This window comes from Aedes aegypti, chromosome 3 (genome assembly GCF_002204515.2).
Source record: "Aedes aegypti strain LVP_AGWG chromosome 3, AaegL5.0 Primary Assembly, whole genome shotgun sequence".
Classification (NCBI taxonomy): Eukaryota; Metazoa; Arthropoda; class Insecta; order Diptera; family Culicidae; genus Aedes; species Aedes aegypti.
This window is the reverse complement of record NC_035109.1, coordinates 375,793,593-376,081,950: the sequence shown is the minus strand read 5'-3', so window position 1 is coordinate 376,081,950 and position 288,358 is coordinate 375,793,593. Positions and strand designations below refer to the sequence as shown.

The following is a 288,358-nucleotide window of genomic DNA, read 5'->3' as shown; positions in this document are numbered from 1 at the left end:
TACCCCGGGGAATCTATATCTATAAGTTTTTCTTATCCTGATGAGTCTTCTGGATGAGCTTCTCAGTTGTGGTGGTTCTCACTATACTTGGAATTCCAAGAATCACCCCTTTTTGGATGCTGTGTAAGTCCTTCTTCAATTCCAACTCGTCTAGGGTCCTTAGGAGAGATTTTGGGACAATTCCGGTCGCTGAGAGGACTACCTGAACAACACGGACGTCCTCTAGGTGTCACATCTGCTTCAACTCCTCCGCCAAGCCGCGGTACTTCGCTGTCTTGTTGGAGAACGTTGGTTGAACATTGTGGTCGGATAGTAGCCGCGGGAACAAGACAATCTACAAGTCATCCATACAGCACTTTTTTGTATGAGTTGCCATTTTTAGATTAATATTTTATTAATTAAGAAAAAACATTGGGATACAGTTAGACGCTTTCCAAAAACTAAGTATACAAAGTGACTTACATAGTCAAGGTCTACACATCCAAAAAGTTTCATCAAAATCTGAGAGGGGGCCGCAAATATCTGTTAGAGTTGGCATGAAAAGTGTCTTTAGTTTTATTATGGATTTTACATGAGTTCAACTAGAGATCACTGTAGAAAATATATCAAATGCTTGATTCTCAAATTGAGATTTCTAGCGGGTTTTATTCGGTGAATAATTTGCAGAATCTTTGAAAACTTTCTGACGATTTTTTCGAAAATGTTTCTAATGGAATCTTTAGAATAATAGTTTGGAAAATTTCATAATTTCTTGTATGTTTGAAGCGAGAACAGAACCTCGAAAAATGTATGGAAGATTTTCAAGAAAAGACCCAGAACAAGTATCTGGATGAATTTATGAATGAATGTATTCTTTGAGAGCTTGATGAAATTCCTATCCTATTTCATCAGATCCTACCTTCTCTGGCTGAATGTCTAGAGAAATCTTTGAAGTTATTCAGCGAAAAAACGTTTGAAAAACTTGAAGAACTCCTTGCCGTTTCGTTGGGCTTAGAGAATTCTTAAAAATCGTTATACAATCAGGCTGTCACATACCGTAATCCTACTCTTCTTGTGATGCAAACCGTTAACTGGAACCATAGCCCACCGGGAAATTGAACACTGTAATGTGAACAGGATAGATATCAAGGTCGTTCGCTCCTCGCTTACGGAAATCCTGAAAAAGTACCTTGAAGAATACCGAATGGTTTTGTTAAGGAATTTCCCAATTTCTTACGCGATTTCTACCAGAAATAAGCCTATCTTATCTTCATGAGTTATGGACCCATACAGTCGTATCGATAAACGACGGTGAATTCTACTCGGACGGTAATCGCGTGCGCGGAGAAAGCGTCCAGACAGCAGAATTGACGGCTGTAAATGCGGAAAATGCAGAGGGAAATAGAACATTTTTCTACAGTAGTTTTGGGTAACCCTCAGCAACGAGTGTTTTGCTATTTTCGAGGCATTTTGCCAACAGCAGCGATTCACTGGCTTCGCTGACTGTAATTTGCTACACTTGCCTACTGTAGTGTGAATCTCAGAATTTTTCTTAACTCTGGCGTAGACTATGCCGGCGAAAAGGCAGCGAAAGCAGCTAACATTCCGGCTCATGGCTATGCGGGTGACGAGTGCCTACACCAAACACGAATATACCCTGTGCCTAGAGAAGTTAAACAGATTTCCAACCCGAACAGTTCCTCAACTAACTGGATCCGACTTCGCTACCGTCAACACGGTTATGCCTATGCATTTGCAGAATTTGTCTCATTTTATTTTGGAGAACGATCAAAGCAAGCGAATAAAAACGTTTTATAAAGTAGACACTTTGTTTATACTATATCTTTTTTATTTGTTGATAAAATCGTAATTGGTTTTCTGTGCATCGTTTAACTACTATTCTACAATGCTTTAAAAAAATAAGATCTTAGAAAATGCTTTTGGTTTAAGAGCTAAATAGTTTTTCCAAAAACTCCTAAGAAAATCTCTTTGTCAAAGTTTAACATTATTTTTCGCCATACAAAAATCCTATTTTTTATGAACAAATTGTATGTTTGTATCCTTTACTATTCTACTCTACTGTTTGTATACTTTACTATACTACTACTGATGACAAAATAAACAAATTCCGAACATCCTAAAGCAACAGTGTCCCCAAGTTTGGAGATTGTTTAGATGGATTTTATCATGTACTGTTATCCCCCTATCAAATCACAGCTGTAGCAGAATATGATAAAAAGACTCTCATGATATGTCTCGCATCATGGTTGTTACAGAGAGCGAGAGAGGGGTGACGACTGTTTAATTCGTTAACTGTTTGCTCTTAAACGCTAACAGTCGGCGCCAGCAACAAACGGTACAGACAACAACCTTTTGAATAGTCAGTTTCTCTCACTGGCCACCGAGCGACGACACAAATGTTTGTATTACACTCACTGGTCACGCTGCGCTGGATTCTCAAATTTCAATTTCAACACGAGCGCATGGGAAAATGGTAGTCGAGAACTGTCAAAACGTATAGAAAGTAATGAAAAACGTAAATTACTTGCAATCAGAAAACAACATCAAAAAAGTAGTGATCAGAAATCAAGCGTAATGTAAATAGATAACTTTTTGTGTGTAGTTCATCTTCCGCGGTGCTTTCTTTGCCTCAGGATTTCGTTTTTACTACCACTGAAAAAGAGCCATCTTTTGCCTTTTCATTTTTGAATATCGCTCTATTGAGAGTTTCAATTTTGTCAGAGTTTAATCCCTGATTTTTCCGAACAATGTTGTTATCTAACTGTATATATGAACTATTTATGGATGTTCTAGAAGACCTTCAAGTTTCTTCACAATGTTCAATAGTCAAGATATTGCATGAATGTACTATTTATTTTCGTTATACAAAATTTTGAATTTGAACTCTTCCGTCCGAATCCATCCCGATGTGGTCCGAAACAAAGCTTTCAAAGTTCACTTCCCCCCATTTCTTTTCAATCAGCCGTCCACCAAAAGAAGATGTTAACGTGCCGAACTATCCCGTAAGCTATGGCCAGTTAATTTATCCTCTGACCTGTAACGATTTCGAGCATCCGAGGCAGCCTGATCCAGGTCATTTGGGTGTCAGCTGGCTTCCGCACAATCCATAAACATTAGAAAAGGACCTCACCGCCGTGCTTTGACCTGCCGTCGGCCTTCAAACTCCAGCTGGGAGCTGAATGGGCCAGTTAATGTGCATCGGAGTGTAGATATTTCTATGTGAGTCTATGCGCTTTCGGAGTGGACTGCCAACAAACCAGCCAACCGGCGAGAACATTGTCATTACCAGGGTGAGTCCACAGTATCGTCAACGGCATCACTATTCTTCGTTGAGGGAGAGTGCAGTGCGTTAAGCCTAAGCGTAACATGGGACACGGTAAATCAACGCTCCTCGTTTGGAAACGCCATGAATAGTTTGTTGGGGCTCCGTTTAAGCTTTATGTGAGTTCGGGCTTCGAGCGCTTCTGAGGAGCACGGTGCTCCGCTAGACTGTTGTTATAAGATAAAGTTGTCTATCAACACTGAGTACAGGGCTCGAATCTTGAGGTCGTTGTGCAACTATTATGGGCCAATTGAAAAAATCTTAGAAGGAATCTCGAAAAATCTTGTTTTGAAATTTCATCTATGATGTTTCAAAAGAATCAGTATAAGAATTACTCAAGCCCTAAAAATGGAGTGTGGCTGACGTATGATAGCCTTTGAGCTACTGAACAACTTTGCCGAAGACGCAATCTATCTAAGTGGTCAGGCTCCTGAGATATCTGCAAAACGAAAATAAAAGTTTCATGGCCACTATTGCCATCTAGCGGTCAAATTCCGAATTAAAAGAGGTACCATCAGATACCGCTCCATCTCCAGAACAAGTTTACTGAGTCTTGAAATTATCTGGATTTTGAAATATCTTCTTCTTATTCTTGGCATTACGTCACCATTGGGACAGAGCCTGCTTCTCAGCTAGTGTTCAATGAGCACATCCACATTTATTAGGAATCTAGACCTGTACTCAGTTTTGATCAACTTTTTTTTATAAGAATGGTCTAACAAGACACCGTGGGGTAGCTATGGACGGGCATTATACGTCACCAGACAATTCATTTGCCGTTGGGTGGAGTTAGGATTGGACGGGATTATTTTGAGAGGGGTAAAACGACAATGTTCTAACCCATAGAGACTACGATGGCTTTGTTGGCATAGAGATGGGCTAAACACAAGAAATTCCATAAACATTTGGCCGTACAGTTCGACCGGGGCACTGACTCTGAACCCGAACCCGTTTGTTGTTTTACGAGTGGTTGTGCGTTGGATTGGGTGGCTTCAAGGATTGGGGATTGGGAAGTTTTGAGAAAATGTAGATAACAAAATCATAAACATTTCCGGAGGAAGCTGGCCTCGACTTCAGGAGTCAAACCGGAACAATAACCAACGATGACGACGATACTCATTTGAGACTGCTTGCACACTATTTAATAGCACTAGTGGCTATCGTAGAGCAGTGGTTCTCAAACTGCACAAATGCAATAATTTAGATTGGAGTTTTCAACAATTTTTATTCTTCTCCTAATGAGTGTATGATTGACAATCATACTAATACTGTTCCTACCAACGTTGAGATAAATTTTGTCAATACGGACTATCTGTCATAATACAGAAGAAGATAGTGTTGCATAACACATAACACCTAAACATAAGAAAAGAGTTCAATGTAAATGAAAATAATAATAAATCTTAATAACAATGCCTGGATTGAGAAGCACTGCTTCATTCCTAAAGACTTAGTCAGTCTCTTCATCCAAGTAAAGACACAGTTCGAAAATGATATGATAATGAAATTTTGCTCTTTTGCTCTCGCTCGCACAGCTTAGGCTCCACAGATGGGATAAATCTTGGCAAAGCTTAAAAATTATTGGCTCCGGGAGGAGTTCGTTCGGAACGGTTATGACCAAGGCCCGGTGAATTTGACCCCCTTCCTATAGGACAGCACAGCACACAGAGATAAACATTGAAGTGATTGGACTGTGGGAAATAAAATGAAATTTTCTATAGTTTACCCTCGGGATGGGCCTCAGGAGCGAGAGAGCATCGGTCGATAAAGTTTGTCGTTGCCGGCTCAAGCAGCAAACTAAGTGGAAAATGATCGGGACCGACTGTTGTATCATCTGCCCAGGATGGAGGAACGGGTTCCGTTGGGAGCAGGAGATATCTATGCCCGATCCGAAATGGATGAGTTTTCTTGGGTAAATGAAAGGGATCTAGTCTGCGAATGGGTTGACATTTTTCTACCATTTCTCTGGACTGCGAAATAACTGATATGCAAACGATTCAGTCAACTGACGTACATGTTACTCTTGAGATTTGATTTTTCCTGCTTTAGTGGCTGATGGAAGAACATTATTCTTGTTGCGGTTAAGGCGGTCGTTTCCTTTGAGATCAAAAAAGGTTGAGCTGGAAAAGCTGGCGAGAGTAGATTAAACCTTCTATCACAGACAAACTGTTGTAACACTTTCTTAAAAAAAATTGTCACCTTCTTCAGATAATCATCATCTAGTTGCAACAAATATAATTGTGTGTAGAAAGCCCTGCCAAAATCGCTAGCGTGAAACGTCAAACACGAAGCAAATAACATTCCAAAATCATAAGAAGTGCTCAAAATACTGTAGGGGCTCCAAATTGTTTTGGAATTCAAATCCTTCAATTTACTGGATTAACCATGATCTGAAATATTTTCTTTTTGTTCCATAAGGTTTGCATAGAACATGAGACTAAGTATATGAACTTTCATCCCAAATACCGTATACAGCAATACAGTATTTGTAAATAAGAGAAAACACAGAGTAAAGATAAACAGCGATCTTTTGCTTGAATGAATGACACAAAATAGTGTCTTGATTATTAATGATTCTAGCTATTACATTTAGTTTAACTATTTAAATTTCAAATTTTTGAATAGACGGCGTTGGTGGTCCAATGGCTACCGCTTCTGCTTCATAAGGAGAATGTCATGGGTTCAATCTCAGGCCCGTCTCTTTCCTTATAGTTTGTAGTTGTATCTTTCACTTGGTTCTATCTTCCACTCTTAATACGTCACAGTTGCTAGAACCCGAGGTGGACAAAAAAACGTTTCCCTTCGTTTCCACTCTTCCATCATTATAGTACGCCATTCCTTACGGCTGATACATAGGCAGTTTGCTAACCAAACAGCAAGCCTCTCTACCATACATTTACCACCTCTATACCTTCCTGCATAAACTGTCGTAGATGCAGGGGTACAGTCACCCCACAGTTATGGATAGCACACAGATATGGATCAGAGTTGGATTAAAATGGGAATATCTCATCATATACAGGTGCAATTTTGCCGAACACATTTTACCTACGTTAATCATAAATCTGTTAGGGGGGTCTGTAGCCTTGAGGTTACGCTTTCGCTTCATAAGCGGAAGGTCATGGGTTCGATTCCCAGCCCCTCCACAAAAAACCCGTCCAGCCACCAGAAAACGCCTCACGGAGGACCGTGCTTTGGGGAGCACATCCATCCTCCGTCAGTATCAGATGGTGACTGAGACAAACTGACCCTCTTCGCAGGCAGCTAGCCTCACTCTAACAGCAGAGCTCTCTCCTACCTGCTCGGTGTGAGAGTAAAAGAGTAGGAGAGAGTGAAAGCAGATGTAAATATAGATAAGTTGAAAATAGATCTGTATCGGTAAAGAAGCTACAAATCAATTGATTCCGGCACAGTAGTGGCCACGAGCACAGAGTGCCTATAAAAAAAATAAATAAATCTGTATAGCATCGCAATTAATCATAATATGCTGAAATATTTTTTTTTTTTCGTCCGTAGGAAATAAAATGTCAACCATATTCCCAGAAGCGTTGATTCATAACTGTGGGGTGTTGAAATCCATACCACAGTTATGAATCAATGATAAGACGATTCCAAAAGAAACGCCATAACGTATGCTATCACTAACACACCATTCGTTTACTCTGCAGTTAAATTGCTTTTATAGTGTTCTGATCCATAATATGAGTCGATTTGATCCATAATAGGGATCTGCCTCTTCCACTGATCCACATCTGTGGGGTGGACATCGTTTGGAATTTCTATTGAAATCGACACTTCTTGGTAAATAACCGCGAATTTTAAGCTGTATTCACAAAAACAACTAGGGGAACTTACGTATTCTCGGCAGCCTAAGCAGTTGAACTTTTAGGAAGGCAATTATACACAATAACAAAGCACAACAATTAACAGGAGACACCTGAACTACACTTGAGCACACTCAATTTATTAATTATTATGCACAAAACACTATTTTGTTCTCTTGTTCTCTAAATCGTCTATTTTTCCTCACCACGTCACGAGGCACTTGTTCTTTGATCGGCAATGCAATTACTATTGTCGGCAACAAAATTGTTCTCTTCGGCAATCCAAATATGTACAAAAACTAGGTTATGTATTGGTAAATTTTCGTATTTGTTGACAATGCCTGAAATTGAACGTCACTCATTATGTTCTAGGGCAAACGCTCCCTTAGGGGTCGTGCATAAATTACGTCACGCTCCAAGGGGGGGGAGGGGTCAAGCCAAGCGTGACAAGCCTTACAAAATTTTCGGATGACTCATACAAAAAGTGTGCCAGAGGGGTGGGGGTGGGGTGTGGTGGTCAAAAAAGTTGAAATTTAGCGTGACATAATTTGTGTACCATCCCTTAGTGGAGGTAGCTCCAATAGTGGAGGTAGTGTGTTTTGGCATGTTTCGCGCTAATAAATGATTATGTGATATTTTTGTATTATGTACGATGCGAAAATGGTACAAGTACTCGAATAATATTCATGAAATTTAACCGTAAAACTATTTAAAACAATTATTTTGCTTAATTTTTTTGCTCCTTTGCACCTATAGTGGTGCATCAGTACCCATGGTGGAGGGTCCCATAAGAAATCAATGGTTTGCGCCACTAAAGGAACCATCCTTAAAATATACCTCCACTAAAGGAACAGTGTTCCTATTATTGGTACAAGGCTTTTTGCAGGGAAATTTCAAATGAATCGTGATTTTTATACATTTGAATGATAGAAGGATTTGAGATCTATCGAATGATACGTTAAAATCATATATTTCATGATCTTAACACCGTGTTTTAGCAGTTTTCCCTTAGGTGCACCACTAATGGTACACTTGCCCTACTCGTTGAAAGGGCCAATGCAGAAAAATACAGACTACACTGAGAACAGCATTGCAGTTATAAATAGAATAGCTGAGAGTCATATTGAATACACAACGCCACTAAATTTGTGCAGACTAAGGCGCCGTCTACAAACTACGTAACGCTCTAGGGGGAGGGGGAGTAGGCTCAAACGGTGCGGCTCAAACACAAAATTTACTTTTTCATACAAGGACCGTTGCGGAAGGGGGAATGGTCGAACAAGATTCTCTTGATTTGTTCTTATTGCGTAACAATTCTACATGCAGCGATCTGGACTATAGAAATTCATACATTTTGCCTTAAGAAAGATGGAACGATTGCAATACGAAAGCATTACTTATCGTTTTAGCATCACCCCACATCAAGGCGTCGATAGACGGAATCTATAACAAAAGGTCGAAAGACAAAAGGTCGAAAGAACAGAAGGTCGCAATACAAAAGGTCGAATGGACAAAACGTCGAAAGGACAAAAGGTCGAAGAACAAAAAAGGGGAGACAAAAGCTCGATTTTTTTTTTTTTTCAAAGAAGGAAAAAATTCCCACCAAGCAAATCATTTTCGACCTTTTGTCCTTTCAACATTTTGTCCTTCGACCTTTATGTCCATAAACCCGATAGACGACGGGAGTGCGTACGAACCTATCGATCACAAGGTTCTTGGTTCGATTCCAGGTAACAGGCTTCAAATTTATCCCTCTCATTTACCATTATCACGTCTATCATTTGATACTATCAAATGATACTATCACTATGGGTAGTGATAGGGATACCATCACTTCTTGAAAAATGATGAATAGAAGATAGACTATACTATCTCTATCAATTGATAGACGGATGGAGATACTATCAGCATTTTTTATCACTGTTGGATCAAGCATATCTTTATCATCTATCTTTGGGGAAAAATACACTATTTGCAATAGCTATAGAAGCTCCCTATCTATCCTATCATTGATACAAATACTGAAACCAAAATCTTGCGCATAATGGGAAAAAGCCAATAAAAATAAATCAAGGTATGTTCTCATGGATATTTTCGTAACGGGCACGACGAGAGAATGACGGCAATCGATTCCCACGCCATTTTGAAATCTAAGATGGCGGGCTCTGGTTTGGTAAATTCATTGAAAACCCATGCAATATGGATATTTTCTGTACGGGCACGATGAGGGGCTAACGAAAGTTGATGTCCGACTAGAGTTTTCAATCCCGGGAATATTTTCCGGGAAATGAGATTTCCCGGGATTCCCGTTTCCCGGGAAATGATTTCCTGTTTCCCGGGATTCCCGTATTTCCCGGGATTTCTGTATTTCCCGGGTAGTTCTATTAAAAAAGGATTGACCATCCATTTTTAAACCAAAACTATCGTATAATTTACTTCTCATATCATTCTAACCAATGACCTTACTAGATCACTGTATAACTATATCGATATTGATTTGTTGTTTTTTTTTTGTAATCCAATAATTGTTGATAAACTAAATAGCTCTTTGACGATATGTTTTTTTTTTTTCCTAAATAGATTATATGCTATAATCAGGATACAGGATTTTTCGATGGATCATCCATGCATTGAGTATGCTCATAAAGTTTTCATCGATTTAACCACACTTTCCATCGTTAGACTCTAGTTGGTTTTTATTCTAGTTCTTGAAAGGTTTGATTTAATGTTGGTACAGGTCGGACTCGATTATCCGTTGTATCGATTTTTTTCACTCCGGATAATCGAATCTTCCTAATAATCGAATCATTGAAAGAAAAATTAAAACTGCATTAAGAGAACTTCAATATTATCTTTTTTCGTTGTTTTATTTATATAATGCAGTGGCGTATCCAGAAGTTATTTCTAGGAACATTAGGGATCTTGGGAAGAACTTATTTTGACCGGCATACAAAAAACTTCTTTTTCAAACCCCCTCTTTTAACCTACATTCAAAGCTGCAAAATCATTCATATTGTATATTGCAATACCAAATTATCTAAAATTTATGCATGAAATCTCAAAAACAAGAATATCAAAGGACAAACTCCGGATAATCGAGTGTAAAAATCCGGATAATCGAATCCCGGATAATCGAGTCCGTCCTGTACATATTATTTGAACTTCATACGATTTGTCAAGCATCTCCACATGGACTCAATCTCATAATTTGTGTTGTTCTGAAGCCTATCGAAATCAATAATTTTATTTTTTTTGAAAACCATAAATGAATTACTTACAAAAAAGAGAATGTAGGTGCCATACAAGTTTACTGGTATAAAAAACATATAACAAAAACACGAATAAATCAAAAAAATCATCAAATTTGCTCTATTTTCACGTTTTTGAAAATTTCCCGGGATCCCGGGATTTCCCGGAAAATGACAAATTTATTTCCCGTTTCCCGGGAAATTTGAAAACTCTATGTCCGACGCCATTTTTAAATCTATGATGGCGGCCTCTGGTTAAGGAAAATCATTGAAAACCTGTGCAATATGGGTATTTTCGGAACGGGTGCGACGAGAAGATGACGGAAATCGATGTCCGACGCCATTTTGAAATCCAAGATGGCAGCCTCTGGTTTAGTAAAATCATTGAAACCCATTCAATATGAGTATTTTTGCAATGAGAAAACATATATATTTTTTTTTGGCCTTACACATCAAGTCAAATTGCGAAATTTGTTCAAAAATAAATGAAGACTTACGCATTTTTGGCCAAATCTCACCCCCAACGACGGTACTTGCACATTTGTTTTCAAACTTCCACGATTTTTTTCTGGTTTATGAATATTGTTCGATCCATTCGGATCAAAATCCAAACTTTGCCAGTAAAATTGATTTGCGTTCCTATTATTCTCAGTGTATGAGAAAATCAGAATAGGCCCTTTGCAAATCAATTCACTTATGACTTGACACAAAAACATCATCCTCTGATTGCCTGTAGAACAACAGGAGTGTTGCCAAAATAGTTAAAATACGTATACTTTATATGTTTCTCAGTATATTGAAGATTATGCTCAACAATCTACTAATGAGAAAGTATTAAAAGGCTCAACTGTTACCAATGCATGCTCTGTTGGCTAATTCCAATAAATTAATTAGTTGTGTTCAATTTTTTCGGTGAATTTAAATCGTGAATAATAAATACACCGCAATTGAATAATGGTTTTCTGGCAACCTAGTCCAGTAATAAAAATTGATTGCCTAGGAAATTAAAGTGCTTTAAGGCAGCGTCCATTTATTACGTAACGCTAAAATGTGAAATTTTTTGACCCCCTCCCCCCGTCCGTAACGCTTTTTATATGAAAATTTTTATTTTTTTTGTATGAGCCGTAACGCTTAAGCCAACTCCCCCTCCCCCTAGAGCGTTACGTAATTTGTGGACGCCGCCTAATTTCAATTTGTGATTTAAAGCATAAAAATTGAGAATTTTCGAGTGCTTTATATACAAATCAAAAGTTCAATAGTGCATAAGTGATCGGTGCGTAGCTTGTGTGAAAAAATTGACATTAGAGCTGAGAATTGGACCTTTTAAAGTAGTGAGTTTGTTCTTGTGTTGTTTTATTCGGCAGCTCACGAATGACGATGATTTCGTAAGCATTTATTTGATTTAATGATAAAACCTATGTTATATAATATTTTTGTGAAAGATGTGATTTACATGGAAGGTTATAGTTCAAGGAATATGTTGAGTACATTAAAGTTAACTTTTGTTCCATAGATAAATTTAAACAAGGATGATAAGTTAGTGCTGAATTAAAATACCCTCAGGGTGCCGAAGCCATCATTTACCCTATATTCTGCAGTGTCAGGAAGGTTATTTCAATTTGTACAGCGTCACCATGTTTTTTAATCATATATTGTTCTGAAAAATGACCCTTAGTTGATCCATAACTGTGGGGTGACTGTATATCCGGTCTACTGTGGGAGCCAGTTTAATGCATCATCAATTCCTCCCCCTACCCATCATTGATCTACATTCTGACGTGGAAGGCGCCATTGTTGCCTAAAAAATAGAAGGTCACCAGCACTTATACACAGAGGGTGTCTGTTAGTCCCAAGCAGTCATTTGGTTGGTTCCTTGTGTAAGTGCAGCTGATCTGGCAATAGTGGAGTAGCAACCACGGGTGACCAATCAAGCTCAAGCTCAAGGATTTAATTCTCATAGCGGAATGACAGGTAATACTACAATAATTGGTAACTTACCCTAGTTATATAAATTTTGAGAACTGCTCATGAATAACAGCTGAAGGTACAATTTTTCCAAAGAAAGTTTGCATGTATCTTTCGTCCTTGATTTTTTACTGCCAAACATAGAAGCTGAGTCATTATGTTTCATTTGTCCTGAAAGGGTTAGGGAGTTTTCGGATAGATAAAGTGTGAGTATCACGTCTGTTTGTCTATGCTTTGACCTTTCTTTCTAAAAAGATTGGTATCGTTTTTGAAGGTTTATTGTCGTTATTTATTGATAGCCATAGTTTTGATTGTGAATTATATATTTCAATGCGAAATTATACTTATCGTACAAATTACAATAACTTTTTTGTAGGCGCAAAGTGCAGATGAAGCATTTGGGTCTTACAATAGGTGGATTGATCTAATCGATCCTGTCAATCTTTCTAATGGAAGATTCCCAAGAACATGTATCGTTTATCGCATTTTTTCATCAATGAGTGATGGAAAGCTAGTGACAGATGGATTGAACACATTGTGGAATGAGAAGTCTTATTTATCTCATCATCAAAAATCCTTACAGAATCCGGATAATAGCTTCGTGATTTGCTCAATCTTAAAGCTCGTTCCGTCACATGAGTACATTATTTTCTCATCTTGGATGGCTTTGACCCCCGTCGCGCCGTCCGGATGACTGACAGGTTACATTTCCCGGAAAACGCTTTTTGCTCCGACTGGCAGGTCCGTAAATTCCACCCCACATTTGGTGACGTATGGAATACCAATAAAACAAATAAATTTATGAATCAGCATTTAAATTCCGCTCACGTTCGACACACACGATGAGCAGGCAGAAAAAAAGTGCACGCCTCCGCCCAAACCTACGTCCGCTCCTCTTCTGGGATAAGACAAAAAAATCGCTTTGTGAGCGACGAATCTCCCAGCAGCCGGTTCCATCAATATCTGCGGGATGTCGTCCAGTTCCAGGGAAAAAAATGTGGGAAAATATAATCAGGTCGTAAAAAACCTAAAAAGTGATGGTAAACTAATTTATAAAAAAAATAATAATAATTTAAAGCAAGCAAAAATTGGGTGTTGATCAGCAATTAAAAAATCAAAATAGAGTTAAGAAATATGTTTTTCGCTGGAAAATCGCAAGAACAGCAATAAAAAATCGAAGATCAACAAGGATTGAATATTTTCCACGAAAAACCTGACAAAATAGCATTAAAAGCCTTTTTGTTTTTTTAACTACTACATTTTTCAATGACATTTTCTAATTTTTTAAGTGTTAAGTTTTTTTTTTCAAAGTTTTTGGGTTATTTAGAGCTGTTTACTTTTTTCTTGTATTTGTCTTGAGGTAATTTTTTATTTTTTAATGCCAATTTCCATGTTACCATTATTGTTTTGGCTACTTTTTGATAAAACACAGAGTTCCTTAAATGCTTGTTAATTCGGCTGCCAAAAAATTGGGCAGATAACTCCAGGCTTTCGGTTTCGGTTTTCCGCCGCCGTTGTTGGACTGGAAACATGGGAAACAATTTATCACTCTTTGTGTGCTAGTTTTCGCATTCTATTCTCATTTTATTGCCCATCACACATTGGTATCTGTCGCATCATCCGCTTTTCCTCCCATTTGTGATGTGGGGAGGGAGGAAAATGGCGGAGCCAGTCGATGCCAGGCGATCACTGAGACCGACAGACGAACGCTCTGTAACAAAGTGGGAAGAGGCGTGACAATGATATCTTGAAGAATTCCATTGTTTCGATGGTTGGGCGTCATGCATGGGAATGTGATGGCCAACATTCATGGGTAATCATGGTTGAATAAATCATTTGTGTAATATTAATATCAGTTGTCTATCTGTTAGTGGGACTCAAAGAGGCGAGACATTTGATTAATCTGATGAAGGCTCATTGGATATTAATACAAAAGCATAACGTCAAATTTTTAAACATATCAGTTCGGATTTGAAATTGAACACATGAATTTTAAATTTATATGAATGTAAGATATAATAAGGGGCCCAGATAGCCGTAGCGGTAAACGCGCAGCTATTCAGCAAGACCAAGCTGAGGGTCGTGGGTTCGAATCCCACCGGTCGAGAATCTTTTCGGGTTGGGAGTTTTCTCGACTTCCCAGGGCATAGAGCAGTGGTCCTCAGCCTAACCGATTACACGGGCCATCTCAACTCTTTCAAAATCAGTCGCGGGCCGCAAGATTTATAATGATTAATTTTAACAGCTGACTTTAAATCACTATTTCTATGAGAAAGGATAATACATTTCTGGGAACTTTATGTTCAAAGCAAAGGGGTTTGGAAGCAAAGATATAAGTGACAGAAAAAAATGCCATGTTTTTGTTAGCTAATACAAAAGAATTCATGACGAAAAAAATAACATTGAAAAACTTTTTTAAAGCTAGAAACAGAGCTTTATTAATATACTCAATTCAAATACGATCAATATGTCTCTTACCGTATTGGACAATGCAATTGCAACTTTTTCGAATAATAATACAAAATGGTCTACTCTAGAGGTTTTTATCTATTTTTTATGGATCGATTCATATCAAATTTAACCATATCTTGAATCTTAACATATATTTGTAACTTTTATTTTCTTTTACGAATTAAAAGAAATAATAAAATTCAAAATTTACACAAACCAAAAAATTGACCAAATAGATTGATAGTATCTTCAGCAATGTTGTACATTTAGATGAGTTTAACAATTATGCTGAAGATACTTGTGTAGGTCTCTTATATTTTGAGATAAATCGTTTGAAAATTTTTCGCGAAAATCACTTCAATCGAATCCATAAAATTTTTCATTTTTTTGTATTCAATTTTTAAATACTTAAAAATATATGTTGACACTTAAGTAACGTCCAACATGCTGTGTGAATTTTATTCATATCGGGCTATAAATAACTGAGATTTATCCCACAAAAGTAGACCATTTTGTATGGAAGATCGAAAAAGTTGCAGATGTATTGTCCAATACTATACATTTCTTTACGTTCGGGCTCCTCAACAATTCAGAAAGCAATCCATAGTAAAAAATTTCGAATAACATAATTTTCAAAGTTTTACAGAAAAAGGAAACATTTTTGAAGTCAAAATTTTAAAAATTCAGCATTCTGCGGGCACCTCTGCAAGACCAAGATCCTGGTTCAATTTTGTAAACTTAAATATGTTCAGAAGAGAGATTTTTAGAGACTTAAAGACTTTTTGCAGGCCCATAGCTGTGCCTTCAAGATTCTAAAAGGAAAATAAGGTTTTTCAGAAACTTTGAACCTTTGAATGAGTCAAAGTCAATTTCATATTGCTCCTTATACCATGAAGATGCAAGAACGCAGAAACATTTTACATGATTTCAATGACTGACTTTCCAAGAACAAAGTTGCAAGAGCAAAGGATTTACACCAGCATGAATAAAAATTATAACATGCGGGCCGCATCACATTAACATTCAAAATCCATTCGCGGGCCGCACAAAACCTTCTCGAGGGCCGCATGCGGCCCGCGGGCCGCAGTTTGGTGACCACTGGCATAGAGTATCTTCGTACCTTCCACACGATATACGCTTGCTAAAATGGTCATTGGCACAGTAAACTCTCAGTTAATAACTGTAGAAGTGCTCATAAGAACACTAAGCTGAGAAGCAGGCTCTGTCCCAGTGGGGACGTAATGCCAGAAAGAAGAAGAATGAATGTAAGATCATTTCTGTTTAAGCAACAAATGAAAGAATAGGTTCGATTTCTAGAGCCAATTTTTGAGAGGTGTCCCCCAGGTTTTAAATTAAACCATTCATACCACTACCACTTCACATTCCAACATTCACTAATAAAATGACATAAAATTTTGAAAATATGATCAAACGTGCAAAAAAAAACTACAAAGAATGTGGCAAGGTTATTGAATTGCTTTATGGTTTAATTAAAACAAACAACCTTGAACCTGCACTGTGTTTGTATCGTAGTTGTTCAAATTCATTATATCGTTCTCTATCGCTTGCCAGCTCAATATAATCAGCCGAAACTTTTATTTCCTTCAAACCGTTTTCCTGTGCCCATATGTTCCACATTGAAAACCCAACTTCGGCACCTTCTTTTCCGCACTGTTGTTCACGGTATCGTTGATGAGTCCAACTTCAGCCTATAAAACGTGACCGCTGACCGCAGGTCAGACATCAATCGTTAGCAGTCTCTCAACCGTTAATCAAGCCAACGAACGCAGGAAGCAACCATGAAGGTAATTAGATTTTCGAGCTCGATTTTATCGAAATAAATCATCCTCTTTTACTCCGGACCAGGTTTTCATCGTTCTATCGGTGGCAATTGCCCTCGTCATCGGGGCACCAGCTGACGATTCCAACAACGCGGAAAATGGCAAAAAAGACAAACGTGGACTCGTGGAAATCGGGCACAACTTTGGCTACGAAGAACCGCTTCTGGTTGATCCTCTTCATACGACACATGTAGCCAAGCACGTGACGGTTACCAAGAATGTGCCCGTTCCGTACCCAGTAGAGGTGGAGAAACACGTCCCAGTTGCAGTGAAGGTTCCCTATCCTGTCCACTATGAGAAGCACGTTCCGGTGGTTGTGGAGAAGAAGGTCCCAGTCTACGTCGAGAAGAAGGTCCATGTCCCAGTTGATCGGCCAGTTCCATACCCCGTCAAGGTTAAGGTCCCTGTGGTCCACAAGGAGTACGTCGAAGTGGCCAAGCCCTATCCAGTGCATGTCGAGAAGCCCTATCCGGTGTACGTGAAGGAACCGGTATACTACGAACAGGCTCCGGTTTACGTGAAGGACCACTACTACCAGCACAAGAAGCCGTACTACGGTTGAATGAGCGCGTGACGAAATCTGTCCGGTGATTGTGGATTTTCTCTGTTCTCTCGCAATGGTTTTGACCTTATGATCAATGCTTTTTAATAAATTGCAATGCTATGTAAATACTTATACTTATACATTTGAGAATATGTTTTTAAACTTTATTTTGAACTTCAAAACTGGTTTGTAAATGGGTAAAGATGATATTCTACTATATACAGTAAACTCTCCATAACTCGATATTAAAGGGACCATCGAGTTAGGAAGGTATCGAGTAATAGATCACAAAACCAGTGTAAGGCCGTTTCAACGGACATTCGAGGTAGTCATGAAAACCAACTTTTACTATGGTTATCCAACTCGATATCGAGTTACGGAGTAACAAGAGAGACTTGACTGTGCACATTCGTTCATTGCAATACTTCATAATTGCAACATGGTGCAGTGAAAATGCAACTATTTTCAACTTTCTGTTCAACACAACTGTAGAATGTAAAATATACCAAGGTTATTATAAAACGAAGCCGATATTTGAATTTTCAAGTGCACTGCAATAAGTTGCTCTTCCTCTCCAAACCATCTTATACAAGAATTGGCAGCATAGAAATGTGATATTAGATATTAAGCTTTCTTCCCTATCTCATTTTCCCTAAAGTTACTTCGGAGGTTTTTTTTTTGCATTTTTCCTTCTTTGATAAATTGTTGTTTGTCTCTCATTATCATTAAATGTTAGTTCTTGTCCAATTGAATTGCTGTAAGGAATCCCATATCACAATATTAGAAATCTAGAAACACAAACTGTATCTGATAAATTCTCAAAAATAAAATAAATAAATAAATAAATAAAGTGCACTGCAAGTGCAAGACTGGAGAATCTGATAACAGTTCGCGTTGAAAATCAATCAAATTGCTTGCTTGCTGGAGGTGACCAATGGGATACATTTTCAACGCAAAGCGCTGTTTGGTTCTCAGGCCTTGTGCTCTTGAAAATTTTAGGTGTGGCTTTGTTTTTGCTTGTTTTTTGGAAGAAAATCTGATTTCTTTCTGCATTTTGTTCTACAATTTTTATTTTATATTTTTAAAAGAATGTACATCGAAATGTATGTTTGAAAAACCATTTTTAGGAATTCTCGAAGTTTTTTATTCATGGGGCAGGACACTAGATCCAGTATTAAAATATTAATACTTATTAATGATATTAATATTGATATTGAGAATATTATCAAGTATGCATGGAGTTTTGCTGTTTGCCTATTGCCGGAGTTGCCAAGGCAAATTGATTATTTATATGAAAAAAAACAAGTTGTGTTTATTGTCAGCTCGTCTTAGATCCATATGGTCATGATATCATGATGAGTGAATAAATCAGAATTACCTTTTAGCCAAAATAAAAGAAAAGGTGTTCCTGAAGCATAATATATGTCGGAGTAATATCTGACACGTCCCTGCAGACCAGGATATTCCCCATACTACCACTAATAAACTCAGTGATTAGAACATCCTCACCTTCATTCTCTATATTGAGCAAAATATATGAGAAATGCAACATAGGCCACACTGTTTGTCTGGCTAGAAAGAGGCTGGCTTACTCGGTGAAGCTTCATTGTCATCAATTCCCCCACATCTTCCAACGATTTCTGGGCCATTCCGCAACTTGATTCCGATGCAATTTGTCTCCTGCATACCGTCAGATCCGCAAGACATACAATCCACGATGCCCTGCCGCTTGTTAATAAGCCCCCTACATTGATTTAAATCCAAGATACTTCTGACAGGTGTCTTTAGGAAAATCGTGGCTATCTCGATGATATCATAAAAATAATATATATTAATCCGTATTAATGGATATTAATACCAATATTAATAAGTGTCTTACCCCATGTTTTCATTGATATTTATTATTGATTTATTTATACTTTCATTTTTAACTCATTAAATATTATGAAAGCTACTTTTAATTATGCTTGCGATTTGGGACAAAACAATAGCTTCGTTGAGATCGCAAGAATACTATCTCTACAAATCTGTGCGATAGGTATTTGCGAAAACCGGAATAAGTGCAACCTATATTTTCTCTGAAATTGTAATCCACTTAAAACAATTTTGAAAATTAGCTCAAACGTGCCTAAAAGTCAAGGAATGTGCCATGATTATTGAAGCAATTCAATGGTTTTATTAAAACAAACGACCTTGAACCTGCATTGTGTTTGAATCTTAACGATTTATTTTTAATGGTATAGTTTTTCATACGACCGAAATCATTTTTAGGTTACTTTCATAATAAGTAAGCAAACACATGAAAAAATAACCAAATTAATGTTTGACTTCATTGCAATGGAAACTGAGCTAGAGAATGGTAATGAAAATATTAAGTTACATTTTATGCATCAAAACACAGAATTTTTAAAGAAAAAAGTCACGAAAGTGTTAATGTTGAAATAAACGAGGTTTATTTCAAACAAAATTTAATGAGTTACGAAAAGCATTTGGGATGTTCTAAAAATATGCGTTTACCATTTCAGGGGAAGTTCTGATTTTGATTACAAATATGGCACCAATTTGTAGAAATGCTTTTCACTAAGACAGCCCTGCCCAACCTTTTTGGCTCTTTTTTGGCATAAATGGTTGCCGCGTTCGCAATAATAGTCCGATCTGAGAAATTTGTACCTTAAATGAAAGCTTGGTGTTATATCCGATTGATCCATGCATAATTATTCGACTTTATATAAAACTTTTCGCTCTAGATGCAGTTTAGTCGAAAAACTGGTGCGGCCCGCGGGCCGGACTGATTTTTGCCTTTGCATGTATCGCGAGCCAAGAGTTTAATATAAGTTTGTTTTTTTATACATAGATTAATTTTTTGAGATTTACATAGCAAGCTTCTATTTGAGGTATAAATTTCTAAGATCGGGCTATTTTTGCGGACGCGGCAATCATTTATGACAAAAATGAGCCAAAAAGGTTGGGCAGGCCTGCACTAAGAGATTCAAGATCGAATTCAAGTTCTACTATAACTAGGCTATGAAGATTAAAAGAATATAATCGTATAACAGGTCGTTTGTAAGCGTATAAAAATTTCTAAGATATCATCAATTTCAAAATTTAAATGTAAAGCCTCAATCGTCCTTGATAGGTACTAGCGAAAATAATTAGAGCCACACTAATACTTTTGAATTTTAAATTCGTTTTGCAAAACTTAATTGAAACTAAGAAAATTTGTTATTTCGTTTAGTAAGCTCCTTAACAGGGATTGAATCCTGAGAAAATTGAGAGAATCACTCACGTATCGCTCTCTGTAACTATCATAACATGCTGCACATTATACGAGACTGTTTATCGTACACTGCAACAACTTTGATCAGATTGGGGGGATAGTAGTGCATGATAAAACCCCTCTAAACATGCTCCAAACCTGGGGGGCACTATTGCTATTGGAAGTTCGTGGATTGTTCATCATGCCAGTAAAGAAAAACACCTATCCCCAACGGTAAACAAACGAGAAAAATTGATTTTATCATCGCTCTCTCTTTGGGGCTCTCACTCGCTGCTTCCATTTATCAGACTTGTTACACCTTACGATACAATGACGATCGTGGACCGCAACAGATGGAATGTTTTTCTTTGCTTGCTTCGATCGTGCTTCATACTCAAATGAGAGCGAATTCTGCAATGCCTGCTCCTTAATATCAATCATAACAGCTGATGGCTGAAGCTCTAAAACTATCAATATCACTTGCAAGCCATAAATATCACTTTGATAAAGGGACCATCGAGTTAGGGAGGTATCGAGTTACAGAACACAAAACCAGTGCAACTGCGATCTAAGGGACCATCGAGTTAGCCATGAAATCCAACTTTTACTACGGTTCTCTAACTCGATATCGATATACGGAATATCGAGAGACAACTGTATTAAGGGAGAGATAACTGTATTCCGAAAATTGACAGCTACTTGATGACGTCATATATATCCACCTCGAAACAATTTTCGAAAAAAAAAATGATCTAGTGTTCCGGATGGTATATGGTACGATAGGAGTGACGTCACATGTTTACAATCAAACATGATGTTTACATCAGTAAAGAGCCTGCCTTGTTATTTTTTATGCCGTGACCTACACGTTTATGGAAACGATAGCAACGGGGGTGACCCATTTCGCATAAAGACGTGTCGCATAAGGACGTTTCGCATACGGGCGTTTGGCATAAAGTAGTTTTATACAAGAACAGGTAGCATTTCAAAGAAGGCATATAATTCTGATTATGCCAAATGTCCATTATGCCAAACGTCCATATGCGAAACGTCCTTATGCGACACGTCTTTATGCGAAATGGGTCACCCTCGATAGCAACCACTACTAGAGGGGAAAATCCAAGGGCCCTCTAAGCTTGTCAACCACATATATATGAACCGTGGCCAATATGATTTTGACATTTTTGGGAAATCTGACTGTTTTGGGTTGTTCACGTTAACTTATAACTACTCATTAACGTGGGTTTGAGCTGGATAAGGCGCATAATGACGGAATTAATTTGAGTGTGCTATTGCTAAAAAAATACACGATTCCTAGAAATACGCAAGTAAATGAGTAGACAATTATGGAATCCATTAAATAAAAGCAGAAACTATCTTCAACGTGTTTTTGTTGTAAGCTACGAAGAAATCGTCTTTTGATGGCCTCCTGGGAAAATCACATCAACAAATTCGCCAGCTTGCCGACTTGCCAGCTGTCATTTTACACCCTCCACTGCTTACCACTCCCTGCTTCCACTGACTGCTTAGATTGTTATACCCCCCTTCAAAATATCTTGCTCTAGATCATAATCACTGCAGAATAAATGATCTCGTTGTAGTTATCTATGCCGTTAATGTTTTTCAGGGACCAACACATAGTTTCAATCTGTCTGCAGCACTGTCAAAAATATCGTACTAATAAATTGCCATTTTATTTGCCTAATTTAAGGCAAAACTTAATCCATCAGTGATATCCATAATCTATCGTTATAATGCACTGGTGATGGAGAAGACAACATAATGTTGATGTGATATAAATTGATCCGAATTGTATCGCAGTCGGCCTGTACAAATCAGCAAATTTTAAGCGTTATGGGTCCCACACGCACTATCATAGTTACCCGCATTATTAAAGATACTCCATTTGCTTTTTCAATTTTTTTTTTTCAGCTTGCCATAAACTTGACAACTTTCAACCGATTTTGATCATTCTACCACTTAAAAATATAAATAGAGAAACATTTTATATTATCTCGGGTTAAACAAAAGCATTTAAAAACACGTCGTATGTTTAAATCGAGGGTGGCACATTTTATCCCGGCAGCGCATTTCACGCCTCGATCCCCTATCCAAAACATTAAAATAAATATAATGAACAGTTTTATTGAAGTGTAATAAACATTAACGAATTATTTCAACAAATGCTCATACGAAGAGTTAAAGGTTTTCATTTTGAAATCGTTTTTTTTTTTTTGGCTTGGCTCAAGCGCCATATGACTTAACTTTGATCAGGTCGGTACAAAACAGTACTGCGGTACTTCTAAGGATGCTGAATGTTTCGTTTGCATCACAGGCACTCCAGTTTTCTTGTTTAAAGATGTTCAATGCTGATTTAAAGCTATTTTATTTTATCATAAAAATGTGCACAGTTTTTAAGCTGTAGGTGTTAGCAACACACTGTTGGAAAAGTCAGTCACTAAACAATACGCAGATGCTAAGCTTATAAGCAAACTGTGAGTGTATGAACTATTGTGTGAGCTTAAGTGGAAAATACTGAATTGCGTTACGCTATATTCGAGTCATCCCTAAGTCTCTGAAATTTCGTCAGCGGGAAGCTGACAGAACATAGAATCATCTGAATGTTTTCATTGGTGTGATTTGATAGAAAAATACTGTGAATTTGGTGTTTTAATTTTGATTGCCGATAATAGTCGAATGCAGTGTTGCATTTGAACGCGTTCAGTTTGCGTTCCAGTTCAAACTTTTAAACGAGGGATCAAGTAGGCTTGAACAATGAGCAGTTCAAAAATTTGAACCCGTTCGAGCTGAAAATTGAACGCGAAATGAAAACTGTCGTCATGGCAGATGCACGGAATATTGCAATGAGGAAGTTTTGCAATTATGTTAGGAAACATTTATGGCTACATATATTTGTAATGGTATGAATTCAATATGTTCTGATGTAGTTTTTTTTCTGGATTTCAACTTCATTGTGCATTTTGAAGTGCATGTGCAGGTGCAGAATAATGCACAAGAGTTCAATGCTTACTAGGTTCTCGTGCAAAATTAGAACGCGTTTAGTTCACTTTAGGCTCGCGTTCAGCTTAAAATGCATCATTGGTCAAATGGTTCCGAAGCCGAAAATTACCCTAATCTTCAATCATAAAACCCTATTAAACCCTTTATTGTCGGAAAATGTGCTTATTTCAAGAGAAATGTCCTACATTTAGGCTATTATGCAGGTTTTCTAGGTTCAAATTTTCAATAGGGTCCTAAACTGCCCATAACTGCAAAACAGTCACATTCGACATTTTTGACAAAATGGAGTTAATACCATGTAGAGTCATCAAATGACAAATACTTTCGATCAACTTACTGAAATCTGTGAGATTTTTCTAGAAAATTTGAAAAAAATACCAAGTTGTTTTGTCACATTGGCAATTGTAACCGCATAACAGTCACATTGAGATTATACATGAGCCTCAAGATGCAGTAGCAACGAAATTTCCATCAGAATTTTTTTCTGGCTATTCATCCAATATGCGATATGAGATGTACAAAATTTCAGCCTCAAATAAGCACTTTTAAATTCCTAGTGATTTTTTGAAATTTTGGTTTCCCCCCATACTGCAATAAAATAAAAACTTGTTATCCATTTTACTCAATGCCTACTTTTGTCGAATGTTACAAATATGCAGTTATGGGCAGTAAAGCCCTGTCCCAATTTTAGTGCCAAACGCTTGAGTTTAGGCCAAAAATACATGTTTACTCAATTTTCTAATGTTTTCCGTTGGTTTAAGCCCAAAAAACATTTTTTTTTAATTTTGTCACATCCTTTGGCTTAAACTCAAATTTTGGGTGTATTTTGTTTTCCGTGTCCCTTACAAAATGTCAGATAGGAACAACCAGAGTCGTAGCGTGGTCTTATGGCGCCCTTGGCGAACCCCAATTTGAGCGCCCCTTATACGTTTACGAGCAACATTTCAGAAAAATTTCAAGAGTTCTTTTTGAAATCCCACCGGAATAGGGTCCTAAAATGATTAATGAAATTTTGTTTTTATTTAATAACACGAAAAAGCATTTACTGCAACTGCTTTAGCAATTTTTCCCGCTCAAATAACGGCTATATCATATTTAAACAATAATTTCAAAATTGGGTTCATAAATGAACCTTGACACTTTTGATCATGTTTGACGTTCGCTTAGTCGACAAAAACACCACAGGGGTTTTAGTTTTAACACTGGGGTTGTTCCTATCTGACATTTTTGAAGGGACACGAAAAACAAAATACACCCAAAAATTTAGTTTAAGCCAAGTGGTGTGACAAAATCTCAAAATAAACATAAAAAATGGTTTTTGGGCTTAAATAACTGAAAAATATTAAAAAATTGAGTAAACATGTGTTTTTAGCCTAAACTTAAGCGTTTGGCACTGAAATTGGGACAGGGCTTTAGGACCCTATTCTCACAGGTTTACAGCAAAGACCAGAGGCGTCCCGTGAGGAATTTGATTACCTGTGCACTGACTCGCACAAACCGTTTATTTTGAATTATGAATACGAATTTTTCAATTGATTTTTTAAAATGTAATTTCTTATCATTAACACCTTAAAATGTGATAGTAGGCATGTGATAATTTCCGTCAGTAGTCAGAAATTTGGAAAATTCTTTTTAAAAACCCCAAAAAATAAGTTTCGGGCAGCCTGCAACTCAAAATTTCCAGTTATGCGTGAAATCGTTACTCTTCATCTTGGACAATGTGGCAACAAAATCGCCCAGACATTCTGGGAAACTATCTGCGAGGAGCACTGCCTAAACGAGCGCGGCCAGTTTATAGGGAAACACTTTCTGCCACTTCAACGGATCAACGTGTACTTTGAGGAAGCTCCCTGCTGCAATTTAGTACCAAGGGCAATCTTCGCCGATCTGGAGCCGGGTGCGATGGTCGGTTTGAAATGCAGCCGCTTCGGGCAGCTCTTTTCCCCGGAAAGTATGGTCAACGGGATGCTAGGAGCTGGGAACAATTGGGCCCGAGGCTACCACACGGAAGGCGCCGAAATGTTGGACAGGATCATGAATGTGGCCTGAAAAATGGTGGAAGGTTGTGATTGTTCCCAGGGGTTCCAAATGGTGCATTCGATTGGCGGTGGAACCGGATCCGGATTGGGAACATTGATGATGGAGAATCTGAAGGATGAATATGGATGAGTATAATTTTTAATTTCTTTATTTCTATAATTGTACGGTAAGATACTTTAATAACACTATATATGATATATTACTATATATTGGGTATTGGGGAGGGGTAGCCTAAGGGAGTTAATTGAACTGTTGACTGGATGAAAGTGCGTGGGGTCGCCAGCCTTTTATCATGAGAAAACAGCCTTAGTGTTGTCTTCCAAAGGTCTTCAAAGATATTAACTAGCCCTGCTACAACAAACCATCAGGTAGATCATACCATCCCGGTATGATTCTGCAGCCATAGGTAATCCTTGCGCTGATGGTGGCTAAATAATCATCATCATCATCATTAACACCTTAAAATGTAATTTCCAATACTGTATGCAATCTTGAAGTGTCTGGACGCTATTATATTTGTTGCTTATTGGGCGTATTTTTTGTTTGTTTTCTTCGTTTCAATCACTAGTTGTAAGTTTTAAGAATTTTGGATGATTCCAATACACAATGTTTAGGGAAAACGAAAATTCTCAACATTTCGCTGATACCAAGGCGATGAAAGAAAAATTTTGCGTATTAATCGCGGTCCCATAGTTTGATAATATTTGACATAAAAATGTATATTTACAGTAAAAATGACCTTTATATGCATAAATTTCAATCATTTTTCGTATTTTGCGAACTGAGATAATAAGTTTAGTATCATATTATCAAATTTAAAGCAAGAAGAAAGACGTTTAACTTGAAACTAAACGATTAGCACATTTTTTATATGAAACTCGGCTTACAAATAAATAAACCATTCTTATGAGCAAAAATCTGAACTTTTCTGAGATTATCATATGAACCTTTAGAATTCAACTATTTACGCGTATATTTCGATGAAGGATAAATTCCGTGGATTTCGTGGCTTTCGCGAAATTCCGAATCTCCATTATTCCTAACGTTGTTATTCTATATAATAATTCTTATTATTTACAGCTTGTCAATTGTATCACGATATCTTAGCTTTTTGACGATGTCCAGAGCTGGTACATCTCTTTGTATACTTTTGTGGATACATCAAAGCTTTCAAGTGAAATGATGACTGACTCTTGAACGCTGCAACCCACTTTACGCCCACCGCAATTTATCAGTTGTCGGTCTGTTGAGCAAGAAAAACTATATTCACACATAGTTTGTAAATCAATTCAAAGCCACATGAATTTTGTGTATTTAATAAGATAAAACATAATCAATTTGGCCAATATGTTTATAACATCTAGTATTGATTCCAATCAATATTGCGCCTACTATCGCGCGACACCTGGAAGCTCCATGCAACATACATACACACAAAGCATGTATGGCGTTGACGCTTTCTCTTCCAACAGCAGACGTCGTGCGCGCGCTTTCTCAATTCTCGCAAACCAATGCGAGCGTCATGGGCAATTTCTCTCTCGGGTGCACAAATTGGAGTGAACCAGATTTTACCTATACAACGCCACTGTTGCTCTAGAAATGTCAATACAAATGCACATTCCTGCTGTGTCCATACACGCTATTTTCGTGCACAAGAAAGAGTGCACGGCTGAAATGAACATTCTCTGCAATACGATGGAGACGCATGGCAGTTTGTCTTGTTTGCTTCGCTGTTTTCGCTTGCTGGTTGAGCAAGATCATGGGGGGGGGGAGAATCAAACGGTTTGTTCACTGAGGGCGATGGACCACTTGAAGGCGAAGAAATCAAACAACATTTTCAAGCAACTACACATTATGAATGTTGGAGGTATTGAGAATTATAATATATATATTTGATTTGTTAGTTTGAAATCTTTGACTGTGCAGTGCACCAAGTGCACCTTAGGACGAGACGCCACTGGCAAAGACGAAATAAAGAGTCTGCTAGAAGACATACAGAACATTTCAAATCTCTTTTAAAGAAAAATTGTTTGATAATTCGGAAAATTTCAAGAGTAATAAACTGAAGATGTTCTGAATAAATTGCTACTAAAATTACTATTCACATGACCAGAGATGAATTCGAAAAAAAACTACTAAATTTCTGCCGAAACCTCTAATGAAATTTCAGTTGAGGTGACACATCTCGGAATCTAAACATAGCAGGCACAATGGCCGGTTTGTGCCCCTACTCACGATTTCAAAGGCACTAATCTGCCGAAATAATGAGCGTACAAAGTCCATTTTCTTATTTTAAGCTTTCTGCTAGTGCACAAAGCTAAAATAGAAATGGCAGTGTAATTTGATGCTTCTTTCACGAGATTTGTGTCTTCAAAGTTTTGGTACATTATTGAGTTTTGATTCCAAGATGTTTCACCTTAAATGCATACTATTAATCTTTCAATCGTCGCGCGTGTGGTAAAACACCACGCTGCTGTTGTGTACCGGCAGTGACTTTTTTACACCAGAGTTGCACGAAAGACAACAGTGCGACTACTGGTGTTAAAGAGATTATTAAAGACATTGTTATATTTTGTTGTGATATTTTTAGTTCTGAAGATTTATGCAGTTACTTTCTATAATGGCAACTTCAGAATATGTGGAATGATTCTTTGATCAATTTCTTCAATAATCGAGAATTTGCTGATTTTTCGCATTTATTTCTATAATAATTTTAAAAATATTTGTGAAAGTAGTAGGTATAACGAATCTGTGTAAACTATTAGAGAAGCTTTTGTTTTAGTTCAGGAAACACTCAAATACATCTAAAGTGGGCTCCTAAGGAAATGTTGTCATGATACCCTCTAGAAATTTTACTAAAAATGGCAGGATCAAGGATGGAAATCTAGTGATCATGACAAAATGAATGATGCATCGTGGTTGTTCTTTATCCTGCGCTCAAAGCAACAACGATTAACCTTTTGTCGTCAAGTTATCACAACAAACTACGCTCCCCGAATGTGTGTTGCATGTGTGCTAATGATTAATTGTTCGCGAATCATAGTTCCATTATTCTGAAGATTTTTCCACTTTTGCTTATTGATTTAACTCCGGACATGCTGTTTGTGATTCCGAAATCGTTCGAACATTGTTTGAGCGATAAATAATAGCGCGAATTCGGCATGATTAAAGTTGATCGCGACTTGTAACAACATCCGATAAACTCTTTGTCTCACGACAAACAGTGCATCGGATGCTTCATATATCCGTTCTATGTGCGCGTAGTAAGCGGTTAAAATCATGCTGCTGCAAGAACGACGGCCCTCTTAGATCATTTAAATACTGTGTTGTTTGTCACTAGATACGATATTTTTTCCATCCTTGGGCAGGATAGAATGAAATTGTGAATTTTGTCACAAGATAATAAATACATTCCTGAAATGTAAAATGTTCTTTACGGATTTATAAGATTTTTTTTATGGACTAACAATAATATTTTTTTTGATTCAAAAGGATAGCAGTCGGTCCAGAATATTACTTAAAAGAAACAAAACAAAATATTCTATTGGTACAAATAATACCCTATCACACAGCTTTTTACTCATGGTCTAATTTAAATGTATTACAAGTAATCCTATTCGAGATTCTGTGAGAACTACACTAAGAATTAAATCAAAATTTCCGATAAGATTCTATGGTATTTTTTATGATATGAATAATTTGAAAAGTCTGTCCAAGATTTTTTATAGAGATGATGTGTAAAAATCCTAATTTTAAACTACCAGTTACCAGAGTCTACACATTCGTTTTGTTCGTTTTATAGACACTATTTTTTTTTAATTCTTAATTTACGAATCACTCAACATCTTCTGGAATGCTTCCCAGGAAATTATTCCAGTTTATGATATTTATGACTACAATTCTTTTTCAAGAAACTGTGACCTCAAAGGCACTTTTACAAAATAAAATATGCATCCCAGAAATTGTACCAAGTATATCACGCATTTTGGCGCCCCCCTGAAGGCTGGCGCCCTTGGCGGTTGCCTACCTGGCCAACCGCACGCTACGGCACTGGGAACAACCCCCGTGGTCGAACTAAAACCCCTGTGGTGTTTTTGTCGACTAAGCGAACGTCAAACATGATCAAAAGTGTCAAGGTTCATTTATGGACCAAATTTTTAAATTAAATTTAAAACATGATATAGCCATTATTTGAGCGGGAAAAATTGCTAAAGTAGTTACAGTAACATGCTTTTTCGTGTTATTAAATAAAAACAGGATTTAAAATTTTAGGACCCAATTAAATGGTCAAATACACGAGATGTAAGAATTTTGACATCATTTTCTTAATCAGGAGACACAAATTTAGTAGACAAAGGAACATGATCTATTTCGCCAAATTTCTGATTAGCATTGAAAGTAATCTTTGATTTGTTTACTTTGAATTACATGCTCATGATCTGTGAATATCTGGCAGATTTAATAAGGATTTTCGACAAATTGAAATCTAAAAATCGAAATTTCGAGTTGTCTAGTTGTAGCATCGAGGCGATAAACTGTTTTTGTCAAAATTAAGTTGGCAATATCTGGGACGGGCCAAGTGTAGTGGTTAGAACTCACGCCGAGGACCTGGGATCGAATCCCATCCCCGAGATAGTCACTTATGATGAAAAGATTATAGTGACGACTTCCTTCGGAAGGGAAGTATAGCCGTTGGTCCCGAGATGAACTAGCCCAGGGGTAAAAGGATTTGTTCATCAACCACAGCGCAAGAGTATCGTAATTTCTGTTTTATACTAAGGTTCTTATATCCTGTGGGCATAGCAAACCGAATCCATGGCTATATTGAAAAGTTCTTTCTAGTTCGGGTTACTTTGCAAAATATTTATTATTTCTATAACCTCATGGAGATATGGAATGACAACTTGCGATAGATGCAATTCCTACTTTCGAATTTGTATTGAAAACTGATTATGATCGCTTAGGGTACCTGTTCTAGAAAGGCCATTCGGATGTCAGACACACTGTTGAGCCCAAAATAATCAAAGATAATCTGCTGATGTAATTTATAAAATCTTTTGCTACTCGATAACCATATTCGATCAATTAGCATTAAGCATTTCGCACAAATTCGTAGGTGATACAGTCCTAGACCATTGTATGAGGGTTGCCACCTTCCCGTCCGTTACCAAAGTGAGAAGTTTGGGACTAACCTCTAACTCTTAGACGAGAGCTGTCCTGGCCACGTCCTTGCGAAAGCTGGGGAATGGGAAAAGATGATTGATTGAACACCTACTTAAGAAAGATGCAGAGAACTCTACGACCTCTCATAGGTGTTACGGAATGTTGTGGAATGTTGTTGGAAAGGGTAGTGCCAGGTCCGTCACACTCGGCTTCAGATTGGGTACCACTTCTAGTACTGCATTCGGTCCCTCGGTAGTACAAAAGGTACCCAAGTTTGACAGATCGCAGTACACTTTTCACGGCATTCTAGATTTTGCCATGTGCCATAAAATTTTGGGTGACTGCAAGGGACATGGGGGTCTTTAATTTGTCTTTGGTAGTGCCATAGGATACGTTCGGTAAACGTTCTGGCCGACAAAGGTTTAATTATTCCGCATTGTTATCATGCGCTGCTGATCAGAACAAACTCACCAAATTCCTTTTCCAAAACTACTCTGCAATCCGTCGCTCCACTAGCATTGAACACTGACAAACTTTCTGACTTCTGCCATCACAAAATACTCGTTCTTCGCTTTTCACTTTTTCGAAAGATTCGAATTGTTCCACTAGCTATAACTTTGATTCCTTCGTCAAAATGACCCTTTTTCACGGGGAACTACCTGGTGTCATAATCAGCTTCTGTGTTGACTACTTTACTGAATCATTTGTGCAAAATACGTAACACGATACAGCATGTTTCGGAGTACTTCTTAAAACTTTGTTTTTGGAATTTTTGGCTATAAAAACACTTTTCACTTCCACACAGCATTTCATTGCATGAAGCCCTTGAAATCACACTAATCACAAGCAAACAAAAAATCCGGGTGACGTAGTGCCGGCCAAACTACTGCAAATCACGTGAAAATCTAGCCCGTAGAACAACACAAAATTAATATTTGCAAAACTAAAACAAGTCGCGTAGCCTTGGGTGTAGCGCCATCAGCCGATTCTATTTTTCGCCACGGAACCGAAGCAAACGTGACAGAAAATGCAAAACTCAACCACTCGCGCGCACGGCTTGCTGCGATCCCGATAACCATATTCGATCAATTATCGACTACACAGTACCAAAAAATAATGTGATTTACGTCTTTTGGGATGCACATAAAAGAAGCGAGCCGAATGACGTAAATTTGTGTCCAATTTCAAATACGTTAGTGTCTGATTCGGGAAATGTCGATCACAGTTCCATAGTTTTCGTGTCCTTTAACATGTAAAATTACATTTTTTGTTCAATACATCTTCAAAGACACGTTTTTGTGTCGTTCCATCACTTACATCATGTGTCATTCAGTCATAACCAGAATTACGTCCAGAGTAATTTTCATTATTTTTAAGAGTGTAATTAACACTAGGGACCATAATCATGTGGGGCCCAGATAGCCGTAGCGGTAAACGCGCAGCTATTCAGCATGACCAAGCTGAGGGTCGTGGGTTCGAATCCCACCGGTCGAGGATCTTTTCGGGTTGGAAATTTTCTCGACTTCCCAGGGCATAAAGTATCATCGTACCTGCCACACGATATACGCATGCAAAAATGATCATTGGCATAGTAAGCTCTCAGTTAATAACTGTGGAAGTGCTCATAAGAACACTAAGCTGAGAAGCAGGCTTTGTCCTAGTAGGGACGTAACGCCAGAAAGAAGAAGAAGAAGAAGACCATAATCAGGTTATACTTACTGGGGCTATAGATTCCGAATAGAATGCCATTATTAGACCATGACATTTTGTTTGTTAATTGCCAGGCATTTTTTGTGCTTTCGCGTCCGCATTCAATTTGTCAAAACATGAGATAGCATATGAATATAGAACCAATATAGTGCTTATTAAATGCCAGGATTAAATCAGGAATTAAAAGCATTAGTGATGCAGTAATAGGGTTACTATACAATGGAAATGCTTTTATAAGGCGTTTCTGCATTTGTAGAGCCAAAATAATGTCTATTTGCTTTTGGATTATCTCACAATGAAGTTGCATATGGATAGCGAATAACGAATGGATTAGACTCTCAGGATTAGACATGTTGCAATGTTCACTGTATTTAAAACAAATCCGTTTGAAAAAAAAATTCAGGATTCCAAAACAAACCATTTCAATTCTTGAAACGAGAAGTGAAAAATGTTTTAAATCTTCCATTAAATCAAAATTCCTGCGCTCGCTTCCAATCTTTCATCGGCACCCACGCAATGCAAACACTTTTTGAAAAATCCCCATTCCGATTTGTTCATCAACCACAGCGCAAGAGTATCGTAATTTCTGTTTTATATGCGTTTAAATTCCAAATTGATTAGAACACAGTCTCGCTCGTATCCCCGGTGAAAGTGCCATTTATCCCGAAACGTCGTCGGTCGGATTTTGTGAGCCTTGGTGTTGATGTTCCCCGTACCCGTACCAGAGTATGAACACAGCGACGATTCTCCAGAAGTGTAAAATCTCCATATCGATGCTTCTGCCGCGCTGCGGTTGGGAGTGCAATTCACTCGGCAGGACATCGACGTCGTAGACTAGCCCGATGATGACGGTTGATGGTGACTGATGCCCCGATTTGCTCTAACGCTTCCAGTTTTGTCCGATATTGGACGTTCAATTTGATATTGATTCGAAAGAGCGCCGCACCGTATCCAATCAGGTTTAATCGATATCTACTTGCCGATGCGTTTGCCATCCATGGGGCACCAATGGGAAATCGGCGTCCACGTGTCGTCCAGCACAGCATGCTTTCACTTATAGATATGCATTTATTCATGCAAGGCAGCAAGAAGAGCATATATACAGTAGATATAGTGGTTGACGGTTATGAGCATTTTCGTTCCAACACGGGCCCTGGGAATTGACACGTCTCGACGACCACCGAATCGAATTCATTGCAGAAGTTTATGTTGTGTTAGCAATTCTGTAGTTGAGGTTTTAGCAGGTTATAGCGACATCTATTGCTACACTTGCAGAATAGACAGATTGGATGTAGGTTTAATTGTGAAATTGTTGCTTAGTTTCTGTAAGGCAATGTACGGATATTTTTTTTGATTATTTCAATGAAATGTTCTGCGAATATATGATCAAGAACTTTATTAGTCTATGCTTTCACTCCATTCAATATTGAGATTTGGAAACGGTATGGTTACTTTTTGTTTTGAGATGTGAAAATTGTTGCCATGACCCCGCAGTGTCAAACCTATTAAATTCAATAAAACAACGTGACGATTTGCTCTCCAGATGCGCGGGTCTGATGCAGCCCACAGACGCTCAGACGGTTTGACCATGATTAAGGTTGGTGCTCATATTGGTGTTATGTTCCACCATCTGTCAGTCGTCCCAAATAACGAGCTGGATTAGCTAGTTAGAAGCAGTCGTATTTGTGCAGCATGCATTTCCATTGATAGTTTGACTTTGTGTAGTCCACCGAATATAAAGCGTTCTGCTTTATCGACCATGCGCAGTCAACAGGAATTCAAATATTACATAAGTAGGCTGCGACCAAAATCGAAAAAAAGCTCAAAAATAACTAAAACTACCAATTGAACTTTAACACTTCACTTTTTGTAAAAAATAAAATTCTAAAATCACTGGTAAGGCGAGCAAATACCTTTAAAGTTGCAGACGAAATAGGCCGATCTGTCAAGATAAGTAACATATCAGAGTTAAAGGTTTATACTAGTGATTTTAGTATTTTATTTTTTGCAAAAAGTGAAGTGTTAAAGTTCAATTAGTAGTTTTACACATACTCTAATAAACCCTTCCCTAAATTTAATAAAAAAAGTGTAGTTAAAAATAACGCTTTTTTAAATTGCTCATTTTAGGGTATCATAGAATATCTAACTTTGAGAAGGACTAACACTATTACCAAATTTTATACTATATATTATAATGTCCATTGCATTCAATGTTATTGATAAGTAGTATTAAACTTGAAAACAGGACGATATTTCGGCATTGTTGCTAATGCGAACAAAGAGTACAAGAAATTCACCGAGAAAATATGAAACACTGAGTGAAAATATAATTGTCACTTTGTATGAGAGGTCCACCAGGTGTCAAAACAACATTTGCCAGGCCAGCTAGTTTCTAAATATATTTTCAGTAGAATGTCATCATTGTGTCTGTTTTGCAGTCGAAAAGAGCTCGGACAGGACGAAGACCCTCAGTCTATTCGTGTCAGGAACTTAACACTTTAATTTTGAATGCTTCCTTCCCCCAATCGGTTCCATTTTCAGGACAGACCAAAGACTGCAGACCACACACCAAAACCTCAAATCGAAGAGTTCAATTTTCGTACGTTTGTTTGCGGCACGCCTCAGAGAGTAGCCTCATTAAAATTCAATCTATAGCGCTGCTGATTGCCACCAGTTTGAATCGAAATTCGACATTTCCGACACCGCCCACCAGTCAGGAAGCCAGATGCAAATCTTATTGAACGATTTCCCATCTATGGCGCATCTGTTCCGCAAAGTGGACTGAATTATATCACAACTAAATTATCTGAAAATGTCATTTTCACGATTTCTACTTGACTTTCGTCGTGAAGATTTACACGGCGGACAATTGGAGCGATTGTCGATTCCAGTCACATTCAATCTTCACCCCGTTGGTAGCAATGTGATGGATTTTACTAAGGTGGCGCAGATCATTGATGCGTGCCACTAGTTCTCTCTTTCATTCTCCCGCTGTTCTTATGCAGCGCAAATAGTGACGTCACTATTTGCGCTGCATAAGAACAGCGGGAGAATGAAAGAGAGGGCTTGTTCATATATTTTATAACGCTTAAGGCTAAGTAGTCCGTCATTCGTTTTGGCATCAATGATGACTTTTCAGCTTGCATTTCTAAGTGATAAAACTCAGTCTTGATAGTTTATATTGACTTGAAAAAGTATCATTGTACGCGCCAACATGCATAAAGTATGCTGATACTTTTTCAGCTGTGTCAGTGCAAAACCAACTGATTTTCTTTGATTAGAAATCGTGAGATGAATAAGCAACAATCATCAACGACGCGTACAAATTTCAATGACGGCCTACTTCGCCTTAAATTGGCATTTTTATACACCCACCCACCCCCTCGTGACACTTTTTGTATTAATAGTCCATTACTTTTGTATGAGCCGTAACAACGTTCGGACACCCACCCACCCCCTAAAGCGTTATGAAATTTGTGAATGGGCCCAGAGAACTAGTGACACGCATCAATGATCTGCGCCACCTTAGTAAAATCCATCACATTGCGTTGGTAGGATATTGAGCTTCTCGAGAATTTTTAGCATTTCGATCACTCCCTCTGTACTTCATGTGTTACGCGCCACGGTCTGGTACTAGTTGGGCACTTTGCGAATCTTTTCTCAAAACCGCAGACCACCAAATAAGGGTTCATTCAAATATTACGTAACGCAAAATTTGTCAATTTTAGACCCCCTCCCACCCCCACGTAACAGCTTTTGTATGGAAAATTTTAATTTTTGTATGGACCGTAACACTATATAAGACCCCCTCCCTCCCCCTGTTGCGTTACGTAATATTTGAACGGTCCGTAAGTTGCGCGCCGATCGGTTATGCACCGAGTTGTGGGTCATGAAAACGATTCAAATCGCTTACAAATTGAAAGCAAAAAGGTGCGAACAATTTTATTCCATACGTTTTTTCTTCTATTAAAAAAAATATGCTCACTCTCCAGTTTAGGACTCGAGCCCTAAAAGTGATTCACTTAGGGGAAGTGGTGGTAAAATGAACAGGGGTGGTAAAATGAACACCGTGCCTTGCACCGAGAAAAAACAAATTTCGATGATATTTTATCAATCACGGACGATTTAGAGCATAAATCTGCGTGTTCGAGTTGATACGAAGGTCAATTGAAGTGAAAATATCAACATAAACTAAGATTTTAGAAAACCACGTTTGAAAATTAGAACTGACCTAACTTTTAGCTCGGAAGACTTGAGGTTTTTCAGTGAGGTGAGTATCGTTATGTGATGATGTCAAATCTGATACCTTTACATTTTTTTTGAATGGGTTACAATCATTAATGGATGTATTTTCGGTGGGACAATGGAATTTTTTAGAAATATTTGTTTTGCTCACGTTTTTTGCGTGGTGTTCATTTTACCACCAACCGCTGTTCATTTTACCCACATAGTGCAGGTAAAATGAACATAAGCATTGCTTTTTGATAGCGATGAAAATAAGTGAAAATTTAGCTATTTAAGTCTAAATCCATGTCGCTGCTATACATTACATCCCTATTTTTGATGTTGTGCGATAGAACTATACAAACTCCTCGTTTTTCTATCAGAAACATGACGATTTCCTTAAGGTGTTCATTTTACCACCCCTTCCCCTACTCGGCGAGATATTTTGACATTTCTCGCGTAACTTTTCAAAACGTCCTAAGTAACAAATGTAAACAAATCGAGATTATCATTGCAAATCATTTGCGTTGCACCACTTAGCAGCACACTAGAACACTCGTTCTGATATATTAACAACAAATTAATCTATTCAAAGCTTAACAAAATGACCAATGTTCAAAACTGCATCGCTTTTAATCAATTGTTACATTGGACCTTTGATCAGAGAACCAACCACATGTCCTATGTAACATTTATTAATAAACACGATTCTAATGTTACATTGGACATTCCTGAATAAAGCTTTGGAATGGAGTTTAAAAGGTAGAATGATTTGTAGAAGCGTGTCTGAGACACTACTTAGATTATGGCATTCTAATAACTGCTTCTCAATCATTTCAGTCGATATTTTCAGAGTCGCACTGCCTCGCAAAATTGGAAACGCGCAAGTGACAAAAAGAGAATGAGTTACTCAAAACTGTATTTTGGTCTTTTTGCCAAACCATGTTTTACCGTTTTGCTGGATTGGATCAGCTGCAACATCTCTTTTCATATTATTAGCGCATTGCGTGCATACAGGGGAATGATATTGAGTACAAGATTGAGCATCATGATGTCATTGTATCAATCTGATTCAGATGCATGGTCGATCAAGCATATAAATATGCTTCCCTGCAGCAACACGAGCAACGTACATGCGCGACTTGCTCACACATATTTGCAGAGCGATCAATCACCGAAGAGAGGAGAAGCTGTATGTATTTGTTAGACGTGGGCTCCTTTCTCGAGTTCCTACAACAAGATGGACGGCGTCGTCATCGTCATCATTCCCCACCGCAATTTCTTGTTTCAACCGACGGCTGGTGACGATTGCAACACAGCCGTCATCACCACCACGTCATGCAGTGGGAAACTCTCACATGATCATGTGGGCGAAACCGTCATAAAAACGGGGGGGGGGGAATTGAGGGAGAATCAGTGAGAGAGCAAAATGTCCTACATAGAAGAGTGCATGGTGACGTCACGAAAAATTCTCCTTCTCTGTCCCTCTTTAATCACGCTCAATTGACTGTCCTGCTCTTTGACACTCACTGCCGGAATTGTTTAGATTTTTTTTATATGCTTTTTTATTCACTGCTGGAATTGTGGACATTTTTTTTATATGGAGTTTCAAGGTTAGGTCAGGCGTGCAACGATCTATACAGCTCAACGTTTCCCCTTCTTCTGTTGTTACATAGGACACATAGACGGATGGGAAGAAGTGACGTCGTGGGATTGAATGAATCAAAACAAAGCACAGCTGGTGTCTCCGATTAGCACACCGCAACAAAATGTCGATTATCAGCGAATTGAATGCATATAGGGAAATGATATTCAGCATCATGATCTTATTGTATCAATCCGATTCAGATCCATGGTCGATGAAGCATATACATATGCTTCACGGCAGCAACACGAGCAACGTGCATGCGCGACTTGCGCACATATATTTGCAGAGCAATCATTCACCGAAGAGCGGAGAAGCTGTATGTATTTGTTTGGCATTGGTTTCCTACAACACAATCGACGGCGCCGTCATCGTCATCGTGAGAGACTTTAACCCGAAGGTCATTCGTCTCTTCTTCAAATGAATAAAAACAAAGCACAGCTGGTGCCTGCGATTATCACACCGCAACAAAATGAGCAGTTTAACTTGAATGTTGAAGCAGTTCAACGCACGTGGATAAAAAATGAAATAAAACATGATTGTTGTGTGCTCAAATGAAAATATCCGATGTTACTGTAACTGAAACAAAATGACAGAAATGAATGTCCAATGTAACAATTGTTGAAACAGAACGACCTATGTGATTTATCCTATGTACATATTTTTGGTCAAAACGTCCTATCTGATGTTTTTATAGATTTCAGTGTAATTTCCAAATAAATTGACAAAATTTCATTTCATACGTTGAACTCTATTACACTGCTTCGCTCTACAAGCAACACAGTGGAGAAAAATTGTTTCATTTTGATACAGTTTCAAAATATGTTTTCACAACCTTCAAGCTCGATTTACTCGAAATGTGTGAATTGTTAGATAGGCCGTTTTGAAAAGTTACGCGAGATTTCTTTATTTACTTTTTGGCTGGCGCACAACTCGGCGCATGGGCCACCGGCGCGCAACTTCCCGCATAAAAAAATACAATTTCACTCACATTCTAAACAGTAAATTTCTCATTACGGTTAAGGCTAGTATATCTTGAACAGTTACTTTTATGTTGAACAGTAGGAATCATCGAGCTTCATACAATAATTAACGGTTTGAACAATTTACCCCAAATAATTACAATGTTTCATGTTGTTCCGATGTAGTTGAATGATATTGCGATAAAAATTCGATGGATACGGTTGCAAAATAAAATCACCATACGACAAACGGGTTGAAATAACACACATACACTAATCTATTTAACTAAATGAAACTGTTTTCCAACAGTTTGGCAAACGTTGGCACAAAATAGTGTTGGTATTCACAAAGCAAGTTCGCTTCTGTCTGTCGAAAATCACAAGTGAGGCAAAATATTGTTTAAATGTTTCGAAAATCTAGTCAATTATTGTGTCTGCAAGATTTTTTTTTATTTAATCGTCAGTTTGCCATTAAAATTTTTCGGTTTCTTGCTAATAAATGATGTGTTGCTTCTGCTTTGGATCTCGTCGCAAAAGGTAGGCACAACGATACATGATTTTGGTTGGTTGGTTTGACTTTATTAACGAGATTTTTAGCCCTAGTTCATCTCGGGACCAACGGCTTTACTTCCCTTCCGAAGGAAGTCGTCACTATAACTTTTTACGTCATAAGTGACTATGTCGGGGATGGGATTCGATCCCAGGTCCTCGGCGTGAGAGGCGAGTGTTCTAACCACTACACCAGGTCCGTCCCCATACATGATTTTGTTTTCCTTCAAACTTATCGTCTTAATGCCGCTTTCTTTGCAGAAAATATTCTGCACTAAAACTCCAGAATACATTGGACTCGATTCAACCAAACATAGTGCCGCTTCCGCAGAATGCTGAAAATGATTACAGCCGAGTGTACCTAGTCAGCAAAATCCGCGCAGATATTTCGGCTTTACTCGATCCAGCCATCAGTGTTTCAGTCGTATTTGAGTGAAATCCGGGGGGAGCTGATTAGAACTGTATGGATAACAGCGTTCGAAATGACGACAGTTTCAGTTTCTCCACCCATCTGGAAAAATAATTCAACATAGTTTGAGAAAAAACTTTGAAGTTCGATAATGTAAATATCTTGAGTTATTGTGTAATACAAATGAGTGACGAAAAAAATGTTTATATATTTATTTATTTTTCGAATAATACACTACGTTTTTAGTGGGTTTTGAATAAGACGACGAAACAAGTAACACGTGTAGTACAAAAAATAGTTAAAATTACATGCAATTTTTCTACTCAATTAAGACTAGCATACACGTTTTTACTTGTTACATTGTATCTTATTTTATTTAAATATCAATTATACTCCTATGGCACAGACAAACAGACGTAACACTTAGAACAAATCCCGATCAAAATCATAGTCACGATGACATGTACACCCAATGCAATGCTAAAATCGGTGTGTTTGGCCGATGGACCAACAGATGGCGGTAGTGTGTAAACGTCAAACGCGAACAAAAACGATGCGAGCGCTGCGGGTGGTGGATTGGCCACCTGCCATATATTTGAATCGGCCGTTAAAAAGGTGGTCGATGGACATCGGTGAGAGTGTGACGTCTGTTTGTCTGTGCTTATGGTATAAACAGGTCCGTCACACTCGGGCTCAGATTGGGTACCACTTCTAGTACTGCATTTGGTCCCTCGATAGTGCAAAAGGTACCCAAGTGTGACAGATCGCAGTACACTTTGAACAGCATTCTAGATTACCTTATGAGCCATAAAATTTTGAGCAACTGCAAGGGACATGGGGGTCTTTAATTTGTCTTTGGTATAAACATAACAAGACAGAATACTAAATGGTCAAAACACTATAACACACCATAAATCAATTATTACATATACGTTATTTGTTTGCATTGCAACTATATAGTTAAACTGTTTTAGAACTGTTTGCGTTACAATAAATTGATTAAAAATGGATGGTTTATGCACCATTTGATGAACGGTAAACAGAAAAATTTGGGACTTATGAAATCATCGACATATAGGGAGAGTTATCGAGATGTAGAACATCGAGATGTGGAGAGTCGACTGTAGAATGAAAAGATTTCAGTTTTTTAAACTAAAGAATAGGGGAACTTACGTATTGTCGGCAGCCTAAGCAGCTGAACTTTTAAGAAGGCAATTTTACGCAACAATGGAGCACAACAATTAGCAGGAGACACCTGAACTACACTTGAGCACTCTTCGTTTATTGATTGTTATACTTAAAACACTATTTTGTTCTCTTAATCTTCTATTTTTCCTCACCAAAGTCACGAGGCACTTGTTCTTTTATCGGCAATGCAATTACTATTATCGGCAACAAAAATGTTCACTTCGGCAATCCAAAACTGCGCAAAAACTAGTTTATGTATTGGTAACATTTCGTATTTGTTGACAATTCCTGAAATTAAACGTCACTCATTATGTTCTACACGTTGAAAGGGCCAATGCAGAAAAATACAGACTACACTGAGAAAATAATTGCAGTTAGAAATAAAATAGCGGAGATTCAAATTGAATACACAACGCCACTAAATTTATGCGGACTAAGGCGCCGTCCACATATTACGTAACGCTCTAGGGGGAGGGGGAGTAGGCTCAAACGTTGCGGCTCAAACACATTTTTTTTTCATGCAAAGACCGTTGCGGAGGGGGAATGGTCGAAAATTGTACATTTTAAGGTGAAGATGAATCGAAGCCAAACTTCAAATTTTCAAGAGCACGGATCTGGAGAACCAAACATCCGTTTAAGCTGAAAACTTAATCGATTGGTCACCACCAGCGAGTGACCAATCGATTAAGTTTTCAGCTTAAACGGATGTTCGCTTCTCCAGATCCGTGCTCTTGAAAATTTGAAGTTTGGCTTCGATTCATCTTCACCTTAACGTTATGTCATAAATGGACACTGCCTATTTTCATTTATTTTATCGAATAAATTTTGTATTCAATCTCACTATGGCAGCATTTCGGCTTTAAAAATGGCCATGTCATGGTAATAAACTTGCAGCAGGTGCGAATCCAACCTAGAAGTTGCAGCGTGACGTCATGGTTAATTGATTCATAATTTTGTGCTCTGCAAGAAAAATCCACGGAACGCGATTATCGGATTACTTGAATTTCAGAGTTGCGTTTGAATGAGTTACATGCATGCTCCTATTTGCTACTTGCACATACGCTACGGTCTATTTAGGGTGCGGCTTATTTTTCAAAAGTTCTCAAAACCAAAAATTCGTGTACTCTTCTGAATTCGAATCATATTAGTAGAGAAACCTCGAAGTTTGAGCCAAAAATATTAAAATTTAGAGGTGCAAGCGTCTTGGAGGTGAATTTTCAAGTTATAAAAAATGGCCTTCAGTGAAGTCACCATAACTTCGGTAATTTCAGTACCATTACCTTAAAAATTATTTTTTTTTGAAAACTTTGTAGAACATCAAATTTGTGTAAAATCAAAACTAGTTTCAATAAAAAGTAGTTTACTCCAATTTTTTTTATTTTACTGAAAAAATATCTTTGTTTGACCATAATTTCATGAATACTCAACCGATTCCAAATCTTTTTGCATGGTTTTTGTAGTAGTGACAAACGCTTGAGAACTCGCTCAGAGAAAACAAGAGATAGCATGAAGAGAGAAAAGGGAATTTAGAGGAAGTTCAGCTATGTAAGGAATAGGTGAAATATACATGATTAGAAGTTTTGTGACTACCATCGAAACAAGACGTGTTTTTACTACAATCTAATATAGAACAGAAATCTTTAAACCTCTCACTTTACAAGTCATTACAGTGACGTACGAGGATAGATTTTTTTTTTTTTGAAAAAGTGATAGTTTTTCATTACTTAATTTTTTTCGATTGTGAATTTTGTGAAAATTTTTAGTGGATCGAGGCAATTTCCACAAGTTTTATCCAAGGAGCTCGGCGTAAGTAAATTTTCCCTCCTTGTGAAAAGAATTTTTTCCACCATATTTTTATGCTTGGTTGGCCATTGTTCTGTGTTTTATTGAAATCAATCTTTTGTGCCAGAACAATAACCTCGCTTTGTTCTATTGTTGGTGATGAAAAGCTGAAAAGTGACAATTTTCTTAAATTATATTTGGTGTAGACAAAAGCCATTATAAAAACGCCATTTTGTCAAAACGTGGTAAAATTTTGTCGACGATAAATTTTTCTACACACACTTTTTCGCATTACATATTTACAGCATATTTTTTACGAGAATCACAAACACCAGCAGAAATTTTCTCAGTGTGCGAATCAGCGTACCAGAATATCCCAGTGACTGGGTACGCAAAAGGGAAAATCGACGAAAATTTTGACAGTTCCGAAGAAGTAGTGTGCGTGAGTTGAGCGGATTGCGAAGGACTGAATTCACCACTACCGACAACTCGAGCGACGGAGTTTGGTTTACGTCTGAAGTGGAAAGTCAACAGAGAAAAGTGCATCCAAAGTGCATCAGAGGTCAACGGACTAGTGGCCTGCTGTGAAAACCCGCTAGCCGGCGAAGAATTGGTTGTTTTTTGAGGACTGCCGTTTGGAAAGTGCGTTGATTTTCTGCAGTGGAAGCCATTCATCTGGTTGGATTTGCCATCAAGGACATAGTGTACGTGCTGCTGGGATTCGCCATCGTTGCTACTGTTGCTGTTGTGGACTGTGGATGCAGAAGTGCATCTGAAGGATCGTTCGTTTGGTGCTACAGTGGATTTTGCATGCAGAAGTGCATCTAGAGGAGATTTTGGTGCGGATTTGGTTGCTGCTACAGTTTTTGAGCGGATTTTGCTTGCGGAACGCAACGTTTTATCGAGAGTGCTTTTTGTCATCATAAATCAGGTACGTGGTTGTTTTTTTGTTTACTTTTTTGATCTTTTTTGTGCAAGAGCAAGATAATTTTTTGATTTTATTTTATTTTGACTATTGATTGAGTTCGATTTTAATTTGTTTTTTTTTTTTTGTGTAAAATTCTTGTGCATTTCTTTGGAAAGGATGACCTTGACATCAATTGCGGATCCTTACGTGCCGTATTCAATGCCATTCAGCCAATATCAAGAGCAGCTGGAATGGATTTTTAAATACAATGAATTGCCAGAGGATCGTTACAAAACGTCTTTCCTTGCAGTTTGTGGAAAAGAAGTTTTCACAGAACTAAAAAGGCTTTTTCCTGGAAGAGATTTCAATGAACTAACATACAAGCAAATGACAGATGAATTAAAGAAACGTTATGACAAGAATGATTCTGCAGTAGTTCATAGCTACAAATTTTGGACGAAAAGACAAGGCAGGAATGAATCTTTGGAAGATTTTGTGATAACAGTAAAAAATTTAGCAGAAAGGTGTGATTTTGGAGAATTTAAGGAAAGGGCTATACGCGATATGCTCGTGATAGGAGTGAATGATACTCAGTTGCAGAAGAGACTTTGCGATGAAGAAGATTTATCTGCTGCAAAGGCAGAACGGTTGATTCTCAACTCTGAGATTTCAGCTAGTAGAACGAAGCAACTTAATCATGATGACGACAGGCGAGTAAGCGTAGTAGCAAGATTGGGTCAGCGATCGGATGTTTCCAGGTCTAGAAATAGATTTAGAAACAGAAGTCGTAGTTTTGACAGAAATCGATCATTTTCAGCCAGAAGTAGAAGTAACAGTAGATATCCAAGCAAAAGAGGTGGAGTTTCAGGTAAACCACTTTACCTTTGTTCCTTTTGCAAGAAAACTGGACACACTAGAAAATTTTGCTACCGTTTACATGGGAAAAGCCCTCGCAAAAACCAAGCTAGCGTTAAATTTGTAGATTCTCCAAAGCCATCTTCTAGCTCTAAAGATGCAACACTTTTCAAGAGGTTGAAGAAAGATTTGGATTCAGATTCAGATTATTCTGATGGAATGCCTTGCCTCATGATTTCTTCCGTCAATAAGATCAGCGATCCCTGCTATGTGGAGGTGTTGATTAATAGGAAACGTTTGACCATGGAAATCGATTGCGGTTCAGCGGAGAGTGTGATTTCAGAAGAGTTGTACCTGCGAAACTTTGCGAATTGCGAGATGCAATATTGCAATAAAAAACTAGTTGTGATTGACGGTAACAAACTCAAAGTTGTTGGAAAAATTTTAGTGGAGGTACAGCTCGCCGGAAATCGGAAACAACTCAGCATGGTTGTTTTACGCTGCAACAATGATTTTATCCCGCTGGTAGGCCGCTCATGGTTGGATGAATTCTATACCGGATGGAGAAACACTTTTACGAATCCTATTTTGACTGTTGGAAACATTGACGTAGCAGACGAGCAGAAAGTTGTTGAAGAAGTAAAAAGTAAGTTTCCGACAATTTTTACCAAAGATTTTTCTAGTCCAATAGTTGGTTATAAGGGAGATTTAATCTTGAAGGAAGACATACCCATTTTTAAGAAGGCCTACGAAGTTCCATTACGTTTGAGACAGCAAGTTGTTGATTATTTAGCAGATTTAGAACAGCAAGGAGTAATAACGCCAGTTGAAGCCAGCGAATGGGCTTCGCCGGTAATTGCTATTGTGAAGAAGGATCAAAGTATTCGGTTGGTGATAGACTGTAAAGTCTCCATCAATAAAGTTTTGCTTCCAAATACGTATCCTTTGCCTGTAGCGCAGGATCTGTTTGCTACACTTTCGGGTTCAACAATTTTTTGTTCTTTGGACCTAGAGGGTGCTTATACTCAGCTGCTTTTAACGGATCGTTCGAAGAGGTTTATGGTTATAAACACCATAAAGGGTCTCTATACCTACAATAGACTCCCTCAAGGAGCCTCATCAAGTGCAGCTATATTTCAAAAGGTCATGGATCAAGTCCTTTGTGGTTTGGAGAATGTTTCAGTTTATTTGGACGATGTACTGATTGCGGGTAAGGACTTCAGCGATTGCAAGAAGAAACTTTTGTTGGTTTTGGAGAGACTTGCCAAGGCCAATATAAAAGTAAATTGGAAAAAATGCAAATTTTTTGTTTCGCAGTTGCCTTACTTGGGACATGTTTTAACAGACAAGGGTTTACTTCCCTGTCCCGATAAAGTGAAAACTATCCGTGAAGCGAAAGCTCCACGAAATGTTTCTGAATTGAAGGCATTTTTGGGACTTGTAACTTACTATTCTAAGTTCATTCCTAATTTGTCCACTCGCATCAGTTGCCTTTACAATCTTTTAAAGAAAAACGTGACATATTGTTGGACAGACAAATGCGAAAAAGCATTCAACGATTGTAAAGGATTTCTTTTAAACCCAAACCTTTTAGAGTATTTTGACCCGTATAAGCCCATTGTCGTAGTAACAGATGCTTGCAGCTATGGTTTAGGAGGTGTAATCGCTCATTTGGTTGAAGACGAAGAAAAGCCAATATGTTTCACCTCATTTTTTTTGAACAGCGCACAGAAAAACTACCCCATTTTGCATCTTGAGGCTTTAGCAGTTGTTAGCACAGTGAAGAAATTTCATAAATTTCTTTACGGGATGCATTTTACCATTTACACCGATCACAAGCCTTTAATCGGTATTTTTGGCAAAGAGGGTGAGGATTCCATTTCAGTGACGCGTTTACAGAGATACGTTATGGAGCTTTCTATTTACGATTTTGATATTGTGTATCGACCTTCTTCAAGGATGGGTAATGCCGATTTTTGTAGTCGTTTTCCTTTATCCGACGAAGTTCCAAAAGAGTTAGCAAGGGAGTACATCAAAAACCTTAACTTTTCCGACGAATTTCCAATAAACTATAAAGAAGTTGCCAGAGAAACCTTGAACGACGAATTTTTACAGTCAATTTTGAAATACCTGAAGCAAGGTTGGCCTCAGAGATTGGAAAGGCGCTTCGTGGATGTGTACTCTCATTACCAGGAACTTGAGGAAGTTGAAGGATGCGTTTTGTTCCAGGATCGCGTGGTTATTCCTGAGAGAATGAAGAACAAAATTCTTAAAATGCTTCATATGAATCACTCAGGTATTAGCAAAATAAAGCAACTAGCACGGAGGACAGTTTACTGGTTTGGACTGAATAAGGACGTGGAGGACTATGTAAAAACCTGCGTGATATGCCATCAGATGACAGCGATAAACAAAAAAGCTCCGTATTCCCAGTGGATCCCAACGACAAAACCCTTCAGCAGAATCCATGCGGATTTTTTCCACTTTGATAGGAAAGTTTTCTTTGTTGTCGTGGACAGCTTTACCAAGTGGATCGAGCTAGAGTACATGCGATATGGAACGGATTGCAACAAGGTTTTGAAGGTTCTTTTGGGAATTTTCGCCAGGTATGTTTTGCCGGACGTTGTGGTCACAGATGGAGGACCACCCTTCAACTCCGACAAATTTGTAAAGTTTTTGGAAAATCAGGGGATTTTGGTGATGAAAAGTCCACCGTATCACCCGGAGAGTAATGGACAAGCAGAGAGAACTGTTAGGCTGGTCAAGGACGTCTTGAAAAAGTTTTTCCTTGATCCAGATATGAGAAGATTGGATATTGATGAACAAATAGCATATTTTTTGTCTAATTATCGTAACATTTGTTTAGACAAAGGCCAGTTTCCTTCTGAAAGATTACTCTCTTATAAACCAAAAACTATGTTGGACTTAATTAATCCTAAGAATAATTTTAAACACCACTTGACTAACTCGCATGATGATCCTGATTTTGTCGATGAAAAAGGTGATAAGAAACCTGATGCATTTACTAAACTCAAGAATGGAGATCTGATTTTTTTATAAAAATTTTAACACTACAGACATCAGAAGATGGTTGCCAGCCACTTTTTTAAGACAAATTTCTGATGCTACTTTCCAGATTTCTCTTGGGGGAAGGATAGTGTTGGCGCATAAGCGTCAGCTTAAGCTATCGTCGGACACTCAGCGCAAGGGAACTTTAGTTTTCCCATTTGAGAGTGTGAATACCCCAGTAAAAGATACAGCACTCCTTTTACCGCCAAATCCGGAAGCAGCACCAGTTTCGTCATCTCTAACCAATCAAGAAGCACCAATTTTGTCATCGGTACCATTATCAGAATCTCTTTTGTCATCGTCTCCGGTAAGGAACAATTTTCGTACTACTGGTAAGAGAAGAAGAGAAGATGAAGAACATGATTCCGAAGATAGTTCTAGTCCAGAATTCGAATTTTATGGCTACCCAGCCGATTCATTCATTTTTGCAAACGATGAGCCTGATTTTGAAAATCAGGAGTCAGATCCACTTCCAGTGGTTTCAAATAGGAGATCAAAACGAAGAAGAAATAAGAAGCGTAGAAAAACCGATTTTGTCTACTATTAATAGAATCGAATAAGCAAGAAATCTATAAATAAATTGTAAATATAATTTAGTGTATACATTTAAGCATAATGTGCGTTCGAAGGTTTTTAAATTGAATTAGTTGGATTTTAAATAAATTTAGAATAAATGAATTATTCTCGAACTAAAGGATGGAGGAGTTGTAGTAGTGACAAACGCTTGAGAACTCGCTCAGAGAAAACAAGAGATAGCATGAAGAGAGAAAAGGGAATTTAGAGGAAGTTCAGCTATGTAAGGAATAGGTGAAATATACATGATTAGAAGTTTTGTGACTACCATCGAAACAAGACGTGTTTTTACTACAATCTAATATAGAACAGAAATCTTTAAACCTCTCACTTTACAAGTCATTACAGTTTTGAAGCTTATTTAATTGTGTTCAAACTTTGCATACACCGCATTTTACTGTTTTGACCAAGTTATTCAACATTTTAATTTTTATCAGTTAAACAATATTCTTAAAGCTGAAACTGGTTTTCCTTATTAGTTAAACCTTTGAAAAGGACTTGGCAACATTTTTTAAATAATTTTGAAACAATGATATATTTGCACATATTAAAAAAATACACTATTCAACTTGTTATTCAAACAAAATGCTTTAGAAACATAAGTTTTATATGAAACATGTAATATTCGGCAAAAAAACTTAAATAATCCAAAGAAATTCGATTTTTTCTTTAAAAAATCATGTTTTTGGGTAGTTTTTGTTACAAAACTAAGCAAGGTCTTTCGATTACAGGTTGCCGCGAAAACTATTTTTGTTTTCAAATTTCGGTTCCATGACGTAAATTTATGAATTTCAATCCAATTTCTTGTGGCGAATTTTCACATGGGGTTCCTATGTTTATCGATAGTTCGTTTTCCTGAGTGTAGTTTGTTTGGCCCAATGTCACCTTCTCGAAGGGGTGAGTTTGGGCCAATTTTCAAATGATTCCTTTTTAAAGGAAAATAATCGGATTTCAATTATTTGTTCAGCATTTGCAACGTATTCTCATATTTAACCGAACATATCAAGTCAAATTGCGAAAGTTATTTAAAAATAAATGAGAACTTACGCATTTTTGGCCAAATCTCACCCCCAACGATGGTACTTGCATAGTTGTTTTCATTTTTTAATGTCAAGAATTTCACCGTGAATTGAACTATTCACTGACAAGCTGAATGACTCGATATGGTTTTGGTATGTAAAGGTTGTTGCTCTTGAACGCTCTTTCACCAAGTTATTACCGAGAGAATGAATGGTATAACAGTCCAACCTCTTTTTACGACCGTTTTTTACCGACGGTTCGTTTTACGACCACTTTTTAACGACCGAAATTCAGATTAACGACCGTTTTTATAAATGACCAATATCTTACAAAGTATTCAAAATAGAGGATCATGATGTTCAGCAAAATTGTTCAGTAGTTCAAGGGCTAGCACCACCATCACTGAATTGCGGAATTCTACCACTAGGTGATGCTAGTGAGCATGAAACATTTGTTTTGCGGTTATCTTAGGATCCTGGCCACTTAGAAATATGGCGCCTTCTGCAAAGTTGTTCAGTAGCTCAAGGACTATCATTCTAAAAGCTATGAGATTCAAAATTTTGCCACCAAGCGGCACAAGTGAGCATGAAACTTTTGTTTTGCGGATACATCAGGATCCTGACTACCTAGAAAGATGGCGTCTTCGATAAACTTGCTGAGAAGCTCAACTTTGCCCAAGACGCCATGTCTATGTAGTCAGGATCCCGCAAAACAAAAGTTTCATGCTCACTAGCGCCGCCAGGAGGCAAAATTTTAAATCGCATAGCTTTTATAATGATAGCGCTTCAGCTTCTGAATAACTTTGCCGAAGGCGCCATCTTTCTAAGTGGCCAGGATCCTGAGACATCCGCAAAACAAAAAATATCGTGCTTACTAGCGCTGCCTGGTGGGAAAAACCTTATATCTTTTGACAAAAATAATGATAGCCCTTGGCAAAATTTTAAATCGCATAGCTTTTATAATGATAGCGCTTGAGCTTCTGAAAAACTTCGCCGAAGGCGTTATTTTTCTAAGTGGTCAGGATCCTGAGATATCCGCAAAACAAAAATTCTACGCTCACTAGCGCCGCCTGGTGGCCAAATCTCGAATCTCTTGGCCAGAATAATGATAGTCTTTGAGCTACTGAATAACTTTGCCGAAGACGCCATCTTTCTAAGTGGTCAGGATCCTGAGATATCCGCAAAACAAAAAGTCTACGCTCACTAGCGCCGCCTGGTGGCCAAATCTCGAACCTTTTGGCCAGAATAATGATAGTCTTTGAGCTACTGAATAACTTTGCCGAAGACGCCATCTTTCTAAGTGGTCAGGATCCTGAGATATCCGCAAAACAAAAATTCTACGCTCACTAGCGCCGCCTGGTGGCCAAATCTCGAACCTCTTGGCCAGAATAATGATAGTCCTTGAGCTCTTGAATAACTTTGCCGAAGACGCCATCTTTCTAAGTGGTCAGGATCCTGAGATATCCGCAAAACAAAAGTTCTACGCTCACTAGCGCCGCCTGGTGGCAAAATTTTGAATCTCATAGGTTCAATAATGATAGAGCTTGAGCTAATGAACAACTTTGCCAAAGACGCCATCTTTCTAAGTGGTCAGGATCCTGAGATATCCGCAAAACAAAAGTTGCATGCACACTTGTACTACCGGTGACGCAATTTCACTTAAGCAGTGTTGCCAGCTACGACAAAATTTTGAACCCTTCATGAAAAACTGGATTACAGTTGAAGAGTATTGCTATGTTGCTAAGCATTCTATTTTTCTGTTCCGCTCAAGTTTTATGGTTTTGATCTTTTCTTTATTCTTCTTGAACAGTGCTGCCAGCCACATGAACATTTGTGATTCGGCCGACTGTATAGCACGCAACACTTCCTTCAACTTTGGTGAACATTCGGTATCGTTATCTTTAAAATTTTTTGGTATTTGCTAATCGCACCCCCATAAAGTTGGCTCTTGTGATAACAATCGAGCAGTGTTGCCATCTATTACCAAAATATGAAAATTTGAACGGCCATTTTGGAAAGTTCTCAACCCATACTTCAACTTTGCCGAATATCCCGAATCAGTATTTCCGCATATAGACGTTGCATTTTTCAAAAACATAATTATTACCCAGATTTTTTTACGACCCCCCGATAATGGTCGTAAAAAGAGGTTGGGGTGTATTAAAAAAAATCCGATTGCGATGTCCCAGGATTTAATTTTTTTTTTTTTGTTTTTGAATATCACTCTCCGAATATGGTTAGATCAGCTAATTCGGATCAAAATCCAAACCATGCCAGTAATTTTTAAGGTTCATATTCTTCTCAGTGTATGAGAAAATCAGAATAGACCCTTTTCAAATCTACTCACTTTTGATTTGACACAATCACATCATCTACTGATTGCCTGTAGAACAACAGGAGTGTTGCCAAAATAGTTAACCTATTAAAAGACGTATATTTTATATGTTTCTCAGTATTTTGAGGTTTATGCGCTACAATCTTCAAATAAGGAAGACATTGAAAGACTCAATTATTACCCATGCGGGCTTTGTTGCATAATTCCAATAAATTAATTAGTTGTGTTCGATCTTTTCTGTGAACTTAAATCGTGAATAATAATTACACCGCAATTGAATATGGTTTTCTGGCAACCTGGTGCAGTAATAAAAAGTGATTGCCGAGGAAAACAAAGTTCATTAATTTTTACTTGTGATTTGAAGCATAAAAATTAAGTATTTTCGAGTGCTTTATAGACCAATCAAAAGTTTAATTGTGCATAAGTGATCGGTATGTAGATTTTGTGAAAAAATTGGCATTGGAGCGGAGAATCGGACCTTTCGAAGTGGTGAGTTTTTCCTAAGCTGTTCTTGTGTTGTTCTGTTCGGCAGCTCACGAATGACGATGATTTCGAAAGCATTTATTTCATTTAATAATAAAACCCATGTAATATAATATTTTCGTCAAGAATGTGATTTATATGGAAGATTATAGTTCAAGGAACATGTTGAGTACATTGAAGGTAACCCTTGTTCCGTAGATAAATTCTAACAAGGACGATAAGTTAGTGTTGCCGAAAATACCCTCAGGGTGCCGAAGCCATCATTTACCCTATGTAATTAATATTTTTAAACTACGAATGTTTTTCGGGAACATCATTGGGAATAAACCTACAGTACTTCTATCAGGTCCGCCACACTCGGGCTCAGATTGGGTACCACTTCTAGTACTGCATTTGGTCCCTCGGTAGTACTAAAGGTACCCAAGTTTGACAGATCGCAGTACACTTTTCACGGCATTCTAGATTACCTTATGAGCCATAAAATTTTGGGCAATTGCAAGGGACATGGAGGTCTTTAATTTGTCTTTGCTTCTATCTAATTAATGTGTATAAAATGGACGAAATCTATCCAAAATATTCTAGTCACAATGTTTTTTTCTGTTTGAATTAGTGTGAACAAATGTATACATAATAATTCTCATGATATGTTGGTAAAATAAAGGTTTTTCTTAGTTTAAAACTATCAAAATTTGTATCACAACCCTAATAACAAGAATGAGAGTAATATGTATGTAATATCATTCTTTCTAAACATAACTACATTACATTTGATTTAAGAATAGATTTTTTTAATTCGGAAAAAATGCTAAAGTAGTTGCAGTAACATGTTATTAAATGAAAACAAGATTAAATCTTGTTGTAAATTTTCATTAAACATTTTAGGACCCTATTTTCGTTTTGGGAGCGAATAGTAAACAATGAAGAATAAGAATAAGAAGAAATAAAACCATAATATCAGCTTTCTAACAATATCATCATAATATCCAGTGTGAACGGGTTTCGTGATATGTACAGTTGTATCACGTTGCTTGTATCATGATACAACTCCGTAGCCTGAACAAGGCATAACCTACGCTGTAATCGAATGGTCGCTGTAAGGGCCCATTCACAAATTTCATAACGCTTTAGGGGGTGGGTGGGTGTCCGAACGTTGTTACGGCTCATACAAAAGTAATGGACTATTAATACAAAAAGTGTCACGAGGGGCTGGGTGGGTGTCCAAAATTGCCAATTTAAGCGTTATGAAATATATGAACAAGCCCTAATCGAATGGAAAGAATTTAAGCCATTTATTTCTTAGACACTAGCGAATTCTATAATAATAATATGCTATTGTTACAATTAAACCTATTGTATTCTATAATATTTTTATCAGGGTTTCTCCATATAAAAATAAAATTATTATGTTCGACTGATCAACTGTGCACATGAGCGAAGAGGTTAATCCATTCTGATAATACACGGGAAAAAATTCTGTGGTAAATATTACTATTGTAGCTGACTACGCCCATTCTTGAAACTACCATGGAATTTCAGACCAATTTACTATGTTTACGGTACATCCCACCACATTACTGGTACATTTGGCAGAAAGAATTTACAACAATCTGATTTCGACAACAAACATGGTAAAATCAAGCGCATTTCTGGTCTGCTGAAAATTGCTGGTGCGAGCGCTTAAGTAAACCCTCTAAAATGGTAGTTTATACCGCACAATTTTTTTGCGTGTAGCAACGGAACGTCTATTAATAAAAAAAAGACCACCCTAACCTTTTGACTCGATTCATCGCCTCCATTCGTTTTTCATTGGACCATTCTTTTGATCGTTTATTCGAGTAAAGTTTTTAGCGTGTTCATATTTGAGAGGATGTCCAACTTATCTTGAAAAATCGATTATTGTGGTTGGCATACTGAAACTTTTATTTTTAAACCACAAGTGTTTGAAAGTTTTGAAAAAATCTTTCATGTGAAAAATAGAGAAATAATTCATATTTCATCCAATAGTGCAGTGATTACTTTCAACAAATTATTAATTAGTTTGTATTGAAATTGACTCATCATTGCGTGAAGCCAGAAAATAAAATTTCATTTGGAACACCCCTATCAATCGTTCGTTTGGTTTGTTTTCATTTCTTGCATTTTTCACTTTTTGACACTTTTCGTCAATGTCTCGAGCGTTGTTTTGCTAAAATTTACGTGAAGAGAAAAAAGTTGGAAAATTTTGCCGCAAATGAAGTGAAAGTAAGCGGAATCGCTTCTCCGCGCCCGAAAACAAACGATGAACTTGTAAGTAGCGTTGTGGGTGTTCTTTTTTGCTGGAGGGAAACTGAATGTTTTTTTTTTCGTCTTGTTGCAGCTTCATCCCAAACGACCAGATTAAGCGGGATGGAGTCTACCTTCAACAGCATCTTCCGCCACAGTTGCTTCCACAGGTACTTCAGCAAGTTCATCCCCAGCTGCATCCGTCTCAGCAGCACCATCAGATGTTACACCACCACCTCCAGCAGCAGCAGCAGCAGCATTCCGGAGGTACCCACATTGGCAGGGAGAATGACCAACCCTTGAATGTGGAGGTGATACCAATCGCCAATTTGAAGCAGGAATTCGATCCATACGAACAGGTGACTCCACCGGTGTCGCAAAACGTAGTTGTCCAGACGATTCCTCACCAGGTCAACATACCGCAGCTGTTGGCGCAGGTAAGTGCTTCAAGTTTATTGTAATAAGCTAAAGTGACCAGACGTCCCGGATTGGGTCTTCCTTAGCCGAGTGGTTAAAGTCCGCGGCTGCAAAGCCATGCTAAGGTGTCTGGGTTCATCTTCCTGCGCATGAAGTATCATCGTACCTGCCACACGATATACGATTGCGAAATTTGGCAAAGAAAGCTCTCAGTTAATAACTGTTGATGTGCTTAGCTAAGCTGAGAAGCAGGCTTTGTTCCAGTGAGGACGTAATGCTCTTTTAAAATGATGCCAAGTGCGTCATGCATCTTGGCGTCCGCTGAAGTCGGACGCCCTTGGCAGAGGCCCACCTGTCTAACCGCACGTTCAGGCACTACATTGATAACTACTCTTGCAGGAATCAACCTCGCAACCCACGGACATCGCAACGCAAACGACCTCCACAACGACCGGCAAAAAGAAAAAGAAACCCAAGGCAGCCAAAACGATTGTCCTGCCACCACTGCCGGAAGGCTTCATCGTTAAGATTAAGGAAGAGTACACCGAGAACTACGTCCGAACCGTTACGAAAATTCCGGAAGATCAATTCATTCGCACAATCAAACCAGCGGGCAAAAAGGAACGGAAGTACCACGACTACAACCAGATCAGCGAGTACCGGTGCGAACTGTGCGGGAAGTATTTCAAAGACAAGTACAAGCTCAACTACCACGTGAGGATTCACAGCCCGGAACTGTCGCACAGGTAGGTATTACCGTTAACCATTACGGTTGATAAGCTTTGGGTCCTAAGAGTTCGAAGGTCCTCTTTCAGGTGCGACATCTGCGGCAAGGTCTTTGCCCACCAGTCCACGCTCAGTAACCACAAACGGATTCACTCAGGTAGGTTTTGCCAGTAGAAATTCGAGGACATGTATATGAAAGATCGGTTTTAATTCTTTTTAGGTGAACGAGCTTTCAAATGTGGCACCTGTGGGAAAGCATTCGTGCAGAGTTCGGCCCTATCGAACCACACCAAGATCCACACCGGCGAGCGGCCGCACGAGTGTCTGATCTGCGGCATCAGCTTCATCCAGAAGATCAACCTGATCTACCACATTAGGATCCACAACAACGAGCGCCCGTATCGGTGCAACGTGTGCAACAAGTCATTCATTCAGCAGAGCCATATCAAGAACCACATGAAGGTTCATAAGAAAGACAATCCGATGGATTGTAGCATTTGTGGTAAGTGACGAGCTGGTCGACTAGTACAGGGCAGATATTAGGTTTCTTTTTTGACTTGAACTCTGAAAAGTCTTTATTCTTAATGTGATGGTTTCATAGGAGCATGGCCGCATTTATGGGGGCCCCCCATGGTCCCCACAAATTTTACTTCACTATTACAATTATTAGTAGCGAAACTTTCTAAAGATAACTTGAAACAAATAAGCGATTCCAATCAGATCAAGCTATGTGAGAAATTCAAAAACCCTCTGTGTGCGTTTGAAACGCGAATGTCAAATGCGGGAACACAAAACGCGGTTAGATTTTTTGCAAGGAAGGCGAAGTCAAATATTGATTTTCTTTGATAGGTTGGCGGTGATATGCATCCATAGATCAATCAACTAAAAGGGGTCATCCATAAATGACTTAGCATTTTAGGGAAGAGGGGAGTATTTGTGACTATGTTTAACGAGGGGTCTTTACCCAGTGAACCGTGAGTTGCTTAATATCAATCAAATCAGCTGATGGCTGATGGTCTAAAACTATCAATATCACTTGCGAGCTATCAATATCACTTCGATTTGACAACCAACAGCAGTGATGCGACATCGCACTCTAGATCAAAATCACTGCAGAATGAGTGATCACGTGGTAATTATCCATGCTATTAATGTTTTTCAGTGACCAACACATAGTTTCAATCTATCTGCAACACTGTCGAAAATATCGTACTGAATAATTGCCATTTTATCTGCTTAATTTAAAGCTAAACTTTACCCATCAGTGATATCCATAGTCTATCGCCATCAATGCACTGGTGATGGAGTAGACAGCATGATGTTGATGTGATATGGAATGATCCGATTTGTATCGCAGTCGGCCTGTACAAATCAGCAAATTGTAAGCATTGATAGTGACATCGAGCAACTCTGAGTGAACGTAGCATATTGAATCATATGGATGAAAACAGTAGTACCGTGGACGTACCATATTTGACGCGGTTAAGAAAATTCTAAATTCAAACACTTGTCAAATTGTCTAAATCTGTCCGATTTTGTTGAAATTTGAACCTATGCTAGCTCAACTATTATAGAATTAGGGAAAAATCAGTAAAAAAATATTAAACTTTTTTTCTTCATGTTTGATTGACTTTTTGTGGATTACATTAGGTTCCTTAATTGACGCATCAATTCTTCAATGTGCCTAATTTGACGCACTATGTTCCTTATTTGACGCACTTAAAAAATATTGCCAAACTTTAAAATATACAAGAGTTTCAGTATTCAATAGTTCAATTAATTGAAAAAAGCGTTTTAGAGTGAACAGAAAAGTTAGAATCTTTGGAAAAAGTTTTGAATGACGTCATCCGGTAGTACTTTTGCTATGCGTTTAGTTAGTGTAGAAAATAAAACCGGCGATTGAGTTCAATCCATAGTTAAGCATTATTGTTTAGTTTAATGTATTTTCGTCGTGATATCAAACAAGGGAAAGGTTTGAAAACTACGTTGCGGGGAAGGTAGTTGCTAAAATAAGGACAAATTAGTCAAAAACTAGAACGAAAACAACCGGTTCCAAAAATGGCCGTTTAAGAATCTTCGTTACTTATAACACGTGAACTACGCCTACTTGTCAAATGTTCTATGTCACCCTTATGGACCGGGGGACAAATATGCGTAGAAGTTCTACGGTAGAACCAACGGCAGTATGGGCCTCGAAATAGATCGAGAACCATATATGCGGTCATACATTAAGTACGTCATGTTATTAGGGGGAAGGAGGTGTTCTGCAAGATGTGACGAATCACACAAGTTTTTTGAAGGCTCTATATAAAAAGTGAGACGTAGGGCGGATGGGCGGGGTTTTTGTAGAAAATAGTATGTTTTTGTGACACGTATCTCATGGACACCCCCTATTGTATAAATTATACGAAACAAACCATTGAACCTACACCTCACCTCCTGACGCATTTATTGAAGCTACCTTGAAACATTAGAAGACGTCCATGAACCGCGATAAAGTGTACAATTTTCAACCATCAACCCCTCTCAACCTTGGCCACATTTATTTTATGAAAAGTGCGAATATTTTGTATAAATCGTTGCGTTTACCTGAACCTCCTCCTCTTCCTAAAACGTGACGTAATCTATGGATGACCCTTTACATGTGATTACATAAAGCATTGGGTTGTTCTGCGGACGGATTTTTTGTATGCCAGCACCATAAATATTTCTTTTCCTATTTTCGATTCAATAAAACATGCTGAACAAAATAGCAAATAATTAGGAACATTGTGTTCCTAACTTGACGCACAAGATTTTCATACAAAAATATGTCTTAAACCTTAAAAATAGAAAATTTTCGACGTCAATTTATGAATAAAAGAATATTACTGACTGTTGTTGATGATATTGCTGTAAAACAGCACAATATTTTCATGAAAATTGATTAACAATATTTAGCACATTCACTAAGGAATGAAAAAATTGACGCACTTGTCGGATGCATTTTCAAATAATTTTTATTTTTTGCCCATTATTAATCAAAACTAAACTTTTTTTTGGTTGAAATCTTTCAATAACATGTAAATGAAGATTTAGGAATAATTTTTTGAATGCTATTTTGAACTAGAATTAATTTATAATAAAATTAATAAGAAAATGCGTCAAGTTTGGACCCGCGTCAAATATGGTACGTTCACGGTATACAACTTTATTTTTCTCCCATACTGAGCTGGGCCAGTCTAGAGCGAACGGGTTCTGGTCGAGGGAGTTTTACCTGGATGCTCCGTAGTTTTTCTCTTCCATTACTGTCTACCCACTGAACTCAAATTATCTGATTTGGCTTCGTAAACTTTCTTCAAACATCTATCTTGTTCCACTTTTGGCTTGATAATGATCCAGAGCAATGGTTGATGTCCTTTTCAGAACCCTCGACCTAAAATTTCCCGCAGTATCATAAATTCGCCCCATCATGGCTTCTTCTATACCACCCCCAATGGCCGCCCATTCTGCTCATCCAGTGATGCCTGGTGGTGAGTAGCGGAACTTTTACGGTGTAGCTACATGCTGTCCAGTGGGCGATGGGTGGTGATGCTCACGAATATTCAGACACTTTCTTGGTATTTTATTCGAACAGACAGATACACCACTGGTTACAAAGATCATTACATGAGTTCATCAGAAACTGCTGCGGAATTTACATTTTTTAAAGTTTACTTAATGATCTCCTTCTCCAATACCAACAGCATTTTTTTCAGAAACATCTTATCATTTCTGACAAAACATGTTTGATTATTCCCTGGATAAATTCATTGGAGAAGTCCTTGGAAAATTTCCATAGACATTTCGTAAAAAAGCTCCTGAAACTATCCTTGAAAAAATTCGCGGTTGAAATTTTAAAGAAATAAATATATACTGATTCAGTTTAGTAAACAACATTTTTTGGAAAAATTCAAAGAACTCCCTTGAGAAATTACTGGTTCGGTGTCTTTCTTTCAGCCATGAGGCATCTTCCTATTTTTAAGACACTCAGTCGCTAGCATTCCTGTTTATATGATTATGCTAATCTTCTGATAAGGCGGCATCCACAAATTACGTAACGCTCTAAGGGGAGGGGGGAGTAGGCTCAAGCGTTGTGGCTGATACAAAAATTTGGAATTTTTCATACAAAAAGTGTTACGGAGGTGGTCAAAAATTTTAAATTTTAGCGTTACGTAATCAATGGACGCTGCCTAATAAATGTACTTAGGACTATGAACGTTTATCTTTTTTCCTTATACACTGAAAATCTTTCTTAACACGTTTTGGGCAATGATTAATTTTTATTCGCAAATCTATGAATTTTGGTTTTTGACTTTTAAAATTTTTATTTTTGAACATCCCTATCCTTATTCATTTTTTCTTGAAGTCACTTTTAGTTACGGATTTTTGGCAATAATAAAAAATTAAGTTTTTGCAGTACTTTTAAAAATATTAAATTTTTATTTTTTTTTTTCTGGGATATTTTTTAATTTCCGTGTGCCTCATAGTTACGTACTATTTGGTGCTGGGTGTAGTTCTTGTTTTTCCAGCTGTATTGAAAAGCATGAGCCATAGTCTTTGGCATACAATCGGATCTATCTTTAGCAGAAAAGAACCGAAATGTCTATCGACGACCGATGATTGCTAGCAGATATAGTGGAGAGCTTGTCTTGAAACGTTCATCGCTTCAAGCTAGTTGAAAAACTGAATACACTGATTGCCTGTCGATCAGAGCCGAACTAGGCATAGATCGTATACATACATCTGAATCTACATGTCTCCGATGTATTACATCGTTCCAGGTGGGAGTTATCTGATATGTGAATATGGTACCATAACAGAATTTTCCATCTGAACGAAGTGATAAATCATAATATTCCGCAAACTGTATCACACATCTACAGAATGTATTGCGTGAAGTTAAGACACAGCAGAGTATTGGGTACATAGGACCAAGTCCCTGCCGGGTGGCGCGAAACTGATGAGCGATAGACAATAGAATCAACAACACTGCCATAAGGGATAGTAAGCATGTGACTATTGTCGAAACTATGATTAGGAGGCAAATCAACATCCCAAGATCAAATTTTTGTTACAACCCAATGTAGGTATTATTAAATTAGGCTGTAGAAAATGATAAATATCTGATCACTTAGGAACCTTGCAACAGGTAATAAATGCTCGTAGTCTGTTTTCTTCGAATACACATGTATAAATTGTTAAAATTGACGAATCATACGCGGAATTTATTAAACGGATCATGAAATTAGGACTGAAATCATAATGATGATAGATTATCAACTTTCCTTTCGTTTTGCTATTTGTTACTGTTAGAATCACCAAACTGATTGGTTTCCCACTACTTACACCAATACAACAGCACGAAAACTGAAGTATTATAATCGCGCGTTGGAACTTTCAATATCCATATATTACATCAATAGTGAATTCTTGTATGTAGCCAGTATAAATAACAGAATCATCAACTTCTTGAACATTCTTTAACTGAAAACAGGATGCTTGTTTTATCAAACTTGCTCAATCTGCACCCAAAATCTCGGATCCAAATAGTTTTCTAAATAAAAATTGTGTCTAAATAAAACGTGTAGGCCAACAAAACATAATTGAGTAGGAGTTTACAAGTTACTTAGCACATGAAAAGCAGTTTAAATTAATCTATTACTAGATCAACACTAATGCTCACATTTTTATATTCTCATTTCATCATGGTCCTCATTGCTCGAGCGGAGACGAACACCCTGGAGATGGAAAAAATCGACAGCGCTACGATAAGGAAACGTAACAGATGAGAAACTATCGATACATTTATCAATTATAAAACCCCGTTTTAATGTTAACACTTTGTTTCTGTTTTTTCTGATTTTTTCGTTTCAGCAATCAAATAACCGAACCAACTCTACTATCTTTTCATTTCTTCTTCGTTATACATATAGTCCTTCTGGCACTGAACCGAGTGGTGCGCCTTCCGCTTTCTTACTGGTGCTGTTTTTCCTGTACATTTGGCATAGTGTCGGAGGTGGTGTACTGTATTTGCTATACAACGCGCTACTTTCGATATTGTGCTTGGCGTGTGGGGAAGCAGTACTAGTGGTGAAGCGGAGGGCGCCATTCGGTTTAGTGCCAGAGGGACTATATCTATTTAATGTATCTGAAGCTTGTGGGACCGCTTTAATTCCGGCGCCTGCTTGTGGAAGATCCCGGTGTGCTAAACGGTATAGGACATGTTAACGGGGGAGGCTTGGTAGGTCCTCACCCAGCCCGTGTCTAGATGGGCGGATAATTGTCTGCCAGGGTGTGGATTGAGCAATTACAATTACAATTACAATTACAATTTTTTAATTTCCGTGTAATTAACGGAAAACAGGTTTGAAATTATTCTAATACCACCAAGGTCTTCTTCTGTGATAGGTTGGTCGTTGCAAAGTATGAAAGGTACGATTTTTCATATTACACGTTAAATGAACTCCACGCATTTGTAGGTTATATAAAAATACAATATCGGTCAAACAATTTTCAAAAATACAAAAAAAGTTTCAGAAGTCATAAAAAACTTTTCTTATATGAGTATTATGAGTCAAGGTTTAAGCCAAAAATAAAATGATTTCAATTTACGAGCTACGGAAAAACACAGAAAATTCCAAAGTGTACCCCGTCTAAAGGCGGGGTTGGGTATTAGAGGGTTAAATCGAAAAACTCTTGAGTATTTAAAATTATTTTTTTGCGATCCTAGAACTATATCCAAGAGGATCCACAAAACTCATACTGCCACAGGTTCTACAAGAGAAGCTTTAGAATTATTTCAATGGTTATTCCCCCAGAAATAATTTCAAGGGCTCTCTCTAGAAACTCCTCCAGCAAGTTTCCCGGTGGTTTAGCACAAGAATTCTTCCAACGATTTCTTGAGGAATGCTCAGTGAAATTCTTTCGGATTTTCATCCAGTAAACGCTTCAGCAGTCGAGGCATTTTCCAGCAGTTCATCCAGGAATACTACTGCAACAAAGTCTTCCAAATATTTTTTTATGATTTCCACCAATGCTATAATATCTATTAGGCCTCTAATTATTCAGATACATAGTTTTTCAGAGATTGTGCCCTAGGATTTTCAGGAATTCCTCCAGAATAGTATACACAATGTCGTTTGGTGATTCCTCTCCTTTCTTGAAGATTCTTTGAAAGATTTTATGAAGAGATCTCTGCACAAAGCTTATGAGGAACCTATAGAATAATTCCCGGGGCTAATATTATAAATGTTCTGAACCATAATTCTGGAGGACATCCTTGAAGCATTCAAAGGAAATACTAGAGATCTCTATTCCTGGGAGATGAGGACGTCCCTGAGAAGCTTCATTAAAAAAATCTTTTGAGTAATTTTTGAAGACATTATAAGAAATATTACTGATAGTTTTTATAATAGAAAATTGAACAAAAATCTTGAAAGAATTCCTATATTAATCCGCTAGGTGAATTCCAAACTAATGTTGTCAGTAATACCTGGAGGAAATCTAAGAAAACCTTTATCACTTTTGATGGCACTACGTCCTTCAGGACATGACCTGCGCCACAATATTACGCCAACAAACTCGGTCCATTGATGCTAGCCTCCAGTTTCTCAATAGCCCCACATTTCCAAGATCCTGCTCCATTTGGTCAAACCACATACTCCGCCAAAGATCGTTCCAAGCCCACGTCATTCAAAAACTCCTAGCGTTTGCAAGGTCCTCTTCGAGCATTGTCTCATGCCCGTAGAGGACTACCGGTCTTATCAGCGTCTTGTACATGGTACATCTAATACGGAAGTGGAGTTTACCAAACCGCAAGGTCTTGTGGAGTCCGTAGTAAGCACGACTTCCGGCAATGATACGTCATCGAACTGCTCTGATGCAGTTGTTATCCGAGGTAGACCAATTCGTCCACCACCTCGAACTCATCTCCGTAAGAAAACCGCCTTAGCTAATTTATGATTGAATTCTTGGAGAAATCCTAGACTAATTCCCGGCGTATGTAAAAGAAACTCTTCTTTCTCCCTCTGAAAAAAGTCTGCTTAAATTCTCTGGGGAATCTTAGTAAATTTCTTATAAAAATACTTTGTTTTTTTTCAAGTTCTTATATTTCAGATACTTAATCGCGAGCAGCCACTTCGAGTACTATATTAATTAATTCCTTTTACTATTCACATATCCACATTCACAGGGAAAAACTACACGGATCTCAACGAGCTGACCGATCACTATTCGTCCCACACGGTCGAGTTGCCATTTCGCTGCCAAACCTGTGGCAAGTGTTTCGCCCAGGCGAATCATCTTAAAATTCACAAAAAGAACTTCTGCAATAAGACGACCCAAACCTAGGAGTAGACTGCGGAACGCACGATTCGTTCGTCAATCGAATTCTTACCGAACATTTGATTTGATTCATTGTTGAATGCATTAATTTCTTTTCGATTTGATCCCCAATCAGACGAGAAACGATACCGTGCTCTCGTTATGTCTTCGTTGTTGTTGATCTCCCTGTGGGGACTAGAATGATTTATTAGATTGTAAGCTTTCCTTTTTTTAGTTCCATTCAGCAGCAGCAATCAGAATAAAAGATTCTCGTAGGAGCTCTAGTTCTTAGATTTTCCATTAAAAATGTATATTTTGTGATAGTTAAGCCTAAAATGTTTTAACACTGCTACTTCAATTGTCGTGTATTATTCGGTACAATACTACTGAAGAAAATGCATTATGTACCGAACGGTCGATTAAAAATTGGAAATCGAAACTGTAGGATAAACAAACTGCTTTGAAAATTAATAGCCAAGAAGATAGACGCATCAATCCGCTTCTGTAGCATCGTTTCAATCCGAAAGCCGTAGAATATCGGGATAAGTAATCATGCATGCGTTATCGCTTGCTTTGCAAAATTACCCGAGCATTATCACCTATCAGACTCTTAGACTACTACTGGCGTTTTTTCCCTTCAGGGGATTCCCTAGAACATGTTCGTACACTCAAATCAATGATAGAAAAAATCGCACCAATTTATGGTTTTGGGTTACCTCTCAGTTCCAAACTAGCTCTTTTGCATAGCCTTTTAGAAAGAAATGTGTAACCCGTTTAGCGCTCTCCATCTGAGTGCACTAGCGTGCATCCCGTTGTTGTGCTTAATCTTTGGCTTCGACGAAATCGCTAGTCAGTTTTCGAGCGATCACCGGGCGGAGTGGACAGCCGTTCGATGCATTCAACGATGAGACTGATCTTCACCCTGGTTGCTTTAGTGCTGATAACGTCACACGATCGACTTATTTCGTGCAACGATTCTTCGGAAGAGGACGACATTTTTAAAGATTATAAGGTAAGTGAAACGAAGTGGAAAATTTATTAACGACTTTCAATTATATGACTCATTAGATTTGAGATCAGTAGTCACTACAGTGAACCGAGGGCAAATTGGTCATTATTTTAAAACTTTTTGTTATTGAAGGGAAATTAAGAAAATTTCCATTACGAAAAGATCCTGGACCGACCGAGTTGAAAATTCGTCCAGTGGTGCGAAATTGATCACACGCAGGTCCTCTTTGAGCTTCGGACGTTTCATGCCCGCAGAGGACTAACGGCCTTATGAGCGTTTTCTATTCTTGGTGCGTGGTGAATCCTTTTTGACCGCAGCTTCTTGTGGAGGCCATAGTAGGCCCGACTACCACTGATGAGGCGCCCTCGTATTTCACAGCTAACGTTATTATCAGCCGTCAATAAAGGATCCAAGGTGGACGAACTCGTCGACCACCTCGAACGTATCCCCGTCTATTGTAATACTGCTACCTAGACGAGCTCTGTCCCGCTCGGCCCCATCAACTAGCAAGTACTTTGTCTTGGTCGCATTTATCATCAGTTCAATTTTTGCTGCCTCGTGTTTCAGGCAGGTTTACATCTCTGCCACCTTTTCAAATGTTCGGCCAACAATGCCCATATCATCCGCGAAGCAAACAAATTGACTGGATCTCGTAAAAATCGTACTCCGGCTCTTCGCATAACACCTTCTTGCGCAATATTGTACAACAAGGACGAAATTCCATCACCTTGTTGTAGTTCCCGGCGGGATGCAAATGAACTGGAATGTTCGCCTGATCTGGTCCGTCGTCAAATGACCGTCAACGAAGCCGGCTTGATAACTTCCCACGAACTCGTTATCAGCACCTTTATTGTTGAGCTCCCTCAAAGTGGGGGCTGGCTGGTTTCCATCGTCCGCAGTACTGACGAAGGCATTTCCTCAGTTGCGACATCCGGTTGCTTAAGCCGCTCTAGGTCATACCGGGACGAGCGTCGGTACCGTACGTTGTTAACGACGGAGAGTTTTGGGCGCAGTTGAACCATCACCAGATAGTGATCAGAGTTGATGTTAGCGCCACGATAGATCCTGACGCCGATAATGTCGGAGAAGTGCCATCCATCAATCAGAACGTGGTCAATTTGTGATACTTGGACTTATTGTACGGGGGGTGGGACATTTCGCATACGGACGTTTGGCATAATCAGAATGTTTTGCGTTCTTCAAAATTCTACCTGTTCTTGTATGAAACAGCTTTTTTGCGAAACGAAGCGAAATGGGTCACATCCATTCTACGAGTGACAATTCTCGACTCGACATTTGGTTTACACGGCGTTACTGTATACACTCAGACAAATTAATATAAGAAGTTGATAATATCAACCTTATGAAACAGCATTCATGTAAATTAAAACGATATGAGTGAATGTCACAAGCTAGAATCCACAATAATGCAGATCAAGTAGGCTTCTATAAATATTTAGCAGCATAAAATTTCCAAGCGTTGATGACCGTGTATTTTAGTCACGAGCTCAGTGATCTCAATGTTCTCAGAGGGATTCCTGTCAGTGGCGCGGGAAGTAGGTAGGACAGGTAGGACATAAACTACGCATAAAAACACCTGGGTAGAACAGTTAAAGCACAGACAAACAGACGTCACACTCTCTTCATTGTCCATCGACCGCCTTTTTAACGGTCGTTTCAAATATATGGTAGGTGGCCAATCCGCCACCCGCGGCGCTCGCATCGTTTTTGTTCGCGTTTGACGTTTACACACTACCGCCATCTGTTGGCCCGTCAGCCAAATATACTAATTTTAGCATTGGGCGTACATGTTCTCGTGACTATGATTTTGATCGAGATTTGTTCTAAGTGTTACGTCTGTTTGTCTGTGGTTAAAGGATTGTCCTACCCACGATTCTTAAAAAGCAAAAAAGCTGAAAAATTAAATCACACTATTTTTCTTCTGTTCAATATACATACAAACGTGATCAACGTCGTATTTATTCCGTACTTATCCTTGGACACTAGCTATAAGAATTGTAACAAGAAATTACTTTAAACGTTAGGGAAACAAATGAAGCAGTCCTCTATCCTCTATCTTCTGAATGAATCAATGGATGGTTTCTTAAAAATATCTACGATCAACCCTGTATATGTCCTGGGACAAATTGCCATGAGCATACCTGGAAGCAATTCTTAAGCAGTTTCAGAACGTGCGATCACTCTTGAAATAATTTATTCAAAGTAATGCTGAATCTCTTGACAATTTTCGAGGGAATTCTTATAGAACTCCCAGAGCACACTCTGATTCAGAATTGCCGTAGAAGGTGCTGGAAGTAGTTTTTGATTAGTTCCTGAAAAATGATTTGATCGTGTTCCCAGGAATGTTTTGTGGCATCATTCATAAAAATATTAAGAGCGGATTATGACGGTTTTTTGAAATTTTTTTTTGCAGATTTGTTGAAGAAATTCTAGTGATATATTTGTTGGAGTTTCTGCTCAATGATACATTTTTCAAAATTCGTCAATTACTTCTGAAAATTTTGGGATTAGTTGGGTCACTTCGGTGCAAAGAAAAACTACACAAATTTACACATTTTTTCTGTTTAGCAATTTGTTATCTAGGAAATTAGAAAAGCCTCACTAGTTGTAAAGACAAGCAGTTTGGTCATTTTTTGTTGAGTTAAAAAGGATAAAAATCTCAAGGATATTTATGTATTTTAATATGAATGATAACACAAGTTGATCCAATGAATGATCCTAGAGACAGGGCTGGAAGCAGGTTTCTTTTAAGAGACTTGGTTCCTATTTTAATGCAAGTCTCTAGTCTCTATTTTCAATGTAAGGTCCTCAAAGTCTCTATTTTAACCAAAATTTTCTCTAAAGTCTCTACTTTCCGTATTCTGCATTGAATCCAGATACAATATTGCGCAGGCTCCGTTTCTCTGAGACAACAGACAACGAGTTCAACAGGCTTTTCAAGAATTTCGTATCAGCTTTTCCGAAGAAAAGCTTCAGGAATTATCATGTAGTTTCCTCAGGTATTACATCGATTTTTTCCCAAAACCATCCTAGAATTTCCACCAGATATTGTTTATCAATAATCCTTCAACCAAATTCTTCAGTTGTTACTCTAGAAGACCTTCCAAAGATTTCTACAAAATTTCTCCCGAGGAAATCTTTTTTTTTTCTAAGAATTTCATCCAAGTATTACTCTTGCAGTTTTTTCAAACATTTTTTAAAAAGTTTCACGAAAAATTCCCATGCAATATTCAAAAGTTAATTTATGTTTTCACACCAGTAAAAAATACTACAATTTTTTTTTAATAATCCCTCCAATCATTCCTACGTACACTTCTATGGAGATTCTATCCAAAAATTTCAATAAATTTCTTAAGAAAATCCTGCGAAACACTATCCCGAGATTCAATTGATGTTTTTTTTTTCGATTATATTAGCGAATTATCTAGGAAATCTTCTAAAACTTGTTTAAGAGTTCAAGAGTTATTATTTCATAGTCCTTGTTTATTGAAGGTGACTTTAAACGTCACCCAAGTTTTATCAGAGGTTACTTTTAGATTTTCTTTAGAAACACCTCACGGATTTATTTTTCAGAAAAAATATCTTTGGCATTTCCCTGGAGAAATTCCTGAGAAAAAAAACTTTCAAGACTTGCTAGCGAAAATCTCAAAGAATTACTGGAGGAATTTCTGTAGAAAACTTGGAAGAAATCTCTGGAGCAATTTCTGAAGGTTTGTGGTTCTTCTAGGGTAAATCCAAATTGATTTCTTGTGGTATCCTGAACAAAATTCTTGGAGAAATTCCTTGGGAAAGTTTGTCGAATTTCTTTAGGGGAACCTGGTCCAATTCGGACCCTGTTCTAATTCGGACCATCAAGCATTTCTCAATACTGGCGCTACTGTAAAGATCGTGGGTACCGTTTTTCTGCTCACCGTTTGGCTTAGATCTAACACAATAAATTTGACGCCTTTCAGTTATTACGTTTGATTTTTATATTAGTTTATTGTTTTGAAGTGCTCAGGTGTACTGTCGGTTGGCGTTATTTCCAAGCTTCTATAAGCGACAATAATTATCCAATCTCTCTGTGTTATTTTATAATCGAATCACCCTAGCCTAAGCTTTCATCTGACCATATGGTTTTGATATGTCTATGCACCGTTTGTGCTCAAAGAGTTTGAAAATCTCAAAATGTGTGTTGGTCCAATCCGGACCTTTTGATATGGTTCAATACGGACCTCTTGTTTTTCAAGAGCTCCACCCCGTGAAAATCTTCCCGACTCAATCGAAAATCACAGAAATTGTAATATTGATTAATAGTGCCTTTGTTTATGTTGCGGTCAAGAAAATGGCTTCGCAAAAAATCTAAGAAATGAGGTAGATTAGCAAAAACTAAAGGAATCAATAAATCAGCAACTTGAAAAGCATCTTCATCAATACCACAGCCAAGCTTTATCCAAAATAGTTTGGCAATACGCTATAAAAAACGTTTACGAGTAGTATATAAGAACAATACAGTCAACTATCCCTTATTCGATTTACTGTGTTTTTGTTCACAAGCTCGAAGGAAAACGCAGTCTTTTCAATATAGTGTACTTCAATCCATAAATATAAGTAGGTACTTCTCAAACTTGAATTTCCGAGACTTCCGTGCCTATTCTGCGCGGCGTGTGAGGTGACACTAGTCGAATGAGGTGACAATTGTCGACTCGCTCCCATTTGATTATCATTAGTCGTCTCACGTCACTCGCGGTGAGAGCGACTCGTCTCGACTCACACGCCGCGCAGAATAAGGACGTTCGAGTCTGTTTGTTGTCTGTTTCAATTTCCCATACAAGTTCACCTTTTCAACCCGATATTTCATAGCAAAGTTTCAATGTGTGGAAAATTTTACAATATTCAACTTCAAAATTACTTTTTCGAATGTATTTTGTCAAAATAAATAAAAAAAAGCTCTAAAATTTCAAAATATGTGTACTTCATTTTGATAGCTCCCATACACGATAGTCTATTCAAAATCGAGTCAGGAATAGTTAACCGTACCCAATTTTGAACAAGTTTCCGACATATTTTTTAATGAAATTCATATTTCACTTGAGCTTGTTCTGACTCGAATTAGTTTGAAATTTCTCATACATTGAGTTCATTTTTTATGCTTGCGCTTGCAGAAAAAGTTCAATAAGCTTTGATACTAAACAAATCTGAGTAATATTTTGTTACTAACATTTCAAATAACGATGAAATATAGGGTGGTCCGAATTAGAACATGGGGGGTCCGAATTGGAACAGGGTTGGTCCAATTCGGACCTTTTGGAGAAGTTGGTTCAAACATGTCTAGCCATGTCCTGGTAGGAGCTATCACAAAACTCTCTGAGAGAAAAATGTGCGCGCTGAATTGCGCTTTCTCGAAAACATAAAACTTTTCATGCCATTCATCGTGCTGAAAAGATATGGCCAAAAAACTGTTACTAGGTCCGAATTGGACCATGTTCCCCTAGAAATTTTATTTATCTGAATAAATATCTGATGAAATTCCTATCGAAATGTCTGCTTTGATGCTATGAAGAATCAAACTCTTACAGGGTATCTTAGTAGACTACTACCTGGAAAAACTAGAATTTTCAGGGAATTTTATTCAACCTCGAAAAAACCTGGAATTCTCAGGGAATTTTGGCCAAACTCAGGGAAATAATTTTGAAACAGTAATTCATGGTTGAATATGTCCACGATTAACTATTTCGAAACTATTTTTGCACACTTCAATTTATATGAAAAATTTCGGCTGCCCCGCTTAAAATTCTACTTGTACGTTCATTAATAAACTTGGAAGTTTTCCGTGAAATGCTTTCAAATAATTCACCATGTATTTATCATAAAGTACTAAAATCATCTATTATTCGTGGTTCCGAAAAAAATGTCTGTTTGTTGCAGGTTATGAATCTGCATGATTGAAATTCTCAAAGGTAGCAGTAATATTACACAGTTTTGCGTATCTCAAAGATCAAATCATGTGCCTAGTAAATTTGGGGCTGATGAATTTGAAGCTGATTTCGAAAATGTTCCCGCACATTACAATTTTGAGTCACGGGTCCTCAAAGTTGTATAAAATGCTGTTTTTTTAATGTTGAAAGTTAAACATGCTTGGTATATAGTGATCTAACCCACCAATAATCACCAGAATAGGATTATGTAGGATTCAATTTAGTTTGAATGCACGACTAAATGTTGAATAAATCGTTAATTATGCCGCCATCGTCACACAAAATTACTTGTTCCCATTTTAAGGCTAGATATCACTTTTCTAATACATCAACAAATAACTTTGGAGCTTTGAAAGTATTATCAAATTTGTTGAAATGTGAACCAGACTAGCTTTAAAGAGTCCGCTATCAGAATGTTTTTTAAGCATTCCTGTTTTTCGTAGAAATTCTAATGAAATACAAAAAAAAGCATTTTATGTCCTTTGCAGAGTTGGTAGAAAGTCTCTTTCAAGCAGTGATTCCCAAAGTGGGCGAACTATTTCATCTGTTCTTGTGTGTACCTCTAAACGCGCTTGATTTTTGATTATGATAGACAAATTTGACGATTTTAATTGAGATCTGAATGGTTTTTGACTAATATAACATTTAATGTAAAGAAGAAAATATGTAAGAACTTCTAGCGATATTTTAAATTTATTTCCAAGTTTAATGTAATGTTTGGTAGCTTTATGGCGATCTTTGGAATAGGGCAGATTAAGTTTTTATTGCTTCTCACGCATTTGTTTTACTACTCATTTTGATATTTTGTTTTAAAAAATAGGCCTTGGTGTCATAAAAGTGCATGGTTTAAAGTCTGAAAAATAAAATTTGCGCTGAACGTTATATTTCGGTAAATGGAAAGTTGAAGAATAGTCTGAGTTTACTTATATTTTTTATAAATTGTATTATTTCTATATTTGCGATATTTTTTGCAAATTTGTACAAATCTTTTCGAAATTTATGAATTTTAAATCAGAACAGACTTTAGATTAGACTGTTTCCAGAACTGCCAAAAATGTATTAAAAAATTCTTAAATGTATTTTTACAACTTAATAAACTTTTAAAAGAAGACAAAAAAGCAAAGTGAACTACAATTGTTTCGTTGATCGAACAGAAGCCAAAATAATAGATTTCTTGATATGAAAACAATTGATGCATAATATAGATATTGCACAACTCTTTTATGGATATACAAGTAGAAGACATTCTCTTTGGGGTATTTTAAATGAAGTATTATGATTGACTACTACACCCTTTAAATTTGAGCAATTTTCGATGCACTTATGATGAGATTTTGATCAATACTCCAACGTAAGTTTACTACTTAATACAAATGATTAAATTTCGTATCAGGGGGGCGATTCCAAAAAAATATTGGTCTAAAGGGGGCGAAAGTCAAAAAAGTTTGGGAAACACTGCTTTCAAGATACTTGGTGTCTATTTCAATGCAAGTTTTTTAAAAAGTTTCTATTTTTGAAAGAAGATATCTAAAGTCTCTGTTTTGAACAAAATGGTCTCTAAAGTTCATTATATTCCTTGCAGTTAATCCTGATACAAAATTATACACAGTAACATTCAGAGACTATAATGCGACTATTCAACAGGCTCATCTAGATTTTTTTCTCAGGTCCCTCGAGGAAAAGCTTCAAGAAATATCCCAGTAATTCCAAGAGATTTGATCTGAAATACTTTCAAAGACGTTCTCTAGAATTTTTTATAGCGTTCTCTACACCAATTATCCCAGAAATTTATCCAGCGATTTTCGAAGGATGCTTAGAGGAATTTCACCGGATTGTGCTCCCGTAATTTCTTCATTAATTTCTTTGATTTTTGTCGTAAACTATCCCAAACTATGCACTAATTCTTCAATCGATACCTCCAGTTGTTGCTCTAAAGAATTTTCCAAAGATTCATATACAGAAATTTCTTCAAGAAAACCCACAAAGATTTATTCCACAGTTTTGAAGAAATTCGCTTAGAAATTTTACCAAGGAACTCCACAAGAATGCCTGCGCTTTTTCATGTGAACTCCTTAAGAGTTCATCCATGGTTACTTCCGGGAATTGCACCAACAGTTTCTCGAGGGGTTATTCGAGGAGATCTATTAGGAAGGAAGGATTTCCCAATAAACTCGATCGTCGATTCATCATAATGCTCCTATAGATTTTTTTCTAGGAGTTTCTTCAGCATTTCATCCAAACGTTATCCAATGAATTTCACGAATAAAATACCCTTGGAATCTTCTAAAGTTTTTTTAAGGTTCCACACCACTTAACACCACTGCAAAGTTTCTAATCTTCTAAAACTTCCTCAAGTGTCCAGGAGTTCTTTCAGGGATCCTTGTTTATCAAGAGTTATGTACTTTAAATCTTACACAAGCTTCATCAGAGATTACTTGAGGTTTTCTTCTAAAATATTACACGTCCAGATTTTATCAAAGATTTATTTAATAATTTCTGAAAAATTAAAATTAAATTTTTCTTCTGATATTCTTTTAAAAATGGCTGAATAAAATATTCGAAGACTTACTTGGGCTTGGGAAATATCTCAAAGAATTACTGGAGTAATTCCTTAAGAAATCTTAGAAGGAATATCTAGGGTACATTCAGAAAGTATCCATAGAGAAATTTCAAGTTGAAATGTTAAAATTATCCTGAAAAACAATGTTGTAGGGTTTTCTAAGAAAAACCCAGTGGTGCTTTCTGGAGAAGATACAGCTTTTTTAGATGTTCTAAACGGGTATTTTTGAGAGTGCCCAAAAGCAAGCGATGGAAGAATCATTGCATGAAAGTCTCAGTGCGCATCGTACCTTCGTGCTGTGCGTACACGAATTCTCTCTGCTCTTGGAAGTTTTCTTAAAAACTACCTAAAGCAATAAAACAGTACTTTTCAGTGCTACAAAAACAGTACTTTTCAGTGCTAAAATTAAAAACGGTACTTTTCAGTGCTACTAAAACAGTACTTTTCAGTACTATTTTTTCTACTATTGATCCCTTTACGATCCTTGTTTGGACCCGTGCCTTCGATTTTTCGTTGGACCCGTTGGCGAAAGCTAGCGGTGGTAATCCTACTTGGACACCGTCTTGGGAAAAAACCTTTCGAAGGTCACGTCTTCTTTCGTTTATTAATTAAACATGGTATCAACAACAAACAAAAGGAAGGGTGAATCTCTGAATTCACTACTTCCTTCCAAAAAAGTGGGTTTTAAAACTGTCACTACACGTGGCAAGAATGGAAGAAAGGACGCTTCCCCGGAATGCGAAGTTTCTTCCAAGGGTGAAATGAATAATTGTATCGAAATGAGCAATCAGTTCGATGCTCTAGACAAATTTTCCGAACACCAAATCGAAGCAGCCTCTAGCCCAGGCTCTTTGATTCAAGTGAGGAAGCAAAGAGTGCCGCCTATCGTGGTCAGTTGTTCCGAATTTGGGGGATTTAGGCAGGAGATCTTGAACTCCATTAGGGGAATCAAGGTTTCCTTCCAAATCGCAAAGAAAGGAGACTGTCGCGTTTTGCCGGAAACTCTTAAAGATCGTGAGCTTCTTCTCAAACATCTTGAAGAGAAGAAGCACAAATTTTTTACTTATGACGACAAAACTGAACGTTTGTTCAAAGTCGTCTTGAAAGGTCTCTCAAGTGACTATAAGTCACCTGAAGAGATCAAAAATGAAATAAATGATTTACTTGGATTTTCCCCAGTCCAAGTAATCATTATGAAAAAGAGAACCCAATCTGGCATTGTTCGGAAAGGGCTTTCTCAAGAATTTTATTTAGTTCACTTTAACAAAAAAGAACTAAATAATATTAAAGCTTTAGAAAAAGCAAAACTTTTGTTTGATGTCCGTGTGACATGGGAACATTTCCAGAAACCTGGAGGAAATTACCAGAACCCCACTCAGTGCCGTCGGTGCCAAAAGTGGGGTCATGGTACAAAAAATTGTCGCATGGATGCTAAATGCATGATTTGCGGAGGTTCTTCTCACGCTAAGGACGCCTGTCCAGTGAAGGAAGATACCACCAAATTCATATGTTGTAATTGCGGGGCTAACCATAAGTCCAATTTTTGGAATTGTCCTTCACGCAAAAAGGTCATTGAGGCTCGTGCCAGGCAGATGAAAGATAATATCCGTTACGATAACGGTCGTTTCCGCAATTTGCCTGGAAGAGTATCGAACAATGCTCATTTTTCAGTTAACGATCGCTTGATCATGAATCATACCCATCAGGAAGATCATAATCATGCTCATTCACAAACTAATTTTAATCCGTCGGGTAGCCGTTCGAATCTTTCTATTTCGAATGTATCTACCCACGGTAAATCCTTTGCCGATATCGTAGCAGGAAATTCGAACTCCTCCCCTGTTCGATCCATGGGTACCCATTCTACTTGTTTCAAATCAAATGGAAAAAACCCTACCGCCACAGGTAACTCCGCTTCTTCGTCTACCGGAAATTCCAATGGGAAATCACATGACATGTCTGCCTCTGATTTTAATTTTCTAACTGAACAATTGAATCTAATGATTGATGCAATGTTCAAAGCCACCACTATGACTGAAGCAGTCCAAGTAGGTGTAAAATTTACAAATCAAATTGTTATTGGATTACGTTTTTCTAATGGATCCAAATAATAATTTAAATATTTTAAATTGGAATGCTCGTTCTCTGAATGGTAAAGAGGACGAACTGTTTAATTTTCTTACGGTTAATAACGTGCATATAGCAGTTATTACCGAAACGTATTTAAAACCTGGATCTAAACTCAAAAGAGATCCTAACTTTTTTGTTTATCGTAATGATCGACTTGATGGGGCATGTGGGGGAGTTGCAATCATCATTCATAGGCGTATAAAACATCAACTGTTTTCATCATTTGAAACTAAAGTTTTTGAAACTTTAGGTGTTTCTGTTGAAACACAGTTTGGTAAATATACTTTCATAGCTGCCTATTTGCCTTTTCAATGCTCTGGGCATCAAGTTAATTTTCTCCAAACTGACTTGCGTAAATTGACTCGCAATAAGTCAAAATTTTTTGTCATTGGTGACTTTAATGCCAAACATCGGTCATGGAATAATTCTCAAAGTAATTCCAACGGCAGAATTTTATTTGATGAGTGCTCTTCAGGATATTTCTCAATTCAATACCCTGATAGCCCCACATGTTTTTCCTCTTCTAGAAATCCATCTACGATTGATTTGGTCTTAACCGACTCTAGTCATCTTTGTAGCCAACTGATTACTCATGCTGATTTTGATTCTGATCATGTCCCTGTTACATTTCAAATATCCCAAGAAGCGATTCTCAATCCTATCAGCTCCACTTTCAATTATTTACGAGCCGACTGGAATATATATAAAACGTATGTTGACTCCAATCTTGATGTTAACATTTCTTTAGAAAATAAACTTGATATTGACAATGCTCTTGAAACTTTAACAAATTCCATTGTTGAAGCCCGGAGCATTGCAATTCCAAAATGTGAAGTAAAATTTGAATCCGTGATTATAGACGATGATCTTAAACTCTTGATCCGTCTTAAAAACGTGAGGAGAAGGCAATTTCAACGCACTCGCGATCCTGCTATGAAAATTATATGGCAGGATTTGCAGAAAGAAATCAAGAAACGTTTTGCTCAATTAAGAAACAAAAATTTTGAAAATAAAATTTCTCAATTGGACCCTGGCTCTAAGCCCTTTTGGAAATTATCGAAAATCTTAAAAAAAAACCTCAAAAGCCAATACCGGCATTGAAAGAGGAAAACAAATTATTACTAACTAATTGCGAAAAAGCTCAAAAACTTGCTATGCAGTTTGAAAGTGCGCACAATTTTAATTTAGGACTTACTAGTCCAATTGAAAATGAAGTTACTCAGGAGTTCGAAAATATTCTCAATCAAGAGAACGTTTTCGAAAATGCCTGGGAGACTGATTTGGAAGAAGTGAGAACTATTATTAAAAAATTCAAAAACATGAAAGCTCCTGGCGATGATGGAATTTTCTACATCCTCATCAAGAAACTTCCAGAAAGTAGCTTATCATTTTTAGTTGATATATTTAACAAATGTTTTCAATTAGCATATTTTCCTGACAAATGGAAAAATGCTAAGGTTGTTCCAATTTTAAAACCAGACAAAAATCCTGCAGAAGCTTCTAGCTATCGGCCAATCAGTTTGCTTTCCTCCATCAGTAAACTTTTTGAAAAGGTTATTTTGAACAGAATGATGGCCCACATCAACGAAAATTCAATTTTTGCCAATGAACAGTTCGGATTCCGCCATGGACATTCGACCACTCATCAACTTTTACGTGTAACAAATTTGATCCGTTCCAACAAATCTGAAGGCTATTCTACTGGTCTTGCTCTTCTAGACATAGAAAAAGCATTCGACAGTGTTTGGCATGAAGGTTTGATTGTAAAATTAAAAAACTTTAATTTTCCAACATACATTGTTAGAATAATTCAAAGTTATCTGTCAAATCGTACACTTCAGGTTAATTATCAGAACTCCAGATCTGAAAGACTTCCTGTAAGAGCTGGTGTTCCTCAAGGCAGCATTTTGGGACCAATATTATACAATATTTTCACATCTGACTTACCTGAGCTACCTCAGGGATGTCAAAAATCTTTATTTGCGGATGACACAGGCCTCTCCGCCAAAGGACGAAGCCTGCGTGTCATCTGCAGTCGATTGCAAAAAAGTTTGGATATTTTTTCTTCATACTTGCAAAAATGGAAGATTTCTCCTAATGCTTCCAAAACTCAACTAATAATATTCCCACATAAACCAAAAGCTCTTTATTTGAAACCTTCAAGTAGACATGTTGTCACGATGAGAGGGGTTCCAATAAATTGGTCAGATGAAGTTAAGTATCTAGGGCTCATGCTAGATAAGAATTTAACTTTCAAAAATCACATTGAGGGCATTCAAGCCAAATGTAATAAATATGTAAAATGTCTCTATCCCCTTATTAATAGAAAATCAAAACTTTGTCTTAAGAACAAGCTGTTGGTATTCAAACAAATTTTCAGGCCAGCCATGTTGTATGCTGTACCAATATGGACTAGCTGTTGTAATACCAGGAAGAAAGCTCTGCAGAGAATTCAAAATAAAATTTTGAAAATGATTCTGAGGCTTCCTCCCTGGTATAGTACCAATGAGTTACATAGAATATCCAATGTTGAAACATTGGAACAAATGTCAAATAAAATAATTAATAATTTCAGGCAAAAATCGTTACAATCTTCTATTGCCACGATTAATGCGTTATATGTTTAGGTTAAGTTAGGTTAAGTATATTAAAAACATTTTTTTTTCTCTTATAAGCAGGTGAAATCAACTCACCTGTAAAAAAAAACTGAACTGCTACGGCAAATGAAATGTAATATGTTGTTAACAAAATGTTAATTAAATCTTAAATTTGTTTTGCCAAATTAGGATGATAGTGTTGTCAAATAACACAGAACACCTAGATATAAGAAATGAATGTAATGTTTGGAATGATACTAATAAAGAAATTTAAAAAAAAAAAAAAAAAAAAAAAAAAAAAAAAAAAAAAAAAAAAAAAAAAAAAAAAAAAAAAAAAAAATTGCATGAAAGTCTGGAGGATTTAAGACTTTGTTGGAGAATCTTTGGAGGCATTTCCAATGAAATCTCTGAAGTGTTTTCTGTGATTCTCCTTCGAAAAATGCATATTGTATTCTTGAGGTTTCTAAAATGAAATTGTAGGGGAAAATCTTGGGAAATAATCACTAAAGAACTAAAAAAACTTTTTTTTTGTTCAAGTGTTTTCAAGCTATTTAAAACCTGCTGCTAGAAATAAATTCAAATTCATTCAAAATTAATAATTCTATAATCATTAGTATTAAAGAGTTTTTCTTGAGCCTGGAATTATTTCTCAAGACCTGGAAAAACCTGGAAATATCAGGGAATTTCATTTCAGTAAATGAGTAGAGACCCATGCTGTCTTATCTCTTGGCTCTAATTAGGTTTCGTTTTGTTTTCTTGGTTCATGTTTGGTCTCTATTCGGCCTTTTTTTTTTGGTTCCTTTTAGGTCTCTTTTTTCAGGCAGGAGGTCCCTAATTTCCTATTGGTAAAGCACTCAATCGCTACTAACCCTGTAAAGACAAAAATATTTCTTAGTCTTGTGGTAACGTCCCAGGTAACGACTGGTGTGAAAATGAGGGAGCCAGAAGCAAAGGGGTGTCAGTGAACAGTCTTCTAAGAATTATGTATGATTTTCTGTTGGATGGAAAAATCACCTGAAAATGTCGTTAGAACGCTTGGGAAACCGAAGAGAAAAGAAAAGAATAGAATCCTTACCACAAAACCGATGTATATTGTAACTTTCAATTTCTACACGCAAACAAATTTTGTTGCATAATCTACCGAATCCATGGTAGAATTAATAACTGCACCAAAGATTTTCAACCGACTACAAAAATCAGTTAAGTTTACTATAATCTGGTGAAAATCACTGAGCAGTGCAGTAAATTTGACTATGTCCATAGTAGTATCCACTACAAAGCATTGTATTTCAATCCGTGACACCCACCGTACAACACAGTGTGGTGAAAAGTATGATGCTAAACTTCTCAAATCAAGAATGTTTCTAGTCAAAAATACTACAACTCTGGTTAAATGAACAGAAGAAATTTTCTTGTGTAGTGATGTTGACTATGTTTTAGTAGAGTTAACAGATTAATGTAGTCGGTTGAAAATCGTTGGTGCAGTTCTTAATTTAACCATGGATTCAGTAGTTTCTACAATAAAATTAATTTCAGTGTAGTCTAGGATTCCATACACTCAGGAAAATGGACTATCGATAAACATAGGAACCCCTTATGAGAATTCGCCACAAGGAATCGGGTTGGAATTCATTAATTTGCCTTATGAAACCGAAATTTGAAAACAAAAATAGTTTTCGCGGCAACCTGGAATCGAACCAAGGACCATGCGATCGATAGGCTCGTGCGTAACCTTGCGCCTATCGACGCCTTGGTGTGGAGTGATGCTAAAACGATACATAAAGCGTTCGTATTGCGATAATCGTTTCATCTTTCATAAGACAAAATGTATGAATTTCAATAGTCCAGAGTAGGGTTAAAATTTGTCTTGTGCACAAACGTGGACGCGCTTCTGATTCCTGTAGAAGCCTTAGCCAAAATACCCTTTAAAGTTCATCAAAAAAAAAATATGTTGTGGAAAGTGGTATTCGGGGTTATGTCATTTGGATTTGTGTCATCGAATCCAGTCGACTCAATTTTGAAAATAAAATTCCCTGATTTTCCCTGACCTTCCAGTCGTTTTCCAGAAAAATTCCAGGCCGCTCAATTGGTTAATTTGATCTGAAATTAGTACGATTTGTACAAAAAGTTACATATCCGATAATTTGCATGATGTAAACTTTATATTATAGGTCGTATGAATGAACTGAACAAAAGCTTTTACTTTACTGAAATATGTTTGTCAGATAATATTTTTAGCGTTTAATCTACCACAAATATAATTTCACAAATTTCAGGCATAAACGACAATTCTGAACCCCTTCCTGATTATACCTGATTACAACTTTTCTATATAAAAAGCAACACTATTACGATCATCCACGATGCTTTTTAAGTGTAAGCAATTTATCCTAAAATTGGGTTGTTTAGTCAAGAAAAAATCACTGTTCGTTCCAGCTTGATCGAAAGAGCTCATCTTGCTAAGTATAACGCGATTTTATTGCACTTCAATATCCCAATGTTGATATTATAAATGATTAAAAAAGATTTCAATCCGTCGAATCAATGACATTTCAATTTACACAATGACAGTTCGTCCCGAAGTAAAATTTGCCGAGGGGTGATTCAAAAGTGATTTCCATACTAATTTCAAATGTGTTTTAAAAATAGTTCCAGGAAACGGAAAATTGTGAAACTTTGGATTCTAGTTTAATTTTTAACGTAGATTCAGAATATGTAAGAAAATTGATACCCCTAAACAAGCCAATTGAGCTATTACTTTTTCTAGCCATTGCCGAAGAACTTTTTGGAGAATGGCTTTAAGAAATTCCACATAGATTTCTCAGAAATTCCTCTTAAAATTCCTAAACATATTTTTTACAGATATTCCTTCAATATTTCTCCATGACAATTTCGCCTAGAAGCTCCTTATCTTCAGGGCTTTCTAAATATTGTTAGAGTATTTCTTTCAATCTTGAATTTCTCCAAGAATAGAATTATGATTTTTTTAGGATTATTTCAAGAATACGTCTAAAGATATTTTTCAGGAATCACATAGAGTTTTTACCAAAATGTTTTCATTTTTTTTATTGGAATACTTTCAATAATGGAACACGATGGTTAGTTACAGGTAATTTATTTTAGTTAATATTTTAGGATTCCGATAAGAAGTTTAAGTTTTCTCAAGGAGTTAATCTAAATATTCTTAAGGTGACGATAAATCGAAGCCAAACCTCAAAATTTCAAGAGCACGGATCTGGAGAACCAAACATCCGTTTTAGCTGAAAACTTAATCGATTGGTCACTTGCTGGTGGTGACCCATCGATTAAGTTTTCAGCCCAAACGGGTGCTCGGTTCTCCAGATTTGTGCTCTTGAAAATTTGAGGTTTGGCTTCGATTCATCTTCACCTTAAGATGAAGATGCAACGAAGCCACACCTGATAGCTTGATCACCACCAGCCAGTAACCATTTTTTTCAAATCAGTTATTTATGCAACAAGTTGCAAAATGATGTTTTTTTCAGCACGATTTGTACATTTATCCAACGAGGCTCGCCGAGTCACAAATTTTCTCGATCACATAATATAGACCCATATTCCCTATTGGAGGACAGAACAGGTGCGTGCAGTAGCGGGTTCTGCTGCCACCTCTACACGGGAAAAAATTCTGTGGTAAAAATAACTATTTTAGCTGACTACGCCCATTCTTAAAACTACCATGGAAATTCAGACCAATATACTATGTTTACGGTACACCCCACCGCAATACTGGTACATTTGACAGAAATAATTTACAACAATCTGATTTCAACTACAGACATGGTAAAATCAAGCGCATTTCTGGTCTGCTGAAAATTGCTGGTGCGAGCGCTTAAGTTAACCCCCTAGAATGGTAGTTTTTACCGCACAATTTTTTTGCGTATACGAATGCTGGACTATCCGTTCCCAAACAAGTATTGTCAGATCGGTCTGAAAATGCAGTTCGCCTAAAATGGATCTTTCTCGGTATCCATGCAACATACCCTGTTTCGGAAGTAGGGCGTATAAGAGCGCATCCGGATGCGAATCGAATGCACCACTTCCGAAGTTTGGTATCTCGCATAGATTCTGAGAAAAATCTAACTTCGGAGAGAAACTTATTCTTACTTTTTATTGCGCCGACAATATCACCAGTCTTGTATCTGGATCGCACATCACATATAAAATTAGAAGCTATGGCAGAACAGACTGTGATGTTTGGCTGACGCATCCCAAACAGTACTGAAAAGTGCTACTTTTCAGCACCGAAAACAGTGCTGAAAAGTACCACTTTTTAGCATTTTTTTTTTTTTTTGTAGGACAAGTAGGCCATTATGTAGTATCTATTATGTAGCCATTATTATCAATAAAAAGATGATTGATTTGCAACAGAATCGCAAAAAAATATTGTTTGATTCATCAGATTTATGCTTTTCAAATTTTAAGATTATAGGCTTTTATTCATCATCACTTAAATACGAGAATCCTTATTGTTTTTTCTCTATACTTAGTTTCACCAGTTCTACTTGGATATTTTGAGCAAACTCGTTAGGATTGACATAATTTGATGGATTGGGCTCCATTTTTTTCAAGATTTTGAGCAAAATGCGCCAAACTAGGCAATGATTTGATCTAGGAAACATAACAAAAGAAGTTGTTCGGAGAGTACTGTTGATGCTTTTTAATTCAGAAAACTTGAATTCTGAGGATAATTACAAGCCGTAAAGTACAGTTTACTCTATTATGCATGAGAGCATTTCCTCAATGGTTAACTGCTATTGGGATAGATTGTTTACCCTTTTTATTGCATATATCGTATTGCTGACTTAGCCTGAATAATAACTTTCCAGACAATCAACTCGTTTGATGTTGCAGTATTGATATTTTTTTCCCTGACCTCACGTGAAACTCCCTGACTTTCCAGGTCAAAAATTGAATTCCCTAACATTCCCTGACTTTCCAGATTTTTCCAGGTAGTCGACACCCTGCAGTAATAGACCCTTTACTAATTCCAGGTATGTCCCGGCGGATACTGTCTTGCTCCTCATATGTGTAGAAACGGATCGGTCAACGTCCATGGTAGCGATATCATTGAAGTACGGTATGACGACATTCGAATAGTCTTATCAAATACGTATCGCAATACTCATTTTTAATTGTGTTTTTTTTTTCGGAACAGATTTGACGACGAAGACGAACCCATTTATGTAGAGTATGTAGTCTTTGATTTGCCCGTAACTATCCCACAACCGAACTAACGTGACCTATCGAATCGTTTCCAGTCTAGACGACCAAAGCGACCCGTGCGAAGAATTCCTAATGAAATGCTGCGCTGTAAACGAAGGAGTCCGTTCTTCGCCAAACGTGCCGATTAAACCACCAGTACAGGAAGATTCGGATGAGGCCTTCGAACTGCCGCCTCCAACCTGTGGCATAAACCGTCCCAACGGGTACGTCTATCGAGTTACCAAGAGTGATATTGCCCAGTTTGCCGAATTCCCCTGGATGGCAGTACTGTTGGAGCGCCGGACGCTTCTCGACAAAGATACCTTACTGTACTTTTGTGGTGGATCTCTGATTCACCCACAGGTGATTCTGACGGCCGCCCATTGTGTGAAGAATTTGATCAACGCTATGGACACACTGTTGGTGCGATTAGGCGAATGGGACACGGTAACGGTTAATGAACCACTTAAGCACGAGGTATGTTTAGGTACCTAGAGCTGCTTTGAATGACTGATGACAACACGTTTTCCTTTTTAGGAACTAGGAATTCGGAAAATCATTATTCACGAAAATTACGTGGACCGAATTCACCACAACGATATAGCTCTGCTAATACTGGAGAAAAGGGCTAACCTGAACGTGCACATCAATCCAGTCTGTCTGCCCAAAACGGACGACAACTTCGATGGCCAGCGCTGCATGGTTTCCGGGTGGGGCAGGGAGAACTTCAAACCGGATGGAAAGTATTCGGAAGTGTTGAAGAAGGTTGAACTGCCGGTTATTCCGCGGAAGCGGTGCAAACAAATGTTCAGAGCGACCAGCTTGGGACCGCTGTTTCAGTTGCACAAAAGCTTCCTATGTGCCGGTGCCGAGGCTGGCGTGGACACGTGCAAAGGAGACGGCGGGTCGCCGTTGGTCTGTAAGCGTGACGGAGTATTCGTCCAGACCGGAATCGTTGCCTGGGGTATTGGCTGTGGTGGGGCTGACGTTCCTGGCGCGTACGTAAAAGTGTCGCAGTTTGTCGAATGGATCGCGGAGAAGATACAGCAAGAAGGGGTATAGTTCTGGGCATTCTAGTGAATTATGAAAGATGATTAGAAATAAACCTAGTGCGTCTAGTAAGCTTTTTGTTGAGGATTTTTCTTTTTGCATGACGGTTACAATTTTAAAAGCTATAGTAGCTATAGAAAAGCTATAGAAGAGATCCATGTCCTGCAAGCCTCAGAGACACGTTTACTCGAAAATGGTGACAACAGAAGTAACGTACCGTCTCATAAAGACAATCAGTCTATTATAAGTTGTTCAAGAACTTCGTGACTGTAGCAGACCTAAACTCTGATTTTGATCTTGATAGCTACAGTGTAGCGTCACGCCATTGCCGGGCGTATTGTAGAGCTCCATCTTTGTCGGTCTTGGGCGAAACTTCTCCGGTTGCCCCGAACGTTTAGGGTCGTCAGGTCCTCTTCCACTGCGTACTGTCAGCGTATTCGTGGTCTTCCCCGAAGCCGCCGACCTCTACCTGGTTTCCTGCCGAATATTATTTTCGAAATTCTTTCTTCCGACATTCGCACTAAGTGACCAGCAAACTGAAGTCTGCCGTATTTCCCAAGAAACATTTACCTATTTTATAATAATTTATTAAGCAATTTTTCACAACCACATACTGAATAGTTGCTTTTTTATATTACTTTGCAGCTGCTACGCACACATTGTTCAAGCAAATCTGGCGAAATTATTAGGCTACTTATCATTTAGTGATTGTAATCATATATTGTAATGACGTTTGTTCAGGTTTCATTTGGCCTAATAAGGACTGTTGATTTAACAACGCTAATTTAACAAACAACATTATTGCAGTTAAATTCAGCATAATGTTTAACAACATTTTCATTATTTCCATTTGAAGCCTTTGTTCAGGCGTTGTTCACACAAATTTGGAGAAGTTATAAAGCGTGTCGTTGTATATTGACTTTATTCTACAACTTCAAAATCGCTTTATAAGCATTCATCTCAGCTTCTATTCAACTGCCACAAAATTAATTGAAAACAAATAAATGACCAAAAATCGCTTAACACTGCACTTCAAATGCAGACTCTATCTCTACCTGCAACCAGGTACTTCGTTTTGGTAGAATTAATGGTCAGGCCTATCCTCGCTGTCTCCTTCTTCAGAGACACGAAGGCCTCTTCCAATAACCTGCGATCGATTCCAATCAGGTCTTTATCGTCCGCAAAGCCAAGGAGCATATGTGCAACCTTGTGATAACAGTGCCATTTAATGGCAATGGATAGGGTCCTAAAGCACTGTCCCAATTTTAGTGCCAAACGCTTAAGTTTAGGCTAAAAACACATGTCTACTCAATTTTTTAATGTTTCTGCTGGCTGCTTGGGCACGTCAGGAGTTAATCATCAATATTAACCTCCTTTTCCCGAGTAGCCTAGATAGCCGCGTAGTGTCGGTAGCGGTTGTTTCAACTGGCTAAGAATTAACACTACGGACTGCCTGTTCCGGTGGTAAAAGTCCACCTCACAGGTGACCCCTAATTTATGGTGTGATGCGTACCGTGCCTAAGAATGAATGGTTAGGGGGGTCTAAATAAAACCTAACCGCAAACGGAGCCTGTGGGGTACCAGGGCGCCCTCCACAGTATTGAGTCCTTCCTGTGCTACCCGGAGCAATGGTGCAGGTGACCTTGTGTTGCTCCGAGATAATCGGCTGCCCTTCTTCAGTCTCTATCTTGAGGCTTAATAAGGGTGGGATTATGAATATGTTGACATTTAATTTAAATTATCACCTATATGGATTCGCATTATGCGTTTTACACAGTGTATTCTGTGCTCTTTCGCCTTTGGCGACTTTAAATAGATACCGATCTGGTTTTTTCGTTGCTGGTCTTTTTCGTGCTGAGATTGCAAAAAGCTTAATCCTGCCTAGTTTGGGTAGTGGCTACGGTTAGGTTAGCTCAGATCAATCTTCAGCATAAAAGAACAGCAACGATCAATCTTTGCAGACTCATGCAAAATGGTGCAGCCCAAGTGGCGCTAGTTCAAGAACCCTACTTTCGTAGAGGGAACTTCTATCTAGGTAACCTTGTGGACCCAGTTTTTGCTACTTTTAGCAAGCTTGAAATGGCAAACTCGCGCTCCATGCCCCGCGCATGCGTGCTCGTTAATAAAGCAATCGTTGCTACACTCATTTCTGAGTTAACTACCAGAGATGTATGTGCTGTCACAATCGATGTTTCTGTTGGTGACCTCAACAGGAAATACGTCTATTGTTCGGTATATTTACCACATGATGAACCATCCCCAACGGATGACTTCAAACGAGTTGTCGTACACTGCGTAACAAAAGGCCTTCCGCTGATTGTGGGCAGTGATGCCAATGCTCATCACATCATCTGGGGCAGCTCGGATATCAATTTGAGAGGCTCCAGTCTGATGGAATACTTAAGTAGTACAGACCTTGGATTACTTAACATAGGCAATCGCCGAACCTTCATGGTTTCTAATAGAGAAGAAGTGTTAGACATAACGCTCTGCTCGAATAGAATCAGTCACGAGTTGACGAATTGGCATGTATCAGATGAGGAATCATTATCTGATCATCGCTACATCTTCTTTGAACATTCAAATGTAACTGCGCAGACTTTGCGTTTTAGGAATCCCCGGTCAACAAACTGGGAACTCTATATTGAATTGGTTGCGACCAAATTTCATGGATATTCTCCGTCCATTGAAAATCCAAGTGATCTGGATGATGCCGTTGATACTACAACATCCTACATTATGGAAGCTTTTGAAGAAGCATGTCCTCTGCGGTCTGTAAAGACTACAAGAGGGACCCCATGGTGGAATTCCGATCTGACTAGACTCAGGAAACAATGTAGAAGGAGTTGGAACAGACGCCGTTCAGCTGGATCAGAGTCGTTCAAGTCAGCTCGCAAGGCTTACAAGAAGGCTCTTCGTTCTGCTGAACGATCCGGCTGGAAAAACCTTTGTACAAATGTTTCCAGTTTGAGTGAAGTCAGTCGGTTGAACAAAATTCTTGCAAAATCTAAGGATTTCCAAGTGAACGAAATTCGCTTACCTAATGGTGACTTTACTTCTTCCGATGAAGAAGTTTTAGAATGTTTATTCAATACACACTTCCCCGGATGTGTGGACATAGCATCTACGGATGAACCAAATGTCTTTTCATGTAGTTACGAGTCTCTGGCCTCGGCTCGCAGTATTGTAACTACTGAATCGATTCAATGGGCACTTAATAGTTTTGCTCCTTTCAATTCTCCAGGAGCGGATGGGATTTATCCTGTTCTGCTCCAAAAGGGATTTGAGTTTATCAAACATGTTTTGAAAAAGCTACTTGTAAGCAGTTTTGCTACCGGGTACATTCCCAAATCCTGGCGTGATATTACTGTAAAGTTTATCCCAAAAGGAGGACGTGCGTCGTATGAGGAAGCGAAGAGTTTTAGACCAATCAGTCTGACCTCTTTTCTTCTGAAATGTCTGGAACGGATTATCGATCATCACATCCGTGATGTTTATTTGGCAAACATGCCTCTTCATGTGAATCAACATGCTTACCAATCTGGAAAGTCCACTGTGACTCTTTTACACAAAGTTGTATACGATATCGAGAAAGCATTCGCTCAGAAGCAATCGTGCTTGGGTGTTTTCTTGGATATTGAGGGTGCCTTTGATAACGTGTCTTTCGATGCCATATTGGAAGCCGCACGAAACCATGGGCTACCTACAATGATTACCAATTGGATTCATCAAATGCTCAAAAACCGACATCTCTTCTCGACATTGCGTCAAGCAGCGATTCGAAAATTGAGTGTTTGCGGATGCCCCCAAGGGGGAGTCTTGTCACCACTTTTGTGGAATCTCGTAGCAGATACGCTATTGAGGCAACTCAATAATAGCGGTTTTCCAACTTATGGATTTGCCGACGACTATCTAGCTCTGATAGTTGGTATGTGCATAAGCACCCTATTCGACCTGATGCAAAGTGCTCTTCAGGTAGTCGAGAGTTGGTGTCGCCAATATGGCCTTTCGGTTAACCCGAATAAAACATCTATTGTTCTTTTTACGGAAAGACGAAACCGCGATGGAATTCGACCTTTACGTCTTTTTGGCACTGAGATTAATGTGACTGATCAAGTAAAGTATGTCGGAGTCATTCTAGATTCCAAACTTTCATGGACACCTCACATTGATTTCAGAGTCAAAAAAGCTTGCATGGCCTTCGGTCAATGCCGGCGAACCTTTGGTAAAACTTGGGGCCTCAAACCCAAATATATCAAATGGATTTACACAACAGTTGTTCGACCAATATTGGCATATGGATGTCTTGTGTGGTGGCAAAAGGGCGAAGTGAGAACAATCCAATCAAAATTGGGCCATCTCCAAAGGATGTGCTTGATGGCGATGTCTGGTGCGTTCTCTACAACTCCCACAGCAGCGCTCGAGGCCCTTTTCGACGTTGCGCCACTACACATATATCTTAAACAAGAAGCACTTTCTTGCTCTTACCGTTTATGGGTACTGGATCTACTGGAGAAAAATCCAGTGAATCGTAGATCTACACACACTTCGTTGTTTCCACTTTTGGTGAATTGGGACAAAATTGTCCTTGCTCCAAGTGATCTCACAATTGCTTGTAACTTTCCTTACAGGACATTTACCACACAATTCCCTTCACGGGAAGAGTGGACGTCTGGCTATTTGGAAAGAAGTATATCAAACAATATAGTATGTTACACTGATGGCTCCCTTCTTGAAGGTAGAGCTGGTGCAGGAGTATATTCTCGTGAGCTGAGGCTGAATCAGTTTTACTCACTTGGTAGAAATTGCACCGTTTTTCAGGCGGAAATATTTGCTCTTATGTGTGGAGTGCAATCAGCACTTCAACGGCGCGTAATGGGTAAAGTCATATACTTCTGTTCAGATAGTCAGACTGCTATAAAAGCTCTCGCTTCGGCCAACTCAAGGTCGAAGCTTGTTATCGCATGTCGAACTCAAATTGAGGAACTGAATTCAGTCAACTCTGTAAACCTTGTATGGGTACCTGGCCATTCTTCCATCGCTGGAAATGAATTGGCTGATGAGCTAGCTCGCGATGGAGCATCGCATGACTTCATTGGCCCTGAGCCGGCTATTCCAATTTCGAAGTGCTGGGTGAAGCTTCAGATAAACTCTTGGGCGGCAGCTCAGCACAAGCAATATTGGAATAGTTTGGAGTCGTGTCGTCAAACAAAATTGTATATTACTGAGCCATCTCCAAAGGTGGCGAAGTATTTAACAAATCTGTCAAAGCAGAATTGCAGTCTCTTGGTCAGAGCGTTGACAGGCCACTGCCGACTCAACTATCACATGGCAAATATTCAGCGTGCTGACTCATTTGTGTGTGATAGTTGTGACTCCGATTATGGAACTTCGTATCACCTGATATGTAACTGTCCAGTTTTTGCGCAAATGCGATTCCAATTACTTGGTAAACACTTATTAAGTGAAACTGAATACAGAAGCCTGAATCTTCAGGACATCCTGTTATTCTTAACCCGCTGTGGTAATGAGCTATAGGCTCTCTTTACGCTCATGCGTTTTGCAGTGCCCTTTTTAGGGCGCTGTTCGAACCCATTGTGGTATGGAGCTACATGCTCTCATTTCGCTTATGCGATCTTCCCTCTTCAAGGGACCCCACTCCTATTTCCTCCCATCTTTCCCTTCCCTTTCCTCTCCCATCGGGTAGATGATGAAATAGGCTCAAATATGGCGATGGCACAAATCTCCCAACTGGTGGGGAACGTGCCTTTGGAGCCGGCCTTCTGATACCTGATACCTACCAATCAGGTCTTTATCGTCCGCAAAGCCAAGGAGCATATGTGCAACCTTGTGATAACAGTGCCATTTAATGGCAATGGATAGGGTCCTAAAGCACTGTCCCAATTTTAGTGCCAAACGCTTAAGTTTAGGCTAAAAACACATGTCTACTCAATTTTTCAATGTTTTCCGTTGGTTTAAGTCCAAAAAACATTTTTTCATGTTTCTTTAGATAATGTCACACCCCTTGGCTTAAACTCTTAAAGCTTAAAGTTTTGGGTATATTTTGTTTTCCGTGTCCCTTCCGAAATGCAAGATAGGAACAACCCCATTGTTAAAACTAAAAGCCCTGTGGTGTTTTTGTCGACTAAGCAAACGTCAAACATGATCAAAAGTGTCAAGATTCATTTATGGACCCAATTTTAAAATTAAAGTTTAAACATAATATAGCCGTTATTTGAGCGGGAAAAATTGCTAAAGTAGTTGAAGTAACATGCTCTTCCGTGTAATTAAATAAAAACAAGATTCCATCAAAAATTTTAGGACCAAATTCTTGTTTTTATTTAATAATACGAAAAAGCATGTTCTTGCAACTACTTTAGCCAATTTTCTAGGTCAAATAACGGTCATAACATTTTTAATTTGTCATAACATCAATTTTAAAAATGGTTCCAAATATGAACCTTGGCACTTGTGATCATGTTTGACATTTCCTGTTTCGACAAAAATGCCACAGGGCTTATAGTTTTAACACTGGGGTTGTTCCTATCTGACATTTCGGAAGGGACACGGAAAACAAAATATACCCAATATATATGTTTTCGAGCGTACTGTTCTGCGGACAATACTCGGTGGGAAAATCGAAAATGGTATGTGACGCAGACGCATGAATCACGAATTATCTCAAGTGTATAAAGATGCGAATATTATGAGGCTTGTGAAATACGGCAAACCTCAGTGGGCAGGTCATTTAGTACGAATGCCGGAAAAAATAATTGCGAAAATAATATTCAGCAGTCAACCAGATAGAAGTAGATGGCTTCGTGGAAGACCACAACTACGCTGGCTGTACACAGTGCACAGTGGTCCAGGAATCAGTTTTACGCGGAAAGATGCATTTTGAGCTTTAGAATGAAACATTAGACAAAAATGGTCTTCTACAAAGTTGTTTGTATTAGTTAAGCCCGTTGTTTGGTGTTATTGAAAATTAGGGTGGACCACATTTTCATAGAAATTGTGTAACTAACTTTCTTATTTGTAGAAATTATATTATACATGCTTCAGCAAAGTTATAGACCATTAAATTTCAAGCAACTTTGCCAAAAAAAGTTTTTTTGTATCTCTTAAATTGACCGATTTAGAGCTTTTTTCCTGCAGTGACATAGGGTGGTCCGAACAAAACTGGTTTTCTGGCTCTAGAGCTTTCAATTCAAATTTCTCATCAAAGTAGTCTATGAAACACTTTTAGAGCTTTAAAAAATGCGTAATTTGGTGAGTGAAGAAACTCGCTATCTCCTTTCGTTTAGGAGTTATTGTTGTTTTTCTCTCAAAAACATGCCTACTTTGATTGTGAATATCTCTGATTGGGGCAAATATAAAAATATCTTTTGACGGCATTCAAAAGACAAAATAAAATTGTATATTATATCAAAATATTACAGATGTGTTATTTTTGTAACTCTAATAAAATGCCTTGAAAAACAAAGGTTTTTAAGCAGAAAAACTTTAATAACTTTTGAACTAAAATAGATATCATCAATATTTTTGCATGAAAATTTGCGTTTTGTTAAGTTCTAAAAGTCGTTCATAGACCGCTTTGACGAGAAATCTGAAATAAGAAAGATAGGGCTCTAAAACTATTTTGAAGATTTTCATGGTATGTATTTCTTTATTATTTTACATTTTGAGCATGAAAATGAAATTTTAGACAAAAATGATCTTCTACAAAATTGTTTCTAAAAATGTAAGCTTTCATACTGTGTCATTTCAAACTAAGGTGGTCCACAATATCACACATATCATATAATCAACTTTTATATTTGCAAAAATACTGGTATATGCTCTTAAGCAAAGCGGTAGAACTTGAAATTTTGATCAACTTTGCCAAAAAAAGTTTTTCTGTAGCTCAAAATTTGACCAATCTAGAGCATTTTTTCCTAATCATCGCAGGGTGGTCCAACAAAAATAAGTTTTTTAACTCTAGTATTTTTAATATTATTTTCTCGTCAAAGTCGTCTATGAACGACTTTTAGAACTTAACAAAACGCAAATTTTCATGCAAAAAGATTGTTAATATCTATTTTAGTTCAAAAGTTATTAAAGTTTTTGTGATAAAAAATGTTTGACTTTCAAGACGTTTTATTAGAGTTACAAAAATAACACATCTGTAATTTTTTGATATAATATACAATTTTATTTTGTCTTTTGAACGCCGTCAAAAGATATTTTTTATGTTTGCCCCAATCAGAGAAATTCACAATCAAAGTAGGCATGTTTTTGGAAGAAAAACAACAATAACTCCTAAACGGAAGGAGATAGCGAGTATCTTCACTCACCAAATTACGCATTTTTTAAAGCTCTAAAAGTGTTTCATAGACTACTTTGATGAGAAACTTGAATTGAAAACTCTAGAGCCAGAAAACCAGTTTTTTTCGGACCACCCTATGTCACCGCAGGAAAAAAGCTCTAAATCGGTCAATTTAAGAGATACAAAAAAACTTTTTTGGCAAAGTTGCTTGAAATTAAATGGTCTACAACTTTGCTGAAGCATGTATAATATAATTTCTACAAATGAGAAAATTAGGTTAATCATTTCTATGAAAATGTGGTCCACCCTAATTTTCAATAAAACCAAACAAAGGGCTCAACTAATACAAACAACTTTGTAGAAGACCGTTTTTGTCTAATGTTTCATTCTAAAGCTCAGAATGCATCTTTCCGCGTAAAACTGATTCCTGGACCATAGTGCAGTGGAAGAGGGTGACTCTGAACGTTCGAGGCAACTGGAGAAGTATCGCCCAAGACCGGCGAAGATGGAGCTCTACAATACGCCCGGCAATGGCATGACGCTACGCTGTAGCCATCAAGGTACAAGGTAGGTACTCGCACAGGTATACGAATCCAAAACTAAAAACTTTGGCAATGAAAACTCTCACACAGTTACTGTGGAAGTGGTCGCAGAACACTACACAATGGTAATAAATCTTTTAACTGATAACTATAAGTAAATGAAAACCGAATTAATACTATGCCATTTAAATTAACTAGAGTTTGTAACCTTTGACAAATGCGCATGTTTCGACCTCAACTGTAAGGCCGCCTTCAGTGTCGTGTACTAAATTCGATTTCTAATCTAGTGCACAACACTTACAGTTAGGGTCGAAATACGCGAATCTGGCAAAGGATACAAACTCTAGTGGAATAATACTAAATTCAGTTTTCATTTATTTACCCTACACTATGTTAAGTAGCAGGCTGCGCCACGGTGGGGACGCAATGCAAGGAAGAAGAAGTCAAGTTAGCTAAAATTACCGGTGCTCCAAAGAGCCAAAATGTAAAATCCAGGTAATCAAGTCAAACAGCCAAAACAAGAGATCAAATCAATCAAGATTGAAAGACGCTTGGCCGACCATATTAGTTGAAAAAAATAGTGAATCTCAAACAAAACTAAGAAAATAAACATAAATTTAATAACAAACAGTCAACTTAGCTGACATTAAATAATCTTCATTTTCTGTTTTTGTAGGTGAATTACATAATTTAATTTATAAGGAGTCAAGTCAAGTCAAGTTAGCCATTTGTCAACGATTTATATTAGATTTATTTTATATCTAGCAATTTTAGAAGAGAGCTTAGAAAGTTTACGTTGAACATAATTTGAATGTGACGTCTGTTTGTATGTGAAGGTACAAGTGTAAGCTGTAGTAAAGGTTTTAAAAACAAAGCTCTTCTCCTTTTTCAGGCGTTACGTTCCAACTGAGAGAGAGCTTGCTTTTTCAGTTCAATGTTATTAAGAACCCTTCTACAGTGATTAACTGAGAAATTTCTTTGCCTTCAAGACCAACAATTGAAAAGGCCTCAAGTCCAAAATGTAAACAAATCGGGTTTCTGCTGATTTAAGTGTATAAGAGCCTATTCTTACTGTAACATACAATAGTCATGCAAAAATATGCATGATTTTTCTAAAAGGCCCCATCTCATTTCCCGATAATTAGAATATTAATCGTAAATGCGGCCTTTTCCCAAAAAGGCCTCATTTCTATATTTACTTGAAACCGAGTTGAGGCCTATTAAACAAACATCAAAATTGCAACTAAAATTACGAAAAAATGTTTCAAATTTACTTAGCAGATACAAGTTATACTTCAGCCGCTCCGCTCCCTGTATTATTTTACACAGCGATAGTTTCAACAGCGAACATAATCAAATTTTCTGTCGGGTTCCTGTGAAGTGATGTATTTTGTATCATACTACCTAATAATATCTGTGTCAGCATGTCTGTACTTCACGACTTATTAATAACAACACGATTTCGTTACAATTGCATGAAACATAACGTTCAAGGGTTGCAAAATGGTGAGTCGACAACCAGGAAGGAGCGTCCAACATAGCTCTGGTCCTCACAAGCCCCTACCTCACGCTTCCACGGGTCTAACGATGACAAAGACCGCCAGCTAAGGGTTGCGTACTTAGCTGGTAGTGCAACCTGGGCACTGTTGTCCTTCTGACATCAGCTAGAGTGAGGAGGTGCCAGGTGGGTGCTTGGGATTTTTACCCTTTCCAAGCGAAACTCATACAGGTAAAATCATTCTTTATTATTATTTACGCACCTATTACCATTTGAAACTAAATACGTGCCAGGGTCGAAAATTTAATTTTCGATTCGGGAAGTGTAAAAACATTTCATATATCCATTTGATATCTGGGTGTTTTTATGCGGGGCTTACTGTAAATGAAAATGACCTCAGAATGTGTGTGTATTTACTGCCATTCTTGAAATGGGTCGTTGGAATTTCAGTAGAGCTATCACCTTCCATCTTCCGGGCTAAAATTGTCTGCAGATATAAAGATATCAAAGGGTATCAATAAATACATGCATACAATTTTCTTCCATAAAAGCACTGCCGGTCAGTGGGAGGTGGATTGTACACACACACACACACACACACAATTGCATGAAACATAACGTTCAATTGAAATATTACTTCAATTGAACAAATATTTCCATATAATTGCTCGACGACACTCTCGCTTAGCACATCCATTATGTTTATCGATGACGATGATTGAATAAATCACATATTTAATCGACCGCACGAATCTCCTCTTGCTGCAGAGATCCCATGTACCTTGCTTTACCACGTACCTAAACTCTTCTACACTTCAATTATCGTATTTTATCATCAATTTTGAATGATTTTCAAAAGGCCACATCTGAAGATGATGAAAAAACAAGCCACAACTAGAAGGCCTCAACACATTTTAGAGTAAACGAAGGCGTTAACTCACAGGCCTCATCAGCGTCGGCCGGCGTCTATGGGCACAAATGAAAAGGGCTGCACAGCTTTTGGTGAAATAAAAGCCTCATTTCCTTTGACTCGTTTTTTTAGCAGGATTTTTTGCTAAAATGATAGTAATGAATATTCATAGCTATAAATCAGTTTATCCATCGACTTTCTGGACGATAAAATAACATAAAAAGCTTAAATTCATAATATAAATTTGATTTATTGTTTGACAAAACGAGATTGCATTTTTCTCATTGTTTACTTTTTGGAGATGAGGCCTTTTGAATTGTTAGTCTTGTATTGACAATTTTTGCATCCGTATATCGTTTGTCAGGTACGCCTCTATGCCCTGCTGTGTTTAAAAAAATCTAATCCGAGCTCGGCAGGTGGGATTCGGCACCCCCAACATGAGCTTGTAGAATAGCTAACGCTCACCACCACGGCTATTTGGGCCCCTTTTAAAAACAAAGTTGCGATTATGGGAAATCCCCCAAGAAGCACCACTAACGTTTCGGTCAAATATAATCTCATCTCAGTTCGCAAGTGATCGTTGGACGGGAAGGCGATCGGAAGAATAAGCACTTCAATCGCTGAGAGACAAAAAAAAAATGGGAGCGACAGTCACTATAACTCTGGGAGTTGCACTGATAACGCAATGCTTTTTGTCCATTACGTGCCAAGATTTGTCATCAGAGGAAGATAATCTGGCGAATCGTTTGAAGCAATATAAGGTAGGTCAGATTTTAAATAAGTTTAGTGGCGAAGAGTGAGTAGCAGTCGGATTGGAAACAATAACACTTGATTTGCTTTCGTCTCATGGTTCAAAATCATCTGCTCACGTACAGCAAATTCGGAAATGCTGACCACGATTGCTTCCTCATTTTACTCAAAAAGGCCAGAGCTAGAGGTTGCTTGAATTTGTTGCTCGGAATGTTTGCTCATTTAGATTAAATTTTCATCATTATCATGAACGCCTTTACTTTCATTTCTAGTACGCTTTGTTAGACCATATTAATTTATATCCTGTTAACTATATTTCTCCAGGCATGCTCCACAGGTTATTGTATCCCTAAAAATCAGTGCGTAGATGGCATCATTAACACAGATGGCGAGAACCTTCTTGAGATTAGGTGATTGATTCCAAAATCATGCCAGACGTTGAATAACGCCAATTTCCATATTTGCAGAATCAATGATTATGATGACATGATACCAATTGAGTATGTATAACTTCCTCATGGAGACCTATCAACCCTGATACTTAGTCGGAATTTCTTTCAGCATTGAACAACAGGAAGATACGTGCGAATTTTTAACCACCTGTTGCGCCATGAAGAGCGGCCTCCGAAGCGGTCCAACGGAACCAGACTCGTTCACGACCGATCAACCTCCACCTCTTCCGACCAGATGTGGAACGAATCACCCCTATGGGTACGTCTACCGGGTCAACAACAGTGCTGTGGCGCAGTTTGGCGAATTTCCTTGGATGGTTGCGCTTTTGCGCCGTTCCACGCTTTTGGAAGAAGAAAAGCTCCAATACTTCTGCGGTGGTTCCCTGATACACCCGAAAGTAGTCCTAACGGCTGCTCACTGCGTGCAACAGTTCGCCAATGTTCTGGACACGCTTACAGTACGATTAGGTGAATGGGATACGGTTACCGAGCGTGAACCGATTATACACCAAGTACGTTTCCCGGGAGGACTTCAAGTCGAGTCGTGAATGATAGATTTGTATTGTTTCAGCAATATGGAGTTCAGAAGATGATTGTCCACGAACACTACGTGGATAAGAAGTTTCACAACGATCTGGCATTACTGATCATGGAGGAATCCGCCGAGTTGAACGTGAACGTCAATACAATCTGTCTGCCCTTGGAGACCGACAGATTCGATGATCAGCGCTGTTTGGTGTCCGGTTGGGGCAGGGACAATTTCGACCCTGAAGGGAAATTTGCCGAGGTGTTGAAAAGAGTGGAACTACCCGTTCTACCCAGGAGACGTTGTGAGTCCATGTTGCGGGCTACCAAGTTGGGACAGATTTTCCAGCTGCATAGTAGCTTCATTTGCGCCGGAGGTGAACTGGGCGTTGACGCCTGCAAGGGCGACGGAGGTTCTCCGTTGGCGTGCAAATCGGGCGATCAATACATTCAGGCGGGAATCGTTGCGTGGGGAATTGGATGCGGAAAGAAGGATGTACCTGCCGGGTATGTGAAGGTTTCGAACTTTGTCGACTGGATTGGGGAGAAACTGCAGAAAGAGGGAATTCAGATTAGCGATTGAGATGTTGATGTTTTGGACACATAGATTTGTATAGGTAGGAAATACATATGTTATGAATAATTAATTATAATATCATTGATTTGAAAAAACATAAACCTTAATATCCCAAAAAAGGTGTCTTCAAAACTTTGATACAGTACAGGCTAAGGGTAGAACGTGTCATAAACAGTAAAAAGCAATTTATTAATATGCTTAGATTTGAAAGAAATATAGGAGGTAATAACACAATTGATATCGTAAGCCCTACATGATTGAAATCACATTTCCATTTCGTCAAGTTAAATCATTTCCAATATATAATGTATAATTTGGTCAACTTACTTTGCCACTATGCTTCCATCGACGCCCTTCTTGAGCAGCGACTCCTTAAAACCTTTCTTCCCGCTCAGATACATGAGCGGCTCGTTCGGATGGTTCTTCTTCATGTGTGCCACGTACATATTCCGGTGGACGAAGGCCGCATCGCAAACGCTGCACCGATAGGGTGTCTCGCCACTGTGCGTTCGCATGTGAATGTTCCACACCGACTTGCAGTAGAAACCCTTGCCGCACAAAGCACACTTGAAGTCGCGCGTCTGGTTGTGGATCTTCAGATGGTAAGCCAAGGTGGACCTGCGAGAATCAGAATTAAACCAAATTGGTACACAACTAGGGTAGTTTTGCTTATCATGATTCGTGGTTTAAACAACCGATGTATAGTTTTGAAGCACATTAAATCCGGAGACACAAATGTCAAGTTGGACAATTTGGATGGACAATTTTGAAAAGAATAGAGTCGTTCTGGTGAGCTTCATCCCACGACTCCCCAGTATGCTTGACAGGGAACGTTAACTGAAATGGGTCAGAAAGGACCAAGAAATCAAGTGAATCTAGGAGATGAGAGTTTCCTTAAAGATTTATTAGATAACTCATCTGTACATTTCACTTGTTTTACATTGAGGCATTACAAGAAGTTTTACTGGATGAATTTGATAATAAATTTTCGAGCTAATACACGACACTGAAGACGGCCTTACAGTTGAGGCCAAAATACGCGTATCTGTCAAAGGATACAAACTCTAGTGGAATTAAATGGTATAAGGTACCGCGGGGCAAGTGGGTAAATGGGGTAAGTGAAAACAATTGATATATTTCACTGAATATGTGAAATAACGTTTTGAACTCATGCGTAAACCTTTGAGGCCATTGAGAACATTACGATAGGTAAGATATTTCTGAGATTTTTCAGCCATTATTGCATAATAGAGCGAAAAATAGTTAACCTGTTAACTGTTACTCCAAGTTGGCAGCGTACAATCTTATTTTAATATTTTCAGTGGAAAAAAGTTGCGGAAAATAATTTCCTGTACCACTTCTTAGTTGTCCTCTGTGACAATTTCAAACTGCAATAAAAAAAGTTTTAGAATTAATTCGACGTAGACCTAAAAATAACTAAACTTAAACACCGTCAATTTTCTTATCAGGTGGGGCAAGTGAAAAGTTTATCATTAGAGATTGAATTTGTGTTTTCTCTTCAAGTCGCCATAAGTAAACATGGTTCGCAATTATCATAGAAAAACATAACGTGCTGATAATTCAAGAAACACTATACTCAAGCGTTAAAAGCTATTAGAAATCATGGAACTCCTCTAAAAGATGTTGCCAAACATTACAATATTAATATGTCTACTTCGGGCAGCCAATTAAAAGGAAGACGTTGACTGAAAAGTTGCAATATTAGAGAACACACGTGGAATGTCTATGTAAAGCTAGTTCAAAACATAAAAATGGGATATAGGTCTATCCACATAAAAAAGATTCTAAATACGTCATTGAAGGATTCCGTTTGATTTCTCCCGAAGAGTTATCCGACGTCATATCCGACTTTCTCAAAAACAAATAACGAGCGGTAGAAATTCTACAGAGCAGAAATGCAATTGCTGTCCCATAATGTAATAACTAATATTGGAAACGTTGCAGTTATAATGTTGTCGAATCATTTCAACTTACATAACTGAACAGAAGAAAATTCAAGTGAAAAGAATAACATTTTCTTTGTTTACATATTACTTAAGTTATTGTTCATTCGGAAGCCTTAACAAATGTTAAAGCTTATAGAAATCGTGGATATAACTGTTTATTTTTGAATTTATTATTCAAAACGGTAAACTTTTCACTTGCCCCACTTTTGGGGCAAGTGAAAAGTAAGAAGACATTTTTCAAAAACTTTTTCTGTATTTTTTTCTTTAATTTTTCATAAAAATCAATTTCAGCATGCTGCTTATATTTGGTGGGAGTCAAGCTAAAAAATATACACGACCTCATTTGTTTCAATTTAAAGTCTCTAGAATTTGAAGAATCTCAACTATGCGAATTCCATTACCCACTTGCCCCACGGTACCTTAGTACTAAATTCGGTTTTTTCATCTTATTTTTGGATGAATTTGTTCATGGTTTTGTCCAAGTATTTCATCAGAAACTAATTCAGGTGTTCTTCCTAAGTTTCTAAGGAACTCCTCTAAAAATGTTGTTCAAGATACAATGAAGAATTTAACCTGAAGTTTTTTTTTTGTGGATAACTCCAGAGGGGCCTTTTTTAGCCAAGACTGGTTAGAGTCCGCGGCTACAAAGCAAAGCCATTCTGAAAGTGTCTGGGTTCGATTCTCGGTCGGTCCAGGAACTTTTCGTGATGAAAATTTCCATGACTTCCCTGAGTATACAGCATCATCGTACCTGCTACACGATATACGAATGCGAAAATGGCAACATTGGCAAAGAAAGCTCTCAGTTAATAACTGTGGAAGTGCTCATAAGAACACAAGCTGAGAAGCAGGATTTGTCCTAGTGAGAACGTAATGCCAAGAAGAAGAAGAACTCCAGAGATTGAACCAAAGGTTTGTTTCGGAAAGTTCTCAAGGAATTTTCATGTCCTCAGGAATTATTCCATCGATTTCCCTAGGATTCAGTTTTTGGACAATACGTTCGAGACATCTTCAATAATGCAACCAGTAATTTCTTCATAGATGTCTCCAGGAACCTCTTAAGATTTATACAAAATTATATTTTATGATTTCATTAAGATTTCAACCAGGAATTTCTTTAAAGAAATTTGCCAAAGAAGTCTTAAAAAAATGTATCCATGAATTCAATCAGGGATGCCTCCAGGAAATTTTACAGAAATCGTCAAAAAAATCCCTGAAAAATCCGTGAAGTATTTCATTTTGGTGAACTACTTTCACCGTACGAGGCAGGATAACCATTCTTTCGGGGCAAAATGAACAAGGAGTATCGGTTTAAAACACATTTGTTTGAATCACGAGACAATTTTGCAATACATTATGAGATTGGAATAAAAGTTAACAATTTATTTTATTTTATTGAAAGCTCTGGTCCACTGATCATTTATGGAAACAGGAGTAGCATAAATAATGTTTAGGCCTTGGATAGAGGAGTCACATATCAGGGATAGCCATTTTGCCATAAATTGAGCGAATAGTTCAATGATTGATGTGTTTCTGAAAGTAACAGAAAAAAGGAGCGGAGGAGTTGGGGATCACTGCTGACGAATTTCTAGCCTATGTCAAAACATCTAAAAACATGAAGGCCCCAGGTTACTACATTGCATCCTGAACTTGGAGCTCAAGCAATTGAGTCTTCTATCTTAAAATATTTTTCCACCGCGAGACAAAATGCAAAAATAGTTTTAAGTAAGAGAGGTATCATCCTAATCCATGCATCACCGACCAAAGGTGACTTCCAGAAATTTTTCCTTCCTCACTAATAAACACCCTTTCCGTGGTGATTGTGGAAATGAAGAGGTATTCTCGGTCTCTAGAAGCAACAATCATTACACCTCCATCCCAACTTGACCGACGCCGTTATTGATCAATAATATGAGATATGCTAAAATTTCACTTCGAGGGTAGGCGGAAACTCCCATCCCTTATTAATTTGTAAGGTACCGCGGGGCAAGTGGGTAAATGGGGTAAGTGAAAACAATTGGTATATTTTACTGGATATGAGAATTAACGTTTTAAACTCGTGCATAAACCTTTGAGGCTATTCAGAACATTAGGATAGGTAAGAGATTCCTGAGATTTTTCAGCCATTGTTGATTAATACAGCGAAAGATTGTTGACCTGTCAACTATCACTCCGTAACAAGTTGGCGGTGTGCAATCTTATTTTAATAGTTTCAGTGGAACAATGTTGCGGAAAATAATTTTCTGTACCACTTCTAAGTTGTCCCTTCTGACAGTTTCAAAATGCAATAAAAAAAAGTTTTAGGATTAACTCGACGAAGATCTAAAAGTAATTAAATTAAAACAATGTCAATTTTCTAATCACGTGGGGCAAGTGAAAAGTTTCTTATTAGAGATTGAATTTGTGTTTTCTCTTTAGGTATATATAAGTAAACAAGATTTGCAATTATCATAGAAAACGTGCTGGTAATTCAAGAAACACTGTACTCAAAGCGTTAAAAGTTTTTAGAAATCGTGGAACTTCTTTAAAAGAGGTTGCCAAACACTACGATATTAATGTCTACTTCGGACAGCCAATTAAAAGGAATACGTTGATTGAAAAGTTCCAATGTAAGAGAACGATACCGTTGGATTTCTCCCGAAGAGTTATACGACGTCGTATGCGACTTTCTTAAAACAAGTAACGAGCGGTGGAAATTCTACAAAGCAGAAATGCAATTACTGTTCCATGATGTTAGAACTAACATTGGAAATGTTGTAGTTATAATGTTGTCGAATCATTTCAACAAACATAACCGAACAGAAGAAAATTCAAGTAACAAGAATAAAATTTTCTTTGTTTGCATGTTACTTATGTTATTGTTCATTGGGACGCCTTCACAAATGTTAAAGATAATAAAAATCGTAAATATAACTGTTAGTTTTTGATTTTTTTTTTGTTCGAAACTATAAACTTTTCACTTGCCCCAATTGTGGGCAAGTGAAAAGTAAGAAGACGTTTTTCGAAAACTTTTTCTGTATTTTTTTGTTTAATTTCACATAAAAATCAATTTCAGCACACTGGTTATATTTGGTGGGAGTCAAGTTAAAAAATATACACGACCTCATTTATTTCAATTCAAAGTCTCTAGAATATGAAGAATCTCAACTATACGATTTCCATTACCCACTTGCCCCACGGTACCTTACACGAAGTGTAATTCTAACCAGATCCGATAAATCACGCAGTAGCGACCATTGACATGTACAGTCATTTTATACTATGCTAAATATTTTTATGAATGACGTCACAAAATACCAGTGGAAATTTGATCAAATCATTTTTCAGGAAATGCGTCGGGGTCTACCACAAAAGGCCGAATCACAAATGGCCAAATCACAAAAAGCCGAATAACTTAGCTTACACACCCAAAAAAATATATAATTGGTGCTATTGTATTTTGTACAACATAAGTGTAGAAACCTCGCGAAAACTGGAAGGTTATACAGTGTCAGTTCGATTTTGGCAACATGCCAAAAAAAATCATGTTGCCTAAATTGAATCGTTCCAAAATTTAACGGTTGTTTTTATTTATCTTGTATCACCTCAATAATGAAATAGGGTATAACAAGTGTTTGAGTGATCATAAGAATACTAAGTTTACTCAGAATACTTTTCATCGTACAATGCCCATTCGATTCTGACTCGGCTTGACTTTGGCAACACGGAAATCCATATATGTACACGAAAAAATGAATCATGATCAATCAAAAATCTTGTCAATCTCAATGTTTTAGTTGACACTCAGCATTCGTGCGCGATAGTTGTGTAAAATATTCGTCTGCTGAGAGAAACGTTTTCACCATTACTAGCGGACTTGGTCCGGCCGGTTTTTTTTCTAATCCCGGAAACATCAAAGCTAGACAAGACACGATGCCAGATTATCGGTGATCATCGATTTCAGTGTGGTTCCAACTAGACCAGCTATATCTGAAATTCACAAGTTCGTCTTCGAGTCCCTCAAAATAACAATGGCCTCCATCAAAAGCATCCAACTGAGCACAACGAAGTCGTATGTGTATCTCGAAATGGAGTCATCGGCTCTGGCAGAGACACTAGTCGCCGAGAACAACCGAATATTTTCCATCAAAATCGATGGTGGCGAGTACGCAGATGGTGCAGTGGAAGTCAAAGTTTGCGATCTTCCACCTCACATGCCGAACTCCATCATCGCTAAACATGTAGCTGCTTACAGTGAAGTCATGTCCATCAACGACGATGTGTGGCGCGAATATTTTCCAGGCCTGCCAAATGGAAATCGCACCGTTCGAATGCGAATACAGAAAGCAATACCATCAAACTGCTCATCGAAACAGAGACGGCGTATATCCGCTACAAGAACCAGGTACCCACCTGCAGGTATTGTTCTCGCAACCTTCACGTTGGCACGAAATGCTCGGACGTAAGGAAGGCTCTCTCCAAGAGCGTCAATGAGAGATTGTCTCTGGCCAGTATTGTTCAGGGAGTGAATCCAATATTGTCCGAATCCACACAAACAGCAAACACTACATCACCTGAAAACACATCATCTGTGTCCGGACTCCGGAGGCAATAATTCTCAACCTAGGTCTTCGATGGATCTTCCGTTGACTACAGATGCAATGATCGTTGAAACTGAAATCGCAAATCTTGTAAATGCTGATCCACAATCGTTGAAAGCAGTTCTACAGTCCTTCGACATCTCAGACAGCGAGATGGAAAACAGCAATCGACTGCGCGGTGCCACAAATTCAACTGAGAGAAGTACTGCCAGTACTGTTGGTAGTATGGACACTCACGAGACTATGGGTGACCAACAGGAAAATTGGCGAGAAATAAGATCGAAACGAGTGGGTTCTCCGAGATTAGCAGAAACATCGAAAATTGAAGCCAAACGACAATCTCGTTCCAGACACCGATACAAGTAAAGCTTAACGTTTTCATAGGTAAGAGCATGTATATGTTCAGCCGAAGCACTCACAGATTCTACCAATCTAAGATATTATTTCTCCATTCTTCCGTATACTACCGAGTACTGATGCCATCCCGTTTTTCCTGCTGTAAACCGCGTCAATCAACCTTTCCATTCATCCGTTTCTTCTATGGATTTAAGGAGTTATAAGATAGCAACCATCAATATAAATGTTATAACTAATGCTACGAAGACCTGAGCTTGACGTGATATTTCTTCAGGAAGTTGCCAATGCGAGTCTACAACTATACGGTTTTCAGCTTTTCTTCAATATCGATGAGAGGAAAAGAGGTACAGTAATAGCAGTCAAAAGAGGGTTTCGATGCCACGATGTTCAACGAAGCCTAGATGCACGAGTAATTTCAGTTAGAATTAACCAAGTAACGTTCGTCAACATATACGCTCCCTCTGGTACAAACCAACGTAGAAACCGTGAGTCGTTCTTCAACAGTACCGTTGCGCACTATATTTACAATTCGACGGACGCAGTTGTGGTTGGAGGCGATCTCAATTCCGTGATTAATAGAAAGGATGCTATAGGATCCAACTCGCACAGCCCAATGTTCCAACGACTGATACAAGCCGGTAATCTGATCGATAGTTGGGAGATACTGAATGGATCAAACGTAGAGTATTCACTCGTAAGGCATGATTCATCATCAAGAATAGATAGAATATACGTAGGTAAGGATATGAGCACTTGGCTACGTACTAGTCAGTTTGTACCCCTTTCTTTTACTGACCACAAAGCTTTTGTTATACGCATGGTATTACCTGATCTGGGAGCAAACACAGGTCGTGGAATTTGGCGTTTTAAACCACAGATTCTCGATGATCCAGCGGTTATGCAAGAATTTTCCATGAAATGGTCGTATTAGACGAGAGCAAGAAGTGATTATCCGACATGGATGAATTGGTGGGTCTCTTACGCCAAACCCAAACTCGTCTCCTTCTTCAAATGGAAAACTTCGCTCTTCAACAAGGATTTTCGTGACACCATGGAGCTCTACTATACCCTTTTGAAATCTGCATATGATGACCTTTTTAGCCATCCCGAGCAGTTACAAACTGTAAACAAAATCAAGGCTCAAATGCTGCTCCATCAACGAAAATTCTCGGCGAATCAACACTACCAAAATGAATGTTTCATTGGTGGCGAAAGCACAACGGTATATCATGTTGGTCAATCGAAAAAGCGAAAATCTGAAACGTGGTTGAAAGAACTGGAAGACAACGGCCGGATTATAGTTGCACATGCGGATATTAAGGAACACGTGACCAAATATTTCGAAGAGTTGTACACGGACGCTGAACTAAACGGTAACCAACACCTAGATTTTCACCCAATACGGAAAATACCGGACAACAACATTTGGAACAGTAAGCTGACGGACAGAGCAACTGTCGAAGAAGTACGGGAAGCCATAAAAAATAGCGCATCGAAGAAGTCACCTGGCATCGACGGACTACCCAAAGAGTTTTATTCGAAAACCTGGCACATCATCTCCTCAGAAATCACGGCAGTGATAAATGATGCGATAAGTGGAACGATACCAAAGCAATTCATGGACGGTGTAATAGTTCTCGTTAGAAAAAAACAAAGCCGACCAACCGTGAATGGATTTCGACCAATTTCGCTGTTGAACGTCGATTATAAAATTGTAGCTAGAAATCTCAAGCAACGAATGGTAAATATCCTTCCTCTCGTGCTATCCAGCAATCAAAAATGCTTAAACGGCAAGAAAAACATCTTCGGTGCAACGGCTAGAATAATCGACAAACTCTGTGAACTAGAAGAAACCCGTGGTAGTTCATTATTAGTTTCTTTCGATATGGACCACGCCTTTGACAGAGTGGATCAAAAATTTTTGAAGCGAACCATGACAGAGATACAATTTAATCCAAATTTCACACAGCTTGTTGGCAACATTATGGCCAATAGTTTTTCTAAGATACTTATCAACGGTTCCTTATCCCGTGAAATACAGATTCGGCGTTCAGTTAGACAAGATGACCCTCTGTCAATGTTTTTATTTGTGATCTACCTCCACCCGCTTCTGGACAAAATCACCCATTTATTTCCCAACGCAATCATGAATGCATACGCCGACGATGTATCAATGTTTGTGCAAAATGAGGAGATTTGATTCGCGACTACGAAACAAAAAGAGATTTACAAAGCACTCGCACCAACGGTAAACCTCGTAAGGAACTGTCATCGTGTGCGTGAAAAAAAAAAGCAAAAAATATATCTCGCCTTGTTTTTCTCACAGAAAACCGAAGAAAACATCAGCAGCTTCGTAATCGCGAATTGCTATCATGGATATTTTATCTGACTTTGCAAATGAAGCTGGAGCGATTTTGAACACTGCGAAAACCGTTGCACTTATGATAGGCAATGTCAACCTTACAACTGACAGTGAATGGCTGACGATTGAAAACGAGATTAAGATCTTAGGAATACAGTTTTCGAGCAACTTTACTAGGACAGTTGAGCTAAATTGGAGCTCCGTGCTACTCAAGTTTCAACGAGCACTGTGGATGAACAACGTGCGAAATTTGAATCTGATTCAAAAAGTCATACTGCTAAACACATACATTTGCTCCAAAATGTGGTACATGGCTTCAGTTCTTCCACTGCCAAATAAATTTGCTGGGAAATTCATATCAAGAATCGGATCTTTTTTATGGTATGGTCAAAATTCAACAAGAATTCCTTTCGAAACATTAACGCTTCCGAAAAATAGAGGGCTAAATCTGCACTCACCGGCGATTAAATCCAAAGCATTGCTTGTCAATCGCATGATAAGTCTGGCAGAACACCTTCCTTTCTTCAATCGGTTCTATGCATTGAACGCTAATCCTCCTTTCGTGAATGGTGTTCCTAGAAAGTTTGTGCATATAAGGATCACCATACAGGAATCCGCATTCTTGCCTGAAGCAATAATGGAGTCGCTTTCCTCAGCATCGTTACATGAGTGCTTTGTGCAGAGACTGAAAGATGCGAAAATGATCAGAAATCATCCTCAACGAGATTGGAAATCTATTCTGCAAAATTTGCATTCTAAAATCATCAACTCTGATCAACGTTCGATATGGTATCGGATAATGCATGGAAAAAATATCACCAATAGTTTGCTCTTCGACCAACAACAGCGACAGGACCCATACTGTGAACAGTGCAACCAGGAAATAGATGATATTGAGCACAGGATCTTCAAATGTACATCTATAAGGGAAATATGGCACTATCAACGACAGCTACTCATTAGAGAAAGTAGAAGATTTCGACTAAATGATTGGATTTACCCATCACTAAAGCAGTTTTCGAGGCATCAAAAACATACCTAGTTGTATTAAAATAATAGCTACTTTTCTTTCTTTTGTAATTCAAACGCCTAAAGAGGAACACAGTATTGCAAACTTTAAATTTTATAAAATGTATAACTAATTTAGATTTTTTTGACAATAAAACAATGATATCGTAAAAAAAAATGTTTCTGTGGGCCTTCTTAAGGCCATATTCAACATAGGTAAATTTAATTCATGGTCATTATTGAGGTGATAAAAGATAAATAAAAACAACCGTTAAATTTTGGAACGATTCAATTTAGGCAACATGAATTTTTTTGGCATGTTGCCAAAATCGAACAGGCACTGTATAACCTTTCAGTTTTCGCGAGGTTTCTACACTTATGTTGTACAAAATACAATAGCTTCAATTATATTTTTTTGGGTGTGTAAGCTTAGAATAGACCTGAGACGAGACTCGCGAAGACGGTCTTCTTTTTCTGTGATTGCTGAGTTTTTTTCTTATTCCACTTTGTGTTTATACCAATTATGCACAAGCCGTTCAAATCCTCACATGAACCTCTCAGCAGAAAATGATTGAGTTTGCATCACATCGAATCATAAATAGCTGTTTGAGTGAAATTTTATGCCAGCAAATGTAACAGACATTAGAAATAATTAATCTTCTGCTTAGATTTATCAGCAACTTTGGAAAAAAAACTGCTCCGCTGACTGAGGTTTTCAATAATAATTTACTTTGAACACAATACTTTTCACTTTTTCAGCCATAAAAACGGTGGGCTGCATTTGACGTTTCGTGAGAGGGGAATCTGGGCTGCATATGACGTTGATATTTTTCCTCTTCGCGAGTCTCTCTCAGGAATAGACCAGCTGTCACACCCAAAAAAACGCTAACCATATTTTAGCTGGAGAAACTATTATTCAGCTACTTGTGCATCTTGTCCCGCCTTACCCTACTATAAAAATGCTCATAATATTGTAGAAAAATGTGCAGAATGTTTGTGGCTTTCACTAAAATTTGTTTTAAAATTTCGGCCTTTTGTGATTCGGCCTTGCGTATATTTTTTGCAATTTATTAACCGAAATCGTTACCGAATTCAATGCAATTGATCTAAATTGAGCGAATGTGCAGTGCATTAACAGAATTTTGAAACTTCGAAGTCGGCACCCAGTACTTCGAAGGTTAAAAAAGTGACCAAGTGTCTAAACAGACTCCTGCTACCAGCCTGGTTATCACCCCCGGATCTATACTCACTTGTTGTTGAACCTGAGCGGACACATCGTGCAAGCGAACTTCCTCTCGCCGTGAACACTCTTCGTGTGCGACTGCAGCGACGGCCGACTGGCAAAAACTTTCCCACAAACTGCACACGTGCATTCCTCACCCTGGACATGATTCCGTCGATGGTGCGTCTTGAGATTATACTTGCAGTTAAACTTGTCCCCACACAGATCACACACATACGGTTCCAACCCGAGGTGCCGATTCCGGTGCCCATCCATCCGGCGACAATCGATGCTCCGTCCACAAAGCTCACACACGACGGATTGCTTTTTCGGTAGTGTCTTGGATATCACGTATTCCCGGTACTCCTGCGGAGGAAGGTCCACAGCTTCCTTGAACTTCCGGCTCCACGGACGTGGTTTAATGACCCTCTCTCCGTTCTCGTCTAGGACGGGAGCTTTGGAGGATTTTTTGTATGGATATTTCTTTTTCTTCTTTAGTGGAGGAAGGCTGCGGAAGTATTCGTCCTCGGAATTGGCCTCATCGGCGGACGAGCCATTCTCCTTTGCCACCTGGAGATTTTCAGCGATCACCTGGAACTCTCCGTTCAGGATAGATTCTGGCACCGGCGGGTTTTGTTCCGGGGGATCCACTTCCTGCTCCTTGGCACCCGCTTGAAACGATCGACATTTGCGCTTGAATAGGTAAAATTTCTCCACTGTGTTGAAGCACGGATCGCAGACATCTTTCGACAAGTGGCGGTCATTGACATCGATCTAGAGATGGAAGACCCACAATAAAAACGTTCACAAATCGGTTCTAATTTAGCTGATCAAGACTTACCCACATGCAGATGATGTCCAGAACCTTTTCGCGAAAAGGCCGGTCATCCAGACGCTTATTTTTGGGGGAATCTCGGGAGCACAATCTGCAGCTTCCCATCACGAGCTACAGGTAACTCTAATGATGACCACGATGAGATGAGGGGACTTTCACTTTGGTTGGGGTTTTCACTTTTCTTTTAACCTTTCCCATGCGTCTGCAGACGCACTTTCGTTTGGTTTTGATTTTTTGCGCTACTCTGATAAACTGCAACGAATATCCGTAGCAAAACACAATGAAAAAAAAATCAAACAATGACGTCATTGTTTCAGTTTCCGGAATGTTCCTCTGCGACAAGGTGGCCAAGTCCTAGCGCCAAAGGAGTCCTTTCTGAAGGGTTTGTTTATACGATTAGTCTCCGCTTGCAACTCAAACTCTGAAAGCCGCGCGCGGTTCAATCTCCGTCTGAATTACGGGCAAAATGTCCCGCCGATTGGCTAAATTGAATCCGTACGAGCTGCACAAGCACCTGATCAACGAGTACATCCTTACGAAACCTGGTGCCACCAAGCTGCTGCAACGGGACACGTCCCGGGACAAAACCGATCGTGATGTGCTGAGAGAACATCATCGCTTCCTGTGGGAGGACGGCGACACAGTGGACTCGTGGGAGAAACAGCTGGCCAAAAAATACTACGACAAACTATTCCGAGAGTATTGCATTGCGGATCTCAGCCGATACCGGGATAACAAGGTAACCGTAAGATTTCGTTTAAGGCTCAAAAATTCATCATTCAATCATCAAAACATAAAAACTGATTTTTCGTTGAAATTAAAAGAAATCTTTACGAAAATCTATCATCGCATCACAGATAGCAAGTGCAATGCAATGATAGATTTTCATAAACACTGCTTGGATTTTGTGCAAAAAAATTTTAAAATTTGTAAAACGATGATGGTTATTTTCCTCTTAGATTTAAATCCCAAGTAAAAATAGAGCAAATGTCGAAAACGGAAAGGCAGTTTGGGAGCGAAGAAGTGTCTAAAATATAAGATTTAAGGAGTTTACATATCTGAAAAAGGAGACCAAAAAAAAAAAAGGTAGGCCAAATAGAAACCAAAAAAAGAAAATCAGACCAAATATGAATTTGGGACCACTCCAACAGTAATTTAAATTAAGAAAAAGTTAACCTTTATCCCTGGCCACGATCACAGGGTTTGACGGTGCCAAAGTAGAAGGTGCACCATAATAATATCCGTCTGTGAAACATATCACCTTCCCAATACTTTGGCACACCTCTAACGGTTCATGATTTATCATGAAACGGCTGCATTCAGGCGGAGGATCTGTTAATATGTTTCGGCATATTATCAGGTCCTCTTCGAACGGAGGGACCGCCAGGGCTCATTAGTTACTTATAAACCAGTGCTGGTTGTTGATGGTTCAGTTCGTTTACCACGAGCTGTAGCATCCTTTGTACTAATCAGTAATGGTTGTTAAGTTTCGAAGCTAACGTGTGATCAATCGTTTTATAATGCAACATAAGAATGGGTGTTTGGTGGAACTGCGCGTAATACTTGTTGTTATTAAATTTAGTGATTGTGTTGGTGCTAATAGTGTGTTTATAATAAAATCTATGGTGATGAAAATTCGAAAATGAAATTCTAAGTGATTCTGATAGTTTTGTTAGAAATATAATAATAATGATGTATAATTATGTGAACTCTACTAATTTAATAAATTCCATAATACATTTTTCAATCATTTCTCTGAATATAAACATTATTGCCTAGTTCTTCAAACATGCATGATAAAAGTGTTAATAATGACAGCGAGTGCAGAAGAATGGATCGAAGTGATTTTGTTTTACTGTAACTTTGTTGATAGTGCTAAATTGTAGTTTGAACAGTAATGACTCTACAGCAACAAATATAATGAAACATTTAAATTGAATATCTTTTAATTACTTAGTAATGCTAACAGATGGTAAATGCTAATAAATTTATATGAAAATGGTGTGATGTGAAAAGTGATATAATGGAAAGTATATCTGAATTGTATTACGAAAGTTGATGAGTGATAATCGGTGATAAACGTGATAGTGTCGAAAATAAAAGTGACGACAGTGAGTGATGAAATGAAATGAGAAATTAGGACCTTTTAATAAAACTATTTCGTTCTTCACTTTAACCACTCTAGTAGCATTTCAGGCCTTATCATAGTTTGATAGTAGTCTAAAGTACTAGACTGCAAAACTACTACGGTAAGGGCTGATTGCTGCTAGGGTACACAGTGACCATTTGAGCAACATTGCTTAGGAACGTCTGTGTGATGATCGCAATAGAGGCTTATAAAAGCAAATGCTGGGAAGGAGCTTAGGGCAGATTAAGAGTGCCAGTACTACCCCTATCGCTACCGACAAAAAAAAAAAAAAGTTAACCTTTATGCATCAAGGGTCAAAAAAGGCCAATGACTTCGAAACGCTCTTAAAATTGGTTTCAAATCGATTGGTTTTATTTTTTAAGCTTTCGTGACATCTTTCCTTCCATACATCACTCGCAAATTGCCTTGATTCCACAGGGATAAATCATGATGCCGGTTGGCAATTCTTGCCTTTCTGCCTCTAAAATAGCTTTAGGGTCACGATTCCCCAGCCTCCGATGCCATTCGTAAATACAGTTCAGATTGTGACCCTTCGCTGCTGCTGCAACAGGATATCGTTCTAATGTTAGCCCGCACAATCCGTTCTTCAGCCACTACTTGACGTCCACTTGACACGATACAGCCAGTCTTGTTAAAACTTACATCAGCGCCTTTTCCAATCAAGCAGCAGACGGACACCAGGTTTGCTTCCAATTCCTGGATATATAGTACCTACCTGACTGAGGGTTACTTCACCTGACTGAGGGTTACTTCCTTCACCACGCCATTGATGACGCGACATCGCAAATTGCACATACCTTCTCCCGCAACCTGATATTTCCGGCCTTTAGCTACTTTCACTTCACTTGGAGTATCTACCTTCCGTTCCCATCTCCAACGAGATATTCCAGTCTACGCAAATATGTCCACTTTCCACTCTCGAACCTAATTTGTAATGACAAACGCAAACGTCTTGTGCTGATCGCTGCGGTCTTTATTCTTCACGAGTTTCGTTGCATTTTGCCTTCTTGTGGTCAACTTTTTTGCAGTTGTGCCACACACTCGTACACGTTCTCTTACTCTCGGCATCTGGTCTGCTACCTTCAAAGCTTGATCGGGTTGACCTTCACACCCACGCTTCAAAACTTCATCGATCTCTTTTTGCTTGAGCAGCTCCAGCGTAATTTCGTCTTCATTGCGATAGTCCAATGGGGTTGTAAGGGTACTGAAAGACTTGGGTAAACTCCGTAGCACAAACATCACCTTCAACTCACGGCCGAGATTCGTTTCAGCTTTGGAAAGTTTATCGAACATACGCTCCAAATCATAAAAATGCTGCTCGATATCTTCGCCGTCTACGTACCGCATCTTGCACCACTAGTAGTGTTCGGACCACGGTTCGAAACTAAATTTCCACAGCAGTATTTCGATTGTTCAACAGCTTGAAACTAAATATATTTCATTAACGAACTTAAATTTGACAGTAGGTATTCATGGAACTTACATTAAATGATTTCTCGATTCACTTCGACTTGATTTTGTTGCTGCAGGAGCCCTTATCCAATTCTCGCTATAATCTAGGAAATATCTCTTGAATATAATTTCTATGATCTTCATCTAATTTTACTTACATTAATTCCTTAAATTTCACTTTTTCTCAGCTAATTTACTGTTTTTACTTCCTGAAATCACTACCTCAGATATTATTTTTATCATTGTTTACATTTTTGCTTTCTTCACACTTGTTTTCCGGCTGACGTTCGTCGAGATTGGTAGCTCGTTACCATTTGGACTACCACTATATATGTATTTGCTTAGAGTGGTGCGAACAAGTAGAATAGTCCAGAAAGTGTAATTCGTTCATAATGAATTTCTAATAAAATTTCTCCAAAAAATCCACTAGTTTCCATTAAGAACTAGAGGTTTCTCCAGGAATTCCGCTACAGAGCCAGTAATTCCGCCCGGGATTCCTTGGAAAATTCCTCTAGTGGCAACTCCAGAATATGCTCGATATTCTTCAAGCAATCCTAGTGATATTTCAAGCCTTTTCTTTTAAATTTTCATCCAGAGATTTTTCCTTGAATACCTTCAGAATTTCTTACAGAGGTTTTTCCAGATATTCTGTCAGAAATTCTTCGTGTTACTTCTCCTATGATGCTATAGAATTTGCTCTCTGTATTTCTCTAGGAAATCCTGTTGGGAGTTCTACGAAAATTCCTCAGAAATTTCATGCAAAGATTCTTGGAAATCCTCCTGTGACTCGTCCAAAACATTGTTTATAATACTCCTATGGATTGCTCATTAGCTTCATCGTGAAATTTAGAGATGGTTGCTAGTATTTTTCCTGATAATTTTCCAGGTGTTCCGCCAGATTCCCCAAGAATTCTTCTAGCAATTCGTCCAGAAAATCTCCAGAGATTCTTCTAGAATGTTCTCCAGGGATTCTCCCAGGACACTAGGAAACATTCAAGGAAATCTCTCAACAAATCTATGGAGGAATTATTGTAATAATGCTGAGAAGCATTTCTGAAGGAATCCCTTGAAAAAATCTTAGAAGAATCACTGGAGAATTCTGGATACAATGTCTGCAGAACTTCCTGTATGAATTCTTGAAGCAAATACTGGAGGTGCACATGGTGGAATCTCTGCAAGAATTCATTGAGGTTTTCTAGTAGAATTTATGGAAAAGCATTAGAAGAATTCTGCACGAGAAATATATGACGGAATCACTAGGTAATTTTCTGAATTGATCCCTAGAGTAATTCCTGGCATGAAAAAAATGCTGAAAGTATGCCTTAGACAATAAGAACAGAATCATGAAGCTAACCTTTACAGTTTTTTGGAGTAATCCGGATGAGATCATAACTTTTCATTCAGGATATCTTAAAGTATTCAATCAGTATCAGTCCCTACAAATATGGTTATGCAAATCACAAATTTAATTCTGATTTTTTCAAGGAATTGCACAATCCTTCATGAATGTAGCCACACATGATTTCATGGGATTTAATTCAACTGTTTTTTTTTTGACTTCTTAAGGTTTTTGACCAAGAAATTTTTTAGAGATACCTCCTGGAATCATCACAGAGTTCCACACTTGGGATTCTTTCAAAGATTGTTTAATTGATTTTCCACGAATTCTTATAGAAAATTACGGGTTGAACCTTTTAAATAATCTTGAGAAATAACCAGCTTCGTTGTCTGTGCTGGACCCCGTAGTGCAAATTTTTACCTCTACTTTTGCCAATATTTAGACGGAATAGGCTATGTTGCCCGCTTTAACACTATTTTGGATGAATATTGTGCAGAAGTAGTTTTATTAAATTGTTTTTGCTTCAGATTCCCTCCCGTAGTCATGTTTGTATAGTCATCCTTTAGTTCTGAGCAATCGGATTACGCATGGAGAAGCGACATGAAAATATATGTTATTAATTAATGCATTTCTTGGAAATAACATACAGAGCTATGTTGTAGTAGTCTATGTTGGTAAATTGTAGCACAGATGTCATCTCCAAGCATCTTTTGACAATGATAGACAGAAAGTGTTAATTATACAGAATGCGGTCGTATATCAAACGATAGCGATAGGGAGATCCTTTTTTCCCGAATGGAATGAAGGTTATTGAAGTGAAAAACATGAAATGTACTTCCATCTATACGCGAACAAGAACTATCTGAAGTGCCAAGTCATTGTACGTCATGTATTCTCTAGTATTTTAGTCGTTTATGCTACTAGTCTGAAACGTGATGTGTAATACTATATGAATAAATTTCAAAATATGAATCAAGTGTTTAGTTTTAAATAGTCTTTATCTTCCGAAGGTCGTACTGGAATGCTAATCAATACAATACTTTTCTAGGAGAGATGACTGTCTATGTTGCCATCTTGTAGTACCGAATCCAAGTTGTAGATAATTAATATGAGGAGAAGTATCAAATCTAAATGTACTGTAAATGTGGTTGGTGTGGTCATCGATGTGCTTTATGTTCGTCTAATTGTTATTGTTCTGAGGTCTTCTCAAAATGAGAATTCAATTGAATAATGTCTCAAGTTAGTTTACAGTTTGGATAGACAAAGTTATTGGTACGGTATTATTGGTACGGTATTATGAATGGTCCTATAACACTTCCCCGAATACCATTACCCCGAAAACCATCTCCCCGAAAACCAGTACCCCGAATGACACATTACCCCGAAAACCATTACCCCGAAAACCATTACCCCGAATGGTAAATTACCCCGAAAACCAGTTCCCCTAATACGACACTTCCCCGAAAATCAGTGATGCACTTCAAGAAATTCTTCAAGGAAGCTCGCGAATTTGAGCCTGAAAGTTTTCGGCTTAGTAACTACTACTATTCCTATTAGTGATTTTTTATTCTTTCAACAGCCGTTGATGTTCTTTCGAGGTTGTATAATGGCAGTGTAAAAATTTTAATCAATGTTTTTCTCTTCATTGAGTTATAGGCTGTTCTTTCGAGTTGTACCGTTTGAGTTGAAGTTTGAGCGATAGCGGTAAAAAAATCGACTGACAAAATTATCTTGGGCGAAATTCAAAGTTGACAGTGACTTCAAAAAATAAATGAATGGCCCCTGCATTACTTGTCTGTATTACATCTTGTCAGTATTACAATTTCCAACAAGAGATTTGTCCTTCTTTTAGTTATCGGCTATTCTTTCGGAAGTTGCACTAGCAAAGTGATTGTTGGCATCATAATTATTGACGCTTTCAACAGTGATTTTTTCTTCTTTTATCATTGGCTGTTCTTTAGCGATGTACTTTTGAAATACTGGTCAGTTTAATATCAGTTAACATTTTCATCTGACATTTTTCAAACCATAGTCTAATGACATTTTAGAATATGTTGAACTCGCATTGCCTCCAGCAATATAAAAATATAATTATGCATTACCAAATAATATAACGCTTTTGAAAGAGGGCGGAAGGGTCTCTAATATTAGCATGTCAGCATTATCATCAGTTCGAAAAATGATTTATTGCTGTGAACACAATCATTCTCACAAAATCAAGTACACGCCTGTGCGTAAAATTTGGGTTCTCACTTGGCTCATGAAGAATAGCTGTTGATTAAAAGAATAATAAATCTTTGATAACATGAAGAACATGAATTCAAATGAAAATCAAAATTCTATGAAATAGGTATTTGGGATTCATTTGTCGGATCTTCAATTTTTCGTGCCAAGAAAATTCGGGGTTATGGTCCATTCGGGGAAATGGTATTCGGGGTAATGGACTATTCGGGGTAATGGTTTTCGGGGTATTGGTTTTCGGGGTACTTGACCATTCGGGGTATTGACTTTCGGGGTGATGGTTTTCGGGGTAATGGTATTCGGGGAAATGTTATAGGATCATTATGAATATATAGGGGGGCTGAAATGATATACAATATGTGTTCGCTAAGAATTAAAAATGTTACTTACCCCTTTCTTAGTATACCCACCAACGCATATGGATCGTTTTTACCTCAGTTTGATGGTAATTCGATCCGTGTCCGTGCTGATCTATGTGCTTCGGCTCCTAACACGACGTTTGATACATACGACAGACCACTTGCTCCCTCGTGATGGTGTTGTTGTTAGTTGTTATACATGAAAAGAAAGAAAGAAAGAAATTATTATTAGGAATAAACAGGATTTAGTGAGTTTTCATTGAATTACATTTGACTAAATCGCTGATTATAGTCAACGACATCGGAAACTTTATGTGTTGACTGTTGATCTAGTTCTTCCTCAGTCCCGTTGGTCAGTATTGCTAAAGGTCCTTTTTAACATGTTTATTAGTACTTGGACAAGTTGAATATTTTAAGTTTACTACTTTTGTCATGTTGGTCAATAATGATTTTGATCAGTTTGTTTTATACATCTATTCATATTCAAATCTGGTCTCGTCTGTTTTCATTTAGAATCGTCGTAAATACATTTCTATGTGTTAAAAACTATTCTAGAAATAATAAAGAAATAGAAAGTCATTTCTATTGTCCGGATCCACTTTTCGGTGACAAAATAAAGCTTCATCGCGCCTAAGCCCTATCTATTTATTATAATTTTGCGAGAATGAAGTTGTTGTAGTTTTATGATACCAACATAATAAATGTGGTTTTTTATTATGATTCTAATGAGCAGTGTTGTGAAAAACTCAATTTCTCACAACTCACGCTTGAGATTTTTCATGCGTGAGTTGTCAATCAATCAAATCAGCAGTCAAAAAATCATGGATGAGTTGGCTCACCTTTTAAACTCATTGTCTCGTATTTCCACAGTTTACTCACACACGGCAATAATTTCTTGTTAGTCTAGTAAAATTATGTTAATCCTTTCTAACGTTAACAACAACATTCGGGTTTCACGAGTTTATGCCGGGTTTTGCGGCTGAATCATTTTTTACGGTTTGAGTTGATTGAGTTGATTTTGCGTCACAATCTCAAGCGTGAGATTTGCGAAGCAGATCTCTAATGAGTTTGCTCTCACGGGAGAGCGTATTGATTGAGATTTTGAGTGTGAGTCTATCAACACTGCTAATGAGAGAAGCATAACAAATTAACGTTTGTGTCACATTCTACTCGATGGATCCTCAGTCATTCTCCTCATTAGTCAATATTATAACCATTTAAACAAAATCTAACCTATCTGCATCAAAGCGTGGCTACGGCTCCTGTTACCCCGATGCCTGGTAACAGGATCACCGTTGGATCACATCCGTAAGATTGATGCATCTATGCCAGATGATTGATGACGCGACATTAAACAAATATTTCCTGATGTGATACCACTACGACTGGACATGTCTTTGGTTCCCATATAAGTGCTAATGGGGTAAGCCCACCCATCGCGGCAAGATTACACGTCCTAGGGGAGGGAACTCGAGAAATCTTTGGTTGATTCTACCGCAGTATAAAACAGATTATGGAGGATTTTCAGGAAAACCTGAACGAATTGCAACATCATGGGGAATTTCCATATGCAACCCTAAAGATCTCCTAAAGAAATTATTACACAAGAATTAACTAAAAAAATAATATAATTCGAGGGAATTTTGGAAGCTCATCTGTGGAAATAGAATGAAGAATCATGAAAAAAAAAATCTGCGTGGAAGTTACTGAAGGAATTCTTGTGCGATTTGTGGATGAATTCTTGATTGAATCAAATGGAACAGTCGATACAGAGACAAGTAAAGACATAGTAGTCAGGTTCAGAATGGGTACCACTTCTAGTACTGCACTTGATCCCTTGGTACGGCAAAAGCTACCCAGGTTTGACAGATCACAATGCACTTTTCACGGCATTCTAGATTTTGATGTTTTCCTCATGTGCCATAAAATTTTCGACAACTGCAAGGGACATGGAGGTCTTTATTTCGTCTTTGGTTAGACTGCTGAAGCATTTTGTGTAGGAAAATCTGGAACAATTCAATTCAACATTCCTTGGGAAATCGCTGCAAGAATTTCCGTCCGAACTAATGGGAGATTTTATGGAGCAATACCTAGCGGTGTCACTGGCTCTATTGTTAGGAAAATTTGTGGATTTGTGGAACTGAATGGTTGAAGCAGTGGAAAAAATCTTGAAGCTCTTTTTCGAGGAATCTGCGAATAAATTTCTGCATGTGGAACAGTCAAGTATACATTTTTAAATCAGCATATTTTACAAAAATAGATTTGAGAAACCTTCCATTGAAAGATGAGACTTTTTAGGGACTTGGTCCAAAATGACACTTGTACTAACCCTGATGTTCTCTCCTTAAAAAACTACAGGTGGCGATGCGATGGCGAATCGAAAAAGAAGTGGTTGTCGGCAAAGGGCAGTTCATTTGCGGTGGTCGATCCTGTGAGGAACGCGAATCCCTACGCAGTTGGGAAGTTAACTTTGCCTATCTGGAACAAGGCGCCAAAAAGAATGCTCTGGTTAAGTTGCGTGAGTAGTCGTCATCTTATATGATTGTTTGCAGCATTATAAACTTTCTAACGGTTTGTCTTGGTCGCAAGGATTATGTCCCTCGTGTTCCGATAAGTTGAATTACCATTCCAAGAAGCGAGAAATCAAGCGCCTGAAGAAGCGCGAGCGGAAGGAAAAGGTTTCTCGGAAGGATAAAATTGTGGAGCAAGATATCGAGGTGCCAAGTCTAAATGATCAGTCTAGAACGGAAAGAACAACACACCAGTGACAGAGTAGCTGAAGATACAGACAACTTTGCCGAAACACCAGCAACGCGCGATAGGGAACATCCTAGCACTTCAGCAACTACAACGGATGGTTGTTGGACTAAAGGTCATTGAATGGCAGCGATTGATACAACTTTCTTCTAAATCAAACTCTTTCCATTCACAGGTCCAGAAATAGAGGAAAAAACCCGAGAGGAAGAATTTGATGAATATTTGGAAGATTTGCTTTTGTAAAATGTAAGTACCTATTTAATTACATTAAAAATTGAAGTTGACGTTGCAAAATTTCTTCAGATGACTTCCCGATAACCCATCAAGGCTTGTCATCAATTCATTGAAATATCTGAATACATTCCAATTCATTTACTCTGTTGTTCCTCGACCAAATGTGATCTTTCATGCAGCAGCAGATTCCTTCGTTTAGGGAAAATTTTATCACATTTGTCGCAACTGAATATCTCCTTTCCACTGTGCAACCGCTTGTGGTCCAACAGTGAATAGATCCGCCCGAAATCCTTGCCGCACTCGTCACATGGAAACCGCTCCGTTTGTTCCTCGTGAACCTTCTGGTGCGTTTTCAAATCTTTCACAGTCGCAAACCGTTTCCGACAGACCTCGCACTCGAATCGTTTGCCATGCTGGTGCCTTTGTCGGTGCGAATTCAAGCTGGAACGTGTTTTTAGGAACTTTCCGCACTGTTCGCACTTGTGCCGCTCTTGATTGTGGCTCTCCTTGTGGCGCTGAAACTTTCGCATTTCGTTGAAACTTTTCGGGCAATGGCTGCAATCGAACGTCTTAGCGGATTTTATGGATTGTTTGTCGAGTTCATTTATGAGGGTTGCAGGACATCCATCGGCGATTTGTTTCTTGGAAGAAATAATAGAATTATAGAAAAGTATTGTTGGTACTTGAGCTCGATGACATATTTTTTTGCAATTAAAACTTCTTCTAACAGCCCTACCTAACTTTACTTGAGCGAAACAGCATATAAAGAGTGGCCACAGACAAAAAAAGACATAACAGAGCAATTATCAATTAAAAAAAAAGTCACGCGAACTTTTACGCTAATTATCAAAAACACTTAACTCGAGCAAAAGCCGTTAGCCTACCACCATATATTAGCATTGAGCGTTCTTTTCACTGTACGGTAAAAAATAGAGTATTACCTCAGATGTTCAGATCCTGTTTGTCTGTTGTGGAGTTTGTTAACTGTATTGCTTGACAACTTGGCAAGGGTTACTGCGATTATGATAAATCACCACATCTCTTTTTCTTTCAACGGGTATTGGTGTATATCCACGTTTTTTGATCGATTCAGAATAGCATTAGATTGTATAGACGCTTTAGAAACTTCTGTTGAGCAGAACTGAAACGAACCCAATTCGCAAAGTTCCCTCCATGTTTGTGGCCAAACCAATAGTTTGAATACCTTTAGTTTGTATTCTTTCAAGGAAAATATCAATGTTAACATCTTTATTTTGAAGTTTTCTATATAACTGCGAAACGTTAGTACTGCCACTATGTCAGTAGAACAATGATCACCAAACTGTCGTCCGCAGAGTGTTCTGAGACCATTGGAGTGGTCCACATAACAAGTTACACTGAGGACCACTGCAGTAGACCTTACATTTTCACTACCACCGCACTCGTTGATCTGCTAACTCGGCTGCTTCCTACAAAGATGACCATCTCCAGCAGTCCTGACAGATCGAATCTGTCACTTTAGCTGTTCCTTTCTAAGGACAACATATTTTGCATCCATTGGTCCATCTTGACCAAACCTTCGCGTTAGCAGCTCCCTTCTAAGGCGAGCGAACATATTTTCAACTTCCGCCGGACCCAACAGATCGAATCTGCCGCTTCGGCAACTCGTTTTGAAACAAGTTTTTATACTTCCGCCGGACCCAACGGATCGTATCCGTTGCTACGGCAGCTCCCTTCTAAGGCGAGCATTTATTTTTCCACCGGACCCGACGGTTTGAAACTGTCGCTGCGATTGCTCCCTTCTATGGCGAGCATTTGAATTTCCTCATGTTCACATTATAAACGAACTTTTCTACTTGAACAGCCTGACCCGACGGATCGAATCCGCCGCTAAGGCAACTTCCCTTCTAAGGCGAAGTTTTCATTAATTGCGTATCTACATATTGTTCTTCCGTTACACTTAACGCAAAGGTAGTCTCCAGGACATAATCGACATCCAATAAATAATGTTCCTTTTCTTGTCCTTGAAGTTGCCGGTTCTTGTCTTCTTCTTTTTTCGAGTTTTCCTAGTTCGTGGGCTTCAATTCTCAAAAAAAACGATTCAGATTACTGCCAGAACGCTTCACATATTCATATTCTTCGCAAAATATTGTGCTCTGCAAGATAAATCCACGTAATGAGATTATCTGAAAATGTAGATATACCGTCGCAGTGATAATGAAAATCACCTAATGTTTCAGATTGGGCAAATTTGAAACATTTGTGTTGTAAGCAAGCCTGAATAAAGCACAAAGTGACTTAATCACTGTGCAACATAATTGACAAATCTATAACACATCATTTTAAATAATTCTCACGAAATAGCTTAGCAACATGCAGTTACTTTGCACTCTTCAAGTGCCAACCAATATATCATTGCACCCTGCTGAGTGCGATGCACCCAATAGAACCCGGCAAGCAAAAGATCAGATTACAGACCTCCTTGCTTGCTGTGAGAACCTAATTTCTCGTTACACATGTTGCCTATATCATCGGTATTGGTTCGATCGGAGCTACCACCTTCTCTCTCTCCTTTATTCCTTATGTGTAGACTTTGTAGAGTATGAAAGTATTTAGTAAGTAAGTTAAAACAGAAATGAAGAACATGCATTCAGTTTTCAACATCGAACACGTCTAGGTCTTTTCTGAGCGATGATGACATTCGACATCACAGTGTCCTTGAAGGACAAAAAAAAATCCAAGCCTACTTGAATTTTGACGTTGCGTTTGAATTGCGCGCATATCTTCTGCGCGTTACCGCCGCCGCTGGATGTGGATTTAATATAAGCGCCGCAATATTTTGATTTTTGATGGCCGCCGTAGACGAGTTTGGGTTCTCTCGTCGCCAATGTGGAGTTTGTTAACTGTATTGCTTGACAACACGGTAGACACACAAGGTAGGCTATTCCCACGTGTAAACAACGATTTTCCATCAAAACATGTGTCGTCATTCCTATCGTCAAGCCTGCACTCAGGCAAATGGACTATCGATAAACATAGAAACCCCTTATGAAAATTCGCCACAAGAAATCGGGTTGAAATTCATAAATTTGCCTTATGAAACCAGAATTAGAAACCAAAAAACGTTTAACGCGGCAACCTGGAACCGAACCAAGAACCTTGCGATCGATAGGCCCGAACGTACACCACGCGCCAATCGACACCTTGATGTGAAGTGATGCTAAAACGATACATAAAGCGTTCGTATTGCAATAATCGATCCACCTTTCATAAGGCAAAATGTATGAAAATCGATAGTCCAGTTCGCTGCGTGTGATGCCTTGAGGATAATAAAGGAGAGCAGGCCTTGCTTTCTTTCGCACTCGTTCGAGATTGCGATATAAATGACGTCACTGCCAAATGTCATTTTTCGGAGTATAATACCTTGCTTCTTTTTACCGTGGCTTGACAACTTGGCAGATAATAATCTTCTACATAGCAAGGGTTACTGCGATTATGATAAATCACCACATCTGTGATTGCGCATTTCATCGATAAATATAGTTTTGTCCAACATTATTTTTTCAGCCATTGTGCAATGTGCGATCTTTTTACTCGGGTAAGCACTTACTTCGGATTTGGAAGTCTGTTCCTGCGGTTCCTGACTCTCGCATGTTTCAATTTCTTCGTTTACTCCAATGTTATCAATGGAAATTTCACTAATTTCCTCTTCCAGCACTTCACCGGACATTATTTCATAAAATTAGATAATTTACAACCGAGAGCAATCTTTTAAACTGATGAAAATGCAGCAAAGCATTTTATCTATTTTATCACTACAAAATGTTGATGGAAACTGAACTATTGATGTTTCTAAAGGGCGCTCCATGCTAAACAATCATCAATCGACGCCGTCGCCTCTGCGGGCCAGCTGGTCGCGACGTCATGTCATCATTGATGATGTTTCTCACATTGAAGATAATTCACACACGTAAAATTTTCTACTCATAATATTGCATATTGGTAAGAGCAATAGCACCCTCTCTGTTTGTATTATTTCTAAGACTTCAATAATACGTTGTTTTATTGGAAAACACATAAAATTTACGAAGCAATCGAAAGAGAACTTTCTTAAATCCAATAGACATTAATTATTTTCAAGTGGAATGAAAACCTTTCAAATAAGATGAAAATTTGAGTGAATACTTTTCTCGGTGCATAATCAAATCGAGTGAGATGTTTCTGATTCTGACAGAAAAATCGTAAAACAAGTGAGAAGCCATTATCAATCCAAGCGGAGCGATTACCCTGCGAAAAAATGTGTTAATTTCGCATGAAAATGCGATAGTTACCGAATTTCAAGGGATTTCAAAGAATACCAAATGGATAACGATGGCGATGTGATTGTGATCAAGGAGGAAGAGGGCGATGGAGAACGCAACCAGGAGGACGAACCGGTCGACGTCGACAATGAGGTGAGTAATTTTCCGAAAAGATTGCTCCTCCGCCTCGGGGCGTTTATATTTCCATCCCTTTGCTTCGTTCTGACAGCAGAATGAAATAGAACAAAAATATGAGCAGGAATTTTGGCCACTATCGATGTGGGTTCGGTTTTGGTCCCTTAAAAGTTGCTATCGGACAAAAAAAAGCTGCTTGTCAGAAGTGGGATTCGAACCCACGCCTTCAGAGAAGACTACGACCTGAACGTAGCGCCTTAGACCGCTCGGCCATCCTGACTTGTTGAGCGGGCTCGAGATCGGAACGGATTTTCATCCATTCATATTTACTTGCAGGGCTGGTAGTAGATATCTTTTTAGAGACTTGGTCACTTTTAATGCAATGGCTTGTTTCTAAATTAAAAAATCTAAAAATGGTATTCAAAGTCACTATTTTTCATTTCCTTCCGCTTTATTGCAGTAATGTCTTAAATTTCCAATAATTTCTGGAAAATTTCCTCCAGTTCCCTGGAGACATAGCTGAAAAATTCTTAAAGAACCGAAGGAAGAAAAATTTTTTGGAGGAAATTATGAAGGGATCGTGGGAAGAATTTCCGGAGTATGTTGGCCACCACCTAACTAACCATATCCTTCCTCTTGTTCCATTCGTAGCCGTCGCCACCTCCGATGCTGCCGCTGCACGGTCTGCAGTCTATGTTCGATACCATCGACTACCTGATCGTCCAGGATGGCTACCAATGTGCGGCCTGCCCGGAGAATCGTCGTCGATCGTTTCCGGATATGCCGGCCCTGCGACGGCACATGGTCCGCCATGTTAAGGAAGGCGAGAGTCGGTGTCCCGGTGTGAAGAAGGACTTCTTGTGCAACCACTGCAATCGTACCTTCGAGCGAATTGACCTGCTGAGGAAACATCTGCTGGAAGCGTTGAGGGTGGAGTACGGTCCCGGCAAGTCCGAAAGCGATGACGACGAGGACGACGGGGATGGCGAAGGGACGGGCGAGTCCATCATATACATCGTCAAGAAAGGGCGGCTGACTTGTTCGGCTTGCGATGCGGAATTTGGACCGGTGACCCGGTGGAATAGGGAGAAGTTCAAGCTGCACGTTGGAGAGGTTCACTGGACGCCACCACCTCTCAAGTGCGACGAATGTGGTAAACGGTTCAACAATGCGGACAAACTGGAGAGACATATTCTCCGGCATGCGGAATCACTGGAAGTGGGATGGATGGGTAAGTTAATAAGGATTGAGCGAGATTGGTAGCAGCTCTCTAGACACTATTTCAATTCAAGCCTTAAAGGAAAAGGCTCTAAAGGAAGGTCTTTAAAGCCTCTTTTTCAACCACATTGGTCTCTGACGGCTTCAAAGAAACCTCCAGAGACTTACGCGATTATTCCACAGATTCCTCAGAGAAAAGCTTCATGATATTAGTGATTTTTCCAGCTTTTTTTTATTACTTTCAGGGACTTTCCCAGAAATTCTCCAGATATTCATCTAGAGATGCTTAAATTAATTTCTCTAGAGTTACTATAGCAGATTTTTCAAAGATTCCTACAAGAGTTCTTTTAAGAAAATTTCTCAAAATTTCCTCTCAGAGTTTTAAGATGTGAGTTAATTCTGAATTAATACATTTATCAAGTGGAAGTCAGTAGTCCTGGCAGTCCTGTGATCAACTTTGCATAAGACAATTTTCTCCTAAACCTCTTCGTCTTCAAGATTTTTGCACTACACTACACTACTGTCCTTTTTATAGGACGCTGGACGTTCAGGAAAAATCTGCAAAAAAATTCTCCAGATGTTCCCACACTTGTTTTCCTTAAAGATTTCTTCCATGATCTCTTTCAAAACCTCTCCCAGGAATTGCTACAGAAAGTTCTACAAACTTTTCCAGAAATTCCTCAATAAATTCAACTAGGGATTTGTCATTAACCCTTTCCTTCTCACAATTTGACTGCAAAACGGCTTTTCTGAAAAGTGTCTGGCCTTGATAATATCAATAGTGATAAAAAACAAAATAATACCTAATACTTAATAAGTACAATTTAGCTTCAATGTAGTAATAAATAAAATAAAATCAATTTTCTATACATGACAAGGTTTTGAAGACAATCAATGAGTGAAAGAATTACCTATTAGAAAAGCCACATCAGCTAAGGCTATACATATACAAATGTTGGTCATAGGGTCATGGCGAGCATTCGGTATGTATGTCTATGACTGATTCTTATCTAATAGGGGCACTAGAAGACCACGCGGACAATTTCGAAACAAATTATTTTTATACATCGGTCTTAAGATCCGAAAGGCTCAGCTGTGCTGCAAAATCATTTTATAAGCTATTCATTACTACACACTGAGCAAAAATTACCGACTTCGGTGATTCGTTTACCGAAATCTCAACAGCTGGACTGTCGGTAATCGTTTCGGTAAACGAAAAATTTACCGACTGATCTGTAAGCTAGGACAGGAGCAGCAACTGTCAAATTTACCGACTGATCGGTAACGTTTACCGAAAAAAAAAGTGTGGTTTGTTATTTATTTTGTAGGATAATTGTATTTTTATTATAGAAATGAAAAATCTCTGACGGCTTCCTGTTTACAAGAAAAAAGTAAGAAATCATGTTTTCTATTTCATTTTAATGTATTTTTTATGAAAAATCACTTGTTCGGGACAATCTTTCTCTCGTTGATGCTCACGGTTATCACGGTTATTACAAAATCTTGATCTCGTGGCCAATAATCATCCATCTGCTCGTTCTTCAGCTGGTAACAAGGATACGTTTTGCAGTTGCATTTAGAATGATACTATTGGAGATTCAAGCCGCAGGGAAAAGACTTTTCCGGGAGAAAATAACTTGACACGTGTTCTAGTTAATGGTCGAACTACTAATGAAAATTTATTACAGGTTCATATTCTACAAGGGTGGTTGCTATGGAATGTACATAGCAACGGAATGATGTTGAATATATCAATGATTGCTTCGATTGCTTCAACACTCCTCCTCAACATCATGTGGTAGAATCCCTATGGCTTCTCGCAGTTGCTGTAGCTTCACCGCTCCCAAAGGCTTGGTAAGAAGATCCGCTTCCATCTGCTCCGTAGGACAGTACCGAATTGATACGATACCAGCCGACGCCAAATCCTTCACAAAGCAGTACTTGGTGTCGATGTGTTTTGATTTCCGAGAGATCCTATCCGCTGCTACGAGTGCAATGCAGCTCTGGTTGTCTTCATTGACCACTATGGGCAACGCCAGTTGCTCGCCCAAGTCGTCTACCAGTCGACGTACCCACTGCAGCTCTTGCAAGCATTCCGCTAGAGCGATGTACTCCGCTTCAGTGCTGGACAGGGACACGCACGTTTGCTTCCTGCTACCCCAGCCAACGAGTCCGCCACCGAACTTGAAAATATAGCCAGTGTTGGACTTCCTGTTGTCTACTTCGCCAGCCCAGTCTGCATCCACGAAGCACTCCACTTGAAGGTTATCACCACCACCCAGATGGAGCTCGTAATTTTCGGTGCCTTTGAGGTAACGTAGCACCCGCTTTGCCTCGTTCCAATCCGCCGTGGTTGGTTTCGTAACCCGACGCCCGAGTATCGAAGTCGAGATTGCAATGTCCGGGCGCGTATTGACAGCGATGTACAACAAAGCACCGATCAAACTTTGGTACTGTTGTCCATCTGCCAATGAGTCGCTATCCTCCTCCTTTTGTTGAACAAATCCGCTGGCCATCGGAACCCGGGACGCTTTGCAGTTCACCATGTTGAACCGCGATAGAAGCTTCCTCACGTACGACTTCTGATTAAGGAAGAATCGGTCAGCATCGCGTCGAACGTGGATTCCCAGAAAGAACGTCAAGTCACCTAACTCGACAATCTTGAAGCTCTTGCTCAAAACCGTGACCAGCTTCTGGTATTCTTGTTCCGTTCTGCACACGACAACGATATCGTCCACATAGATCAATATGTACGAGTACATGCCATTCACGATCCGCAAATAGAGGCACGGATCAGCCGAAGATTGATGGAATCCCATGCTCTTCAACGCCGCATCGATCCGCTGGTTCCATACCCGTGCAGCCTGCTTGAGTCCGTAGAGGCTTCGTTTCAAGAGACACACGGTATTCGGATCACCATTCGAGTACCCAGGAGGCTGCTTCATGTGGATCTCCTCCTGCAGCACGCCATACAGATACGCGGTCTTGATATCAATGTGCTTGACGAGCATTTGCCGTTTGCTTGCTATTGTCAGCACAGTACGGAATGTGATTTGCTTCACCACCGGAGCAAACACCTGATCGTAATCAGTTCCGTATTTTTGGGAAAAACCCTGTGCGACCAACCTGGCCTTGTATCGTACAGTTTTCCCCGATTCGTCCGGTTTACACTTGAATACCCACTTGCAGCCAACAACGTTGCCTCGTTGGGGTGCCTTTGTAAGGGTCCACGTCTCGTTGTCTCGTAGAGATGCCATCTCCTCGTCCATGGCTGCTTTCCACTTTTCGCTGTCCTGGCTCTCAATCGCTTCTCGATATGTACTTGGCTCAGTACACGTGTTCACAGCCAGGCCAATTGTATCGGTATACCGCCCTGGGGGTACACCGAAATTTTCCCTCTGCGAGCGCCGCAGATGATCACGAATAACTGGAACGGCAACGCGCTCCTCCTGTACTGGTACTGCCTCGTTGGGGTCATCGTTGTCTTCATCGAATCCGAAAAATTCTTCTTCATCTTGAGAATCATCGCCTCTTCCTGCATTCTGGCCACAATCGTACAGTCGAACTGCAACCTGTTCGTCTTCGGTCGGGCACTCACCTGGTAGACTACGGACGGTTCCATCCTTCACGTTCTTGTCCTCATCGTCGAGCTCCAAGAAACGCACGTCACGGCTGATGACTATTTGGCCAGTAGAGGTATTCAGCAAACGATAAGCCTTGCTATCCGACGCGTATCCGACGAAGGTCATTTTTGTCGCCTTCTCTTCAAACTTCTTCCTCTTTTGTGGCGGAGTCCACACGTAGGCACTGCAACCGAACACCTTCAGATGTTGCAAATCCGGTTTTGTACCGAACCAGATCTCGTGCGGAGTCGATCCGATCGCTGATGACGGCAACCGGTTCTGAAGATAAGCAGCGGTGTTCACTGCTTCCGCCCAGAAACGACGAGGTAAGCCAGCATCCAACAGCATACACAGACCCATTTCATTTAACGTTCTGTTTCTCCTTTCAGCCACGCCGTTCTGCTGTGGAGCGTAACCAGCGGTGAATTCTGCCTTGATTCCTTCCTCTGCGTAAAACTTACGCAACGCATTGCTGGTGTACTCGCCACCCCGGTCTGAACGGATGACCTTCGGCTTCCTTCCGAATTGAGTTTCGGTGAACCTGACATACTCACGTATCTTTTCGATGACCTCAGACTTCTCCTTCAAAAAATAGACGACTGTATAGCGGCTGTGGTCGTCAATCATCGTCATATAATATCGGCACCCGCCCGGCGATGTCGTCATAGGACCGCATACATCACTGTGAACGATATCTAGCACCGCCTTCGACTTCTTCTCGGCTGCTTGTGGAAACGGCGGACGTGCCATCTTCCCTTCGACGCAACTCTCACAAGTCATCCGGATACCACATGGCTTGATTTTCATTCCAGAAGCCAAACCACGCCGCTCAACTTCGCCAATCGCATCTGGATCTCGGTGGCCTAGTCGTCGATGCCACGTGTGCAAACAATCCGTGTTGTGCTGCTTATCACTCACCAACAACGATTTTTCGACCACATTCAGACGGTACAGGCCGCTTACGCGATCAGCCGTCGCAATCACTGACCCATCGTACACCAACCGACATTGATCCGCATCGAATTCCGCGCGCACACCTTTCTCTGCCAGCTTTGGCACCGAAATCAAATTGCCTTCGAGTCCCGGGGCAAAAATCACACCGGTCAACGTAATCGACACTTTTTCGTTGCGACCATTTACGCATTCGATTTCACAGTCCCCGACACCTGCCGTACGCAGTACTTTACCACCGGCGGTCGAAATCTCCGGACGCACACTCTCATCGAGACGCACAAACGAATTGCGGTTTTTCGCCAAATGTGACGTCGCGCCCGAATCGATCACCCACGCACTCGCATCATGCTTACCGGACCGCACCATAAACGTGAACGACTTTGCGTCGTTTTCGCGCACTGTTTTGGCCTTAGCCTTTTCTCTCTTCGGATCCGCATTTCCGCCACACTCTGCCAGGTACGCCTTACAATTTCGCTTCCGGTGCCCTGGCTTGCCGCAGTGATAGCAGACGACACTTTTCTGCGACGCACTCGCTCCGCCGGTTCGCAGCACTTGCTCGTCGGAACCGGATCGTTTCCGAAGCTTCTCCGCTTCATCCAGCAGCTTTACCTTCACGAGGTCCAAGGTGAGCTCATCTTCGTTTCGCGCTTCCAGTGCCGTCGTCAGGGGATTGAACGACTCCGGAAGTCCCCGCAGTATCAGCGCCACCTTGAGGCACTCTTGCATCTCAAAACCGGAATTTTCGAGACGCGCATACTGCTTCTCAATTACCGCCAGGTAGGCCTCCATATTGTCACCTACCTTGAAATTCTGGTTCGTGATTTGACGGAGTAGGGTCACCCGTTGCCCCAACGTGGTCCTCTCGTGATGAGCTTTCAGAGCCGCCCACGTGTCCTTCGCCGTCGTCTTGTCACGAATCAACGCGTATTGGCTCTCATCCACCATCAAGTGAATCGTGGCCAACGTCCTCTCATCGCTATCGTTCCATGCGTCCGTTATCGGTTCCGGAGGAGTACCTGGTTCCACGTGCTTCCACAGCTGCTCCCTCCGCAGTAACGCTTTCACGGAGAACGACCATGCTTGGTAGTTCGAATTGTTCAATTTCACAATTTTCGCCCACTCCATCGCTTCGAGAAAAAACAGCAAACTCTTCACGCTTCAATTTTCCGATCACGAGCTTCCGGCTGGGCCAATAACCTATTGGAGATTCAAGCCGCAGGGAAAAGACTTTTCCGGGAGAAAATAACTTGACACGTGTTCTAGTTAATGGTCGAACTACTAATGAAAATTTATTACAGGTTCATATTCTACAAGGGTGGTTGCTATGGAATGTACATAGCAACGGAATGATGTTGAATATATCAATGATTGCTTCGATTGCTTCAACAGATACCATTTGCGTAGCAGGTAGGAACCAAGCACTTGAATTTTTTGCCCTATACGTAATGATGTGCAGAGACAGCTTCTGTCGAGTGCATGTGGTCATCACCCAACCATCTGAAAAAAAAACATGTTTTACTTGGTGAATATAAGGCACCGAATAATTTATATCCTAAAAATCTTACCGTATAGCGTGGCTGCTTATATTTCGCATATATTCTCTTCACGATATTGATAAAACTGCCTCTAACACCTGGTTTTACAACACAGAAACATCGAAAAAACACAAGAGCTGAACGAAAACATAATATGGCGGAGTTGACGTTTCTCGCTATCCAGGTTACCGATTTCGGTAACATGGCTGATTTACAGGGTAATCAGTAAAAACTTTCACAGTATTCGGTAAATTCGTGAGAATTCGCTGACCGTTCGTCTTTTCATTTACGGATGTCGGTAATCAGGCTATAAAATACCGAATTATCAGTAAATTTCCACATTACCGATTTATTCCGGTAATTTATTTTACCGAACTCCGAGTGTCTGTTTAAGTGTGTACTGTTTAATTGTTTATAATTCTAACAAAACTACATAATTAACTCATTACTAATCACTTTTCCTATATTCTCTCTTTCTCTCCTTCTTATCTGTTGCATGATTATGAGCATCACTAATATAATGCATGAGCATGCACAATTAGAATAATGTCAGGATTGAAAGCAGTACATGGATACCTGGATAGAATAGCTTCGAAAAGAGTGGTCAAAATAGAATATTTCTGGTCCGGGAAGTATAATCATCAAGGGTATGTAAAATTTCTCCTTCATTAACTCATAGATCACACAAACAAATGAACTAATAATATCAAATATTTTTATATAAATAAGCATCGTCAATCAGTGCAAAAACAGATAAAGTTTGTAAAGTTATCATCATCAATTGAATTGCGCTCTTTATAGTAATGTTCAATCAGTATCAAAATCTCCTAAAGCGTCGCATCGTGCCATCAGCAGCCCTTAGCATCAATCTCATATTGTTATTATTTTGTTGTTTTTAAAATTTCTAGAAAGCGATCAGCTTATTCTTACTTACTTGTACAATGGCCGGTCTATTTGGAATTTCATTAAGTCTAATCAAACTTCAAAACTCAAATTAAATTGCTTTCAGCACATTTACATTTTGCAGCATTAATTGCATTACTGTGTCAAGTCTTCCCCATTCCCTATACCCTACCCCAACCCTTCTTATCCTTTCCGATGGTGTTCAAGTGGTCCGCATAGACTATTACGGCCATTACCTATCCCTTCCCCCGGCTTTGGACTGACTTGCGCTCTCATTGCCCCACCAAACGCTGCAAAATGAAAAAATGAAAACGGCTTTTCCAGAAAAGTGTCACTTATTTCAATGATCAGTTGGACAAATTAGCGTATGAGTTCTTTCCAATCATTATTGAGCTAATCGTAGAAATTCAATTCAAGCTATAGTGTTCGTTAAAAATCGGTAGATCACCTGTGGTATCATGGCCTTAGCTTAGCTTAGACTGATTACACATATCAATGGTTGCTATTCCGTGACTTGTATCAGGTATCAGAAGGCGGGCTCAAAAATTACGTTCCCCGCCAGTTGGGAGATTTGTGCCATCGCCATATTTGAGCCTATTTCATCATCTACCCGATGGGAGAGGAAAGGGAAGGGAAAGATGGGAGGAAATAGGAGTGGGATCCCTTGAAGAGGGAAGATCGCAAGCGAAATGAGAGCATGTAGCTCCATACCACAATGGGTTCGAACAGCGCCCTAAAAAGGGCACTGCAAAACGCATGAGCGTAAAGAGAGCCTATAGCTCATTACCACAGCGGGTTAAGAATAACAGAATGTCCTGAAGATTCAGGCTTCTGAATTCAGTTTCACTTAATAAGTGTTTACCAAGTAATTGAAATCGCATTTGCGCAAAAAATGGACAGTTACATATCAGGTGATACGTAGTTTCATAATCGGAGTCACAACCATCACACACAAATGAGTCAGCACGCTGAGTATTTGCCATGTGATAGTTGAGTCGGCAGTGGCCTGTCAACGCTCTGACCAAGAGACGTCAGTTCTGCTTTGACAGATTTACTTTACCTACACTGAACCAAGGAATCATATCAATATTATCTGAAAACACTTATAGTTTTTTTCCATGTAGTTTTTCACATAACGCTCATCGGTTTATCACATAAACTACTTTGACTTGATTATGATTAGATTCATGTGACAAATTACATAAATTTCAAGTGAAAATTTTATTTGAATCATTGGATTTTGTCAATGACTCTTATGTGAAATTCAGATTCAATTAATTGAAATGGGGAATATTTCTGGTTTTGAGTGAAATTGGTAAAACATATTACTTAAATTTAACTATATTTATTCAGCATGTTTTGTGTTCCAAAATAAAATATGATTAGGCGAATTTAAATTAGGGTTTATGAACAAAGTTTGAAAGGGTTCTATCCTTAAATTTGGGTATCGCTTCCTATGCCATTCTGGGTGCTCCGGATTGTCCACCTTCCGTTTTTCCATTTCTTCCATCGTCATGCATTTACCATTTCTACCATCTGTAATTGGATCGAGGATATTTCCTGATCATTTGCTTGTTTTACGGTGTCAGAGCGTTGTAAATTTCATTTTCTGTTGCTTTGCTGTAAGTTGAAATACAGACCAAGGAATTCATATTTCATGGTTTTATTTATGAATATTCAACTTACCCTTTAGGTTCACATATTCGTAAAATATCCCATGGTGCACAAATTCAATTAATTTTGACTCCATTTATCAGGTCAGCCGAACTCGCCATCATGAAAACACTTCCAGTAAAACGATTAAATTTGCACATGTGCCAATCCCATAGTAGTTATCGGATAACATACATAACTTTCGTTCACATATAATATATTGTGTTGACTAATGAATATTATGAGGTATAATAATGAGTTGTATGTACTTTCCACATGAATATCATTGGATGCACATAATATGAATGGGATGTCAAGTATCGCCAAAATAAGTGACGTTTTTAATATTTTTTATGATATTTCTTGGTTCAGTGTACTTAAATACTTCGCCACCCTTGGAAATGGCTCAGTAATGTACAATTTTATTTGACGACACAACTCCAAACTATTCCAATATTGCTTGTGCTGAGTCGCAGCTCAAGAATTGATCTGAAGATTCTCCCAGCACTTCGAAATTGGAATAGCCGGCTCAGGGCCAATGAAGTCATGCGATGCTCCATCGCGAGCTAGCTCATCAGCCTACTCATTTCCAGCGATGGAAGAATGGCCAGGTACCCATACAAGGTTTACAGAGTTGACTGAATTCAGTTCCTCAATTTGAGTTCGACATACGATAACAAGCTTCGACCTTGAGTTGGCCGAAGCGAGAGCTTTTATAGCAGCCTGACTATCTGAACAGAAGTATATGACTTTACCCATTACGCGCTGTTGAAGTGCTGATTGCACTCCACACATAAGAGCACATATTTCCGCCTGAAAAACGGTGCAGTTTCTACCAAGTGAGTAAAACTGATTCAGCCTTAGCTCACGAGAATATACTCCTGTACCAGCTCTACCTTCAAGAAGGGAGCCATCAGTGTAACATACTATATTGTTTGATATACTTCTTTCCAAATAGCCAGACGTCCACTCTTCCCATGAAGGGAATTGTGTGGTAAATGTCCTGTAAGGAAAGTGACAAGTAATTGTGAGATCACTTGGAGCAAGGACAATTTTGTCCCAATTCACCAAAAGTGGAAGCAACGAAGTGTGTGTAGATCTACGATTCACTGGATTTTTCTCCAGTAGATCCGGTACCCATAAACGGTAAGAGCAAGAAAGTGCTTCTTGTTTAAGATGTATGTGTAGTGGCGCAACGTCGAAAAGGGTCTCGAGCGCTGCTGTGGGAGTTGTAGAGAACGCACCAGACATCGCCATCAAGCATATCCTTTAGAGATGGCCCAATTTTGATTGGATTGTTCTCTTTTCGCCCTTTTGCCACCACACGAGACATCCATATGCCAATATTGGTCGAACAACTGTTGTGTAAATCCATTTGATATACTTGGGTTTGAGGCCCCAAGTTTTACCAAAGGTTCGCCGGCATTGACCGAAGGCCATGCAAGCTTTTTTGACTGTGAATACTCTGACTCCGACATACTTCACCTGATCAGTTACATTAATCACAGTGCCAAAAAGACGTAAAGGTCGAATTCCATCGCGGTTTCGTCTTTCCGTAAAAAGTACAATAGATGTTTTATATTGGCGACACCAACATTCGACTACCTGAAGAGCACTTTGCATCAGGTCGAATAGGGTGCTTATGCACATACCAACTATCAGAGCTAGATAGTCGTCGGCAAATCCATAGGTTGGAAAACCGCTATTATTGAGTTGCCTCAATAGCGTATCTGTTACGAGATTCCACAAAAGTGGTGACAAGACTCCCCCTTGGGGGCATCCGCAAACACTCAATTTTCGAATCGCTGTTTGACGCAATGACGAGCAGAGATGTCGGTTTTTGAGCATTTGATGAATCCAATTGGTGCTCCAATGCTTTCTCGATATCGTATACAAGTTTGTGTAAAAGAGTCAGTGTCGACCAGATTGGTAAATATGTTGATTCACATGAAGACGCATGTTTGCCAAATAAACATCACGGATGTGATGATCGATAATGCGTTCCAGACATTTCAGAAGAAAAGAGGTCAGACTGATTGGTCTAAAACTCTTCGCTTCTTCATACGACGCACGTCTTCCTTTCGGGATAAACTTTATAGTAATATCACGCCAGGATCTGGGAATGTATCCGGTAGCAAAACTGCTTACAAGTAGCTTTTTCAAAACATGTTTGATAAACTCAAATCCCTTTTGGAGCAGAACAGGATAAATCCCATCCGCTCCTGGAGATTTGAAAGGAGCAAAACTAGTAAGTGCCCATTGAATCGATTCAGTAGTTACGATACTGCGAGCCGAGGCCAGAGACTCGTAATTATATGAAAAGACATTTGGTTCATCCGTAGATGCTATGTCCACACATCCAGGGAAGTGTGTATTGAATAAACATTCTAAAACTTCTTCATCGGAAGAAGTAAAGTCACCATTAGGTAAGCAGGTAGGGGGCCCAGATAGCCGTAGCGGTAAACGCGCAGCTATTCAGCAAGACCAAGCTGAGGGTCGTGGGTTCGAATCCCACCGGTCGAGGATCTTTTCGGGTTGGAAATTTTCTCGACTTCCCAGGGCATAGAGTATCTTCGTACCTGCCACACGATATACGCATGCAAAAATGGTCATTGGCACAGTAAGCTCTCAGTTAATAACTGTGGAAGTGCTCATAAGAACACTAAGCTGAGAAGCAGGCTCTGTCCCAGTGGGGACGTAATGCCAGAAAGAAGAAGAAGAAGAAGGTAAGCAAATTTCATTCACTTGGAAATCCTTAGATTTTGCAAGGATTTTGTTCAGCCGACTGACTTCACTCAAACTGGAAACATTTGTACAAAGGTTTTTCCAGACGTGTCGTTCAGCAGAACGAAGAGCCTTCTTGTAAGCCTTGCGAGCCGACTTGAACGATTCTGATCTAGCTGAACGGCGTCTGTCCCAACTCCTTCTACATTGTTTCCTAAGACTAGTCAGATCGGAATTCCACCATGGGGTCCCTCTTGTAGTCTTTACAGACCGCAGAGGACATGCTTCTTCAAAAGCTTCCATAATGTAGGATGTTGTAGTATGAACGGCATCATCCAGGTCACTTGGATTTTCAATGGACGGAGAATATCCATGAAATTTGGTCGCAACCAATTCAATATAGAGTTCCCAGTTTGTCGACCGGGGATTCCTAAAACGCAAAGTCCGCGCAGTTATATTTGAATATTCAAAGAAGATGTAGCGATGATCAGATAATGATTCCTCATCTGATACATGCCAATTCGTCAACTCGTGACTGATTCTATTCGAGCAGAGCGTTATGTATAACACTTCTTCTCTATTAGAAACCATGAAGGTTGGGCGATTGCCTATGTTAAGTTCTTTTTCTTTTTTTTCTTTATTAGTATCATTCCAAACATTACATTCATTTCTTATATCTAGGTGTTCTGTGTTATTTGACAACACTATCATCCTAATTTGGTAAAACAAATTTAAGATTTAATTAACATTTTGTTAACAACATATTACATTTCATTTGCCGTAGCAGTTCAGTTTTTAAACAGGTGAGTTGATTTCACCTGCTTATAAGAGAAAAAAAAACGTTTTTAATATACTTAACCTAACTTAACCTAAACATATAACGCATTAATCGTGGCAATAGAAGATTGTAACGATTTTTGCCTGAAATTATTAATGATTGTATTTGACATTTGTTCCAATGTTTCAACATTGGATATTCTATGTAACTCATTGGTACTATACCAGGGAGGAAGCCTCAGAATCATTTTCAAAATTTTATTTTGAATTCTCTGCAGAGTTTTCTTCCTGGTATTACAACAGCTAGTCCATATTGGTACAGCATACAACATGGCTGGCCTGAAAATTTGTTTGAATATCAAAAGCTTGTTCTTAAGACAAAGTTTTGATTTTCTATTAATAAGGGGATAGAGACATTTTACATATTTGTTACATTTGGCTTGAATGCCCTCAATGTGATTTTTGAAAGTTAAATTCTTATCTAGCATGAGCCCTAGATACTTAACTTCATCTGACCAATTTATTGGAACCCCTCTCATCGTGACAACATGTCTACTTGAAGGTTTCAAATAAAGAGCTTTTGGTTTATGTGGGAATATTATTAGTTGAGTTTTGGAAGCATTAGGAGAAATCTTCCATTTTTGCAAGTATGAAGAAAAAATATCCAAACTTTTTTGCAATCGACTACAGATGACACGCAGGCTTCGTCCTTTGGCGGAGAGGCCTGTGTCATCCGCAAACAAAGATTTTTGACATCCCTGAGGTAACTCAGGTAAGTCAGATGTGAAAATATTGTATAATATTGGTCCCAAAATGCTGCCTTGGGGAACACCAGCTCTTACAGGAAGTCTTTCAGATCTGGAGTTCTGATAATTAACCTGAAGTGTACGATTTGACAGATAACTTTGAATTATTCTAACAATGTATGTTGGAAAATTAAAGTTTTTCAATTTTACAATCAAACCTTCATGCCAAACACTGTCGAATGCTTTTTCTATGTCTAGAAGAGCAAGACCAGTAGAATAGCCTTCAGATTTGTTGGAACGGATCAAATTTGTTACACGTAAAAGTTGATGAGTGGTCGAATGTCCATGGCGGAATCCGAACTGTTCATTGGCAAAAATTGAATTTTCGTTGATGTGGGCCATCATTCTGTTCAAAATAACCTTTTCAAAAAGTTTACTGATGGAGGAAAGCAAACTGATTGGACGATAGCTAGAAGCTTCTGCAGGATTTTTGTCTGGTTTTAAAATTGGAACAACCTTAGCATTTTTCCATTTGTCAGGAAAATATGCTAATTGAAAACATTTGTTAAATATATCAACTAAAAATGATAAGCTACTTTGGATGTAGAAAATTCCATCATCGCCAGGAGCTTTCATGTTTTTGATTTTTTTAATAATAGTTCTCACTTCTTCCAAATCAGTCTCCCAGGCATTTTCGAAAACGTTCTCTTGATTGAGAATATTTTCGAACTCCTGAGTAACTTGATTTTCAATTGGACTAGTAAGTCCTAAATTAAAATTGTGTGCACTTTCAAACTGCATAGCAAGTTTTTGAGCTTTTTCGCAATTAGTTAGTAATAATTTGTTTTCCTCTTTCAATGCCGGTATTGGCTTCTGAGGTTTTTTCAAGATTTTAGATAATTTCCAAAAGGGCTTAGAGCCAGGGTCCAATTGAGAAATTTTATTTTCAAAATTTTTGTTTCTTAATTGAGCAAAACGTTTCTTGATTTCTTTCTGCAAATCCTGCCATATAATTTTCATAGCAGGATCGCGAGTGCGTTGAAATTGCCTTCTCCTCACATTTTTAAGACGGATCAAGAGTTTAAGATCATCGTCTATAATCACGGATTCAAATTTTACTTCACATTTTGGAATTGCAATGCTCCGGGCTTCAATAATGGAATTTGTTAAAGTTTCAAGAGCATTGTCAATATCAAGTTTAGTTTCTAAAGAAATGTTAACATCAAGATTGTAGTCAACATACGTTTTATATATATTCCAGTCGGCTCGTAAATAATTGAAAGTGGAGCTGATAGGATTGAGAATCGCTTCTTGGGATATTTGAAATGTAACAGGGACATGATCAGAATCAAAATCAGCATGAGTAATCAGTTGGCTACAAAGATGACTAGAGTCGGTTAAGACCAAATCAATCGTAGATGGATTTCTACAAGAGGAAAAACATGTAGGGCTATCAGGGTATTGAATTGAGAAATATCCTGAAGAGCACTCATCAAATAAAATTCTGCCGTTGGAATTACTTTGAGAATTATTCCATGACCGATGTTTGGCATTAAAGTCACCAATGACAAAAAATTTTGACTTATTGCGAGTCAATTTACGCAAGTCAGTTTGTAGCAAATTAACTTGCTGCCCAGAGCATTGAAAAGGCAAATAGGCAGCTATGAAAGTATATTTACCAAACTGTGTTTCAACAGAAACACCTAAAGTTTCAAAAACTTTAGTTTCAAATGATGAAAACAGTTGATGTTTTATACGCCTATGAATGATGATTGCAACTCCCCCACATGCCCCATCAAGTCGATCATTACGATAAACAAAAAAGTTAGGATCTCTTTTGAGTTTAGATCCAGGTTTTAAATACGTTTCGGTAATAACTGCTATATGCACGTTATTAACCGTAAGAAAATTAAACAGCTCGTCCTATTTACCATTCAGAGAACGAGCATTCCAATTTAAAATATTTAAATTATTATTTGGATCCATTAGAAAAACGTAATCCAATAACAATTTGATTTGTAAATTTTACACCTACTTGGACTGCTTCAGTCATAGTGGTGGCTTTGAACATTGCATCAATCATTAGATTCAATTGTTCAGTTAGAAAATTAAAATCAGAGGCAGACATGTCATGTGATTTCCCATTGGAATTTCCGGTAGACGAAGAAGCGGAGTTACCTGTGGCGGTAGGGTTTTTTCCATTTGATTTGAAACAAGTAGAATGGGTACCCATGGATCGAACAGGGGAGGAATTCGAATTTCCTGCTACGATATCGGCAAAGGATTTACCGTGGGTAGATACATTCGAAATAGAAAGATTCGAACGGCTACCCGACGGATTAAAATTAGTTTGTGAATGAGCATGATCATGATCTTCCTGATGGGTATGATTCATGATCAAGCGATCGTTAACTGAAAAATGAGCATTGTTCGATACTCTACCAGGCAAATTTCGGAAACGACCGTTATCGTAACGGATATTATCTTTCATCTGCCTGGCACGAGCCTCAATGACCTTTTTGCGTGAAGGACAATTCCAAAAATTGGACTTATGGTTAGCCCCGCAATTACAACATATGAATTTGGTGGTATCTTCCTTCACTGGACAGACGTCTTTGGCGTGAGAAGAACCTCCGCAAATCATGCATTTAGCATCCATGCGACAATTTTTTGTACCATGACCCCACTTTTGGCACCGACGGCACTGAGTGGGGTTCTGGTAATTTCCTCCAGGTTTCTGGAAATGTTCCCATGTCACACGGACATCAAACAAAAGTTTTGCTTTTTCTAAAGCTTTAATATTATTTAGTTCTTTTTTGTTAAAGTGAACTAAATAAAATTCTTGAGAAAGCCCTTTCCGAACAATGCCAGATTGGGTTCTCTTTTTCATAATGATTACTTGGACTGGGGAAAATCCAAGTAAATCATTTATTCCATTTTTGATCTCTTCAGTTGATTTATAGTCACTTGAGAGACCTTTCAAGACAACTTTGAACAAACGTTCAGTTTTGTCGTCATAAGTAAAAAATTTGTGCTTCTTCTCTTCAAGATGTTTGAGAAGAAGCTCACGATCTTTAAGAGTTTCCGGCAAAACGCGACAGTCTCCTTTCTTTGCGATTTGGAAGGAAACCTTGATTCCCCTAATGGAGTTCAAGATCTCCTGCCTAAATCCCCCAAATTCGGAACAACTGACCACGATAGGCGGCACTCTTTGCTTCCTCACTTGAATCAAAGAGCCTGGGCTAGAGGCTGCTTCGATTTGGTGTTCGGAAAATTTGTCTAGAGCATCGAACTGATTGCTCATTTCGATACAATTATTCATTTCACCCTTGGAAGAAAGTTCGCATTCCGGGGAAGCGTCCTTTCTTCCATTCTTGCCACGTGTAGTGACAGTTTTAAAACCCACTTTTTTGGAAGGAAGTAGTGAATTCAGAGATTCACCCTTCCTTTTGTTTGTTGTTGATACCATGTTTAATTAATAAACGAAAGAAGACGTGACCTTCGAAAGGTTTTTTCCCAAGACGGTGTCCAAGAAGGATTACCACCGCTAGCTTTCGCCAACGGGTCCAACGAAAAATCGAAGGCACGGGTCCAAACAAGGATCGTAAAGGGATCAATAGTAGAAATAATAGTACTGAAAAGTACTGTTTTAGTAGCACTGAAAAGTACCGTTTTTAATTTTAGCACTGAAAAGTACTGTTTTTGTAGCACTGAAAAGTACTGTTTTATTGCTTTAGGTAGTTTTTAAGAAAACTTCCAAGAGCAGAGAGAATTCGTGTACGCACAGCACGAAGGTACGATGCTCACTGGCCTATGTTAAGTAATCCAAGGTCTGTACTACTTAAGTATTCCATCAGATTGGAGCCTCTCAAATTGATATCTGAGCTGCCCCAGATGATGTGATGAGCATTGGCATCACTGCCCACCTTCAGCGGAAGGCCTTTTTTTACGCAGTGTACGACAACTCGTTTGAAGTCATCCGTTGGGGATGGTTCATCATGTGGTAAATATACCGAACAATAGACGTATTTCCTGTTGAGGTCACCAACAGAAACATCGATTCTGACAGCACATACATCTCTGGTAGTTAACTCAGAAATGAGTGTAGCAACGATTGCTTCATTAACGAGCACGCATGCGCGGGGCATGGAGCGCGAGTTTGCCATTTCAAGTTTGCTGAAAGTAGCAAAAACTGGGTCCACAAGGTTACCCAGATAGAAGTTCCTTCTACGAAAGTACTTACTTACTTACTTATTTGGCTTTACATCAATTATCTTGATAAAGCCTCGCCAACAATATTTCGCCAATTTCCTCGGTTCATGGCCGCTTCTCTCCATCCTCGACTGTGACCCACGCTCTCCAGGTCCTGGTGTACCTGATCAATCCACCTAGCTCGCTGCGCCCCACGCCTTCTTGTTCCGACCGGATTCGTGGCGAACACCATCTTTACAGGGTTGTTGTCCGGCATTCTTGCAACATGCCCTGCCCAGCGTATCCTTCCAGCTTTAGCTACCTTCACGATACTGGGTTCGCCGTAGAGTTGAGCGAGCTCGTGGTTCATCCTTCGCCGCCACACGCCGTTCTCCTGTACGCCGCCGAAGATCGTCCTTAGCACTCGGCGTTCGAAAACCCCAAGAGCTTGCAAGTCCTCCTCGAGCATAGTCCACGCCTCATGCCCATAGAGGACTACCGGTCTTATGAGCGTTTTGTACATCGTGCATTTGGTGCGGGGGTGAATCTTTCTTGACCGCAGTTTCTTCTGGAGCCCATAGTAGGCACGACTTCCGCTGATGATGCGCCTTCGTATTTCCCGACTAACATTGTTGTCAGCCGTCAACAAGGATCCGAGGTAGACGAACTCGTCCACCACCTCGAAGGTATCCCCGTCTATCGTAACACTGCTTCCTAGGCGGGTCCTGTCGCGCTCAGTTCCGCCAACCAGCATGTACTTTGTTTTCGACGCATTCACCATTAGCCCGACTCTTGTTGCTTCGCGTTTCAGGCGGGTGAACAAATCTGCCACCGTTTCAAATTTTCTCCCAATAATATCCATGTCGTCCGCGAAGCAAACAAATTGTCCGGATCTCGTGAAAATCGTGCCTCGACTGTTAAGTCCGGCTCTCCGCATGGCACCTTCAAGCGCAATATTGAACAACAGTTCGCCCGAGATCTTCACGCAGTTTTGCACACCGTCCATCGTTGCTCTGATCAATCTTGTGAGCTTCCCGGGAAAGCTGTTCTCGTCCATGATTTTCCATAGCTCTATGCGGTCGATACTATCGTATGCCGCCTTGAAATCGATGAACAAATGGTGCGTAGGGACCTGGTACTCACGGCATTTCTGGAGGATTTGCCGCACGGAAAAGATCTGGTCCGTTGTCGAGCGGCCGTCGATGAAACCTGCTTGATAACTTCCCACGAACTCGTTTGCTATAGGTGATAGACGACGGAAGAGAATCTGGGATAGCACTTTATAGGCGGCGTTTAGGATGGTGATTGCACGATAATTTTCACACTCCAGTTTGTCGCCCTTTTTGTAGATAGGGCATATAACGCCTTGCTTCCACTCCTCCGGTAGCTGTTCCGTTTCCCAGATTCTGACTATCAGCCGATGCAGACAAGCGGCCAACCTGTCCGGGCCCATCTTGATGAGTTCGGCTCCGATACCATCCTTGCCAGCGGCTTTGTTGTTCTTGAGCTGTTGAATGGCATCCTTAACTTCCCCCATCGTGGGAGCTGGTTGATTTCCGCTATCCGCTGTGCTGACGTAGCCATCGCCTTCGCTGTCCTGACCTTCTGTGCCTGTGTTCTCTGCGCCATTCAGGTGTTCATCGTAGTGCTGCTTCCACCTTTCGATCACCTCGCGTCCGTCCGTCAAGATGCTCCCATCCTTATCCCGGCACATCTCAGCTCGCGGCACGAAGCCTTTGCGGGATGTGTTGAGCTTCTGATAGAACTTCCGCGTTTCTTGAGAACGGTACAGCAACTCCATCTCTTGGCATTCCACCTCTTCCAGGCGGCGCTTTTTGTCCCGGAATAGGCGGGTTTGCTGTTTCCGCTTCAGTCTGTATCGTTCCACGTTTTGCCGCGTACCATGCTGCAGCATTGCAGCCCGCGCTGCATTCTTCTCCTCTAAAACCTCTTGGCACTCCTCGTCGAACCAATCGTTTCTTGAGCTCCGTTCCATATATCCGACAACGCTTTCGGCAGCGTCGTTAATGGCTGCTTTAACTGTCCTCCAGCAGTCCTCAAGAGGGGCCCTATCGAGCTCGCCCTCATCCGGCAACGCTGCCTCAAGATGCTGCGCGTACGCATTGGCGACATCCGGTTGTTTCAGCCGCTCGAGATTGTACCGGGGCGGGCGTCGGTACCGTACATTGTTGATGACGGATAGTTTTGGGCGCAGTTTCACCATCACCAGGTAGTGGTCGGAGTCAATGTTGGCGCCACGATAGGTTCTGACGTCGGTTATGTCGGAGAAGTGCCGTCCATCGATCAAAACGTGGTCGATTTGCGATTCTGTCTGCTGAGGTGATCTCCAGGTGTACCGATACAGGAGGCTGTGCTGGAAATAGGTGCTACGAATGGCCATGTTCTTGGAGGCGGCAAAATCTATCAGTCGTAGTCCGTTCTCGTTCGTCAGCCGATGGGCGCTGAACTTTCCAATCGTCGGTCTGAACTCCTCCTCCTGGCCAACCTGAGCATTCAAATCTCCTATGATGATCTTGACGTCGTGGCTTGGGCAGCGGTCGTACTCGCGTTCGAGCTGCGCGTAAAATGCGTCCTTGTCATCATCAGTGCTTCCGGAGTGTGGGCTATGCACGATGATTATGCTGAAGTTAAAGAATCGGCCTTTGATTCTTAACTTGCACATTCGTTCATTGATCGGCCACCACCCGATCACGCGCCTTTGCATATCACCCATCACTATAAAAGCTGTTCCCAGCTCGCGTGTGTTGCCGCAGCTCTGGTAGATGGTATGATTACCTCTAAACGTTCGCACCAATGCTCCTGTCCAGCACACCTCCTGCAGCGCTACGATGTCGAATCCGCGGGTCTTCAGTACATCGGAGAGTATGCGAGTACTTCCAATGAAGTTGAGAGATTTGCAGTTCCACGTACCGAGTTTCCAATCGCTAGTCCATTTTCGTCGCTGTGGTCTTTGCCGATTGTTCCGGTCCGTATTCTCTCGTTGACGTTCCTGTGCTGATGTGTTTTTACGGCTGGCTCGCAGGGCCTGACACCAACCCCCTAGATTTCCGGAGGACCATTCCCCCTAAATGTTCGGAGGGCCATAGTGCGCAGTTTAGCTTAGAGTCCTTCTCTGGCACTCGGACGATGATCAGCCGCCCCTGACATGGGGAGCAGACGCTGTTGTGAGCCGCTCCTAACGTGGAGTACAGACGCTCCAGGTTTGCAAAAGCAAACCCCCCCTTCCCTGTCAGCATACGACCAAAGTTCCCACCGGGGGTTGGTTACCCGATCTTCCCCAAGGTTACTCGTACCCCGGCCAGTACCACGAGGAGGTAGGGATAGGAGTTGCTGGGCAAGAGGCTAAGGACCGCACAAAGGGGTCTATTTTATTCCTGCAGGTACGCGAGGTACCAATGGTACGCCATGCCCAGCCATTTACCGCGCCAAAGTAGAGTTCTTGAACTAGCGCCACTTGGGCTGCACCATTTTGCATGAGTCTGCAAAGATTGATCGTTGCTGTTCTTTTATGCTGAAGATTGATCTGAGCTAACCTAACCGTAGCCACTACCCAAAATAGGCAGGATTAAGCTTTTTGCAATCTCAGCACGAAAAAGACCAGCAACGAAAAAACCAGATTTTAAGTCGCCAAGGTCGAAAGCACACAGAATCCTTCCTTCCTTCTGGCGTAACGTCCCCACTGGGACAGAGCCTGCTTCTCAGCTTAGTGTTCTTATGAGCACTTCCACAGTTATTAACTGAGAGCTTACTATGCCAATGACCATTTTTGCATGCGTATATCGTGTGGCAGGTACGAAGATACTCTATGCCCTGGGAAGTCGAGAAAATTTCCAAACCGAAAAGATCCTCGACCGGTGGGATTCGAACCCACGACCCTCAGCTTGGTCTTGCTGAATAGCTGCGCGTTTACCGCTCCGGCTATCTGGGCACAGAATACACTGTGTAAAACGCATAATGCGAATCCATATAGGTGATAATTTAAATTAAATGTCAACATATTCATAATCCCACCCTTATTAAGCCTCAGGATAGAAACTGAAGAAGGGCAGCCGATTATCTCGGAGAAGCACAAGGTCACCTGCACCATTGCTCCGGGTAGCACAGGAAGGACTCAATACTGTGGAGGGCGCCCTGGTACCCCACAGGCTCCGTTAGCGGTTAGGTTTTATTTAGACCCCCCTAACCATTCATTCCTAGGCACGGTACGCATCACACCATAAATTAGGGGTCACCTGTGAGGTGGACTTTTACCACCGGAACAGGCAGTCCGTAGTGTTAATTCTTAGCCAGTTGAAACAACCGCTACCGACACTACGCGGCTATCTAGGCTGCTCGAGAAAAGAAGGTTAATATTGATGATTTACTCCTGACGTGCCCAAGCAGCCGAAAATCACCGATGAAAATGTTATTAGTGATAATGCCAACAATTTTCAGCGCAACTCGTAGGAAAAACAACACCGCTAAATGGCATATCGCGAAATGGTACTAATCGCAAAACGGTAAACCGCAAAATGGTTTACCGCGGAATTGCGGACAACCCAAAAAACACCTTTGAGAAATACAGCTCTGAAGTTTTTCAGAGTTTTCCCACCTAAAAACGCATGGGTGTTATTTATTTTAAAAAGTTTGAAAGTTTAATAATTAATAATAAGTTTTCAGTATATTTTACTCAAGGTCGAAAAAAATGTCACTCTCATCCCTTTGCAATTTGGAACCGTTAATTATTTTTGTAACGGTTTTGTTCCTTTTGATTTTAAATCATAAGGAGGTCATTCCAACCGTAATCTTTTCAGTACGATACTTTTTTCTTTATTTTTGCAAACTGTTTTATTTCAGATTTAGTTAGATGTAGATTAACATCAGACTATAAACTGTATACATTATATCAGACTACATAAATCCAATTAAAATTTTGTTTAGGTTTTGCGCATATAAGATAAGAGCATTGAAAACGGCACAATTGCTTTCCTTGAGATATATTCTGACTTCCGACAGTTCAAACAACTGAGTGGGGATTTTACTAGGAGTTATGACACCTCAGGACTCCAACAAGCCCTATATCTATCAGGGATCGGTCGATTTGACGTTTGGCTTGGGTCGTTTTATATTGAGCGGACCCAATCCCTACCAGAAAGCAAGCCTGTTGGCGGCAGCCATTAGCGCTCGTAAAAAGCTAGATTATTTGCCTTATACGAGCACTCCATGGATAATTTGGAACGTCTAGTGCTTATCAAAAATGTTTCATGAAAAAAGCATGCGCTGACACTTTAGGAGTTAGTGTATTGCTGTGTGCGTTTGAAATGCAAATATCAAATGCGGGAACACCAAATGCGGTAAGATTTTTCCCAAGAAATGCGATGTCAAATATAGATTTTTCTTGCTAGGGCGGCGGTGATTTATTTAATCGTTGCTGTCCTTTGGTTGTTTTGTGTTACCGCATTTGGAGGATGTTTAGTGTAGATTTGCATCCCAAATGCAAACAGCAATATTTGCAAGTGTAGTGTATTTGTAGTCAAATCATGATTTGTTTTACAGCATTGGATTCGGTAGTGCCCAATTGCATACATTTAGCACAGACAAACAGACGTCACACTCTCATCGATGTCCATCGACCACCTAACCTTCGATTGCTAACAGACATTTAAGAAGATCGGCGCGTAATACTTGCAAAGGCTGTTCGATGTATTTATTAGAGATGGTCGGGTCTCGGGTTTTCAAACCCGAAACCCGACCCGAACCCGAACCTAAAAGCTTTCCTATGTATCAGAAACGATGATTTCACCATATTTTTAAATTTGGGTTTCATTCGAGTTTCCCTTACAAATTTTTTTCGGGTTTCGGGTTTACACAGCGAAAAATTTTCGGGTTCGGGTCGGGTCCGGGTTTGGCTTTCAATTATTGTCTCGGGTTCGGGACGGGTCCGGGTTTGAAGAAATAAAATAAATCGGGTACGGGTCGGGTTCGGGTTTGAAAAATGTGAAACCCAACCATCTCTATTATCCCAATTATCCTTGCAATCCCTCAAGATTTCCAAGAGTTCTTTCAGAGATCCTCGCTGCAGTTCATTAGGACTTTTTATAAAAGTTTTATCAGAAATTACCTTCAGATTTCTTTTAGTATATTGTAAATTGTTTTCCGGAATTTAGCCTATGATTTCAAAGAAATATTCTTCACGATTCTCTGGATACATCCTTGGATAAATTCATCTAAAACTTCCTTGCAATGGCCACTCGTAATCTTACATTTTACCTGTTCTACGTACCTTAATATAGCTGATTCGGCATGTTTAGATTATAAGGCAAGCAGTGCATTATTGAAATAGTCCTATCCAACAAAACTCTACCCTTTAGGTACATATTTATTGCTGAAATGCAAAATTTATGTTCGTGGAGTAGGTAGATTTGAGATTAAAAAATCGCCACTGCTTCTTTGTGAAAATTCTCGAATAATTTCGAGAGGACTGACAAAAAACATGAAAGAAATCTCTGAAGTAATTTCAACCAGGAATCTCAAAGAAATACTGACAATTTTAAAGGAAGTCCAGAGAAATAGTGGAGACAACACTAGAGAAAATATTTGATTTTCTTGAAGCACTTTCACCGAAAACCTAGTACAAAATCATTGAATGAATTTCTGAAGTATTTAGCCTCTTTCGTGAGAAATTTGTGAATGAATCTTTGGAGGATTTCCTGATGAAATCTCTGGAAAAAATTCTGGGGCTGCCCTGAGAAAAATTCCAGGTTCAGTTCTTTATTCATTTATTTTACTCACCCCTTCATACAATTAAGACCATGTCTTCTATGTTTCAATTTGCGTAAGGCAACAATACATGCTTCCATACAACTTGAACGAAATTCTTTAGGAAGTCTGAATGAACTAAATGACTGAATGAACTTGTGAAACAAATCGTTAGGAAAAATTGGCAAATACCTGAATTAGTTTCTGTAGCATTTCCTGGAAAAATGCCGAAAAACTACATATCTGGAGTAACATTTGTCGTTATTCCCAGAAAAAGATTTCTTGAAATATCTTTAGAGTAATGACTGGCCGAATCCTCTTTGAAATCAGACGCTACAAGCCCTGCATTTTATCATTTTTCTGGCTATTTCAGGTTCACAACCGTCGACTTCAGCTTTGGCTAGTGTCAAAATGGAAGAGCATGATCCAATTGACTCGACAGCCCTTTCGGATGAACTGCAAGATCCGATGGACGTTTTGCAAGTGCAGGAGATGACCGAGATAGAGGTCAAGGTCGAACTACAGGACGGCGAACCGAACGACTATGTCGTAGAAACCCGTAGCAGCAGTGAAAATTCATCTTCCGAATCGGAAAGCTCCGACTCCGATTCGGATTACGGTCGTGGTAAGAGGCAGAAGAAGAGGCGTAAAGCTAAGGCCAAGGCCGAAGCCAAAAAACTTGCGACCGCCCGGAAGATCTCCGGCGGCGAGGACGGTTCCATCATCCTGGCTTGTAATCTGTGCGAAGAAGGATTTCTGGTGCAGGAGTTGCTCGATCGTCACATGGCCCAGAAGCACGACGATCGCGATCGTCCATTCCGGTGCTCGGAGTGCTCCAAGACCTATTTGACCAACGGTAACTTGCAGGAGCACATTCGCATGGCTCATTCGGGTGTGAAATTCACCTGCAAAGAATGTGGCATCAATCTTTCGACCAAAAGTTCCTGGAAGCGACACATGCAGGGTCACACGGAGGAAGGTTACACCTGTGAGCTTTGCAAGGAAAAGTTCTCATCGCATACAGTGCTGGCCAAGCACAGGCGACGTGTACACGAGAAAGTGCAAAAGAATTTCATATGCCTCGAATGTGGAAGTACTTACGATGATAACGCTTCACTTCGCGAGCATCGATTGTCCCACACCGACATTCGACGGTGGGAGTGCGAAACTTGCGGCATGAAATTCAAACGGAGCCACAATCTATCGGTTCATCGCAAGACGCACCTTGCCCAGAAGAAGCCTGTTCCAACCATCAAATGTCAGGAATGCGATGAAATGTTCACGACAAAAATGGCTCTGGCAGCACATCGATACGTGCACGGACGATACGTCTGTAAGATTTGCAAAAGAACATTCGAGACGCAAAGCGGTTTGATGCAACATCGGAAGGATGACCACAAGCTGATCAAACACACAGGCACTGAGTGCCGAACGTGCCATGCAAAGTTCCAGAATTCAGAGGAGTTGCTCGAACACCGACAGGAACTTCATGCCAACGATCCCATGTTGGAATGTGATGTTTGCAAGGCCAGATATCCTACGCCAGCGGCGCTGAGAACTCACCAACGCTACCACGACAAGGTCATCCTCTACAACTGTCCAAACTGTCCGGAAGCTTTCAATTCCCAGCTGTTGTTGGATCGACACCTGAAAGTCGACCACAAGGATAAGAAGAACCACATCTGCGATCTGTGTGGCAAAGGATATCCAACCAAAAGGCAAATTGCCGCACATTTGATACGACACAAAAATCCCAATAGAAGTCAGTCCGAACCTCCCGGATGCCACATTTGCGACATGTGCGGCAAGGAGTTCCGATTCCGCATGACCTTGAAGCGCCACGTGTTCAACACGCACACCAACCAGAACACCTTCAAGTGTGATCAGTGCGATAAGGTGCTGGCCTCGGCGGAAGGCCTAAAGCTGCACCAGCGGTCCCATTCCGATGATCAGTCAATAATGTGCGAACTGTGTGGCCGATCCTTCCTGCAACCTTACCGGCTGAAAGTCCACATGGAGAGTCACATGCGAGAAGGAAACGATTACCGCTGCCACATCTGCAGCCGAACGTGCCGCGATCCCCAAAAGCTTGAAATCCACATGAAGCTGCACACTGGCGAGACGCAATTCCATTGCACCCAGTGCCAGAGATACTTTGTCACCAAACGGCACTACAAGCTGCACATGCAACGGATCCACGAGACGGAAGTCAAGTGTCTACGCTGCGACAAGATATTCCCCACGCCGAAGAAAATGAGGCTGCACATCAAGATACACGACTTCCCGGACTATCTCGAGTGCCCCAAGTGTTACACGTGTGTCAAGGACAAGAAGACGATGGCTCGCCACATGAAACAGCACGAGAACGAAGGCGTCCGGGTTCCCTGCCAGTACTGTCCGCTGACGTTCGCGACGAAGAAAACCCGGAGGAAACACGAACGCCACATGCACAGCGATGAGGTGGTCCAGATGGTCGGGCACCAAATGGTGGACGAAGAGGAGGAGGGAGCCGAGGACTATGAAGATGAGGACGAAGACATGTTGGCTGGTGTTGGGGAGCGCGAGGATGAAGTAAGCGTCGGGTAAGTATAGGTGTGTGGTTAATGTGAACAAGCGTATTGTGTTTTGCATGAGAGCGGAAGTCTTTGAATTATGAGTAGCTTCGAAATGTCCTTGAGGGTTTTTGGGACGCAGCTGTGACTCTAATATCAGGCTCTACTCGTATCGGCAGTGTGTCCTTTAGTCTCGACTTTTGCTATCTAAAAGTCCTCAATAAATTCAACACCTTGTCCTCTACTTAGGTCTTGTACTTGAACAAGACTTTGTTTTGCATTGAGGATGCCCCTTGGCCTACCATGTTGATGACTGATGAATATCACTGAACTTGTCGATGTAGTTCCCTTAGGATTGTATGTTGTCGTCGGAGAGTTTTGTCAATCTACTGCATCCAATTTAGAATCACTTCGAAGAGAACATTGAGAACTAATCGAAGCAATATGATCGCTATTGAGATATTACACTAGAGTGGTTCAAAAAATCGTTTTTGCTCCACACCGCTCATTCGATTCTAGATCAAATTCTGAGTGTCCTCCCAAAATTTGAGCTCATTTGAATGAAAACTGAGACTGCACAAGCCCTTTAAAGTTTATATGGGAATCACTATGGGAAAAGCAAGCAATTCATTCAATCGATCATAGTGTTTGCCCGAGTGCTCTTGAGGATTGGAACTATGTTGATACTGTGAGATACAATAATCAGCTACAACTTTGCCGAAGACCGTTTTTAAATCGGACGCCCCTCATTCCTTGCTTAGCGCTTGTACGAGTCGGTTGACTGATTCCCGGTCTCATCGCACGGCACTCTTGCAAAGTATTTTAGGCCTTTTTCTCCCACCGCCCGCGTGGGTTTTTGGTTCAATTTGTGCTCACAATCAATATTAAATTAGTGCAATTGTGTGCTTAGGCGATCGCGCTTCGCGAAGGAAGCGAGCTAGTGAAACTAGCATCGTTCCACCATAAGGAAAGTCATCACCAACTGCATCAACGGTGATTGATTTTTTTCTCCCCGCACCAAGAGCATCAACAAGGCAGAAGGCAAATCGGTTCTGCTACCTACGGTGCGTGGACGAGCTGCTGTATACGGATAAGTATCAATTTGGATATCTATTGAATTGCTTTTACTTCTCCGAACAAACAGTGCTGAGTTCAAGGTTGTTTTCGCTTCTCCTCTGTCTCTCTCCCGGTGCGATTCTTTCGACCGAATTGGGGAGTTGGGTACAAAATAGCCCACTGATTGGTTAAGTTTTTTTTTCTTTTTTTTTCCTTTGTAATTTTGCTTTGCTCATTTAGGGGAGGTGTGTACAAAATAGTCCACTGATAGGTTAATTTTTTTTCTGCATATTTTTGTTTTGTTTTTTTTTTATTATTATTATTTTTATTATTTTTTTTTTATTTGGTTGCGGTTGATTTTTATCCCGCATGGACGATTCGGATGGAGGCAATACGCCTCCAAAAGATCTCGTTGCTCGAACGCGGTTTTACCAACCGTCTTCGGCTGGGCCTTGGGTTGTCTATTTCCGGCGCAAAAATAAGATTTTGAATGTGCTCTCGATCTCTCGAGAGCTGACGCGTAAATATCCAGGGACCGTTATTCACCAAGTGAAGCAATCCAAGCTGCGTGTAACTGCACCTAGTTACAAAGCAGCGAACGAGATTGCTCAGCATGAGGCTTTTGCTGTGGAATACTTTACCTATATTCCGGCACGAGAAGTCGAGGTGGAAGGGAAAATCATCGACGCGAGTCTGACATGTGAAGACATTAAGACTGGCAAAGGTGTTTTTGATAACCGGTCAATTCCTGATGTGGCTATACTGGATTGCAAACAGTTGCAATCAGTTTCCATGGAAGGAAATAAGAAAGTTTTTTCGCCGTCAGCCTCGTTTCGAGTGACTTTTCCTGGTTCCGTCCTCCCGAAATTTGTTTGCATTGATAGTGTTTTTTACCCAGTGCGTCTTTACGTGCCGAAGGTATTCAATTGTACCAACTGCAAGCAGCTTGGCCACAGTGCTAGCTTTTGCGACAACAAGCCCCGTTGTGGCAAATGCAACCAAGCTCATTCAGAAGATGCTTGCACACAGGAAGCTGAAAAATGCAGCTACTGTAGCAAGGATCTGCATGACTTGCAGAAATGCCCGGCATACAAAAAGCGCATTCGAAATGAGAGTCGCTCAATTGTGAAGCGCTCCAAGAAGACGTATGCGGAAATGGTGAAAGCTTTGAATCCGCCTGCAAAAGAGTCTTCATCAGCCATCCCAGTTGGTAACTCTTTTCAAGAGTTGTCTTCCGATGAAGCGAACGACGACGAAACCGATGGGGGAGATTCTTCGGAGGTACACGCACCCGGTAAAAGAAAGTCTCCATCTTCTCCGGGACTGCGCCGTAAGGTATTGAAATCTTCCCTCAGAAGTTTGCCTAATTCCAAAGGAGGTGGGGCAAATTTGAAAAACCCGAAGAAACAGGTCTTTGATGCTTCCGTTCCGTGTTGCAGCAAAGATCTGCCGCCCCCGCCTCCACAGATAAAATACACTTCGAAAAGAAGCTCTAGACAAGAAAGCAAAAGAAATGCTACTGAAGTCCCTCGCTCTTCCTCGAAAACGGCCCGGGCTAAGCGAGGACTGATAACTTTTACGGCCCTTGTGGATCGCATATGTAATGCTCTCGGAGTTTCAGACTCATTCAGAGGCATACTCGAACTTTTTCTCCCCGCAATAGAAGAATATCTCAGGGAATTGACTATCTCGTGGCCCCTCCTTGCTTCGATCATATCTTTCGATGGATAATTCATCAAGTGAGGTACATGATATGATCACAGTGCTACAGTGGAACTGTCATAGTCTAAAACCTAAATTAGACACATTTAAGTTTTTGCTTCACAATTCCGATTGTGATATATTTGCACTCTGTGAAACATGGCTTTCTTCTGAAGATGATCTTAACTTCTACGACTTTAACATTATACGCCAGGATCGAGATGATAATTACGGGGGTGTGCTTTTAGGGATCAAAAAGTGCCATTCATTCTACAGAATCCCCATTCCGACTCATCCAGGCATAGAAATCGTTGCTTGCCAAATAAACGTAAAGGGTAAAGATCTTTGCGTAGCTTCTGTTTATATTCCTCCAAGAGTTTCAATAAACCGCCGTCATCTTTGGAATGCAGTTTCCATGCTCTCATTCCCGATTTTAATACTGGGTGATATGAACTCCCATGGTACTGGATGGGGCGAATCTTATGATGATTATAGAGCGGCTATTTTCTATGACTTATGCGACGATTTCAACTTGAACATTTTGAACACAGGTGAAGTGACACGTATTTCATCCGACGGCAAAGAAAGCCGCCTTGACCTGTCTCTGGGTTCAAGTTCACTATCATTCGATTGCATGTGGAAGGTTATCGATGATCCCCATGGTAGTGATCACTTGCCCATAATAACCTCTATCAAAAATAATTGTGAAAGGTCAGAACAGTCAATTCAGGTTCCTTTTGACCTCACTAGGAATATAGATTGGCAAAAATTTGCATCAGCGGTAACTTTCGGTATCGAATCATTCAACACTCTCCCACCGTTGGATGAGTATCGATTCCTAACAGAATTGATTTATAAAAGTGCATTAGAATCCCAAAAGCAACGAGTTCCAAGTGCATCCTTCAAAAGACGACCAGCCACACCTGGTTGGGATGATGAATGCACTCAGTTGTATCGAGAAAAATCTAATGCCTTTAAAGCTTTTCGTAGATATGGTACCTCAGAACTTTATTTAGAGTACTCGAAGCTCGAAAAAAGACTGAAGAATCTTATTAAAGCGAAGAAGCGTAGCTATTGGCGACGTTTCATCGATGGCCTCTCACGAGAAACTTCAATGACGACGCTTTGGAGAGTGGCTCGCAACATGCGAAACCGCTCATCCTCAAATGAGAGTGACGAATACTCCAATCGTTGGATATTCAACTTCGCAAAAAAGGTCTGTCCAGACTCAGTTCCAGCTCATCCGCCTTTTTGGGAAACCCAGAGAGACGATGCGTTGGACAGACCATTCACTATGCTGGAATTTTCTATGGCTCTTCTTTCATCAAACAACTCCTCTCCGGGACGCGATATGATTAAGTTCAATCTTCTTAAAAATCTCCCCGATATCGCTAAAAGACGGTTGCTTGACTTGTTCAACTCATTCATGGAGCACAACATTGTTCCACCTGAATGGAGACAGGTCAAAGTAATAGCTATTCAAAAGCCTGGGAAACCAGCGTCTGATCATAATTCGTACCGCCCGATCGCTATGTTATCATGTTTAAGGAAATTGTTAGAAAAAATGATCCTATCCCGACTCGATCACTGGGTCGAATCAAACAACATGCTTTCCAGTACACAATTTGGCTTTCGTAAGGGCAAAGGAACAAACGATTGTTTAGCGTTGCTTTCATCAGATATTCAACTAGCCTTTGCAGACAAGGAGCAATTGGCTTCGGTTTTCTTGGACATTAAGGGCGCTTTTGATTCAGTTTCCATAGAAATATTGTCAGAAAGCCTGCACAATAGTGGACTACCTGGAATGTTAAATAATTTCTTGTACAATTTGTTGTCAGAAAAACACATGTGCTTCACTCTCGGTCAACTGACAACTTCCAGAATTAGCTATATGGGCCTTCCCCAAGGCTCATGTCTAAGTCCCTTGCTTTATAATTTTTATGTTAAAGATATTGACAACTGTTTGGAAGAACCATGCACGCTTAGACAACTTGCAGATGATGCTGTGGTCTCTATGAAGGGCCCACGAGCGGAAATCTTGCAAAGACCATTGCAAAATTCCCTTGATAATCTATCCACTTGGGCTAGAAATTTAGGGATCGAGTTTGCGCCGCAAAAAACTCAACTGGTTGTATTTTCTAGGAAGCGGAATCCAGCCCAACTAAAGCTTAAGCTATTGGGAACAGACATCGACCAGTCTTTGACTTCAAAATACCTTGGGGTCTGGTTTGATTCAAAAGGCACTTGGCGAACCCATACTAGGTATTTAACGGAAAAATGCCAACAAAGGATCAATTTTCTACGAACAATTACCGGAACATGGTGGGGTGCTCACCCGGAAGACCTCATAAAACTCTATAAAACAACAATTCTCTCTGTTCTAGAGTATGGCTCTTTCTGTTTTCTCTCAGCAGCAAACAGCCACCTTATTAAATTGGAACGAATTCAATATCGTTGTTTGCGTATCGCCTTAGGTTGTATGCATTCGACTCACAATGCGAGCCTGGAGGTGCTGGCAGGGGTTTTACCACTACAGAACCGATTCTGGGAGCTCTCGCTAAGAATACTTATTAAGTGTGGGGTGAGCAACACACTCGTTATCGAAAACTTCGAAGAAATGCTCAAACTGAATACTCGGTCAAAATTCATGAGAGTTTATCTCTACTACATGTCATCTGACATAAGTCTTCCATGTTATAACGCTCCACGTGTACACTTCACCAATGACAGTTCCTCTGTTGAATACGATCTGTCCATGAAACAAGCTATTCATGGAATCCCAGATCAACTTCGATGTATAACGATTCCACGTATTTTTAACGCAAAGTATCAGAATGTCGATTCCTACAGGAGATATTTCACTGACGGGTCCCGCATCAATGGATCCACTGGCTTCGGTGTCTTCAATGAAAACTCTTCCGCCTTCCGAAAACTTCAGGAACCTTGCACGGTTTATGTTGCTGAGCTGGCAGCAATCAACTTCGCTTTGGGGATGATCTCAAACATGCCCGCAGACCACTTCTTCATCTTTTCGGATAGCCTCAGTTCTATTGAGGCACTTCGATCGATGAAACCTGTAAAGCATGCATCTTACTTTCTTACAAAAATAAGAGAGCAGATGTGTGCACTGGTCGAAAGATCATATAAGATTACCTTTGTATGGGTCCCCTCCCATTGCTTAATTTATGGCAATGAGAAGGCGGACTCTCTCGCAAAGGTGGGCGCTGAGGAAGGTGAGATTTATGATAGAAGAATTTCACACGATGAATTTTTTCATTTAGTACGTCAAAGTTCTCTTCACGGTTGGCAAAGCGATTGGCTAAATGGCCAACTGGGACGGTGGTTACATTCCATAATTCCTAAAGTTTCCTTGCGAGCGTGGTGGAAAGGTTTGGATGTAACTCGAGATTTCATTCGCGTGATGTCAAGACTTATGTCCAACCATTACTCGCTAGGTACACATTTGCACAGAATTAACCTCGCGCTGAGCAATATTTGTAATAGGTGTGGTTCAGGTTATGATGACATCGATCATGTAGTTTGGAAATGCCCGGATATGGACGCCTCCAGAGCGCAACTTTTGGATACCCTTGCGGCCCGAGGTAGACAACCCTATGTTCCAGTTAGAGATGTGTTGGGCACCCGCGATCTAATTTATATGGTCGCAATTTACGATTTTCTTCGCTTGTCCAGTATAAAAGTTTAATTCTTCTGTGTTCTCTTCTCCAGTTTTTTTTCTGTGTTTTGTCCCTTGTATGTTGGATTGAGGATCCTGGCCATCCGGCAGACGAATACCGGCAAGAAATTGGTACCAACGCCACTACACGTTAATCGCGATACCACGATATACCTCCCGGATGTGCTGCAGAAAACCCTAAACCCAATCCTCACCATGTCCTTCCTTCCAAAAAATGTGACCATTAACCTCGAGTTGCCACGAGTACCCTGGCTCCTTCCCATACTAATCTTAGTACAAAAAAGTGAATGATTTGTAAACAATACAAAAAATGAATTTCGGCTCCGTAAAGCGTTAAACGCGATTGAGCCTCAAATAAATGAACTAGAAAAAAAAAAAAAAAAAAAAATCGGACGCCCCGGTAATTAGTTATCGAGCAAAAACGTTATTTTGAACCACTCTAATATTACACACAGTCTGGTCGTCTCCTTCTAGAGAATATATAGAGTGTCAAAACGAGTATTGCAATACTCGGAAAAGCGATTCCATACGCATCACTATGGGCGATCAGGTGGCCCTTAATAAAAAAATTGACTTGTTCTGATAGGTTTTTCATGTACACCATTCCACACCCTTTGATGTTCTTCAAACATCCTGCGGACCCCTAAAAAGGAAGTGTTTGAAATCAAAGTTCATGGAATAATCTTAATCAACAGACCCAAAAAGCACATCTCCACCATAGATAATTTAACAATTCTGCTACGATTCATTGATATTCTAAGAATCTAGCAAGGAGTCTATAACACATCTTTACAAGGGTCTGCTCATGATTTGACCATCTTAATATTTTTCTGAAAAGGAAATTGTGCAAGTTTCATTAAGATTGGAACATGTTCCAATCTATGGAAAACGAGTTTGAAAACTTCATAGCACATTTTCTCAATGCTTACTTTTTACAGATGGGACTGACTTGCGATTCACGGCAGTACGGATCTTTCAAAAAAGGATCTTACCAATATTCAATACAAAACGGGTTGGAAAGATTCCAATTCTCGTCCAAAATTTGTCAAAGATATTTATAGGAGCTTGATGTAGGTTTTTTAGAGAATCATCACAAAAGGTTTTAGAATTTTGAAAGATATCTTCATGCAACCACAAGGGTTCAAATAGAATCCGTGAAACTCAAGCCAAGATTTTTCCACAGATAAAGTGTCTTCCCAGCAACACCTCTGGAAACTGCTTTGAATATTTTGAGATACTTGCTGTTGTGAACGAACGGAATAGCAGGTGCATTTTGGCCCAGTTTTCCCACCTGCTTTTCGGCATGGCCACGGCATAAAAATTAACAAGGCAGTCTCTTCACTGATGTAAATATCGAGTTTCATTATAAACATGTGACGTCACTCCTATCGTACCATATACCTTCCGGACCACTAGATCATTTTTTTCGCAAATTTGTTCGAGGTGGATAGGAATGACGTCGTCAAGTAGCTGTCAGTTTTCGGAGTATATCACCTTCTTAATTTTAGTACACCGTGGGCATGGCTTGCCTCTATCATGAATGATAGATGACGTAGATGACAGACGCCGAAGAACAACAGCAGAACGCCATCGACTGCAACAGCAGCAAGACGCTGCCCGCGCGCGCTCTCTGCGATACTTTTAATATGTAGTATTTAGTATTGTGAAGTTGTGTACATAGTCCCTTGTAATAAATATGCATGTTTTATTCCCGTTTACGTCCGCGTGTGAATGTTTTACTCGGCCACATATCTGCTTTCCCCGGACGTAACACTTGCTAATTGGATTTTGAGAGCACACTTACGATATAACTACTAAAGATAATAATTAAAAATCGTCAATAAATTCTACTGATACACCTATTCGATAAAATTCCACCAAAAGTAGAAACAGTGAAGAATTGCAAACTATTTCAATCCCGTCAATAGTTCGCCAAAGAACTTCCAAGGATTAATTAGAGAAAGCTGGCGAAATTTACAAAGGACTGAGCTTGAACTATGTCTGGAATTATCCACGTATACCTCTAGGACCGATTCGGCGGGTCCAAAAACCGCTAGCATAATGTTAGTTTCATTTTCCAATTAAAGCTTGCTTCATTTAGAATTGGAACAAACTTTTACTCATATTGTGGCGCTACTTGTGGACGGATTTGGAAGTTCTTGGCGCCCACGTGTCGGGAATTTTGTCAGCTTCACGTATGTATTTTTGACATTCCGCAAATTAACTGTACTTTGTAAACAATCAACATGGAAGCCGAAAGAAGGGAAAACATTGTGCACAGTTATTTGGAAAATCCATTGTGGTCTGCATCTAGGCTAGCTAAAGAGCTGAAATTGCCCAGAAAATCGTATGGCGCATTATCAAACGGTATAAGAAAACATTGACGACGATTCGGAAGTCTCAAGCCAATCGTCGGAGTGGAACTGTCGACCGGAAACTGCGTGGTAAGATTTTGAAGACTATTAAGAGCAATCCCAATCTGTCGGACCGTGATGGCCAGAAAATCCGGTGCTGCCCATAGTACCGTGAGGATAACTCGACTCCGGGAAAGAATCAAGTCGTATCGAGCTAGCCAACAATCGGACCATAAAACAAAATAGTGTGGCCAAAATCCGTGCTCGGAAGCTATACGACCAGTGCTGACCAAGTTCGACGGGTGTCTTATGATGGACGATAAAACCTATGTCAAGGCTGACTTCGGGCAGATCCCAGGTCAAACATTTTTCTTGACAACGGCTCGGGGGGATGTTGTTCCAGCAAAATTTAAATTTGTTTTTGCCGACAAATTTGCACGAAAATTTATGATTTGGCAGGACATTTGCAGCTGTGGCAAAAAACGAAAGTTTTCGTTACAAATAAGACGTTGGAACTATACCAGAAAAAGTGTCTCCAAAAACGAATTTTGCCGTTCATTCGATCCCACGACCGTCCCGTAATGTTTTAGCCGGATTTGGCAAGCTGTCATTACAGCAAAGTCGTTCAAGAATGGTATGCGGAGAAAGGGGTCCAATTTGTACCGAACAACCTTAACCCACCTAACTGCCCCCAGTTCCACCCTATTGAGAAATACTGCACTCAAAATAATCCACACGTCATTGCTACCTGGAAAATCACGTAGGTCCCTAAAAAGTTCATTCACTTCAATTTATCTTTCAAAGGTAATAATTATCTGACAATGGATAAATATGAAATAGAATGCTTGTAGCATTCATTACGCCAACCCGTAACACTGACGTGAAAATCCCGTACCTACTTGAGTTCATTTTGACAGCTACAGTTGGAGTTCATTGAGTGATAAATCAGTGTCGTGTGTAATGGGTGCTACCATTTCCAATCATTTTACAGCGTTTATTATGCGTTCAAAAGGCCAAAATGTGTACAGATTCGGATTCAGATCTAGCAAAATATTGCGTGGCACATTCATTACTTTAAATATTCAAATAATATGGCTCTAATCGTTATATACTCGAAGTCACACGGAATTCAGCATAACTAGCATAACAAGGTAAACATTGGTAGGTAACCACGTTTGTCAAATAATGAAATTATGTTAATTGTTGTCATTTTAACAGTGCCGCAGTGTTATTTGGATTTGGAATGTTACTGGAGCCAAATATTTAATCATTGACCGCTTTGGCTTGCTTACGTATAGGTAGTTCCGCATGCCGAAATCACAAGCAACAGGATTTACCAACTCTCTGACCAGAATGTATGCGGTATCCCAGTTACGGAAGTTGAAAAAATGTGTAATCATATTTTACAATAAACGCTAATATAAGAAATATCTCCGTTCTTGGAATAAGCCATTTTATGAAACGTTTCGAATCATATGGTTTCCGTTTGTTTACCAGCTTTGAAAGATTCTGGCGAGCCGATTTATTTACGTTTCTTCTAGCGCCACATTTGGAAGGAGCATATTCAACAATGGCGCTGGTGGCAATGCAACAAAGTTTTTAATGTTCGCATGTAAAATTTAAATCAGTAGGCGGAGAAGATATTTTTCATCTACGTTACCTGTAATACATGTAAACCGGGTAGAAACATGCGCTGAAAGAGACGGGGAAGTCATCGGCAACCAAAATGTCTCCAGCGGCATTCAGAGATCATGCTAGTTTTTTGAACAACAACAATGAGCGGCCCGCCAGAAAACGTCATTCGAACGTCTCGTAAAATGGCTTATAACTTATTTCGAAAAACATAAAGTATATGAAAGTTGCAGATCTAAATTATCGTCATTTCAAGTACTCTTCATTGCAAGCTCCGATAAAGTTCACCGGAACTTCATCTAAGTTCTACGACCCCTATGTATGAAAGGTGCGGGAAAATCACGTAGCTATTACGGAGAACAGCGGCGGAGAGAAAGTTCATTAGTTCATTCTTGGTCACCTACGATTCACGTAAGTGCTACGTTAAAAGTGCGATGGAAAAAAAACTACGTATGTTTTCACGTAGTAACGACGTTTGGATTATTTTGAGTGTGGGCAATCATGAAGAGAAGACTCAAGGCAAAGGGAAAGGTTGTCAAAATCATCAATCAGATGAAGACCTGGAGGAATAAGATAGCTAAAACGATGGACGAAGTAGGTGTGCGCCGCCTAATGAGCCGTGTTACAGGGAAAATTCGAGAATTCCTTCGAAACCGTGACGAATAATTTTATCCGTATTTTTTCTTAAAAATATGAAGAAAACGCTACATTTGTATAAAAAAGATCTTGAATTAAATAATAAATAACAGAAATACAGGCTATTGTTTTTGTTCCAATTGTATCTGAAGCAAGCTTTAGCACTGGAAATATATTTAGCAAAGCCTATTAGGTGATTAGATTCCCTTGCGAGAAATATCACCGAGTTTTCTTACGATCTAGAGAGTGATTGCTCTATCAACGCATGGTTTTCTATATATAAGGACCTTTTCGAAAAAGAAGCTTCCACACTGGACGACGACGCAAAAGTGCGACTGCTTCTTCGCAAACCTAATCCCGCCACACACGAAAGGTACACTTCGTTCATTCTTCCCAAGCTGTCGAATGAATTTTCCTTCGACGAAACGGTTACCAAACTAAAAACCAGCCCTGTTTCCACCTTCCATCGCCGGTAACAATGCCTGCAGACAACGAAGGATGGGAACGAAGATTTCATTTCCTACTCCCGCGTAAAGTCAACCGTGCTTGTGTCGACTTCAAGCTGCAATAGCTCAAAGAGGACCAGTTTAAGCCCCTTATTTTCGTGTGCGGATGGAAGTCACGCAAGGACGCTGACATTCGGATGCGCCTGCTATCGAAGATTAACGAAACACAGGACACAACGCTGAAGAAGGTAGTGAAAGAAAGCAAAAGTTTAAACAACTTGAACTTCAAGTCTTGAAGAAAGACACCGTACTCATCGGCAGTCAGTCGCCTCCACCGCCGGTGCTGCTGCAACTCATGCTGTTCGAGCCTATTAGAAGTACGAGTTTGATGGCAGCAAATCCGACACACCAAAGACGCCGTGTTGGTCATGCGGCGGTATGCGTTTATACAGCCAGTGCAGTTTAAAGAACCACAAAAGCCGCGACTGTGGCTTCACCGGCTATAAAGAAGGCTATTGTTCCTGTTTCGCATCCAAGCCAAGCTCCAAGAAGAACAAGGGGAAGCAGCAAAACAAAAAACACGCAGCCAAGATCGTGACCATGAAAAATGTGAACCGCAGCCGACGTTAAGTGGTTAAGGCGATCAACGGTGTTCCAGTAGAGTTGCAACTGGATTCTGGCTCGGACATAACGATCATTTCCAAGCAGAACTGAATGGATGTCGGAGCTCCTCTGCCAGATTGTCATATGTAGACGGCTTCCGGGGACATATTGGGCATCGAGGCACTATCGCCGGGACTGAAAAGGAAGGTAATTGCTATGTTTGTTATGCTGACCTTTCTCTGTTGTAGGCTCAGACCTCATGGATGAGTTTGGACTCTGGGACGTTCCGTTTTCGTCTTACAAGCTGGTCAAGCCGGAGATGAAGGCAATCATCAACATGCCTTCGCCACACTATGTCTTCACACTGCGATCGTACCTGGGTGCGGTAAACTATTATTGAAAATATATTCGAGAAATACGCACATTACGCCAGCCGTTCAACGAACTGCTGAAGGAGGGTTCCAGAATTCAGAATCGCGCTTCAGCCAGATAGAAAAAAGAGACCCTTGGTCTGTTGTATGCGGTCACCAAATTCCACAGAATGATCTACGGAAGGCAATTCGTTCTCCAATTCGATCACAAACCGCTGCTAGCTATTTTCGGTTCGAAGCGTGGTATTCCACCGTACGCAGTCAACAGAAGTGGGCCCTCGCCATGCTTCTACCATGACCCCACAATTATGGATCAAATAGTGTGGAGTCCAACCTATAAAATTCAATAAAACGACAAGGAAAACGTAAAATTGCAATTTAAAAGCACGAATTGAATCGTTACAAATTAGAACTTCGGTTAGTAAACTGTTTTGAGTGTAATAGGATTGCTGCTTTGGGGCCTTCCTTACCCGAGTGGTTAGAGTCCGCGGCTACAAAGCAAAGCCATGCTGAAGGTGTCTGGGTTCAATTCCCGGTCGGTCCAGGATCTTTTCGTTATGGAAATTTCCTTGACTTCCCTGGGCATAGAGTATAATCGTACCTGTCATACGATATACGAATGCGAAAATGGCAATGTGGGCATAGAAAGCTCTCAGTTAATAACTGTGGAAGTGCTCATAAGAACACTAAGCTGAGAAGCAGGCTCTGTCCCAGTGGGAACGTTAATGCCAAGAAGAAGAAGGATTGCTTAAAAATTAAAATTGTATCGGTTTCTTGAAACCATATTATGGATTAAATAGTGACATATTACGGATCAGTGCGCAAAATCAAGTGATTTTCAACTTAATGCATCTGTATTGCATGATTTGGCGAAAGTTAACAATGTACCGTAAAGTGCCCTAATTCAGCGCAGTGCCTAATTCCGCGCTTTTCATACAAAATTATTTATATATGGAAATACACATTAATATTTCGGCAACTTTTAATGTTATTCGAGGCTACTTTGATTAAGAATAAGTTTGAATCACAAATAAAAGCAAATAAGGCATTTTTTCGCGGCATAAAAAAATAATCAGTGAAGGCCCGTCGGAGTAGACGCTATTTTTCTAATTTTCTTAGCGTCCGCGCTAAAACTGTAGGACAACAACAAACGCGATTTCTTTATTAAAAATGTTTTATTTTTTATGCAATATTCCATGGAACTACTTGCTACAGATATGTTTCATGGTGCTTCTATGAAATCTTATCAAATGTTAGCATAATTATTGAGTTTTATTCAAAAAAGTATTGCGCGGAATTAGGCCACGTCTTTTTTCATAATTCATTCTTCGCATAGCAACAGACAAGTAAAACATGCTATATCCGTCTTCACATCTGTCTATTTCTCTGAAAAGTAACTTTATGCATACATACGTTTCATGTACAAGCGGAATATCGGGAAAGCCCACTTAGGCAGCGTTCATAAATGACGTAGCATCTTTTGACAAATTTTTGACACCCCTTCCCCCTTCGTAGCTTATTTTCCCATATTTAATACATGGTTCGTAGCAAAATCGTAGACTCCCCCTCCCCCCTAAAATGCTACGTCATTTATGGACGGTCCCTTACAGGGAAAAATACCACGTGGTTTATGCACAGCCCCAACAAAATAGTCTATACACGCTTAGATTTTTTTCACGAGCTCGGCTGTGCGGATCTCGGTTGAAATTAGCCGAGATTCGGCATTCTGAATTAAGGGAATTAAGTGTGTACATCTGTGCGCACAAAATTTACTTAGCATAATGAACCACACATAACATTGGCAATGTATACTTGTTTATGATTCTTATTTATATTATACAATCCACATAGAATTATTGTAAAAACAACATATCGTTCACATGTTCAACAGGTCGTAATTTGTAGAAGACCCCACAAATTACGACACACTCTCGGGAAATGATTCACGAAAACTTTACGATCTCTACATAATTTACGAAGCCTCCATACAAAAAGTATGATAATACGGGGGAGAGGGATTGAAAATGGCCATATTTTGTGTGACGTAATTTATGGATGACCCTTAGGTTCTTCTGAGGTTTCTTTTTGCTTAAGGCGAAGTAGGCCGTCATTGAAATTTGTACGCGTCGTTGATGATTGTTGCTAATTCATCTCACGATTTTGAATCAAAGAAAATCAGTTGGTTTTGCACTGACTCAGCTGAAAAAGTATCAGCATACTTTATGCATGTTAGTGGGTACAGTGATACTTTTTCAAGTCAATAAAAACTATCAAGATTGAGTTGTATCACTTTGAAATGCAAGCTGAAAAGTCATCATTGTTGCCAAAACGAATGACGGGCTACTAAGCCTTAAAAAAATAAGTTTCAGTTACCCGTGGCATTAGTGGATACCATTAATTGATTTGCTTTAAATCCTTTGATTCCAAGCAATAATGCGAACTGGTCCTTGTATTGTATGAACAGTGCAGTTTGCTACAAAGCAAAGCCGTGCTGAAGGTGTCTGGGTTCGATTCCCGGTCGGCCCAGGATCTTTTCGTAATGGAAATTTCCTTGACTTTCCTGTGCAAAGAGTATCATCGTTCCTGCTACACGATGTACGAATGCGAAAATGGCTAAGATGAGAAGCAGGCTCTGTCCCAGTGAGGACATTAATGCCAAGAAGAAGAAGATGGGGGTTTTTTCTCGACCTAATTGTCTAAAACTATGCAATAAGAAGCATATTTAAGCCAAATATGAGCTCAGTAGATTTCGAAAGAGTATTTCATTTCTAAACTTTCCAGTTCAGTGAATAAAATAATTAAATTGTTAGATTCTATGGGATAATTTCACAACATAAAATAGGGTGCTCATATCACCCCATCGACAGAAGAATCGACGAAAAATTCATTCGTGTTATTTTTTTTTTTTAAGACGACGGAAATCGTGCGTATCTAGTGCATTGATCTAAAAATTTCAATTATTACGACTTTTCTTAAGATGACCAAATTGCCCCACTTTCCCCTAGACGAAATTCACACGTACACTCAAAATAATCCAAACGTCATTGTTACGTGGAAACATACGTGATTTTTTTCCATCGCACTTTTCACGTAGCACCTACGTGAAAGGGGACGGACCTGGTGTAGTGGTTAGAACACTCGCCTCTCACGCCGAGGACCTGGGATCGAATCCCATCCCCGACATAGTCACTTATGACGTAAAAAGTTATAGTGACGACTTCCTTCGGAAGGGAAGTAAAGCCGTTGGTCCCGAGATGAACTAGCCTAGGGCTAAAAATCTCGTTAATAAAGTCAAACCAACCAACCAACCTACGTGAATCACGTAGCATAGAATGAACGCATGAACTATTGAACTCCGTTTGATCCACCAGCGTTAAACGTACGAGCTACGTGAATTTTCCCGTAGCTTTTACGAAGCGTTTCAATATATCCTACTTTGTTTTCCCTTCAAATTTATAGAAATGGAAGCCCATCTTATTTCCAATAAACTTCTGAAGTAAACTATTTCCCAATTCGAAAAATGTAAACCAACTTTAAAGGTTAAAGATATTTATTTTATTCACACTAAGCTTTTCGAATGAAAAAATTCAGCGAGATATCCAATGCTGCTCCCATATTCTCTGGTCGATTCTGCTGTAGCCTCTACATGCTATAAGATGAATGGAATCTGGTATAAACTATGAATAAACACAGGATTCTTCGGTATTCGACGAGTACATACCTTTAAATCAATCTTAAATGAGGTTTGAAGTTCAGCAGCTCCTCACGTTCTTCGAAAGTCTAGCGGACGCCATCTTAGCATTCGAGCTCAACACTGAATGTACGTGCGATATGCAAATGTCAAAATGAACTTAAGTACCTACGTGATTTCCATTTAAGTGTGATAGGTAACCCCATTGATAATCACCGAGTCTCCATTTGGTGGTTGTGTATGGTTTAGTAAGCATTACCTTAGTCAGGTGAAGTGAAGGTAAAATGAATTTCGAATGGTTTACGTGATTTTTTCACGTAGCAATGACGTTTGGATTTTTTTGAGTGTACCAATGTCACGGTTTTGGTTATCTTTATTTCATGTGATGGACAAAAAGTTAATAAAAAAACTGAACGTAGACTAAAAAGTTACGGTTCAAAACTCTACGTTTTCTCATACAAAAAGTGTTACGGAAGGGGAGGGGGTTGAAAATTTTCAATTTTAAGTGTTACGTAACTAATGGATGCAGTCCCTTATCAAAATTAATGTTAATTTGATTGTTTCATGAGTGCGCGGAATTAGGCATTCTACTGCGCGGAATATGGAAAAGCGTTTGAAAAATGCGCGGAATTAGGCAATTTCAACGAGTGAACTATTTCAAAAAAAAATCACTATTGTAAATTATGAATACAGTCTAGTTTATATTTTTCCCATAATCTTGAATAGATTTGCTAGCGATCCACCCATAAAACTTTTTTGTTGATGCAATACTAATTTTTATTTAAAAATTTGAATCGATTTATTCCTTAACTGCGCTGAATTACGGCACATGTTACTACAAAAAATAAGCAGTGTTAGAACTGGAAACAAGGGTAAAATGCCCTGTTTTTGTGATACTGCATTGTAGTAACTGAGACATAAACTGTTTTCGCTCCACACCAAGTTTTCCACACATTTTTGTCAGCTAAAAAAATGAAATTTACAAACCTTGATGTTTTATTAGTTTCATCCTCAGTGCTGTTGTCTGAAAATGTCGAATCATATGCTTAAAATGGCATAAATCTACATTCTTTGGAAGTGATTCATAACCGTGGTAAACAATCATTTCCTGGTCCATATTATGGATCACTAGTTAGAATTGCTAATATTCGGTATTTAGAATCAACAATCATCATCATCAAGGGGCCCAGATATCTGTAGCGGTAAACGCGCAGCTATTCAGCGTGACCATGCTGAGGGTCGTGGGTTTAAATCCCGCTGGTCGAGGATCTTTTCGTAAAGACAATTTTCTCGATTCCCAGGGCATAAGAGTATCTTTGTACCTGCCACACGATATACACATGCAAAAATGGTCAATCGGCAAAGAAAGCTCTCAGTTAATAACTGTGGAAGTGCTCATAAGAACACTGAGAAGCAGGCTTTGCTACGAACTATGTATTAGGTATGGGAAAAAAGGCTACGATGGGGGAGGGGGGTGTCAAAATTTGGCCAAAAATGCTACGTCATTTATAAACGCTCCCTAAGTCCTAGAGCAGGTTTGCCCAACCTTTTTGGATCGCGGGTCAAATCGTAGAAACCGTACCAGCTCTACTAAAAGAGGAGGTGATGGGCACCACCACGGCTGTCACCCGACAGGTGTCATCCAACCGGATGCTTGGTGGGAAAGCAAATTTCTTCGCCCATGCCATTCAAATCATTCAAACAAAAACCGTTCATTTCGCTGTAACCGATAAGATAATGGCCTGCTGCTTATGACGTCTGCTGCTTCTAGAGAAATGGCAATCAAGAGCAAGAATATCCGCAAATACAGCTGGCGATACTCGAGTGGCAATGCCTGTTCTCAAATAGACCACGTGCTGGTTGAAGGATGACATTTCTCAGATGTTTCAGGACCTTTCCAGGCTTTACTGTCAACTCGTTTTAGCTGAAACTGAAGCGTGGGTATCCAGCGTTACGATTTCCATAAATAACACAACGATCTATAGCTGAAGAAAAGTAAATCCACTGCAGAAAGTAGTAAGTATATAAGATGGCATGAACAAGAATGATATGCGATAATTGTATGCATCGATCAACGGCGTGCGGCGCAATACTGTGTCAGTGCCAGTGCAATGGACGAGAGGGAAATGTTGAGTTACCGGCCATGAGAGAGATTAAAAAACAAACGAGTAGAAGAACTGTAAAGCTACTAAAAAAGAGCGGAATCCCGATCAAGAAAACAGAAGAGATCAGTTTTACCAATACCTAATATACATTGAAGAATTTTGAAGCTATGGGAAAACGAAGGAATTCGCCAAATCTACAAGAAAAGCACAGTGGAGTGCGTTTATTACAGATGGATTTCCTTGCTGAATTCGGCGACTACTCCGCGTATCCTGTTTAACAGGCTAAGACCGATATTCATCGAAGAATACTAAACTGGTTTCGAACGGCCCGACAACGAAGCAGATATTTACCTTGCGAATAATCTGGGACGAATTCCGGCAGTGAAAAGCAATGAGCTATGACAGATAAAGTTCTTCGGCTAAACTAATAAGGCTGATACGTGCAACGCCAACTACCGGTGGCTCTCTATTGGTATGATGCTAAGCTGCTATATCCAGACAGGTAAGGTGTATGTTCTTTTGTACCACTTCTGCGTTAAAACATAGAATTCTTTTCATATTTGTTAATAGGCTAGAATATTCTTGATTATCGTTTATTGAAAATTATTACACGGGAGACGGCATCCATTTAACCATCCAATCAATTGTGTACTTGCTAAAATTGTCGATTACCGTACGGAACCGAAATCCATACACCTGGAAAATTAATCAAACTCCGTATTTGTATGAGATGTACGGATATCGGTCCTCCACTATATATTTGTTTCTTATGCTTAAACTCTAGAAAGTGTGCTTCATAATTTAAAATAATATAGCTAATACTAGTTATGCATTGAATGGCATGGATATAATATAATGTCACATGTGAAAAAAATGTTAAAATCAACATTCAATTAAAAAAAAAACTCGTTAAGTACCTACATAAAACCGTCTGCATACGGAATCAGTTCCAGAACGGAGGACCGCTTTTGGCCAGAATGCGACCCGTTCTGTATTGACGAGAAAAAAAAATGTGATTAAATAGAAATGCAACGGTTCTTCTGTTCACTGGCAAGATCGTGGCGCGGGGATTGTCTCCGCTCAGTGCTCCTTCTTCTTCGGTTTCTTCGGATTCCGGGAACGACTTTTGGCCTTGCACAGTGGGCAAATCGGCGCATTACGATGGATCTGCTGGTGGCATGAAAGACACGACTTCATCGGCGGTGGTTGTTGTCTGTGGATTGATAATGAGTCTGCCATCAGATCAAGGCTTTGTTTGGAACAGAGTTGGGTCGACCGAGGCGCTTGGGGGAGATACTCAACGGAAGGATCATAAATAGTGTTAGAGCAACTTAAGAGCAGTGGAGATGGTTAAACGGAAAACGGTGACTCAATAAATGAAACCAGAAACGAAAAATCACCTCAGATTGACATTGAAATCAGACCTGAACGTGGGATGGCCGATTCCGATGGATGATGGTGCCGGTTGGAGTCGATTGGTGGGCAGCTCTGGTGGTTTATTGATGCGCATGGCCACCGGAGGCGGTGCTAGGAAACCAGGAGGCGCCGAGGGAGGCAAAGCCGTAACGGGGCCATCCGGAGGCAATGGGTGGTGTGCGGAAAGCGCCGGACGAGCGAAAGCAGCCGTTGGTGCCGTCAGCGCTTTACTGCCAGTGTAGTAGTTTTGGAAGCGACTGAAAGGATAGAAATGGTTACGTGAATAGTTCTTGCCCTAGCAATGGAAATGTTTACTACTCTGGAGAGATTATCGATCCCTCTTCTTCATGCAGCTCGGGCAACCGTTCCAGGCCTAAGTATTCACGACGCATCGTGTCCACCTCTGTTTTCAACGGGACGTACTCCTCGTGGAATCGATTGGCCATATTGATCGAGCGGATTCGATTCTCCTCCGCTTGCTTGATGACGGTTTCCATCTGTGGTAAAGTAATCATACATGTTTAGTTCCAATATGAAACATAATTTAGAAAAAAAATCCAGAAAATAACGAAAATGAATTTGTTTTCATAAAATTGAAGCTCTCATTAGGGCTTATTCACAAATTTCATAACGCTGAAGGGGGTGGGTGGGTATCCTCACGGTGTTACGGTTCATAAGAAATTTTTAGAATATTCATACAAAACGCGTTACGAGGGGGTGGGTGGGTGTCAAAAATGGTCATTTTCGGCGTTATGAAATACGTGAATGAACCCTTAACTATGAAGTGCCGTAATTCAGCGCAGTTAAGGAAGAAAAGGATTCAGAAATATCTGGAGGAAATCCTAAGATAGTATTTAGTAGGTAGAAATGTTGGGGTGCTCAAGGATTTTCTAAAGCAAATTCTGAAGTAATTTCTTCAAGCATCCCACTATAATTTCTGGACAGATCCTAGGAGGAGTCCCCAAAAGTATTCCAAAGGAAATCATTAACAAAATTCTTAAAGCTTTTCCTAGAGGAACATGAAAACTTCCTGAAGAACCCTGAAATTGTGATATAATTGTCTCTGAAGGTTTCTCTGGAACCTCTCAAATTTGGCTGCATCAATAATTGCAAACAGAATAAGAGAAAAAAAAGATTTAAAAGGCCATTTTGATTAAAATAGAGACTTCAGAGACTTGCATTTAAATCAGAGGCGCGTCCACGTTCGAAACTATGGGTAGGACAAACATTGACAAATATTTTGTGCACAGTGTAGCAAAGAAAAATTTTGGCCCTGGACTGGAAATTTTAAGTATATATATTTTAGAGGCTCAAACGCAAAGCGTGTAAGTGACATTTTGATTCTGAACGATTCGTTGTAACGATATTTTCAGGTGATTTTTTCGCTCAGCAGAAAAAGAAACATCATGATTCTTAGACGACTGTTTTTTTCTGATTCCCATACTACTTGTATAAAATGAAAAATTGCGGAAAAAACTTTTAAATTGATTTTCTTAAAACAAGGTATTTGTCCCTGACCCCCCCTTATTGCTTCTAACCCCCTCATTTTCATGCGAGTCGTTACCACAAGACTTAGAATGCTTTTCGTCTTAACAAAGCTGGTAGCGACTGAGTGCCTTAAAAATAGGAAATTGAAGGAACCAGGAAAACAAAACCTAGAAAGAGCTAAGATTTAAGACGTTGATTCTTCATAGAATCAAAGCAGGCATTTTTCTAAGATCCAAGATTTTTTTTTGAAAATTCCTCTTGACATTACGACAAGTATTACTAAATTTGTTTTATAATGATTTTCTCTAGGAATTTCATCGATTTTTTTTTATTTTTTTATTGTTTTCCATGGAATTTCTCTACGAATTTTCATAGGAAATTTCTCTAAGAATTTTATTCAGGATACCTCAAGAATTCAACATAAATTTTCCCAAGGAGAACTACAGAAATGGAAGATTTCCAAAGATCATTTCTGTAATAATCTTTGATGAATTTTTCAAGAAGTTCATACACCCACGATTTTATCCAGTGATTCATCCATCGATTTTTCTGGCACATCCTCCAATATTCTCGGCTAAACGTTTTCTTTAATTCAATCAATAACTTCCCCAGAGATTCTAAAGGATTTCCTGTAAAATTTGATTTTCAGGATTTATGGCAGATTTCAACTTGAGATTTCTTCAAGTTTACTTTCGGCAATTGCTTCAGAGATTACATCTAAGATTTGTACAAAAAATGAATTCTTTGAGATTTTCTCAAGTACCTATATGCTGGTTTGCTGTTGAAAAGGAAAGTAACCGATTATCTAGATGCATGAAAAAATTGCTTCCAAAAATTTTTAAGATGATCTCATTTTTTTGATCGCAGCACGCAGTTTAGAAGAAATGTCAAATGGACCTCCCTGTAGGAAATTACTTGACCCATTCAGTAAAGAGATTTCTTTGCTTTTCTTGAAAGAAACAGGAAACTAAACATAAATCTTGAAAGTTTTTTTTTCTTCCAGGAATGTCTTCTGGGAAATAACTAGTAAATTTTCTGAAAAAAATATGTGAGGAATTTTTAAAGAAATCCTAGATAAACCTCTTGCAAAACTTGTTTAAGTCACCCTTATTGAACAAGGTTCTCTGAAATAACTCTCTGATTAAAAATCGCTCGAGTCTCGGAGTAGTATTTCTTAGGATTTTCTTAAGAAATTTCTTGAAAAACAGCTCTATAGAAATTTCTTAAGCAATATTTGAAGGAAATTTAGAACAAAAAAACTTGAATTAAATTTTGAAGGTTACATGGAATTTTATTGACAAACTATTCAATAAATGCTTGGTAAAACTGGTCGTTTGAAGAACCCCTCAAAGAATTTTCGATTTCTGAGAGAAAACGTGAATGAATTCTTGAAGAAATCCACATGAACAGGCGAAGAAACTCTTGCAGGGTTTCTTAAAAATAAAAAAAATCCTTTGAGCTATTGTTTTCTAACACTCTGCACTAAACCATTATGAATTTCCTAAAAAGAAATTCTGTACGAATCTTTTGAAGATCTCCTAGAGTAACAACTGGAGGATTCGGTTAAAGGATTAGTGAAAAAAAATCCTTAAAAAATTCTAGGATAGTTTTGGTAGTCAAAGTAATACTTGAGGAAATTACTGGAGGTAGTAGTTTTGGAGTTCTCATGGACTTCCTGGATCAACATCTAAAGGATTTTTTCTAAGCATCCTTTGGAAAATCATTGGAAAAAAATTTGGGAGAATTGGTTGAGAAATTGCTAGAAGTATTTCTGGAGAGATCCCTGTAGGAGACCCTGAAAGTATACTGGATCAATATGATAATTCCTAAAGCTTTTCTTCGGGGAATCTGGGACGAAATTCTTGAAGAGCCTGTTGAACACGTTATAGTCTCCGAAGGTTACTTGGAGCTTGTACAATTTCGCATCAGGATTCATTGCAAGCAGAATAAGTAAAAAGAGACTTTAGACAGCATTTTGGTTAAAATAGATAGTTTAGAGACCTTCTATTGAAAATAGAGATTTCTTAGAGACTACTTAGAGACTCTTTGAGCATTAAAATAGAGACCAAATCTCTTAAAAGAAACTTAATATCAGTCCTGCCTTTGGGATTACTCATTGGATCAACTTTTGTAAATGAATGAAAAAAAAAATGAATAACCTTTATTTTTATATCTTTATTAAACAAATTTGACAAAAATAGGCCAAACTACTTGGCAAACAACCAAAGAGGTTGTTCTTATTTCCTCATCTATTTGTAGATAACAAATGGATAAACACTAAATATTGTGCCAATTTCTGTAGTTTGTTTTTCTTTGCAAAGAAGGGTCAAACGCAAAAGTTTTCAGGAGAAACTGAAGATGCTTGACAAATGTTTCATCTCGCAGAAACTCCATCAAATGCCTTATCTTGTCTTACGACGTTGATCGTGTCTGGATGTATATTGAACAAATGATAAATTGTTTAATTTATTTTTCAACCTTTCTGCTGTCGAATCGTGGGTAGGACAATCCTTTGACTGTCCTACCCAGGTGTTTTCGTGCGTAGTACATGTCCTACCTGTCCTACCCACTTCCCGCGCCACTGAATAGATACCTGTTTCCAGCCCAGTAAATACACGAGCACAAATCGGGACGCTTGATAATGTGGGACAGTATGTTCAAATCCGGAAATGTCCCGCATATGATCACTGTAATCTATGCTAAATTCCATCTAATTAGAAAACATAATTCAGTCATCGCTGTGTTCTGAATCTAAATGACGCGCGCGCTGCGATGCTAAACGAGCTCTCCTAGTTCAACGTGTGAGGTCGACTGACTGGATGCATCACTAGGCATTCGGAAGGATGTCGGTCGGACGTAAGTAACGAGTGTTAATGGAGGCGCTGCCACAATCGCAACTTACGGCATTGATGTCGGCATGAATCTGGCGCAGTTCCTCTACGTGACTCATCTTCTCCTGCATCAGCAGTTCCAGTTCCCGGCGGTATTCCGAGAGACATTTTTCCTCCGCATCGCCGTTTTCCACCTCGCGTATGATTTTCAGCTTGACCTTCTCTAGCTGAAGGGTTTTCGATCTGAAAGAACAAAAGTGAATGATATCTTTTCTAGTACCCCTCTCCATCCCTGCAGTGATCATATTGATATGATTCCTTTCTTACCGGATATCCTTCATTGCCTCCAGTTTTGCATAAATCGTTCTCTCGTCGACGGCTGTCATTGTCTCTTATTGATGAATCCACTAACTTCTTGTATAATCTTGGTTTCAATTTACGTTTCAGTCCTTGCTCCCAATCAGTTGCACAAGCAGAATGTTTTTATTCAACTTAATTCCGCAAACGACTCCGAGTTCTACAAATTTTTCACGGAAAACTTCCCCGATTGATGCTGGAGGATTGTTGTTGATGGGGAAAATGGCCGATTAATCTTTCATTCATTCATCTCGTCTCAGTCTGGCATCTGTTTTGCTCACCGTTCACTGCGTGTTTTTACCGCTGCTCACGACTGAGATTTTCCTGATGTTGTTGCTGTTTTTCCGCACTTTGACATTCCACCCTCGCATAGATTAGGGGATTGTCTACTAGTGTGGGACACGGTTTTACGCAAACAAAATATCGTGTATTTTACTACCGTTTTGATTCATATTACGGACACTTAAGGCCTCTTCGAAGTGTTAGCCATCTAAAAGCATATAAATTAAATCAATCTTTATGATATCTCAGCGTTATTATGCTATCAGGACACTTACCTCTTGAATGGTAGGTGAAGATTTGAATTCCACAACTCCAATAAATTTAAATAAATAGAAATGTGTGTCCTCTTTATGATCCTTATTCCGGACACCACCTTACTTTTGCTTCTAATTCCGGACGCTTCGATTCGAATCCCGGACAGCTCGTGAAAAGCAAACTTGTAAAAGTTGAATTGTTAAATAAACACTACCAGCCGTTACAAAAACGTCAAAACTAGTTGCGCATTGTAAATTTTCATGGATTGCTATGTAAAAATCCCTTTAAAACAAGTCTCCAAATTGTGAGCTTTTGAACGGCAAATTTTGAAACATTTCAATTGAAACCTTTCTCATACAAAGTTGAGTGTCCGGAATTTGAAGCTGTCCGGAATTTGAATCAGAACGGTATTTAGTTTAGTCGTTTTGTGATTCTTATCGTAACATATCTTACAAATATCTAGGATCTACACCAGGCCTGCCCAACCTTTTTGACCCATTTTCGACATAAATGGTTGGTGAGTTCGCAAGAATAAACCAATATGAACAAAATTAGTCTCAAATGAAAGCTTTGTATTATTTCTGTCTAATCCATGCTGAAAATTTTAAATTTATATCTAACTCTTTGCTACCGAGGCAATTAAGTCCAAAAAATGATCCGGCCCGCGGGCCGGATTGATTTTTTCCCTTACTTGCATCGCTAGCGAAGAGTTTGATATAAATTTAAAATTTTCACCAAGGAATAGACAGATATACTACAAAGCTTTCATTTGAAACTAATTTTGTTCATGTTGGTTTACTATTGCGAACGCACCAACCATTTATGTCGAAAAAGAGCCAAAAAGGTTGGGCAGGCCTGATCTACACGGAGAAAATGAAGTACCTACTCAAGTACTTTTGCGTTAATGGGGTAGAAGTTGTTTTCATTTGCAGCCTTGCGAAAAAATACATACTAGCTATGTTCTTTTCACTCAACCGGCAGATCAAAAAACTCAACTTTCAGTACTTGGCCACTTACTCAAATTTGAGGTAACGCACAGAGGTTCGGTTTTTGGGATGTTTTGCTCTTCGCTCTCTGACAACAATACTCCACTGCACTGTGACGTCACGCATCATTTTTGACAGGTACTGGTCCTGTTGTTTACAGTTTGGACTTAGTACTTTTTTTGAATCATTCTTAATTTCGTAAAAGTTTGCTGCGAGGAGAGGTCAAATCCACTGCAGATACCCACGGATCGTATTATTCTATCTTCCTACCGTGGAAAATCGTCACCATCAGCATGCTGGTGATAGAAATGCGAAGATGAAAAAATGATGGAAAAAAACGACTAAGTCCGAAACGTAAACAACAGGACCAGCAGCTGTCAAATAAGTGAGGTTAGGCTCGTCATATGCAGCGCTCTATATCACCCTTTTTTTTTGCACTCGTACAACTTTAGTGATAGTCCAATTTGGGGTGAAGTGCGTAGAATCAAAATGTTTCTTTAAAGATTGGTAACAATATATCTCGCGTTCAGTATCATAAGGGCGTAACTGCAGTGATCGATTTCTCTTCATCGAGTTTCTCTTTAGCTAATTACTGAGCCGGACGACTGTTTGTCACGGATATTTTTCATTCAGTAGAAAGTACTTATTTTCCTTCGCCGTACTGCATCGATAAATAATACGAAAATCGATTGAATTCCGTGCACTACCGCAAAGAGAAAACCGACGAAGAGACATCGATCACTGCAGATACGCCTGTATGATACTAAGCTCGAGATATGCATTATCTGACAAGCCATATAGTTATTACACTTTTCATGGCCACCACCCCTGTGCAAGATCCCTTATTAAGCCTTTTGACAGACTTTCAGACAACTACGTGGTTTTTGTATGACCCGTTCTATGTTTACAAACGTACTTGCTGATGATGATGTTGTTCGTGGGGTTCGTGTGTGAAAAAGGGAGAGAATTTTCCTTCTCTCGTCACACATTTCTAAAGCATGAGATCGAACGAATTAGGTGAGAATCGGTAAAGTAGGTATTATGAACAGAGGCCTAAGCCGGGCTCAATTTGATGATACTTTCATGGGACGATTGATTGACTAACCAAACGTCCCGTTCTAACGGGATAATACGGTGTCTACGACCTCGACGAAAAAGCACGATTGCAAATTATTTTTAGGAGCTTTATGATACACCCAACTATTGTGTCAGTTGGAAACAATTGAGGTTAGAATAAATTTGTAGTGAATGAACATATTTTCGACTTTTTGTCAATGAAAATTTAACATTGCAATTGCATTTTCTATGAAAAAGGCTTAAAAACTCAAAAAATCGGTTATTAATAGTTTAAGATAATTAAGTAGATGAAAAACCCGAATTTAGTACTATACCATTTAATTCCACTAGAGTTTGTATCCTTTGACAGATACGCGTATTTCGTCCTCAACTGTAAGGCCGTCTTCAGCGTCGTGTACTAGACTCGACTTTATTATTTTATTTTATTTTATTTTTTTTATCATATATACCTAAAATAGGAATGAATCGTGTGCAATGGACCGATGCACGAGTTCACTATCTGACGTTTGAGCGGTGCCGTGTTATCTAGGTGACCATGGAAACTACACTGAAACAAGCATTGCAGTAATGAGAACCATGAACGTGTTTTTAAATTTACTATTCCAACCACGATTGAGCTATCATGAACGCTTTTTATTTGCGTTTTGTTCTCTCTCAATCAAACTGCGTCGATAGCCGAGCGGCTAGCGTTCGCGCTTGACAATCGCCAGATCCTCGGTTCGATTCTGGTCTGCTGCAAGTTTTTAACCATGATATAGTAATTTTTACTATACAAATGGTGTCATGGTAAAATTGAATGCACAAAATATTCTAAATAAATGCGAATTTAGTCTGCACAAATCAAGTGGCGTTGTGTATTTAATTTAACCCTCTGATATAGTAATTTCAACCGCAACGCTGTTCTCAGTGTAGTGAATTCGGCACCGCTCAAACGTCAAATTTGTGAACTCGTGCACAGGTCCATTGATAATGTTGACTTTGAGAAGTTAATTATTCAAGCTATGAAACCTTGAAACCTCAGACCATTTTTGCTCAACTTCTACTTAGGTTGAAGCCTGCTATTTACGCTTTTCAGAAGAAAAATGAATTTAATATATTCAAAAACGTAACGATCTTTTAGCTTGATGTTTTTAAATAAAACAAAGCTGGTTCGTAGCAATAATGAAAAAATCTAGTTTGCAACATACTTAAAAATTTGGAGAAAAAAATACTAGAAATCTGGAAGATTGAAGATTCCAAACAAACTTCAGACAACAGACAAACATACGTAACGCTTCGAACAAACGACGATCAAAATCACAGTCGCAAGAACATGTACGCCTAATGCTAAAATCACTTGTTTGGCCGATGGGCTAACCTACCATATATTCGAATCGATCATTAAAAAAGTGATCGATGGACATTGGTGAGTGTTACGTCTGTTTGTCTGTGCTCAAAGCTTATAGTCCATTTTACGAAACGATACTGATTGTATTGCTGTTACTTTCACTCGTTACGACACCGCCTCCTGTCAAAATTTCATACATAAAATAAGCGATCAGCTGTTTAAAAACGTCTCGTAAAATGAACTACCGGGTACCCCCGTTGGTTTGACCACATTTACTCTGAACACTTTTTAATTTGTACCCCGCTAATTTGCACATCGTTCAGATTAAAAATGGTTCAAACGTCATTTAGCTCATGGAACAGAGTAAAGCGGAATGGAACGCTGTGGAACGGAACACAGAATCAAAACAAAACACCAAAAGAGTTAACCAGATACACGTTTCTAGGGTGACTAGATGTTCAAATTAAAAATGAACCCCGATGGTTTACATGAGGTACCGTTCAAATTAGCGGGGGTGTACGGTATACCATTTCTCGCGTTCAGTATCATAAGGGCGTAACTGCATTGATCGATTTCTCTTTATCTATTCTATCTTTAGCTAGTTCCTTGACCGGTTCACTGTTTTCGACTTCAATTTTCGATTCAGAATATGCTACTCATCATGTTACGAAAATCCATTAACTGTCTTGTACTGATTCAAAGAGAAAATCGACGAAGAGAAATCGATCACTGCAGTTACGCCTGTATGATACTAAGCGCGCGATTTGATAGGAATATTACAGTAGAACAATTAAAAATATGGACGGCCATTATTAGGAACAATTTCCTGCCAGAAGCTTTGTTATTTAGTATGGAGGAGAACCTAAAAAAAAACAAAATACATTCCGAAAATATATTTGGTATCTTTCAGGTTAAAAAAAAATGTCAGGATAGTGAAACATGGTCCAGTTCGGACCTAGTAACAGTTTTTTGGTCATATCTTTTCAGCACGATGAACGGCATGAAAATTAGTTTTCGTGAAAGCGCGATTCAGCGCGCACATTTTTCTCTAAGAGAGTTTTGTGATAGCTTCTTCCAGGACATGACTAGATAGAGTAGTTTTTGGCCCGTTAAATCTGTTGCATACTCCGATATCGATCATCCGTGTAAATGCTTCCGTAGTAATATTAAATTATATCTTTATCGTTTACCAAAACGAATCTTTTCCAATATCCAAAATCCCAGTGTTTTCTTGTGATAGTGAAGAGGACTCCTCGGCTTCTAAAAAGCAAGTTACACGTCAACATTTCTCTCCCATTCCCAAATTGACCTGCAATCGGACGCAGCCGGCGCCGGTATTGTTTGTTATAATAATGAGGGCATCAGTACTTACACATTGAAGATGCAACTGATCCTGAGTAGCGTCTGTTGGTTCCTTGTGTAAGTACAGCTGTTCTTGCAATGACGGAGTAGCAAATGCGGGCGGTCAATCATGCTCATGCAGCTCCTACCAGGACATGACTATTTATGTTTGAACAAACTTCTCCATAAGCTCCGAATTGGACAACGGAAATGGTCTATTGTCTATTTTCCATGACTATTTTATCTTTTTGTTACAATTAGTGACTTTTAGGTGAATAGATTCTTTCTGGTAGAAACATTATCGAAAAGTGTTTCGTTATCAGCAGGGATTGAATCCTGAGAAAATTGAGAGAAACTCTCACGTATCGCTCTCTGTAACTAGCATAATATGCAGCACATTATGAGAGACTGTTTATCGTATACTGCTACAACTTCGATTAGATCGGGAAGATAGCAGTGCATGATAAAAACCCTCTAAAGAAGCTCCAACCCTGGGGGACACTATTGCTATCGGAAGTTCGGGGATTGCTCATCGTGCCAGTAAAGTAAAACACCAATCCCCAACGGTAAACAAGCGAGAAAAATAGATTTTATCATAGCTGTCTCTTTGGGGCTCTCGTTCGCTGATCCTATTTACTAGACTTGTTACAACTTGCAATACATTGAAGGATACATTGCTGATCACGGACCGCAACAGATAGGATATTTTTCTTCGCTTGCTTTGATCGTGCTTCAAAATCAATTGAGAGCGAATTCTGCAATGCCTGGTTATCAGCCCTATTTTGAATATTCTTTCAATTCTACTAAACACGAAAACAATACAATTTTATCAAGAGATACCAGGAAATTTTATTCATCATCAATCATGATCATCAGGTTGACCGCTGTTGCAGTAGCACTATTGTTTGCAATTGTTTTGTTTTACGCCTGTTGGAATTGCAGTTTTATTTCTGTACTGTTTATTGTGTGGTTTGTATTCTGTAATGCGCTGTTTTAAGTAGGAGAGTATAGTACTGTTCTTAGCTTATTTAGACGGTTTGTATCGTTTAGTAGTTTTGATCCAACGTTTATAGAGATTCTAGAACATATATATCATGCTGAAATGCAGGTAATATTTCCTTTAGCATGTCTTGCGCAAAATTTAAGGGGAAATTGTTTGAAATTATATCTTAAAAGCATCTTCTTAGAAATTAAATTCAGACAGGAAATAGATTATTTTACAAGTATGTTTTAAACAGTAAAGTCAGTGCCCACTCATGATTGCTAGAATTTTACATCGCTTACCACGGCCGAAAATCTAAACTAAAACGACTCAAAACTTGCCAATGATGAGTATACTAAGTTAGAAACTACCAATACTCGCCAAATTCCGATATTCTTTTAAACTATTATTATGTTTTACAATTTTTCACAAATATGTCTTCTGTTCCGTGTGGGTACACTGAAGTTTATGTTAACCTAACGCCGACAATCTTAAAAGGAGCGGTCGCATGTTGAATCGTTTAGTTGAAACAAGTACGAGGAACCATTTCAGGACAGTTGCCATTAGGCAATGCATACTTAGTAGTGGTAGTGTATGTGTGTGTTTTAGCAGGATGTCTGTGTGAATGATTGCGTTTGTTTGTGTGTCAATGTTTGCTTGTGGACGTGTGTGCTTGTATTGCACCAAGCTCACTAAAACCGATACGTTCAGTTACCGATTTGCTTTTTGAATTTCGGTTCACATCAATTGCTAATTGTTGTTAAAGTTTACTATTTAGCGGAAACAACTACAAACGAGATCTTGGTGAATGTTGTCGTTCTTCTAGCTGTTAAAGATATTTCAGCAAGGATGGACGTTTGGATTTTTTGTTTCATCTACTTTTTACAGAACACTTAAAAGATTGCCTGCTAGCGTGTTAATGTGAACTATTTGAACGATTTTTTTTTTGTGGTAAACATTCATGTTTTTTGTATTTTTATTAAGAGCACTTTCCATCATTTTTCTTCATATTGAATCCTATATATGTTCGTTTTTGTTCCTGTTTTTTAACTCATCCTTGCATTCAATCAGTTCACACGCATTTCAAAAAGATAGGATATTCATCAGACTTTCAAGTGTAACGCCCTCCCCGATTCAAACTTTTTAATTTGGATATAAAGCACATGTTTTGATGTGTTTAACAGTGCCGACAATTTAAATATATGTTTTTTAAACAGAGCATATCCATCTGTGTCGTTGCTTCTGCTTGTATGCGACAAAGTTCAAAATAGCTTCGATAAAACAATGTTCAAGCAAACAGTTAAGGAGATTCTCTTATGGGTTGAGATATTTTCAAATGTTTCTATACTTTCCACAACTCTCTTTACAGCACAATTTGATTTATGACACAAAATAATTTTCATTTTTAAATGCAGATTCTTTACTAAAAATCATTCGTTTCCGAACAATCGAGACGACCGCAAATATACGAATCTCAGTAATCGGCCAATGGGAACATACCGGATGAGAACAACTTTCTGTGCCAACTTCGATTTGCGTGCTTACTGCGATCAGAAGAAGAATGGCAAATTAGTGCATATCACATCGACACAAACTATAAGTAAAGTTGTTATTTGCCTCTCTTTTTTTATTTTCGATTACAAAAAAAAACCTTTCCAACTGTCCTCCTATCAGTTACTGTCTCCCAGTGAGATTACTCCTATTCTGATTGAGCAAATTTTGTAAAAAAAATATTCGAAAGAAATAAAAATTCCGTAAATTAATTCAATAAAGAAAAAATAACTAAACGTAAAGAAAAATAATAATTAGAAAAGATTCGTACGCTCCCGTTCCAATCTGCTACCAACGAGCATCGTCCAGCCCCAATCCCTGATCGCACGAATAGATAAAAAGAAGTTACATATCATTTTTTGGTCTGATCAAAGTAGTAAAGATGGAAACACCACTCCTTCTCGCTGTTGCTTCTGCTCCCTCGCTCCTTACAGCGTGTGATAGTTCCGTTCGGTGCGGGCCTTGTAGAACTTCCACAGGACCAGGGAGATCGCGAGCGATCCGTACGCTAGGATCATTCCACCGACGAACGAGTACCCGTCGAAGCGCTTGCAGTGCGGCACCGGGGTGGGAGCCGGCGAGGGCGTTGGGGTTGGGTTGGGAGTGGGCGTAGGCGAGGGGGTGGTAGTGCTGGTCGTGGTAGTATTGTCTGGGGTAGGCGAAGGGGTAGTCGTGGTGCTCGTTGTGGTGGCGGGAGTGGTGCTAGTGGTACTGGGTGTGGTTGTCGTTGGTGGGGTGGTGCTGGAAGTGGTAGTCGCAGGGGTGGTCGTATTGTTGTCCGGGGCCTGAAATAGAATCAGAAACGATGGAAGAGAGAATTAAATTGGTGTCTATATCCAAGGCTTAAAGTCCCAACCAGGACAGAGCCTGCTTCTTCTTCTTGGCACTTCGTTCTCACTGGGACAGAGCCTGCTTCTCAGCCTAGTGTTCTTATGAGCACTTCCACAGTTATCAACTTAGAGCTATCCTTTTCAATGTTGCCATTGTCGCATTCGTACATCGTGTGGCAAGTGTGATGATACTCTATGCCCAGGGAAGTCAAGAAAATTCACATTACGAAAAGATGCTTTTTTTTTTCCTTCTAAGCAATGGGGGGATAATCTGCTCAACAGACTCCGAACCGAGGTCCGGGAGTGTGGGGTTGGGGACCATTTACTACGTACAAGCAGTAAACAGGACTACACCCCCGACCCACTAAACCAATTCCATTGCCGCCAAACCCTTCGTCTCTCCGGGACCACCAAGAAGGCATTGCTTCGGAGAGGGGCTATTGCACATCGCATCCTCCAGGTTAGCTGCGTAGCCATGGGGGTCCACCAAGGTAGCATGCTGGCGCTTTGCCAGCTTCCCGGGTGGTCCTCACCTCCCATTGTCCGCTGAAGGCGGGCAGGGTCGACCACTACGCCCGCGCCCAGCTGCACCGCAGGTATCAAGAACTGATACTGCGGGCTTCGCAATTTGACCTACTGAAGGCTCAGGCCCTATCAGCTAGCACCAGCTGGGATTGCTGACGAAGGGGCCTCCACCTGCCCCGAACAACCAGAGGCTCGTATCCAACCCAGTAGGCCGGCGCCACGACAGCAGCGCTACCAGGATGTTCTCCCCGCGGCCACTTAATCGCTGTAAGGGTCGATTTCGACCGTAGGGCACCGGTATGACCTACGTAGCCGACTGCGGACCCTTGGACCACCTGTTGATTAGCGTCTGCACTAGTCACTCCTCGAGTCCACACGCCACCTCCTTTGGAGTTCCGAGACGATGTGGGTGATAGCCGATGAAACGGCATTCCAGCCAAACTCGTCTGCACACATCCTCTGGACCAAATTATCCGGAGTCGTGTCCCGACCGCATGTGGCAAACATGCGGTCACGCATTGTGCGGAAACGCGGGCACACGAACAAAACGTGTTCCGCCGTTTCCTCTAAACCTGCACAAACTGGACATTCGGGAGAACCCGCATGACCGAAACGGTGTAGATATTGTCTAAAGCATCCATGACCCGAAAGGACCTGTGTTAGGTGGAATGTTAGTTCCCCATGGCGCCTATTGACCCAGATATCTAACCTCGGAATCAACCTGTGAGTCCACACTCCCTTGGTGGAACTGTCCCACGCACGCTGCCATTTGACCATGGAGGCCAGTCTGGCAGTCCTGCGTATGCCTCTTGTGCCGCGCATTTCGAAGCACTCTATGTCTTCCATGATAAGGATACCAATAGGCACCATACCGGTGATGACACAGAGTGCATCGTGTGACACGGTACGGTACGCGCTCGCAACCCTCAGGCACATTAGCCTATTAGTACTCTCTAGCTTGCTACGGTAGCTATCGGTACTCAAAGCCGTGCCCCAAGCCGGGCAACCATACCTCAGTATGGACGAGGCGACACTGGCCAGAAGCTTACGCTTGCTGGCGTACACCGCAGAGCTATTGGACATCATCCGGGACAGTGCCACAATAGCTGTGGAGGCTCTCTTGCAGGCATAATCGACATGGCTACCGAAGGTAAGCTTGTCGTCGATCATCACCCCCAAGTGTTTGACGGAGCGCTTCGAAGTGATTGTGCAGTCGCCTACACTGATCACCGCTTGCTGCACCGACTTTCGGTTGTTGACAACAACAGCCTCAGTTTTGTGGTGAGCCAATTCCAGTTTCCTGGAGCTCATCCACTCCTCCACAATTGCGATCGAGTGGGCTGCAGTCAATTCCACTTCTTCGATCGATTCACCGTAGACCTCCAGCGTAATATCGTCGGCAAAGCCAACGATGACCACACCCGCCGGGAATTTTAATCTCAACACCTCGTCGTACATGACATTCCAAAACACCGGACCCAGGATGGAACCTTGCGGGACTCCTGAGGTTATGTGAAAGCACTTCCGACCCACATCTGTGTCATAGACTAATACCCGATTCTGGAAGTAACTTCCGAGAATCTTGTACAGGTACTCGGGTATCCCCAGACGCAGGAGCGCATCAGCAATAGCCGCCCAACTGGCACTATTAAATGCATTCCTTACATCCAGAGTCACTACTGCGCAGTAGCGAATACCCCTCCTCTTACGCTGGAGTGCTATCTCAGCGGTTTTCTTAACCGTCAGAATAGCGTCTACAGTGGACCTCCCTTTCCGGAAGCCGAACTGGTTGCCTGAGAGACCATTTACACCCTCGGTGTACCTCGACAGTCTGTTGAGGATGATCTTCTCGAGCACCTTCCCCGCCGTGTCAATCAAGCATATTGGTCTATACGCCGACGGGTCACCGGGTGGTTGCCCCGCCTTTGGCAATAGTACCAGGCTCTGCCTCTTCCACGCATCTGGAAATACTCCCTCGTCCAGGCATATCTGCATAGCAGATCTGAACATACCGGGAGCCTCCAAGATTGCGACTTTGAGGGCCAGGTTTGGAACTCCGTCCGGACCTGGTGCCTTCCCCATGCTTAGGGATTTTGCAATCCCTACAAGTTCCTCATCAGTTACTCTATCCTCATCGCCAGCCCCAATCCCCGGCTGTCCTACAAAAGGAGGCCATGGGCTAGGGTTGTGGCGCGGGAAGAGCCCCTCGATGATCCACTCCAGCATCTGTGGAGATTGCTCCGTAGGAGCAATTGCACCTCTTGTCTTCGCCATTACGATCCTGTAGGCATCACCCCACGGGTTCGCGTTGGCACTCTGACAGAGTCCCTCGAAGCAGGCCTTTTTGCTTGCCCTTATCTCAGACTTCAGCGCGACTTTGGCAGCGGTGAACACCGCCCGTCGTTCTTCACGCTCCTGCTCGGTACGTGCTCGCTGCATCCGTCTCCTGGCCCGTAGGCAGGCACGGCGCAGGTTCGCAATAGCTTGAGTCCACCAGTATGTCGGTGGTCTCCCATTCCTAGGGTGGACTTTTCTAGGCATGGTCGCATCGCATGCACGCGTAAGCACCGCTACCAGTTCGTCCCCGCTTAGGTCGAGTAGGTTACGCTCACGGCGGAGCGCCTCCCTAAGTACTTCATCATTGAAGTACGATGTCTTCCACCTACGAGGGCTTGGCCTTGACCTAGCCGCTTCCTCAGCCCGCTGCCTGCTGTTGTTGTAGTCGATACTGTAGCGAACCGCCAGGTGGTCGCTGTGAGTGTAGGCATCGTCTACCCTCCAGTTCGAACTACTCGTTAGGCCAGGACTACAAAAAGTAACGTCGATAATCGACTCCGCTCCGTTACGGCTGAAGGTACTTTTGGCACCAACATTAGCCAGATCGACATCTAGCACGGCCAGTGCCTCTAGCAGGATTTGACCTCGCTGGTTCGTGTTACGGCTTCCCCATTCCACGGCCCAGGCATTGAAGTCACCCGCTATTACAACTGGCCTTCGCCCTGTCAGCGCGGTCGTCATACAGTCCAGCATCTGCGTGAACCGCTCGGTCGACCAACTCGGAGGCGCATAGCAGCTACAGAAGAGGACCCCGTTTACTTTGGCGATCACGAAGCCCTCGTAGGTAGTAGACACCAACTGCTGGACAGGGTATTTACCCGTTGTCCATATCGCCGCCATTTTTCCGGATCCATCCACGACCCAGTTGCCGTTGCCGGCGGGTACTCGGTATGGGTCCGATATGATGGCGATGTCCGTCCCCCACTCAGCAACTGACTGGTACAGCAGTTGCTGAGCTACGTCACAGTGGTTCAGGTTCAGCTGCGTTACCTGCACTGTGACTTTTCGTTGATGGCTCGACGAAAAGATGCTTGATCAGTGCGATTTGAACCTAAGATCAGTCTTGCAGAACAACTGTGCGTTTACCAGCAACGATGAGACTGGTGTGCGGCTACAGCCAGTACGCAGTAATAAGTACTTAATTGGTTACATCTCATAATAGGACAGACCTTACCTATTTCGTTTAAGGCTCTTCAGTACATACCTACAACTTTAAACTAACTATTCGGGTACGTAACTAGTCATCAATGTTAACCTTCTCAAACGAAATTGATGAGGCTCCGATTACATCAGAATTTTGGCTGTTGTTTCAATTGGGTCCTGAAGGCCTGTCTCAATTTAAATAAATTTCAGTACCAAACGCTCAGAAACACATATTTTACTCAATTTCTTTGGTTTAAGTTCAAAAAACAATTGTTCCAGGTTTTTGAGATTTTGTTACACCTCTTGGTTCAAATTTTCCGTGTTCCTTCCGAAATGTCAGATAAAGACAACCCCAATCTTAAAAAGTTGGACACATGTGGCGTTTCTGTAGACTAAGTGAACGTCAAACATGGATCAGAAGTGTCAAGGTTCGAAGCCGTTATAAGGACGGGAAAATTTGCCAAAGTAGTAGCAAGAACGTACTCTATCGTACAGTTAACTCTCCCTTACTCGATATTCTGTATCTCGATATTTCCCCTAACTCGATGGAAGGCGCAGTTCCTTCAATTTACCATAGTTTGATCCCTCTCTAACTCGATGTTCCCCAACTCGATATGATCTGTTTGAGTTTCCCATGCAAGTTTACCTCTCTAACTCGATATTATCATGAAAAGTTTCAAATATTCTCCAAATGTTAATACATTTTATAAATTTGAATGTTATGGTTATGCTTGTAGTAAAATTAAAAGTTTTAACTTGTTCCATGGTTGTAAAACTTTAAATTCTTGTTGACTATTCAAAATGTGTAAAGTTGATGAATGTGTCAAAATTTTACTATTTTTCACGTTGCAATACCTATTCCGAATGTATTTTGTGAAATTTACAAAACTTTCATAATTTGAAAAATATATGTTCTGCATCTCGATACCTCCCTAACTCGATGGTCCCTTCAATATCGAGTTAGGGAGAGTTGACTGTATTATTCAATAAAACATAGTTTTATCAAAGTTTTAGGACCCTATTGGCTAGGAATAACCCAAGATGACCCATCCCCAAACTGTTAGTCATGGTTTGATGCGACAAGTGCCATTCCTAGGGGGTCTATAATAAGAGTCTAATAGCGAGCAATGGTACGATTGACTTTGTGTTTCACCGAGATAATCGGCTGCCTTTCTTCAGTCTGAAGGTGGAACATGTGGGGATCCAAACATGGCTGTCACAATGGCCAACTTAAGCCCCTAATCACGATTTCACAATCTTGAAGGTACGAAGTCGGTCTTGCAATTCTAAACTTTCTGCTAGTGCACACTTAACCCTTTCTTTCCCACAGCTTTGTTCGACAATTTAACTATCAAAATGGCGTTTCTAAAAAAAGTGCTTGAACAAAAGTTGTTCCAAATAAGCTATATTATTCAAATCCACAATAAAAAAAAATTGATTGTTTTTCAATAGTTAGTTGATTGTTTTTCAATAGTTTGACCCTTAGGTCACTTATTTTGATGTTTGATAATACAAATGAACATATAAATTTATTCCAATTATTATTGAGCTACTCGTACCATTTCGGCTTAGCCCGCGTTCGTTGAAAATCGGTGGATCACCTGTGCTACCATGGGAAAGAGAGAGTTAACTTAAAAATTACACTCCCATTTCATGCTTCTTGCGCGAGATTTGTGCCTTGAAACCGTTGGTGCATTTATTGAAGTTTGATTCCAAGCTGTTCCACCTTAAGCTGAGGCTGAATAAGGGTGGCATTTAATTATACATGAATCAACATTCAACACCAATATGGTTTAGCATTATGCGCCTCATATAGTGTATTCTGTAGTTCTATGGTACTTTAAATACATAAGTTTTTTTTCGTACTCAGATTGCAAAAAAACTTAATATTGATTTTTTCTGTTTCTGTTCGGAATGATCCTCTCCGACCAGTTTTTTTTATGTTTTGTGGTATACCCTTGTCCTTTGTACAGTGCATGTCGTTCTACTCCATTTCTATTGATAAAAAATGAATTAGTTGCTTTTTTATAGAATTCTTATTCTTCACCGTTTTGCAAACATCCTCTTTAGAAAAAGATATACCGTCAACGTACCAGTATCCGCTCATGTTCCAGTAGCCCGCTCACGAGTTCAAAAAGTAAGGTAAATAGAGTAAATATACAAAAAAATGTCCGCAGTATAATTCTATTTGTCGATTTGAATTGTATAGCAGCTAAAGTTTTCAAATTTACGTTGTTTTAACTTATATTTTTTCAATGTGAGCGGACTACTGGAACATGAGCGGAAACTGGTGCACTGATGGTACCTTTTGAAGAAAATAGTTCGTTACCATTAAACCTTCAAAAGCGACCTCCTCATTCTGGTTTGACCACTAAGCCGCTAAAATTAATTTTAGCGATGCAGTGGTACTCTAGCATATCAAGTTATTGCTTCTACTTATAAGGTCCGAAATAGTTTTTTTTACTGTGAACAGGTTTCATCATTCATTTTGGCACGGTAAATGGTTGGGCATGGCGTACCATTAGTACTCTTGTACCTGCTGGAATAAAATAGATCCCTTTGTGTGGTCCTTAGCCTGTTGCCCAGCAACTCCTATCCCTACCTCCTCGCGGTACTGGCCGGAGTGCGAGTAACCTAAGGGAAGATCGGATAATCAACCCCGGTGGGAACTCTGGTCGTATGCTGACAGGGAAGAAGTGGGGTTTACTTTTGCTTTTGCTTCTGCAAACGTGGAGCGTCTGTACTCCATGTTACGAGCGGCTCACAACAGCGTCTGTTCCCCATGTCAGGGGTGGCTGATCATAGTCCAAGTGCCAGAGAAGGACTCTAAGCTAAACTGCGCACTATGGCCCTCCGAACATTTAGGGGGAATGGTCCTCGGGAAATCTAGGGGATTGGCGTCAGGCCCTGCAAGCCAACCATAAAAATTAACAAGCACAGGAACGTCAACAGAATAATAAGGACCGGAACAATTGGCATAGACCAATGCGACGAAAAAGGACTAACGATTGGAAACTCGGTACGTGGAACTGTAAGTCCCTCAACTTCATCGGAAGCACCAGCATACTCTCCGATGCATTGAAGGACCGCTAGTTCAACATCGTAGCACTGCAGGAGGTGTGCTGGACAGGAGCAATGGTGCGAACGTTTAGAGGTAATCATACCATCTACCAGAGCTGCGGTAACACACACCAGCTGGGAACAGCTTTCATTGTGATGGGCGACATGCAAAAACGCGTGATCGGGTGGTTGCCGATCAATAAAAGAATGTGCAGGTTGAGGATCAAGGGCAGATTCTTCAACATTAGCATAATCAACGTGCACAGCCCACACTCCGGAAGCACGGATGAAGATGCATCACAGACAAACAGACGTCACACTCATCATTGTTTATCGACCACCTTTTCAACGATCGATTGAAATATATTGTAGTTGGCCAATCCACCGCCCGCAGCACTCGCATCGTTTTTGTTCGCGTTTGACGTTTACACACTACCGCCATCTGTTGGTCCATCGGCCAAGCACAACTATTTTAGCATTGGGCGTACATGTTTTCTCGACTATCATTTTGATCGCGATTTGTTCTAAGTGGTACGTATGTTTTTCTGTGGATGCATTTACATTGAACATGAATACGATCGCTGCAGCGCGCTGTCCAAGCCACGACGTTAAGATCATCATAGGAGATTTGAACGCTCAGGTTGGCCAGGAGGAGGAGTTCAGACCGAGAATTGAAAAGTCAGCCAACCGGCTGACGAACGGGAACGGCCTTCGACTAATTAATTTCGCTGCCTCCAAGAATATGGTCATTCGTACCACCTATTTCCAACATAGCCTTCCGTACCGAGACACCTGGAGATCACCACAGCAAACAGAATCGCAAATCGGCCACGTTTTGATAGATGGACGGCACTTCTCCGACATTATCGACTTCAGGACCTATCGTGGCGCTAACATCGATTTCGACCACTACCTGGTAATAGTAAAGCTGCGCCCAAAACTCTCCGTTGTTAACAACCTACGGTACCAACGCCCGCCCCGGTATGACCTTGAGCGATTGAACCAGCCGGATGTCGCCACAGCATACGTCGCCACAGCATCTCGAACAAACGTTGCCTGAAGAGGATTCGCTCGCCGAAACTCCTCTCGAGGACTGCTGGAGTACAATAAAAGCAGCCATCAACGTAGCAGGCGAGAACATTGTTGGGTACGCTGAACGGAGTCGACGGAACGATTGGTTCGACGAGGAGTGCCGAACAACTCAAGAATAACAAGGCGGCTGGGAAGGATGGTATCGGAGCGGAATTCATTAAGATGGGCTCGGAAAAGTTGGTCGCTTGTTGGCATCGGCTGATAGTCAGAATCTGAGAGACTGAACAGCTACCGGAGGAGTGGAAGCAAGCGGTTATATGCCCTATCTACAAAAAGGGCGAAAAGCTAGAATGTGAGAACTATCGAGCGATCACTATTCTAAATGCCGCCCACAAAGTATTATCCCAGATCATCTTCCGTCGTCTATCACCAGTAGCAAATGAGTTCGTGGGAAGTTATCAAGCCGGTTTCTTTAACGGCCGCTCGACGACGGACCAGGTCTTCACAGTACGGCAAATCCTCCAAAAATGCCGGGAATATCAGGTCCCTACGTATCACCTGTTCATTGATTTTAAAGCGGCATACGATAGTATCGACCGCATAAAGCTATGGAGAATCATGGACGAGAACAGCTTTCCCGGGAAGCTCACAAGACTGATTAGCGCAACGATGGATGGTGTGCAGAACTGCGTCAAGATTTCGGGCGAACATTCCATGTCGTTCGAGACCCGTCGGGGGCTAAGACAAGGTGATGGACTTTCGTGCCTGTTGTTTAACATTGCGCTAGAGGGTGTCATGCAGAGAGCCGGGTTCAACAGCCGAGGCACGATTTTCACAAGGTCCAGTCAGTTTGTTTGCTTTGCTGATGACATGGCTATAATCGGAAGAACATTTGAAACGGTGGCAGAAATGTACACCCGCCTGAAACGCGAGTCGGACTGATGGTCGAAAACAAAGTATATGCTGGTGGGCGGAACCGAACGTGACAGGGCTCGCCTAGGAACCAACGTTACAATAGACGGGGATACCTTCGAGGTGGTAGATGAATTCATTTACCACTATTTACCATTTTATGAACTCAAATGTAACAAACGCTGATTAGACCGGTGGTCCTTTACGGGCATGAAACGTGGACGATGCTCGAGGAGGACCTGCAAGCACTTGGAGTCTTCGAACGTCGGGTGCTTAGGACGATCTTTGGCGGTGTGCAGGAGAACAGTGTATGGCGACGAAGGATGAGCCACGAGCTCGCTGCATTCTACGGCGAACCCAGTATCCAGAAGGTGGCCAAAGCTGGAAGGATACGATGGGGCAGGGCATGTTGCAAAAATGCCGAACAGCAACCCTGCAAAGATGGTGTTCGCTTCGGATCCGATTGGTACAAGGAGTGGAGTGCAGTGAGCTAGGTGGGTGGATCAAGTGCGCATCGATTTCGCGAGCGTGGGGCATGACCGAGGTTGGAGAGATGCGGCCAGAATCAAGTATTGTGGCGTGAAATTGTTGATTCAGTGTTATCTGTTTAGATGTTAACTAAATAAATGAAAATGAATTGGGTAAAGGTTGATTAAAAAGGAAGTTAGGGTCTTTTTACCCGAGGGACCCACGAAAATGGCTCCAGACAGATAAACATTTCTAAAAAACATCAAAGATGAAGGAAATTGCCCAGATGATAACAGTTTGATTTTTTTTTTCCATAACTTCTATCTAGGTAACTTTGTAGATCCATTTTGTACTTCTTTCAGCATACATGAAAGGCCAAACTTGCATTGGGAACGCGTGCACGTTGAACCATGCGACCCAAGAAAGGATGCTGGGAATACTTTTAAGTCAGGGTTTGTTAGTATTTAAACTCTTCAGTAGTGTAGTTTTAACTTGCTCCTGGGATTTTTTTTACAAAGTAGGGAGACTTACGGCTTCGGCACCATTCGACTATTATCGGCAACTAAATTTCAAATTCCTCCTGACGAGATTTCCGAGACGGAACAAACAATATCGCCAGAGATGTCATCAATTGAAATGAACATTCCTTGTTGAGTGCTCGCCCGAGTCAGTCGACTATCGCGCTACGATCTACGATCAATCGAAAGTTGTTTTTTTAAAAGTGTTTTTCCCAAGTATATGGGTTTTTTCACTGGCCGATCATAACGCCGATATTGCACCCGCACAAGGAGCAGCTACCATTGGCCGAGCCCAGATTGGTAGACTGTACATCTTTAGCATCATCTTCACCAGCATCAACCGGTGGCGATAATACTACAAGAGGCATCATCAAATTCGATACACCACGTGGCAGAACAAAGGCGATCGGCGTCATCGTTTCATCGCATCAAAACAAGCTGCAAAAATAGAAGATCGCACCACGCCGGTACATCTGTCCTCGCAGTTAGAGCAGCAGAAAGGGGATTGTAGGTATTGTTCCTCCATCCGCATTACTTTGTCGCTGTTTGTCTCCGTTGTTAGAGTGATATTCTCACAGTGGTCCCGAAGTGCTCTTTCGCTCGATTAATTGGCATATTTTTGATAATTTTTTCAAAACATTTTGTGGGAGTAATATTGAAACACCGTGTGACACAGTGGTCTCAATTAATTAGTTTTTTTTATATTTTTTCGCTCTTTTTTTTTCTTAATATTTTTTTCTTCTCTGTAAATATATATATATATATTTTTTATTAGAAAATATTATTTTCTGTAAATATATTTATTTTCTTTATTATCATTTTTTGTTTCTCGTTAATTTTTTTTTCGTAATATTTTTTTTTTTTTCGTTAATACTTTTTTACACTATTAGGAATATCTCGCCAAACTTGTTGTAGTACGTGATTTGGTTTTTATTTAATTTCTTTGGCAAAAGTGTGATTAAATTAAGTGAAGTTAATTCGCTCATTAGCGCTGTGTTGACCTTCCTTTGCGGTAGAGCAAAAATTGCTCCGCAATGGAACCAAATGATACTGGCGGGGGCACGCCGGAATATTTAGTCTCTTCTGACGATGAGTTAGTTTTGGGTCAGATGAATAAAATTCTGAAAACCCAACATAGTGAGGCCATGGAGACCATCGATGATGGTACTCCTTCTCCTCCTTTATCTCCTTCATCTGTGCCTCCAGTACACTCAGGTACTGCATTGTCAGGAGATGTTACGGTTAATCTCTCTGTTCATGACTCACCGCATTCGTCTCAAAAGCAAACGGGTACAAATTCTGGTCTGCTCGGCAGTTCAAGCCAATCCCATGCGTTCTCCCCCTCTGGTTCCTCATCGAACCCGGCGCCCCCCCGCCATAAAGCTTACCCACCCGGATCTAAGGGTCCCTTTCTGGTTTTCTTTCGGCCCAAAGCGAATGGAAAACCGTTGAACAAACTCCAAATTGAAAGGGATCTGGCAAAATCGTTTCGAGGTATCCTCGAGATAGATTCACCCAGCCGTGATAAGTTGCGTGTCACAGTCAGTGATCGCGACCAGGCGAACAAAATTGCTGCCTTTGAGCTCTTTTTGATGGAGTACAGAGTCTACATTCCCAGTCGCGAGGTCGAGTGTTACGGAGTGGTCACGGAGCACAATTTGACTCGCGCAGACATCATGTCAGGAGCTGGTGGGTTTAAAAATCGTGCCGTTCCGCTGGCTCCTGTTCTTGATGCCAATCAAATGAACAAAATGTCGCCTGATGGCTCAAAACAGCCGTCAAATTCGTTCCGTGTAACCTTCTCCGGGTCGGCCTTACCAAGCGTCCTCGTGATTGGGCGTCTTCGGTTACCTGTTCGTCTTTATGTACCGACGGTTATGCATTGTGAAAAGTGCCGGCAGTTGGGCCACACTGCACCTTACTGCAGCAACAAACCACGTTGTAGTAAGTGTGGCGAACAACATGCCGAAGGTTCCTGCAATATGGAGCCAAAATGTACCTCTTGCGGCCAAGCTCCTCACGAACTCAGTGCATGCCCGAAGTACATAGAGCGGGAGAAACATACCATAAACTCCCTGAAACAGCGGTCCAGGCGTTCTTATGCAGATATGCTGAAAAAGATCGCTCCGACTGTTGCTCCATCGGCCCATACCATTCAAAGCAACAATATCTTCGCATCTCTGCCGGATAACGATCAATGCTCTGACTCTGAGGATGGAGAAGAGTATACAATAATTGAGACAGGGACGAAAAGGAAGCGTGCGGTTACAAAACGGCGCTTGAAGCAACAGGCTTCTCAGAACGTCCCTGTTGATCAAAACGCTTCTTCAAAGCCTTTGACAAAATCAAGAAATGGCGGAAACACCAAAAAGGGGTCACCTCCAGGCTTCAAGTTTTCAGCTGGAGAATTTCCGTCACTTCCGGGAACATCTAAAACCCCAGTTGTCCCAGTTTTTTGCCCAGAAGAACAACCAATTCGTCAGCAGGAGCAAAATAATGCTTCCGGAAAACTGACTCTTTCTGGGATAGTGGATTTCATTTTCGAAATGTTTCAATTCTCACCCGAAACGAGGAACCTGCTCAACATGGCACTTTCCTTGGTGAAACCTTTCCTGAAGCAAATAGCTTCAAAGTGGCCGATTCTTGACTCGTTCATATCTTTCGATGGCTAATATGGTCAATGAGGTCGGAGATATGATCGAAGTACTACAGTGGAATTGTAGAAGTCTTATGAAAAATATGGAGGCATTCAAATTTTTAGTACACAGCACTCGCTGCGACATATTTGCTCTCTGTGAAACATGGCTCACTTCTGATAAAAATATCTCTTTCCACGATTTTAATATTATTCGTCTGGATCGAGGGGATGGATATGGAGGGGTGCTCTTAGGGATTAGCAAGCTTCACTCCTTTTATAGAATCGATTTCCCCTTGATGACAGGCATTGAAGTAGTTGCATGTCATATTACAGCCCGAGGTAAAAGCCTCAGCATAGCCAGTGTGTACATACCGCCAAACGCTAGAATGTCTCGCAGAGACTTAGCGGCAATATGCGAAGCTATGCCTGCGCCATGGTTGGTCCTAGGAGATTTTAATTCTCACGGTACAGCCTGGGGGTCACCGAGGGACGACAATCGCGCAACCTTAATATATGATCTTTGCGACTACTTCAATCTGACAATTTTGAACACTGGGGAAGCAACACGAATAAAACCTCCAGATCCTCCTAGTATGTTAGACCTCTCAATCTGTTCGAATTCATTATCATTGGATTGCATGTGGAAAGTAATTCAGGATCCCCATGGTAGTGATCACCTGCCTATCAAAATTTCAGTTACCAATAATTCGTGTCGAACACACCAGATCGACGTAGCGTATGACCTCACGAAGCATATCGACTGGGGAAAATACGCTGAAGCGATCTCCGTAGGTGAGCAATCGGTCGATATACTTCCTCCGCTGGAAGAATATCAATTCTTATCCGCGTTGATTATAAACAGTGCTCTTCAAGCTCAGCGTAAACCGGTTCCAGGATCTTCAGTACGACGTCGGCCGCCCACCCCGTGGTGGGATGGCGAATGCACCGGAGTCTATCGCGAAAGATCAGATGCGTTTAAAGAATATCGGAAACGTGGCACTCGCGATAACTACGATCGGTATTGTTCTCTTGACCGCAAGTTCAAGAGCCTCGTGAAAGCGAAGAAACGCGGTTACTGGAGAAATTTCGTCAACGGATTATCACGGGAAACGTCGATGCAAACCCTGTGGACGGTCGGTAGAAGAATGCGGAACGTACAATCGGCAAACGAGGATCGTGAAAGCTCTTCTCGATGGATATTTGATTTCGCGAAAAAAGTTTGTCCGGACTCTGTCCAAGTTCAAATGACTATTCGTGATTATCCAGAAGAAAGGAATGCAACGGACTCAACTTTTTCGATGGTAGAATTCTCACTTGCTCTCTTTTCATGTAATAATTCTGCCCCGGGTATGGATAGAATTAAGTTCAACTTGCTGAAAAACCTCCCAGACGTCGCAAAGAGGCGCTTGTTGAACTTATTCAATGTATTCTTGGAGAGCAACATTGTTCCGAATGATTGGAGACAAGTGAGAGTTATTGCCATCCAAAAGCCAGGAAAGCCCGCGTCGGATTACAACTCGTACCGTCCTATTGCGATGTTGTCGAGTCTCCGAAAGTTGTTAGAGAAGATGATTCTCTTTCGACTGGACAAATGGGTTGAATCGAATGGCCTTCTCTCAGATACTCAATTTGGATTCCGCAGAGGCAAAGGAACGAGCGATTGTCTTGCGTTGCTTTCTACTGAAATTCAACTGGCCTACGCTCAAAAAGAACAAATGGGCTCAGTCTTTTTGGATATTAAGGGGGCTTTTGATGCAGTTTGCGTTGATGTCCTTTCAGACAAACTCCACGAGTGTGGACTTGCCCCGATTTTGAATAACTACTTGTACAATTTGTTGTCAGGAGAAGCACATGTTTTTTTCACATGGAAACTCAACAACTTCTCGAATAAGCTACATGGGTCTCCCCCAGGGCTCATGTTTAAGCCCTCTTCTTTACAATTTTTACGTAAGAGATATTGATGATTGTCTCATGGGAAATTGCTCGCTAAGACAGCTTGCGGATGACGCCGTTGTTTCTGTTACAGGACCAGAGGCGGACAATCTGCAAGGACCATTGCAAGATACTCTGGACAATTTGTCCGCTTGGGCGGTGAAGCTGGGTATCGAATTCTCTCCGGAGAAAACCGAGTTAGTTGTCTTTTCTAGAAAGCGTGATCCGGCGCAGCTAGAACTTCAGTTTATGGGTAAGGCACTGACTCAAGGTTTATCGCATATGTATTTAGGGGTCTGGTTTGATTCTAAATGCACCTGGGGAAAACAAATAAGGTATTTGTATCAGAAGTGCCAGCAACGAATCAACTTCATGCGTACACTCACAGGAACATGGTGGGGAGCCCACCCGGACGATCTGATAAAGCTATATCGTACAACGATTTTGTCGGTTCTTGAATACGGTAGTTTTTGCTTCCAATCCGCCGCGAAAACACACATTCTGAAGCTCCAGCGTATTCAGTATCGCTGTCTTCGGATCGCGTTAGGTTGCATGAATTCGACTCATACCATGAGTTTAGAGGTATTAGCTGGAATACTGCCTTTATCAGATCGGTTCGTGGAATTGTCGTTAAGGTTCCTCATCCGCTGTGAAGTGTTGAACCCGTTGGTAATTGAAAATTTTGAGAAGCTAATCGAACGAAATCCTCAAACAAGATTTATGACATTGTACTACGCGTACATGACTCTGGAGGTTAACCCTTCTTTGAATCTTCCCAATTACGGTTGCTTCCCTGACTTCTCAAGTTCTGCTGTAGTTTTTGATCTGACCATGAGACAAGACATCCGTGGAATTCCAGATCTGCTTCGTTCGGAGCAAATGCCAAAAATTTTTGCTAGCAAGTTCGGTCACATCAGCTGCGAGAAAAGGTTTTACACCGACGGGTCAAAAACGAATGATTCCACTGGATTTGGTATGTACAATGAGTTTGATAGCGCCGCATATAAACTTCAGAATCCTTGCTCCGTATATGTCGCGGAATTAACGGCTATACATTACGCATTAGAGCGAATTGCCTCTCTTCCCTCTGATCAATATTTCATTTTTACGGATAGCCTTAGCTCCATAGAGGCTATACGTTCAATGAGGCCGGTGAAGCACTCCCCGTATTTTCTCAGTGAAATACGATCTAAATTGAGTGCTCTATCGAATGATTCATACACTATCACCTTGGTTTGGGTCCCTTCACATTGCTCGATCCCGGGCAATGAGAAAGCGGACTCGCTCGCCAAGGTGGGCGCTATGGAAGGTGATATTTTTGACCGACAAATTGCCTTCAATGAATTTTTCTCAATTGCTCAATTGTTGCAATGCATTGGTCAGCTTGCAACAAAAATGGGATGCCGGAGAATTGGGCAGGTGGTTACATTCCATTCTCCCGCAGGTATCGAAGAAGCCGTGGTTCAAGGGGTTGGACTTAAGTCGAGACTTTATTAAGGTAATGTGTCGACTTATGTCCAACCACTACTCTCTAGTCTCTCACTTCTATCGAATAGGGCTCACAGATAGCAATCACTGCAGCTGCGGTGCAGGTTACCAAGATATCAACCACGTAGTTTGGGACTGCCCCGAATACGGTTTTGCCAGATCTGATTTTTTTGCATCCCTCAGGGCCCAAGGGAAACCAGAAAAGGAAGACATTAGGGATGTGTTGGGTAAACTTGACCTTGTGTACATGAAGCTTTTGTACGATTTTTTGAAACAAGCTAACATCTGTGTTTGATTCCCCCATCTCGTCGGTCTACTTGTCCACCTTGTATCCCCTCGAAATTCGTCTTGTTGTATCGTTACAGGTTGTCATTGTCCACTCCACGTTCGACCAGCAGCAAAGCAAACACCTCGTCACATCTTCAAGCTGCTGAATGTCAACGGAACGATCCCATTGTCCTATCCCTTCCTTGGAATTATTGTTACCCCTAACCTCGACCAAACCGCGAGTTTTACGGTTCCCCAAAACTAACATAGTATATTAAGAAAACATCATGAAATTGTTAAAACAATCAAAAGAAGTCGGCTCCGTAATGCCTAATGGCGCATGAGCCTAGCAAATAAAGATTAAGTAAAAAAAATTGAAATGAACACGCCTCATAATGCGACTGATTTGGACCTGCCGAAGAGATTCGACTGATGCTCTTATGGGAAAGCTGCCGACGATAGTTATTCTGACAAGAGATGTTCGCAGCGTTGTAAAAACGTTTCCAAAAACATTGTAACACTTCAGTCGTCGCGCTGTTGTATTTTGTACAACACTGTTGAAAAAACCTCGCTTTCGTTCACAACAACAGCGTGGTTCTCTGACGGTGGCAAACTGCGCGACGAATGGAAGGTTAACAAGTATGTCGGTGTGAATCGATAGAAGATTGAGCAGCGCATAAATGTAAACAGACAAACACGTAATTTGTCTGCTGATGCTCGAGAAAATTACAAAAGAAGTGCGGCATCGGCTTAGACTGCCGACGATACGTAATACGTACACACAAAAATGCTTTAAATTCTTCCACAAATTGCTCAAGCAAGTCCTCAGTTCTGCTGGAATTTAACCATTACTTTTTCAGAGTTTTCTAGGGTTTTTTTTTTGTTAAATTGTTATTTAGGACTTCTTTTAGAGTTCTTCCAGTAATTTATATTACGATGTCTCTAGGTTTTTTTTTCGAAAATACCTCCATTGATTGTTTTAGAAATTTATCCAGAGATTGTTCAATAAATTCAAATAAAATCTTAAAATTTATCTTTATAAATTCATCCAGTGTATCTTACATTGACCGCATTGGGAGTTAACAATTTTTAGTTCATTCATATTTCAATCTGGAATTTCTCAAAGTAAACCCACACCCGATTCTGTTTTTGCACGGATTTTTGGTCAAAATCTTATTTTTGCATGAAACGTCGAGAAATGGTGTTGCGGTTTTTGAAATTTTGAACTGAAAACTTTTTTTGCACGGTACGCATCCCCCGTGCAAAAACAGAATCGGGTGGATTGGAATTATTTCAGAGATTTTTAATGCTTAAGAAATTTATCCAAGCATTCTTCAGGTATTGGTATTGATGGAATTCTAGAATGCATTTTCTTGCTAATCTTTGGACCAAGCATTTAAAGAGTTTGCTGGAGTAGACTCTGGAGAAAATCATGAGAAAAACTCTAGATAAATCTCTGGAGGTACTTTATGAAGAATCGATAAATAAACTTATGGAGAACTTCTATAGGAATTTATGTACGAACCCCGACAAGATCTGCTAGGGGAATTCATGGAGTAATGACATAAGTAATTGATGATAAAAGTCAGGAAAATATCCTAAAGGTTTTCTTTAAACTGCTCGGTTTGCTGAGGTGACAATTTATTTTAAAAAAACCTCAATGGTAATTTGGTAGAAAAAAATGAATTTTAGTGAGCCATCTTCAGGAGTGACAAAATGTTTAGAAAATCTGGTCAAAGTAATGACGGGTCACTGCAGAGACTGGCCCAGCTCAGTAAGGGAGAAAACTAAAGTTGTATAATTCCACGGGGCAAACCCCGAGGATTATTCCTTAGGGTTAGAGGAATTTTTCCTGAAAATTTCAGCTTAATTGGTCGTTCCATGAGCTGGCGCATTTGAATGCAAGTTAATATGGGATTTCCAGCTCAAACAAATGGGAAACATCACATCATCTACTGTTTCGCTCATCAACATTGTTGATCGCGTTGAATTGAACCCAGAATGTCTAAAACTCTACTTGATACCATAGCGAACAATATTGTAAAAACTTGTAACATGATTAAAATTGATAAAGATCTTTTACCTATCTGAAGTAGATCTGCAATATACTGCTCTGTATTTCTTCAACATAGCATGATGATTACCACTAGGCGCATCATAGCCACCTATGACGCTGGGCGAGCTGCTGCGCAAGGTGCATGCATAATGTGATTGTACGGGAGTTCTGATCTAAGCCTAACTTTCAATAACTGAAATGTTGATGAAAATGAGCTTGATTCCAGATACAACCTTCTGCAATTATGTCCATTACGGTATCAACGAATGTATTTGTCATTCTGGGTCCAATTTAATACGATCAACTAGTATACGGAACGAAACAGTGACAAAGGGTCAATTTTCAATATATTTGAAACGAATATCCCATCCGAACATCGAATTTAATGCGCGAGCTGGTGGAGCAACTAATTAAGTTGACATTTTGAGAGAACTATTTTCTTACCCTAAGGCACTTATCTAGCGGGGGCCAGTCTACTGCAGATACAATAATAGAGCTAGTAGACACCTTCAGCATGGCTTTGCTTTGTAGCCGCGGGCTCTAACGGCTAAAGAAGGCCCAGCCTAATATTTTAAGAAAAACAAAATATTATGTTATGTTTAAGGTGAAACAGCATGGAATCAAAATTCAATAATGTTCCAACATTTTGAAGGCACAAATCTCACGAAAGAAGCATCAAACTACAGTTAAATTTCTATTTTAGCTTAGTGCACTAGCAGAAAGCTTAAAATAAGAATATTGACTTTGTATGTTCATTATTTCAGCAGATTTGTGCGTTCGAAATCGTGAGTAGGGGCATAAGTCGGCCATTGTGCCTGCCATTTTGTGGAAACCTCCCTCCATTTTAAGGATGATGTTTTTACCCATTGCATTGTGGTATGAAGCTACATTCTTTTTAGTTTGTTATTTGACAAAGAAAACTCCTAATAATTAACTGAGGAATTACTCATTCAATACTGAACTGAAAAGAGGGACGTAAGAAGAAGTGTTTTTTTTTTATGTCCAACTACACATCACTTAGCAGAACATGGAAATCCCCAAAGCAGCGAATCCTAACTGCCCTTGCCTCATTGTACCTACCTTAGTCGTTGTAGCCGGAGTCGTACTAGTAGTAGAAGTAGTGGGGACCGTTGTGTTAGTATCCGATACCGGCGTTGCTGTCGAAGTATCCGTCGCTAGTGGCGGTAGTGCTGCGAAATAAAAGTACAAACGATGCATTCAATATTCCGGGAATATAAATGTTGCCGTTACATAGTGGGAGGTATTCAGTTCGAATGTATGAAAAGGCCAAGGAGAAATTTTCTGCTTTCGTCGTGCGCTGGAGAAAGACCAATAATGCAATCAACGCTCAGAGCGTGCCTTCCCAACGCCAGTAATTGAACACAATTGCCCCGTAGAGGAACGTCATCACCGAGTCCATTCGAATGGCGCAGAGTGACATGTTATCAATACGTATTTCTAATGAGCCCGGTAATTGAATTCCTCGATCGCACCGGATTTCGCCCGTCTTATCAGTTCATTCTAATGTCAATTTCTGATTGTTTCGCATTGCAGTGGTCTGATCGGTCCTCGAGTCCCACACATAAATCACAGCAATTTCAATCTCAATCTAATTGAATTATACGAGGGGAGCAATCGCGGCCCGATGAACCAAAACGTCGTAAATCAGCACTTTTTGTGCGGCTGCAGAAGAAATAAGATGACGAGAGTCTTCAGATTTCAAATGCATGCAAAGCTACTGATAAAGCTATTGCTATAAGTGGCAGAAAGTGTGAACATTCAACACCCGTGCTGCTACCGAGTAAGGAGCTTGCAGTGTGTTGGTATCATTGCTCTTTAGAGTACGTGCCTGCTGATTATTGGCGAACGCAGTTAAATGCGGAGTCGTCTTTCTAAAACAGCTAACTGCTGGTGCACTGTGGGTAATCGGTTGAAATATTGCGGCAAAATGTGAAAAATACAACATTTTATGTCTTCTTTGCTTTGTAGTCAGCGATTAAAAGGTTACATCAAGTTGTACATTTTACGCTCTTATTGTAGCAAGAGAAATTTTCGCGTTTATTATCATAGGGGCGGTCCATAAATTACGTAAGACAATTTTCGGGGTTTTTCAACCACCCCTCCACCCCCCATGATAAGATTTATTGTATGAAAATCTAAAATAAATTGTATAGCGCGTAATAAATCTCTCCGTCTGTGAAACATATCACCTTCCCAATACTTTACTTTGGTACACCTCCAACGATTATCAAGCAACTAGAGTGTCCATTTCCCGACCAACCAGCCGAGTGGAAGTTTAACAACTACCGAAAAGCTAAACATTCCATATAGTTTGCAATTGGAATAAATGGACAAATTGATGTGAAGTTTTGCGAAAAAGTTACACGTCTTCTCAGTGAGAATCGAACTCACGACTCCCTGATCTCTAGTTAGGGCGCGTTACCCCTACGCCATGAGAAAAATAAACAGGAATTAAAATCACTTGTCTTGGATCGAAATCCGCACACTCGTGATTCAAAATCCGTACAGCTGCCCGACATTTAAAACTTAAATGCTGAATACCTCGATTTTATCTTAGTCTTTTAATTGCAAGTGAGCATCAAACTTCAAAATGATGCTTCCGGCAGCATTCTGAATATGACGCACTGACCACTCTATAGTAGATTCCAGGTGCCCTAAGGAAAGTGGCCAATTAGGAACATATTTGGAACCATGTACATCAAACTTCAAGATTTTTGAATGTGATAATTTCGGAAGCATTTCCAGAACTAGACTTTACTTACTTATTGGTCCTGGGCACCCATTCTGGTGCATAGGGCCGACGTGAAAGATTTCCATCCTGGGCGATTACCAGCTATCGCCTTTACCTGCGGCCAGGTCAAATTGCTGTCGACTTCTTTTATTTCTTTGTTGAGGCTGCGCCGCCATGATCCTCTGGTTCTGCCTCTGCTGCGATGTCCTGCTGGATTCCATTCCAGCGCTTGTTTGCAGATTTCGTTTCCGCCCCGACGTAGAGTGTGGCCGACCCACCCCCACTTTCGTTGTCGAATTTCGGTTTGTATCGGTTGCTGGTGGCACCGACGATGGAGGTCAGCATAAGAAATCCAGTTGTGTGGTCACCATGCCCGAATTGTATACCGCAGGCATCTGTTGATGAACACCTGCAGCCGTTGAGTGTTCTCCGCTGATACACACCACATTTCACTGGCGTATAACAGCACAGATTTGACATTGGAATTGAATATTCGAATTTTGGTGCGTTGACTAATCTGACTGTTCTTCCAAATATTTCTTAAGCTCGCAAAAGCAGCCCTCGCCTTTTTGATCCGTGCACCTATGTCGATCTTGGTACCGCCGTCAGACGCCAGTTGGCTACCAAGATATTGGAAGTTTTCGACGTTCTCCACTGTTTGCCCGGCTACTGTAAAGCTGGAAGGGCCGGCCGTGTTTACATCCAACGATTTGGTCTTGTTGACATTGATGTTGAGACCTGCCGCTGAGAAGCGTTCGGCAAGATCGTCTAGCTTACTCTGCATATCAGAACGCCGTTGAGCTAGTATAGCAATATCATCAGCCAAATCGAGATCATTTAAGTGCTCCATAGTAATAGGCTGCCACAGTAGCCCACGGTTTTTTTCACGGTCAATGGCGCCTATCATGATCTCGTCAATTACGATGAGGAACAGTAGTGGTGATAGTATACATCCTTGCCTCACTCCAGCTACAACCCGGATGGGTTCAGACAAGACCCCGTTGTATAATACTCTGCACGTAAAGGCCTCGTACTGCGCTTCGATGAGGCCGATGATTTTATCAGGAACACCCTTGCGTCTCAGGGCACCCCACATATTTTCGTGATTGAGTCGGTCGAAAGCTTTTTCGTAGTCAATGAATACCATATACAGGGACTCTTGGAATTCATTGACTTGCTCCAAGATGATACGAAGCGTGACAATATGGTCCACACAGGATCGTCCGGCACGGAATCCCGCTTGCTGTCGACGGAGATTCGCATCGATCTTCTCCTGGATCCGGTTTAGGATCACTTTGCATAGAACTTTGAGAACAATACATAGCAACATGATGCCCCGCTAACTATCGCATACAGTGAGGTCACCCTTTTTGGGTACCTTCACTAACACGCCTTGCATCCAGTCGGCCGAAAAAGTCGCGGTGTCCCAGATATTGCGGAATAGTTGATGCAACAGTTGAGCGGATATTGCGGGGTCTGCTTTGAGCATCTCGGCTGATATGCGATCGATCCCAGGGGCTTTGTTGGATTTCATACTTTGGATGGCTATTTCTATCTCATGCAGTGATGGAGCTTCGGTGTTAACGCGACTAATACGCCGAACCCTAGGCGAATCATGCTGAGGTGTTGGTGGCCGGGTTGACACTTGGAAAAGTTGTTCGAAGTGCTCAAACCAGCACCCATCTGGTCTGTGGGGTCGGTTAACAGTTGTCCAGTCGTGTCTTTCACGGGCATCGTCGTATTCATCTTTGCCCCGCTAAGGCGTCGTGAGATATCGTGGAGAAGACGAATGTCGCCGGTTGCTGCGGCTTTCTCACCTTCGTCAGCAAGGGAGTTCGCCCACGCTCGTTTGTCCCATGAGCGCTTAACTTCCCTTTCTAGAGCCGAGTATCGTTGACGGGAAAGTGCCTTGGCTCATCTGGTTTTCGCCCGCTCTATCGCGGCTTTGGCTTCTCTCCGCTCCTCTATCTTGCTCCAGGTTCCATCGGTAATCCACTGTTTTCTCCGAGTGCGTAGCTCACCCAGATTATTTTCGCTGGTCGTGATGAAGGCATTCTTGATGGCGGTCCATTGCTCTTCTACGCTGCCACCTTCCGAAATATTAGCAGCACAAGTCTCCAGTTCTTCGACGAAGGACCTTTTCACTGTGGCATCTTCCAGTCGGCGTGTGTTAAATCGACGTCCGACTCTTTCCTCCTGTCGACGAATCCGCGCAATGCGCAGACGCACCTCGCCGATGAGGAGGTGATGGTCGGATGCGATGTCAGCGCTACGTTTATTCCGCACATCAAGAGGGCTCCGTTTCCACTTTCGGCTGATACAGATGTGATCAATTTGATTTTCGGTAAAGCCGTCATGGGAGACCCACGTGATCTTGTGAACCGGACGATGGGGGAAGAGCGATCCCCCGATCACCATGTCGTTATTGCCACAAAACTCTGCCAACAGTTCTCCGTTTTCGTTCATTTCTCCGAGACCATGGCGTCCCATGACAGGCTCATAGCTCGAGTTGTCGGATCCGATCTTCGCATTGAAGTCGCCCATGTAGATCTTGATATCACCCTTCGGAATCTTATCCACGACAGCATTGAGTTGACTGTAAAACTTCTCTTTGTCCTGCAATTCGGCAGCATCCCAGAACCACCGACTGCCATGAACACTCTATAGTAGGTTCCAGGTGCTTCGGGGGATGTGGCCAAATAAAAACATGTCCGGAGTCACATCAATATGGGTATCAAATATTAAGGTGTTCGAAGGTGATGCTTCCGAAAGCACTGTATAGTAGGTACCCCGATGGAAGTGGCCAATTTCACACATGTTCGGAATCATATCAATTTGGGTAACAAAGTTTAATATTTATAAAATGCATGCTTCCGGAAGCAGTTTTAGAATCACCGTCCATGGACAGTAGGTTATGTGTGCCTTAGAGGATGTGGAGCATTTTCAGAATCACAAGATGTAATAACCACTCTATAGTAGATTCAAGGGGCTTCTAGAGAAGTGGCCAATTCGGAACATGACCACATCACCCGGGGCACTTGTAACCTGCTATACAGTGGTCTAGCAGCCGCTGATTCTGAAAATGCTACCGAGAGCTTTACCTTCCAAAATCTTGAAGTTTGACTCCCATATTGATATGGTTCCAGACATGCTACTAATTGGCCACTTCCCCAAGGGCACCTGGAGCCTGCTATACAGTGGTCCGTGCATCTAATGGTGCTGCCGAAAGCATTATTTTGAAGTTTGATGCCCACTTGGATATAGCTACGGATAAAATTTAAATGATTGGAAATACAAACATGACTGATCATATTTTTCGGAACCAGTTCTACGGAAATGGCCATATTTCGGAAGATTTTCAACGAATCTTAATGCGTCCACAGGCATTCGACTTCCTATTAGTTTCAGTTTCTAAGAAAATTGTAAACATCTATACAACTTCATACGGCACAAAAATACAAGCGACAAAAAAAAAATCATTTGGACATGATCTCGGAATATTCGGAACATCTCCGGTGTCCGATGGCCAATTTGCATGGCCAAGCAAGTTCCTAAAACTAGAATAAATTTGCCGTCGACTGCTTCTGGATGCATCGTAAAGTATAAGCATTTGAGTTTAGGCAAAATTTATACCGCACCTCTGACGATGATTTTCTAAATAGCTAAAGTATTTGCAGTTTTCGGAAATTATTGGCCATTGTACACTGCTTCATCATGATCAACAGTAAGTTGGTTCAGAAAAAGTGCGAATTTGACTATTAATATGTTGGAATCTATTCTCACTCTTCTTAGCAAATCACTAAGAAGGCACACAAACAAATCATCACAATGATGAGCGGTCACATTTTGATTTTTACAATTTTCAAATCATGGCCTACTTGAATCAAATTAGCATTAACAACAACTTATAACTTATTGTAATTAGATGGGTAATTTTTAAACTGTATTATTATTCATTTTAATATTAGAATTATAAAAAGCAATCAAGAAGTGGGCGGATTTCGGTCCTACAAGGAATGTGCTATCCATTTTGACCACAGAATGACCCATGTTCGCCCACAGTGCACTGTTGCATACAGCCGCATGATATACCCGCACCCATATACGATAGCCTGACACCAGACCGTATGAATCATGCATTCATTTCCCTACTCCTCATACAATTGTAAGGCATGTTGCGTTGCGATTTATCAAAAGACTGAAAAAATACCCTTGACACAATGCCTTACATTCCGAGAACTAAACGTAGTCCGGACACTTCAGAGAAACTTACCGGTGGAGCCGCTCGTTTGTCCGGCAGCCCAGGAAACTGCTAGGACGGCAAACGCCAGCAACACGTAGCGCAACTGGGACATTATTATTCCTCCGGAGGATCAGTCGATTCTGATTTCGATTCTGGCACCCGTTGATTCCCGTCTTTAGAAAAAGGAAATCGATCGATCGACTCTGATACGACGATAATCCGCCTGCCTAGTAGAGATAATTCTCCGGACAACACAATAGCACGCCGAATAGGAAAACACGCAAAAGCTACTGTCCAATCGATCAACAGCAAACTTCTGCTCTTTCGAATTCGCAAACTGCACGCGGAAAACCCAACACAAATTACACTAGAAGAAGTACAGAAACGTAATTAACACCGAGATTCTTCGTTACTGCTCTGTTGTTTTTTCTTTTGCTCCGATCGTCTCCAAAATGACGGGCAGCTTTTTCCTTTCGACTTTGGGGGATTTTTATGCGATTATTTTCTTCTGACACTGCTGACTGCAATCACACAACTACTCACAATAGATTGCTCACCGTTCACTTTGACCACCAGCCAGAGGCAAGTGCGATGTGGTTTGGGTTCTCTTTCTTGCTACTTTGTGGCAGGATTGAATCAGATCGCTCCGTCCCGCTTACTCACTGCTTTGTTTTCAGCCGTCAGCGATAGCGGTACTTTTTCGGTGTGATGGCGACGAGAAAAGTGAGAAGGATTTTAAGAAAGTGAGAGAGGTTGTTCGATGCGACATTTTGATGTGAATCGATAAAGAAGATTATCGAAGAGTGTTTTCAGCAGGGCAGCCGTTACAGGGTTGAATTCAAGAATGTTCACGGAAAATATTAGTTCACGCAACAAGTTGCAGCATCATTATTAAAAGACAAAAAGACAAAAGAAAAAAAAAATCGAATGGCGTACAATTTGAGGGTATCTAAATCATACAGAAGGATACATCCACCATTGTCTTCAATTTTCTCAAAATTGTTGTGCAATGATTCATTACGCAACCCAAAATAGTTGTGTAATCAATAAAGTGTTGTTTAAAAGTCATTGCGCAACTGATTGTAGTTTACGCAGTTTAACAAACCTTTATCGCAGACCTTTATTTTATAGTCTGAAGTTTTCAGACCGTTAAGAGTTAAATAAGTTGAATCAAGCGCAAAAAATAAAATTCCCTTATTTTAATTACCCTCTTCAGATTTTGATTACCCTTGCATAAGCACATGTGTTCAAAAAGGGGATCAAGTGTCACCTAACTTTTTTTAAGCGCTTACATGCCATCGGATGAACGAAATTTGTAGTACTTTTAACGCAATTTAGGATGATTATAAATCGAAGCCAAACTTTAAATTTTCAAGTGCACAAGACTGGTGTATCGGACAACAGTTCGTGTTGAAAATCAATCAAATTACTTGTTGCTTGTGGTGACCAATGGGATAAATTTTCAACGCGGAACGCTGTTTGGTTCTCAATTCTTGTGCTCTTGAAAATTTGAGGTGTGGCTTCGTTCTATGATCACCTTAGAATCATTTCGTAAATCATATATTAATATTTGAAAACCTTGTTTACTTGAGAGCCTGTTAAGAAATCTTGTCGAATTATTTTTTCCCTTTAGAGTTACAGCCAAATTAAGAAAAGAGAAGCAATTCCTCCCTACCCAAATTTTTAGTTTACCCAAAATTAAGCTCCAAGTGTCGGGGTCCCTCAAAGGGCTCCGCAGCTTGAAGCGCCCATCTAGCGAATTAGAAGTCGGGGATTCGATTCCCACAGGAGCTCGCAGATTCAATTTCAAATTATACATTTGACACGTGTTCGTCGTGTAAACGTCAAAACTTTACTACAGTATAAATTCTTATTTTCGCACCATTGCTTTGTTTTAGGTTATATTCTTACGTTCACACTGATACTACTGCAAAAGTAGTACAACATATACATTAAAAAAGCAAAATTGTTAACTGCAAAAATCAATTGATTTCAAAATTGTTTTCTGTCAAATAAAAATCCATTATCATTTATTTATTGGCTTTTCTCGGTGAACGCGATACTCAAAGTGGAAGGAAGCAAGGAAAGTGATAAGTAATTCGATGGATAGAATCGCAAGCGAGCGACGAGAGAAATTAATAGAAGTTCCGTTCTAACCCAGGACGTTAGGCAACAATATGTCGTTTCGATTGTGTTGTTCATATATGGCCCTCTGTTAGTTTTGAACTTCTATTAATTTCTCTCGTCGCTCGCTTGCGATTCGATCCATCATATTCTTTCATTACTTTCCTTGCTCCCTTCCACTTTGAGTAGTATCGCGCTCACCGAAAAAAGCCAATAAATGCTAATTATGATAAGGTCATGCGGTGATTAAACTTTGCAACCAAAAATCCATTATGTCTCTGCCTAAAATAGAATACCATTAGTTTTTTCAACACATGGTGAGAAATTCAGTTCTAATTATATGAAACGTACTTGATGTTTATGAATAAATTCAGATATATTTGACCTGATACACTTACCCCACAGTATTAAGAATTCTTCTCGTAATTCACAATGATTTTATTTAAATTAAAACTGCTTAGAATACTATCACACATTTTCTCCTGAGACAACATTCCAAGTTGTTCAATAATAAATGGTACAGCTGAAAAATGCTTGTTATTCAAACAACTAAATATCACAATGTCATTACTGATGAAATAAGTAAAATTTACCTATTATTATTATTAATCCTAATTATTGTAGCTTTTATTTCCAACAAAATAATAATAAGTTTAGCTGGATATGCCAAAATGTATATTTTAAATTCAGACAATGTTTGAGTCCCGTCAGACGGGGCTACTTTTGATTCCGGGGGCTACTTTGGACACTCACGTTTTGGATTTATTTCCAGCATAAATATTAATCTGAGGCATTTTGTGTCTTCAGCACTTTTATTAACCAATTTATGTTCAACTATCAGGCATGAATATTTTTTGGAACAACATCAACAATAACAGGATAAACAAGAAAATGTATCAAAAAAGTCCAAACAAATATTCACAAGCTACAAAACATTTGCTATGTAAACATTGTATGAATTTTCCACATATCGTGGAAAGTTGTTGGGAACATCACAAAACTATCGAATCGTCATGATTCAAAGAAATTTGTGATAAATTTATGGTGAAAGTTGTTTTTTAGAAAAATAAATGATCAAATGTCTTAATTTTACGACTTATATTTAATTATAAAGTGTTGGTTTCTATATTTTACAACACAATAAAAAAATAAACAAAGGATTAAGAAAAGTAAATAATTGTAAAACATATATATTTCAACTCGTATAAAGAGTAAACTTACAACATAATCATTAAAAAATATTGTTCAGTCATATTTTACATGAATCTGCTATACATAGCAATGGCATCCTTCAACTGCTAAAATAAACTACTCTTACGCCATCTCAAAACTATAAAGAGCCAAAATGCATCTAACAAGGGCAATCTTTTATTGTTTATGATCCTGTGAATCATTATTATTATACTTCATGGATTGTAATTGGAATAAAAATTACTTTTAGTTACAGGAATTAATTAGATTCTTCTACATATCGTTCATATAACATTAAGAATCAGAACGAATATTTCTGTACAAAGCTAATTATTCATCGCAGTAGGTACTTGGTAGTTACACAATTCGTTTGCATCAACTTGAACAATTAAGCATAAGTCGCTATTTATTAGCTGACATTTAAAAGGAAGTAAACATATCATCATGCAAACTACAAATTATGAATAGCATGTTTTTGTGAAAAGTATTGTATAGGTATGTGTAGTTTTTTCAAGCTTTACAATTTTCTAAATTATGTATATCATTGAAAAACATTCGAAAACATCACAATGAACGATAATCAATAGAATAACTTTGACATTTATGATGAAAAATCATTTTACTATCAAAACGTATTAATTTCTAAAAGTGTCCAAAGTAGCCCCTTTTTTGTCTTGAAGGACACATTTTTTTCGCTATTCAAGCAATTTTTTTTATTTATTGATGGATTTGCCTCATATTTTGCACATTGGTTACTTACAAATACAACTTAAATATGCGCAAGAATTATCGAAATCTATCCATTATTCACAAGGCTACAAATCCTCAAAGTTGAAGAATGTGGAAATAATGTCAAAAGAAGCCCCGTTTGACGGTCACAATTTTCCTAGTTCTATTATAAAAACTGTTGCAGTATAAAGAAGTTGAAGGTTTTCCGGTTGAGCTTTTAATATTAGTTTTACTTATTTTATAATGTTTTTCGAAAAGATGAAGAGGTTTTGCGCCTTTTTGAGAAGCATTTCATAAAAAAAGAAATCACTCAAAGGGGTTTTTTCCCTCTTCCAAATTCTTGTTAAAATAAATAAATAAATAAATAAATAAAGAAGTTGAAGGTTCTCAGGGGATATTCTTGGAATTATTCTTCAAAGTTGAATTAACTTGTTCATGAATGAAATAAGGTTACTTCTGATGACTTCAGTCAAATTGTTATAGGCATAGCTTTAGATACACGTGAGAAATGAAATCTTATGCGGTATGTCTCGTAACAATCAGAAGCATATTATTCTGTTTTGTTATAATAATCATCAATCAATGTATTGAAAAAAATCTTGGAAAAAACTTGCTGACCCGGAAGCGTTGTGTTGCCCCCGAAATCCTAACATTAAATATTGAGCACTCCAGTTCCTGCTAATACAGTTTGTTGTATACATGATTTTTCACAATTCTTCACACTTAGAAAATATCACCGACACCGGTAATTTTTTTTTACCGAAATATAAACCACTGAGCGCTGAGTAATGCGTTCGGTAAAGTTAAGAATCACCGAACGATCAGTAATTTTAATCAAAACACAGCTGTCAAAATATTACAAACCGTTCGTTAACGGTTACCGGGTAAATTGTAAAATTAATTACCGAACGTATCGTTAATAGCAGTCGGAATTTCATTCCACATTATAAAAAGAAAGAAAAACTGATGATGATAAACGAAACAAATTAATTTATTAAAAGTTCTCGTTTTCACTTCGTGTATAAATTAATAGTAATTTCGTACACGTAATAAAATTTCATACACAATTCTACAGTCACAGTGTTGAGGAGTGCAAATTCTCATTAGCAGGATTGGTTTCATTTTTCCGAATATGCTGGACGTTGTTATCTGAATCGTGAATCGGCAATTCTATCCCGCAACGAAACATCTAATTCCATCCTAAAATACAGCCGTTGAATGAAAATTCCTGGAAAATCTACTTATCATACTTACGGATAAGGGTTCATTCAAATATTACGTAACGCAAAATTTGTCAATATTAGACCCCCTCCCATCCCCACGTAACAGCTTTTGTATGGAAAATTTTAATTTTTTGTATGGACCGTAACACTATGTTAGACCCCCTACCTCCCCCTCTTGCGTTACGTAATATTTGAACGGTCCCTAAGAACAAAACGTTCATTCTGAATTAGTTTAAAAAAAATAGTATCCATGATCCCGAGCACATAACATTAAAAGCATCGGACACAATCCAAACGCGTCGTTTTCCACTGTGAAACAAATATGGTGGCATGTTTTGTGTTTGGAACAAATTACCATTTGCTGGGTAAACCATTGTAGTCCTCGTACTGAAGAACGGTAAACGTTTACAGTCTACAGTGAATCTGAACGACAGTGCGCATCGTACCTTCGTGCTGTGCGTACACGAATTCTCTCTGCTCTTGGAAGTTTTCTTAAAAACTACCTAAAGCAATAAAACAGTACTTTTCAGTGCTACAAAAACAGTACTTTTCAGTGCTAAAATTAAAAAACGGTACTTTTCAGTGCTACTAAAACAGTACTTTTTGCAATTTCTCATCGTAATAGGCTGTTTTTCATCACGCCAATCTGTCATGAAACGGCCTACTTTCCTGCACTGAAGTATGGAGTGCGGGAATAGTCATTACCTAACTGAAACCAGTGCTGTAATGATTCATTACGCAACGCTTTCTCATTACGCAACTGTTTTGAGTTGCGTAATGAATCATTACCCAACATTTTTTCAGAAATTGTAAAATAAAGGTGAATGCATTCTGATATAGATTCTGATACCCTCAAGTGGTCTTCTACGAAATTGCAAAAAATGTTGTACGTAACTCGTTGCAGAACTCGATTTTTGCAGCACTTGTCGTAATTATCCTACTCGGCAAGCCTCGTAGGATAAATTTACGACTCGTGCTGTAAAAATCATCGTTCTGCAACTTGTTCCGTAAACTACTATTTCAGTACTATTTTTTCTACTATTGATCCCTTTACGATCCTTGTTTGGACCCGTGCCTTCGATTTTTCGTTGGACCCGTTGGCGAAAGCTAGCGGTGGTAATCCTTCTTGGACACCGTCTTGGGAAAAAACCTTTCGAAGGTCACGTCTTCTTTCGTTTATTAATTAAACATGGTATCAACAACAAACAAAAGGAAGGGTGAATCTCTGAATTCACTACTTCCTTCCAAAAAAGTGGGTTTTAAAACTGTCACTACACGTGGCAAGAATGGAAGAAAGGACGGTTCCCCGGAATGCAAACTTTCTTCCAAGGGTGAAATGAATAATTGTATCGAAATGAGCAATCAGTTCGATGCACTAGACAAATTTTCCGAACACCAAATCGAAGCAGCCTCTAGCCCAGGCTCTTTGATTCAAGTGAGGAAGCAAAGAGTGCCGCCTATCGTGGTCAGTTGTTCCGAATTTGGGGGATTTAGGCAGGAGATCTTGAACTCCATTAGGGGAATCAAGGTTTCCTTCCAAATCGCAAAGAAAGGAGACTGTCGCGTTTTGCCGGAAACTCTTAAAGATCGTGAGCTTCTTCTCAAACATCTTGAAGAGAAGAAGCACAAATTTTTCACTTATGACGACAAAACTGAACGTTTGTTCAAAGTTGTCTTGAAAGGTCTCTCAAGTGACTATAAATCACCTGAAGAGATCAAAAATGGAATAAATGATTTACTTGGATTTTCCCCAGTCCAAGTAATCATTATGAAAAAGAGAACCCAATCTGGCATTGTTCGGAAAGGGCTTTCTCAAGAATTTTATTTAGTTCACTTTAACAAAAAAGAACTAAATAATATTAAAGCTTTAGAAAAAGCAAAACTTTTGTTTGATGTCCGTGTGACGTGGGAACATTTCCAGAAACCTGGAGGAAATTACCAGAACCCCACTCAGTGCCGTCGGTGCCAAAAGTGGGGTCATGGTACAAAAAATTGTCGCATGGATGCTAAATGCATAATTTGCGGAGGTTCTTCTCACGCTAAGGACGACTGTCCTGTGAAAGAAGATACCAGAAAATTTCAATGCGCCAATTGCAAGGGCCCTCACAAAGCTAACTTTTGGGAATGCATTTCACGCAAAAGAGTCGTTGAGGCTCGTGCCAAGCAGATGAAGGATAATATCCGTTACGATAACGGTCGTTTCCGGAATTTGCCTGGTAGAGTATCGAACAATGCTCATTTTTCAGTTAACGATCGCTTGATTAGGAATCATACCCACCAGGAAGATCATAATCATGCTCATTCACAAACAAATTTTAATCCGTCGGGTAGCCGTTCGAATCTTTCAATTTCGAATGTATCTACCCACGGTAAATCCTTTGCCGATATCGTAGCAGGTAATTTGAACTCTTCCCCTATTCGTTCCATGACCGGAAATTCCAATGGGAAATCACATGACATGTCTGCCTCTGATTTTAATTTTCTAACTGAACAATTGAATCTAATGATTGATGCAATGTTCAAAGCCACCACTATGACTGAAGCAGTCCAAGTAGGTGTAAAATTTACAAATCAAATTGTTATTGGATTACGTTTTTCTAATGGATCCAAATAATAATTTAAATATTTTAAATTGGAATGCTCGTTCTCTGAATGGTAAAGAGGACGAGCTGTTTAATTTTCTTACGGTTAATAACGTGCATATAGCAGTTATTACCGAAACGTATTTAAAACCTGGATCTAAACTCAAAAGAGATCCTAACTTTTTTGTTTATCGTAATGATCGACTTGATGGGGCATGTGGGGGAGTTGCAATCATCATTCATAGGCGTATAAAACATCAACTGTTTTCATCATTTGAAACTAAAGTTTTTGAAACTTTAGGTATTTCTGTTGAAACACAGTTTGGTAAATATACTTTCATAGCTGCCTATTTGCCTTTTCAATGCTCTGGGCAGCAAGTCAATTTGCTCCAAACTGACTTGCGAAAATTGACTCGCAATAAGTCAAAATTTTTTGTCATTGGTGACTTTAATGCCAAACATCGGTCATGGAATAATTCTCAAAGTAATTCCAACGGCAGAATTTTATTTGATGAGTGCTCTTCAGGATATTTCTCAATTCAATACCCTGATAGCCCCACATGTTTTTCCTCTTCTAGAAATCCATCTACGATTGATTTGGTCTTAACCGACTCTAGTCATCTTTGTAGCCAACTGATTACTCATGCTGATTTTGATTCTGATCATGTCCCTGTTACATTTCAAATATCCCAAGAAGCGATTCTCAATCCTATCAGCTCCACTTTCAATTATTTACGAGCCGACTGGAATATATATAAAACGTATGTTGACTCCAATCTTGATGTTAACATTTCTTTAGAAACTAAACTTGATATTGACAATGCTCTTGAAACTTTAACAAATTCCATTGTTGAAGCCCGGAGCATTGCAATTCCAAAATGTGAAGTAAAATTTGAATCCGTGATTATAGACGATGATCTTAAACTCTTGATCCGTCTTAAAAACGTGAGGAGAAGGCAATTTCAACGCACTCGCGATCCTGCTATGAAAATTATATGGCAGGATTTGCAGAAAGAAATCAAGAAACGTTTTGCTCAATTAAGAACCAAAAATTTTGAAAATAAAATTTCTCAATTGGACCCTGGCTCTAAGCCCTTTTGGAAATTATCTAAAATCTTGAAAAAACCTCAGAAGCCAATACCGGCATTGAAAGAGGAAAACAAATTATTACTAACTAATTTCGAAAAAGCTCAAAAACTTGCTATGCAGTTTGAAAGTGCGCACAATTTTAATTTAGGACTTACTAGTCCAATTGAAAATGAAGTTACTCAGGAGTTCGAAAATATTCTCAATCAAGAGAACGTTTTCGAAAATGCCTGGGAGACTGATTTGGAAGAAGTGAGAACTATTATTAAAAAATTCAAAAACATGAAAGCTCCTGGCGATGATGGAATTTTCTACATCCTCATCAAGAAACTTCCAGAAAGTACCTTATCATTTTTAGTTAATATATTTAACAAATGTTTTCAATTAGCATATTTTCCTGACAAATGGAAAAATGCTAAGGTTGTTCCAATTTTAAAACCAGACAAAAATCCTGCAGAAGCTTCTAGCTATCGTCCAATCAGTTTGCTTTCCTCCATCAGTAAACTTTTTGAAAAGGTTATTTTACACAGAATGATGGCCCACATCAACGAAAATTCAATTTTTGCCAATGAACAGTTCGGATTCCGCCATGGACATTCGACCACTCATCAACTTTTACGTGTAACAAATTTGATCCGTTCCAACATATCTGAAGGCTATTCTACTGGTCTTGCTCTTCTAGACATAGAAAAAGCATTCGACAGTGTTTGGCATGAAGGTTTGATTGTAAAATTGAAAAACTTTAATTTTCCAACATACATTGTTAGAATAATTCAAAGTTATCTGTCAAATCGTACACTTCAGGTTAATTATCAGAACTCCAGATCTGAAAGACTTCCTGTAAGAGCTGGTGTTCCCCAAGGCAGCATTTTGGGACCAATATTATACAATATTTTCACATCTGACTTACCTGAGTTACCTCAGGGATGTCAAAAATCTTTGTTTGCGGATGACACAGGCCTCTCCGCTAAAGGACGAAGCCTGCGTGTCATCTGTAGTCGATTGCAAAAAAGTTTGGATATTTTTTCTTCATACTTGCAAAAATGGAAGATTTCTCCTAATGCTTCCAAAACTCAAATAATAATATTCCCACATAAACCAAAAGCTCTTTATTTGAAACCTTCAAGTAGACATGTTGTCACGATGAGAGGGATTCCAATAAATTGGTCAGATGAAGTTAAGTATCTAGGGCTCATGCTTGATAAGAATTTAACTTTCAAAAATCATATTGAGGGCATTCAAGCCAAATGTAATAAATATGTAAAATGTCTTTATCCCCTTATTAATAGAAAATCAAAACTTTGACTTAAGAACAAGCTTTTGATATTCATACAAATTTTCAGACCAGCCATGTTGTATGCTGTACCAATATGGACTAGCTGTTGTAATACCAGGAAGAAAGCTCTGCAGAAAATTCAAAATAAAATTTTGAAAATGATTCTGAGGCTTCCTCCCTGGTATAGTACCAATGAGTTACATAGAATATCCAATGTTGAAACATTGGAGCAAATGTCAAATAAAATAATAAATAATTTCAGGCAAAAATCGTTACAATCTTCTATTGCCACGATTAATGCGTTATATGTTTAGGTTAAGTTAGGTTAAGTATATTAAAAGCGTTTTTTTTTTTCTCTTATAAGCAGGTGAAATCAACTCACCTGTAAAAAATCTGAACTGCTACGGTAAATGAAATGTTATATGTTGTAAACAAAATGTTAATAAAATCTTAAATTTGTTTAACCAAATTAGGATGATAGTGTTGTCCAATAACACAGAACACCTAGATATAAGAAATGAATGTAATGTTTGGAATGATACTAATAAAGAAATTAAAAAAAAAAAAAAAAAAAAAAAAAAAAAAAAAAAAAAAAAAAAAAAAAAAAAAAAAGTGAATCTGAACGATGTACAGTTTTTCGGTAAACGAAATGACGATTTCGGTAAAAATAGGATAAATATGTTTATGATTTTCCTATTTTTCAAGTTTTTTCAGTAAAGCTCGTTAGCAATACCGAAACCTCAGTTATTTATTTATTTACAGTGCGTTTTCGGTAAAAATATTTACCGAACAACGAAATCAAAACTAAGTGTGTTCAATTACACCACTAAAATTTTTTACTGTTATTAAGCTTTCCAGTTGTATTAGGTGAATTTTCCATCCAACAAAATAAAACATAGGGAAAGTGTACCAGTTATGGCCATAGTGATTCCCTATTTGGCCATATGTGAAATTTAGATGACTTTCACATTTTTAATTTTTTTGAATGTTTTAACATCAAGATATATCCTATATCTTACTGCTAAAACACACAAAACTTTTCAAAATGTTGAGACATTCAAGTTATCACGTATGGCGAAATAGGGAACCACTATGGCCATAACTGGTACACCTACCCTAATTCGTAGAAGATTGGATTGTTTTCTTGGTCCCCATAAAATTTGTCTGGAATGAAAAGTTGCTGAAACAACTTCAAAGTCGAGTTTCTCAAAACTAGATTTATGTCACTTACACTCTTTGCTTCTAACTGTCATGTCTACCTATCTCAAGTGATATTATTTGTTTTACCTTTTGACTTGGTACCTTTTATCTGTTCGTACCTACGGTATTTCTGAGCTATAAGTACTGGCTGCAGTTGGTGCAGGAGGGAGACTTCCCGAACTGTGGACAGATTAACATATTATTTTATTCTTTATTTACAGGATATAAAAGTGGCGACGAGGATCATGGAAACGTGTGTTGAAGATAATCGATTTTCTTTGGGCTGGCGAATTGCCAATTGTATCTATTTTTGAAAGAGTGGTGAAATTGCCGATTTGAGTTGAACCAAATTGTTCTTTATAGCTGACGAAATTGTCGTTTATTGTGAACATAGTTGTTCTTTTGTGAAGCGATTGCTGAATTGAGATGAACGAAATTGTTCTTTAGTGTTGACGAATTTGTCAAATGTAATGTTGAGCAGTAAAATCCAATGATTTGAATGTTTTGTTGTAGTCATGGAATTTGCGTATTTAAGATAAGATTGTGGAATTCTTTGGATATATTTTTGATTGTTCGTTGTATTAGTTGTTGCAACTTGTAAATGGCCTTTAAAGAGTTATTAGAAAATTTCTAAAGGGAAAAGGACTGTCATGTCTACCTATCTCAAGTGATATTATTTGTTTTACCTTTTGACTTGGTACCTTTTATCTGTTCGTACCTACGGTATTTCTGAGCTATAACTACTGGCTGCAGTTGGTGCAGGAGGGAGACTTCCCGAACTGTGGACAGATTAACATATTATTTTATTCTTTATTTACAGGATATAAAACTAACCTCATCATATGTGACAATTCAAGCTGATGAGTTTTTTTAATGTTGTAAAATCTAAAGAAATGGTTTAATCTGTGGATTAGTTTCTGCAGAGTTTCCTCTGGCTCTTTGAACAATAACCATTTTAGTTAATCCTCAAATAAGTATGCTTAAAATTCACCAGTAGATCTCTGGCAACTCTCTTGGAGATAGAATGTTAAATATCTTTTTTATATCACATACATAATTTGAATTGTTTTTTTAACATTCAGCTTTTTTTTGTATAAATTTCAGAGAATTTCATCGTTCTCAAACTATACTAGCGCCTTTTTAAATACATGTCGATACTCTCTTAAGTACTTGACACAAATCAACAAGTTAACATTGGACTTCCTAGGCCTATGATTTGCATTTGCATTCGATTTTAACATCTATAAATTAACTCAGTTTAAAAATTCAACTGAACAGACTTGCTACTTCAAGGCTAGTACAAAATTTGATTTATTTTTCATCAGTTCGTTGAGAAAATTTCATCAAGATCAACAAAATGATTCAAATTCAAATTCAAATGATTCAAGTTCAAACAAATGATCAAATTGCCCCAAGCATTGGTTGAAAAAAAAATCGATAAATTGGAATGAAAACATTGATTTGTGGAATATCGATTCAAAATTGCCCAATGCTTACCCGCATAATTAGGAACCATTCAAGTACCGTTTCCCGTACTATCCACAACCATTCGTCACAATATTTAAACAATTTCCTATAACACCGAAAATAACAATAAGGCCACATTACCATGAACAGTTTTAACAGTTTCGGAAACGGTAATTGAGAAAAGTACAATATGGGTAATAGGCGGTTAAGTTATGTAACCGTTTGAAAACGCCGATTTTCCAGAACACTTTTTTCCGATTACAATCTGCCAAATGGTCGATATATTATCCATTTTTTGATGAATCCACAATAAGGCAAACAGTTCAAAAATAGTAAAACCATAACATTAAAATGAAAATGGATATTGTATGTGAAACTATTGGTATATTGTGCTTTATTGTATTTTTACTCTATGCTGTACTGCTCTGTTACACTAAAACCATGAGATGAGAAATTATATGTTTAGGAGAAAAAAAAAACAATTACTTATATTCAAATTTTACTTCAGTTGAAAACGTATTGCTTGATATTTTCTTACACATGAGAAAATGTATTGATTGATACGGTTATTCAAGTCAATTTTGCGCATTTTTTCTCACCACTGGACTATCGCAGAAGTTTTTACAAGTGAGGAAACGCTAATAAAAGTGCGCAATCGCATCAAATCGGTTAGGTTGTCTTCGGAGAACTTATCATTCGTAAATCAAAGAATTAGAAATTTCACGGCGAAATTCTCTCTCTTTCGCTCTTCAACAAAACTTGAAAACAATGGTGCCAGTACCTGTCAACTTTGACAGGTATTGGCACCGTTGTTTCCAGATTTCCCGAAGGAGGGAAAGAGAGCGATTTTCTGATGACGTCACCGTGCAATGGACAATAAGTGCTCTGAAGACACCAATAGGATTCAATGCAATCCCGCACTTTTATTGACGCTTTAGCACTTCACATAATTTACCTGAAGTAAATTTTTATAGCATAATTATTTGTTTTATTAAAATAATCTATTATTTTACAATTTTTTTCTTAATCAAATAATAAAAAATAAGTGAAATCCAAATTAATCTCCACTTACCCGTCATCCAAAGCCTGAAAACGTTGTCATGTAGGGTACACCAGGACATGTTGAAACAGGTGGGGCAAGATGAAATGCAAAGTTATGATGCCACTAAATATTTGAAGGTTCTTCTTCCCTAAAACAATGTTCCATCTGCCAACTTGATATTGCTGTAGATAATTTTCCCGTCATCCATCATCAATCAACCAAACCAAAAAAATGTTCTTCCGGCGATTTTCCACTGTTGAACTTGTTGTTGATGTTCTTGTTTTTTTCTTCAGATTCCGGCCGTATTTTCCATCGGGCCACTACCCATCGGAACATTCTCCACGACTTGTTTTTTGGGGTCAAACACTTGCCTTTTAGTGAATCTACATTCCGCCACTTTCACCGTAAAAAAAATCCTCGATGCCTCGTCATACCGCCATCGCAAGAATAGTAGCACCATCAAACAATCTGGCAATCTAATTTTGGGGATGAATCCTTGTTGGAGATGTTACCGTCACGACGATTGGTGTTTATCACTTACGTTATCACTACCGGGGCTTTTCGGGATTTAGTAAAAATCCATCTTCGGAACGGGTTTCTCTGTTGTTTTTTTTTCAACTTCGTCAACAGTTTTCACTCACAAAATAAACATTACAGAAAGCACGCTAAAAACAACGCTATGATTTTGTGGAATTCACACAATTAACTTTAATTTATCTTATTGTTCTGATTGTGATATTTTCCATTGTGATATTCATCACAATTTTGAGTTCTAAATTTTTGAACGAGATGTGTGAAAATCTCGATGAAAATCAAAACGGAAAGTAAAAATAATTTTGATCGTAGTGTGAAATTTTCATAGCCACAAGTTGGTTTTCTTAAGCGTGTGTATGCAAAGCACAGAAGTTTGAAAGCCAATCGCTCACAAACACCAATGCGTGCAACATTTTGCCGAACTGTTCACTATAAGTAACATATAGTATAATGCAAATGTGTGATTATGTTGTGCAAATATAAATTCAAACAGTTTGGCAAACGGTGGCGTTATTTTTCCACCATTTATCACAAATTTTGATCCTCATATAATTTAACAGTAATCGAACAGTACAACATATTGTAACTATTTCTAATGTGTCATTCAAACTGTACTTTACAGTATGAAATGCCATGTTTTATATTGTCTGACATAATGGCGACAGTTTGGGATACAGCAACCTTATCGGTTACAAGAAACATGTTGTTTTGAATGTACGCCAAAGTGTATTTTTCTATGCGGGTATTAATCCAGCTTTTTACGCTCGCCATAAAAACAATATGCTACAAAATATTTGACAGAAGCTGACTTCCACCACTGAACTGAAACTTGGAAATATATCCTCAGCATGCCGTGACGAACAGTCGAATTTCATTGTTTTCTTTTTTCTGTCAAACAAATGATTTATAATCATGATTTGTTATTGCTATATTTCTCAAGTTTAATTTAGTTATAAAAAATTCTCTATTTTTTTGGGCTTGAATGAGTTGATGATGATGAAGTTGGTTTTCCATATCTCACAACAGCTAGAAGAAGTATTAAAAAGACCCGGCTGAGCTTTTCAAATTTCGCAAGACCAAGGCTTACAAATTTTCAAAAACAGAATCAAATAGATCAAACATATCCTCACCAAGTCATAGGAGGAAGTCTCAAAGAATCATGTTGAAAGTTTTATCACATTTAAACAAACCTGAAAGGAGTTTACGCAGCATTTCGTCATGCCGTAATTCTCACAAAGTTCAAAGCATAGTTTTCACATATTTCTGGGTAGGATTATGATAAAATCCTGGACGACATCCTTACAAATTCCATGATAGGATTGTAGTTAAGAATTTTGGACAATATTCTGTTGAAAAGTTTATTACAGATTCCAGCACACGATTCTCACTTTATCTTAAAAAAAATTGTTACCTAATTTTTGTAGGGATTATGAGAAAAGAATAAGAAAAATAGACGAAAAATATTCTCGCAAAATCCTTTACAATATTCTTACAAAATTCGAAGCTTTATTTAAGTTATTTGGCGAGATCCTAGAATTATTGCAAAATCCTGGAAATCATTCTCACAGATTGGCAAGAATTGTTCTTAGAATTCTGAGCTAGAGTCTGGTGTAATATTAAGCACGATTTTAAATGTGGGTAATATTATCATAGAACCCTGGAAGATGTTCTCATAATATTTTGTGCAAATTGCAATGTAGTAGAGATTTCAATTGTCACGACAAATTACATTCAATTTTTCAGACATCATTTCCTGGACTGATTTCCATTTGATTTACGGAAGATTTGTACCGCACTATATTGTTTCAAAGATTTGGCCTACAGCAGCGGGAAGGAAACCTAAAAAAGAAAAAGAACGATTAGGTATTAAGCGATTAAAACATTATCAATGCAAATCGGAATCAGATTTAAGTTTGAACGTCAGAAAAGCAATGAAAATTATTTCAGTGAGTGATGGGTTACTAAAGCTAAGTATGCTGTTTCGCTCAAGAAAAGTAAAGAAATTCCTTGACTGAAAGGGTCAAGAAATTTCCTACAGAGAGCCCCCTTTGAAGTGACATTTCTTCTCAACTGCGTACTGCGATCAGAAAAAAGTGATTTTCTTGACCATTTCTTGGGAGAAATTTTCCACGCATCGAGATAGGCGATTCCTTTTCTTGTCAGTAGCAAACCGGCCTTAAGGATTTATTTTCAAGTTTCAGTTCAGTGGTGGTAGTTAGCTTTTGTCAGATATTTTATAGCACGGCAAGCGTAAAAAGCTGGATGTACAGTTTCTTCAGGTTTGTTATTCTTAATTATTCCAAATCTTGTGGTCAGATTACAGACGAGGTTTCTGCATATTTCTGGCACATTTCATTATACACTACTCGCCAAAAGTATTGAATCGCATCACCGAGTATTACAACACTTGATCCATGAACACATCCATACTCGATTCAAAACCTCGAGGTTTTTGCGCAGGTGCTCTTAAACAGCATTCCAAGGAATTTCTGTTTCATGACTCGATACGATCGATTATTTGAACAATTGTGAAATATCTGTAGTTAATCGAAGAAGCGGATTTTTGTTGAAATAAACATGAAAGAAAACTGAAAATGGTGTTTGCTTTTTTTTTTTTGTATATTTTCAACGGTTCCCTTCCACTATCATTTTTGAAAATCACTTCCACTTTTCAGTTTTGAAAATCAAAATAACGGTTGAAAACTTAAAAAAATCAATTTCAAATTCTTTTTTTTATTTAAGAGACTTTCGGCTGGTTTGTCTCCGCTTCAGAATAATTGAAAAGACAGTAACAAGAATTAATGGTGGAACTTAAACAATTGATTGATCCAATCAGAATCTACCACATGAACACAACAATTGATAGCTTAGCTTGATATGTCGTCCCATCTTCCGCTTTGAGTGATGAGTAATCTCCTTGTATACACCCAGCTGTGCAAGAGTTGTAAATTGTCTAGAGTAGTTGACAAGATGACAAACAAATGTTTCACCTAATGTTCCAACTGAATGTACCTGCTTGTTCGCAGTTTTCGTCAAAGTTTCAACATTCGTTGCGGTTATATTATATTTCTTTGCATCACATATGTAGGTTATCTTTTCATTTTATTTTCGGGTGATGAAACGTAATCCAGTAGTGAGGCTTAAATTGTTGGAAGATAAGAGATCTCGTTAGGAAGCTTACCATTCTGTATAGACTGCGGAGAGATGGTGAATCTTCGAGGTGTTTAGTGGAATATCTTTAAATAAATGAAACCCGGATTTAGTACTATACCATTTCATTCCACTAGAGTTTGTACCCTTTGACCGATATGTGTATTTCTACCTCAAATGTAAGACCGTTTTCTATACTCAACACACACACATAGTTAAGGTCGAAATACGCGTATCAGTGAAAGGATACATACTCTTGTGAGGAGATGATAAATTATAAAATTAATACTTCCAGTGGGCATTTTGCCCTTTGAAGGAAGCTCCACACTAGACAACGGACTAGCATGCAACGCTCAGTCGGAAAACATTCCTGATGAAAAGTTTTCCGGTCTGGGGCGGGAATCAAACCCACACTCCTTAGCACGATGCGGCTAAATGCCTGGTGACACTAACCGCACGGCCATGAAGCCCACAATTATAATTTCAAATGTTTTTATAAACTGTATCAAAAAACATGCAAACCCACTTAATAATTATGGATAGCAGCAATTTAGCCTGACGTTCTAACAAAAAGTGGTATTCGGCTAGGAAGATTTTGTTTATTTTTGCATAGCGGTATTCCATACATATTACGTATTTGTACCTATGGGGTTGCTGTGCTGATTGATTAAATGAAGTTAAGTTGTGCTTAGTACCTCTACTATTAAAACATTTCCCTAGTAGCACTATTTCTAATTTCTATGCGAATCAAAATCGTATAGCTTTACAAAATAAAGTGGCGTAGATTTAAGGTGATTATAGAACGAAGCCACACCTCAAATTTTCAAGAGCACAAGACTTGAGAACCAAACAGCGCTCCGCTTTGTAAATTTATCCCGTTGGTCACCACCAGAAAGCAAGTAATTTGATTGATTTTCAACGCGAACTGTTGTCAGATTCTTCAGTTTTGTGCACTTGAAAATTCGAAGTTTGGCTTCGTTTTATAATCACCTTAAGTTACACAGCTAAAAAGATGTTATAAATTTCAGTTTATTTTCATGCACATATTTGGAGGATCAAAATAAACTGAAATCGTCTATTTTTCAATCGAATGCACTTTAAATTTACACGATCATGTAACATTCAAGCATCTTTAGTTGAAAATTAATCGTGATGCTATTGTTACAGATTTAATTTGATTTAATTTTACTATACTCTTCTGTTTATTACATTGAAATTTAAATATCACATTGAATTGAATATTGTTCGGATCACACAAAATTCCAGTCACATTGGACGTAATTTAAAAAAGGGACATATTTCTAATTTCAAATGCCATTCCTTTTTTACATCGAGTTTTTTTGCTTACCATGAAATTAACGTCATGAACAATATTAGTTTTTTTCTCAGTGTGTAGTTTAATAAAAAATAGTTTCTCTAGTTCTTCTATAGTACAATAGTCGTACTATATGAACAGAAGTTTTAATCAAAAGTATTTATTTAAATCATGTTCTGCACAAAATCAAGCTTCAAGACAATGGCAAGACTGACTTTCATGGCAAGAAATATTTTGCAACGATTTATAGCGAAACGATCCTAAAAAGCTGCTTGTGGCCTATAGTGACTATAGGGGACTGTCCAGTCCACTAAGGAAATACCTACCCTACATAATATTGGCTTCAAGTGGTAGTCGAAATACTTATATCTTCCAAAAGATAATGCAATTAGACTAGCGATACTCAAATTTACATTTCAGATTCTTCTTCTTCTTCTTGGCAGTACGTCCTCGCTGGGACAGAGCCTGCTTCTCAGCTTAGTGTTCTTATCTAGGGGGTGCGGACTCGAACATTGTTCTCGTTCAAATTGAACACAATCTTTTCCACGAGTGCTAATCGTTGCTTGTTTTGTTTGTCTCGCAGGAAACCACATTCAAAGTGCACACCTAAATTACTTCACACAAAGCTTCATCAGTTCAATACAGGCAATTAACCTAATAAATTGCCTTAATCAGAAAGTTTCTGACTGTATGTTAGTAATAAACATATTGTAGAACAGATGGAAACGACTAATGCTTAAGGTGAAGATGAATCGAAGCCAAACCTCAAATTTTCAAGCGCACGAATCTAGAGAACCAAACATCCGTTTAAGCTGAAAACTTAATCGATTGGTCCCTAGCTGGTGGTGACCAATCGATTAAGTTTTCAGCTCAAACGGATGTTCGGCTCTCCAGATTTGTGCCCTTGAAAATTTGAGGTTTGGCTTCGATTCATCTTCACCTTAATTTGGAACTTACATATCTTTTCTTTAAAAATTGGCGGTCCTTATGTTACATAAATTATTTAAAAATTTTTTGCGCAACAAAATCATGACCGTACATATTTCTAGGCATACTCAGATCATTTTTGCGGAAAATTTAGTTTGACAGCAGCCTGGCTGCTTGCGGATTTTCAATTCGCATCCCCCAGGTTCTTATGAGCACTTCCTAGTTATTAACTGAGAGCTTTCTTTGCCAAACTTGCCATTTTCGCATTGGGAATCGAACCCAGACAGCTTCAGCATGGCTGTGCTTTGTAGCCGCGGACTCTAACCACTCGGCTAAGGAAGGCATTTTATATACTCTTTATTGAATTACAGACAATCGAGTAAGGGAGATTTCACTGTTTTACACCGAGTGATCGATCAGTTGCAAATTTGACTAATAAAAACCAATCATAATCGAGCGATCTTCACGCGATCTATGCAGCGCAAAAACATAAACAAACAAACAAACCGGTCCCTCCGAAGAGAAACACTCGACACTAGATATTTATGAGCTGCGTATTTATAGCGCGTGTAAGGCGCCCCAAACGTTTCATGGGGGGCACGACGCAGTCATCAGGGTGCAAAATAGAAGCTGAATTGCGCCGCAGACTGGCCATCGGACTGGTTAGTTAGTGACGTAAAACCGCAAAACTGGTAGCCATGCTGCGTTCGGAGTTCGAATTAACCTCTGCGCTGAGGCTGAAGACGCAAACAAGTGAGGGGACATCCATAAATTACGTGGTAATCTTTTTTCTGACTTTTCAATACTTCACTGAATAAATGATAAATGATTCAATAATTTCCCAATGAGATTGTCTTAAGGTTTTTTTTTCATAAATGCATAATGCATTACGAAAAATTAACAATAATGTTCTCCTTCACAATTCTATATTCAGTTTTTCAGTGATTTATCCATAAATATCCACCATGATTCTTGTGGCGATTTTTCAGCGTTTATTCACTTTTTTCAAGAACTTCCCTGAGAACTACGGTGAATTCTGATAATTGCGATAATAACAGGGCTTTTAATGAAAGCCAAATATAGCTTTACCCACTTTTAAAGTTAACTGACAAAATCCCATTGGAGAGAAATATAAAGACATTTTCTAGAAAAACTAAACATTACATTTACTTTGCAATTGGATTAAATGGACAAATTGATGTGAAGTTGCGAAAAAGTTACACATCTTCTCGGTGAGAATCGAACTCACGACTCCCCGACTCCAGCGTGATCATTTGGCCAACACCCCCTCCCCCTCAATGACCACGTGGTTCAGGGACGGCCCATAACCAGCGCAGAAACAGGATTCGATGGGAGATCATTAGGTTGCAGACCGGCCTGCAAATGGACATTGGACTTGATAAGCCGCCATTCGACGTAGACGACGTAGGAAGCTGCCCCTCTCGATCGCCCACCCTCCCCATAAATATCAAACTTGTTTACTCTGCCCGTCCGGGTCCTTGCAGTAATCCACCCAGAAGAACGACCTTCGGTACGGTCTATCGCCAGCCATGGCCAATAGTGTTACCAGTTATCTGGACGCCAAATAGTCACTCTCGTTTGTTGTTGATAACGGGCGGCTCTCTCTCTGGCTATCTATCTCTCAGCAGGCACTTCCCTGAAGAAGGGAAACACGAAAAGGGCATCTATCATCTCCGAAGCTGATTCATGCCTTTCCATTAGGGTGACACAGAAAAAAAAATCCATGTCTGAAAATTCTAGGTGCTCAACCTTCAAATAATAGATATAGTGGTTATCACGCCCAATGGTATGGGTGCCCTAGTGTAGATGTAGTTGTGAACCTTAGAGGAAAACAATATGCACTCAGTCTCGAAAAACACCCAGAAACCGGGTGTAAACTTTTCAAATTGGGTAATATTTCCATATGCATTTTGATGAGCCTGGAAAGCGTGTGCAAGTTTCTTTGAGGAAAACAAAAACAAACTGTGTATGACGAGCGTATGCTAGTCTACGTGTGTTCAAATGTCACTAAGCTCTATAGGAGGAGATCTCCACCAGTACCGGACAATTAAGCCCCTTAATGGGGCCGTCCATAAATGACGTAGCATTTTTTCACTGATTTTTTTACACCCCCCTCCCCTCTCGTAGCATTTAGTCACAAATGCTGATACCATACCGTAAAGTTTAAAAATCCTTTGGAAAATAGTTTAAACAAGCATATTTCCTGTTTAAGTAACATAGTTTGGTTTCCCAGTAATTTAATTATTAGTACTTTTGCTGTTGTTAAAACTTAAACAGTTTACAGCTGAAAATGTAGAAAAAAGAGCTGAAAATCTTGAAAAAGCTAACAGCACTCAGTTATGGTTCATGAATTTTCATAAGATATTGAACAGAAATTGTGTTACATAATAGGCATTTTTTAAATTGGTCGTGGTTGAGAAACAGATTTCAGTGAACATAATCAATAAAATAATTTAATTTGGAATGGATCTTCGTCATAATTCTCTAAATTCAAACCAATTCAGGAAACAGTGGGCAGATAGAGAAAAAATAACAATTGTAATATTTGCCATGTTTCAAAAATTAGCGATTTTTATACAACCATCATTATTAATGGTTCAGCTAAAATTCATCATCGTTCCCCATACTGAAATATTCTTACTCAACTCATAACGAAACAATGAAATATACTAATTCGCGTTAGAAAATGGATTAACCAAGGTGCGAAGTTAGATTTTTGACCAACTTCGCCGCGTCGCAACTCGATTCTCAATAGTGCGCATAATGCACACGGCGGAGGGCATAGATGCGATTTATAGCGAAGTGACTCGTGACGCAGCGAAGTGACGCGCGACGCAGCGAAGTTGGTCAAAAATCGAACTTTGCACGTTGGTTCATCTATTTTTAGTCGCGAAGCAGCATAATAAAAATGCTCTTTCATTGAATTGAATTACCGAATGATTTATAAATCTGAACGATAGGACAATTTTGATAAAATTTGAAATTTCTTAGAAGTTTTCAACCTGTTTTGAAGTTAAATCATCATTTCATAACCCAAGTCTGATAAGTCAGGCAAAAAAGATGTGCTACTTATTTTACCAAAATTATTCGAAATGCTACGTCCATTAGTTGGGACCCCTCCCTCCCCCTCGTCACACATCGTCACAAATCCGTGAAGACCCCCCTCCCTCCTAAAATGCTACGTCATTTATGGACGACTCCTAATTTGAAAAAAAATATTTGTTTTGTGATCTTGTGACCCATTTTTGATAAATATTATCATTTTTGTAGCGTACAAAATTAAATTTGAAATTATAAATATGTATCGAGTTATAGAACATAAAACCAGTGCATCGAGGTAGCCGTGAAATCCTACTTTTCACATGCTGCTCTAACTCTAAATCGAGATACCGAATATCGAGTAAGAGTGGGCTTCGTGGCCCTGCGGTTAGCGGCGTCAGTCGTCTAGGCGTATTGTGCCACGGGGTGTGGGTTCGATTCCCGCTCCAGTCGGTGAAAACTTTTCGTCAAACGAAAAATTCATCGCTTGGCTACTGGGTGTTTCGTGTAGTCCATTGCTTAATGTTAGTGATCGTTCAGTCTGTGCAGCCTATGTGCTGAAGACGGTGTAAATTGTCTTTTTTTTAAAGAGAGAGTTGATTGTAGTACCAAATTGGACAATCATAAAAGGTGGCTCCCATTACCGGACACAATCTGGAAATGAATTGACTTCTGTTAATTTGTACATCATCGAATGTTTATACTACAGGAATAATATTTCATAGCTAATTCAATGCATTTTCAACATTTACAGGTACAATTTGTGATAATAAAATATCTGTGATTTATCAATCCTATTACTGCAATGGTTGACTTACTGATGTGGATTGACAATAGAAATATTAGTAGTAGAACGCTAGTAGCGCTGTTGTCACAAAACTGATTTTGATTATTATTACCTTTAATTATGGTTTTTCATTATTTGTTCAATGCCTTGTCGTTGTTTATGTTTTTATAATCAATTTGACACTTTGATGCCCGGTACTCAGGCTGTCAGTTCGTGGCAAACTAGATGTTGGTAACACGAACAGCAGCGACATTAGCATTCTTAGGTTAATGCTTCTACTGGATTGACGCATGAAACTGGATGTGTCCCCCTTTCGAGGTATTTTACAACATTGCGAGGTACTTTTACAACATTGTTCTAAGGAATGGAAATAATATACCATAGAAGAATAATGTCGCTGGTGTTCCCTTTGTTTTCGCTCAGAAACATGTTGGTTCATAAGTGTCAAACTGCGTGCATTTTCGCGTTGACATTTATAGCCCCGCCAATCTCCGCCGGCAAAATATGTTCCTACTGCGACGCCAGCGACATTCTTCTTCTATGGTTTATCACTTCTATTTTCTAGATTTTCACAATTTTTAAATTTTTCGACAAAACTCATGTACACACCAGCAAATATGTTTCCACAATGTTGGATTTGCAAAGTATTGACATTAGAAAATTTTATTGAACAATTTGTTTGAACTATCGTTTTTTAGGTCGCACTTACCCCGGGGTACCTTAATGGGCAAAAACATTTTTTTTTTTTGAAAGAGTAGGATTGGAAAACATTTGCACAAAACGTCAAAAAACAATTTTAATCAAAAATGGTGATTTCTCATAAATGGATTTGGCGGAACCTGTACACGATTTTTAAGGAAGTTTATGTGTTCTAAAAAAATGCTAAATAAGCATATTTATCACTCTAGAGTTCAGCACCTTGACTTTTCGGACATTCATTATTTCTGGGACACCCTACTGCCCACGCTCCCGCACCGTTTCCTCCTCCGTTTTGTCAAACGCACTCTATCTTCGAGGTTCGCAAGACTCATTCTGTTAGCAAAGCGATCGGACATCGTGCAGGAGATTGTGCGATGCGATCGGTCTTGGTCTTGCTCTTGCTCTTGGTCTCGTATTGGGGGCGATAGGTGCCCATGAAGGCTTGAAGTTTCGGCTTTGGCTGCGGCGGGAGACCACAACGGAGGGCTTTCAGGTCCACCATAAAACAGTTTGGTTTAAAATTTCGAACCGATCGGAGGTTAGCTACGGCTTCTGGTCGGGGAAGGGCGTGCTTGTGGGGTTGAACTCGTTTCGATGCTTAATAGTAGGCCTGGCAGTTGATGGGAAACGCACGTGTGCTACTTGGATAGAGTAGTCGGGAAGAAATATTGCAATTTTCGTTTGAATAAGTGCGCAACGTAAAAAGACAGGAAAAGGGCACAAGTGTGATAAATTGTCGAGGTGTAGTGTGAAAATTTGGGATTAATTAGCTTGGACACGGCTCATTAAGAGGGTGAAACGCGTGGGTTGTGGCAGTTTTCCACGTGAATGATCAGCAGGTGGTAGTTCGTGCAGCGGTGACCTGTAAGGTACCAAGCGTGGTTGGACGGCGGCGAATTAGCACAGTGTTGTGACCGGAACGCATTTAACGGTTTTTTCCATCAATTGCTGATTGAAGGGCATTTCAGCTTGAGGTAGGTTATATTCTAGAGCTAGAGCTATGCTGTGTAATTAAATAATTCGACGATTCAAATGTGCAATACAAATGGGTTATAGTAATAAAATTAACAAAAGTTAAAATTTCTTATACAGTCGCCTTTCCACATCTCGATATCGAAGGGACTATCGAAATAGGGAGAGATCGAGACAAAGAACATTAATTTAAGGAACACTAGATTGAAAATCACTCCGTTACTAGGAAAATAATAAACAAACAAACTTCATTTCGAGTTTCCAAATTGTTCTGACTTATCTAAATCTGGTCAAGTAACCTTTGATAATGTTCATATCGACATATGGAGAGAAAATTGGGAACAAACCATCAACAAGAATACATCGAGATATGGAGATATCGAGATAAGGAGGATATCGAGATATGGAGAGAGAAATCGTATGCAGAATGAAGGGACCGAAGAAATCATCGACATAGGGAGAGATATCGAGATGTAGAACATCGAGATGTGGAGAGTCGACTGTATAGGTTTTTGGAAATATAATGGCCATACAGTAGCTGTCAATATTTTTTTGATGTATCTTCAATATATGAAGTACTAGTTGTCCCGGCAAATTTCGCCTTGCCATCAAGTAGGCTGTTGAGATACGCTGTGTCCCATACAAAATTACAGTTCCGTTTACTCTCGTTTTTCCGATTTTCCAGGTGAATATCTTCGGATTTTTATTCACACAAACACGTCGGAATCCTTGACTAACAAAACGGAGAAGGAATCATTCCAATTCGTTGACCCGTTCATAAGCCATTTCGTGACATACAAACACCACTCCATATTTATTTATATAGAAGATAGATAGATAGATAGATAATCCTTAATGAGAATCCAATTGAAACTTAATTTCTCTTTCAAGAGAAACCAAGCAAAAACGAACAACTTGAACCTATCTTCTTCTTCTTTCTGACGTTACTTCCTCACTGGTACATAGCCTACTTCTCAGCTTTGTGCTCTCATCAACACGGAGAAAATGAAGTACTCAAAAGTGAGTTCGGGGCTTGTTTCGGGGGGTTTGTGCGTCAACCTAATTTTGAGTTGATGGGATAGAAGTTGTTTTTATTTGCAGTCATGCGAAAAAAAACCAACTGGCTAAGTTCTTTTCCCTCAACCGACAGATCAAATTACATAATTTTCAGTACTATGTCACTTACTCAAATTTGAGGTAACGCACCAAGGTTTGGTTTTTGGGTTGTGCTATGATAACAATAACAGGAGCGAATGAAATAGGGAGAGAAATATAACTCAAAAAAATAAAAAAAAAACTCAAATATGGGTTATCCGTTTTCTCCATGAACACTTCTTATTGTTTTATCAGCTTTCTTTTAAAATTGACCTTTTTTGCATGTGTACATCGTGCGACCGGATGTTGTGTACCTTTATTTAAGAGAACGTAGAACAGAGTTATTATTTGAGTTTTTTTACGCGTTATGCAGAACATTTCAATACAAACATGAATTTAATATCCCCTTAATATAAACATGAATGTAATCCTGAAGAGAATGCATCTTCAATGTACAATTTCAAAGACTCCAAGCTTAGTCTTTGTGCTCATTCTGCGCGGCATGTGTGGTGAGACGAGTCTAATCAGGTGACAATTATCGACTCGCTCCCATTTGATTAACATTAGTCGTTCCACGTCACTCGAGGTGAGAGCGACTCGTCTCGACTCACACGCCGCGCAGAATAAGCACAAACGTCAAAAAACGGCACCGGCCACGTCCTTACGGGAAGGATTGTTAGTGTGACGTCCATTGCTACTAGAGACCGAGATCACCTCATCAAATCAATGATTTTCACAGGAAGGCGGGAGTGGGAGGGTTTAAATCCTACTTGATCAGGATTCACCTTGGTAAGTGATGCGATGACCCATAACGCGAATAGATCACCTTTTTGTGGTGCGTTATGTGATAAAGTTCTATCAGAGAAAAGAGCATGATGTTATAGTAATCAAAGGAACGCTTTTTTGTCCTTAGGACATGCTTTTAACCATAAAAGTGATAAGTCTCGGACCTTCCTTAGCCGAGTGGTTAGAGTCCGCGGCTACAAAGTAAAGCCATGCTGAAGGTGTCTGGATTCGATTTCCGGTCGGCCCAGGATCTTTTCGTAATGGAAATTTCCATGACTTTCCTGCGCAAAGAGTATCATTGTACCTGCCACACGATGTACGAATGCGAAAATGGCAACTTTGGCAAAGAAAGCTCTCAGTTGATAACAGTGGAAGTGCTCATTGAGCACTAAGCGGAGAAACAGGCTTTGTCCCAATGAGGACGTCATGCCAAGCAGAAGAAGAAGTAGAAATCTCGGTTTTCCAGTAGCAGAGAATGATCTTGAGACAAGAAAAAATGGAGTCGATTTTTTTTTTTGCAATTTTTATTCATTTAGATCTCTAGTTTGAAAAAAAGGACGAGGATTCTGATGCATGGACAATATCGGTGTCATTTTTTGACTTTATCTAGGGATCCGATTTTGACTGATAAAGGGGCGCGCCTGTGGAGAGTGTTCTAACCACACTCTTCGAAGGGTATAAATAGCGGAACCATTTATTTAGAATCCTTTCTTGCGATCAAGTTTGGAATAACACATGTGAAAAAACCGAACACGTAATCACTTCACTATAGTTACTTTGTCACACGACTTGCACTTAACAAAGCATACGGGATGTACTGCAGTAGATCCAGAGGGATGACATCATAGTTTTTCAATATGGTATTTGACAGGTCTTGTTGTGCCTTCTTATCGGGAGCATAAATTTATACTCCAGTTGCAATTCTCACGCACACTCATATATTTGTTGAATGTTTACTTTCCGTATGAGTGAAAATGGGACAAAATGCGCCAAACAAGAAAAAACTGCGCAAAGCTGGTATGTGAGAATGTGCATTGCAAGTCTTCGGTTTTCTTATAAGTGGTTTTATCCGCGTTAGCAATGGCATTTAGCCATCGATCCCTCGCATCGGTATGTGTTGGAAACTTAAGATGCGAAATGTTCATCGTGATAATTGTTCTTCTGATTATGAAAATCGACACCGCAAGAAGGAAAACAACACTTCATTGTGCTTTTCACGATAATAGAAATGAAACTTACTTTGGAATGGAAATAATAACGAATAATATACGTAGATTTGGTGTGCCTAGGTTCGTTTTCCCACATTCACACCAGCTGCATTGCTTATAGCGTAATAGTATTGGTGAGCACTGCTTGCGTTCGATAAGAGGCAACAAAATATGGCCATCATGCCAGCCCCCTGAGTAGATCTAATATTGGTTACAGTGGTTTATGTTCCAAACAGAAAAAAGGGATGCGATTCATGTAGCATTATTTTGAAAAATTATCTTTAAATGCGTCGACGTTTTTAATGTCGATCTGTCCAAAGGTTACGTACATCTCAAAATTCTACAAAAAGAAGGTCATGCCAACAACTATAGTGACGAACCATCCATAGTTTGCTTAACGGTTAAATAGTGTAACATTACCACGATACAAATTTGTGTTATCTCAACTATGGAACGAGCTCACCACTTGGTAATCCATTCTCGACTGAAAATTCAGCATAACATGCAATAAATATCGACAACAACACGCAAAAGCTGGTATATCACTCTGATGGTGCGCGAAAACAAATTATTAGGCTGAGTGGATAAATGTCCGTGTCGGAATCCGAACTGTTCATTGGCAAGAATTGAATTTTCGTTGATAACTTTTTCAAAAAGTTTACTGTTTGAGAAGTGCATGCTGATTCGCCGATTGGTAGAAGCTTCTTTAGGATTTTGTCTTGTTATAAGATTGATACATTTTTTTATTTATCTGGAAAATGCTTTCAATTGAATGCTGGAGAAAGCTTTCGAAATCTTGAGTTTCATGCTTTTGTGGACTAGTGAGCCCTGAGTTAAAATTGTGCGCGCTTTCAAACTGCATACCGTTAAGTCACCAGTCACCGTGCGGCCTCCATTCACCGTGCACATATACAGATTCATACAGAATATTCAAACAAATTGCTCAAATTATTGTTTTGTTAGCAAAATAATATAGAACTGATGAAATTAAATAGTTCTTGTCACAATGCATTTTGAAAAACTTTGTTTTTGTAGTCAAAATCATGGGAATTCTGTTTAATAATGAGATTTTTCAACACTCTTAGTAGAAACGCCAAAAATTCACAGTTTTCATTTTAACGTTAGGATATCAAATTTTTCAATATTTCAACAAGTTTTCGCTGTGGATAGTACTAGTAAGATGTATTTCATCGTGTGAGCAATGGAATTTTAAGCAAATTAGAATTTTTAATTGTGGTTTAGTTGAAACCCAAATGCACGGTGAATGGACCCCTTTCAATATGTATGGTTCCTATTACCGTGCATAAGTGTGAAAAGCATAAAATTATTGGGTAATTTTAGATTTATTGTTATGTCGTGATCAAACTACTTCATATTTAGTTTTTGAGTTCATATGAAATGGTTTGGACAATACAGTGAAACCTCCTATAACGATTTTAAACCAAAATAATTATTTAGCCAATTTGTAAACTTTTTATGGTTTTTAAAGTAAATGAAGATTTGAATACTCTTAAAAATGAGTGCGCACACTACTAGCAACATAGTTGCTCCATCAACAACGTTTCTTCAAGATAGAAAATTCAATCATGACGAAAACTATACGCACGGTGAATGGTGCACTAGTGTGCACGGTAAGTGGTGACATAGAACGGTACGAGGCGACCTTAACATGACATTTTCAAACATACTTTTTGAGTATTTTTTAATATGCATCACTAGTTTCAGAATTTTCCCTGAATTGTGATATAATTGCACGTTACGTAATGGTATTCTAGTACGCTTCAAATCATTTGGAAAAGTTATATAATTTTTTGAAGTGCAAATATGAAGCGTTTATAAAATTTGAGACTATTAAAAAAAAAACTGAGAGCCAGCGTTCAATTGAGAAATATTATTTTCAAAATTTTTGTTACTCAAAATTTCGTAGATTACCTACATTTTAAAAATTTGAGTTTGCTGTTCAAGACATGGAAGAAGGAAAACAAACGTCTTCAAAAATATTTTCATACTAATTTCACACTGTGGTGGATCTTGATAATCTTGCGGAATGCGAATCGGTAGGGGGTCCAAACTGGAAAGAATTAATTTCACGCTCAAGCTTATCTCGTGACCCGTGTTTTGCGTAAATGGAAGATATAAAGGATTTTGCATTTCATTTGTTTACGGCTGCAGCGATCTGAAGATGCGAAATTGCCAGTGAAAACTGGTTTCGGAACGGGATGGGCACCGTAGGGTGCCTTCATAACTGAATACCGATGCTTCATTGTGCCGAAGAAAACAAAATTCCTGAACTGCGAAGCATCGATTCATCCAATTCGTAAACAACCTAAGACTTCTCTGAACAACCATGAAATCGAGAACAAAACAACGATTGTAGTTGAAATCAATTAGATGCACACAAAACGGTTGAACTGAGAGGCTTCTGTCCCAGGATAATTGGGCAAAACTAATATGCATCCAATTGAAACTCGCAATGAACAACCTCCAATCGATGATTGTAGTTTTAGCGCGCAGAAATGGCAATCATCACGCTTTGGTTGTTTACCTTGCGCAATGTATAACAATACACTCGGATGCGGGTTAGTCACGTGATATTGCCTCTCAATAAAGTCAATCAACACAAATTAACAGCACAACAATCACCATCACGGGATATTCAGTTTTTGCATTCGTTCACCCGTTTTCATCAGCAGTCAAAGATGTTTTAGAGGAGACTGGGGATACTTGATAGCTCAAGAATATTATTCGGTGATCTAAATAATGTTGAAGCTTTAGAAAAAGCAAGACTTATGTTCGACGTTTTCAGAAACCTAGAGGGAATTTCCAGAACCCCACTCAGTGCCGTCGGTGCCACAAGTGGGGTCATGGAACAAAAAATTGCTGCATGGATGCTAAATGCATGATTTGCGGAGGTTCTTCTCACGCTAAGGACGTCTGTCCAGGGAAGGAAGATACTGATAAGTTCATATGAGGGGGCAATCATAAGTCAAACTTTTGGGCTTGCCCTTCGCGTAGGCGAGTCATCGAGGCTCGTGCTAGGCAGATGAACCGTAATATCCGTTACGATAACGGTCGTTTCCTGAATTTCCCTTGCTAGAGTATCGAATAATGCTCATTTTTCAGTTTACGATCGCTTGAATAGAAATCATACCCATCAGGTGGAGTATAATTATGCTCATTCACAAACTAATGGTATTCCGTCGGGTAGCCGTTCAAATCTTTTAATTTAGAATGGATCTACCCAAGGAAAATCCTATGCCGATATCGTAGCATCGTAGCAGGAAATTTGAACTCCTCCCCTTTACATACTATGAGTACCCGTTCTAATTGTTTCAAATCGAATGGAAAAAAACCCTGCCGCCAGAGGAAAAAACTCCGCCTCTTCATCTACCGAAAATTGTAACGGAAAATCATCAGATAATGTACCCACTTCCCTCTGATTTTGTTTTTCTAACTGAACTATTGAAACAAACGATTGATGTAATGTTCATAACCTTGGAGTAAAATTTACTAATTAAATTGTTATTGGATTACGATTTTCTAATGGATCCAAATAATAATTAAATATTTTAAATTGGAATGCTCGTTCTTTGAGTGGTAAAGAAGACGAGCTCCAAATACAAAAGAAATCCAAACTTTTTGTTTATCGTAATGATCGACTTGATGAGGCATGTGGGGGAGTTGCAATCATCATTCATAGGCGTATAAAACATCAACATTTTTCGTCATTTGAAACCAAAGTTTTTGAAACTTTTTGGGCTTCTGTAGAAATACAGCTTGGTAAATATATTTTCATACCTGCCTATTTGCCTTTTCAATGCACTGGACAGCAAGTTAGTTTGCTTCAAAATGACTTGCGGAAATTGACTCGCAATAAGTCAATATTTTTGTAATGCATGGAACTATTCGCAAAGCAATTCCAACGGCAGAATTATATTTGATTGACTCTTCAGGGTATTTCTCAATTCAATACCCTGGTCGCCCTACATGTTTTTGCTCTTCTAAAAATCCATCTACGATTGATTTGGTCTTAACCGACTCTAGTCATCTTTGTAGCCAACTGATTACTCATGCTGATTTTGATTCTTATCATGTCTCTGTTACATTTCAAATATCCCTATAGCTATTCTCAATTCTATCAGCTCCACTTTAAATAATTTTCGAGCCGACTGGAATATCCTATATGAAACATATATTGACTCTAATCTTGATGTTAACATTTCTTTACAAACAAAACTTGATATTGAAAATGTTCTTGAAACTTTAACAAATTTCATTGTTGAAGCCAGGAGCATTGCAATTCCAAAATTTGAAGTAAAATTTGAATCCGTGATTATAGACGATGATCTTAAACTCTTGATCCGTCTTGAAAACGTGAGGAGAAGGCCATTTCAAAGCACTCGCGATCCTGCTATGAAAATTATATAGCAGGATTTGCAGAAAGAAATTAAAAAACGATTTTCACAATTGAGAAACAAACATTTGAAACTTTTGGAAATTATCTAAAATTTTGAAAAAAAAAACTTAGAAGCTAATACCGACGTTGAAAAAGGAAAACAAATTATTACTAACTATTTCGAAATGGTTTAAAAACTTGCTATACAGTTTGAAACGCGGTTTGGACTTATTTGTCCAATAGAAAATCAAATTACTCAGACTTTGAAAACATTCTCTTGATTGAGAACGTTTTTGAAAATTCCTGGGAGACTGATTTGTAAGAAGTGAAAACTATTGTTAAAAAATTCAAAAATATGAAAGCTCCTGGCGTTGATGGAATTTTCTACATCCTCATCAAAAAATTCCAGAAAGTTTATCATTCTTAGTTGATCTATTTAACAAATGTTTTCAGTTGGCATATTTTCCTGCCAAATGGAAAAATGCTAAGGTTGAATCCAGTTTTGAAACCCGACAAAAATCCTGCAGAAGCTTCTAGCTATCGTCCAATCAGTTTGCTTTCCTTCATCAGTAAATTTTTTGAAATGGTAATTTTGAACAGGTCCACATCAATGAAAATTAAATTTTTGACAATGAACAGTTCTGATTCCGCCATGGACATTCGACCATTCATCAACTTTTACGTGTAACAAATTTGTTTCGTTCCAACAAATCTGAAGGCTATTCTTCTCTTCTAGAAATAGAAAAAACTTTCAAAATTGTTTGGCATGAAGGCTTGATTGTAGAATTAAAAACTTCAATTTTCCAACATACATTGTTAGAATAATTCAAAGTTATCTGTCGAATCGTACACTTCAGGTAAATTATCAGAACTCCAAATCTGAAAGACTTCTTGTAAGAGCTAGTGTACCTCAAGGCAGCATTTTGGGACCAATATTATACAATATTTTCACATCTGACTTACCTGAGTTACATCAGGGATGTCAAAAATCCTTGTTTGCGGATGACACAGAACGAAGCCTGTGCCAAAGGACGAAGCCTGCGTGTCATCTGTAGTAGATTGCATAATTTTATTGTTTAGGTTTCGAGAAAATAATGTGGAATCAAGTCTTCCCTGGGAATCAAGTCTAACCCAGTCTCCCCTACAGCGTACGCACAGAAACGAATCGAATCAAAGTTATTATTGCTATAACCGCAGACAGTAAACGTTTCGTACAAAGGACGATCGGTTCGGAAGGGAGGGAGATCATTTTTCGATCACTCCCACCTACTTTCCATCGGTTATCTTTGACGATGACGATCGATTCGGAGCCAGTTCGATCCACCGTAAGCAAGTTCGAACAACGTCATTGCAGGAAGCCCTATATGATCGAAGCGGAACAGATAACTGTGACCACATTTGAATCTGAGGCTCCTCTCATTTCCGTGCATCGGAGAACGAAGAAAAAGTTGTTTTGGTGGCATTTGAAGTTTATGTTGTGATTAAGGTATTTTTCATTGAAGTACCTACTAGACCTGTGCGCCGAAATATTTTCAATTGGCGGCGGCGTGAGGGCATTTTTGTACCGGCGGCGGCGGCGTCATCGGCGTCACGCCGTTAACAAGCTTCGGCGGCGGCGACGGCGGCGTACAACGGCGTGGAAAAAATTGGACATCAAAATGTTTTAATTTATGTTCTTTTTTCCGGCATTACGTTCCTAATGGGATAGAGCCTACTTCTTAGCTTGTTTTTCTTCAAGCACTTTCACAATTATGAACTGAGAGCTTTCTTTGCCATTTTCGTATTAGTGTTTCGTGTGGCTGTTTCGATGATACTTTATACCCAAGGAAGGCATGTACATTTCCTAAACGAAAAAAAAATCCAGAACTGGCCGGGGACCGAACTCAGACTTCTTCGGCATGGCGGACATTGCCATTAGGCTAAGGAATACTCTATGCCCTGAAATGTCGAGAAAATTTAAAAAAATATCAAGCGTTGAGATTCGAATTCACAACCCAACACCTAAGATCATACCGAAAATTTGAAATCGCGTTTAGCGCTAGATAAATTTGGGAACATGAATACAAACTACAATGAAAACTATGTAACAGTTTATGCACCATCACAATAATTCATATATCTAATACAGCGATTGAAATTGATATCCCATATTCGCTTCTCTCGAATCATTAAAAATCTCTGAAGAAATATTTGCAACAGACCCTAAAAAAACTTTATGATGAAAGTGATGTTGAAATCCTTTCAAAAAAAAAATATGGGGAAATCCTTTCAAGAAAACTTATGAAAATAGTCTTGGTAGAAAATTCCTGAAACATTCCATGATGGGATATTAACCAAATAGACTTTAAAAAATCATTGATATTTATCTTCGGACAAAATCTAAAAATATTTCGTAGACGAATCCTTGAGAAAATAATTAAGAACCAGGAAAAATATTCGAAGAATTAGAAAGAATCTCGGAAGAATATTTAGAGAAATTACCACAGAAAAATGTATATGATTTATTGGAAAACTTGTATAAGAAGAATGTTTGGAAATTTTTTGCTAGACTTTTGGGAGAACTCTTCGAAAAGTTCTTACACGAATGTTTGAAGAATTCTCTAAGTAATCATGTAAAAAAATCAAATTTAGGAGGAGCCTCTTCAGAGATACAAGAAAAAAATCTTATGAGCATCATTGTAAGTGCTACCGAAAGAGTTTTGAGATGAATCCTTAGTCCATATGTTGAAGAAAATCGTCGCAGAATCCCTAGAGATGTTTTGAACGAACCCCTGAAGAAACGTATTGAGCATTTGCTGGTAGATCTTCAGGAGTATTACCTAAAGAAGTATAATTAAGTATCCATCCATGGTTTGAGTAGTTCTTGGAGTGGCTGTTAAATGAATATTTTGTTTAGTTAAAAAAGATGCAAACAAGATTTTTTATTAACCCTCTAATACCCAAATTTTTATTTTCGATTTAAGTATTATTTTTCGTTATCTAAAATCGTTCTAAACACGTTTTGGGCATTTATTTATTTTTATTTGCAAATTTTTAAATTTTGGTTTTTGATTTTTATAATTTTTATTTTTGAACATCCCTAGCTTTTTTCTAGTTGTTGATTTTTGGCAATAATAAAAATTTTAATTGTTACGGTATTTTGAAAAATATTAAATTTTTATTTTTTTTCGGAGCGTATTTTATTTTCCGTGTAACTAACGGAAAAACAGGTTTGAAATAATTTTTAATACCACCAGGCTCTTCGTTTGTGATAGGTTAATCGTAGAAAAATATAAAAGGTACGATTTTTTATATTACACGTTAAATGAAGCCCAGGCATTTGTAGGTTATATAAGAATGCAATTTTTCAAACAATTTCTGAAAATACAAAAAAGTATCAAAAGTCATAAAAAACTTTTCTTATATGCGTGTTATGAGTCAAGGTATAAGCCAAAAATAAAATCATTTTGATTTCCGAGCTACGAAAAAATACACAAAATTCCAAAGTGTACCCCGTCTAAAGGCGGGGTTGGGTATTAGAGGGTTAAATTTCCTGTTGAAAAAAAAAACTTGAAGAATACTTGGAAAAACTATTAGAGAAAGTATTTTTAGAAGATTCACTTTTTTTGAAGGATTAATGTGGAGAAATTTATGAACTAGTGCATTATGATTATTTTTGAACAGATTTACATAGGCGATATTTGGCTTATGCACGTAAAAGATGAAGAAATTTGTGAATTAGCTGGAAACAATAGGGTCCTGAAATGTTTAATGAAATCTTGTTTTCATTTACTAACACGAAAAAGCATGTTGCTGCAACTACTTTAGCAATTTTTCCCGCTCAAATAACGGATATATAATATTTAAACTTTAATTTAAAAATTGGATCCATAAATGAACCTTGACACTTGAGATCATGTTTGACGTTCGCTTAGTCGACAAAAATACCACAGGGGTTTTAGTTTTAACACTGGGGTTGTTCCTATGTGACATTTCGGAAGGGACACGGAAAACAAAATACACCCAACATTTGAGTTCAAACCAAGGGGTGTGACAAAATCTGTAAAAACACAAAAAAAATGTTTTTTGTACTTAAATAAATGAAAAGCACTAAAAAATTGAGTGAACATGTGTTTTTGGCCTAAATTTAAGCGTTTGTTACTAAAATTGGGACAGGGCTTTAGGACCCTATTCTGAAAAAAAAATTGATTTTTGATTTGATTTTTTGATATTACAGTATCCTGGAGAATTTACTAGATAATCCTGGAACAACCTTTAAAGTATTTTCCTTGGAAAAAAAAATTAGATGAGCATTTGACGGATAAAGTCGAAGAAGTATTTTCGGTGGAATTCCAGGAGAAGTCGATGGAGAAGAACCATGTGAAAATTTATGGAGAAACTTTGATTTGATTTATGGAGATTCGATTGAGAATGTTCTGAATACATTTCAAGAGTAATCCCTACATATTCGTTAATGCGATGAAGAAACGTAGGTAGCATATATCTATGTAATCCTTTGAGAAATTGCAGTTCGCTTCTAGAATTCTTGAAGAAATCCTTGCAATAATTTCTCGATGAATCTCTATGACAACGTTCGAAGTAATTACTAACGAAATTTCTGACGTGTTACTTATATAGATAATTGGAGGAATGAGTGCAGAAACATATGTAGAACTTCCGGAAGGGTTCTTTTTGTAGGTTTATAGAAGAATTCCTGCAAGATTTTGTTTAGGAGATCCCTGGATTATCTTTTATAACACGATTGTTTTCAAAAAAAAAAGACGAGGGTAAATCTCTAAAGTAATTTATGAGAGAATATTTTAAAGAATTCTCACAGATCCTCGAAAAAAAAATCCGAGAAGGAATGGAGAAACAATCTCTAAACCGTTCTTCAAGAAACGACAGAGGAATCTTAGAAATATTAATATTTTTTTTAGGAAAAACTCACTGGAGGATTCCCTAAACAAACATTTGAGAGAAAATTTTGAAAAACTTCTTTGCAATAATTTCTGGGTATATACCTGCTTCAATTATTTGAAGAATATTTGAAAGACCTCCTATAAAGATTCCTTGGTAGTGTCTTAGAGGAACTCTTGGAAAAAATTCAACTGATGTTTATCGAGGATTCTTTTGAGATCCATTGAGTGGTTACTGACGCATTCTTAGAGTAATTGCAGGTCTTATAAACATTCTAAAGTAATCTTTAAAAGAATTCGAACAAGAAACTCTGAAAGAGTTCAAGGAGAAATCCGTGTATGTATTCCAGGATAAATCCCTAAAGAATCTCTGAAAGGTTTCCAGATGGAGTTGATGAATTCCTGAAGTCCTTAGAGAAATACATATAGGAATTGTTGGATAAATTCTCTGATGAATTTCTTTAAGAATCCCTATAGGAATTCCTTAAGCAACATTGAATTATTTTGTAGAGCATTTTTTAATTAAATTATCAAATTTTACAAGCCGAATTATTTATCGGCGTGAAAAAACAAAATCGGCGGCGAAGTGCTGATCAGCGTATGGCGCGCCGCCGATGCCTCATTCGGCGTCGGCGTAACGTAAAATGGATCGGCGGCGGCGGTGTGGCGCGGCGGCGCACAGGTCTAGTACCTACTTACTGCTGACTGAAATGCAAATTTTAATTCTTGTTTCATCTCTCCTTCTTTTTTTCCGGCTTTACATCCCAACTGGGACGAAGCCTAGCTTCTCAGCTTTTATGATCACTTCCACAGTTGTTAACTGAGAGCTTTCTTTGCCAATTGATCATTTTCGCATGTGTATATCGTGTGGTAGGTATGGATATACCTATGGCCTGGGAATCGACAATATTCCATTTACGAAAAGTCCTGAACCTACAGGGAATTGAACCACTGGGCTGACGATACTTCTTGGCCAGGAGAGTCCACTCAGGGTATCTTTGCTTCTGAGAATCCACATTTTTTCTGTAAAAGCTATTTTCAAACGATCCAACATTGAATATGTACAGAATTATCTCTGATAAGCGAAAAAAGCTTTGTATTATAGCATTTCGTTAGCCTTCAAGTCGTACACGTCTATTTTTACATTCGCTTTTACAACACAGCAATTGTTGTAAAAGACTGAATTCAAAAAAATGCCTTACTTCCATGTTTGCCCGATTTCAGCACCATCATTTGTGCCGTATCTAATTGTCAACAATATTACAGCAACGCCGGGTAACAATAACAGCCCGAGTTCAAGTGACACATCCCAATCCCGTTGTTGCTCAATGTCAGTAGCAGGCACTTAGCTACATTTGGATGGTTGTGTTTTATCTCCACGTGCAATAAATTTCTCACTGCCACTTGCTCGTCATATGTTTCCTTCTAGCGCTTCTGGATGTATCCATCCAGAGAGGACAATTTTTAAGCCGGCTTTGGAAACCATGCACTACTGTAGGCACCATTCTGTGGCACGTGATGTTTTTTTTGTCAGATGCATGCGAGATTTTAGATGTTTGCAATAATTTGATTAATGTCTGTACTTATAAAAGAAGTTTCGTCTAACATTGTAGAGTCAACTTACCTTGATCTTCGATAGACCATTATAGTGATGCAAGTTTTGAAATTTTGGCTCCCTTCTGTTTGAACGATTGTTATTATAGTAAATGGTATCGTCCAAAAGTTTGAAATGATTCGAAAAAAAATTGATTGTGCACACGCGATTTGATATTTATTTAAAGACTAGTGGTCCCGGCAAACTTCGTCTTGCCATCAAGTAGGCTGTTGAAAAACGCTTATGATCGTCCTATATAAAATGACAGTTTCGTTGGCGCTCGTTTTTTCAACTTTCCCGGTGAATATCCTGGGATTTTTATACACACAAACACGTCGGAACCCTTGACGAACAAAACTGAGAAAGAATCATTCAAATCCGTTGACCCGTTTGTAAGCCATTTCGTGACATACAAACACCATTCCATTTTTATTTATATATAGATATAGATTACTATGGAAAATAGATCAAAGTAATCCAGGCTACTATGTTCGCAAAAAAGCAGTGTTGCTCTGAAAGCAATTGAATGATCATCTCAGTGAATTAAACTTTGTAATCAATAATAATAAATTATACTTGTGATGCATCGAAGCCAAGCCTCAAATTTTCAAGAGCACAAATCTAAGAACTAAACATTCGTTCAAGCTGAAAACTTGATCGATTGGTCATCACCAGCATGTAACCAATCCATTAAGTTTTCAGTTTGAACGACTGTTTAGTTTTCTGGATGTGTGCTCTTGAAAATTTGAGCTTTGGCTATGTCCTATCAAAATGTGATCTTGGGCAAAGTTGTAGCTGGGAATATTTCACATGAGAAGAGTTTTTTTTTTTCATTTTTCCATAGATTTTTACGACGACCAGTTAGAGGACTGAACAAAAACGGTTTGTTTTTTCCATAGTAATTTCCATTCTTTTTCTTCTTTTTGGCATTACGTCCTCACTGGGACAGAGAAGGCTTCTCAGATTCTTATGAGCACTTCCACAGTTATTAACTGAGAGCTTCATTGCCAAAGTTGCCATTTTCGCATTCGTATATTGTGATGCAGGTACGATGATACTTCATGCCAAGGGAAGTCAAGGAAATTTCCCTTGCGAAAAGATCCTGGACCGACCGGGAATCGAACCCAGATAACTTCAGCATGGCTTTGCTTAGTAGCCGCGGACTCTAACCACTCGGTTAAGGAAAGCCCATATAATTTTCATATAAACATCAAATGGCGCGTTTACAGCCAATTTTTTTCTGAATCATTTCAAATTTTGTGTGAACAATTTTTATTATTTAAGCATTGGAGAGCAAAAACTTCAAATGTTAAAGAATGTAATATTAGTGCAACTGCGGTTCTAGGGACCAAGAAAACCAATGATTACACACCATTTTCCTAATGTCGTCACCCCGAATTCCACAACCCCAAACGTAACATCTCCCCGAATTTTTCGGGGTGTTGAGTGTACAATTACTTAAAGTGAAATTATTCGGGGGTTATGGGTCTTTCGGGTTACTGGACTTTGGGGCGATGGCATTCGGGTTAATGACATTATGGGTAATCGTGTAGAATCAAAACCAATATTCAATATACTTCTCTGCCCATAACTGCATATTTGTCACATTCGACTTTTTTGGCGATTTTGAGTTGACACCGCTGAGCGTCATTAAATCATCAATGCTTTCTACCAACTTAATAAAATCTGTAAGATTGTTCTAGAAAATTCCATAAAAATTCCAAGTTGTTTTGTCACATTGCTAATCGTAATCGCATAACAGTCACATTGAGGTTATACATCCCGATCAGTGGATTACAACAGAGTTATAACAGATTAAGTTGCTCAGTTAGCGCGTTCTCTGTAACAAAATATGTTATAATTTTGGCTGGTTAAAATAAAATTTTGGCTGGTTGAAGTTAAAATAACTAAATAAATTATAAAATAATTTCTTCTACACTAAACAAAATTGAAACAAACTGTGTTATAATTCAAACAAAAATTTAACTCATTTTGTTATTTTCCTTAATTGAATTATAACATAATTTGCTATTTTCTTTACATGAATGAAAGCGCGCACTCATAAGCAATCGCTGTAAGATTGATTATAACAAATAGTGTTATAATTATGCTATAAAGTGAAACAAATTTGAAGCAGCCTTTGTTATTATAACTGATTTTGTTTTTATTATGTAATAATTTCCTCCATCAACACAAAGTGCTTCTAACAAAAATGAAACAGAAATTGTAATTTGTAACAAATCTTGATATAATTGTGATACAATTTTGTTGTAATCCACTGGTCGGGATGGACCTCATAATTTAGAGGTAATGGAATTTTGATCAGAATTATTTTCTGTCTATTCGTACAATCTGCATTATGAGTCGTACAAAATTTCAACTTCTTAAAAGTATTGCTGAGTACCCAGAATTTTTTTTGATGTTTTTGTTTCTTCTCATACTGACAAAAAAAGCACACTTGGTACTCCATTTACTCAATGCCTACTTTTGTCGAATGTTACAAATATGCAGTTATGGGAAGTTTTTCTTCTTCCTCTTCTTCTTGGAATTACGTCTTCAGTGGGACAGAGCCTGAACACTTCCAAAGTTATGAACACTTCCACAGTTATTAACTGAGAGCTTTCTTTGCCAAGTTGCCATTTTCGCATTTGTATATCGTGTGGCAGGAACTATTATACTCTATACCCAGGGAAGTCGAAGAAATTTCCATTACGAAAAGATCCTGGACCGACCGGTAATCGAACCCAGACACCTTCAGCATGGAGGGGCCCAGATAGCCGTAGCGGTAAACGCGCAGCTATTCAGCTTGACCATGCTGAGGGTCGTGGGTTCGAATCCCACTGGTCGAGGATCTTTTCGTAAAGGAAATTTTCTCGATTCCCAGGGCATAGAGTATCTTCGTACCTGCCACACGCTTTGCTTTATAGCCGCAGACTCTAACCACTCGGATAAGGAGTTATGGGCAGATCTATAACTCTATAAGTGCTATGAGCTTCTCAAAGTCTGAGTAAGGGTAGGAAAGGAGAAATATCTTGAGCAATTCTCGCAATTCTTTTTGTTCTTGGCTTTACGTCCCTACTGAAACAGAGGAACAATCTCAGCTTAACTAGTCATAAAAATAGATAATTCCATAGGAACAAACATTTATAATACATATTTGATATCAGAATTAATCTTCGGCGTATGTTCGAGTTCAGGAACAGCATTCATTTTTACATTTATTTGGTCTCAAATAATTGATTGAAATGAACGATCAGTTGAACCGTTGAGATAAGATAAGAATGAAAGAATCTGATTGTTTTTTCAACGAAGGCCTCATAATTCAACATGATGAGCGCTAAGAAAGGAAACAATTCATTCAACTGTTTAAAATCAAGATGGCGTCGAATTCCAAGATGGCCGCCCGATTTTTCAGCCGCAAAAAGATACTCCTGAGTAGTGGCATTACGTATACATTGGAACAAAGGCTGCTTCTCAGCATTTCTCTCTTTTCTCACATGTATGTTGGGCGGCAATTCAATCGATACTTTATGGCTCAGCTTTTTATGTTTCGATATATGCTGTGGTGGCAGCAAGGACAGCGTCGTGACTTGTGGATGCGGAGATCGTGAGTTTGATCCCAAGCGGTTGCCAATACTTTGATTGTGTAACGTTGGTAACATTAAATTCAGATACTTACGAATTGAGTTCCGAAAGCTGTGAAACAGCTTGAAAATAATATATAATCGATAATAATTCAGTGAAACCATATCATTATCAGTTGCGAAATGGTAGAAAAGCGCCTTCCAAAGATGTTACACAGCTACTTGTCCTATAAAAGTCCAGATAAAGCACAGCTTAAACAACAGCTTAAAAATAGCTGAATAGATACGCCAGATTTGTTGGTAAAAGGATAGGACTTTGACGCTTTCGCTCATATGTACAGTGCATTCACTCAGCATAAAACCGTATAAAGAAAGCTTGAAGAATGTTTACATCTACACTGATTGTTAGTTGAGTAGTTTTAGGTGGTTTTAATTTATTGAATTCATTTATTCACTATTCCTGAATTCTAAGATTTATCGAGGAATCATTCTGTTATTAAGAACGAGATATAAAATGAAATTCCTATTCAATCACTTGTTTTTGTATCTGAGTAGCAGGCTCCGATCCAGTAGGGACGTAATGCCAGGAAAAGGAAGAATAAGAAGAAGATTATACGTACACGACAACGCAGATCTACTCAAACCTGAGTTGTTTCAACGCAAAACCGTAGTTGAGCCCAATAACCCAAATTTGGCAAAATTTACAAGGCCTCCTTTAGGTACTTTGCCTTTAAATCCATAAGAAAAATGTACTTAAATTTGGTTTGATTTAAGGTGAATATAAATTGAAGCCAAAGTTCAAATTTTCAAGAGCACGGATCTGGAAAACCACACATCCGTTTGAGCCGAAAACCTAATCGATTGGTCATCACCAGCTAGTGACTAATCGATTAAGTTTTCAGATTAAACGGATGATTGGTTCTCCAGATCCGTGCTCTTGAAAATATGAAGTTTGGCTTCGATTCATCTTCACCTTAACGCAAAATTGAGTTTCTTCAACCCAAGCTTGAGAATAATGCATTTTACCCAAATTCGGCTTATTGGGCCTAACTACCGCCCTTGGGTTGGCGCAGCTCTCTCTATTTTTGACAACATTGGTGGGGAAGAGAGAGAATACCGAGAGATTTTGGGTTGAGAGAATAATCGATATACCTAATTTTGGGTAAAGTCAACTCAAAAATTAGGTAAAACGTTTTTTCCGTGTAACCTGTTTTTTCTGGTAGCCTCGAAACTCAACATGTTGAGTACTAACAAGCTGAAAAACTTTTTCTACTTCTTGAAAACAAGATGGCGTCAAAATCAAAGATGGCCACCAGATTTTACTTCATGCTCTTATTCTTCACTCGACTCGAAGCAAGCACCAACGTTCCGCTCAATTTTTCGGCAAGTAAAAATGACATTTCGCTCCATGGATATCAGCTGTCGTATTTACTTTGGTAAAAATCGGATTTTTTTAGCGCTTTTCTTGTCAGCTGCGGACTACGCGAATGCTATTGTAAAAAGTAATAGAATGACACTTAATGTCAGAGCTTTTTTCATTGAAATCGAGAAAATTTGAGGCTTTATATCACCATTCTATCACCATTTGATGATATTTTAAAGAGTTCGACACTTATCTTTGATAGCCTAGTAGTATAACTAGATAGTTCAACTTTAATTCGGTTTTAAATCTCTTAGAGAAATGCATTTGTACGGATTGGAACCATTTTTGTAATTATGGTCAGATATTTTCATATAACGTTAAACGCCTGGAGATATTCAATGCCGTTTACCGTACACAATTCATTAAATTCTGTTCGAAATATATTTATTTATAGCCCAAACACAATTTATTTGTTCTTAATTCAATGTTGAAACATGAACCAATCGATACGTATGCAGAAATTCGCCATAGTACCAGTTTCAAATACAAAAACAGGATTTTTGATCAGCTCTTATGTTTTTCGTGTTAAACATGGGTGGCAAGCTTGCGCTTAACATATTGGCAGTATTCAAAAGGCTTAGATTGATTAATAAAAATAGCTTTTCTTTAGGGTGGCGAATACAGGTACTACTATACACTTAACAAAAGTGATACTTTTAAAGAAAGTTTCAGGAATTCAGAATTTGCATGTTATATTCCTGGAAGAAATGTTTGATGAATCTATGCAGGCACAAGAACACGTACCAATTCCGCCAGGAATTAATTTCTTGATCAATGACCCTAATTAAATCTCTGAAATTAATCTGTAAGGAAGAAATCTTAAAATATGATATAGTCAACTCTCTATAACTCGATATTAAAGGGACCACCAAGTTAGGAAGGTGTTGAGTAATAGGACACTGAACCAGTGCAAATGCGATCCAAGGAACTATCTAGTTAGCCATGAAAACCAACTTATACCATGGTTCTCTCAATCGATATCGAGATACGCAATATTGAGTAAGGGAGAGTTGACTGTAGTTCTAAGAATCGAGAACTCTTGGATAATTTTTTGAAAAAATCCAGTTTGAAAACTGAGAAAAAATATTCAAGGAATTTCTGAAGTAATTCCCATAGAATTTTTATTTATAATTGCTTCGGCAAATTTTGGAGAATTTAAATTTAAACATTTCGGAGAATTCAACAAAGTCTAGATAGAGTTTCAGAGAAGGAGGAAAAATCGTGCAAGGTCAAAATATCATCCAGTCCAATCTATGCGGTCATCAAATGACTAATAGAGGAATCCGAATAAAAAATCTCAGAAGTTCTAAGAAAGAAATTAAAGGAGAGTCCTTTCAGAAATTCTTGGAGGAACCTTAAGCAGATTCTTTTTCTTCTTCCATTTGACATTACATCTCAACTGGGTCAGAGCCAGCTTAGTGTTCAGTGAATGAGCATAACGTCCCGACTTAGATGGAGCTTGCTTCTTATATTAATGTACTTATGAGCAATTCCACAGTTTTTAATTAAGAGCTTTCTTTGCCAATTAGCCATTATTGTATGTGTATGTCGTGGGGCAGGTAAGAAGGTACAATGCCCTGGAAAGTCTCGAGAAAATTTCTGAGAAAAGATCCTCGACTGGTGAGAGTCAAGCCCTTGGTCAAGCAGCTTGGTTTTGCTGAGTAGCTGCGCGTTTACCGCTAATGAAGTTTAGGCTTCCCCAGGTGGATTATCGGAAGACAAGATTCTTTTGAAAATATCTGATCAAACATATAGTTTTTTTTTAAGAATCCAAGGACGAATGCCTGGAGGATGTTTATAATAATTTCTGAAGGAGTCTATTGCATTTTTTATCCGGAAACTTTAGAGGTGTTGATAGATATTTTTTGTAGCTATAATCTAGGGAGCAATTATTGTAAAAAATCCTAGGAAAATTCTCTGAAGTATCCTTGAAGAATCTCTGGAAGAATTCTCGATGCATTCCATACAGGAATTAGGATCAGTTCATATCTGGTTAAGTTTGTGACATTTTGAATGTCCTAAACAACAGGTTTCAGACTCTCTAGAAAATGTTATGCTCATTTGCAGAATCTTGCAAACTCTCTTACAAATAGCGACGAAAGACAACAACATTGCACATTATTTCCTGCTAACGGAACTGCAACGCGTATCTAAGCGGCAATTGTCACGACAGTAATGCCTTGTTTTCTTCCACTTACAGCCTCCCCATAAATGCCTTAGAGCATCGCGTCGTCGGCCCCAGTATATCTTAATAGCTCCCCCAGTTGGCAAATAATAATCGCACCCTCAAAACAGCCCCCCGCGGATGCGATCTCGCTCAGTCGCATGTGAACCGGCGCGAAGAAAGGATCTCTCATACGAACGAAGAACGAAGACGAACAACGCGCGCCACGATGCCAGACAGCAGAAGCGGAGGAAACGATGACCCTTCGCAGCAGTATAATGGGTCCGACCTGGTGGGGGTGGACACTGATCAAGGGGTCACCAATCATGGATTCTACCGGGATCTGGTCGACGAGGGCATCAAATCGGAAAAGGCCATAACTACGGCGTTGCCTCCGGTGGCCGTTGCAAGACCCCTGTACCAGCAGGAAGAACTCAACCACGAGATGCGTTACAGTGAACCCAAGCGGAAAGTGGTCCGAGAAGCGCTGGACAGTGTCAAGGGGTGGAGTGCGCAGAGGTGTGCCCGAAGTGTGTTCCCCATTGTGGGCTGGTTGTCGGAGTATTCCTTGAAGAGGGACTTTGCGTCAGATTTGATCAGTGGATGTACGGTGGCCGTGATGCACATTCCCCAGGGCATGGGGTACGCGTTGTTGGCCAATGTGCCCCCGATAGTGGGAATCTATATGGCGTTCTTTCCGGTGTTGGTGTATTTTGTGTTGGGCACCTCGAGGCACAACTCGATGGGCACGTTCGCGGTGGTGTCGATTATGGTGGGGAAATTGGTGGTCAAGTATTCCAATGAGGGAAGTGGGTCGAAGGTGTTGAACGATACGATAGTTGGGATCGGAAGTGAAAATGGCGGGGGTGGTACTGTGGGACCGATAGAAGTAGCGTCGGCAGTATGCTTCATCGTCGGGATAATGCAGGTGAGTAAAAGTTTTTGTACGTACTTTTGTATACTAAGTTTTTAATTGAGTAATGAGCTTAGAGAAATGTATAGTAGTAACATACTATGTTATAACGTTTAACCGTACTTAGTTAATAGTCAACTACCGTGATAGAATTAGCATAGAATAAAGACCCGTTTAGTTGTACGTTTCTGATAAGACTGAAGTCTTTTTTATTTGGCTCAGAGTAATGTGTGTTAGGTCAACTGACTTAGCTATCACAGTATATGTAATATACAACAGTTCTTTCCCTTTTCAAAGATACTGACAGTACTCCGATAATTTCGATATTCCTTATAATCTAATCAGAACAGTTTTAAGCTGAAATAACAATGATAAACAACTTGACGATGAACTATTACGAAATTTCAAATTCCTACGCTGATCGTATATCAAGTTCATTTTTTCTTGTGTGGAGTCACCCATTGGAATCACTTCCAATATGGGAATGCTAGTGAACAACTTTTGTGTCATTCATTTGTTCTTCCATTATTCAGAATATTTCTCGTTAATATGTATGGCCTTTGCCCCCTTAACTTTCTGATACTGTTCATTAATATTAGCGACATCATCATGCTCTTGATCGTGGAACAAATTCGTATGATAAAAATGTATAAAACTGTATGTATATTTATACTACTACATTCATGATAATCGAAAACATCACACATGCTGCATCGTATTGCATTCGTTATTGACATTGAAAAACACCTAGGACATTGCCTGCTAATGCAATACACACAGAAGTTTTGAAATGGAAATCCTTGCAACATAATCAATTTAAAATAACATAATATCCTAATATGTGTCATAAAACACCAATCTCCTATATACTGCAAATTACGAAATCCTTTGAAATAAGTCAACACTTCATTCGGTGTATGTATTTTATTTTTGTCTACTGCTGTGGCCTTATAATTTTGATAGGATTTGTTTATTTTATTTGAATTCGCTTATCCTTATTTGGGACCTTATCCCACGTCAAAAAATCTTCACGATCTCTTTTATAAGGTTTTACACATTTAACTACAGCAACTTTGCTGGACTCATACGCACAATCATATGTAATACAACTTGGACATCTCCTACTCAGTAAAAACTTATTCATGCCAGTTCGACACCGAATATGAAAATCGCTCTTGCAAATCGAGACCATTGTCTCCACTTCCACCACAGAAACCTTTGATTTCTATGTTATTTATATCCTCCTAATAAGATGCACTTTAGGTACACAGAAAAAGGTCATTCAATCACCGCCACTAAGGTTCTTAATGTGATTATAGTTTTCGGCTGATGTTCAAATGGCAGTTTTTCCAGTTTTTTTTCACTCCAGGTGAGAAGCTAAATCACTGATATGAAGAGCTATTGTAGAAACTCTTTTGGTTGTTGAATGTAACAGCAGCGTCCTCATAACCGTTGTTGTGTAGGAACAATGGAGCCGATGTTGTGCACGCTAAATTCACTCGTTTTTAGCCTCGTCGCCACTTTTGTATACTAAGTTTTTAATTGAGTAATGAGCTTAGAGAAATGTATAGTAGTAACATACTATGTTATAACGTTTAACCGTACTTAGTTAATAGTCAACTACCGTGATAGAATTAGCATAGAATAAAGACCCGTATAGTTGTACGTTTCTGATAAGACTGAAGTCTTTTTTATTTGGCTCAGAGTAATGTGTGTTAGGTCAACTGACTTAGCTATCACAGTATATGTAATATACAACACGTACCAGGATGGTATAAAATTCAGGCTTCAAGGTTTAGATTTAATTTTCTGTTTGCGAATAGGAACGCATAGTGTGAAAATCAATGGAAGTCATACCTCGAACTTTTAAAAGCACAAATCTAGTGTACCAATCAGCTCTGCACTGAAAACATGATTCATTGGTCACTTCCAGTGAGCAACCGATTAAAAATCAGTAAAAACGGTTCTTTTAGATCTCAAAATAAGAACTTTTGAAAATTCTTGTTCAATTCATTTCTTATTTTGACTGCATATTTGAAGTGAGAACTAAGTATTATTACTTTGAGCGACATAGCACTATTTTGGCTACTGTTATCGATCTCTTCATATCATTTTTTTAAATTTTAGCTGTTCAATTTTACCCCAAATTCGAAAACCAGTAGTGTTTCCCAACCAGACTAACTATGCAAGTCATCATGTTGCCCTCAGAATATGGCGCGGGCCATACACCCAGATTTGCCAAAAACTTTAAATCAGGTTTCCGAAGATTCCAATTATTCCAAGGTATCATAGTTCTTCCTTCGTTTCCGTAGAAAATATTATTTGAAGAGTAGCGTGACTTGATAACATTTGATTTTAAGAACATATCCAACCTTCCGTAGTATTTTTAAAAATTTAGGTAAAACACAAGGCTTGAAGATACTTTAGACTTGCCCATAAACTAAAAAATTCTACTAGTTACCTTTTAATTCCTGATAACACAGCGTAACAAAAATGACATGTTTGCGTGTCTCAAGGACCAAATTATGTTTCTCGAGTAGATTTGGGGCTGCTGAATCTGATACCATTTTCAGAAATGTTTCAGCACGTCACAATTTTTAGATACAGGTCGCCAAAGTTGTATAAAACACTGATTTTATTGATGTTCACATAAAATTTAAAGTATAACTTATCAAAATTTGTCGTGATCTAATCCACTAAGCATGCTATTTTGCACTTGAATTTTCATTTTAGATTGAATTTGGATAAAATTACGCGATTAAATTTCTGTTAAACCGATTTTTTCGACATGTTTGCTGTCTCCATATAAAATTCTTCGTTTCTCTGATATGAAAAAAGACAATACACTTTTAAACCATCAAAAATTCGCATCGAAAATATTTTAAACTTTGCCGATACGTATTGTTACACACACAAAGTTTGAATTCTGTGATACATTAAGCAAATAAATTGCCTTACAAGCTGACAAACTTGCATGCAAGTTGACTAAAATAGTCAATTTTTGCATTTTCAACAACCAATATTTCAAAAACTAGACGTGCTTTGATATTTTTGATAACGGCAATGGATTTAGCAAACCTTAATTGAGTGAATAGCGGTATTTTGGTGCTTGAGACAAAAACGTGTTCCGCAGTGTAATCATTCAACGAATCGATATAGAAGTACGTAAAAATTTTACCATATTTCAAGAACACAAGGAACGTTATGAAAGAAACTACAACATGCAGGTCACACCTTTAAAATTAAATCGCGGACTGCACAAAACCTTACCGAGTCACATGCGACCCGCGGGTCTCAGTTTGGTTATCACTGACCTACAGTAAAAAAGGGAATCAACTGTAATTATGAGTATTCCTATCCTTTTTCACTTGGATTTTCTTATATTTTTTCAATAAGGGTTGTACATTATGAGACTGAGCATAAATACGGTTCCCCAATAGACCGGTATTAAGAAAAAAAAATGTCCATCAAATCTGAGCGCAGGGCTCGATTCCTGAGGTCATTCTACACCATTGGACCGATTTTTAAAAAAATACCTAGGAGGAATCTCAAGAAATCCTGATTTGAAGTTTTTTACTATAAATTTCAATATAATCCTTATTAAAATTCTGCAATAGCACTGAAAAACCCTCAAAAATGCTCAAAAAGCTGGCCAAACTGTTCTCAACTAGTATAAAATTGTTACCGTTGTTATAATTAGAAATATTTACAACTGACTTAACTTAATCCACTCCATAATGTGAAGATGAATCGAAGGCAAACTTCAAATAACAGAATGATCATACGCTTCCACGGGATAGCTGACCGTCACCTTGATTGATGCAACTTTTTCTTCCGGCATTCGCAGTAAATGATCAGCTCACTGAAGTTTGCCTATTTTATTCGACCAATAGTTTTCGCTCCTGAGGGATTCCACGGAGGCATGCAAGTCGATTCTGATCGACCATTTCAAAAATATCTGAAACTTTGCACAGTTTTTCAGTTCCATCTAAATCGTCATTTTCCGATATCAAATCTTCAAGTTGAGTCACGACTAACTTTTCAAAAGGGTGTATGTGAAAATGGTTCAAAAATATTCAAAAAGCTGCACAGCAAAAACAGCAAACAAAGTTAGACAACTAAATAAAGATTCCAAAAAAAAATACACACAGTAAAAAAAAATTTTTTTTTTGCATTAAAAAACATCATTTTTGTCACAAAAACTCAAATATCTCAAAACCCTATCGGAATACCAACGGGAAAACAAGTCCATTATATTAGCGGTCCAATTATATTAGCTATCTACCATAAAAATTTGGTGATGGTAAGCCAATAAACAAAAAAGTTATGACATTTCAAATATTTCACAAATTTGACACTTGTGTGAGTGAGTGAAATTTTTTTTTTTCATTGTTAATTTTTTTTAGGACCGCAGTTTGTTGCTGAATTTTTTGTTAAGGGTACCACATGAGGTTAACAAGTTGTTTTCATGATATTTTATTTAATTATTCATAACTATTATAGCATCTATTGGAAAGTTAGACGCGATCCAGTGTTGTGATCTAAAGTCTTGATAGTGTCATATTTTTTATTGTATGTAACTGAAGAAAAATTCTCTCAATAGTGTTGAAACCTTTTGATAAAAGAAACCTATAAGAAATCTAATATTGAAGACAAAAGCTACAAAAAAAGTTTTCTATACAGGTATACGACTAGTTTACCTGCAAAAAGTTTACCTCGTAGAGAACAAGGCGGGTCTATACCCAGGTGATCTAGTATACGTAAAGCAGATCGGTTTTCTCGGCGCTGGTTTTCTCCACAAAGTTAAAATCTGATTACACCTGGGTATAGACCCGCCTTGGTAGAGAATAGACTTTGTTAATCATATTTGGGAGAAAGCGAGTAACTTCAACAACATCAAAAACATGATAGGTACATACCATGAACATACTCACGAAAAAGCTAAAAATATACTACCACTATGGTTATAAAAGATTTAATTGTAAAATTTTTCTTCAGTCAAGCAAACGACACCAAACTAGTCAGTAAAAACTTAAAAGTGATTTTGTTTATTAAAATCTAACGAGCAACATGAGTAGTCGCTTTCTCAACTGTTGCAGGCCGTTTGCAGAAAAAAAAGAGTTCGAAAGAGCTACGAAATCTCACCGAAAGCACCATAGATAAACTGAAAGCGGCTGGTTATGCTCCAATGTCTACATTGAATACAAATTTACGCATTTGTACGTCCTGCCGTTTAAACGTTGACAAACGGGCAATCTGTACATCATCGGTGGATCAGGTTGCAGGAAGTTCGAAAACAACAACAACTGAGGAATTACTAGATGCACCGACAACAACTGAGGAGTTACCAGAAGTACCAAGTGCAGATAGTCTTGCCACGGTACCAGCGACATCTGTTTCAACAAATCAATCAGAAGATGAGTGCATCCAGAAGGTCAACATCGAACGCTTCAACGAAGGGATAGCTGGAATAAAAGTGACTCCGATTAAATGGACGAAGATGGGTTACGTCAATTATCCCGAGAAAAAATACCGTGAAATCAAAGAAGCTGTACGAAGAAACCTCTTCAAATTAGGACCTGAGGATGTGGAAAATACAGACTACGATGAGGTAATTATGAATATGAAGGAAAGGTTCTCGAATCTAGCCACGACAAGGAAAGAAAAATTATTGATTTTGTCGATGCTGCCAAGCTCGTGGATGAGTTCAAAACCAATAGAAATACAGCAAAAGAGGCAAAACAATTCAAAAATAACTGTCTTGCAAAAAAATTGAATAACAATAAATAAATAAATAAGTACTAGTATACCCAAATCCAAAACTTTTAAAGTTTATATATAACATTTAGAAACTCATCGATCATACTCTAAAAAATAATATCCTGGTAAAAAAAAAATATTTTCGTGTAATCTGTTAATTCATTTTAATTTATACATATATACATATACATATAATATTTATACATATACATAATATTTATACATATAATATACATAATACTAATGAATACATGAAAACGACTTGTTTAATTCACGCAAGGCCCTTAACAATAAAATCAGCAACAAACTGCGGTTCCCGTAATAATTTACACCGAAAAAAATTTTTTTTTTCTACTAAATGTGAAAATTGTGACATGTTTGGTTTACCATCACCAAATTTTTATGGTAGATAGCTAATATAATGGACCGTTTTCCCTAAAAAAATTACGTTGGTATTCCGATAGGGTTTTGAGATATTTGAGTTTTTGTGTCAAAAATTATGTTTTTTAATGCAAAAAAAAATTTTTTTTTACTGTGTGTATTTTTTTTGGAATCTTTATTTAGTTGTCTAACTTTGTTTCTTTAGTTGTCTAACAATCGAACGAACCGTTTTTGCTGTGCAGCTTTTTGAATATTTTTGAACCATTTTCACATACACCCTTTTGAAAAGTTAGTCGTGACTCAACTTGAAGATTTGATATCGGAAAATGCCGATTTAGATGGAACTGGAAAACTGTGCATAGTTTCAGCTCAATAGAAAAAAATCAATTAAAAAATTCACCAAATTTTGGTGCTGTTGCTTGGAATCACTCCTGTTCTAGAATAAGCGTTTTATACATGGACATTTACCAGTGATGTTTCATTTAGGCATGCTTGCGTTCATCGTTGCTCTCTTTGCATTATTATTGAAAACTGATTTGGATTTCGAAACAATTTTCAGTGTAGTATAATAAAGGAGGTTACGTAATCCGTAAAAGGAGATATTCGCAACTAGAACACGTGTTTTTACTACAAGGAAAACATTATTAGCATACGTCATAAGTGTTATATGGCTCTTCAACAAATTCATCTACATCTCAATCAAGCACTGCTTCAGCACCAACACATCTGGACCTGCTTCTTTCTCTACATGCAACCATATACGTTTGGGTAGAGTAAATGGCATTACAAGCTTGCCCTAGTTGTCCAACAAAAAAAAAAACAAATTTTCAATAGTTGGTGTTTTCTTCGAGTCGAGTGAAGAATAAGAGTTTTAATTAAAGTGAAAAAATCAGGTGGCCATCTTGGATTTTGACGCCATTTTGATTTTTACTACTTAAAATAAATGAATGCATGAGTTTTTCACTCGTTGAGTTTTAAGGCTACCGTAATGCTTACTCTTCTTGTTCTTTATTTTCCTGGCGTTTCATTTTTACTGGAACAGAGCCTGCTTTTCAGCTTAATTCGTTATAAAAAATGGATTTACATATGAATTTTCTTTTATAATGCATATTTTGTACCAGATTGGATCTTCGGCATATCTTTGAATCTTCGGAATGGCATTCATGCTTTCGTTTATTTGGTCTCAAACCGTTGATTGGAATGAAGCATAAATTGAACAGCTTAGGTAAGATAAGAAATAAATAATCTCATTGTTTTTTCAACGGAGACTAAAATGGTAAACAAATCATTCAACTAAGATGCTAAAAAATCTTTCAACTGATTTTGCGATTTCATAAAGCCAAGATGGCCGCCAGATTTTTAAATCTCAAATTGATACTCCTGAGTATTGGCATTACGTCCAAACTGCGATAGAGCCTGCTTCTCAGCTGTTAAGTTTCGCGATTTTTCCACATGTATGTTGGGCGGCAGATAAAATGATACTTATTGGCTTAGAAAATTAAGGAAAAAAACTTAATATTTCCACTTTAAATAAATGCACTTTTGGAAATGTTTTACATCAAAATTACAGATATTACCACAAGATTACTATTTGGGACATTAGCGAAACATAAAAACCTCATTCAATAAACAACAATGAATTTTGTTAAAAATATGTTTGTTTATTTCAATCAATGATTGAAGACGGTTTTCTTTTATTGAATATATTTGTTAATTATTCCTGTATTCAAATATATCATTATGTTATTCAAATGAATTATAAAAACAAATTATTAAATAACCTATTTTTATAACTTATTAAGCTAAGTAGCAAGCTTGGTTCCATTAGGGACGTAACGCCAGGAAAAGAAGAATAATAAGAAGAGCATACGTAATCTGTTTTAAGTGGTAGCTTCGAAATTCAACATGTTGGGTTCTAACAAGGTGAAAAACTTATACTACTATTTAAAATCAAGATGGCGTCCATATCCAAGATGGCCACCGGATTTTTTTCAATTAAGACTGATACAGTTTGGAATCAACTTCTAATATTGCACTAAAACTTCGAAGGCACAAATCTAGCGAAAAAAGCATCCAACAATTGTGCACTTTTTATGTTGGCTTTATGCACTAGCAGAATATAAGAAGATCAGAATAATTTTCCAACTATTTCTCCAGTTTAGTGCCTTTGAAAACGTAATTAGGGGCACAAGTCGGCCATTGTGCCGGTCATCTTTGGACTCCCAGATGTTTTACCTTACATTAATACTCTTATTGTTCACTCGACATGATTTAGAAAATCGTTCATTTCATAGGGTAAATAGCATTACTTACCTAGTTTTTGTAGCCTATCTTACTCAGTTTTTTCTCATATTTCTTATGGTGAGTGACCCCAGAATTCAAAACAAGCGGTACGCTAATGGTGAAAAAACGTTTTTTCAGACAAAATTCAAAATAGCCGTCCACATTTTTTAGCATTTATCAAAAATGTGCTTTTTCGCAAACTGTTTAACTACCTGGCAAACGAGGGGTCCACCAACTTGAGAAAACAGAAAGGACCACCCTTTAGTTTTAGCCTATACTAGTGATCAGTGACATATAACTTGAATTCTAACCGGGTTTCAGCAAGAATTGCTCATATGTTATTAATTATACAAGAAATTATCTGTACTTTAGACCATTTGTTCGTTTGACCTTTTATCCTCCGAAGATTCATACTTTCTAGCCTCTGTGCATTTGATTTTTTGTCTTTCGAACATCTGTCCTCCGATGTGTCCCGATAAAAATAGTTCAAATGTAGAAAATCTCACAAAATTGTCAGTTTTCAGATATTTCGAAAACAAATCGACTTTTTGACGGTCAAAACGTTATCAAATATCTGGAAGAAATTTCTGAATTAGTCAGTGGAGAATTTGTGGTTAAATCACAAACAGAATCCCCATCCCATAACTCTAATGCAGGCTAGACAATCGTCACCGTCAAATGGAAAAAGTTGGCGACGAAACTTAAAAAAAGCATCGTCATCGTCACTCAACCAGCGTCGGATGACGATTTGCCGCAGAGATCCGATCACATAGGCTCGGTGTCATGACGAACAAATACGATGCCTTCGTTACGGGCGAATCTTCGTTCGTGAGCACTGAGCCGACTAAAAACATGAATCGTGTCTTCGACAGATTAACAGCATTTTTTGAAAAATATAAAACACAGACAAAATAATAAAACATGTCTGGAATCGAAAAAACGATCTCTGAATCTTCAACTCCACGCGCTTACCAACAGAGCTACTATTAAATCAAGAGAAGAACGGGTTCATTTGTCAATAGGTACAAGCAAATATGTGATGACATTCGTTGGTTGGTGCGAAGCAAGCGAATATACAGTAAACGCCTTCTACTTGTGAGTAAGGGTGCTGCCATAGTAAACGCGTCCTGCGACGCGTGCGCGTGTGCGAGCCCGCAAAGCAGAATATCATCACGCAGCGAACTGGACTATCGAATTTCATACGTTTTGCCTTATGAAAGGTGGAACGATTATTGCAAAACGAACGCTTTATGCATTGTTTTAACATTATGCCACATCAAGGCGTCGACAGGCGCGAGGTGTACGCACGGACCTATCGATCGCAAGGTTCTTGGTTCGATTCCAGGTTGCCGCGAAGACATTTTTTTGTTTTCAAATTTTGGTTTCATAAGGCAAATCTATGAATTTCAACCCTATTTATTGTGGCGAATTTTTATAAGGGGTTCTTATGTTTATCCTTAGTCCATTTGCCTGAGTGAACAATAGAAAATCCTTTGATCGCAACGCGTTCGCGCACGCAGACGCGTTATCATCGCAGCACCGTAAGGGTAGCAAGTGGAATGAAGAAAAAATTTGCTCGTTGAAGATTTTGGATTGAAGTTAGTCGTCCATTCTTTCGTCGATGACGAGACGACCTTCTGCCAGAGTTATTATACTGGATGACGATGTCTTTTTTATTTCGTCATCGCACTGTGACGAATCTGACGATTGCCTGCCCTGCTCTTGTGGCTCAGCTAATCAGCAATGTTATATTGAGAATTGTAACTGGATTATTACTCTAGTCCGGTTAAAATATATTGAATTGAATATTTAGCAGAGTATGAGACGCCGTTCCAGTTGGGAATGAACGTTAGAGAATAGAATAATTTCAGAAAAAAATGAAAGGATTTTCTATTTGATTTTCAATGAAATTCGATAAAACCATAGAGGAGTCCTTGGAAGGATTTCGAGATAATGCAAAGGATAATTTGTCAAAATTCCCGTTGGGTTTCCTCCTTCCTCCCGAAACTTATCGATGACGAAATTAAAAAAAAACATTCTTGTTGGTTCCCAACAAGAATCAGCTGTAGTGATCGAAGAATATATGAAAAAAAAACTTGATAAATTTCCATGAACAGGCTTGAAAAATCAGAAGGATTCCATTAGAAAGAGAAGGTTTGTTTGGGAGACACTGTCAGTGACTTCAAGTTATGTGAAGTTCGTCATACAAATTTCAGCCAGCTTGTACTACCAGATGCTGTATTTCTTCCGCAAACTTGGGCATATTGTATTAAATAATAGCATTTGGTTACTATTTTTATCACTGACTATATCTCTGAAGGAACTCCAGAATAAACCCTTGGAGGTATTTCTGAAAAATTGGTGTTATAAATCAGTAGACCAATATTTGTTTTACTTTCAGGGGAATCTCTTGATGAATTTCGGCTAAAAAAACTTAGAAAAATTCAACTGGATGAATATCACAGGGAATCTCTAGAATTTCTAGAGAAACTAACTCCCTTGAGGAATCTTAAGATGAAAGATATCCAGAATTATTTTGTTTTTTACTAAAAAAAATCGAATCCCCGCAAAAGTTTTAAATTGCTATTTTGAGCGCCCCACTTTGCTTAGTAGTCACGGACTTTAACCACTTGGCTAAGGAAGGTCCCAATATACGATTGAACTGTATAGAAGTATAATTTAAATTCTCCTGGAGAAATTATGGAACATATTTTTTAAGGAATTTCGGATATATGTCATTGCAAGATTTTGTTTGTCCATTGTTAGTCTATGAAGAATTTTCAAGAGAAGATTCGCGAACAAAGGTAATATCATTCGCAAAGCAGAGACTAGATTTGTTGAAAATCATTTCTGTCGCATCCGAGCATCCACGGTGCTCCCCTGACCGTTATTATCAGAAAAAAATCTCCATCAAATCTGTGCTCACCAGTCGATGTCCATAGCCAAGCTGCATGTCTGGGCCAAATTTTAAAAAAATCGTAGGGCCCGTTTTGAAGTTACGCCCTTTTGAATGTGTAAGTCCACTAATTCTGATAAAATCTGAGATATTTAAACGAGTTTTCATTGGCCGTGATTATCAGAATAGATATAATATTAAAATTTTAATCAAAGTTGGATTATATAGTTATTTGTAACTACTGAGAGTAGTTTTGAATGAGAGGATAGACGAAATTTGGAGTTACGTCCTTTTGGAAGAGTAACCATTGAAAACACTAATTTCCAATAGATTAATTAGGTATTCTTTTAGGCAAGCATTCCGTTAAGCATGTTCTAATGTTTTCAATGCAACATTGCACTTATATGTCGCCAAAGTATTTCACAATTGATTATTTTTTCAAAGGCTCAAGCGCTGTAAGGCATTACGGAGCAATTTTCGTGTCATTATTATTCATAAAATATTGTTATGGCCCAACTAGCTACCTTGGGCCTTCCCTAACCGAGTGGTAAGAGTCCGCGACTACAAAATAAAGCCATGCTGGAGGTGATTGGATTCAATTCCCGGTCGGTCCAGAATCTTTTCGTAATGAAAATTTCCTTGACTTCCCTGGGCATAGAGTATGTTCTTACCTGCCACACGATATACGATGCAACAATAGCAACTCTGGCAAAGAAAGCTCTCAGGTAATATTTGTGGAAGTGCTCATTGAACACTAAGTAGAGAAGCAAGCTCTGTCCCAGTTGGAACGTAGTGCCAATAAGAAGAAGCAGAAGCTACCGGCTATTGCGGCTAATTTTTTACTGCCCCAGAACATAAACTTCAATTGCTGAGTAATGCACAATTGGCCAAACTATAGAACCAAAGACATATTAAAGACCTCCATGTCCCTTGCAGTTGCCCAAAATTTTATGGCTCATAAGGTAATCTAGAAAGCCGTGAAAAGTGTACTGCGATCTGTCAAACTTGGGTACCTTTTGCACTACCGAGGGACCAAATGCAGTACTAGAAGTGGTACCCAATCTGAGGCCGAGTGTGACGGACCTAATAGAACTCTATACCACTGTCAATAGTTTTGTGATCAGTTGTAGCATACATTACTACATTTTTATTTTTCAAAAATCTACAATTTTACCATTGGGTTTCTTGGTCTTTTCGATTTCGCAAACACGTAAGAGCTCTGTATAAATACAATAGTGAAATAATTGTATAAATCAAACAGTCCATTCTCATGGTATGTTGTGAAACAAAGCCTCAGTACTTGAAATATGCTTAAGAAAAGTAAGAAACATTCTTTATTATTTCGTTTTAATTAATTTAAAATCATAACACTTTCAGAGCTTTATGTTATATGTCTCCTTGAAAATCAAACTCTCTTGAGAAGATTCTATAACTTAACTTCGAATTTCATTAACCCGAGTGTCATCACTCTGAACGCACTATTACACTGAATGCTATTGTCCCGGATATATAATTACCTTGTATGACATTGTCCCGTGATAATGGAATTCGAAGTAATGCCATTCTAGAAACTGGAACTTGCGAAGATGGTCTTCAGGTATTCGGGGTAATGGAATTCAAAGTCAAGGGGTATAATTTTGAAAAGATATATAAAATTTGGTTATAACAGAGTTGTTCATGGATTTTACGTAAATAAATGACTACCGGAAAATCGTAAATTGTTCTGTGGCCCTGTTGATAACCTGCTGGACTATATACCAGAATATGGTTTCAATCCTACACAATCTAAACTGTGCTTGTGAAGTAAAGAGCTGCTATGACTTATCACAAACGAAAAAAAAGCATACTTTGGGAGCCTCACAAAGTTTTCCAAATTGACAAAGACAAACATTTAAGCTCTGTAAATGCTACAATTTTGAACTCCATTAAACAAAATAATAACGGATGTTCTAAACTTTGCATTGGTTTCTTCCATTTTATATCGCTGCTTTCTACGTTGTCAATTTTATTTTATTCCATACACTGCTATCCATAATCGAAAACTTAACTCGTAAAGTATTCCTTGACGTATACTTTGCTTTGATATACAACAGGTAACAATAATTGCATGTAAAGTAAACTGAATCGTGAGTACATGGGTTCACCAAGCTATCCAGGATATTGTGCTACAAGAACTAATTTGGTTACATGATGAAATTAGCTCCGTAATGCCCTAAAACACTTGAGCCTATGGAAAATCGATTGATTTTGAAATACTGTGGCGGCATTTAAGTGCAATGTGCCATTGAAAACATTTGAACATGCTCAAAGGTATAAGAATACCTAATTAATCTATTGGAAATGAGTGTTTTCAATGGTTACGCTTCCAAAAGAACGTAACTCCAAATTTCGTCTATCTTCTCATTTAAAACTCTCCCCAGAATTTACAAATAACCATATAATCCAACTTTGATTCAAATTTTAACATTATATCTATTCTGATAATCACGGCCATTGAAAACTCGTTTGAATATCTCGGATTTCTTTAGAATAAGTGGACTTACACATTCAAAAGGGCCTAACTCCAAAACGGGCCCTACGATTTTTTTTAAATTTGGCCCAGACATGCAGCTTGGCTATAGAAATCGACTGGTGAGCACAGATTTGATGGAGATTTTTTTCTGATAATAACGGTCAGGGGAGCACCGTGAGCATCCGAATGTTGAGTTGTATGTAGCTGTTTTTGTCGATTATTTGCTTTAGCTCTACATGATCAGTATTATGGATTGCAGCTACGAAACGTGTTTTTTTTTAAGATTTTCTTACAGTAAAGATCTGATCCATTGTCGATCGGCCGACAACAAAGCTTGATAACTTCTCATGAATTTGATGTCTCTTGATGATCAGAAACGTGAAAGGTTCTAGAATAACACTTTCCAGGAAGCATTTATAATGATGATCGATTGAGTCAAAATAACCTATTATAAATATTGCATAAAATATGTGGGCTTCGTGGCCGTGCGGTTAATGTTACCAAGCATCTAGCCGCGTCGAGTTAAGGGGTGTGGGTTCGATTCCGGCTTCAATACGGAAAACTTTTCGTCAGGAACGTATTTTGACTGAGCCACTGGGCGTTGCATGCTAGTCTGTTGTCGAGTGTGGTGCTTCCTTCGAAGGACAAATCGTCCACTGGAAGCATTAATGCGTAGGTGTCTTTAAAACAAATCGAGGCCCAGATACCCGTAGCGGTAAACGCACAGCTATTCAGCAAAGACCTAACTGAGGGTCGTGGATTTAAATCATCCCACCGGTCGAGGATCTTTTCGTTAAGGAAATTTGCTTGACTCCTCAGAGCATGAAGTATCGACAGAGAAAGCTCTTTGAGAATCTGGAAACATCGCATCAATCCAAAGGCAAATTACTTTGCTAGTCAGCATAAGTATTTATTATTATTATTACCGAGACTTTTAGCCGGAGAACATAAGTATTTCATCCTATTCGATTTCAATCAAAAAACTTATCAATTCATCAAACAGCCCAATCATTCTGTTCCGGATCATCCTCCTATCTTGTCCGCACCAGCCTAATCGAAGATCATAAATACATTTTATTGATTATATTGATTCGGCATTGAGTCAAATTTTATTGATTATTAAAGTGTCTGTGTTCTTTCCCCATTACAGCTGATAATGTACGTTGGCCGGCTGGGAGTGATTTCGTTCCTGCTATCGGATACGTTGGTATCCGGTTTCACGACCGGTGCTGCCATCCACGTGCTCACCTCGCAAATCAAGGATCTCCTTGGGCTGACCCTGCCTCCCCAGAGTGGGAATTTCGAAGTCATAAATGTAAGCCTCCGCCGGTGAATTAAGTACATAGTAATGAGGCATGTGCATCTCATCTAATCCTTTATTTGCGTAAACTTTTCCAGACGTACATCGCAATTTTTACGGACATTGCAAGAGCCAACTGGGCGGCCATCGTGATATCTGCCGTTACGATTGTGGTGGTTGTGGCGAACAACGAATACCTGAAGGTGAGTGATGCTTTCTACTGCAATAAAGGCTGTTGCACCGTAGGTTTGACTGGTGTCTGGTCATTAGGCAGAATTACTTTAGGCCGAAGTGCGTTAAAGTGAAGATGCATCGAAGCCAAACCTCAACCTGATCACCACCAGCGTGTGACTAATCAATTATGTCTTCAGCTCAAACCCTTGCCTGGTTCTCTTGATTTGTGCTCATAAAAATTTCAGGTTTGTCTTCGATGCATCTTCACCTTAAGCCGTGGTATGTTAGGCCAAATGGGTTATTGATCCGTCACCTTCAAAATTTAGTAAGAGCAATTCTGGACGTGTTTCGGCCTAACAAAATTCGGCTTAACATACTTCGACGCAATGACCCAGCACCGATTTGACTTAAATGCAGTGAGATAAACCCCTGATCTAACCGCAAATGTTTGCTTCCTTATTACTCATCTTGTTTTTGTGATTTTTCGCGCACGTTGTTAGCCTATTGTCGCCAAGCGAAGCAGTATCCCTGTTCCGATCGAGCTGATTGCGGTTATAAGCGGTACCCTGATATCGAGATTTGTAGATCTGAATGGAGAGTACAGGATCAAAACCATCGGGCACATTCCGACCGGGTTTCCAGGTGAGTTTTAATAGATTGCAGGTAAAGTTTGATATTGTGTTTTTCTTTCGCTACTACAATAAAAGTGCGGAATTGCATCGAATCATTTCGAAGTCTTCAGTGGGGTTGTTGTTTGAACTTCGAGGAATAACCCCGCTGAAGACACCGACTCGATTTGAAGCATTCGCGCATTTTTGTTAGCATTTCCGCACTTGAAAAAACTTCTGCGATAGTCCAGTGGTGAAAGAAATGCGCAATACATACTCCGACTTTTTTTTTCGACCATTATAGGGAAGTTACAAACCACATAGCCTACTCTCTTTAAAAGTTACACAAAATCGGGCTCTTCTGGACCAACATATCTGTATCTAATTTTCGCACGCACTGGAAAATTATTTTTGTGCTGGTTTGTGTTTTTTTTTCAAATTTTATGTCATTGAGTTGCGAAGTTAATACGGTCTGCGGTAATGTTGTAGTTGACGAGTGTATTTAACAGCATCAGCGTAGCTCTCAAGAGCACATGGCCAAACTCTATAATCGATTGGTAAAATGCACTACTTAAGGAAAATGTGCAGGGTTTCGATTGCAAAACGAATCGCTCTTAAAAGAGACTGAAGCGACTTAACATTCTCCCATTGCAGATCCCGCCCTCCCGGACACCAACCTGATGCGATCGCTTCTGTTGGAATGTTTCCCAATCGCCATGGTCGCCTACGCCGTGTCCGTATCGATGGCCCTCATTTTCGCCCAGAAGCATAACTACGAAATCGACTTCAACCAGGAACTGCTGGCGATGGGCACCAGCAACGTGTTCGGATCGTTCTTCTCCTGTCTACCGTTTTCGGCTTCTCTGTCCCGCTCGATGATCCAGTTCACGACTGGTGGTAAAACGCAAATCGCTTCGGTAATCTCCTGCGGGATCCTGGCCATTGTTTTGCTGTGGGTTGGACCGTTTTTCGAGCCTCTGCCGCGATGTGTCCTGGCGGGCGTTATCGTAGTTTCCTTGAAGGGACTGCTCATGCAGGTCACACAGTTCCGACAGTTCTTGAAGCTCAGTCCCGTGGATGCTATCGTTTGGATGGCGACCTTCCTCACGGTGGTTCTGGTAGCGATCGACATCGGGCTGCTGGTCGGCATGGTGCTGAGCATTTGCACGATCTTCTTCCGCGGTATGAAGCCGTACACCTGCCTCATGGAGAACGTTCCCAATACGGATTTGTATCTGGACGTCAATCGTTATAAAGGCGTAAGTCATGTGGCCACATTCATATCGACCTTATTCACAAATATCCTTCTCATTTCAGACGATCGACATTGCTGGCATCAAAATCTTCCACTTCTGTGGTAGCTTAAACTTTGCAACTCGGGCCGGTTTCAAGACGAGTCTATGCGAATCACTGAATCTGAATCTCACCCAGGAGATTAAAAACTCCAAAACGAAAGGATTACAAGAAGAAGTACAGCCTGCGATTTCTGGTCTTGGACTTTACGGCACTGAGCAACATCGATCCTTCTGCGATCGCAGCACTCAAAGGGTTGATCACCGAGTTTGAGAAACTCTCGGTCAAGATATTGGTAGCGGGGTCGTCTTGTCCCGTGTACGAAATGATGACACGATGCAAGCTGGTCAGAAAGTTTTCAGGAATTCAAAAATTTTGCATGTTAATTCCTGGAAGAAATGTTTGGATGGAATCTATGCAGGCACAAGAACAATTCCTCCAGGAATTAATTTCCTTGACCAATGACCCTAAATAAATCTCTGAATTAATCTTGTACGGAAGAAATCTTAAAATATGATATATTCAACTCTCTATAACTTGATATTGAAGGGAACCACCGAGCTAGGGAGGTATTGAGTTATAGGACACTGAACCAGTGCAAATGCGATCCAAGGAACTATCTAGTTTGCCATGAAAACCAACTTATACCATGGATCTCTCAATCGATATCGAGATACGCAATATTGAGTAAGGGAGAGTTGACTGTAGTTCTAAAAATCGAGAAACTCTTGGATAAATTTTTTGAAAAAATCCAGTTTTAAAACTGAGAAAAAATAACTGAAGGAATTTCTAAAGTAATTCCCAGAGGTCATAGAATTTTTATTTACAGTATCGGACATATAAAATGCACCAAAGCCGTTTTCCCATACAAATGGTCAACTTCGAGATCTATATCTCCGCCGTTTTTCAACCGATTCTTTTTATTTTATATGCGACGAACTACAAATTTCCCTCAATTTAGTTGTGTGAAAACTATTGATTCAAAAGTTACAGGAAGGTTGAATTTTGACATAAAAAATGCACCAAGGACACAACGTGAAGTAGCAGAAAAACTACGCGTCGTCAGTGCGCATTGTACCTTCGTGCTGTGCGTACACGAATTCTCTCTGCTCTTGGAAGTTTTCTTAAAAACTACCTAAAGCAATAAAACAGTACTTTTCAGTGCTACACAAACAGTACTTTTCAGTGCTAAAATTAAAAAACGGTACTTTTCAGTGCTACTTAAACAGTACTTTTCAGTACTATTTTTTCTACTATTGATCCCTTTACGCATCCTTGTTTGGACCCGTGCTTCGATTTTTCGTTGGACCCGTTGGCGAAAGCTAGCGGTGGTAATCCTTCTTGGACACCGTCTAGGGAAAAAACCTCTCGAAGGTCACGTCTTTCTCGTTTATTAACTAAACATGGTATCAACAACTAACAAAAGGAAGGGTGAATCCCTGAATTCACTACTTCCTTCCAAAAAAGTGGGTTTTAAAACTGTCACTACACGTGGCAAGAATGGAAGAAAGGACGCTTCCCCGGAATGCGAACTTTCTTCCAAGGGTGAAATGAATAATTGTATCGAAATGAGCAATCAGTTCGATGCTCTAGACAAATTTTCCGAACACCAAATCGAAGCAGCCTCTAGCCCAGGCTCTTTGATTCAAGTGAGGAAGCAAAGAGTGCCGCCTATCGTGGTCAGTTGTTCCGAATTTGGGGGATTTAGGCAGGAGATCTTGAACTCCATTAGGGGAATCAAGGTTTCCTTCCAAATCGCAAAGAAAGGAGACTGTCGCGTTTTGCCGGAAACTCTTACAGATCGTGAACTTTTTCTCAGACATCTTGAAGAGAAGAAGCACAAATTTTTTACTTATAACGACAAAACTGAACGTTTGTTCAAAGTTGTCTTGAAAGGTCTCTCGTTTCCGGAATTTGCCTGGTAGAGTATCGAACAATGCTCATTTTTCAGTTAACGATCGCTTGATCATGAATCATACCCATCAGGAAGATCATAATCATGCTCATTCACAAACAAATTTTAATCCGTCGGGTAGCCGTTCGAATCTTTCAATTTCGAATGTATCTACCCACGGTAAATCCTTTGCCGATATCGTAGCAGGTAATTTGAACTCTTCCCCTGTTCGTTCCATGAGTACCCATTCTACTTGTTTCAAATCAAATGGAAAAAACCCTACCGCCACAGGTAACTCCTACCCCGCTTCTTCGTCTACCGAAAATTCCAATGGGAAATCATCAGATGATATGTCTGCCTCTGATTTTAATTTTCTAACTGAACAATTGAATCTAATGATTGATGCAATGTTCAAAGCCACCACTATGACTGAAGCAGTCCAAGTAGGTGTAAAATTTACAAATCAAATTGTTATTGGATTACGTTTTTCTAATGGATCCAAATAATAATTTAAATATTTTAAATTGGAATGCTCGTTCTCTTACCATTCAGAGGACGAGCTGTTTAATTTTCTTACAGCTAATAACGTGCATATAGCAGTTATTACCGAAACGTATTTAAAACCTGGATCTAAACTCAAAAGAGATCCTAACTTTTTTGTTTATCGTAATGATCGACTTGATGGGGCATGTGGGGGAGTTGCAATCATCATTCATAGGCGTATAAAACATCAACTGTTTTCATCATTTGAAACTAAAGTTTTTGAAACTTTAGGTGTTTCTGTTGAAACACAGTTTGGTAAATATACTTTCATAGCTGCCTATTTGCCTTTTCAATGCTCTGGGCAGCAAGTTAATTTGCTCCAAACTGACTTGCGAAAATTGACTCGCAATAAGTCAAAATTTTTTGTCATTGGTGACTTTAATGCCAAACATCGGTCATGGAATAATTCTCAAAGTAATTCCAACGGCAGAATTTTATTTGACGAGTGCTCTTCAGGATATTTCTCAATTCAATACCCTGATAGCCCCACTTGTTTTTCCTCTTCTAGAAATCCATCGACGATTGATTTGGTCTTAACCGACTCTAGTCATCTTTGTAGCCAACTGATTACTCATGCTGATTTTGATTCTGATCATGTCCCTGTTACATTTCAAATATCCCAAGAAGCGATTCTCAATCCTATCAGCTCCACTTTCAATTATTTACGAGCCGACTGGAATATATATAAAACGTATGTTGACTCTAATCTTGATGTTAACATTTCTTTAGAAACTAAACTTGATATTGACAATGCTCTTGAAACTTTAACAAATTCCATTGTTGAAGCCAGGAGCATTGCTATTCCAAAATGTGAATCCGTGATTATAGACGATGATCTTAAACTCTTGATCCGTCTTAAAAACGTGAGGAGAAGGCAATTTCAACGCACTCGCGACCCTGCAATGAAAATTATATGGCAGGATTTGCAGAAAGAAATCAAGAAACGTTTTGCTCAATTAAGAAACTGTTGGGGTTTGTAGGTTCGTGGGTTGAGTTTTGCCTTTAATACCAGAATTCCGTAGATCCCTACGTTGTGTGCAAATCGATCCTTTTCTTTCCTAACTCCAACAACTTCAATCCTTCGAATCCTTCCACTCCTAGCACTCCTTGATCCCGTCACTAATCCTTCCAAAGTCCTTTCCTTCACTCCAAGAACTCCACTTTTTATTCCGATATTCAAAAGCACTTTATATTTCCGATTAATTTACACTTTGACTTTTTATTAACTTCGCGCGCGATAACTTGCAACCTTTTTATTTGCCTTTCGATTGGATACTGATTGTGGTTTTCTTCTGTACATACTATCGATTATCTTAACTTCGTGTTCTGTGTATGTATGCTGTGTGTAGTTCGTAAATTCGTAATGTTTAGTGTACTCGTATTGGGTTTATAACAGTTGAGCTAGGGTGGTACGTATTGCATGCTAATGTTAAGTTTACGTTCACTTTAAGTATTTAAATTCATAGGTTTGAATTAATGATCTACTAACAATACTAAACTTCTAACAGCTAACATTACCGGCCCCCTTGAAACTTTGTTTCAACACATTATTATAACATTTTTAACAATACTAACATTACCAGCTTAATCTTCAACGTCTGTTTTGTCTTCTATGGGTAATGGACAAATTCGGGTTCACAGGACGCTTAGTACGTTTCCTTGGACGTTTGTATGGTGACAACTCTTATGACTCCATCTGCGCCATGATGAACTTCGATTATCCTCGCTAAATGGCCATTCGAGGGGAGGTATGTTGTCTTCTCGAACTACCACGATGTTCCCGATGCGGATAGGAGTGGGTTGAACATGCTTACTCGCTTGTTGAAGTCCCGTGAGATACTCCCTGGCTCCAGCGTTGCCAATAGCGTTGAAACATCTGTTGTCGTTGCTGATAGTGGGTTAGGCGGTTCGAGGGTATGGCTGTCAGATCAGGATCAGGAAGGGCTTTCATGGGGATCTGACGATCGAGAGTACTGTAGGTGTTCCCGACGATTCACGATGCCGTATTGTGGGCGCAGGATGCCACGGTGAACGATTCCGGCCAGGTTAGCATTATGGAGTCGGAGAGTGCGTGATGAGAGTGGAAGCATGGATTAATAGGGATAGATGTTAGCATAGTTTTCGGGTAGCGATACGGGTAACAGTTTTAATGTTACCCTTCGAAATGTGCCTTTATAGTTTGTAAGGTCGTTACGACGAGGTTGACTGAAATTGATGCATTTCCGGTCGAACGATGGCGGAGTACTCAGTATTTATAAAATTGTATTGTTATTATTGTTGGCAAGAAAAATCTTTTTGTAAAACTGTGGTTTTATTCTTCGAAAATCCTCATTAACCAACTCCATGATTTCGTACGAGCTTACATAGGCGTAGCGGTTGTGGGTTCGAATCCGCCAGCTTTTCGGATTGAAAGTTTTCTCGAGTGTCCTGAACATAGAGCATCTTCTTTTCAAGCGGGAATCTGCAAACAGACGCCTGAAAAGGTAACTCAGGGAGTGTGGGGAGGCCGCACCAACCAACCACTAAAACCAGCCCATGCACTTTACTTGAGCAGTTTTTGTTGAATTGTTCAAGTGGTGTACGGACTCAGACCCTTATCTCCCCGCGGGACCACCTTTGGAGTGACAGTCGTAATTACTGCATCCCAGCACTCGGCATCCGCACACATTCTCTGTATTATATTGTCAGGGGACGTGTCCCCTCCGCATGTAGCGAGCATGCGATCTCTCACAATAATGAATCGCAGGAAATCGAACACGACATGCTCCGCTGTTTCCTCCACGCCAGCACAATTAGGGCAAGTAGGAGAATCTGAGTGCCCAAACCTATGCCGGTACTGCCTATAGCGACCATGTACTGACGGAAACTTTTGTACCAATCTGACACATTTGGTATTAGCCGATGGGTCCAGCTACCTCTTTACACGCGTTGCGGACTTCTCTGGTATCTCTTTAGTTTAAAACATCGAACATCTACCTTGATGATGGGCTCGATGGGCGTCATCCCGGCTATGATGCATACGGCCTCTTTAGAAACCGTTCGGTATGTACTTGCTACTCTCAAGAATATGAACCTATACGTGCTCTCCAACCCCTTAAGGTTTTTGCTCATTCTAAAGCGCTTTTGACCAGATTGGTCCTCCATACCTGAGTATTGATGGGCCACGCCTGCCAGGAGCTTACTTTTGCTACTAATTCAACTAATCAATTGCGTGAAGAAATTTCTGGGTTACAGCAACGGCCAGAAAATTCTTCTTCTTCTATAGAAGAAAAGTATAGCGAAGTATAGTGGAAAAATAGTAAATGGCTTAAAAACACCATATTATAATCTCAAACCTATTGACTATTGATAAACTATCTATGAAGAAAGAGTATAAAATATAATACTATTTTCGATCACAAATACAACATCTAAGCAGTAGCGTAGCTAGAGTTTTGGGGGCCCGGTGCGGAGGTAGATTTGGGAGCCCCTCAAATAGAGGTATGCAAAATATTCCTTTTATTATCGAACTCACACGAAACTTCAAAATGTTTTCATAAACTTTTAACAATTAGGAGAAAGTTTCGTTATTTAAGGGTAAAAAAATATTCTGGCCAAAAAAATCCACCCAAACGAGGGCGTAGCCAGAACTTCGACCAGGAAATAGTTTTTGATGCAACGTTTTATGGAATCGAAAAATATAAATGGAGCAATTGCTTCAGAAGATTCTAAATGTTTCTGTTTAATGGATCTTTTTGGATCTTTGTACACGCAGAGAGAAATATTTTGAAGTTAAATAAATTCTGAATCATTTCAACAATATTTCTGCATTATTTGCCTGCTTATAATTGCTTCTTATTATTTTAATAACTACTAGTAATTTGGTTTAACAATATTTCTTGTTGAATTTGACAGCTGGGGGTCAATGTGGCTCAACAAAATAAATTGTTGATTTAAAAATTTATTTCTTTGAAACAACAAATTTGTGTATTAAAATAAAAAATGGCGTTTTTGAAACAATGTTTTGTACTTTTTTTGATTTAATAATATTTTTATTTGAAATAATAAATCCTATTTATTGTTTCCAGCCCCCTCACACCTCATTTCCCTTTATTTTGAAATGAACAAAAACGATTAAATATACCTAGCTTTAAAAATCTAAATATGTTTATATTTTCGGGTGTCCTACGTTAGGCAGAAACACGAAAGGCGGAAACACATAAGGCGGAATTTCAAAAGGCAGAATTAACAAAAGGCGACTACACACAAAAGGCGGAATCACGAAAGGCAGAAACACGAAAGGCAGAAACACGAAAGGCGGAATCACATAAGGCTAATTTAAATTAGGCGGACTTTTTGAACCAGCAGAGCAAACGGCCGGCCATTTGCTCTGCTGGTTCAAAAGTCCGCCTTATTTAAATTAGCCTTATGTGATTTTGTGATTTGCTTTAACAGTAAAAACCTCCATGGTCGATGTTCCATGACTCTATAACGACTCATGATATCATACTAAACCTAAATTTCCATGGTTAATATTATGGTCCCCTCAAACAGTCTTTTACGGTGTAACAATATTAAAAAGGTGATATATGGTAGGTGTACCAGTGATGGACAAACTCGTTTTCCATACGGATAATTCAAAAAATTCCAGGGTTAGGAACAATTTTCCAATCTCAATGAAACTTTCACAACTTGCTTTTCACTACGATATCTTTTCGAGAAAATATAAAGTGATCAAAACAAGTTACATTTTTGTGTTCCACGGTGCGAAAGTCTGTAGTGGGACTGACATGCGATTACTTTTTTTTTAAACGGTACTTTTTTTTAAGGCACTCTGTGCTCGTGGCCACTACTGTGCCGGACTCACTCTCTCCTATTCTTTTACTCTCACACCGAGCAGGTAGGAGAGAGCTCTGCAATTAGTGAGGCTAGCTGCCAGCGAAGAGGGTCAGTTTGTCTCAGTCACCAATCTGATACTGACGGAGGATGGATGTGCTCCCAAAGCACGGTCCTCCGTGAGGCGTCTTCTGGTGGCTGGACGAGTTTTTTGTGGAGAGGCTGGGAATCGAACCCATGACCTTCCGCTTATGAGCGGAAGCCGTAACCTCATGGCTACAGACCCCCCATGTGATTACTTTTCCATTATGGGACAATTTGACTTTGCTGTTTTTTCCTATTTTTTCCGAACAAAAAAATATTATTTTATTAGCGGCAAGCTGAAAGAGCATTGGAAGAGATGTTAAAAAACTGAACTCAACTCAAATTTTTGACGAAATGCAGGAGGGACTGACTTGCATTCGCGGGCAGTATAACCACCATAACTGTTATACTTTTCCTAGGGTCATTCCTAACCCGGATAGAGGGAGATACAAAGAATACAAAATTTACTATTAAAAAAGATGTTTGAATAGCAAAGATTTGTTCTTTGTTTGTTTGAAATAAGAGATAAATAACAAAAATAATAACTAAGTAGAAGGGTCATCTGATAATGGAGATAGGGGTCTTGAGTTGAGGGCGGCGGCAATCTGCACCAATAGAGTGCAAAAATTTTCGTGGGTCAACTGGTGTGAGCCAATTTCCTTTTTCAGAGCAGTTTTTGAGGAGCGGACAGCTGCTTCCCACAATCCGCCAAAATTGGGAGCTCGAGGGGGTATGAAGTGCCACGAAATTTCTAGCTGCGACAGTTCAGTCCAATAGCGGTCTGACCCGACTTGCTGTGCAAAGTTTTGTAGAGATCATGCAACTCATGCTTGGCACCTTGAAAGTTTGTCGCATTATCGGAATGCATTTCTTTCGGACATCCGTGGTGGCCGATGAATCTGCGAAGCGCTGAGATGAATCCAGCCGAAGATAGGTCCATAACAAGCTCAAGATGGATGGCTTTTTGTTGTGAAGCCAAATAAACACGGCTATGTACACTTTATGGGGAGCTGCTCGTCGATGCGGGGGCTTTAATAGACAGGGCCCGCAGTAGTCAACGCCAGTTATCAAAAACGGTCGAGCTGGGCGCACTCGGGCTGACGGAAGCTGCCCCATTGGTTGTTGAATAGGCTTGGGATCGAACGGAAGCAGCGCTGGCATTTTCGTAAAAACAGAGGTTACAGCTCTTTTTCCATGTATATGGCCAGAACTCCTGCCTTATTACCGCTAGTGTTGCTCGATGTCCTCCATGGAAAATTTGTTGGTGATAATTTTCAATAAGCAGGCGAGTGAAGATGTGAAGATTGGGGAAGTACTGCGGGATGTCTGGTCGTGTAATCCGCAAGGGAGTGACGAAGACGGCCGCCAACCCTAATGATTCCCATCTTTGTCAATGAAGGGCCGAAGAAGCTTTAATGATGATTTGGGTGGAACTTGAAACCTCTTCTTCAACGATTTAATTTCTTCTGGGAACGACTCTTCTTGAACCAAACGCACTAGAAGAGTTTTTGCGGCAGCGATTTCTTTGTGTTGAAAGAAATAATGAGGTATTTCGTTGTGTCGGACGCCGGCAGTTGTTTCATAAATCGCAAGCAGCGAGCCACTACTGCTGACGAGAGGAAGTAGCGAAGATCGTAGGGAAAAGATGAAGTTTGGCTCCAGTGATGCAGTGTTAGCATGAACGACGATACGTGGTTCCAAATCTATTTCAGGTGGAAGAGCTTCAGAGTACTCCATCAGCCATGAAGCAGGTGCCTCCTTCAGCCAGACAGGTCCACTTTTCCATAGATCATTCTTTAGGAAATCCTCAACAGGCATTCCCCGAGAAACAAGATCAGCGGGGTTCTCTTTTCCCGCTACGTGTTGCCATAGATGCCCCGTACGTAGTCGTTTGAATGGTGGAAACGCGATTTGCGATAAAGGTTTTCCACGTATTTGGCGGAGCTTTCAACCAATGCAAGACAACGGTTGAGTCCGACCAGAAGAATGACTTGACGCTGTCCATCGCAAGGGCCATGGTGACTGTTCGGTAAAGACGTGCAGCTTCTCTAGCTGCGCAAAGTTCTAATCTTGGGATTGTCAGCCGTTTCAGAGGAGCAACCCGAGATTTAGAGGAGAGCAGCTCTATGCGTACGCTGCCGAGTGGATCTACAGAGCGAACGTATAAACACGCTCCGTACGCCAAATTCTGAAGCGTCGGCGAAAACAATGTAGCTGTACGTCGACGTAATCCGTAATAAACGCAAATCTGGGGATGCTGTATTCAGCCAGTTTAGACAAACGGCCATGGAAGTGCATCCATTTCTGCTCTAACTGCAAAGGCACCGGAGAATCCCATCCGGTTTGAAGTAGAGCCAATTCCTGCATAATAATTTTTGCTGTCACTACTACAGGAGCGATCAATCCAAGGGGATCAAACAGTTTGGCTATCGCTGACAAAATTCTCCTTCTTGTCCATTCTCCTCCATTATCATCCACACTGAATAGGAAACCGTAGTTGATCGGCTTTCGGCTCCCAAGTAATCCCAAGGTTTTGATTTTTTCATCGGGTTGTAAATCAAATGTAATGGAAAGATTAGTTCCCAACTGATCCACGGGGATACCAGCCAATACTTCAGGGCGATTAGAACACCATTTCCGTATGGGAAATCCTCCCTTTGCCATCAACGACGTTAACTCTTCACGAAGACTGACGGCATCCTCTACGCTAGCTGCTCCTCCAATATAGTCGTCCACGTAAAAATCTTCTTCTAAAGCGCTTTTTGCTGGAGAATCCATGGATCCTTCGTCGATAGCAAGTTGTTTGAGAGCGCGTGTTGCTAAAAATGATGATGGTTTCAGCCCGTACGTCACCGTTAGCAGTTCGTAGACATTGATTGGTTCCTCCTTGGAGAAGCGAAAACATATTCGGAGACGAAGAGGGTCATTGACATCCTGAAGAACCTGCCTGTACATTTTCTCCACATCTCCTACAAGCGCCACTTCGTGTTTACGAAACCGAACTAGTAGATTCAGAAGATCGTCCTGAATAACGGGTCCTTTTAAAAGAATATCGTTGAGTGAGTATCCGCTATCCATTTGTGCCGACGCATCAAAAACGACGCGCACCTTGGTTGTGGTGCTCGATTCCTTCAATACCGCGTGGTGCGGCAAGTAGAATGCCTTCGGTTGATCTGCCTTGTTTGAATCAGCATCCAGTTCTCCCTCCGTAATTCTTCTCATGTGTCCCATCTCTAAATACTCCTTCATGAAAGCATGATACTGTTCCTTCATGCTCTGGTTCCTTTCTAATCGGTTCTCTAATTTCCGATACCTATCCAGTGCCAATATCTTTGAATCCCCCATCATTCGCTCGAAGCCGACATGCTTTGGCAACTGAACAATGTATCGCCCATCCTCCGATCTTGAATGCGTATGCTTGAAATCCTCCTCACAGTCCTGTTCTTCCTTGGACCAAGCCGGTTGCTCGTCACAGCTCTCCACTCTCCAAAACTTTTCGAGTAATTCCTCGAGGTTTCCGACGGCAGTTGCCGTACAACAACCAACCGATTTCCCTTGCTGTAGACTAGCGTCTCTGCCGACTACGATCCATCCGAATACCGAATCCACGAGTACTGGTAATTCCGGCCCCAAAACAACTCGCTTCATCTCCCTCTCGTATAAGAAACGGAAGAAATGTTCAGCCCCAAGCAGCAGATCGATGCGACCGCTGACATTGAATTGCGGATCTGCTAGCTGAAGCTTATCTGGGATTTTCCAGTGGGAAACTGATACCGTTGTTGAGGGCAGCTCAGCAGTCACACGTTGCAGAACCAAGAAATCCAATCCGACCGAAAACTTCGTTATTCGAGAACTAACCGTTGCGCTAACTGCATGCTTCGCTGTCGATTCCGACTGCCCAACTCCCGTTATGGGGACACATATTGTTCTCCGCTTCAGTTTTAATGCTTGACAGAGCCGCTCGCTCATCACGTTCACCTGAGAGCCGCTATCCAGCAGGGCACGAGCTAGCTGCTTGCCACCATGCTGATCGCGTATCGATACTACAACTGTAGACAAGAATACACTGGAACTGAACCTCCCTGCTTCGTTCCAATGCTGTAGGATCCAGCAGAAGAACTTTCTATTGCTTCTTCTTGATTTTCCTCCACCATCTCTGCTGCGACATGCGATCTAGCTGCATCCTGTCTTTTTGCACCGTTTGCCGAACTATTGAAATCATTATCTTTACCGGCTGCTGCTACCTCCACCGTTTTGCTTGAAAGCCAGGATGAATGAGGGAGTTGTGCTTTTTGCCACACGTTCTGCAGTTGAATTTGGAATTACAATCTCGTACCCAATGACCAGACTTGAAGCAGTTGCTGCATAACCGTTTGCTATTCACGAAATCCAGTTTCTCCTTTAGCCCAAAATTCTGAAACTTGGAGCACCGTACCAGATAATGCTGATCGCCGCAACATTGGCATACGGGATCATTCCTTCCACTTTCCACGGACGTATGTACAGCGAACCGCTCCCGTTTCACTGTAACTTTCGGTGCTACACTGATTTCCTTACTACAGTTCGATTGTACAGCGTCCAATACCCTCGTTCGTTTCTCCAAAAAGTCCACCAACGATGCAAAAGTTGGATCCCGCAAGGAGGCAGCGTGGTCCTCCCAGAGCTGCAACGTGTGTGTGTCCAGCTTCGAGCACATCCAGTGGACGATCATCGCTCCCCAATGCTCCGTTTTCTCACCCAGCTGCTTCAAGATCTTCAACCGTTGATCGAACTCATCCACCAATCCGTGTATCCTTACCGCCGATTCCTTCTCAATCTTTGGAAACTCCATAAGTGCCTGAAGGTGACGCTTTTTC

The 288,358-nt window shown here is 39.2% G+C and overlaps 12 protein-coding genes, 1 long non-coding RNA gene and 1 other non-coding gene across 20 annotated transcripts; 9 read left to right on the top strand and 5 right to left on the bottom strand.

The window, feature by feature from the left end:
* Positions 1–16,460: 16,460 nt before the first annotated feature.
* LOC5574168 (mantle protein) lies at positions 16,461–17,327 on the top strand. Its single transcript, XM_001661172.2, has 2 exons — positions 16,461–16,615; positions 16,677–17,327. Exons 1-2 carry the CDS (start codon positions 16,610–16,612, stop codon positions 17,211–17,213), a joined length of 543 nt encoding a protein of 180 aa, XP_001661222.1. The 5' UTR covers positions 16,461–16,609; the 3' UTR covers positions 17,214–17,327.
* A 7,743-nt stretch (positions 17,328–25,070) lies between these two features.
* On the top strand, positions 25,071–25,690 carry LOC110678863 (tubulin beta-2 chain-like). The gene has a single exon (XM_021852398.1). The coding sequence runs from the start codon at positions 25,159–25,161 to the stop codon at positions 25,519–25,521; it is 363 nt and encodes a 120-aa protein (XP_021708090.1). The 5' UTR covers positions 25,071–25,158; the 3' UTR covers positions 25,522–25,690.
* Positions 25,691–54,519: 28,829 nt separating this feature from the next.
* Positions 54,520–64,628, top strand: LOC5574169 (adult enhancer factor 1). 2 transcript variants are annotated; one of them, XM_001661174.2, is made up of 6 exons: positions 54,520–54,671; positions 54,742–55,084; positions 55,464–55,810; positions 55,880–55,947; positions 56,011–56,292; positions 64,003–64,628. In XM_001661174.2, the coding sequence occupies exons 1-6, from the start codon at positions 54,664–54,666 to the stop codon at positions 64,158–64,160; spliced, it is 1,206 nt and encodes a 401-aa protein (XP_001661224.1). In that variant the 5' UTR covers positions 54,520–54,663; the 3' UTR covers positions 64,161–64,628. The 2 variants fall into 2 exon arrangements, with proteins under 2 accessions (XP_001661224.1, XP_001661223.1); XM_001661173.2 differs by having other exon boundaries at positions 55,868–55,947.
* Positions 64,629–64,971: 343 nt separating this feature from the next.
* Positions 64,972–84,756, top strand: LOC5574170 (tryptase). 2 transcript variants are annotated; one of them, XM_021852356.1, is made up of 5 exons: positions 64,972–65,145; positions 83,420–83,500; positions 83,584–83,616; positions 83,687–84,107; positions 84,168–84,756. In XM_021852356.1, exons 2-5 carry the CDS (start codon positions 83,481–83,483, stop codon positions 84,690–84,692), a joined length of 999 nt encoding a protein of 332 aa, XP_021708048.1. In that variant the 5' UTR covers positions 64,972–65,145; positions 83,420–83,480; the 3' UTR covers positions 84,693–84,756. The 2 variants fall into 2 exon arrangements, with proteins under 2 accessions (XP_021708048.1, XP_001661225.1); XM_001661175.2 differs by having other exon boundaries at positions 64,973–65,145; positions 83,420–83,505.
* An 11,543-nt stretch (positions 84,757–96,299) lies between these two features.
* Positions 96,300–98,477, top strand: LOC5574171 (trypsin-3). Its single transcript, XM_001661176.2, has 5 exons — positions 96,300–96,696; positions 97,010–97,095; positions 97,153–97,185; positions 97,247–97,649; positions 97,709–98,477. Exons 1-5 carry the CDS (start codon positions 96,574–96,576, stop codon positions 98,243–98,245), a joined length of 1,182 nt encoding a protein of 393 aa, XP_001661226.1. The 5' UTR covers positions 96,300–96,573; the 3' UTR covers positions 98,246–98,477.
* On the bottom strand, positions 98,410–110,856 carry LOC5574172 (myoneurin). The gene is made up of 3 exons (XM_021852338.1): positions 110,577–110,856; positions 109,764–110,509; positions 98,410–98,857 (listed from the first exon to the last, which is right to left on the bottom strand). The coding sequence occupies exons 1-3, from the start codon at positions 110,673–110,675 to the stop codon at positions 98,563–98,565; spliced, it is 1,140 nt and encodes a 379-aa protein (XP_021708030.1). The 5' UTR covers positions 110,676–110,856; the 3' UTR covers positions 98,410–98,562.
* Positions 110,857–110,953: 97 nt separating this feature from the next.
* Positions 110,954–121,146, top strand: LOC5574174 (protein FRA10AC1 homolog). Of its 2 annotated transcripts, XR_002501979.1 has the most exons (4): positions 110,954–111,309; positions 120,469–120,628; positions 120,700–120,982; positions 121,043–121,146. XR_002501979.1 is itself a non-coding variant. In XM_021852339.1 (3 exons), exons 1-3 carry the CDS (start codon positions 111,037–111,039, stop codon positions 120,876–120,878), a joined length of 612 nt encoding a protein of 203 aa, XP_021708031.1. In that variant the 5' UTR covers positions 110,954–111,036; the 3' UTR covers positions 120,879–120,983. The 2 variants fall into 2 exon arrangements, 1 of the variants encoding a protein (XP_021708031.1); XM_021852339.1 differs by lacking the exon at positions 121,043–121,146 and having other exon boundaries at positions 120,700–120,983.
* Positions 121,147–121,224: 78 nt separating this feature from the next.
* On the bottom strand, positions 121,225–124,936 carry LOC5574173 (gastrula zinc finger protein XlCGF7.1). The gene is made up of 2 exons (XM_001661180.2): positions 124,691–124,936; positions 121,225–121,742 (listed from the first exon to the last, which is right to left on the bottom strand). Exons 1-2 carry the CDS (start codon positions 124,808–124,810, stop codon positions 121,236–121,238), a joined length of 627 nt encoding a protein of 208 aa, XP_001661230.1. The 5' UTR covers positions 124,811–124,936; the 3' UTR covers positions 121,225–121,235.
* Positions 124,937–125,270: 334 nt separating this feature from the next.
* On the top strand, positions 125,271–153,234 carry LOC5574209 (zinc finger protein 665). The gene is made up of 3 exons (XM_021852336.1): positions 125,271–125,534; positions 126,168–126,747; positions 150,973–153,234. The coding sequence occupies exons 1-3, from the start codon at positions 125,442–125,444 to the stop codon at positions 153,183–153,185; spliced, it is 2,886 nt and encodes a 961-aa protein (XP_021708028.1). The 5' UTR covers positions 125,271–125,441; the 3' UTR covers positions 153,186–153,234.
* Positions 125,714–125,796, bottom strand: Trnal-cag. Its single transcript has one exon. It is a non-coding gene; the product is annotated as a tRNA-Leu (tRNA).
* Positions 153,235–162,806: 9,572 nt separating the features above from the next.
* On the top strand, positions 162,807–163,282 carry LOC110678346. The gene is made up of 2 exons (XR_002501518.1): positions 162,807–163,120; positions 163,178–163,282. It is a non-coding gene; the product is annotated as an uncharacterized LOC110678346 (long non-coding RNA).
* Positions 163,283–171,994: 8,712 nt separating this feature from the next.
* Positions 171,995–177,918, bottom strand: LOC110678839 (zinc finger C4H2 domain-containing protein-like). Of its 3 annotated transcripts, none has more exons than XM_021852323.1 (5): positions 177,506–177,918; positions 177,250–177,421; positions 173,178–173,356; positions 172,844–173,116; positions 171,995–172,656 (listed from the first exon to the last, which is right to left on the bottom strand). In XM_021852323.1, exons 1-5 carry the CDS (start codon positions 177,562–177,564, stop codon positions 172,524–172,526), a joined length of 816 nt encoding a protein of 271 aa, XP_021708015.1. In that variant the 5' UTR covers positions 177,565–177,918; the 3' UTR covers positions 171,995–172,523. The 3 variants fall into 3 exon arrangements, with proteins under 3 accessions (XP_021708015.1, XP_021708016.1, XP_021708014.1); XM_021852324.1 differs by having other exon boundaries at positions 172,868–173,116; positions 173,175–173,356; positions 177,506–177,917; XM_021852322.1 differs by having other exon boundaries at positions 173,175–173,356; positions 177,506–177,915.
* A 5,709-nt stretch (positions 177,919–183,627) lies between these two features.
* On the bottom strand, positions 183,628–225,939 carry LOC110678838 (integumentary mucin C.1-like). 2 transcript variants are annotated; one of them, XM_021852320.1, is made up of 3 exons: positions 225,488–225,939; positions 205,623–205,732; positions 183,628–186,121 (listed from the first exon to the last, which is right to left on the bottom strand). In XM_021852320.1, the coding sequence occupies exons 1-3, from the start codon at positions 225,534–225,536 to the stop codon at positions 185,765–185,767; spliced, it is 516 nt and encodes a 171-aa protein (XP_021708012.1). In that variant the 5' UTR covers positions 225,537–225,939; the 3' UTR covers positions 183,628–185,764. The 2 variants fall into 2 exon arrangements, with proteins under 2 accessions (XP_021708012.1, XP_021708011.1); XM_021852319.1 differs by lacking the exon at positions 225,488–225,939 and adding an exon at positions 211,568–212,214.
* A 10,473-nt stretch (positions 225,940–236,412) lies between these two features.
* Positions 236,413–280,678, top strand: LOC110678273 (solute carrier family 26 member 10-like). Its single transcript, XM_021850896.1, is given in 9 exon segments — positions 236,413–236,903; positions 258,083–258,974; positions 273,942–274,106; positions 274,190–274,294; positions 274,766–274,907; positions 275,528–276,132; positions 276,191–276,319; positions 276,321–276,512; positions 280,583–280,678. Coding segments are annotated over 8 exon segments (2,133 nt in total). The 5' UTR covers positions 236,413–236,903; positions 258,083–258,275.
* The last annotated feature ends 7,680 nt before the right edge of the window (positions 280,679–288,358 follow it).

Bases quoted from the DNA above. Each gene is read 5' to 3' on its own strand.
- LOC5574169 (XM_001661173.2), top strand. The intron at 55,085-55,463 runs GTAAGTGCTTCA...CTACTCTTGCAG, and splicing joins TACCGCAGCTGTTGGCGCAG to GAATCAACCTCGCAACCCAC. The intron at 55,948-56,010 runs GTAGGTTTTGCC...AATTCTTTTTAG, and splicing joins CCACAAACGGATTCACTCAG to GTGAACGAGCTTTCAAATGT.
- LOC5574209 (XM_021852336.1), top strand. From the start codon at position 125,442: ATGGATAACGATGGCGATGTGATTGTGATCAAGGAGGAAGAGGGCGAT. The intron at 125,535-126,167 runs GTGAGTAATTTT...TTCCATTCGTAG, and splicing joins CGGTCGACGTCGACAATGAG to CCGTCGCCACCTCCGATGCT. The intron at 126,748-150,972 runs GTAAGTTAATAA...TGGCTATTTCAG, and splicing joins ACTGGAAGTGGGATGGATGG to GTTCACAACCGTCGACTTCA.
- LOC5574170 (XM_001661175.2), top strand. From the start codon at position 65,026: ATGCATTCAACGATGAGACTGATCTTCACCCTGGTTGCTTTAGTGCTG. The intron at 83,506-83,583 runs GTATGACGACAT...TTTTCGGAACAG, and splicing joins AGCGATATCATTGAAGTACG to ATTTGACGACGAAGACGAAC. The intron at 83,617-83,686 runs GTATGTAGTCTT...AATCGTTTCCAG, and splicing joins GACGAACCCATTTATGTAGA to TCTAGACGACCAAAGCGACC.
- LOC110678838 (XM_021852319.1), bottom strand. From the start codon at position 211,649: ATGTCCCAGTTGCGCTACGTGTTGCTGGCGTTTGCCGTCCTAGCAGTT. The intron at 205,733-211,567 runs GTAAGTTTCTCT...TTTATTTCGCAG, and splicing joins ACAAACGAGCGGCTCCACCG to CACTACCGCCACTAGCGACG. The intron at 186,122-205,622 runs GTAGGTACAATG...ATTCTATTTCAG, and splicing joins CTCCGGCTACAACGACTAAG to GCCCCGGACAACAATACGAC.
- LOC5574171 (XM_001661176.2), top strand. From the start codon at position 96,574: ATGGGAGCGACAGTCACTATAACTCTGGGAGTTGCACTGATAACGCAA. The intron at 96,697-97,009 runs GTAGGTCAGATT...ATATTTCTCCAG, and splicing joins ATCGTTTGAAGCAATATAAG to GCATGCTCCACAGGTTATTG. The intron at 97,650-97,708 runs GTACGTTTCCCG...GTATTGTTTCAG, and splicing joins GTGAACCGATTATACACCAA to CAATATGGAGTTCAGAAGAT.
- LOC5574172 (XM_021852338.1), bottom strand. From the start codon at position 110,675: ATGGGAAGCTGCAGATTGTGCTCCCGAGATTCCCCCAAAAATAAGCGT. The intron at 110,510-110,576 runs GTAAGTCTTGAT...TTCCATCTCTAG, and splicing joins TGGACATCATCTGCATGTGG to ATCGATGTCAATGACCGCCA. The intron at 98,858-109,763 runs GTGAGTATAGAT...TGATTCTCGCAG, and splicing joins CCGCTCAGGTTCAACAACAA to GTCCACCTTGGCTTACCATC.
- LOC5574174 (XM_021852339.1), top strand. From the start codon at position 111,037: ATGTCCCGCCGATTGGCTAAATTGAATCCGTACGAGCTGCACAAGCAC. The intron at 111,310-120,468 runs GTAACCGTAAGA...AAAAAACTACAG, and splicing joins GCCGATACCGGGATAACAAG to GTGGCGATGCGATGGCGAAT. The intron at 120,629-120,699 runs GTGAGTAGTCGT...CTTGGTCGCAAG, and splicing joins GAATGCTCTGGTTAAGTTGC to GATTATGTCCCTCGTGTTCC.
- LOC5574173 (XM_001661180.2), bottom strand. From the start codon at position 124,810: ATGTCCGGTGAAGTGCTGGAAGAGGAAATTAGTGAAATTTCCATTGAT. The intron at 121,743-124,690 runs GTAAGTGCTTAC...ATTTCTTCCAAG, and splicing joins AACAGACTTCCAAATCCGAA to AAACAAATCGCCGATGGATG.
- LOC110678839 (XM_021852322.1), bottom strand. From the start codon at position 177,564: ATGACAGCCGTCGACGAGAGAACGATTTATGCAAAACTGGAGGCAATG. The intron at 177,422-177,505 runs GTAAGAAAGGAA...TTGTTCTTTCAG, and splicing joins GAGGCAATGAAGGATATCCG to ATCGAAAACCCTTCAGCTAG. The intron at 172,657-172,843 runs GTGATTTTTCGT...ATCAATCCACAG, and splicing joins GATTTCAATGTCAATCTGAG to ACAACAACCACCGCCGATGA.
- LOC110678863 (XM_021852398.1), top strand. From the start codon at position 25,159: ATGCGTGAAATCGTTACTCTTCATCTTGGACAATGTGGCAACAAAATC.